Source organism: Papio anubis, chromosome 8 (assembly GCF_008728515.1).
Source record: "Papio anubis isolate 15944 chromosome 8, Panubis1.0, whole genome shotgun sequence".
NCBI classification, from domain to species: domain Eukaryota; kingdom Metazoa; phylum Chordata; class Mammalia; order Primates; family Cercopithecidae; genus Papio; species Papio anubis.
The window spans coordinates 76569872-76858229 of NC_044983.1; the positions used below are offsets into that span (position 1 = coordinate 76569872).

Here is a 288358-nt window from a genome sequence, read left to right on the forward strand (position 1 = left end):
TCTGGACCCTGCCTGTCTCTCGTATTTCCCTTTTTTGTAACTCTGTTTCTGTGGTTCAGACACCCTGCCTTCTTTTGTGGTCCAGGAATATACCAGTGTCTTTTCCTCCCTGGGGCCTCTGCACTTGCTGTTTTCTCTTCTTGGAAGTTTTTCTCCCCAAGTTTTATACTGATGCCCCAAGTCATTCAGGCCTTCCCTGACCACCCAGTAGAAAAGGTATCATTCTTCCTGCACTAACAAACCAGGGCACTCTCTATTTTATCATCATTTACTTTATTCCATCTTGTTTTACTCATCACATTTAGGATCTGAAATTTGTTTTGATTAATCATTTTTCTTCCCCTGCTAGAATGTAAGCTTCACTGGAACAGAAACCGTTAGGTGTTTTATTTATTGCTGTATCCTCAAAATCTAGAACAGTGCCTGGGAAATAGATAATAATTACTTTAGTGAGTAGTTTGTACTTTTCTCCTGATCCAAACAGGCTTGCTTTCTGGATGGCTAATACTGGTGACAGTATGGAAGGTTGATTTGAGGTGCTACAGAGTGACTTAGGATGGGGACTGGCCAGACAAGGGCAGGAATGGTGGAGAAGGAGATATGCCGGAGGCCTGGCAGGCTGGCCGGGTATTGATTTATGTGTGCTTGTGTGAGAAGATCCAGGTTTTCCTGACTTGGAGCCCTGGCGTTGGCTGTGCACCATGCCTGGAATTTCTTTCACTGGCTTATTATTTCAGTCTCACATTAAATGTAACCCACTCATAGAGGCCTTTCTGGAGCCGTTTCTGTAAAGTGGATCTCCAGAGACTTGGTACAATCAGTGGAGACATCAAGATACTGAATACCCCAAGAATTTAAACGTGCATGCCAAACGTTTAAAGGTAGGCATAGGCACTAAGGCCATTAGAATGTGAGCTCCAGTGAGGCAGGAGTTCTGTCTCTTCTCTCTCACCATGTTTCAGCTCCTGGCACATAGTAAATACTCAGCAAATATTTATGGAATGAATCAATATTTGGTTTTTCTGTGGCTTGTTTTGTTTTCCTGTTAACTTTGCTTTTCTACTTTGATGTTGCGATGATTAATTTTTTTTCCTTTGGGCCTAAACATTTAAAGCTGTTGCTTTGAATGACGTGTCTGTTTTAGAAAACACTCTGCCAGATTGTGGTGCTGTTTATCTGCATGTCAGATGTCTGCCTTCTTCCCCGTGCCACCACTTTTTGGGCTGGTTTGACTTGGAGGACATCCCTATCTTGTTACCCTGGCATCTCTTCAGAAGTTCACAGTTACAGAGAAGCTTTTGGTGGGGGAAGAGTTCAAGTATGAAATACTAAGATTTGATAGGCACTAGTTCAAGACAGGCTTGTAGAACTATGGATGATAGAAAGGTAGGAGAATTCAAATCAAATCAAACATTTATGTAGTGCTTGCTGTGTGCAGGAAATTGTAGTATATGCTACGGGGAATATTTCAAAGTTAAATGTGCCCTGAAGAGCAAACAAGGCAGCTGGGAAAGATGATTCCACTCCAGAACCACCACATTTACATTGGGACATACCGAGGGAGACATTTTGGAAACAGATGTGATGCCTGGGAGACAGTTGGCTTTGGAGTGCCGAGGTCTAGCCTTGAGATTTTTAAGAATCATCTAGGATGAGAGCAAACATTCAAAATGGCGACCTCAAAAGTACAGAAAGGTCCTGAATAATTCTTCAAAAGTGAAAAGAATCGTAGTGCAGATTGCATTCACAGAGGCAGAAAGATGGACCCAAGGAGAACATTTTTAAAAAAACAGTAACGATAAAGGCTGGACTGTTTGGCTTACCTTAACTAGGGCATCAGAATTCTCCACTCCTCTTAATGAGCACTTGGTAAACGTCTGCGTCCTAGAATCAGCAGTACACTCACTTCTGACAGAAGTGGAGAGTGCTCCATTCTACAGGTGACAGAGAACTTTCCAAACTGCTGAGCTCTGGAGCTTCCATTTCCCCAGGTAGCCCATGTAGGAAACCAGGAGCTGTGATCCAAACACTCAGAATAAACATTTCTTTTTCTTTCTTTTATTTTTTTCTGAGACGGAGTTTCGCTCTATCGCCCAGGCTGGAGTGCAGTGGCGCGATCTTGGCTCACTGCAAGCTCCGCCTCTCGGATTCACGCCATTCTCCTGCCTCAGCCTCCCGAGTAGCTGGGACTACAGGCGCCCGCCACCACGCCCGGCTAATTTTTTTGTATTTTTAGTAGAGACGGGGTTTCATTGTGTTAGCCAGGATGGTCTCGATCTCCTGACCTTGTGATCCGCCCGCCTCAGCCTCCCAAAGTGCTGGGATTAGAGGCGTGAGCCACCGCGCCCAGCCGAGAATAAACATTTCTTAGTGCTGAGCCTCCACACGCAGAATGGAGTTGTGATTCATACTCTGGGAAAGGAAAGAAAGTTCTGCCCATGTGGTGAGAAAGGAAGCCAGGGTTTGAAACCAAGATGGCCAGGCCCTTCCCCACATCTGCCTCTAGGTTGCTATCATTACATCACGTGCAAGGAAGCAACTAGGCAAGATGAGACCCTTTGACATAGGGAGTGGCAGGCATGGCCTCTGTGAGAGCTCAGCAGGCATTTACTGATGTGGCGTGTGATCTGCGGGAGCCTCTGCCCTCTCCTCTATGCCCAAATACTCCCAGCAGTCTCTCAGGAGTTTGCCATGCCCATGAGAGTGAAGGGTGGTTTTGCTCAAGCCTGTGATAGGCAGCAAGCTCCTTAAACTGTAAACAGTCTTAGGAGTAGGAGGGATATTCACTCACTGTACAGGAACAGTTAATTGGGTAGAAATAAGCAGGCCAGTCCCTGGAGAAATATGGAACAGGGTGAATATTTATAATGGTGCAGATGGGGTGGAACAGAAGGAGAAAGCACAGAAAAATCTCAGAAAGGGAGCCTGGGTTGTGGTGGGTCTTAAAGAGGCAATCTGGGGAGTTTGGGGTGTCCTGTAGTTACAGGGCACAAACAAAAAGAAGTTAGAAGCATGCCAAAGAGAACTCTCACTGCTTCGCCTTTTGGCCCCAAGGCCAGTCTTAAGTGACTAGGAAGGGGGCAGCCAGGTCAGATGGTGATTAAAGTCATTTGCTCTGAGACATCCTGCTGGGGCTGCATCCCCCTCACACACAAGCAGATGGGTTTTCCTCTTGGCCTGGGGAATTGTTTGCTCTCAGGTGGCATATCTTCATAGGAGTGCTTGGCAAGTGTGGGCAAATGCCATCAAAAATCTCCCAGCCTCGTGAAGATGGTCTCTTACCATTGACAGAGCACTTAGCACCTTGCCAGGTACCATGCTTAATATCTCCAAGACAACCCCATTAGCAGGTTCTATACTATAATCCCCCATTTCCAAATGTGGAAAGGAGGGCACAAAGAAGTCCAACAGCTTCCTCAAAGTCATGATGGAGCTGGGATTCAAACTTGGGTCCTTTTCTGCGAAGTTTTTGATGCTAACCTCTACACACTTTGGTCTGATTACCAGGAACATTATATTATCTTTCCTGTTATGGTGGTGGGTTGACTGCTGGAATCCCAAAACCCAGGTAATGCATGAAAGATAAATAAATTAGCCATTCTTGACCTTTTCAAATACCAAATAAATTTTAACAAGCCTTTATATAAAACTGACTTTTATTACAATTGAAAAAAGAGCAAAGACAATTTGATAAGTGCCTTTAATTACAACATACCTGCTATTTACATGTAACCATACTTTTATATACAGCTTGAATAAGTTTTATTACATGTAAACTATAAGATATTACAAATTAAACTCCAGTCTTTTCTGGATATTCAGAATTGAAATACTACCGGCAGAAACGCACAGAAAACAAATACCCATTTCAGTTCCTCAGGTACCATTACTGGTTGAATGATCAAGATCTGGTCACAGAAGAGAATTGGAAATATGCATCAAAACAAAACTTATTCTTAACGTGACTAACAGTATTGTTATTTAAACCCTAAACATAATTAATAATTGGATCATTAAAAACACAACTTCAATTTATATAGCACCTTTCTTCTGAAGAGCTGAAAGCATTCATGCTTATCTCTATTATTTCGTTTGTCCCCATAACATCTCTATGAGGTAGGCAATGGTTGGTATCATTATCCCCATTTTGTATATGGAGAAACTGAGGCACAGAGAAGTTAAATCATTTGCTTGAGGTCACACAGTAAAGTCAATGCTGGAACAGGGACCACAGCCCTGTGCTCTTGTCTCCAAAACCAGTGCTTCTCTTTACACTAAATTGTCCCATTTGAGAATTTAATTCAACAACTCAATACACTTTTCCAATAAATTAAAAAATGTACATTTTTTCACCCATAAAAATTTTTGAAATACTGTGAGCAAGATACAAACACTCTGGGATGCATGGTAGACAGATGCTACACTCTTCTAGAAAATGCTTATGGAAATGTTTATCTTATTTTAATGAGGAGTTTCTTTTCCTAGTTAAAACAAAGTAGATGTCTTTACAAGAAATATATTTGAAAGAATGCTTCTAGTCACCTACCCAATTATAGCTCTAGTAGCCATATTATGTTATCTATAAACCAGGTTTATTCCTGAGTTTAAAAAGAAGAAAATATCTACATTATAAGTTAAATCTTTGAGATAATTTTTCTCATTTATACACATTTACTCAAGAGACTCAGAGTGGCAGATAGGGAATTGGGCCAACACATTTCCCAGAGAGACATGAGAACTCAGACCCATAGGGGCAGGAAGTCCGAATTTTGCTCTAATCCCTACTCCCTTCACTGCTCTAGAGTCAGCTATATGGTTGATACTCGAAGCAAATAAAAAGATAATGTTTAAAAAGTATCAAGGTCGCAAGCTTACTAGAATGCTCACAAATGTTTGCTGACTTGAACGCAAAGTTCAGCTTTCCTGACGCTTTCCACATTGCTTGTCCTCAAGACGGGAGCATTGCCGCAGGCACGGCCATCTTCCAGGACGTGGGTGGGGCAGTGGTGGGGCAGCACATAGGAATTAAATCCTAGCATGGCTCCAGGAAAAACAAGACAAGTCCTATATTCCAAAAGTAAAGTTAAAAAAAGCAAGCATGTTTAAGGGGTGGGTCATGAACACCATATCAGGTTCATTTATGAGTCTTCCATTAAAAATACATAGAGGCTTGTGAAAGGAATGCTGAAAATCCTCAACCCATAGACTCAGGCTTTTAGTCCCAGCCTCTTCTCCTAGAGAAGGGCACTGCTGTCTTTCAGGGAAGCCTTCACTACCTAAATGAGGAGGTGAAGATTAAAAAAAAAAATTCTCTTCAAGCTTAAGAAAGGAAAAGGAAACCGTTTGCTTTAAACTCACGGTTTGCAACTTGTTGAGTTAAAAACCAAACCAAACCAAACCAAACCAGGACGTGACAATAAGAAAGTTCTGAACTGTAGGCTCTAGAGAGCGAGTGGTCCTTCTTTTAGCCTTAACTGTGGCCTATTTAGAGTGCCTAACAGGTATACTAGGGGAACTTTAAAAAAACTAAATGTATAAAGAGAATGAGCAGAGAGAACTGTTCTGCTAATTTTGAAAAAAAAGATACACTCTAGAATATCCATTCAAAGAGTTAACTGTGATGACTTACAGCAAAGTTTTACAAAACCAAAATGAAACACCCTGGCTCCTGAAGTATGTAGAAAATGAGAACTTTTAGCAGCTGCACCTCCAATTCACCTATCCTAGGACCTAGAAGGTGCTTGGTTTCTCACCCCAAAGTCAGGCAGTTTGCTATAAATGGCCAAGTTATTCTCCGTATCTGGTAGCTCTACCTTTGCATGTGAAGCACTCACAGTTTTCTTAGGACCTGGGGGATCAGCGCAAACTGGCTGTAACTTGACATCATCCTTAGGCACTGTTTCCTGGGGGAGAGGGTGCAATGGCCTCACGGCGAAAACATTTTACACTCAATTTGCTTTAAAAATGTTTTCTTTCTTTCTTTTTTCTTTTTTTTTTTTTGAGATGGAGTCTCGCTCTGTCACCCAGGCTGGAGTGCAGTGTTGCGATCTCAGCTCACTGCAACCTCTGCCTCCCAGGTTCAAGTGATTCTCCTGCCTCAGCCTCCCGAGTAGCTGGGACTACAGGCACATGCCACCACGCCTGGCTAATTTTTTTGCATTTTTAGTAGAGACAGGGTTTCATCATGTTGGCCAGGCAGGTCTCAAACTCCTGACCTCAACTGATCTGCCTGTCTCAGCCTCCCAAAGTGCTGGGATTACAGGCATGAGCCACTGCACCCGGCCTAAAAATGATTCCTTCTTATAAAAAGGATTTCTTCCCCTTCACAACACTCAGCTTCCTTTTTGTTTCCTGGTAACTATGGGTCTGTTGTTGTCATAAGAATCTACCTTCCACATGCTGGACAGTGGGGGCTGCCGCTTGAGGAGACCCACGCCAGATACAGAGCACTGCGGGGAACACTAAGCTTCCTTGGTTAGAGCATGACGCTAACATTTCTGCCTCTGTGACTTTGATTCCACCACATAATTTTTTAAAAGTTCTTTTCCATGGCCCCTTAGTGTCAACCATTCTTCTGAAAGAAGTGAGCAACAGTGTACATGTTTTGGCAAAAGTCATGACAAATAGCACCAGCATCTGCCGCCCTAGGTGGACCTGTGGCCTCACTTTGGCAGCCTGTGAGTTGGGCAGAGCTGTGGTGAGGCACAGTTCCATGCTGGCTGGCAGGGTCTGTGATACGGCAGCACTGTGATTGGTACCGGAAAGACAATAATGACACATCCTGTCAACAGTAGACACAGAAGGCTGAGTGGGGAAGAGACCCAGGGATATTGCTACGCAAAGCGGTAGGCCAGCTAAGTACCAGGAGACAAACTGAGGTGGGAGGAAATAGTGACTTCATGGCCTCATTCTTTAGACTTACTCCTTAAAAGGACTAGATCCGGGGAGGGAAAAGTAATCACAAAATGTTCAAGCTAATAAGAGATACTTTTGGACTTAAAACTAAAGTTTAAAAATTCCCAGTACTGAAAACAACTTTCTCACTCTTTTGTGAAGTGGACAATTTGACCATTACAAAGACCTTTTGAAGCAATGAATGAAAATGCTACTAAGTGTCATGAATTATCTTTTTATATTTTTGAGTAACGGGAGTACTTTAATACTGATTGGGCCCATGTAATAGACAATATGTCACTTTTGGTGTAACTACTTTTATGAGGAAAAAACATATTAACAATGAAATGCCAATTCCTATTTATGACAGACCTTGTTTGTTTAGCTATATTTCAAGTTTCCCCAGAAAATATGAGGCATGTTAATAAAACACAATTATTTAAAAGGGAACAACATTAAAACATTTTACTGCTGCCAGTGTAACATACAGACATCTGAGAAATGACAATTATCAACCTTTGTAATACAAGATTATGCAAGGTGATATGAGGCAACCCAAGGACAGCACATTTTAAAAAATACCCACAGTATCTAACTGGCAAGCCAAAAAAACTTCCTGTATTAAGAGAAATGATTACTGAATTGAATGCTTTTTAAAAAATGTCTTTTAAACAAAAATTCTATTTCACTTTTCATGTTACATTAAGAATTTGGAATCTTATTTTTCAGTGAAGTCAAAGAAGAACTTGAAAAAAGTAATGACATACTTCACAAATAGAAGAGACTGGATGTAAACACAGACCTAAAAATGAGCAGTAGGATAAAAAAGCCATGAATGTTTGTTCTCTTCTGGACCATGATTTTAAATTTTAATTTGGTAATTCAGATCAAGATTCTAATTTATCATGGTTTCTGGACTGATCTCTTTAAGTTAAACACTTTCAGTCTAAGTGTGTTCAACTTGCCTAAAGCTACTGTCAGGAAAAATGTATTTAAGAAAAGATACAACACAGGGCAAGAAGATACTACTGTAGAATAAGGAATTTAGATTTTACTGCAAATAAAGCCATATTTGATATTATAGACACATGTTTCTATTTTCACATCAGTCACTTATTAACACCAAACATTATACTTCAACTTTTTCCCATTACACAGTACAATAAGCCTGTCAAGATTTCCAGGAAGTAACCATCAGTACCTACTGTGCTTCCAGCAGCCAAAGCTAAGCTGGCTGGGTACCAGAAATCAACACCTTCAGGAGAATGGCATCACAAGATTGCATGGACTTATATTAACTATTACAAGGAGCACTGGAAGAAAACGTCATTTGCTCATTTACAAAATCCTAATTGAACTAAAGCTCTGTAATTATAGCCACGGTATCAGACCAGCTTTTTTGCACATCCTATCACATCGCTCCTGCTGATGTTTTACACTGCCTATAAAGCCTCATAATTTTAAAAGGGAATGAAATAGAATGCCACGGGTGACCGACCTCTGCTCCTGCTACTTGGGAGTCACGTTGCCTTGGCTTCATCCTGGCTCAAGGTTACTAGTCGCTTGCTGCTTTAGGCCAAATCTTTTATCTCTTTACATTTCCTCCTCTCAGGCTGAGTCAGAAGTAAGTCACATGTATAACAGAACTGTCTTAAAATATCACTGTTTTTCAGCCAAGAGAATTATGGATGCAATTTAAAGTCTAAATATATTAATTGGAAAAATTAAATTAGACAACTCAAAGTTTTCCTGTAATTATCAAATGAAACTGATTGAAAAACTTGTTCCTTCTAATTCTGCTTTTCCAACAAAATTTCATCACACTAGCAGGATAAACATTCAAAATACATAATAGAACATACCCTAATTAAGCACCAGAGTTGTGTCAGAGCCAAGTATATACACACACACGTATATGTATGTGTATATGTGTGTGTGTCTGTAGTTTATTACTGGTTAAGTAAATGCTCTAATTAGCAAAAATCATGAGAAATATATATAGTGACATAATGTGGTTACATTTTAGTTCTCTGTGTTAACTACTTACTGTTAATTTAGTACTCAATTAGAATTAACTCTGGGATTTTGAGGGCAGATAAATCAGTAATTAGCCTTTTTCCCACAAAGAATAGTGGTAGCTTCAAAAGCTTCAACAGACCTAATGATGTAATTTGTTCAGGACAGAAAAAAAAATATGTAGCTAACATTCTTGCAAGAATTACTTTCTTATAGAATTTAAGATTTCCTCAAATATTTTCTTTTCTATATAGCATTTTGCTCTTGTGTAGTTATCTGCCTAGGATACAGACAGGATATTGAGACTATTTCAGAAAGTAGACACACTAAAAACATTTGATAAATTAAAAAAATTTTGCATAAAACAAAATATGTGTTTATAGTCTTGCTGACTATACTTAAGAAATACCAAAAGTAGCATACAAAATGCTTCTAAACTTTCAAAATATCTGAATAAAAACAAAGATCCTACTTTTAACTGAGATAGATTTATAATTCTTACTTACAAGATAAAAAAAGTCCTAAAATTTATTTCTAAATTTTACATAACCTGCTATAATTGGCTGTAGAAAATGGATGTCAAAATAGAATTTTAAATATACAAATTGTTTTTGATAACTACCTTTCGTATATTTTATTTAAACTGTAGCATTAGCTCAAGATGAAACTTTTTAAAAGAAGCCATAGGCTTTTGTTGAACTCAAAGATTCAAGCCCAGATTCTGAACAAAGTAATTTTTGAAATTTATGAAAAACTATACTATACAGTCAAAACAGTGATAGTGCCTCAGTAAATATACTTCAGTAAAATATCCAGTGCTCCAAAGAGCTGAGCTGTCTTTCTAAGGTTCACTCTGCTTCTCTCCTCCAGCCCTCATGGCCTGTGCTACCTACCGTCTATTCTTTTAGCATTTATGCTGGAGGGCCTTACAGTTCCTTTGAAAGTACACTGAAAATACTTTATATCACAGCTTATTTTAACCACTGGTTCTCAAATTAAAAGGTATATTTCAGTGCATATTTCATGGCCACATTGCAGAACTAGTATTTGAAAACTTCTGGGGGATATTTTGGTAACAAAATTGCAAAATTACATGATTATTTATGAGCTTTCTATAAAAAGTTTTTTATTTTTTATTTTTATTTTTTTTACTTTAGAGATCATACCTACTTCCCTGCCTTTTTGATAAGTAAGGCATGAAATGAAACACAAGTTTTGAGCTGTAAGGTGCCTATAAAGGATGTCACTACAGCATGCACAATGTTAGGTGTGTAAGATGACATGGCTGTTACCATGTACTAAAGAACCCCATCATGTGAGAGGCTGCTGAGTCCAAGTCTTTAACACAAAGCAGTGAAAATCACCAGGCAAAGCAGTGCTTATGAGAGACTGGAATTCAGAGAAATGCAAGGTGCAAACTTCTCTCTAATCCAAGGGTATTCTGCTATGATCTTCTAATCAATGATGATTGTGTTTATGCTCATGACATCTTCATGGGAGAGACCAGGCTGATTGCAAAATAATCACAACAACCAACATAGCTCACTTCGCAATGTCAGAAATGCAATGTAGAGCAGTCACAAAGTCAAACCATGAATACAGGGATGGAAAAACATTCCAGTGAGCTGGTCTCTACAATTTTTAACACACTTCATCCTCCCAATTATATTCTTTGCCCATAAAGAAGAAAAACAGCAAGATTATTAAATCCAAAAAGTCACAGATGTCACAATGGGATGAAATAATTTCCTCATTTTTTTTTCTTTATCAATATAGGAAAAGCTGTCTTTCCATAGCTCATACTCATAATAGCACTTCAACTAGGCTCCTTTGAAAATGAAAAGTGAACAAGTTTCCTAATGCCGGCCTTATAAGATCTAAAGAGATGATTAAATTCAAACCAGGCTGAGCTCTTAATCTGAGCTATTTCAGCCACTGATGTTTGTAAAATATAGGAAGAAGATTCCAATAGGCAATTTGCATTGGCAAGCACTGGACTACAGAATTCATCACTGTTTTCTGAAAAAATGTAATTAAACTTTAATTGAATTATGACACTTTTATGAGGTTTATAATTCACAGCCACCTCTCATCATATTTTGTTCTTCTTTCCATTTTTACCCTTTCAAATATTTCAATATTGCCCACCGTAAACCAATGAAAATGAATAATTATTTATGTACTTTCCATTTATTTCTCTAGGGGTCTAGGTAATTTGGATCAGGAGCTCCAAGTACCATTTAAAAAGGTGAGTCTTTAAAACCCATCAGTGTTTTAAACACTTGATTAGGAAAAAGATAACAGCTCCTTGTAATGATCTAGCTTATGTGCTTTATGATATCTTTTCCAAAGGAGAGTATAAATCATTGTACATAAAATCAAAACAGTTAATATACATTTTTTTCTGGCACTTTTGAGAAATTAGGCATTGAACATAAAACATCTTATAAACTTACATAACAAAAATAAATGTTTACATTTTAATCTTAGATTACCTTAGGGTAGCAGTTAACTTATGAGATGCCACACTGTTGGTGTGGGCAGTGGAGACCATCGGAAATACACATTCACGTGCACAGCCCTTCGGAGATGGACGCATGGCTGCCATCCAAATATGTGGTCTGTGTCCCAACATAAAGATTAAGGCTCTCTGTTTTGAAGGAATGAGTTCTGGGCTTAAACAAGTATAGAAGTACTACAATACTCATGGAAAATACTGAAAAGGCGCAGACGAGTTTTCAAACACTGGGGGAAACACGTTTTTGACTAGAAAAATAAAATAAAGCATCTAAAACTGACTTCAAGTACTTTGGGGAGAGGCTGCTGATATAGAGTGCCAAAATAAAAAGGAACAAAGATGGAAGAGACTCCAGGGACGTCCCTCCCCAGTCCCTTCAGCTGCAGGGTCCAGATCCCCAGGTGCCGACTTTGGGGAGGACTGGCGACCTGGGCAGAAAGCAGCAGCCATGGTTTGTCGCCATCCTAAAACACCTACATTGAAGGCAAAGGCCAAGCTTCGTGTGAAAATTTCCTTGGAATGAACCACAGGAATCTGGACATTTCAAGGGGGAAAAAGCCTTAAAGTCAATAGCAGACAGAGAAAAGGAAAGAGGGGAAGAAAAACCTGGTCCTTCCGAATGGCAGTAGTTCAGGCTGGGGGTGTTGCGGTCCTTGGTGAGTGCAGTTTTTCCATACAGCTTGGCCTTCCTCACTAATGAGATGAGACCACTGACAGCTGGGGTCTTTTGCGGGCGGTGAGGGTGCGGGAGGGAGATGTGCTTGGGTGTGCCTGTCCATCTGGCAGGCAGGGGCACACTCAGGTGCAGCCTAGTCCGTACCTCTCTGTCTCGGAAACTGAACAACTGGGAGAACAGTCAGGGCCTCTCCAACCATCTTCAGGTGACTAAAGCAGCATATGAAGTATAGGTTTGTGTCACTTCTTCTCTTCCATGGAAGAAACGCCCCCAGAGACTGATCACAGGCTACCCAGGGTTGTCCTCTGGGTTGCTAGAGCCTGGTAATATCTCTGCCTTGCTGCAAGTCACTAATGCTCTCGTAGTCGTTCTCCTTCGGGACGAGACCGCGGTGGCCATTGGTCCCCAGGGTGGCCTTTTCTTCCTCTCTGTGGAGAGTCTGTATCGCTTCATAATCAGGCTCTGGCTCCTCGCCGGGCCTCCCTGCTGGTGGAAGTGTGCTGTTTGGAGTTTTTTCGAAGTCTTTAACAGTAGCATAGAGATCATTACAGGAGGAGGGTGACCTCTGTGGGTCCTCTTGAATGGAGGTGTAGGTGGACTCTGGCACTGTAAGCGACTGTCCTGATTTATTCACTAACTGTCCAGGTTTATTCACCGATGAGTACATAGCAGAGATCTAGGAAACAAAGGAAGAGTTTAATCAACTTCCAGCTGTGACTTCCCCCTCCCTCTTTTTAGTGACAAGCCACATACTGAGCACTCCTGGGCTTCTGTGTGTGTGTGCTCCTTAAAGATTTGTTCTTTCTTATCTGTAGTAATTATGGAGCACATTACTAGAGAATAATTACACACATTATCTTCAACGGTGTTAACGAGATCAGTCATATTCCCTCAATTCCATGAAAACCCAGTTCTCTTGGGTCTGCGGAGGAATCTGAGGAGAAGTGGGGTGGAAAGTTCCCGAAGCTCCCGGAAACCTGACCACAGCATTGTGTTTTATTTCATTTCTATATCAGAATGATATTTTGCCTGAAAAAGGGCTCCACTGCTTTACAAAAAAGGACAGAAAACACATAGTAGACTAGTGATTCTCAAAGTGTGGGCTGTAACCAGCAGCAGCAGGATCTGGGAATTTGTCAGAAAGGCAAGTTCTCAGGCCTCACCCCAGAACCACCAAATCAGAACCTCAGGGCTGGGGCCCAGCAATCGGTGCTGATTCTGATGGCCAGTAAAGTGTGAGAACCACTGAATTAGACTACTCCATGCTTCCTGCATCACAGTGGTCTCCAACATGCATTGCTGGATTCTCTTTGGTGGTACACATATATCTGAAAGGGTATTCCTGTCCATTATTTTTTGACTTAGTTGTGTATTACTGGTTAAACAGACACTGACAGACCAGGTCTAGTTTTATTCAGTGGGAAAACTCATTCTGGCTTGCATTCAGCCAAGTCAGAAATAACAACTTATGGGATACTGTTTCCTATGGTAAGAGCCAGTGGCTCTCCAAGCACACCCTCACAGCCCTCACACTCTCACTAATAAATCCTTTATCACCTCCGATATCAACAGGGATTTCATTCATTGTGAAGATTAAATGTACTGATTAGGAGACTTTTGGGGAGTATTATTTTATTGTGAAAAATCATGGTTGGAAATAAGTAAAAATACCCTTCATTACCTGTGTTTATTTTTATCACAGTGATTTGATTCATTCAAATACCCAGGAAATACATGAACACGCTTCCTCACAGAGGCCTGGCTTCCCAAGGGCTGAGGGACATTTTCCTGCTTTCCCTTTTCTCACATACTGTGGGTGAAGTTTCCAGCTGGCCTCAAAAGCTTCTTAAGACAGGCCTGCCACATGCTAACTGGTCATTTGCATGAGAACTTTTCATTATAGGCTGGTGGCTGGTTCAGTTTGGTGAGGCCTTGACAATCCCAAGGGTTTACAGTTCAGAAAAACAGTCTTTGGAAAACTCTTGCCATGTTGATCTGACTATCCTAATGAATATGAAATTATTAACATTCTCACCTTAGAGGTTTTCATGAAAAAACTGCTCTCAAAATAGAATAATTATAATTTCTTTGAATTTAGGGAGAACAAAAAAAATTCACCGCTGTTTATACTGAAGTGCAAACACAGAATTCATTATCTAAATAGTGGTCTAAGCCAAAAATTACATATGGGCAGATGATAAAAGGGTAAATAATGGATGACAGTGGTGAGGGGAGAGGCATACCAGTTTATTCATCACCTGGTAACATCGAGGAGGACAAACGTACCCTGACTTAGACTGGAACAGTGAGAGTCAGCCCCTCACCACCGTTTGCTTCTCTCCTCAGCTTTCTTCCCCATGGTCCCTGCCATTAATGCCCCTCACTCTTTGTAAGAGTACTTGGTCTTCTTGGCCTTTGTCCTCATTCGTTAACTTGCAATTTAATATTGACTCTGGGAATGAACCTAGTGTGAGGAGGGTCTCACTGTGCATTTCAACTTTTATAAAAGCTTCTTGAGTCTTCTAATATTCCTTTTGACTGTTTTCTATGACTACTATGACTATTATTTTTATTTTGTATACAGGTTTCTCTTCTAGCCCCCTTGCTATTTAGCTTCTCAATTTTTCTCTTTAAAACTTTCATCATTATTCCTCAGTCTGTAAATTGTTGCTATATTCTCATAAGTTACTCTCTTCCTTTTCCCCATTTCTCTTCTTTTTCTAATCAATCCTTTCCACAACACTCTGTTAAATTGGGATAACAGAACTTAAAGCTCAGATCTCAGCTTCAGTCTGGACTGCTTAACATTAAATTACATAAATACAAAAAAATCCTTTTATATTTATTTTTCCTCTTTGTCCTAAAATGAATGTCTGTGAGTCATAGTTATGTCATGTTAAAAATTCATCAGTTTAACTAGGTCCTGTTTCAATTGTAAGATAAGAAGCAATTTACAATTTTACATAGCCTGTAATTTCCAGAACTCCTATATATTTTATCTTCTTGTCCCAAATGGGATCACTTTGGCTGCAGAGCAGAAAACAGAGTGGAGGGAGGCCAAGGAGCTGCCAGGGACCAGCAGGAGGGGACTGCTCTGGCCTAGGGAGGGGCGGCTGCAGTGGGCTTGAGGAAGGTGGGTACACAAGGAAAACAGTTTGGAGGTGCAACTGATGGGTCTTGGCAATTGACTGTGTTGGAGGACAGTGAGAAAAAGGGAAGTATCAAGATGACCCCTAGGTTTTGGTCTGTGCAACCAGACAGACAGATGGCTGGTCCATTCGGGAGGTAGAAACATGGAAGAGGGTGGGCAATATCACCTAGGGAAAGCACTTCTGCTCCTTAAACATTCAATGTGGGAGTCTATCTCCATATTCTAATGTTTTACTCAGAGTCCTGTAGGAAGTGATGTACCTGCATATGTACTTTGCTCTTGTACATGTACACAATTTGCTCTGCTAGGAATTCCAGATAGAAGTTATATGCAGTTAGATCAAAAGGTGTTTAGCTCTCTGAGCATAGCTCGACATTTTATATATATATATATGTTTGTGTGTGTGTGTATACACATATATATATTTCATATGTATATATAATACTGGCTTTAACAATTTTAATCTTTCATTGAAAATCTAACCCGTGAATTTTGCACCCTGGTGCTTGGGAATATGCGATCTGCTCTTGTTGGCTGCTATGTCTGACCCTCGCTCCAGCCTGGAACTGTACTTACTGAAGTTAATCTGCTCTCAGCATCCACATTTCCACACGGAGACCTCCTCTTTCTGTCTCCCAGGAGGGAGCAAATTCCCTATATCCACCTGTTCTAATTTCCTGAATTTTCCAACCCATGATTCATTTCCTTCTGATGTGGTCTTCCTGACTGCTGACTGCTCCCATGCTGGAATGTTTTTCTTCCACTCTTCTCCCCTGCCCTCTCTATTTTTCCTGACCCTGCTTTCCTGCTCAGTTTCTTTTCCTAAGCTGACTGCTTGTCCTGTCATCCTTCTTGTCTGGTCTGCCCGTCAGTCTCTCTGAGCCATTATAAAACCAACATCCCAAGTCTTGATCTCAAACATAGGCATAGGAGAATATTTCAGCTCTTTCAAAGGTAACATTACAGTGCATGTATTCAAGGGGAGAAGCTCTATTGTTTAATACAGGAGTTTTCTCTTTTTAAAAAGAAACAAAACTTACCTCTTCTTCCGTGAGAGTGGGGTCTTCTTCCCGAGACTTGTATGACAATGAGCTAAATCTCTGTCAGAACAAACACAAGCCAAGGAAAGTAGTTTGATGTTAACAATCTAACCTTTCTTTTGCACATGTTTCCTCATATCTGTCTAGAAATGTTTTCAAATGATTTTTATGGAACCAGGAAGAAATTATAGGAAGAGAAACAAACACTTATGCAATCTATTACATGTACGATGTTCAGGGATATCTAGTAGTATTATTCTTAGAGAAATTTCCTCTAATTTTGTATTTGAATCTGTAGGTACAAAGAAGCCAAAAGAATTATTTAGACTACTGTTCGAATTCCTAATTGTCACTGAAGCATTGGTCATCCATGGAGGATTAATACTTAAAAACATGCTGTTTCTTTATCAAATGCCTGAATTTTATATTCTACAGTTTGCTGGTGTTATCAGAAAGATCCTTAAGTCATTTGGAAACTTCAAAGCTAATGGAGAAAATGACTCACATTTTGTGTTTTGCCTCCTGCCTGATTTCTCAATGATTTTGGCTCTTGGTTTACTGATTCTCTAACACATCCCTTGTCTTAATTTTTGGTGACCTCAACAAACATGTATCCTAAATCCTGCCTTTCAGTTCCTTGACTTCCCCTGCTCCCACTGATCTTGTGCTCTGTGTCCCCTCTCCATGTCCACCCCTGACCTCAGCACCCTCATGGTTGCACCCGGGCCTTTCTAAACCACAGCCTCTCCACCGGCCCAGCTCCTTGCAACCCCTTTCAGACCAGTGCTCGTCTCGTGGTCAAAGCTCACTCCTTCTGTAACCCAGTTCCAATGCTCCTTCAACACCATTGGGACCCATTCATGCTTTCAACGTCTGCCCTTCTCCTTGGTGTCCTGTACTGCTTTACTAAGCTTAAGCTCCGTAGTCAACTGCCAATCATATGTGAACTCAACCCTCTAGTGAGTCCTTAAAGCAGCTCTGTATCATCTGATTCTTCCCCAATACACCCAGTCTCTGCTCAACTCACAGTCTACTTTGCAGCTTCTCCTCTTCTCCCTAGACTTCCAACACCTCCTCACCTGTCTTCACTCTGAGCAGATGATCTTGCTTCCTAGTTGGCTAAGAAAACTGAAGGAATCAGAAGAAATTTGTATGAACTCTTACCTCCACCCTCAGCCTCTGCATTAATCTATTTTCTTTCCTCCCTGTCAAATGGATTTTCCATGTTCTGCCTTCAGGCGATCCCCTCTTTCCTACACACTAGACCCTGTCCCCACATACCTATGTGTGAGTACAGAGCCAGGAATTCTCCCAGTGTAGGATCATTCCCAGCCACATGCAAACATGCTGTTGTTTCTCTCATTCTAAAAACAAAACAAACCCAGTCCTCTGAAATTCTACCTACTCATTATCTCACTTCCTTTTTTTTTTTTTTTTGACAGTGTCTCACTCTGTCATCCAGGTTGGGATGCAGTGGCGTGATCTTGGCTCACTGCAGCCTTGACCTCCCAGGCTCAAGCCATTCTCCCACTGCAGCCTCCCAAGTAGCTGGGACTACAGGTGCACACCACCATGCCCAGTTAATTTTTGTATTTTTTGTAGAGATGGGGTTCTGCTACATTGCCCAGGCTGGTCTCAAACACCTGGTTTCAAGTGATCCACCCACCTCGGCCTCCCAAAGTGTTAAGATTACAGGCATGAGTCACTGCGCCCAGCCTGTCTCACTTTTTTATAGCAAAATCTTTTAAAGAGTTGTCTAAAAAGTCAACCAAACCATTCTTCTCTTCCTATTCTCTTTCTAATCCATTTCAGTCACGTTTCTGCCTCTACCATTCCACAGAGACTGCTCTTGTCAAGGGCACCAATGAGACTCATCTTCCCTGACCTACTCGCTGCACTCGGCAGAGAGGCCCGCCACTCCTTCCTCCCTGGACATGTTCTTCACTGGCTTCCAGGACTCCACAACTTTCCTGTTTTTGTTTCCTACTTTGGTCTCTTCTACTGGTTCCTTTTCCAGATCTCTATTCTTGGAGCTCTGCCAGCCTCTATTTACACTCACCTATCCTGTGACCTCATCCAATCTCATGACTTTTAAAACCACATTCTGTGGATGACTCCCACATCAGCAAATCCAGCCCCGGCCTTTCCTCTTTACCCGGCTCATCAATCCAGCTACCATCTGATAAGCTCTACTTGGAAGTCCAATCAGTATCTCAAGCTAAACATATCCAGTCCTGAATGCTGGATCTCCGCCTCAACCTGCTCTGCCTGTATCCTCTTCCCTGCGTGTTGGGCCCAGCCTCGTACTCATCACTCTCTCTTCTTTATCTTACTACGCTTAGGATCCATCAGCAAATCTCTTGGTTCTGGCTTAGCTTTTCTCATCACCTCTGCTGCCTCTGCCCTGATTCAGGCCACTGCCATTTCTAATCTGGTTTATTAGAGTCGCCACCCAATTGGTCTCCTCACTTCTACCCTTTATAGTCTATTTCAAAACTGGAGTCAGAGGGATCCTTTTTTTAAAGGATGGGTTGTGCCATTCTGCTGCTCGTGACTCTAGTGACATTATTAGTGTTCAGACTATAAGCCAAGGCCATCCAGGATCGAGCTCTGGTTCTCTTTCTCCTCACTGCTGTCCTTGTTCTTCCCTCTCCAGCCACAGCAGTCCCCTCCTCTCCCTTAAAAAGCCAGCTGCAAGCTCTAACCTCAGGGGCCTCACACTGGGCATCCCCTCTGCTTCATGTGCTCTTTCCACAAAAGCACAAACCTCACTCTCTTAGCTCCTTTACCTCAAATGTCACCTTCATAGCTGGGCAGACCCTGACCACTCTATCCAAAACTGTACTCCCCACCTGTTTTCTCAGTCCCCCTTGTTCAGTTCTCTTTTTTTCTCTTACAAACTTTAAACTTTATGTCTGTCTCTTCCCACTAAGATGTGAGTTCCACAGGGCAGGGATTTTGTTCACGTACACGTTTTGTTTCCAGCACATAGAAGACTGTGGCACACAGCAGTGCTCATTAAGATCTTTTGTTAAATAAATGAATATTAAATACTTCAAATTCTCAGTTCACTTAAAATCAGGGTTGTTTATATAAAGATGATGGATTACTCATTTTTACTATATTGTGGAAGGATAATTTCATTTCCAGATGAGTATTTCCAGTTTTTAATGTGAAATCTGGAGAACCGTTTACTAGCGATGGTTAGACAACTCATCCTCTTATCTTTCCAATGCTCGTAAGCAAAAAGCTTTATCTGGTTTAGGCGTTATGAACTTTACATCAGGTTTACGGTCTTTGGTTCTATGAAGGGCAAAAAATTGGACTGCATTTTTGCATTTTATGAACATGTTCATAAACCCTTCTATTGGTGCTGTCAACAGCTGATTTCATGGATAATACGAAAGGTTGAAATGCATTCAGAGAACAGCACAAAGAATGACTTTCTTGGTCTAATTTGGACAGAGTGAGGGGTCGCCTCTGGCCATGAACTACAGAAGGTTTTCAAGGCTACTAGTGACTGGCTAACCTGCTACTTGTCCTTCCTACTAAAATCTGAATAGAAGAGAGAACCTTGCTCTTTTTCTATGTAGAACACAGAAATTAGTTATTAGTTGCCTGAAGCAGATGGGCCTAGTTAAATCCCAAAGAGATTTTGACAACTAGGGAAGTGAACTTCACCGTGGCTCAGATATCAAGTTATCAGACATATACAGAAGGCTGTGGATTGCTAATGCATTTTAGAGCTTTGTTGAATATCTAAATTGAGGAAGTATAGGTTATAGTTTAGAAATGGTCACAAAATAAGATCTGTTGGTTTATATGAAGGTTTGTACAATCAGATATAACCAGGGGCACCTGTGAGTTGGTTCCCATGGTGCCTGTTGCTATGCATGCTGATTTTTGGGGATCCTGGAAGGGTAAAGGTCACCATGCTGCTGAGGCAGCCAACAAGCAGAATAGGTAAAATGTGTGGGCAAAGAGTCCAGTTTCTCTATTTAATTCCTGGACTTCAAAATGAAGCAAACAAGATTTGGCCCTAATTAGACATGATGGAAACAATGTGAAAATATCCAAGTAAGGTGCTGAGAGAAATATTTGATAAATGTAAGTTTTTGGTATTTTATTACTTGGAGGGGGAAAAAGCCAAACACAGCTTACATGAACACAGCTCTCATCATTCCACAAACTGGGAAGTGTTTGCAGATATTTCCCAGAACAGCTCCAGGGCCAGCTAGATTCCTAACCAGGACAGGAGCCCACAAAGGCAAAACAAAACGCCAGCACCCACCTTGTTAGTTTCACTGGTCCTGTCTGTGGCACTCTCTTCCGCCTCTCCCGCTTCCTTCTCCTGAAGGTTTTCATTCTCGTCCAGAAGCTTAACAGGGACAGGTGGTGGGGCCTCCTCTTCTAGATCACACGAATTTCCAAGGATACTCTCTACATTAACACTTTGGCGACACTTTTTGTTTCTGTCCACTGAGGCATATTCGGCAAACTCAGCTTTGCCTTCAGTCTGGGGCCCTGGGAGCTCTTTGGAGGCGGAAGTAGACTTTGCCTTGCCAGTGTGGCCTTTCTCCAGGTGTGCAGCTGCAGCCACCTCCTTGATCTCTTTCACAGTTTCGTACAAGCAGTCCTCCACCATGTTTTCTTGGGAGGAGCTGTCCTTGAGCACTTCATAGGGCCCTTCCATCCCCGGGCCCTGGTCCCCGTCCGCACTTCTCACTGTGAGCATGGTGTCCACTGCACTCTCGGGAGGGATTCTGGGCAGCTCCCGACTCTGATGACATTTTGGCTTCCCCGTGCTGTCCTGGGAATCTAGCAGATCCGAAGCCGACGTCTGGACTTCCTCGTAATGCTGCATGCAGGTCAGAGTACTGTCCTCTGAAAGAACTAAAGCAGCACACACATTAAAAGTGGAGAAAGGCAACTCTTTCAATAATCATTACCAAGAATCAGGTAATACAAAGTTAGGTTAAATCAAGATGCGTGCTTTTTATTTAAGTCTCAGGCGCAAATTATAGTTGCTCTGACTGTCAGTTGGTACCCTACTTCAAACACAGTTTAAAATAAAGCTGTTCATTATATCTTTCCCAATACAAGATTTAATAAGTTATCTTGGCTATAAGTATAGTTCACAATTACTTCCCTTAATGTCACTCCAATGAGACTCTTATAGGCAGATTGTCCAATGTGATCAGAAGATGACCAGTTTGATGCAGCCGAACTCTGGGAGGCTGGACACCAGAAAGGCAGCATGTGCAGTGACCACACTCCCCGGCCCCACTGGCGCCTGCCTGTGTGGAGGGAATTATTGGTAGCCACCTCCTTTCACACAGGTCACTTTTGTTTGGCAGATATAATGGAAACCACAGGGCAAACATGCACCCTTCAGCCATTAGCACAAAGGGACTGGCACCTCATACCTTGCTTCCATCTCACTGCCACCAACATTCCTACCTCAAATTAGAAAAAAACAAATATGAAATTCTTGGCCAGCCACAGAGATGCTATTGTGTGAAGCTGTTCAGCTGTCCCTTTGTCAACCGTGTTGTGAGTGCCTGCCATGCGCCAGGGATGGTGCACGGTGCTACAGACACATCGTTCAATGAAACAAAAAGCCTTGTCCTTAGGATGTGGACACAAAGTAAGCAAGTTATTCCATTAGTGTCTCACTCTGGGGGAATTAGAAATAGTGTCTCCAAGGGGTGTGTGAAAAAATGACAATGGATCCCCCAGTCCTTCTGAACTTACCAACACCCCTGTGTGTTCTAAATCCCTGATCATCACGGAGGGGTGAACTTTTGCTCTCTGGTTCTAGTTGTCTATATCATGTGGACAGAGAACAGGCACCGGTGTCCCGATTACCCCACAGTTTATCGGTAAACAGGGGTAACAGGACGCCCTCCTACCTCAGGTGAAAGCATGGTGTAAACTCGAAAGCAGGAAGGAAACCTCGCTGCTCCTTCCATCAGCAAGAGCATACAATGCATGATGTGCAGGTCAGGCAGAGTGGCTGTGTGTGCCCAGGGCTCAGACTGCCTGCTTCCAATTACAGATCCTTAGCCCGCTGGCTCTGCGATATCAGCCAAATTAGCAACATCTCTGTGGGAGGCAGAACGACCCTGAAAAATGTCTGCCTCCTAATTCCTGGAACCTGTGAATGTGTTATGTTTTGTGGAGGGTATGGAGGGATTAGGGTTACAGGTGGAATTAAGGCTGTTAATTAGATGACTGGGATGAGAGGCAAGCCTGGATTATCCAGGTGGGCCCAATGTAATCACAGGGATCCCTGTAAGTGAATAGGGAGGTAGAGGGGTCAGAGAGCGATGTGAAGAATGAGGGAGAGGCCAATGGATTCTCCTTGAGGCTTCAGGAAGGACCACAGGCCTATGGATGCCCTGATTTTAGTCCAGTGAGACCCATTTCAGACTTCTGACCTCAGAATTGCAAGTCAATAAATTTCGTTATTTTAAGGTTTGTTATTTGTTATTTTAAGGTTTAAATTGTTATTTATGAGGTTTGTGGTTATATTGTTACAGCAGCAATGTGCCCAGATTTGTCACCTTTAAATTGTGAATAGTAGTAATAACCATCTTACAGAGCAGTGATATTATTAACAGTAATCTCGTGGGGTAAATGAATTAGTACATGTAAATTTACTAAAATATTCTAAAAGAATAAATGAATTAGTACGTGCACCAGTCTTAGAACAATGCCTGGCACACAGAAGTGGATTAATAAGTAGTAGTATTCATCCAAATGAGGTGTTTTGCTAAAACTGCTAGTAATACTAAAAGTGAGCAATAACACATTTCCTACTTTTTGAGCTACATATTTTGAGACCTAGGACTTCTAAAGGTGGTGAGGCCTCTGTGGAAAGCTGGTATTTTTGAAGAACTTACTGTCCCCATTGGTGAGTGCCCCATTCTGCTCACTGCTGGCAGGAGCGTCTGTTGCCAAGCTAGTAACTGAACGGCTGAACATGTCCTTGTCTGAAGGCTGAAAAAACAAAAACAAAAACAAAAACACAAATGCATCACATTGCTAAAAATCTGGACGGCAGAGCAGAGGAGAAGATCCATGGCTTTTTCAAAAAATCAAAACAGCAGAAACAGAAAACAGAATCTCCTACATTAGTCCCCCCTTATCCACAGAGGATACATTTCAAGACCCCCAGTGGATGCCTAAAACCATGGGTAGTACTGAGCCCTACACAGACTACGTCTTTTCCTATCCATATACGTTATACCTATGATGATGTTTAATTTTTTTTTTTTTTTTTTTTTTGAGACGGAATCTCGCTCTGCCGCCCAGGCTGGAGTGCAGTGGCCGGATCTCAGCTCACTGCAAGCTCCGCCTCCCGGGTTGGCGCCATTCTCCTGCCTCAGCCTCCCGAGTAGCTGGGACTACAGGCGCCCGCCACCTCGCCCGGCTAGTTTTTTTGTATTTTTTAGTAGAGACGGGGTTTCACCGTGTTAGCCAGGATGGTCTCGATCTCCTGACCTCGTGATCCGCCTGTCTCGGCCTCCCAAAGTGCTGGGATTACAGGCTTGAGCCACCGCGCCCGGCGATGATGTTTAATTTATAAGTACAGTAATTTAACAATAACCACTGATAATAAAACAATAACTGTGAGATTAAACAATAACCACTGATAATAAAACAGAATAACTAGAATATATTACAATGAAAGTTATGTGAATGTGCTCTTTCTCTCTCTGTCTCAGAATATCTTGTATGGTTCTCACCTATTTTTGGATTGTGGTTGACTGTGGGTAACTGAAACTGCAGAAATCAAAACTACAGATTGAGGGGAGCTACTGTTTTTAGATTTAAATTAAGTAAAATAAAATAAAGTCAACTGAGTTCCTTGTTGACCAGTCACATTTCAAGCGCTCAATAGCCACATGTGGCCAGTAGATACCATATCAAATGGGAGATACGGAACACTTCCAGCACTGCGGAAAGTTCTATTAGACAGTGTTGTCCCAGCATCTTAGGGGCACTGGGAATCTTCCAAAGCCATGTGCAGAGCTTCCTGCCGGGTGACCTATACAGGGCTATAGGCAGGTTGTGAGATATCAGTTCCCTTAGCTCAAGGCAGGAAGGGGACTGGTCAAAAAAGACATGCTTCCAACACAGGTGCTGTAAATCATTATTATTGGTAAAGGTGTGCCATGCCATGAGAAACGGGGAAAGGCATCACCCTTTGTCATGTGAAGGGAACAGACGTAAATCTGGTTAGAGATAGATAATGCTATTGATTTCTGAAACCATTTTAGAACCAGCCAAGCCTCTGGCTGCTAGGTTCACAGAAACAATAATACGCTGAAAATTAGCTCTGCAAACTTTTTTTTTTTTTTTTTTTTCTGATGAGGTCTCAGCTTGTTGCCCAGGCTGGAGTGCAGTAGCATGATTATAGCTCACTGAAGCCTCAAACTCCTGGGCCCAAGAGATCCTCCTGCCTCAGCCTCTGGAACAGGTGGGACTACAGGTACGCGCCACTACATCTGGTTAATTTGAAACAAATTTTAAGAGATGGGATCTTGCTATGTTGCTCAGGCTGGTCTCGAACTCCTGGACTCAACTGATGTGCCCACCCCAGCCTCCCAAAGTGCTGGGATTACCGGCGTGAGCCACTGTGCCCAGCTCTGCAAATTTTTCTTATTCTTACAAATAAACCTAGGACATTTGGAGGGAAGAATGGCATCAACAGTTGGTTTTCTGCAGGGATAGAATGTGTAGATGTTACCCAGAACAATATGCCAGGCTCGGCTATAGCTAAGAGTAGTCAGAAAGCAAGTTGGTGTTCATGTATTTCTTTAAATACCCAACTTGTCTCAGGTTGCAGCCTGAATCACTGCAAATGTGATTTTCTCCCTGTCCTTTTCATAGCCTACATCTTCCAAGAGGCTACCTCGTGCTCCAGGATTCTACAAGGAAAGCTGTGATGTAAACAGCACAGGAACCTTTGCTAGTTGGCCTCACAAATTCTCTGACTCTTGATTGGAAGCTAATAATAGACAGCAGATAGTTCATGCCGTGCCATGATCCAAAAGTGTATTGGGAGTCAGCTGTTTCAATCCAATGCAGTTCATTCATGTCTGATGAGCCCCCAGTGAGATGGGTCACTGTGTTACGTTGCCAGGAGTTTGCAATGCAGGTGCTAATATCCCAGAAATGTTGTTATAAATGGGCAGGCATTGGTGTGGGGGAGGAAGGTTCCCAGGTGGGCCCATAACAGCATAATTGATCACAGCTGAAGTTACCATAATCTAGACTCTAACTACTATTCCTAATCTTTGCTTCTATGAGATGAAGCATCCGCAAGTTGTGTAAGATCTAGGAGCTGAAAAGCTCTTAAAGAGAGCTGGGTGGGCGAGCGTGTGTACATGGGTGCCAGTGCCCGGGTAAGCATGTGTTCCTGTGTGTGCTCGCGCTTTCTCACAGACATTCACATCCATATACATGAGGCTGTGGGTTGGGGCAATAATGAATTATACGGTGGATGAGGAAGAAGGCATGGGGATGGAAGTCAGCTTATTCCTTTTATTCACCTGCCACTCTCTTCCTATCTCACCCGGGCTGCTGCCGACCTTGAGTAGGACAGCAGGAACCCAAGCTCTAGGCCAGGGGCTCTCACACTTGAGCATCCAACAGGATTGCCTGGGGTGCTTGTTAGCCTTTCACTGGGCCCTACCCCCAGGAGAATTCACATTTCTAAGGAGCTCCCAGGTGCTGCTGCTGCTGGCAGCGGTCCAGGCCACACCGCGGAAGAAGCCCTGCTCTAGAAGGAAGTGAGGAATAGCGGTGCGAGCCCTTCCCCAGCCCCTCCTCACCTCCCAACTGGCACCAGGAGAATGGTGGAGTGAGGAAAGGCAGGGTCCTGGAGTCTGCATGGGAAGAAGTGACAGTGGGGCGTTCCCTCCATCCCTCCCACCCTCCCTGCTGAGGCCACCGCAGCAGCGATCACCAGGCAGAGCAGAGGCGCTGGGAACAGATGAGAAGTGGGGACAATGTGGACAACCAGAGATGGGGACAGGGCGAGAAAAAGAGTAAAGGGAAGAGTGGTGATGAGGGCCCAGGAAAGCGGCAAAGGGTGAGGTGGGTGTGTGGATGCAGAAGGGAGGGAAGGAAAATCCTGGGGGTCCCAGGAGGAACCGGGAGTCCTGACAACTTCCTGCCTGCTTGGGCCAGAGGAGTCCCAAGAATTGGCAGGTCAGGAAGCCTAGACTGGAGATGGCCTCTGGTCATCTCTGCAAACGTCTGCTGGCTGCGGGTTTTACACCAGACCTTGGCTCATCCATGCTTCCTTGTTTGCACCCCTCTCCCCGCAACGAGTTTTTGCTTGACCTTGAGAAATGATGTCCTGAACAAGAAGCACCTTTTGTTGTGGCACTGCCACGGGACTCAGGGCAGACTCTGAACTCTGCCTTGCTAATGTGAGGATGGGCCCCTCCGCAGTGGCTGTTCAAAAGCACAGGCCTGGGTCAGAGAGGACAAGGAAGGACCTGGACACTCTCAGGCTGTTCCTCGCCAGGGTGGATCCCCGGGGGCCTCAGGATCATCAGGACCTGTAAGATACTGAGGGCTGGGAAAACACCAGCAAGGCCAGGCTATACCTAGGGTGCTGTGGGTCCCAGGCTCCCTCCAGCTTCATGACCTGTTGTTATGGGTTTAACTGTGTCTCTCCAAAATTCATGTCCAAGTCCTAACCCCCAGCAGCTGAGAATTTGGAAACAGGTGCATTTGGAACAAACATTTGGAAACAGGGTCATTGCAGATGAAGCCAGTTAACATGAGGTCGTGCTAGAGTCAGGTGGGCCCTAGTTCAATATGCCTGGTGTCTTGGTAAAATGGGGAAACTTGGACACAGCCAGCCATGCACAGATGGGAGGTGATGTGAAACACAGAGGGAGGTCGCCATAGGAAGATGAAGGCAGAGATTGGGGGGATGCCTCTACAAACCAAGTCACACCCAGGGTTTGGCTGCAAACCACCAGCAGCCAGGAGAGGCCTAGAACAGACTTTCCCTCAGAAGCAACCAATCCTGCCAACACCTTAATTTTTGGACTTCTGGCCTCCAGAACTGAGAAACAAACTTGTTATTTAAGCCACCCAGTTTGTGGTCCTTTGTTATGACAGCTCTAGCAAATTAACAGAGGCAAAAATCTCCCATCCCTGCAGTAGGTGGGAGCCATCTAAGGATCATTCCGGCAGCAGCACTACTGTATCCATTTCAGAAGCTCTCCCAGTGAACGCGGGGGAACTCACAGGCCTCCAGCCATGGCGGCCACAAACCTACAGAAAGAGGGTGTGTGGTGGAGGAGGCCACGGTTTAACTTAGGCTTAGCTCTCCCCGTGGGTTCTACTCAGGCTGGGGGCACGTGGGAGCACACTGAGATAAGTAGCTGATGTTCTGGAGCACGCGCAGACAGGCGGACAGGCAGACAGGCAGACAGGCAGACAGGCGGACGACGCACGCGGGCTCACCACGTTCATCAGGTTCTCATGGTCCCCACCGTGCTGTCGCGGCTTCTTTTCCCTGAAATGAAAAGTGAAATGTTGTAATGTCAAATGTGCCCCCCTAAAATCAAGCACACACTACCCTTTCCTATCCCAATTCTTATCAGCTTTTAAATCTCTCTTGTTTTAAGAACCATGTTTATTTTGTCAACAAAGACAAAACCAGACACTGACTTCATGGCCCGTTAGCAGGTGCTGGGTAAGAGGAGGTCAAGCCTCAACTAGGAACTGTCCCCTCCGTTGGCACCCCTTCTTCTGGGAAAAAAACATACAATTCACGAGGAGAGGACCAAGGCCCGGGCCTGCGTAGAAATTGTTTATACCTAAAGTAGCAGAGTAAGTTATACTTTTTTTTTTTTTGAGAAAATGTGGACAATTATCTCACTTAGAGTCTCTGCAAAGTCACACACTGCAGTGGGATGGAGAAAATAAAGAAAATACAAATTTTGGCGTGCCAGGAAGGGTACATGCTCTCAGGATGAGTCATATGTACTTCCAGTCTATGGGAAAGTCTGTCAAGTAAAAATAGAATTTGTTTTTACTCGGGACAGTCTAAAGAAAGCCATCAGTTGTAGAAAATACGCGGCCGGCCCATCCACGTTCTCTATAAGACAAGGGTGACACCTAGTGGGAGCATGAGTAACTACAGAAGCAGGCCCGTCCAGGCCCAGGGAAGTCCGGCCCCTGTGGCCTTTCTTCATCTTCCCAATCATTCAGTCTCTGTCCCAGCCACAGAGGTCTGGGTCCAGGCTGGGCAGGGATTAGGAGGCTAGCTGGGTTCACAGAGTCTTCGCTTTTCTCCTCCTGACAGATTATAGGGTAGGAAGCCGTTTCAGAATTTTAAGTGACGCTCCTGGAGTTGCTTCCGTGGTGGAGGGAGAGTTTGGACAGGGCTGGCTGACGGTCAGCTGGTCTACATGGGCGTCTGGTGGCATCTAGCCCATCAGAAGGTTATGTGCTTTGTAACAGTTCCAGAATGTCCTGAAAATCACTTCTGGTTAGAAAGAACTTCTCTCTGGGCAAAGATTTCTCTTGGGGGGGCGGGGGTACTGACATTTTACATGAGACAGAGGAGAGAGAGAAAAGTATAACTCTAAAAGAAGGACACTGATGATTATTTCACATACAGCATGTTCCTCTCCTGGGAAAATAATGTGTTTCTTGAGAAACTGAAGGTCTACACTACACATTTTTAATCATAAACAATCCCTCTGAAACCACGTAGCAGCAAACATTCTGTGACTTCCGCGGGGTGGTGGCAAAAAGATGCGCATCACACAAGATTTCAAAACGCCCACAGATGAAAAAAGACAAACTCCATTTTGATCAAGGGTGTGCTCGAAAGAACTGCAAGACTTTCATTCTGGGAAGTTTAAAATACAAAGAACAGCAAGACTTTCGTTCTGGGAAGTTTAAAATATAAGGGTTCTTCTAGTTGCTCCCCAGCAAAACCAAATATGGGTTTTCCTTCAGTGAATAAAGAATGTCCCGAGATGCTCTGCAGCGGACAGAAGCGAGTTAAAGCTAATGCACAAGTTTCTGGGACAGCTCTGTGGCGGGATTCCATTCCTAACAGGTTTTTCACAGAAACTCTTCTGGGTACAGGGGATGTATTAGTTTGAGGCACCGGTACATACACTCTGGTTCTCACCTGTCACAACTAGAGCACAGGAAAATGAGGAAGGTGATGACGAAGAAAATGGCGACAGTGGCCAGACTTCCCCACAGGGTGATCTGCATCTGTCCGCTGCCCAGCAGGCTCCCCGTGGGCCCCATGGCAGGAGCAGGCACTGGTACCAGCCAAGGGAATCAGTCAGTCCTTCAGAGGTGGCGACATGGGGGCAGAGAGCTGCATGCTGCAAAGAGACCAGGGCATTTGGAGAGTAATTCTTGGGTAAACTGGGAGAATCTGTAATTTGGTCCCTGTCAGGAGCGAGACCTTTGCGCAAAGTCAGAAGCATGTGCTGGATGCTGAGGAGAGCCCCGGACTGGACTTGAAATTGGACTCTGGGCAAGTCCCCTCCATGGTCTAGGCCTTTATTTTTCTTACCTGAAAATGAAAGCGGGAACATACAGCTGCCTGGCCCAGTGTTTGAAGCAACGGATGTCTTGTCTTGGTATGTTTGGGGTGGATTCTTCTATTCTTCTTGTTCTTCCCCCCCCCCCCTTCAAATAGGGTCTTGCTCTGTTGCCCAGAGTGCAGTGGCACAATCATGGATCACCGCAGCCTTGACCTCCCTGGGCTCAAGCAATCATCTCCCGAACCACCCTGCTGTCCCCTACTGCAGGGTCTACAGGCATGCACCACCATTCCTGGCTAATATTTTTATTTTTTATAGAGACAAAGTCTCACCATGTTGCCTAAACTGGTCTCGGACTCCTGGGCTCAAGCAATCCTCCTGCCTCAGCCTCCCAAAGTGCTGGGATTACAGTGTGCCACTGCGCCTGGCCTGGATGGATTCTTAATGTCTTCAAATAAAGATTTCAAGTACTCCATAGCAAATAAATACACGCTCATTTGGGTTCATTTTTTAAAAAATCAGAACGGTATATAACAATTCTTATATAGCTTTTGCAAAAATGCAACTCATCATCTGCCCCCGCCCCTCACTGCCTTCTCTCATCTCCCTCACCCACTGTTCTCTGAGAAGGTTTAAGGTCAGTGTAACTAATGAAATAGAATGTCCTTATATTCGCCTGCATTTATTTATTCTGAGTATGTTATGTATTCTATGTTTTCACTACCCTGCCGTCAGCACCCAATAAATGCATTTTCAAGTGAATGGATGAAGTATGTGCTAAGAATACATCCCCGACAATAAATAAGACCTATTTATAAACAACTGCAAGAGAAGAGCTGTACCTAGTACATTTCCGTACCTGGTATGTACCAGAGATTCTGCTAAATGCTTTCCTCATTTAATTGCTGTCACCACCCTGTGGAGGAGGCACGGTTAATCCCCCTTTTACAGAGATGGAAGCTAAATCCCAGCAGAGCGGTGACTTCCCCCGAGTGTCACAGGAGCTAAGCGGCAGGGAGGGATGAGTCCATCTGTCTCAGAATCCAAAGCCTGTGCTCTGCGTCCATCAAGGAAGCTCCTTGTCACTGTGGGGATGCTGGGACTCACAGGGGTCACTGCGCCCTGTCCCAATACTTCCAAACAGAAGTGATCAGATTCCTTGTGTGAAATATTTTAAGAGCTATAGATATTTTTTAAATGGAGTTGTATATCAAACGATCTGTCATCACAGAGGCCTTGTTTAAAGAATATTTGCTCAATTCTAGAACATTCTAAATGAAAAGACATAGCCTTTAAGTTGGTCTCGTGTCATGAATAAAGCAAATACTTTTGGTTTTTGATAGCAGTGCAATATCTTCCTTGAAAAAGACTGTCCGTATTTACATTTTCATTTGCTTCAGTGATAAAGCTGTGACAGTTTTCAGCCATCCCTGAGCACAGGTATCAAGACGGCAGGGGTGGCTTTGCAGCAAACCAGCGTGCCTCCTAAGATGGGGAGAATAAAAGCCATTTTGGCAAAGGTGGTTCAATCGGACCAAATTATCTCCAGGTGAAACACTGTCACATTTATGTGAATATTCAAAGTTAAGGAATATTAAAAAGCTGAAGAAAAAGAGACTTTTACCTACAATGTATGCAGAGAGTGTTCTGAGAGATGAAGTTGTTTTCCTCAATCTTTGAATCAACATGAACATCTTCTAAGGCTCTATAATTACATAAATGCAGGACTTCCTGCGTACCACAGAACTTCTTTCTTCCTATGTTTGATTGTATGTATATTATGCCTAACACGACAGGCGTACAGTAATAACTAGTCAAATTACTTTTGCATGTTTGCCCCCAGACAGCTATAGCCAAATGAAAATAACCACCACTTCTGTGATTTGCTGATGCAAAGAATAATTCATTTTAAACTGAGACTACAAATTGGCACCACAATAGGTTTTAAAATGCATTCAAGCAAGCACCTAAATCATGGTGACCCATGAAGATATATAAAATACATTTTTATATACAGGTCCAAAGCATAAAACATTTTAAGAATCACAGACAAAAGGTATCTATCTCCTGTGCAGGCATCTGTTTGTTCTTCATTCATTCATACAACAGATTAATTAATGCCTATTTATAAAATGGCATGTTCTTAGAAAAGAGTTTGCTGTGTGCGTTATTCAAAAGCCAGAGATCCATCCATGAAACCTAGTGTAGAATCACCAATACCTGTCTCTTTTCTGTACGTGTTTCTCTTTTCTCTCTCCTCTCTCTTAACAGAAGGAGGTCGGTAGAATATGATGAGAGATGTGGGGTGCCCAGCCTATTAGAACAGTGCAGGGAGAAAGAGGATGACAGGGGATGATTACAAGCTGCAGAATAAAGGATGGAACCAAGAGAAAATGTGTCGAAACTCCTGGCTTACTCCCCTTCAATTAGAATTGTCTGTAAAGCCACTGAAAGACTTTTCCCCAAGTTCTTACTGTGGACAAAATCCTCACAGTGAACAGAGTGATCACCATGGGGTGCGCGTTTCTGAGTCAGATGCACTGTAGTCCTCAGGGACAAAGGCCCCAGTTGCTGGGGTGGTTTTCTCCTCTTGGACCCTCTAAGTGCTGTTCTGCAGGAGGACTGTGGGACACCAGTCCCCGTGGTCGTGGGCAGCCCTGGCGGTCAAAAGCGGCTGCACCAGCAACTGCCACCTACTCTTCTTTAGAGGCCTGGCAGAGTATGTGTGTGTGTGTGTGTGTGGCGGCAGGGTGGGGGTGGTGGCTGAGGGGATCTACCATAATCTTTGATCCTTACAGCAGACCTCCTGGGTGGACGGTTCCCATTTTGGAGAAGATCTGTGCATGCTACCCTTCTCTCCTGGTCTCTCTCTCTTTTTTCTGGATGTTTGTTTCCAAAATTCTGCTGCCCATGCCTTATCTGGCTATCTCCTTAAATTTTGGCAGCTCATCTACACTCAGCCAAGACTGTCGCCTGCTCACCCTCCTGCTCACATGTCTAGATGGACATCCTGGTAAATGTGTGTCGGTGGACCGGCTCCTCCCCTGTGCATGGAGATAACCCGCCCCTCCCCCTGTGTGCAGATGCACATGGATCACTTTGTGTTTCACTTTCTTGGAGCAGCTGAGGGTAGAGGCCTCATGCAGAAAGCCCAGTGCTCTGCCCCTAGGCTGGACTCTCATGTATTGGTTTTACTGCCCTTAAATGCAGTGCTTGGGGGTCCTCATTCTGTTCTTTTGAATGAGGGGAAGGTGGAGGGAAATCAGTGTTCTTTCAGGTGACCAGGGAGGCTTTTTAAAGGATGAGTGATGGGGGAGAGAGTAAGCGGATAGGAGCCATAGTGTATGGACAGTAAAAGTTACCCTGAACAGGAAGATCCCTGTGGCAATCAAGGCATTTCCAAACTCTACACTGTGCCAACCAGGCTCTCTGTGAAAAAGCCACCCAAGGCAGTGCTGTCCTGTGACATGGTTATGGTCCACAAGGACCATCTTATTTTGGGCTGATTCAGTATCAAGTAAGTTATGTCTTGACTATCAGGAATGATCTCTTCCAGTGGAAATATCTGAACCATTTGGAAGAGCATCCCTTATGATTTCTTTCATGAAGACATTGAAATCTGTTTCTCTGAATCCTGTTCTTACTTGACTCAATAAACTTGCATTCAACTACAGAATATTATATAAGACAAGGTCTTGCTCTGTCACCTAGGCTGGAGTGCAGTGCTGTGATTACTGCAGCCTCGACCTCCTGGGTCAAGCAATCCTCCCACTGCTGCCTCTTGAGTAGCTGGGAACACAGGCATGCGCCACCATACCAGGCTAACTTTTTTTATTTTTAGTAGAGATGAGGTCTTGTTATGTTGCCTGGCTGTTCTTGAACTCCTCCCACCTTGGCCTCCCAAAGTGCTGGAGTTACAGGCATGAGCCACCACACTGGGCCTATTTCTTCAAAGTTCAAAAAATTCTCTTATCAGACCACATGCATAAATATTCTGAGTTATCACACAGGGCAAAGAAGGACCATTTATTTTAATTGTACCTCTACTAACACTTAATTTTGGCACCTGAATGTTGTATTAAGATGAGCCACAGAAGATGGTAATATTAATGTGATCACAGATTTAGATTAATAGTTGTACATTAATTCTGTTTGCTATAGAATAGGCTTCATTATTGGCTGTACTGATGTAAAGTCATGGCTGGAGACCGTAATATAATACAAGTATATGGTATTGCTGTAAAGGAGGCAGTGGTATGACCTCAGTCTCCACTCCAATTTTGTATCATTTCGAACTACCGTGAGAACTTGTCATTAGCCTTGAGAAAGGTCAGTGCTTATGGTTAAAGGACTTTCATTGGGGCTTCTTTCACAGATTTGTCTGATTAATTATTTTGGACTAAAATCTCCATACTCTTTTACCCTTTCATATCCACTCATTTGTTTTAATGAATAAGTGATTTAATCACTAGAAAAACCACTGGCCTTTTAATTTAACAGCGCGTCTTTTTTTTTTTTTTTTTGAGACAAAGTCTCGCTCTGTCACCACGCTGGAGTGCAGTGGCGCTATCTCAGCTCACTGCAACTCCACCTCCTGGGTTCAAGTGATTCTCCTGCCTCAGCCTCCTGAGTAGCTGGGACCACACAGGCGCGCCATCACACCCAGCTAATTTTTGTATTTTCAGTAGAGACGGGGTTTCACCATGTTGGCCAGGATGGTCTCCACCTCTTGACCTCGTGATCTACCTGCCTCGGCCTCCCGAAGTGCTGGGATTACAGGCGTGAGCCACCGTGCCTGGCCAGCAGGTGTCACTTTTAACCACAAGGTGGCAGCATAATTCTGTTCTCGGCCCTATGCAGAACTTTCTTGAAGGAAAGCTGCTCAATTACTGTTGGTGCCTTATGCTGGGCATTTGAATTGTCTTCATCAGCCTGCACTATCAGCCACCAAGATCAACTCCAACAGGGAAAAACACACACACAAATTAATGAAAGGTGCAGACCAAATGGCAGCTACTTATTTCTTTGGCCAAACATCCTTAACAGGTAGGTTCTCTGATCATAGCAAATTCTATAAATAATAATTAGGTCGAGTTGGGATGGCCAGTGAGATTAGATATGGAAACAGACACTTTAGAGTTTCTTTGAAGCAGATCTAGGTCAGTAATGACAGTCATTACCTTTTTACAGCTGTTGCAGTTGACATATAATTAAACATGATAGAAGCCACCTCCACTCATGACCCCTCACTGTTGGATGAAATAAGAGCAAGGGCCCAATCCCAGTGGCAATTCTTCCTTCCTGGTCATTACCAGGCGTGGGAACCATGTGGTAAAATGACACGTTATGGGCTCTAAAGTAACCAGATTTAATGATGGCAGAGGAAGCAGATTCTTTGGTGGGTCCCCTGGTCCTGTGAGCACGCTGACAGCCGCACAGGCTGAGGCGAAATCAATTCTGAACAGAATCCTCAAGTCCCAGAAAGATTTTTAAGCTAAAGTGTGTAAATTCAGGTAGTCTTCCATTCAGGTTACAGGGACTGTGCTACAGACAAGCCTGCCACACTGAACTTTGCATGGATGAGTATCTGTTGGAGACACACGGGGAATCACCTACCCAGATGTTTACTGTTCCATCCTGCTAAGGTACAAAGGCTTTTGCCTACACACGACTGTTATCAAGATCTCCCTATTCTGACCCTTCACTGAGTCACGGGCCGAACACACCCAGAGCGCAGAGGGTGGTGGAAGGTAAGTTATTCTTGTTTATAGATTCCTGAATCCTTTTTGAATGTCCCCACACAGCGATATCTTGATATCTCTTTCTGCAGCAGTTTAAGAATGAGTGTAGCTGAAAGAAACCTGGAATGCCTTAACATCACCAGACCACACTGACCCTGCTATCAGAACTCGCTGCTCACGGGAGAAAGAGCCCGGCACTCATCCTAAGAGCAAGTTACAAATCCTCACGGCCGTCTGTCAGCATAACCCGATCACTTTTCGTACACACCAGACCTATCGATCCACACAGAGAACAGGAAAGCTGACCCTTTTGGTGGAGGGGTGTGTGGGGCTGTCACTTGTCTTCAAGAATACATTAAACTTACATCACAGAAATAATATAGTTTATTATTTATAAACACTTTTGCCTTCCGACAAGCCAAGAGGCAAGTGAATTTGATGGGTAAGGAATGACTTCTAAGGTTGGTTCCCCCCAAATTCTGACTTGGAAGCCAATTCTCAAGGTTCATTTTTAATGGTGGAGAGAGAGACAGGGAGAGAGAGAGGGAGAGGGGGGGAGTGAGAGAGAGAGAGAGAGAGAGAGAGAGAGGAGAGAGGGAGGGAGGCAGAGTGCAAGGGCATGGTCCTTCTAGAAGCCCGTATCACATGCACTCCGACAGAACCCTGAGATGTGCTTCTATTTGGGCTAATGCGATACGTTCTACACTGACCGCATAAGGAGCACGGGTAACGGGGATTTACTTTGCACAAGAAGGCTTCATGGAACGTTTCAGACAGTGTGTATTTTGGGCTTTAGGTTCTATTTCTTCCTGCCTTGCATGTTAGCTCATCCAGTCTAATTTCCTTGAGGGCAGGGATGTCTCCACCTCATTTCCCACCATATTCCCAGCACCTCTATGACCTGGGAAATAGGAGCCAGTAAGGAATTTTTATTGAATACATGTTTCTGTAGGAAGAATGGTGAGTAGATTCTCAAGTGGATTCTCAAAATGCAAGTTTAATTCATAATTTATACCACAAGGAAGAGAAGGAGAGTAATAGGGATGAGCACACTAAGCAAACAATTAAAAAATAAGCTAAGTGTGTCTTAAGGCAAATCCTTTTTCCTGAGACAGAGTCTTCCTCTGTTGCCCAGGCTGGAGTGCAGTGGCATGATCTCGGCTCATGACCCTTTAAGGTAGATGTTACTGAAATCAATTTTAAGGACTCCTGGGTTTAAGCGATTCCCTGCCTCAGACTCCCGAGTAACTGGGACTACAGGTGCGTGCCACCACACCTGGGTAATTTTTTTGTAATTTTAGTAGAGATGGAGTTTCACCACGTTGGCCAGGCTGGTCTTGAACTCCCACCTCAAGTGATCTGCCAGCCTAGGCCTCCCGAAATGCTGGGATTACAGGCGTGAGCCACTGCACCTGGCCTTAAGGCAAATCCTTCACTCTGGAATGAACACAGCCATCTGGGTTCTCTGTATTGTCACTGAAGCAGCTGAACATCTCCTGAGAAAAGTCACAGCACCGTAATATCGGTGTCTTCATCCCCTGCAGCAGGCCTCTCAACGCCAATGATCTCACCATGTCCCCAAGCTTAGTGTTCTACTGACCCCTTTCTGCAATGACAATTTCACACCTTCTCCAGCTCCTAGGTTCCTGACACAAGCCTCAAGGGGGCTGGACCTTCCCTTTCTCAAAGGAAAAAGGAGCCTTAAACAGTGTTGGCTCTCTTTCCAATGTTTTTCATCTGATAAATCTAAGCATCCTATGAGTCTCACTTCTTTGGGGCAGCTTTCCTGATGCTGAAACCCTCCCACCTCTCAGGTGTAGCTGAGGCCCGTCTTTTACAAGTTTTTTCCTTCCTGGCTCAAAATTGAAATTATAAAGCGATTCAAGTGTCTCCTCTGCTGGGCTAAGTCCCAGGAGGGAGGAACTTCAAACGGACCTATCTGGTTCATAATTGTAGCCCTAGTGGGTGGCACACAGTAGGCACTTAGTATTTATTGGATGAATTAATAGTTAAGAGGAAGAAAAGGAGGCAAGAGGAGTACATATTGATCAGGTCTTCAAAGGTGGTAAGGTCGGAAGAAACCCTTTTGCTCCGTCCTCTCAAGTGATGCTGAAACTTGATGGGGGCACAAGGAACCACAAAAGCCTGCTTGCCCGACCACCTGGCCAGGGTAGGTGGGTCTCCACGGTGCTCCTGCCTGCACATAATCCATCACTGTGGTTTTACCCAAGTTCCCTCCAGGGTCCCCAAGAGGCTCGCTACATACCAGTTTTGACTCATAGGCTTGACATAAAAAGCACTGAAAAATGGAAGTGAGCACAGACCATGTGTCTGCCACCCACTTTGCTGCGGGTTATTTTATTTCGTCCTCATGACCCTTTATGGTAGATGTTACTGAATCAATTTTATGGATGAGGAAACTGAGGCTCAAAGTTAAGTGCCTTATTTAGGGTCATGTAGCTACAGGTTCCCAGACTCTGTCCCCAGCACTTCCTCTTCTAACACACCGCCCAGCATGCTCTTAGCTCCATGTATTCACAACCTCCAGGCATCTGGCCTGTCTGGGACAGCAGCAGACAGGTGAGGATGTGGGAGCCACACCCATCTCCCTGGCAATCTTAACTTCACTCTATCAGGACTTGTCTTAGTGCCAGAGAGAAGAATGTTCACTCCCGTCTGGTACACCCACTGCTCACTCCCAGCCATGCATTAATCATAAACCTCCTTCCAAGGGATCTGGAGGGCTTTACAAACATCCCACAAGCTTTGCTGTGATGGATGTGGTATTTACAGGCAGACTGGGTGACTGAGACCAGCACTATTTGCAGTCACACTCTGTTAAGCATTGCTTTGCACTGTTTCTATTTGGCTTCTGAGGGACAGTAATTCAGCCACCTTTTTTTTTTTTTCCATAATAAAAGACTTAACAAAAAATAAACTTCAGTTTCTTTGCCGCAAGGTTCAAAAATGTACTGCTTGACACAAATGCCTCTCAATCAAATTTCCTACTCATGGCTCATGATATTGAAAAGATCCACTTCCTTTTAGCATTTGTTTAGCCTGGGCTAACTACAAATGCCCTGTTTCTGCAGACAGCTACTACCTCACTGGGACTGCACAGCAAAAGATGCTGGATCTGGGAAAAGTAAACCTCAAGATTGGAGAAGTAGAATTTAAGAGCAGATGATCACTTCGTCAAAGGAATGTCAACAGAGGAGTTTGTAACACCGGTTCACTGTGAGCTAGTGCCAAGTCACAGAACGTGTCCTGTGGTCTCTCCCACACCATTAGATGTACTGCCATCGTAAGGACTGCTGGCTTAACAGTGTTAATATCTTACCCAGCACTGGCAAAAATATAGCACTGGTAAATCATTACCCAGTGCTTAAATCATGGCTATCTTTATGATGTTTTAAAACATCATAAAGCCAGGCAAAATATTTCTTGATTCATAAAAATAGAACAAAAATCCTCAAAACACATCCCTCCAAGTTATTTACTGGTGTTATTGTGAATTACTTAGGGCTGGGGACATGTCTCAAGAGAGACTAGCTTGATTAGAGAAAGTCAGAGCTTGTATTTGAAAATATATGTCCAGAGTTTATCCTCACAGCTTTCTGCCAGGAGAGGGCAGGGAAGGCAGATGACTCAAGGGGTGTGACTCCTAAGCCCCTGTAGAGGAAGAGACAGGGTCATGGTTCTTGTAGAATCGAACTTCCCCAAGGGTGGTCTCAGTTAGCAGCACCTGGGAACTTATTGAAATGCAGAATTCTGAACCTTCTCCCAGACTTATGACTCAGACACTCTGGGAGTGGGGCCCGGCAACCTCTGTGTTAACAAGCCCTGCAGGTGATCGTGATGTACCCGGAAGTTTGAGAAGCACTGTTCTAGAAGAGCTACTAGATGTATATATGGTGATCTGGGATCTTGTTATAGATTCTGATTTGGCAAATCTGGAGCGGAGCTCAAGAGTCTGCATTTCTGACTGGCTCCCAGGTGACGTCCAGGCTGCTGGTCTGTGAACTACATTTGAAGTAGCTCTAGTACAGATGCTGAAGGTTATGCAGCCGGATCCCTGGAGCTGAAACCTGGCTTTCAGCTTACTCAAAGATTATGGGACGATAAAGTCAGAGCTTCTGTTTCCTAGGAGCCTTCTTGATGTCCTTCCCACTCGAGTCTGGTAAAATGGCAGTGAGTGGGTACATGGCTGCTATGTAGAAGTAAAGACCAGGTTTTGCTCTGTTCTTTTCCACTGAATTGCGGTGTGGCCTGAAGCGAGTCCAAGCCTCCCCATGCCTCAGAGTCCCCTTCTGAAAAATGCGGTCATTTCTGAGGGTTCTTTCGAACTCTTAGCTTCTATCATTTTATAAAAGTTGCCAGTGATTCCTAAAGTCTAAGATAAAAATTCAGGATTTTCCACACAAAGGCAAATGTTGCTCCAGCAAAAACCTTAAATTCTTAAGGTGATCAATAGTTTCAACTCCCAGAAAGCAGGGCCTTAGTAATTCAGAGGCAGAGCGGATGAGGCCACACCAGTGGGGTGGATGTCAGGAAGAGAAGCCGTGGACGGCCTTTTTAGTCAGCGTGCAGCGCCGGGAATCACTCCCGACAGCCCTTCCAAAACACCATTTGCGCTCTGGCAACATCACCACGGTACACCGGCTGCAGGGCTGACTTATGAGTCTCTTTGTTTTTTCATTAACATGTACTTGGCATATTTACATATTTACAATTCAAATTTAGAGTAGCCTTTCAACAAAATGCGAAGACAGAACCAAAACACGCAGATGGTGCACGGACAGGTAACGTAGAAAGAAAACACTTCTCCTGAAAGCTTCTGAGGCTGTTTAAAGGCATATGCCCAAAATTTTGAAAAATCTTACAGAGAAAGCAAGTTGGAAATGGATCCATTTAATTTCTAATCTCAGGACTTGATAAACTTGAGGAGGTTCCAAATGTGATAAGAGATTCTGGAGACCTCTGTTTCTATTACTACAGACAGTCGGCACCTCGGGTTGGTTTCACTGGTTTCTTGACTAATACCTTGGATGATATTTCCTACTCGCTGACACTCTGTCATTCATTAAGCACATAATTGATAAATACCTACTATGTGCCAGGCACAATTTCATCTTCTAATCACACCATGAATATGAAATGATATTGGACCACTATGAACTTTGCAAGAGTTCACTGTTTAGGATTAGGTTCCTAATACAGAGCTATATTTTGACCACAAATGAAAAGCCATTTATTGTTGAACTCCAAGCTTGTGCAAACAGAATAAAAAAGCCACAAGCTCTTTCACTTCTACCATGTTGCACTGGAAACAACATTTAATCACAATAATTGCTGCTGGATGCTGTTTAGCCTGGCAGCAGAGGCTCCATGGCATTGATGCAGCTGCAATGCCCTTGGACTGATGTTGTTTCAAGCTGAGAACTGTCCCCAATGTGTCTGGTGGATTCCAAAGACACCCTTTGCATGTTCACAGGGTGAAAAGGACTCCCTCCCACGTGTGCACTTGACCACAGCGAGGGCCAGCCGGCCTCTGAGGATGGGCTAGATCCCAGGGACCAGGAAGCTGCTGTATAGAGCCTACCTCCCCCACTTTCTGAATGGAAGAAAACTGCTTTCACTTTACAGTTAAAGCGAAAGCTTAAAACAGCAAATATTCATGCAAGAGGTGACACATGCATTTGAAATCACACCAAGACATAAATGACTGGCAACCATGTCACCTGGTGAAGAAAAGAGGGGAAGGAAAAGGATGAGAGGGCTGAGGCCAGGACACAGGGGCGTTGTGCATTTGAGAGAGACAGGACATGGGAAAATAGACTTAGGGGGCTTTCCAGGTAAATGTTTTCTACTTCACCTCTTTGCCTGTGGCTGGCCTTAATCCAGGGGCAATTCTGTGAGAATGACATATGTATGTATGTATGTATGTATGTATGTATGTATGTATGTATATATTTATATACTCCAATACATCGATCTCCCTCTCCTCCGTTGTCCAATTTAGGGAAGATAAAGCTAAGTCAACAGAGGTGGGGGAAATCAGTATGACAGAACAGTAACACTGGTGCAGATCCTGTTCTTCAGTCAGACACGGCTGAATGTGGAACTCAGTGATCAGAATCAGTCATGCTCTTTGGAAGAGGTTCTTGTTCATTTCAAAGGCTGCTAATACCTTGGGGGAGCCAAAAAGACTTTGGACCTGATACAAAAGGCAATATGGAGAAAACTGGAGGGTCTCTAGTAGAGACACAACAATGGGACAGAACATTTCTGAGCAAGTGCATGTTCTGTCAACTTAAGTGATGAGTGTGATTGTGGCCCTATGGAATACCCAGCCTCCATCTGTATCAGAGCACGTGGCCTGCAGGTCCCTTCAGCACACCTGCCCCTCCATCTGTCAGCCTCATAGGCTTCACTTGCCGTCCTTCCCAGGCAAAGATGCCCTCCAGACTCCCTCACTCCCTGACGTTCTCCCAGTCCCGCCTTGTAACACAGGAGGCAATTTGTTAAAGGGCTGAGGCCCAGATATAATCGAGTTAGAGAGGGGCCCAAGAATATATATTTTAATTTTTAAATTTAAATTGTAATTATTTTTTGAGACGGGATCTTGCTCTGTTGCCCAGGCTAGGGCGCAGTGGCGCGACCTCGGCTCACGGCAACCTCCGCCACCCAGGTTCAAGCTATTCTCCCATCTCAGCCTCCCAAGTGGCTGGGACTACAGGCATGTGAAACCATGCCTGGCTAATTTTTGTATCTTTAGTACAGATGGGGTTTCATCATGTTGGCCAGGCTGGTCTCGAACTCCTGACCTCAAGTGATCTGCCTGCCTCAGCCTCCAAAGTGCTGGGATTACAGGCGTGAGCCACCGCGCCTGGCCAAGAATCTATATTTTTATCTTGCGTCCTAAGTGATTCCAAAGTAGGTCATCCACTGGAAACCCTTTGAAGGACACAGGTCTGGAGCTCGTGAGTCCTGCACTGCCCAATCCTGAGTCTATTCTCTACCCCTTCTCTCCCTGTGTGGGCACTGAAGTGCCACCTCTTCCTGGTCCCTTTGCATCTCATTGGTTCTGCAGACAAGCCTCACTGTGTTCCTGGTTCATTGTGTGAAAGTAAAAATCTAATCTCCCATTGGGTCCCCATGGGCAGAGGCAGTGAAACTCCAGAAGTCCACAGGGAGAACTCAGAAAACTGCCCCTCTTTAGAAAGCCACGGAGCTAATGTGATTACAAGACCTCATGCATGAAAAAGAATGCAATTCTGAACATCTTTATAGCTAATGAAAATCACATTGTCTTCCTCAAGATTTTCTATTTTTTTTTTTCTATTTGGAAATCATGAATAAAATGGAAGTTATGGGTTAAGGCTGTGTTTATGAAAAGTCTTGGAGTATAATGTGAAGAGTTTTATATTTTGAATGTCACAGTGGGTTTCAAGTTGAAGGATCATATGTGGAACTTACATTATATGCCATAGTATTAAGAACTTTTTTGGAGAGGCCTTAGAATATGGATTCATTAAGCTAACACTTTAAAGACAGCCTTCCCCTGTGCTGAGTTCAAAGCCCTTTGTATATAAGGCAGTCAATATGGTCACTCTACCCCCAATTTCCATTTTCTTTGGAAAGTAGAGCCAAGGAAAGTCTTCAGGTTGTACAATGAGAGCGAATATCACGGTGTGGCTCTGACGGCCCTGCCCCTTTCACTTCTCTATGCTATGTTTTCACTCCTTTTCTGGAAGGGGTATTTTAAAGGCATTCAATAGAGAGGCAGAGAGAGAGAGTAGCCTATGATAAAGCGGCAAGTCTGCAGGTGGGGACAGGCATATATTTGAGATGCGTTGTGGGAAGTGCAGGAAAAAGGTGCCAACGACATCTTCTAGAAATGTGGAAGTTACTTGAAGTTAATTTATCATAAAAGAAACACGGATCTTTATGGAGTACAAGGTTCTATTAAGAACTTAAAAAATAGGACAGGCATGGTGGTTCACACCTATAATCCCAGCACTTTGGGAGGCTGACGTGCGTGGATCACCTGAGGTCAGGGATTCGAGACCAGCCTGGCCAACATGGTGAAACCCCATCTCTACTAAAAATAGAAAGAAAAAAAAAATTAGCCGGGTGTGGTGGCAGGCACCTGTAATCCCAGCTACTTGGGAGGCTGAGGCAGGAGAATTGCCTGAAGCTTGGGAGGTGGAGGTTGCAGTGAGCTGGCTGAGATCGTGCCACTGCACTCCAGCCTGGGTGACAGAGCAAGACTCTGTCTCAACAACAACAACAACAAAAAAAAAAAAGAAAAAAGAAAAAAAAAAAAAAAGAAAAGGAAAACAGAACTTAAAAAACAAAACATGGGAGCTTGAAGAACTGCACATGGAGTCAGGAACTCGAGTTCACGCTTCTCTGCCACTGAGGCTTTGAGGAGGTCTGGCTATGCTAGGAGCATAGACCATACTTCTTTGAGTGGCACCTCCTAGAAGCATGAGGTTTGCACTAAATAGCCATGGCAGTGGTCCTGCCAATGCTTACTATGAGAAATATAACAGTGGAATCTGGTCCAGGGAGAATCAGTGTGTGCTTATTTCTCATGCCTCTATTACAGGAAAACTTCAAGAAAAATAGACTTACAAAATGGGACAAGAAGATGTGTTTTTAGGACAAAAAGAAAACTCATCTAGGAAAATCAAGGTAGCCACTGACATCTAGTAATTGCTATTGGGAAAAGCAGTATGTATCATTTTTGTCTTTTGGATTAAATAATATAAGCTATGTGGCTTCATTCTAGTTCTTTTTGTAAGCAATTATTTTAACAGTTACGTGATTTCTAGACACAAATTGTAAAACAATATGCTATTATCCCATAAACAAGAATAATTCAGTCTTTTTCATATCACATATTTTAGGCCTTTCTCCAAACTCTTCAAAATTCTACTTCATTGTACTTCTTAATGAATTGCCGTATTATAATGTTTCAGGAATAAACAAACTTTGGGGGCAACGGGCCCACTAGTAGTCACTGGTAACACTTTGCTTCCCTTTACGAAGAACATAATTAAGAACAATATAAGGTATTCTGCAGTAGCCACTTATCTATCATACGTCTTTGATTCTGCAGCCAGGATCCAACTAAGACACCAAGATGTATGACTGCAGTATAGTTCTCAAACTATTAATACTCTCCCAAAGACTGTATCATAATACTACTACTGCAAGAATTTAAAAGGGTAGGGTGAACCTGACAGATCAAATTCCAATCTCACGTTTCCTAACAGAGTGGTGTTCTGCCCCACTTCCTCTCATCTGTGACTTGGTGTGGTTTTCAGATGAACTGAAGGACATGCCCTGCCACAGCTCACTGGAATACCAACAGCCTCCAGGACTGCAGCTGGCATGGCCCTACTGCGTGAGCTTGGGACTCCATGAGGTAGCCGCTGAACCTACTGATGAAGTAATGTCATAAAAGTAGCTTTTATAAAATATTAATATAAGAAATTATCTTGATTTATCTGAATTTCTCATAAAACGATTAATGACATTGTTCTACTGTGTGGTACATAAAGCTTTATGTGTCTGTGTGATAAACTCTTAGAGATTTTAGTTCTTAGCAGAAGGTGTTCTGTCCCGGTGAACTAGTTTGCCTTTTTGTATAAAAGATAAACTACACATACAAAAATCATATTTCCTTTCTTCTTTTCCCTTCACATGGCTGGCTGGATGCTCAAAGCTGTAATTATCTTTAATTATAGCAATTACCTTCGTCTAGCTCTTTCTTTCCTCTGCCTACACCAATGCCAATTACAAGTTTTTTATTTCATATGTTTTAAAAAATCTTGTGTGTCTTTATTATAACAACTTCAATATTTTTAGAAGCAGATATTAATTTCTGAATAATGGATACGTGAAACTTGAAGTTTAATTACCATGGACTATGCCTTTATAGATTTTAAGAGTTCCCAATCTCCAGATTATACTTTAGAAGGAAAACACATTTTCAAAAGAGCAAAGAATAAAAGGAAAAAGGAAGGAAGAAAGGAAAAGACTTTCCCATCAAACTAACCTTAGAGACCATAAGTTCTGGTCTCTAAAAAATAATTAAGTTCTACCCAGATGATAAGATATAAGATACAAAGACTAAGATGGTGAAAATCAAACCAACGGTATCCTAAAGACTATGGCGACCTATTAAATTAGACCAGTGGTGTTTAACTCTGGCTATCCATTGCAAATTTTTTTTTAAGACGAGGCCTCTGTCACCCTTGCCGGAGTACAGTCGTGTGATCATAGCTCACTGTAACCTTTAACTCCTGGGCTCAAGAGATCCTCCCACCTAGGCCTCTTAAGTAACTAGGACTATAGGCATGTACCACCACATCTGGTTAATTTTTATTTATGTATTGTTGAGATGGAATTTAGCTATGCTGTCTAGGCTGGACTTGAACTCCTGGCCTCAAGTGATCCTCCTACCTTGGCCTCTGAAAGTGCTGGGATCACAGGCGTGAGCCACTGCGCCCAGCCCAAACTTTTCACAATACACTAATGCCCAGGCCGAACTCTCAAAGTTGGCTTAATAGATCAGGGATGGGGCCTGGATATTGATATTTGTGAATGTGTCCCCAGGGCATCTGAATATATGGATGGGACTGAGAATCACTGAGCTAGACTATTCATTCCTATTTCTAAACTCTTAACTAGCAGATGCTATTTCATCTTATTTCTCTTGTAGTATTGGAGCATGTCATAATCAGGATGTGGCAAGATAAAACAGATACAGCTCATTGTTCCTCTTCCCACACAACGAGTCTACACTGCGATTGACATAAACCAAAGTTTCTCACATGTATATCCTTAAAGCCCAGGCCAAAACAGATCATGTTTTGAATCTATTCCAGAAGGTGGTATCTGAGCTCACACAACATAAAGACTCAGATTTAGAAGATATGGATTTTGAGCCACATTTTTTTGCTTGTTTGCTATATTATTTCTATGTAGTTTTCTCTGCATCCCTCAAAAGTTATACAGCTATTGTAATTTATTATAGAAATTAAAATAGCATTATTTTAAAGTATTTTCAAATATAAAAGTTTCAACAAGATATATATAAAATCTCTTGGCCTGTTACTTGTTTGAGGGTAATATGCCACTGTTTTTAAGCTGTATGTCAAAGCTGACCTAAAATACATTTCTCTATCCACTTACAAAATGATCCATAATTCTTAGAGGGAAAGAATGTACAATAAATCAATACATTATTATGACAATAACTTTTCTTTATGATTTAGGCCATTTTAGCTTTTCTATTGACCTTCATTGTTTAAATGGACACAGTACACTTTGTTCAGCTCAGTTTGACCAACATTCTTTGAAGGGTCCTCATGGGGCAGGTGGACCCAACCACTCCAGCCTCAGCTGGTTCCTTGGTCTCCATGACTTCTCATGTGCTTTTTCTTTCTAGCCCTTGACCATGTCAAGCTTCCTCTCACCTGGAGCTTTTATACTAGCTGTTTGTTTTCTGGAATGAACATCCTTCAGGTCACCATACAGCTGGTTCCTCCTTATTTTTTCAGTCTTGCTTAAAGATCATGTTCTTAGAAAAGCATTCTATGACCAACCATTCTAAAACTCTCCCGTCCACTCCACTACACTCAGCCTTCATCTCATTACCCTGCTGTCTTTTCCTGTTATCCTTATCTGAAAGCATATTATTTATTGGCCTTTGTGTTTATGCACAACCTCTAGAATAGAACCTTCATGAGCACAAACTCCATGTTTGTCTTTGCAGCTATAACTAAGGCACTGATACGGTTTGGCTGTGTCCCCACCCAAATGTCATCTTGAATTGTAGCTCCCATTATTGCCACATGTTATGGGAGAGACCTGATGGGGAGATAACTGAATAATGGGAGTGGTTTCCCCCATAATGTTCTCATGGTAGTGAGTAAATCTCACAAGATCTGATGGTTTTATAAGGGGAAACTCCTTTTGCTTGGTTCTCATTTTCTCTTGCCTGCCACCATGTAAGACATACCTTTCACCTTCCTCCATGATCGTTTGAGGATTCTCCAGTCACATGGAACTGTGGGTCCATTAAACTTCTTTTTCTTTATAAATGACCAGTCTCAGATATGTCTTTATCAGCAGCATGAAAATGGACTAATACATGCACTAACAGCAGAGCAGGTGCTTAGTAAATATTGATGGAGTGAATAAATGCATATCTTTGCAGTCTTACTAAGAATAGTACCAAAAATAATCCTGTATTCTTTAAGGTTGTAACTACTGATGGTTAATAGATAATGAATGTGTACAGTTGCAATTTTATTTTAAGCTATAGTCCCTCATGCAATATGCACATGTTGGGATTTTAATTAGATTCACAGTGCCAGCTACTTTTGCAGAGAAGGCGTTTTGCAGCCTGTGCCTTGCTGACCTCTGGCTGGCTCTAAGCTTCTGGTAGAGAGGGCTTCTCCATTTGCACATTTTGCAATCTTAGTTGTTCCTTTCAATTTCCAGCAGAAGGCAGCTAGACATTAATGTCTGAAACTGTACTTCCAATCATCTGTTGAGGTTTCTTTAGATCACTTTATTGGTAGTAACACCACGTTTATTTGGCATAGGGTCCTCAGTCTGCCATGGCAAAGTTTTTGGGTCTCTTGGAATTGTTCATTTCCATACATGTCAGCTTGAGATGGGAGGTATATTGCAGAAAGAATCCATTTAAGTTAGTGGACTCATTACAGCCTGGGATCTTTTGTTAGTAATCTTATCCTTCCATTATTACCACATGATACTGACAGTACTGGCCAAGAAGTCAGCTGCAATATCTTCAGGACAAATCCTACTGACATATGGAATGACAGTTGGGCACTACCACTATTTTGAGGCACTTCTGTTTGGTCTAGACTAGCGCTTTAAGCCATATTGATAACACACTCTGCCAGCCTTCCAAACATGTGCCTATGTTTGCGTGTCAGCTCCATTCAGTATCTTCAGTATTTCAGATTGCCATTCAGCATAGGAAAGTATATTTGACACCCCTACCAAAACCGGCTACATTTGTATCCTGTGCAACATGCATCGTTCAGTGCCCTTGCCCAGACTAGGCACCCAATAAATATTAATTCCTTTTGCTGCTTCCCTGGCTGGTTTAACAAAATCTTATTTTATTCAAAAACGTACTTAAAGAAGAATCTGCATCTTCCTGCATTCAAAGCAAGCTGATTCTGCTATTATGATTTATAATTTATAATTGAATTTAACACAGCTGTAACTAAAACAGAGAAATAATCAGATACCAGCTGTCCATTTGAATATATTATATATACATTTAGTTTTTAAAATGAGCAGGTTCTTCTGAATCCAGTGATGAATTTTAATGTCAGGAAAAGAGGCACAACCAGACATTGTGTTGTGTGACGCAACAGGAAACCCTGGGCACTAGCTAGAAAGTCTAACGATAATGCAAACTTGCATTGATCAAGCCTCTAAGTCTACCTACCAGAACTTAAAAATTTTTTTTTCACTTCTATCACTTAAATCATCAAATAGCAAGCAAGAATTTTGCCTACCTATGTCAGTCAACTCACATCCACAAGACAGAAGTTTGTGTGTAAGTTTCTGTGAGAAAATATCAGACCAAATTTCAGACACTGTATAACTATCCAGAATCATTATCATCCATATGCCAATTTAAAAGGCAGAGGTATGGGTCAAAGGATGATGACAAATTATGGTAACCACACATTTGAGAAAACACCCAAGGAGATTGGCTCCTCTCCCTAGCTGTGAAATACCATAGTGGTTGAAGGTGTGGCCTTGGGTTCTTTTCCTGATTTTGCAGCATATTATCTTCCTAGACACGTCATCCACAACCATGCCTTCATTTCCCATCAGGTTGCCATGATCCCAGATCTGTATCTTTGGCCCAAGCCTCTTTTCTGAGCTGCCATCCCACATCCAGCTGCACCTGGGCTTCTCTACCTGGGTGTCCCCAGGCCCTCTGCCTCAGTGTGCGCAAGGCTGGACTCTCCATTGTCCTCTGCCTATGGAGTCATCCTCCAGAGCCCCTCTCTCTGGAAATGGTGCCACCTTCAGCTAGTTGGCCAAGGTCAAATCCTAGGTCCTCCCTGTTTGCCACCCTCTCAGTTTCCTCCCACATCCAATTCAACATCAAGCTCCCCCTGCCCTTTGTTTTTGAGACAGAGTCTTGCTTTGTCACCTAGGCTGGAGTGCAGTTGCAGGATCTCGGCTCACTGCAGCCTCTGCCTCCTGGGCTCAAGAGATTCTCCTGCCTCAGCCTCTGGAGTAGCTGGGATTACAGGTGCCCGCCACCACGCCTGGCTAATTTTTGTATTTTTTGTAGAGATAGGGTTTCATCATGTTAGCCAGGCTGGTCTCGAACTCCTGACCTCAAGTGATTCACCCGCCTCGGCCTCTCAAAGTTCTGGGATTACAGGCATGAGTCACTGCACCCGGCCTCAAGACATATGCTCAATATAAAATGTTCAATATAATATAAATTCTCTACAGTGCCAGTATTAAAAACCATAGAATGTTCAGGGATCTCTGAAATCTAGTCCTACATATTTGCATTGACATTTTATTTACTAAAAAATCATTGCAGTAATTCAAAATATTTGTAGGGTTTGCCAGGGTAAAATTCTCAGATTTTGGGCTTACAACTTTGTACGTAACTTCTAGTTTGGCAAACAAACATAAAAAATGTGGAATCCCCCTAAAAGATATTATATGTAAGTAGAGTCATCAAATTTAGAATATCAAGCCCCAGATGGTTTATCAGTAGCAACAAAAACTGCTTTCCTTGCCAACACAAATTTTATAAACCGGAAATCATTCTCAGGCATGCAAAGACAGACATATCAGGTCTACGAATACTTATGACTATGTGCTTGGCACTATGTTAGGTACTTCATTACATGGCCCATAAAACATTACTTTAAAAACAAATGAGAGTTCAGAACGAACTATTTACTCTTTGTAGCAAAGGCACTGAAGTCTTTCCAGAAAGTGACCCATACTCCAGTGCCGTAGAGCAAGATGGGGACTAGCAGGCTTTGAAAGCCAAAGCAAGACCATCAGCAAACCTGTGCTGGGCTGTCTTGAAAATGTTAATTAATTTATATTCATTTTTCTTTTCTGATGACATAAATTGTTGGGGATTCAATATTTCTGTTGTTGTTAACAGCAAATGACTCTAAATGTGATGGAATGGCCACGTAAACATGTCTTGTACAATCATTATTAAGGAAATAAGGAATGAGGCTTGTAGCTTCAGAAGCTTCCCCTATCACTCAGAGAGGAAGAAAGTGAGAGACATGAGGATCAGAGCCACAGTTCTTAATCACCTTACCACTAAGACTTTCTAAAATCATAAGAGGAACAGCAGTACAATGGACATTCAGTGTTTGGGAATGATGTACAATCGGGTGGATAGACGGCCCTTTTGTGGGCTTTGGAGCTTCTGGAGGTGATGGGTTGGGTAAAGCAGGCTGAAGTCAGGAGGCGGAGCCCGAGAACCATCTGATCTCTACCATTTAAGGAGCTTAGAAGTTCCATAATTATAAAAAAGCTGGCACTACCCTCAATGCACATTTGTCATATCTCTACACTACACATTCTTTGATGTTCTATTTATTTCAAAGAGGGTAGGTATTTTTTGATCCAGTTCACATCACTGATTAGAGGTATTTTAGCTGCCAGATAAATAAATCTCCATTGAATGCAATTTATGGGATCCAAAAGCAATGTATGGATCAATCTAGAGCTATATGAGGCTTAGCTGGTTTTATGAAAATACTCATAACAGTAAAAAGAAATCAATAACAATTTATTAAGGTTTTTGTTCTTTGTATAGCTTTTGAAATGAGTTCTTACCCATGATAAAAGGCCTTAAATATTTTGGGAGCTGAAATATTATACTTGACTGTCTCTGGTTCTTTTCCTGAGTTGACCCTTTATGTTGAGTAAGCATATTTTACACAGTGCAGCTGTCAGGCCAAGATACACATGCACTTAAGAGGCAGTAAGCTTTCCTCACTTACATTATGTTTCTGCAACAGGGAAAGAATGTATAACACTTCAACTTTTAAGAAGCACTTGGAGGTTCATCTGATATTCTATAAAAGTAAGCAATTGAAGAATTTGACTTAAAATCTTATTTCTAATTTTTACAGGAAAAAGTTAATACTTTCCATGTATTGAACATCTATGATTAGCCTAGTACTTTTTAGGTTGGAGCCTCACCTAGAAAAATCAAGTTATATTTAACTTTTTCTTCGTAGGGTTGTTGTGAGCTATAGGTAGGTATAGAAGATTCCCTAGATGGTCACAAGTCTTCCCCTCCCTGTATCCTCACTTCTTGCAATGTAACTTTGTAGCTCCTTCCAGCAAGAAATGCTGTCTATTTCTCTACTCTTAATGGTGGGCTGATTTGTCACTCCCTTTAGCTCATGGAGCTCAGTGGAAGCAATGGTGTATCAATGCTGAACCCAGCCCACATGCTTTGAATGATTCTACTCCTCTCACTCTAGAACCCTGCTGATCCTCTATGTGAATAAGCTCACACTAGCCTGCTGGATGATGAGAGAATGTGGTCGTCCAGTTGTCCTTATTGTTCCCCCAGTAGCCAGCCAATCCCCAGAAGCAGAGACACCTACCTGACTGCAAGCTGACCAAAGACACAGGCATGAGCCCAGCTGAGACCAGAAGAACCTCCAACCTAAGATGGCCCAAACTATAAAACTGTAGAATAAGGAGCTGAGTAAATGGCTGTTGTTTTTAAGCTGTTAAGTCATGGGGTGGTTTGTTATGCAGCAAATGCTATAAGAGGTATTATTTTCCTCATTGTATTAAAGAGGCACAGTAATTTGTTCAAGGTCTACTAGCTGGTAAATGGTAAGGCTATCAGGTTATTATACCAGCTTTAAGGGCCTACACTCTTAGTCACTTCACTGCCGTTTGATGTAAATGAGAAAGTACATACTGAGTGCCCTCCACATGCTCAGTTGTTGGCTAGACATATTTTCTACGTTTAGGGAACTTACTGTCTCCATTTTGTTTTTCACTAATGAAAGTACAATTTGACGGTTCTCCTTATGCTATTGCCTCCACCTGAAATATATTTTCTACCCTTGAAACTCGCTCAAATGTAACCATTTCTTAGGAACATCCTCTAATGTCCCAAGATAGAATTAAAGTTTTCTACCTGTGGTTCACTGCAAAAAATGGACCATAATTGCTCACTCTTTCCTTTCTCCTTGCCCTTTAAAATGTGACATTTTAGTACCTTCCATCAATAAATGAAATGTCTTTCCCCACGCCTTGTGTCTAGACTGGGCTTGTGACTTGCTTTGGCCAGGAAATGTGGCAGAAGTGATGGTGTGCCGTTCTCACACCAGGCCTAAGGTGCCTTGGATACTTTAGGCATTTTCTAGGAAACCCTAACTCCATATTCCAACAAATCTGGGTTGACCCTGGTGATGGCTTAGAGGCCAAAGGACCAGAGCTTGGTCAGCCAGCTTGTCTCAGCTAAAGCTCCCAGACACGTGAGAGAGCCCTGCCAAGATCAGCAAAGCCAAACTACAGCTGACCGCTGTTGCATGAGCAAACCTAGCCAAGATGAGAGGATTGCCCAGCTGAGCCCAATCTAAACTATCAATCACAGAATCAAGAGCTAAATACATTTTCATCTAAAGCCACTAAGGTTGTTATGAAACAACAGATAATGAATACAGATCCTTTGTATTCTTTGGGCATGTTTAAACTTATTTTTGGAATAGCATATGTATTCAACAAATGTCACCAGATGAATAAATAAATGACTAAATATTCATTCAATTACACAGAGATAAGATTCCTCTAACAAAACAGAACTCTTTTTATTTCGAAGTGAATAATTCTATCTTTCCTGGCTGTGAGACAGTGATGTTTATAGTACAGTGCCTGATACTTAGCAGGTGTGCTCAATAAATGTTAGCTCCCATTGATCTTGTAGTTGAAATAAGATGCCAAACAAAAGTCAAAGCAAACACCATGCATTGACACAAGCAGGATGTTACTTCCTAAATCCTTTCAAAATCAGGACAAACTCTCCTGGTATTTGTAGGATGGAGACTTAGGGCAAGCAACACATACTTTCTGCCCCTCTCCAGATATTGGCAAGTTTCTTTCTCTTTGAAAATAAGCTTCTTTAAATAACTTCACAGCTACTCAAGCTACCCAATTACAAACAGCAGGAGCACTCTGCTACAGAAAGACCTCCCCAGGAGGCTTTCCTTACTACTTCTCAACTTTGGCTGCATATTTGAAGAACCTTGGGAGCTTAAAAAAAAAATGCCTCCAGAGACTGACTTAATTAGTTTGAGGGTGCACTTGCACATGGGAATTTAAACAGCTCCTTGGGTAATTTTACTGAGTAGCCAAAGTGGAGAGCCACCACTACTCAACCTTTTCCTAGAGTGCCTCTACCAGTCAAATAATTATTATCAGATTTAACTTTAAAGGTAGTCCTAAATAAACCTTTTTTAATGTCTATAATTGAAACCCAGCACTGAAATACTACAGCTGGAAAATAATTTCTTATAATGGACAATGACTGCCTCAATAGAAATTAAGAAACAATGATCAGATAAGTAACTGCCTGATAATCAACTCAATAAGCATCATATGAACATTTGGCAAGGTCTTAACTGTCTTAAAGGCCTTAACATAATTAGGTATTCAACACTTTATTGGCCTAAATTAAATACCATATAACATTATTGACTATACTGAATAACAAATTCAAGCTAAATTGCATTTAACTGTACAATCCAAAAGTATGTTCGCCTAAAATCTTTCTTTCTCAAAGTGTACATTATCATTTGGATAATAATACTTTATCACAAATTAAGGTACAATTTAATATTTTAATATGATTTTGAGCTCAGATTCAACATGGGTATTTCAAAAAATCTGGTTTTGCCTTCCTAGTACGTAAGTGACTCACATGGCAATATGGTTTGGCTGTGTCCCCACCTAAATCTCATCTTGAATTGTAGCTCCCATGATTCCCATGCATTGTGGGAGGGACCCAGTGGGAGGTGATTGAATCATGGGGGCAGGTCTTTCCTGTGCTGTTCTTATGATGGCGAATGGGTCTCATGAGATCTGATGTTTTTATAAATGGGAGTTGCCCTGCACATGCTCTCTTGCCTGCTGCCATGTAAGATGTGCCTTTGCTTCTTCTTTGCCTTCCACCATGATTGTGAGGCCTCCCAAGCCACGTGTAACTGTGATTCCATTAAACCTCTTTCCTTGAGAAATTACCCAGTCTTGTGTATGTCTTTATTAGCAGTGTGAGAACAGACTAATACAGTAAATTGGGACCAGGAGTGGGGTGCTGGTATAAAGATACCTGGAAATATGGAAGTGACTTTGGAATTGGGTAACAGGCAGAGAGGCTGGAATAGTTTGGAGGGCTCAGAAGAAGATAAGAAAATGTGGGAAAGTTTGTAACTTCCTAGACGCTTGTTGAACAACTTTGATCCAAATGCTGATAGTGATATGAACAATAAAGTCCTGCTGAGGTGGTCTCAGATGGAAATGGCAAACTTGTTGGGAATTGGAGTAAAGATCACTCTTGCTATGCAAAGAGACTGGCAGCATTGTGCCCTTGCCCTAGAGGTCTGTGGAACTTTGAATTTGAGGCAGATGATTTAGGATATCTGGTTGAAGAAATTTCTAAGCAGCAAAGCATTCAAGAGGAGCAGAGAATAAAAGTTTGGAAAATTTGCAGCCTGATGATGCAATTAAAAAGAAAAACCCATTTTCTGGGGTGAAATTCAAGCCGGCTGCAGATATTTGCCTAAGTAATGAGGAACCAAATGTTAATCACCAAGACAATGGGGAAAATGTCTCCAGGGCATGTCAGAGACCTCCACAGCAGCCCCTCCCATCACAGGCCTGGAGGCCTAGAAGGATAAAATGGTTTACTGGGCCAGGCCCAGGGCTCCCCTGTTCTGTGCAGCCTTGGGACATGGTGCCCTGCATCCCATCTGCTTCAGCTCCAGCCATGGCTAAAAGGGGCTAACATACAGCTCAGGCCCTTGCTTCAGAGAGTGCAAGCCCCAAGCATTGATGGCGTACACATGGTGTTGGGCCTATGAGTGCACAAAAGTCAAAAATTGAGGTTTGGAAATCTACACCTAGATTTCAGAGGATGTATGGAAATGCCTGGATGTCTAGGCAGAAGTTTGCTGCAGGGGTGGGGCGCTGATGGAGAACCTCTGCTAGAGCAGTGTGGAAAGGAAATATGGAGTTGGAGCCCCCACACAGAGTCCCCACTGTGGCACTGCCTAGTACAGCTATGAGAAGAGGGCCACTATCCTCCAGACCCTAGAATGGTAGATCCACTGACAGCTTGCCCTGTACCCCCGGAGAAGTCACAGACACTCAACACCAGCCTGTGAAAGCAGCCAGGAGTGGGGCTGTACCCTGAAAAGCCACAGGGGTGGAGCTGCCCAAGGCCATGGGAGACCACCTCTTACATCAGCATGCTCTGGATGTGAGACATGGAGTCAAAGGTCATTTTAAGGTTTAATGACTGCCCTATTGAAGTTTGGACCTGCATGGGCTCTGTAACCCCTTTGCTTTGGCTAATTTCTCCCATCTGGAATGGATGTATTTACCCAATGCCTGTACACCCATTATATCTGGGAAATAACTAACTTGCTTTTGATTTTATAGGCTCATAGATGGAAGGGATTTGTCTTGTCTCAGATAAGACTTTGGACTGTGGACTTCTGAAGTGATGCTGAAATGAGTTAAGACTTGGAATTGTTAGGAAGGCATGATTGGTTTTGAAATGTGAGGACATGAGATTTGGGAGGGGCAAGGGGTGGAATGATATGGTTTGGCTGTGTCTCCACTCAAATCTTGTCTTAAACTGTAGCTCCCATGATTCCTACATGTTGTGGAAGGGAGCTGCTAGGAGGAGATTGAATCATGGGGGCGGTCTTTCCTATGTTGTTCTTATAATGGTGAATGGGTCTCATGAGATCTAATGGTTTTATAAACGGGAGTTCTCCTGCACAAGCTCTCTCTTGCCTGCTGCCATGTAAGACGTGCCTTTGCTTCTTCTTTGCCTTCTACCATGATTGTGAGGCCTCCCCAGCCATGTGGAACTGTGATTACATTAAACCCCTTTCCTTTGTAAGTTACCCAATCTTGTGTATGTCTTTATTAGCAGCATGAGAACAGACTAATACACATGGCAATAGTGTTCCTTTTTGTGATTATTTAATTCCTTTTTGGTAGAGTTCAAAAGTGCTGTAAAATGATGGGCAATGTTATGTTATAAACTATATAGTGCACATATAATGCATGCAAATTGCTTTAATGCCAAAATTTCATCCTCAATAAACTCTATGCTGTAATCACAAATGGACTTCCAACACACATTCAGAGTCAGAATTCTCTAAGCCACTGGTTCTGAAAAATCTGGTTCGACCCTCTGACTTCACAGATACGAAAAACAACATCCAGAAAGGTTAAACAAGTCAAACAATACCCACACCACCAAATGGCTGGGAATGGAGCCCAGGACATCTGAGCCTGCATCCTCTCGCCCCGCTAGGGGCATCTGGAAGATAACAGCGGAAGTGTGTTCAAACCCTGCAGAAACAGGTGGCAGGGCTGGATTTGGCCCCCAGCTTTTGCCAAATACTTGGATTTTGCCAGCCTCTGCTATAGATGGCTATATTCAGTAGAAGACATTGACAATAGGGGATATCATTATCGCTTTTTATACTTCAATTCTTCTTATCACAAAACAGGCTGAAGTCAACCATGGTTATTTAATACATTAGTTATAAATGCATTTGCTGTATTTTTTCTAGTCTATTATTAACATCTTACATTAGCATGGTACATGTGTTTCAATTAATGGACCAATATTGGTACATTATTATTATTTGGATTTCCCTAGTTTGTACCTAATGTCCTTTTATTTTTGGTTCCAGGATCCCATCTAGGATGCTGCATTACATTTAGTCTGCTCATTTTTCATTACTTCAAGTGTATGTGTATGTGTGTGTGTGTGTGCCTATGTGTTTGTGTGTGTGTGTCTATGTGTTTGTGTGTGTGTGTGAGATAGAAAGAGAGAGAGAATATGAGTATTTATCTTCTATGTAGCAAATTAAGGGCAAAATCCTACAAATTACAATTCTCACATTCTCTACTGTAAAAGAAAAGGGCATATGTTAATGGAGTAATCTGTGGTTTCAATTATGATGAAAACATTGTGGATTAAAGGAAGGTTAGGTTAAAAAGAATTTGACATTTAGAAGGAGCTGGAAACAGTTTCTGATTCCAGCATGGATTAACAAAATCTAAAAAGCAAGGAATGCAGTAGAGTAGTGTGAGAATTTAAAGTAATAAAAGTCAGTTCACATAGAAGCATGGTAATAAAAAAACATTGTGCAATTTGTCACCATTTACTTTAGAAGAGTCTGCATTTTTAAAATCCACAGAAATGCAGTGATAGTTTCCTTGCCAGTATTTGTGTAAAACATTTTCCAAACAAGACTGATTCATCTTACTCTGAAATGAATTGTTAGATCACAACAGTGAATGTTAAGGCATTTGCATCCCTTATAGAAATGCCAAACATTTTACTATGCCTGATGCTGTACTATAAATAGGGAGATTCAAATGCTAAAAATGTTCTCTAAGTTGCCAAACATAGTTCTTTACCATGTACTTCCTGGTACAAATGACTTGTTCTTCCAAAGTCTGAAAATGAAAGCTAACTGCAATTCAGAAAAATGTTGCAAATTACTTCAATTAATTAAATGTAAAAGTCATTTCATTTCTGTATATTTCTTTTTCCTTAGATCATATTTATTGAAAGGCTTCTTTAGACATTTACCAAAGTTTTGTTAAATCATAGTTAGTCTGATAACAGTTGGGTTTTAAAATGAACAATTGGAACAGCCAAACAACGCCGATATTGCTGGAAAACAATGATGCTTATCTAAATTATTCTGAATTGCTAGCCACATTTGGATGTATTAGTAGATGTAAAATTTACTTACTATATTTTTTCTAAAAAATCTATGGGCACAGTAGTGCCCATAAATCAATAAATTAAAGGTTAAAGGTATTTCATTTCACAGTAATGCCCACATATTACTGGGAAAATTTTACTAATTTATAACTGGTATTTCAAAATAGTTTCAATATCTATGTATATCTTCAATAAAAAAGAACATAAACAACAGTATAGGGATTTGTATGGCATATTTAAGATTAGTATTCATTTGAAGAGGTGATCCCTGATTTTCACTGAGAGCTGGGACAGGAAATTGTAGGAGACTTTTCTATGATGTGGACAAGGCAAGGCACAGTAAGAGCTACTTTATAACATTTTCTTCAAATCAGCTGACTATCCCATTGGGCTTTAATCTCCCTTCTGCAACTGACCAGACCTCATATTATCCAATTACCAGTAATCTACTTAAGAACAGCAAGGTTCTCTTTAAATTGAATACAAATAATTATTTTAATATCTTTTCCTGGCTTCTTTAAAGGCTTCATGTTTTTTGACTTGCATAAATTTTTGCAAACCTCCATAGAAGATATTTTAATTATTTTAAACTTTTATGGCACGTAAGAAGTGACTTAAGTAAAATTACTTGATTTTAAGTTAATTATTAATTAAAGGTTACATTAACTAGTTCATTTAAATACAAATTTTACTAATTCTAGTTTGACGTTTTCCTTATTTAATAGTGATATGCTATTTAGTCTACTTTAAATTCATCATGTAATGAAATGCATGACTTGTAGACAAATTTTTGCAATGACAGATGGGCATATACTTGGTTTTGTGACCAATTATATGAATGTCAAGCTACAATTAATATGTCATGATAGATAAACAGATAAAAGTTTTCATTCATGAATATTTGGTAATCTTGCATTTTGGACAAAAATAATCAACCTACAGTAATTTTTGTGTTTAATTATAAAATAACGAGACAAGATAAAAAAGCTTTAGGCTGCTGTTTGTATGCATTTCTTTGCAGTGAGTGTGTGTGTGTGTGTGTGTGTATATATATATATAGTTTTTCATTTGACTCTGTTGTCAGCTTATCAGGAACAATGTAAGGAGAGAGAGAGAAGAGAGAGAGAAAAAGGGAGAGAGAGGGAAAGAGAGAGGGTATGAGTGATATCTATTTCTAATAAATAAAAGCCAAATTATATGTGATTATCATTACTTTTTCGTTTTTCAACATTCAATTTTATACCATATAAATTGTCCTAATAGACTAATATAAAATTCTGCAAATACATTAAGATATTTAAGATTAAAAGAATAATGCAATAAACACACATATTTAGGAAATAAACACCCAGTTTAGGAAATAAAACATCATCTACACTATGAAAAGTCTGTCAGAATTTTGACCAGATGACTGCAGATGATAATCGTCACAACATCAGTTGCTTCTTCTGCTTACTGTCTGTAATCAGTTATCCATTCTATGTATAAAGTAACAGTAAATGACTAATTATAAAAACGAACGAAAGCCTCCATGGGGGCTTGCAGTGTTTATGTGAGTCATAATCATGTTCACTCATCTGACTGGCACTAATAGCTTCACATTCGTTAAGAGGTCCTGAAGCAGTATTATTTTCTTCAACATATTTAAGTAATCATTTTATTTATTAATAATTACTTTCAAAATAGAACCTAGGTTTGAACCTTTACCACCCTGAACAGCCTAACATCCCTGGGACAGCTTTGCATCACAGTGATTTTGTGAAAAGGCTGTTGGGAAACCCCGATTCAGGCTCAGCCAATGCTAAGTTGGAGATGCGGGAAGGAGAAGGGTACACACAGGACTGATGTGAGGATGCACAAAGGAGGCCATCTGGAGAGCAGCTGACACCCCTGGGCTTCTGGCACATGGCCCCTCCAGGATCTAGAGGATACTCCAGAGTCCAGAGTCAAGACCCAAACACCTCCACATATATGCAAGTTGGGCTGGGCTACAACATGTAATGGTTCTGCAAATGAGGATGATGTATATTAAATGTATGTATCCACAGGTACCTATGAAGCGTACCTACTGAGGTTCCAAATCTTGGTGCCATCCTGCCACAGGGCTGAAATTTCTACCGAAAAGACCAAAGAGCCATACCACAGAGTTAAAAGCCATGGGAAAAATTTGTTCCAACTGGGAATAGTTGTTTCTTTTAGGAAAATGTTTTTAGCTTAGGACTCTGTTAATTACAAAGTCATGGTCAGAGTTCCCTTTTCAAACTGTTCCTTAGAAAGCATAGAACAAAATTTGGTTCTATCATATTAACCATGCAGGATTTCAGAGAATGTGTTTTGCATAATAACTTCCCTCCTTCTTCCATCTTTTCTAGCTTATATACTCTGTGCCTCATTTTACCCTCACCAAGTTTTCATTTGACATGTTGTGTATTGTATCTCATTCTTAAAACTTTTCTGGAACAAAACAGTCACCAACTTATAAGGATGAAAAAAGCTTAGGGATAATTCAGTTATATCCTCCATATTTTACAAATGAGAAATTTCAGGCTCTAAGGTCCCCATAGCTATCAGTTTAAAAAGGGACTGGAATTTAGAGATCCCAAATGTAGCTCATCGCTTTTCTCTCAATATCTGTTTGCCTCCTGTGACAGTGGATTTTTTTTTTTTTTACCTCTCCTAACAACAACACTGCCCAAGTGATGTTGACAGACATTTTCACCCACCTGAGACAATATAAAATTTAGGAAATTCTGCATTCTACATGTTGCTTTGGAGAGTCACAAGAAAATTCTGAGAAATCCTGCAATAAGTAAATCAATTTAATTTCGCTGAACCCATGTCTCCCAAACATATCCAACCATGACTAAACCTTTTTTTCTTTTCTCTTTTGGGGGCACCCAAATGAGAGACAGCTGCACCCATCCAACTCCTCACATTCCACTTTGGGAAGTTCCGGGTTAAGACAAGGCCTCCAGGAGCAACTGTCTAAATCCCCATGGCAGCAGGGAGCGAGGAATGGTCAAATGTCCACCCTGGAGAGCGGCTGCTGTCCACACTGGCAGGTCGTGCTACACCACCGGGCCCAGGGCCACGGTATGTCAAAGGGCCCGGGACCCACCAGTGAAGAAGCTGTAAAGCAGGGGCATGGCTGTACCCTGGTCCTTTCTCCACCTGCTGCTCGGGCGCTCCTCTGCAGGCATGCCACAGAATGCAGTTCAACCTGACAGCCACGGGAGGAGGTACCTGGAATCCTGTTTACCATGCAACATTAGCCCGCACCCACTTTGAATTCTAGAATGACAGGAAGGACAGATTCTTCCTCCACTGCAGCAAATGCCATCACTCAATGGGGATAGAGTTCCAAAAACGACAACACAACAGGGTGTGTGTACCTCTGTGAGGGCAGTGTGTGTGTTTACAGACCCCAAAGGGGCTGACAGTTAAGCAAGCTCTGCTATGGTCCAGGAGACACCTGTGTTCAGACGCATGCAGCCCTAATGCTAGACCCTGGAGTAGATGCTAGTGCTGTCTCTACCCTTCTTTGGCAAGTCACTTACCCTCTCTGAGCTTTAGTTTCCTCTTTGGTAAAACAGCAATGTTAGTAATAGTAATAGGGTGATCAAGTTTAATACTTGCAAAGTGCTTAGACCAGTGCTTGCCTCACTCTAGGTACAATATAAGTGTCTGTTAAATAAAATAGTATCATTCACCTCTAATCCCAGCTATTCAGGAGGCTGAGGCACGAGAATCACTTGAACCTGGGAAGCAGAGGTTGCAGTGAGCCCAGATAGCACCGTTGTACTCTAGCCTGGGCAACAGAGCAAGGCTCTGTCTCAGAAAAGCAACACAAAAAAACCCAAAAATAAAATAGTGTCATTAAGTGTTTCCCTCAACTGATAAACGTTTTCTTTCATACTAGATGGTGACATATAGCATTGGTGAAACAAGGCCCTTGCATGCCTTGCTTTAGGGCATCCTCCCCTGCGTCATGATGATGACACACAAAAGGCCTGTGCCCACGCTGACTTAGCTGCCTGCAGGCTCTCCCAGCTTGCTGGCGAACTGTGGTCACAGGTTATGGAGAACCAGCTGCCACCGGTGTGTGCTAAAGATCTGGCCTCAGTGGTTATTGGAAATTCTGCGGGAAAGGAACAAGCAGGCAGGACAGGAGGCATGGCTGCAGAGTCACAGATGGGCCAGCGATTACCCTGCACACGAAGGTGTCTTCCAGGGACCTGCCAGTCCTGCTGCTGCAGGCAGCGCCTCCAAGGAGCCCCTGGAGGGGGCAGGAGAACCTGGCCCTGCCTCGATCTCATGTCCCTCAGTAATCCTTAACTCAGCTGTGAAAAACAATAAAATAAAAACTACTTGAAAAATAGACCCAAAAAAGTACCAAATAGAAACAATAAAGGGAGTTTATTGAAGCCTTGGTGATTTTTTTCTTGCTATCTTTGCGATGTACTTGAAAATATCATCATATAAATATATTTCTATACTTTTTTTTTTTTTTTTTTGAGACAGGGTCTTGCTCTGTCACTCTGACTGGAGTGTAGTGGTGTGATCTCAGCTCACTGCAGCCTCTGCCTTCCAGAATCAAGAGATCCTCCCACTTCAGCCTCCCAGGTAGCTGGGACTACAGGCATGTGCCATCATGCTTGGCTAATTTTTGTGGAGACAGGGTTTTGCCATGTGGCCCAGGCTGGTCTCAAACTCCTGGACTCAAGCAATCTGCCCACCTTGGCCTCCCAAAGTGCTGGAAATTTAGGCATGAGACACCATAGCTGGCCAATTTCTATACATTTTTAAAAAGACAAACAAATGCATCATCAAAAAGATTGTCTAACAAATACATTTTAAAAGACCGAGAAACTTAAAAACAACAAAGCACATAATATATGTGAATCATGTCACAAGTGGTGGAGTAAAGGACCTGCTTTTGTTACATAAGATTAACCCTTATGCAGGCTACATAAAAAGGGATTTGCAATAATCCAATGCTCTACTGTATATTAACACTACCACAGATAGAATTTTAGAAGTCTCATAATTTATATTATGTAGTTTTTATAAAAATATCCAGGGAGCTGTTCTTAAGAATATAGGCCAAGAGGCTGGGCATGGTGGCTCACGCCTGTAAACCCAGCACCTTGGGAGGCCGAGGCGGGTGGATCACAAGGTCAGGAGATCGAGACCATCCTGGCTAACATGGTGAAACCCCGTCTCTACTAAAAATACAAAAAATTAGCCAGGCATGGTGGCGGGCGCCTGTAGTTCCAGCTACTCGGGAGGCTGAGGCAGGAGAATGGCATGAAACCAGGAGGTGGAGCTTCCAGTGAACCGAGATGGCGCCACTGCACTCCAGCCTGGGGAACAGAACGAGACTCCATCTCAACAACAACAACAAAAAAAAGAATGTAGGCCAAGATTGGGCAGTCATGATAAATTTCTCTTTAAGCCTAAGGACGAGGGGCCCCCGCAGCTGCTGTTGGGGATGCTGGGTGTGGGGCAGGCTCTCCCACTCTCTAGCTCACACACTGTGAACACAGCAGCCTGGCACACATGCACACACATGAGGGTCCCAGACACCTAGGGCTATCAGGGCCCATCACATTGTGCAGTCTATGTGCTCAGGGAGAGGTGGGAACACATAGCCTCAAGAAGCAGAAACGCCAGGCCTCAGTCATGGCCAGCTCAGCTTCCGGTTCAGGGTTTGCACGCTGCTTTGAGCCTTTGCTTTTACAGTTGTTGCCTTTAAAGTTCTGAACATCTGGGGCATGGCTCCCTCTAACGAGCAGTGCACCTCTCACCTCAATGCACATCTTTAAATGTGTCTTTTTTGTCTTGTCTGTGGCAGCATACACTTGCTTCTGTGAACCACCAGATGACGTACATAGGCTAATTTTCATTTGGACCAATGTGAATGCTGATGTACAAAGGGCAATCTCAAAGCAGGTCTAGTGTGTTCATCAAGTATTTCTAAACTTCCCTGATTTTAATTCCTGTTACTACAGTACTTGGGTAGGCATACTGCATCTTAAAGACTTTTTTCATGTAACGCAGGCATAATGCAATGTGGAGAAAATTATCACTGAGAGGAAAACTGTTTCCCCAAATTACGACTTACATCGACAGTAATGAGAAGCTATTAAAATAGATTTTTGCAAAATTTCTAAGCTGATCTGCTGCTTGGAGTTTTGAGATTTCCCACTGCTCTGCTATTTTCCCATTCTGTACACACAGCACAGATTCCTGCCAAGCCTATTACAGTGAACAAACAATGTCCTCTCTGTCAGAACAGAGAATGAATAGTATCACAAAATTCTCCTCTAATGTACAGCCTACATTTCCCTCACCCCAGCCCCTTCAGAAGAGAATAACCAGGGTGAGGACCGAGGAGGAAAACAGGACTCTCCCCTGGCCAGTCGGAAACTGCCTTCCAGAACACTAAGGGCTAGGTAGTGTCAACCATATCATATTAACTTCTCAACAGAGAAAGTTGACAAGTTTATTTTCTTTTAAGGGGGATCATATGTTTTTGCATTTCTGTGTGTGTGCGTACACAAATATCTTTATAAGGAAGGAGGTGTTTCATCAGATAAAATTTTAGGTGGCGTTTCACCAGATAATATAAGACAGCTTTTAGCTACAGACTGAGCAGCGACAGGGGAACTTCATAGAAATGACACAGCAATTTGTGCTAAAATATTGGCAGCTAATTCATGAATGCCAAAGCTGACTATGAATTCGGCTGCTTCTGTTAAGCCTTTATTCCCACTAAGCTCATGATTCACAAAGAAAGCGCCTAGAGTTACTCCTCTGAAACATACAGTATCATGCTGACAGATTCTTCTTTGGTTTCTCTCTCTCTCTCTCTCTCTCTCTCTCTCTCTCTCTCTCTCTCTCACACACACACACACACACACACACACCTCCCCACAAGAGGCATTAAAGATATGATTTCCAAAACAAGAACTTCATGAAGCATTTCTCACAAACCAATGAAAGACTTACTAAAGGCTTACTTAGCAGGTATTTTCATAGAAGAACATGGAGTTCCTTAAAATCTTTCATACTTGTCTCAGCTGGTGTAAAATATTTTGATTTAGGCTTTCCCCTCTTGTGACATGAATGCAGCATATATTTTATTTTAACCTCTAAAGGAAACTACCCATTTTTTTGCTCATAAAGGATGAAATGTTATTTTCATAATCAAACCCCACTGGCTTTTGTGTTCATGAGTATCTGTAGCACGAAGAAAAAAGGCCAGCCTCTTCTTTCCTCCTCATTTCCCACACATTTTCCATACAGCTCAGTGAGCTCCCAGATTCTGATGGCATTCTCCTGGTAACACATTTAGAAGAGGCTGCAGGATACCCCAATAGCACTGCTTTCTTCTCTCTCTTTCTCTCTCTCTCTCCCTCTCTCTCTTTCTCTCATATCACTCTAGGTCTGTATGAGACTAAACAATTAAACCTTTGTGTTGTGCCACTGCCATTCGAAAAGCCTAATGGTGTGTCCCTTCATTGGTACAATGGTAATATTTACCTTGGAGGAAATGTTTGTCCCGAAGAGTATTCCAAATTCTGGCAATGTATTCCCTTTGAAATGTCGTGGTGAGAGTTCTCTCTTCTTTCTTGGCCTACAGCCAAAGAGAAGGAAAATTAGAAAAAAAAGGCAGATGGATATACACTGTGAAAGATACTTGTTCAGTTCACTGTAAAAATGCTAGTGTACTTACGCCAAACACTGAGATTTATATTCTTATATTCCTTCCTGAACAAAGCCAACTGAAATGTAGAGGCACAACTATAGTCATTAACAATTAAATTAAAAATTTCAATAAAGAAAAGTTCGTATCTCCCCATACCCCAAAAATTTTAATAAAAAAACAGCCAAGTGTCTAATCTAATACAAATCAATTGACTTGCTCTTTCCATATTTTCCCTAGTTATGCCAAGTAAATCTCTGTGTTACTACAGTGATACTAATTCAAGTATCTGTTTTCTGAATTTGAAATAAAACAAGTGATTTGTTTGAAAAGAGCATTTATACTTTTTGGTAAGGTAAGCTGTGATTCAGTTCTGAAAATTTCTTATTAGAAGGAGACTTTGGTGCAGCATGAACAGTGTGACCTGGACGACATGCAGATCTAGCCCCGAGTTGTCCCTTCACACATTCTGCTGTGGAAATGGGGAAGACGTTCAGAGAGGGAGAGGATACATGGGCGACCTCCTTTGCTGTCCCTCCTGATTCACCAGCTCCCCAGTCCTACCTGTTGTTCTGCTGTTTTTGGTGCCTAGCCCTTCCCCCAGCCCCCCTTCCTCTCTAGTTATCTTCCCATCCTCAAATAAGTCTCTCCCATATTGAACACTTACTTTACATAAGACACCATGACAAGTGCAGTGTGAAAGGGAGAGGGGTAGAGGGACGAAATGAACGAATGAATGAACGAATGAACGGATGAAAGAACGGCTGTGTTTATACTCTAAGGAGAATATCCTGGCTGTTGACTAAGATTCAGAACCTCTCAATCATTTTAACCAACTGAGGCATAATTCCCGATTTCCAACCTAATGAACGGAGTGGAACATGAGCCTTCTAGATTTGCATCTACTGATGTTCTTTTGTTAGAACCACATATTATCATCTTAGACTGTGTGTTGCTTTCCCTGATAGCAGAGTCAGCAGAATATTTATATTATCTTGAGGTATATCTATTGTTTCCCTGACAGTTTGAAAGTGAGAAACTGCTGCCTTTTGTTTGCCACTGCATTTAGCTACATTATTATTTTCTTTTAATAAGTGTAAAAAGACCAGAACAAGACACACAATCATGGGCTGTCTTCTTCTAAGCCGACTCCAGGTCTTTCTGCTGTCAATCACATCAACCAGGAGACAGCGCTTCGCTGCATGCCGGGCTTGATAGACAACTGAGTTCCCAAGCCATCGTTCCACTCTTTTATTAGACTTCAAGTCAAGCCTCCTTCTGAACCCCTGCCATGCAGATATATTTAGATGTGGATTCCAATCATAAGCCTCTCCACTTTTCCTTGTCATCATGGTCAATCCAGGGAATTCTCCTGAATTGGTCAGAAATATGAGCAAGATTTAATTATCTAAATCAAATTGCTGCAGTTAAAAGGTAAACTTTAAAGAATTAACAATTTTTTTTAGAAAAGGTCAAATTCTATTAATGTGTATTAAAAATAATGTTTGGATGTGCTTTCTCTATTACCAGATATGAGCACAATCCTGATGTGAAAACTGGAGACAAGATTTGACAGTTAATTTAATAATATAAAAATGGTGCACAGTTTTGAATTTTCAGAATATACATTTTGTGACTTAAAAATATTCCAAGAAAACAAGGTCATCAAGATGCTGTGGTGCTGTCATAAGGAAAGACACATAAATCAATACTTTAGCATCCAGGAATAAACCCATAGATTTATATTGCTTCAATTATATGGCCAATTGAGTTTTTGGCAAGGGTGCCAAGTCTATTCAATGGGGAAAGGACAGGCTTTTTCAACGAATGGTTCTGGAACAACTAGACAGCCATATATAAAAGAATAAAGTTGGACCCTTAACTCAGACTACAGAAAAAGTTAATGCAAAATGGATCAAATACCTAAATGTAAGAGTGTAAACTACTGTTAGAAAAGAACCAAAGGGCTAAATCTTCATGAGCTCAGATTTGGCAGAGGCACGTGACCCCAAAAGCACAAGCCAACTAGAGAAAAAACAGATAAACTGGACTTCATTAAAATAAAAATATTTGTAATTTAAAGGACAATATTAAGATAATGAAAAGACAACCCAAAGAATAGGAGAAAATATATGCAAATCATATGTGATAAGGGATTTTATATATAGAGAATATATAAATAACTCTTATAACTCAATAACAAAAAGACAACCCAACCAAATATAGGCAAAGGATCTGAAGAGACTTTTCTCCAAAAAAGATACACAAATAATCAATAAACACATGAAAAGATGCTCAACATCAGTAGCCATCAATAAAGTGCAAATCAACCACAATGAGATACCACTTCATACCTTCCTAGTGATTTGCACTTGGCCATAATAAACATGTCTAAGCTAATAACAAGTGTTCAGAGGATGTAGAGATATCAGAACCCCCATGCCCTGCTGACAGGAATGTAAAATGACACAGCTGCTTTGAAACAGTCTGGTAGTTCCTCAGAATGTTAAACAGAGAGTTACCATGGGACCCAGCAATTCCACACCCAAGTATACAGCAAAAGAAATGAAACTACACATCCACACAAAAACTTGCACATAGATATTCACAGAAGCATTATTTGTAATACCAAAAGAAGGAGAAACAATGTCCCTCAACTGGTGGATGGGTATACACAAAATGTGGTATACCTATATAAAAAAAAAATTATTCAGCCATAAAATAGAATAAAATACTGCTACATGTTACAACATGGATGAACCTTGAAAACATGCTAAGTGAAATAAACCAGTCACAAAAAACATATTATATGATCGATCCTGTTTATAAGAAATGTCCAAAATAGGCAAATATATAGAGATAGAAAGCAGATTTGTGTTCCTTAGGGCTGGGGGAGAAGGGGTGATGAAAATGTCCTGAAATTGATGGTTGTACTTTAAATGGATGACTTGTATGGTATGTGAATTGCATCTAAATAAAGTTCTTATGAAAAATAATATTCCACGGATTTGGATGTTATAAGCATCAGTCATTTTTCGGATCAATCTTAAAAAAAAATGGCAAACCCCAAAATAATTTTAGCTGGAATCATGGGAGTTGTGACACTAAGCAGATAACCTAGCTGCACTGCAAACTGTCATGCCCTGACTGGGGCAACTTGAGTATCATTCTGATAGACCAAACACTCCTTTAGGTCTCCTTTCATGTTGCTGATTATTTCCAAGGGTGATAGAGATAATTAGGTTATCGGGGTATAGAGATAATAAGGTTGATCACTGCAAATGATTATTGACCCAATCAAACAGAAATCCCATACTTTCAATATAGATTTCTTTTTCCACCGAATGGAATTTTAGGACTTCTGATACTGATGATCTAGTCAAATGTGACCTCTCCCTGAAACCCACATAACCTGTCCATGGAATGCCATGCTCAGCAGTTTCTGTTACACCTGGCTCTCTGACAGTTTTCATGAGGACGGTTGGCGACTTCTTAATACTGATGATGACATTCACAAGAAGGCCCAAGCAAGTGAACTCCAGGAGTTCAGGATGTGTTTTTATCAAACTAACCTGAACTGTTGTTCTGGCTAAAGCCACTCAGCAGAACTGAAACAGAGCTCTATTCTGGGACACTGAAACCCTGAGGGATGAGATGGGCACCTGACAGACGGCCTGAGCTGAGCCCCTGCTGGCAGTGCTGAAGAGGGTCTAAGGAAAGGAGTGTTTTCTCAAGGTTATATCCTAACAGTCTCTTCTGGGGAAGGAGTAGTGATGTTGAGAGTGTATCTCCCTGCTATCTGGGTAGACAAATACAGGGATTGAGGAGAACAGACTTCAGCAATCTACTCCAAATTCATGTCTGACTTTTAAAAACTGTAGCCGGAGGCAAGATAACGACTCAGTATGAGACTAGAATCATGAAGCTCAATTATAGATTCTCAAATTTAAAAGAAACTTAAAGGTCATCCATAAATCAACCCCACTTGATACTTGAAGCCTTTCTACAATGTCCGTGACATCTCATCTATAACTGCAATGTCAAAAGGACTTGGTTAAACAGAACAGTTCAATGTACTGAGCACGGAATGAATCACAGTGCTTGGAATATAGTAATTGCTCAATATTTATTCATTGATTGAGTGAATTCATTTTTTAAAAATCAGAGTAGGCTCAAGGATGTTGCTATAATAAAACCTCTCTCACTCACAGTCCGTGAAGACAGAGAAGAGAGTAGGATTACAGGTTGCTCAAGATTGGCATACTACTGCAGCAATATTTCCCACATGCAAACATCATTCCAGTAAGTACAATACTTTATCTATGTTGCAATGGAAATAAACCAATAAACAAAACTTAGACCTGCTAATCTACCTATGCTGAATTCCCTTCCACAACAAAGGGCTTCCTCCATCCCAAGGAATCTCTTTCTGTCTCTGGGAAGTGTTGCTAAATTTGAGTTAGGAGTAAGAAAGATTCTTCTGTGCTCCAGAGGCTTAGTGGCTTCAACCTCGTTTGAGTCTTGGTTTTAACATCTAGGGCCATGCAGAACAAGTCCAGTAGTTCCCCGACATGGCAACCCTTCAAATACTGGAAGACACCTATTTAAAGAAGTCCCTCTTCCCCTGCTCTTGAGCCTCTCCTTCTCTACTCCAAAGAATATGGTTTCACGTACCACCTGCCATAACTCAAAAGAACACAAAGGCTGCCAGGAGAAGGGAGTGGATCCCTGGCCAGGTCTGCTCACAAGAGCAGAGGAGGCGAACAGCCTGCTGCAGCAACAAAGCCCAACCTGGGAGGGCAGGCCAGCAACCAAGCACAACATCCAAGGAACAAGGCAACATGGACCTGATTTAGGAAATAACCCTTATCTGGGTTTTGGTGGTGGGGGTGGGTAGGGATTTTTGGGGCCCAGCTATTGCAGCAAGGCAAAGCTATCAGTAAAGAGTAAATAGGTTGGTGAAGTCAGGAGGGTCGTCGTCCATTACCATCCTGGAGGTCTAGCCACAGCAACAGAATCTAGCCACTGAGCAGTGACTCAGAGTAAGAGCCACAGTTCTCAAGAAGATCACCTGGCAAGACCAACACAGACTATGAAACCCAAAGAAGATCTTCAGTCCCAAACACTTGGTTACACAGACACAGAAAGAGCTGAAACTTGGAAGGCCAAGGAGTAGGATCATGGGAGCCTGAGAATCATCTTGGGATACCACAGCCTACATCTGCATGGCAATAAAATCGCTGGAATGTGATGTAGTCATCCCAGTGTTCACTGGGGCAATGCCATCTCAACATGGGAGATTCAGCAAACACAGCCGGCACTGGGCAAGATACTACTGCGGGCGAGGCAGAGAGACAGTGTAATTAGTGATGTGCTCCAGTGGACTGCGGGGTAGGTTTAAACAGCTAAAGTGTTTTCTGCTTTAGTCAGAACAAATTCAGATTTGGAGAGGGCAACGATGGTGCATGTAAGAGGAACAAATAGTGAGGGAACAAAGAAGGCAGGAGGAGAGGTACTGGGGGCTGGCACTGTCGTTTTCTGGATGTTCTCTTCTAAAACATCAAGCTCAAAGGCAGTTCTCCAGATAAAAAAGCACTTTATCAGTGAAGATAAAGAAGCACTTTATCAGTGAAGAGTGGAACAGGACTCTTATTTCTATCCACCCACATTATTTAGAAGGCCAAAGATCACAGAAGCCTTTTTACCAACTACCCTGACATACATACACACACACACACGTATACACACACACATATACATATACACATGTGTGTATATGTATTAACATATATATGCATGCATATATACACAATGTTATAAACACATATTAACACACATATATATTTTTTTATATTTGACTAAAATCTAAATTTCTGTGAAATATGATGCTGCTAAGCTTTATCTCTCCTTACTGTCCCGTTGCAATTTAACTGGGGGAGCAGGGTGCTTATATTGATCCCTGTGACATTTCTGCTTCTTAGATTTGGGTCACCGTATTAAATGTCAAGATGTTCCTAATTCTGTTTCCATCAGTTTTTATATCTGTTACCTCTCCCAACTTTGGGGCATGCATTTATACAGTTTTACTCACATGAGGCCTGATGTGGACTAAGACTGGATATGGTTAAAATACCAAAAACTTCTCTGCAGGAAGAGAGCAGTTTATTTATTAATCAGTGCCCTCTAGATATAGCTACCAAATGAGTTATTAATCCAGCTAATTACACACATGCCTTATTTGTCCAAATACTAAATGTTAGCAATTTGACATACTTTTGGTAAAAACAAAAAAAAAATGTATCTATAAACTAATGCATGGTATTTCTCATTAACCTGTCTGAATTCCCTGACAGGTTTAATACATTATCAACATAACAGAGATCAGCCTCAAAGTACAGATATTTCATTGACATTTCAATATTCAGTCCATAGTAATCATGCAAGAAAACTGTATTAAATATGTTCAATGACACAGCAATTAAAGAGGCAGCCAAAGACAATGCATATGGGCTATGATGATGCCCTGTGCAATATTGGAAAAACATAACTAACAATGCTTCTGCCTCCCTTATCCTAGGATTCTTGTTTTCATCAGCTGCTCTTCTCCCCTTGCTAAGCTCCCTCATCTTTCCTGGTTGCTTTTTCTTGCTGCTTCTCCCAGCTGTGCCTCTCGTTTTTTCCACTCCCCAGCTGCTTTGGCTCACACTTTCAGCCTTCCTGGTATTTACTGTGTTAACAGTTCTAGTCTTCATGCCATCTGATGTCTCCTATTTCATTTTTCACACACTTGAACAGCTGAAATCCCTGATGTATGCAAAGCAGAAGTCCATTAAAAGAGGGTTTTCTGGGTTTTATTTTTATTTTTTTTCATTGAGTACAGAAAAAAATGGAAGCAGCGAGAAGGGGTAGTTCACAGAGCTGCCAAAAGAGGCCACTGTGAAGATAAGATGAAGGCAAAATATAATAATAATCAGATTTCTTTAGGCATCAAAAAGATTATAAGTATGACACTGGAAAAATAGTTCCTTTTGCAAATCCTCTTCAGTGGTATGGTTTAATGAAAACTCTGTAATCCCCTTTCCAACAGGAACATAATTTTCTTGAATTCTAGGAAGCTGATGATAAAAATCCTTAACGATGTATCCTTACACTATCTACAACATACAGGACTCAGGTAAGACAGATACAGTTATAATACCTACATTGGGTTTTTTAAAATGACATTTTATTAGCAAAAACTCTTCTATTTCTAAGTATGCTACCTGGAAAGAGGCTTAAAATGCCATGATTTAGTATAAGCCTTATCTGTATGCATCCATCCCAAGTGTGGCTTGGATATGAATTCCTTGCACTTTCAATATCAGCAGAGAAATAATGAAAATGACCAAAGTGTTCAACAGGAAAATAAATATTTCTTGTTGGCACAGAATAGAATAGTTTATAATGTGCAGCATGATGTATTTAAGAGAAGTTCTATAGCATGCTTCTCGGGCATCTGAATACAAAGCAAGATTAGATTCAGTACTTAAATGTTGCTTGAATGAATAGAAAACATAATAAATTGACTCCTCTAATTATTAGTTTATAAATTGATAGCAAAATACAGATTTTAAAACATCTTCTTTTAGGCAATGTAAATAAGCACAAGATACTAGCCAGCATACCTACAGAGCATATTCATTCAGTCTTTTGTTCATTTTCTTTATTCACCTGTCATGCTACTTCCTTGCTTATGAATACAATGACCAAAAAGTAAATATTATTCCAGTCCTTTCCACTCTGCACATTTAGGAACTTTCTTTTGGACTGGGACTGTAGCTGTCTAGAGCTTTGGCTTGTCTTGGCCTAATGCACATGCCCTATCCTGCCACTGTGCATCACGGGCAGCTAACTGGGTAGCCACCTGGAACACTGCGTTGCTTCTCACAGAGCCTCAGGTCTGCCTCAGGCCTTTCCTGATGAGAAACAGTTCTCTGACTTCTGAGTTATCTAATCTTGGGATCACTCAAGGGGTTATGGGGTTGGAGGGTTGCTGCCCCAGCAGAAGTTGTGTGAATGGGTATGCATGTCAGTGGCGAGAGGCAGGCTAGAAAGACTTCCCTTTCCCCAGGTCTGAGCCACAAACATAACCCAGGCCACTTTTCCTTACCTTCACCTCCACCTCCATTGTGGTGGCTTAGCCATTTCACCTATGCTACCTATGCTTCTTCCCCTAATCAGGTGATCTGGTGTTAGAGCTGGTGCAGAAAAACAAACAAACAAACAAACAAGCAAAAAAAACTCATCCAAAGATTCTTCTGCAATGCCATGTCTAGATGAGGCATATCAAAATGCTTGCTTAAATGTGGAATATTTACGATATAGCTACATATGTATAAGAAGACATTAACCAGTTATCATGTATGACTGTTCTTCAGTACATTATTATTTTTTAAGGTTCTTCCATTTATTTACTATCTAGAACATATTTCCTTCAAACTGATTGTTTATAGAACTAATTGTTATTATGTATACCCTATGTTTTACTTTATTGTTTTGATATCCCGACTAATGGCATTTTAAGTGACATGTGAAATTTGGACTTTACTACTGCAGACCTTTGGCTATCTAGTCAAAGAAGGAATATGGGCTCTTCTGATTGATCAAATAAGGGTGGAAGAGGAAAGAGAAGAAGGAAATAAGAGAAGAAAGGAGAAAGAAAAATCAGATGTGAAAGACTGTAAACTCCCTTGTACAAAGGCACAATGTCTATTACAGCTGGTAAAAATCATGACAACAAACACTCCCGAGGGTAACATGGCTGCATCTTGCATGGAAAACTGAAGCAGCAGACAGCAGTTTCCACATTAATCTGCCAAAATGGGGAAAATTAGTGTCACCCACAAGACTAGAAAGAAGAAACAAAGAAACAAAAACACCCCTTGAATTTTAACCATGAGAGTGAGGAGCAAGAAAGACAGGAGCAGCCTCCTCCCTGTAAAATCACTTTTTTTTTTTGTCTGCCATCAACAGGTGTTGCCATGGTAACTATCCTGTAGTTAAGAAGTAGTAGAGGCAAAAAAATCTATACAAAACCACAATAGAGGGACAAAATAAGAGAGATATGTTACAGCAAAACTAACCTCAGACCTACCAGAATGAGCAGCCAGAGGTTTGACTGGCCATTTACCAGATCTTCACATTATTTGAAAGAGATGCTGGAAGGAGAGAAGATGTCAGCCCAGACTATGGTCTCGGGAGGAACCAACACCAGGGAAGTATTGTGGGGGCTGCTGTGGCTCTCCATTTGTCTTCAGTTCCACTTTATATCCCTATTCCCATTTGTACATTTTAGCTGTTTGATGACTTTGCGGAGGAAAGCTGCAATTGTGCTGTGTTATGTCTGGAAACTTCTAAAAAGTAAACATATCACTGAATGACTTCCTTGATTACACTTCTACCTCTTTTAGGTAGTACATTTAGTAATAATTTCTCTGTTTTCTCCCCTTCAGATGGAGAAGCTCATGATTGCATGCTACGAATTAGTGAAATAATTCATAGCTAATTCTTCTTATGAACAAATATCGCCAATATTTGTCAGCCAGATACCAAGAAATACCTCAGAGCCTGGCGGGGATCAAAACCTCATTTCTTTGGCTCTTTCTCTATTGCTCACGGCTCATGATAATACCCATAGTTAGTATCATGAATGAGAAAATAACACTATTTCCGAAATTAAATTCTGCATTTTCACTTTGTAAGCTATTGTTGCTGGTCTCCCAAAGGGCGCAATCTTAATCCCTTTGTCTACCAAACTTCTTGTTGTTCAAATGACCAATCTGCTTTATAAATAAATAACATAGATTAGCATACTTTGCTAACTTCTGTGATTCTTCAGGATTAAGGCAGCTGACGGAACAAGATTTGGGAAGATAAAGTCTGAAAGGTTTAGCTCGAGAGACAAATCCATGGGGTACCAACTATACTCTGCTGAGGCCGAGCAGGCATCGGTGTCATAGAAAACACAGAGCCTATGCCTCAACAGCCAAGGCTCTCGCCCATTTCTGGGACTCAACGTCCCCTTCCATAAAGACATGGAGGCATTACATTATCCAAAGGGTCAGTGTGAGGCTCAAACGAGATAATGCTGTGAAAGCATTTGGTCACTAACTGCAAACCACTAGGCATATACAAGCTGATTTGGAAATATGGTTGTCACTTGTTTTTCAAGCTTTCTGCTATGTTAACATCACCTTTAACACACTTTTTTATGATAAAATAAGTAGGCCATGACAATTTTCACAAGATAATTTTGGCAGAAAATCTTTTTCCTCTTAATCATTTGGAGGTGCTCATCAGATTTAGAAACCATTTTCTTCTATGAGTTCTCTTTCTTTAACTTTTTGTTCAGGCTAGTAGATTTGTATCACAGGGTGGGTAGGTGTATGTGTGCGTAAAAGAGAAAGAGCGGTGAGGAAGAGAAGGAGGAACAGGAGAGTCAGGCAGAGATGGGAAAACACAGAGAAGAACAAGTAAAGGTGTTAAAGAAGAGAAGGGGTAAAGACTTTTCCCTCCCATTTCAGAGATAAGTACCTATCCCTGAGGTGTTACTTTGTTTGCAATTTATGGATCACTAGGGATAAGTCATAGGTGGCCATTTTGGTGGCTGTATACACTCTTTAGCAGAAGAGATTCTGGGAATGACATTAATTTCTGCAACTGGCTCTCATCTCATGGCACTGTTTCTCCATTCTTATGCTGATGGGCTCCACCAATCATAGTTGAAGATGCATAAAACCTCCTATTTCTCAAACTAACACTCCTAGACCCCTTTTACAATAAAATACATACTCTGTCTTTTTTTTATTAATAGCTCCCTTTAAAATGTTGCGCTTTTGCTTCTGAGTGTTTTGAATTCATGCTCCCCTTATCCCATCCCTTCCACCCCTCCTCTACTTTCCCATCTTTACCACCCCACTGTTCACCACATTCACCCACTGGTGAAGTCTTGAGTCTCATGGATTCTGTCTCCTTAAATGTTATAGTAAATGTCCAGTTTTGGTATACTGCATGCTTACTGAAAAAGTTCACAGAACACACAGGATATAGAGTATTATGTTTTAAAAAAGAATATTCCTTTTCACTATATTCCCTAATCCCACAGGTAAGCACTGTTAGAGTTCAGTACAATACTTTAAAAAGGTCTGGAAAGATAGAAAAATCAAAAGGTTCTTTCTTTCTTTGTTACATATATAGTACCCTATACTAGTCACTGTTCAACAGTTTCATTGTGTTCATTTACTGTGTGTTAGAGAATGTTCCATGTCAGTACATATAGGGTTATCTCATTCCTTTTAGTGACTATAGAACATTCAATGAATGGTGTGGTTATACTATAATTGGGCATTTTGTGCCAATGGATACTTAGATTATTTTTGGTTTTCCTCAATTACAAATGACATTACAATGATTAGTCCTGCATATATATTTCAGCACATGAGTGAGTAGAGATAGGATTCCTAGACATGGAGTTGCTGAGTCAAAGGGCATGCACACTTTCATTTTATTCTCCTGCTCCTTACTGACCTAAAACCAAAGTTTTATTAATATATGGTATGTAACGGTAAAAGGGAATATAATCCTTTATTCTTCTGGGTTTCACCGCGAATCAATTCATTTCTTTTAGTACCTTCTGGGAATTCTTAAATATCCTTCTCCACTGGTGGTTTTTCTCCCTGACTTTCTAGTCCTGCTGTGCATGTGCAGATTTCTTTTTCTTCTTCTTTTTAAACTTGAAGAATCTGGAGTGTGAAGGATAAAGTAAACAGCCCACAAGGCTTCTTACGCGGTCAAGGCCAAGAGGTTCCCAACTACTCGTGCCCTTTTTGCATTCATCCTCCACACAACTCTCCAAGTGACTTTCTGAAATGCAAATATTAACACTTGACTTCCCTGCAATAAGATCTGAATGCCTGGGGGCAGTAATGGGTTGAATTTTGTCCCTAAAAAATGTTAGAGTCCTAACCCCCAGTACCTCAGAATGTGACTTCATTTGGAAACAGGGTTCTTACAAAGGTAATCAAGTTAAAATGAGGTCACTAGGGTAAGTCCTAACCCATTAGGATTGATGTCCTTACATAAAAGGTGGAAATTTGGATACAGAAACAGATGTGCCTAGAGGGAAGCAGATGTGAAGAGGCACAGGGGACACACCATCTGAAGCCAGAGGCAAAGGCTGGAATTTTGCTGCCACAAGCCAAGGAATGCCTGACCTACCAGAAGCAGGAAGAGGCAAGGAAAGATCCATCCCCTGCAGGCTTTGGAGGGAACATGGTCCTGCTGACATCTTGATTTTGGACTTTTGGCATCCAGAACTGGGAGAAAATACACTTCTACTGTTCTAAGCTACCCAATTTGCTGTACTTTGTTACAGCAGTCACAAGAAACTAAAACAGTGGGTCAAGTCCAACTCCTTAGGGATCTCACCTAGCCCCTTTCACACACTGATGCACAGCCTCAGAATCCTCCTCACAACCTCTCCTGCAACCACCCTACTGCCTTATCTGCTCACATCCAAAGGCTCTAGGATGCTTCCTATGTCGGTGCATTTGAACACACTGGTCTCTCTACCTAAATGTGCTTCTCCCATTCCCTAAGCATGACTACTGTTCCATTGCTTATCTGCAGCTCCACCTTCTCCATGAGCTGTTTCTGGCACCCCTCCCCACCAGTTTCCCTGGGCATAACTGGCTGTCCTTGTGAGTGCCCCCTATGCAGCACCTGGAGTATTTTGATGTTATTTTGCACTCGCTTGTTTATACATACCTATCACCCACTTCTACGCTGCTCCTTGAAAGTAGAGCCATTCAATATCTCCTAGCAAACTCACCGCACACAGAATGTCCAAAGTGGGATTTCACTAGGTGAGCCATACATCAGTGCCATAAAAATATAACAGCTGTAAGACATGTATCATAATTTTTTATTTTGTTAAACATGCCTCATGCAACAAGGTAGAGTATGTCAGGCTGACTGCAAATGACTGATGCTGATAATGGCTGAAGAGTACTTTCCTGGGCACTGAATTTGTGGCTATTTTCAGATTATTATTTTTGATGACATTCATTCTTCTGATCAATATCATTTAGAAACTAGATTTTGACATCAGATACTGTGAACTCTAACAGCTCCAATCATTAAATATATGTGTCTGGATAAAACCGCACTATGGTGCTTAGTCTCTGATGTCCACTGACTATCTCCTTCATTTAAGAGCAGCTCACTAGAGACAGAAAGTACATCAGTAGTTGCCTAGAGCTAGAAGGAGTGTGAGATGGGGAAACTGGAGGTGGGGTGACAGCCTAGGGGTGAGGGGTTTCCTTCTGGGGTTACGAGAATGTTCTAAAATTGATTGTGGTGATGGTTCCACAGCTGAATATACTGAAAGTCACTAAACTGTATACTTTAAATAGGTGAATTGTGCAGTATGTGAAAGATACTATATCTCAATAAGTTGTTTCTTTAAAAAAGAGTGGTTCATTCAACCCATCCCAAACTACAAGGATTTCTGTTAAAACAAGCCAATTCTTTCACAGACAAAATAAAATAGACCTTCTGCATTAATAAAAAAGAAAAATACTGCAGCCTGTAATGTTTATAGCATCCAAAAGAAAACTTGACAGATAAGGATATCTCACGTCAGACCCATTTACTCTGAACCATCCCATTGCTTTAGCACTGGCCATGTAACAGCATAACTCGACCTCACAACTTTCCTTCTGTCTTACATTATCCTGATTCTCTCCTCTTTTTCTCTGTGTCATTAGGGATACTCTTATGTCAGTAAATATTAGAGCTGGGAAGGAATTAAGACATTCATTTGGTTCCAAAGCCCTCATTTTACAGATGATACAATGATAGCCAAGAAGAGAATCCTAAAAACCTACCAAACTTTTGGTCTTGGAGAGGGTATCGGTTACAGAGTGAATCCAATGACCTCTGTGCAAGGCAGTAATATTTGTCAGTGTGTCGGGCAAAAGAACGCATCTCTAATGCTTTGCAAACTGTTTCGTAAGCCTTCCAAATAAATGAAGTATTGGATGACTAAAAGCACACATCCTGGTGCTTATGCATAAACTGTTTTACGGATCAGTTTCAGTTTTTACCACCTATCTTGTGACTGCTTGTCCCATCTCCCCAGTGAAATTTCAAACTTCTCCATGATAGGAAAGGCAGCTGATGTGTCCTTTCCCCCTTCTCTTATCACCGTTCGATACCCAAAGCATTCAGCAAAGAGTTAACATTCGCTTTATGGGTACAAGATAGACCTATAGCAGAGTTCCATATCAAAATTTTTTTTCTTTTTAGTAACATTGTTTTTGGGCAAACATAATTTAACGCATGGAATAACAAAATCTATGTAGTAATCACATAATTGATTGCAACCACTCCTGGAAGCCCCGTTTCTAAGGTCTTTTTTTTTTTTTAATTTCCAATTTTTATTTTAAGTTCAGGGGTACATGTGCGGGATATGCAGGTTTATTACACAGGTAAACGTGTGCCATGGTGGTTTGCTGCACAGATCATACCATCACCTAGGTAGTAAGCCCAGCATCCATTAGTTATTCTTCCTGATGCTTTCCCTTCTCCCACCCCCCAACCCTCTGGCAGGTCCCAGTATATGCTGTTCCCACCATGTGTCCATGTGTTCTCATTATTCAGCTCCCACTTATTAATGAGAACACTTGGTATTTGGTTTTTTCTTCCTGTATTAGTTTCCTGAGGGTAACGGTTTCCTGCTCCATCCCTGTCCCTGCAAAAGACATGTTCTCGTTCCTTTCTGTGGCTGCACAGTATTCTATGTTGCATATGTGCCACATTTACCCAGTCTCTCACTGATGGGCATTTTGGTTGATTCCATATCTTTGCTATTGTGAATAGTGCCGCAATGAAGATACGTGTGCATGTATTTTTATAATAGAACAACTTACATTCCTTTGGGTATATACGCAGTAATGGGGTTGCTGGGTCAAATGGTATTTCTGCCTCTAGGTCTTTGAGGAATCACCATACTGTGTTCTACAATGGTTGAACTAATTTACCATCCCACCAACAGTGGAAAAGCATTCCTTTTTCTCTATAACTTTGCCAGCATCTGTTTCTTGACTTTTTAATAATAGCCATTCTGTGATGTGAGATGGTATCTCATTGTGGTTTTGATTTGCATTTCTCTAATGATCAGTGATTTTGAGTTTTTTTCATATGTTTGTTGACTGCATGAATGCCTTCTTTTGAGAAAAGTCTTTATTTTGGTGGAATGTATATAATAATCACTTAAACAGAAACAGAAGCCTTTAAAATCAAAAGGCTCTTGTCTCATGCGTCTGGGCATGACCCGGTAAGCAGGATTCCACAGGGTCCACTCAGACGGACACACACTACAAACTTCAACTTTAAAAACTATCTCAGAGCTAAATGTCTTTCAGAGGTAGCTTCTAATGTAACCACAAACAAATTTTTCCCGTGGTAAAGGAAATAGCTTCTCTCTGCAACATGTCCTTACATAGGTCATATACTCAGGAAATTATAGGCTCTTTGCTATCGAAATCTGATGATTAGTCATGGAGTTCAACATATAATTGGAGAACCATACTTAAATGTAATTAGCCAAGATAAACTATAGAGAGAATCATGCAAATATATGAAAGCCATTGTTAAGAGTTCAGTGTTCTAGGATACAATAGAGAAAAAAGTAAACCTCTCCTACACATGTTCACAAATAAGTACTCAAATGCACCTCTTTCAAATGCACCACTTCTGAAAGCTCCCTGGGTAAGGAACTCCCTAGTTCCTATGGTTAGAACTTTCCAGCCCACTGTAACCTGATTCACCAGCCTTGACTTCTTTCCAATACAAACTCACCGTCCCTGCTTGCGCCTTTGCTGATACCATTCATGCCTAGAATGCTCTTCCCCCTTCTCCCCTGACCACTCAGTTCTAAGTCCTGACTGTTCTTTTTAGCAAGGCTTGTTCTTTTCTTTCTGCCCTTAGATTCTGCCCAGTTCACTTGACATCAAATATTATATTACCTGTCTTATATTAGGGGAGAATTCTTTTTTCCCTACACATTTCAAGCACATAACACCTCTCTTTCCATCTCTTCATTTACTCCACCCAAAGGGAGGTTGAGTGACATACATGCCTAATGGGCAATTTGAGGAGGCATCTCCTGGACTCAGCTCTTGCCTTCTCTCTGTAGGGAGCAGGGCTACCATCCAGGAGTATGAATTCTCCTCTGATCCTCCAGCAAATAATTTGAGTTGATTCTTTGGGCCCACAGAGGCCTGCCCCAGCTGCTGTGACCTGTGCTTAATTCCTGGGTTCCATATTAGGAGAACAAATAAACCATGCCCTGCAGCCTGGCCTTTACAGATAATAAGGGTGATGTTTGAGCCTTATCTGACAATGATTTTATCTTATCTCTTAGTTTTTCTCAGAACTTGGGAAATTCAGGGTGGTTGTCATTATTATGATTTACATCAATGACGCCAGCATCATTCATATATATAAACGTACATACATTTATTAGATGATCTTAAAAGCTGACGTGAAATTGTGTCCCATATCCCTACCTGGACAGTTCTGGGTCATGTTTCATAAGTCTTTGCAGCCCAGTGTTTCATTGCAATATATAATATACAGTACAAACAAACTCAAATGGGTTAAATCATTAATATATCATCAATTAAGGACATAAAGAGAAAATAAAACAAAATTTAGGACTATAATACTTGTGATTCTGGCTAATGATTATGACTTTATTAATGCATTTTTGGTGTCATTTAGAAGTGCTAGCATACAATCATTACAGGCAGGGTGAATATAAAATGAATACATGCTCTATACTGTGATCCTGCAAAGCAAACCTAATTGCACATTGAGCAAGAAGAAAGAATAAAAGGTAAGGCATATACCGATTGATTTTCTTCATCAAAACCCACAAAACCTCGCTTCAACAAAGCCTGTCATTAGCTTCACAACAAATCTAAAAGTGAATTTTATGTGATATATGTCCTAATCTAATTTCCAAAGAAGTGACAGCAATAAGCCAGCTTCTCATTTACTTACATCTGAAACCTTTATACTATGTGCTACATTATCTTTTGCCGACTCCTAATCACATGTACACAAAAAGCTATTAATGTACAATGCTGCAGAGAAGTAATGATTTATTTGTCTATGTATGTTTTTCAATGTCCACCTATGAAAATGCAAAAGTAAACTAGGTACCTAAAGGAATGACAATTATGCCTAAAGAAATACAGGGTTTAAAAAATGCTAAGTGAAATAATTTATGATAAATTGCTAATATGTCCTCAATTTTACTGTGAGTGCATTAGCTTATTTTAAATATGCATTTGTTGAATGCTAACTGGATGCTAATATTAACAAACACTGGGCACTAACAAGCAGCACATAGCAAAATAATAATAATAATGCCAGAAAGGATTCCTTATATCACCATTTTCCAGTTTTCTAAAATGTGCCACACATTTTCCCTTTAATTCTCACAGTCTTCCATTAAAACGACAGGAAACATCGCCATGCCTATTTTACAAATGGGTAAACTGAGACTGAGAGGTTCAGTGATATTACTGAGGACTAACAGGGCTGGTACTCCAGTCTAGACTGCTGACTCCCAGTAGTTAATCATTCATTTGGAGATTCAATAAATATTTACTGAGTACCTACCATACAACAAACCCCACGGTGGGACTGGGGATAGAGAAGGTCCCGCCCTGCTCTCCTAGTCTCTCCCCCAGTCTGCCCCATTTGACACAGGATGGCAAGTTTAATGTACTATTTTCATTTTATATATGGATAAAAACAAAAATTAACTTGTAAATATTTTTCCTATGAAAACAAAACTAGGGAAAACTGCCTTAAAGTTAATACAGCATAATCATTACTTTATAACTTAAACATGTTTCATTGCTATTCCTCAATGCTCAAAACAGAATGATAGTGTTTCAATTAAAATTGAGACTGGAAATTAAAAATATCCTTTGGCATTTTGCAATGAGGCATTTAATCCTCTTATCAAATGAATGAGAATTTAATCACATAAATTAGTCTACCTCATTGATATACCCAAATGCCAGAATTTATCTAATAAAGCAAACTTCGATTTAAACATTCACAAGAAGAGTGGTAAGAATGTGGCTGGAGAAGACCCTCTTTGAAATTCAGTTTTGAGTTTTATGCTTCTAAAATCACAGGGATCTGAGGCTCCAGCACCATGCTGCAGTTCTCAAGTCACAATTTTAGTATGAAGTTACCCCTTCATAAGTGTAGCTGTCATAAAATGCCATGACAAGATGTGGGAGAGAGACCAAAGCTTAGTCCTGAAATGAAAAAATAAATGGTACTCACAGTCCTTTCCATCTATATTTGCCTATAAGTTAATTCATGTGTGGTAAATACATTTGGATTTAAGGCATTTGGATTCCTTCCAGATAGGAAAACAGACAGACAAGCAAACCCAGTAAGGCAATGTAGAGAAACCCACTGAGGCAATGAAAGGAGAAAAGTAGGTGCTTGAGTCCATCAGCTGGTGAGTCAACTCCACAGTCACATCCCCACATTCCTGCTGCATGAGCTGGCAGAAGCCAGTAGAACATGTGCTCATTCCAAAAGAAACACAAACTCACTGCCTTCCACCTCCCAGAAACATCAGCCTTATATAATTGAACAAGTAGAGAAGGTGGCCAAAGTGAATTTGAGTTGCCCATATTCTTCTACCACTCTCTTTCTCTACAGGATTGTGACTTTACATTTGTCTTACATTTTACTTTTCTTGAGATAAAGCTTATACATATATATGCCTCTTAATGAATGCAGCATTATTTCTTATGCTGTCTTTCTTACAGATGGATGGGTTTTTCTCCACCCATCTGTAAGCTGTCTCTGATACTGAGTGCTGGGCTGGATGACGTGATGCCAGCTCTATCACATGCCCAAGTTAAGCCTGAAGGCTCTGCTCTTATGTAAAATGAGCACTACTGGATTAGTGTCCCTATTAGATGTGATAAGAGGAAATAGAAAAATGAGAACAGAGAAGTCCTAATTTACATGAATCACAGCCAGGTGCTCTTTAAAAATGACTTAAGATTTTTGAAACCACCAGCCCCAAACTGTCACATAAATTTCTATAGATTAGCACATCTACTTAGGTATTTCTCTGTTTGTGTTCGATTAATTAGAAATCTAAATCTTCTGTTCATCTTCCCACCTTTTTTTGGCTTATTGCACATATATAAGATTTGGGCAACCCAGGAAAAGAAAAACATCAGAAGAGACCTAATTTATAAATGGATCTTACTCCAAAAATTCATCTTTAAGTCATTAGGAACACTGAACATCCTTTCTCATTAGAATGATGAGAAAAGGAGGGTTTTTACGTTCTTAAGACAAACAGGTCATAACAATTTTTGTAAAGTTAAACAACTTTATAGAAAACAGAGAAACCAATGAACATTAAACTCTATTGTACTCTGATATTTCCTTTGATTTTTAATTTTATGTAAATATTTAGCAAGTTGCCTTCAGCAAATATAGTGTTATGTACCATTTTCAGTTACATACAAAATGCATTTCTATGTTTCAAAATAGCCTGCATAAATCATTTTGAAGACTATAAACTATTAAATATTTTTATATCCTTAGTCATGTCCTCATTGTTGAAGCAAGTAGTTTCCAAATTTTCATTTTCATACCTAAAACCTATTTAAAGACTTGAAAGTGATTTATATATGAGACTCTGTGTCGAGACTTTAAGTGCCACCCTCTAGCTTAGGTGGGAGGCCAGCCAAGGGCACCTGCACTCCCAGCAGAAGGCACAGTGAAATCCTAAGTTCAGTAGCCCCCACCGCTGCATGAGGCTAGTTGACAAAAAGGGCATTGAGACGGTATTTTAGCTTACCATCCTTAATTACTTACTTTTTTCCTTCTAAGTATTTCAGCTATTTTGCAGACTGACGGTGGGTGGCATTTTTCTCTAAAGCAGAACGTAAAATCATCCTTAATTTGACAGTGATTGAGTTACACTGCTTCTTTACATGGCTGATCAAAATATAGCTTTAAAAGTCTACAGATAATTAACATTTCAGGAAGTATTTGGAGAAGCTTATTAATGTATTACATAATCATTAACCACAGAAATATATTAATCTTTAAGATCAATTGTAAGCACAGGGAACTATTATTCTTGGGATTATTTTGGGAGAACGAACTCAAATCCCTGTGCTACACAAAGGCTAATGTCTTTGCTCAGAGGATTAGAATGAATTTATTACCTCTGCTTTTGACTTAAATGCTATAAACATCTCTGTTGCTCTTGGAAAACAAAGGCTGCTCCTGCATAATTTTTCAGATAAAGAAACTGAAATTAAAGTACTATGAAAATATTTGCTGGATAGAACAAATGCCAAGATCAAAGATGCTAAGACACTGAGTGGATATTTATTATCCCCACTAATCCTTTCGTATTTCAAAGTTTATTTATTTTTACTATGCTCTTCTGTGCTCTTCATCAGTTATTATAGCATAATTGTAATTGTAAATTCATAAAAGAGAATGCAGAGTTAATAAGATCATGAGCTTTGGAATAATATTCAAGTAATATTGATGAAAATGAACATGAATGTATTATCTGAATATATTCTTTGGATGAACAAGAAAAAATGATAATCTGATGTTAGAACTTTAACTTCTTACTCTACCAGCCAAGGAGGCCCTGAATAAATAAATGAGATTTAATTTTAAAACATAAATGATGAATAAATTTGAAGTGACAACTCAATAAATCGTATACCCATGTTCTTTTCCATATATTCCAGTAATGACTACAAATTTTACAATATTCTGACTTTCTAGCATTCTTTAATTCTTACTTGTGAAATACTATCTAAAGTTGAGAAATGGATTCATATTTCCATGGCTTACTGGATGGAGACAGACCATAGTTATTTCTCATTGAATACACCTTAAAGCGACTTCTGACGGACTGTCAAAGGAATTTCTGGTCTAATCACACATGGGGACTGAGAATACTAGAATGATCATCACTGGTTACTTAAAAGCCTAGGTTGCTGTCTTCAAAAAGTGTATGTATTCAGGATAATCAATGAACAGGCCTTTTGAAGAGATCAGGCATGAGCAATAAAAAGGGGTGATATACCTTGGGCATATCGTGGTGTCATTAACTGGGATAGGAAATTCAGGAAGAGGAACTGATTTCAGGGTGGGAAATGGACATTTGAAGAAATCAGGTTGGGAAATGTTGATTTTAAGGTAGATATGGGGCATGAAGAAATTTGGTGGGTGGCTAAATTTAGGAATCAAGATCTTATGAGAAAGGCTGAAAGTAGTGAGCAAGATCAGGGTATGTGAATGCTTTCTGTAAAGGGCCAGAAAGTAAACATTTTAGGCTTTGCAGGCCATAGGCTCTCTCACAACTACCCAACTCTGATAGTGTTGCACAAAAGCCACCATCAACAGTAGCTAAAGGATGAGTGTGCCTGTGTTCCAATAAAACTTTATTTACAAAACTAGGTGCCAGAATGTATTCAGCTTGCAGGTCATAGTTTGCCAACTCTAAATTAGATGGCAAATGAAGTCCTTGGAATGGATAAGATCACCCAGGAAGAACATATGTAAGACAAATTTCTATGCTATGAAATTTGAAAACATGTAATTGTGAATTTCCATTCAGTTCAATAAGGATATATCCCATACACAAGGCCTTGCAGTCAGACAGATGGTTCCAAAACCCTGGCTCTGATTCATACTGACTGTGTGAGAAATGGGGCAAGTTATTTAACCTCTGAGGCTCAGATGCCTTGACTGCAAAATGAGGATAATGACTCTAACAGCTAACATAAGGCACAGGGTTCAAGAGTATATTAGTATTTCTATCAATCCTCAGAATGAGATAGTATTATCTGTTTTACAGATGAGTATACTAAGGCACGGGGGGCAGGAAAACACGTCTAAGTGAGACAGCTGGTAAGTGGTGATAGAGGTCTGATTCCAGCCCAAAGAGTCGGCCCTATACCCCTCACTCTCAATCATACCTACATTTCAAAAGCTCATGATGAAGACTGGATGGGAGAAGGGAGAATGTGTTATCACTGTCCTTGGTGTGTAGAAAGAACCCAATGTGGTCATTATTATTATTATAACCTTGAGGCACATCAATAGTTTAAGGATATAATGACTAAGCCAAGGTCAGTCCTGTTCAAGACACTATCTCATCTCTGAATTAATATCTTTTTTGTTGTTGTTGACAGAGGGTCTTGCTCGGGAGTGCGGCAGTGCAATGATAGCTCACTGCAGCCTACAACTCTTGGGCTCAAGCGATCCTTCTGCCTCAGCCTCCCAAACAGGTGGGACTACAGGAATGTACCACCATGCCCGGCTAATTTTTACTTTTTTTTGTAGAGACATGGTCTCACTATGTTGCCCATATGGTGGTGCCATTAACTGGGATAGGAAATTCAGGAAGAGGAACTGATTTCAAGGTATAAAATAAACATTCGAAGAATTCAGTTTGGTAAATTAATGAAATGAATGAATTCATCCCAGGGATCATATTTTTTTGAAAAATTAAGAACTGACTTTAATCCCATCTTAGCAATAACTGATAGTTAAATACATTTAATAACTGAGTGTGTTTCATGTGATTATTAAATTTTTCAGAAATGTTTGGAAAAATGGTATCACTGGTAAAATATACTAGAATATCAAAGCCCAGTCTTTTACTTATAACTTAAATCCCTTTTTCTTTTTAATTAATGACTTTTCTTGTACTTCTTCCTACCATATATATAAATCCTTTGATAGCCATTGTTTTACATATCAATAACAAAAGCAAAAATAACTCCAGTCCCATTAGTTAAACTCCTTGTCTAGCAGAAGGGACTACATAAACTGATAACGGTAAATACTGCCTTAAGGGAGGTATCAAAAACTTGCCAAAGGAAGTGAAATGGAACAGATTAGGGAACTTTTTGCAGAGAAGAGGAGATTTGAGCCGGACCTTAGTGGATATATAGGAATTGTTCGGTGAGAGATTTCTTTGTTCATTTTTCCCCAATCCTAATACTAGTTCTGCTAAGATGAAATGCTTGTTAAACTGTAATCTACCATGGACCCAAAAAGGGACCTGTAGATTCTTATAGCAGTTCTGAACAACAGCAGCACAAAGAAAAGAAACCATCCTTCTGCAGGTTTCAATGTGTGTACATAAAGGAGAATAAAGCAAAATTTACTAGGAATACTTGGGAAAAACAAATTTTAAAATGCCAGGCAAGTGGTAATAAAAGCTGATACTATTTTCTTTCCTAACATCGCCACTTAGGGGAAAGACAGACTGAAAATTAACAATAGAATTGATTTGGGGGCCCTTTTAAAGCTGGTGGTGTGCGCCTGTAGGAGGCTAAGGCAGGAGGATCACTTGAGCCCAGGAGTTGGAGGCTGTACTGAGGTATGATTACACCATTACACTCCAACCTGGGCACCACTGCAAGACTGTTTAAAGCTGGTATTAGAAATTCAGACCAGGCCTGGTGGCTCATGCCTGTAATCACAATGCTTTGGGAGGCCAAAGTGAAAGGATCACTTGAGACCAGGAGTTTGTGACCAGCCTGAGCAACATAGAAAGACCCCGTCTTTACGAAAGATAAAAAAGCAGCCAGGCATCATGGTGTGCACCTGTAGTCCCAGCTACTTGGGGAGGCTAAGGCAGGAGGGTTGTTTGAGCCCAGGAGTTGGAAGCTGCACTGAGATATGATTATACCATTGCACTCCAACCTGGGCAATAGACAAGGTCATGTCTCAAAAAAAAACAAAAACAAAAAACCAAAAAATGGATCTTCTTAATTCAATAAGTGTTCTATATAACTATGTCTTTAATAATTGTTGGCATCTTAAATATATACTTCATTGCAAAATGATTAAATACAGTTGTCCCTTGGTATCTGGGGGACTGGTTCCAGAACCCTCCTCAGATACCAAAATCCCCAGACACTTAAGTATATATACTGAAGTATATATATATATATGAAATGGCATAGTATTTGCATATAAACTATACACATCCTCCCATGTACTTTAAAACATGTCCAGATTACTTATAATACTTAATACAATGTAAATGCTATGTAAGTAGTTGATATACTGCATTGTTTAGAGAATAACAAGAAACGAAGTTTGTACACGTTCGGTACAGAGGCAAGTATTCTTTTCTTTTTTTCTTTGAATACTTTGAATTAGAGGTTGGTTGAATCCATGGATGTGGAACCCAGAGACACAGAGGGCCAACTGTAAATGTTGTTTCTGTCTAGATAAAAATATTACAGCATTTTATACAATTCAAATATGCCTGGGGTGCTATGTTACTACCAGAAATTGAAAGACTAGTATTTACAGCACAAAATTAAACATACCTCCTGCTTGGAAGAAATAAGTCAGGGTCTGTTTACCTGGAGTCCTATAGATAAGTGCCAACAGGATCTTGGCCAAGTTTCAGAGGGTCTGTAAACTACCTGCAATTATGTCAAATTTTCTGTGCATGTGTCTTTCTTCAGACAGTCTAGAATATTCATTAGCTTCTCAAAGGAGTCTATTTTCTTCCCAAAACTAAATCAGCCTCTGCAAAAAGGTCTCCCTAAAGCACATTTATCTTGCTTAAAAAGCCTAAGTATTTGGGGGCTGGGTGTTGTGGCTCATGCCTATAATCCCAGCACTTTGGGAGGTCAATCACTTAAGGTCAGTAGTTCGAGACAAGCCTGGCCAACATGGTGAAACTCCATCTCTACTAAAAATACAAAAATTAGCTGGGTGTGGGAGTGCACACCTGTAATCCCATCTGCTTGAGGGGGCTGAGGTAGGAAGATCACTTGAACCCATGAGGCAGAGGTTGCAGTGAGCCGAGACTGCACTATTGCACTCCAGCCTGGGCAAAAAGAGTGAGACTCCATCTTAAAACAAAACAAAACAAAACAAAACAAAACAAAACGCCTAAGTATTTTTTTAACCCCCTGCCTCTGAAAAAAATTTAAAAAACTGATTATCCATCCAAATTAAGCAAGTAAATATTCGTGTTTCTGCACTAGACCACTGGCGTTAGATCCAAAAATCAAAATTTTGTCCATTAGTAAGAAGTCAGGGTTACTCATTCTTAACTTAGCATTGTAAAACAATTCAGTGTTTTCAGGCATCTAGCTTTTTTATAAAACTCAAAAAAGACAAAAATCAATAAATACCCTGAGCTAAGGACTTCTGCAATGTGCAACTATTAATTAGTATACCTAACTTTTAAATTAATCTATACAATTAACTCTACCTAAAAGTCAAAGAGCAGAGCAGCCCACGGATGTTTTTCTTATAGGTTGATCATTTTTTTGAGATAAACCACAGCAAGTTGGTGGCAAAATTAAAGGATTGAGAATTCTTGCTATTCCATTCACAGGCAATCATCCATTCTCCTATTAAATGAAAGGTATTTCAGAATAGAAGAAAGCTATTCTTTCCAGAACAAAATACATTTCTCTCAGGGATTAGATTTTGGAGACTTTATGGCACTTACAAAAGGCTTTTGATATGTCCCCCTGCTAATTTAATTTTCTGCCTTTGCTCTGTTAATAGCCAGGACCAGTTTGGAATACCATCTCTATATTATTGAAAATCAATGAGCAGAAGTCTCACTAATACTTTGAGGCCACTAATGTATAATTGGCCACTACTCAAAGTGTGAAAGATGGTTGAAAACAAGTTGAGCTTAAATTAGGGAGTAAGTAGCAAAGGCCCTGAGATTCAAAAGCTGTTTTTTGTTTTACCTGAGACTATCCAATAAGCATTAGCTTTGATAACCACAGAACCAACATTTGCTTGTGTTAACCTGACATAAGGGCCCATAAAATTGTATTTAACAGGCTCTACAGCAGCCTCTCTGCTCCCTTGAAAGAATAGCTTCATTCATACACATTCCAAATTATATCTGTTTTGCATAAATGAAGTAGACTTTGTAGAAAAGACTGGATTCATTATCATGTAAAATACAGCCATTAGCAGAAAATCTAGTAACTCTATTCCCAGACATAACAAGATTAGACTCAGGCTACTGGGCTGGAAATGGGGGGATGAGAAGTGAAGTGTTCTTAAAGCCTTCCTTCTTACAGCATTACTCACGGGGGTAAATTAAATAACAGTACCAAAAAAGGAAGCTACAACATGCTATTACTCAGGTCTACCATCAGAGCAGAACATTCTGGCTAACTGATCTGGAGGGTTAACACTAGCATAGGAAAGACTTAAATGTCTACACGTTTCCCTCTCAAAACCTTTCTTAAGTTCTCTTGCAGCTGGAAAATTTGATAGGACTCACTTGCCACAAATGCTTATCATGTTGACATACAGTAGTTGTGTTAACATCATACTAATCAGATGCTGCCACCAGGGAGTAAAGGCTGGTTAATGATGGAAATTCAGAGAATACAGTACCACAGATTCCAAAACAAGGGCCTGATTCTAGGCAATGATGACGAAATGCTCTCAAGGTCAGGCAGAGGGGTAGGTCCAAAGGAGAAAACCTGCAGATGGAACATCTAAAGAATGCCTACTCAGTGCCAGGCACAGCTCTAGGCACTCAGGACACAGGGTGAACAAAACAGATGGGGTCTTAGCACCTAGTAGGTGATGACTGACAAAAGACTAACACCAAAGTATCGGATGCGGAACACTTAAAAGGTAAAAAAGGAAAGGTGAGAGTGTCTTGGGGGGTTTCCTGAGCCATGGATGCTTGGGGGAAGTCCTCTCTGAGAAGGTAACCCTTAAGCAGAGATCTGAATGACAAGAAGGAGCCATCCTCTATGCTTTCAACCTATAAAAGCCATCTTTCATGGGAAAAGGATGACAGACGGCAAATGGGAGGCAGCAGTTTAGTCTTGTAATTCGGTGGTTTTCATCACGTTTGGTGTCTTTGAGGCATATTTTCAAATATTACCATATTTATTATATTAAGGGATTATAAAACAAAGCAATTTAAAATGAGTCAACAATAATTACAATCCAGCCCCTCTCGACACTTCAGCTAATAACATCTCAGTTATCTATAAAAGCACCCACGCTCATCGCGATAGTCACGACTTCGCATCAATTCTGAGGTGCTATCTGTGGTCTACGCCACATTCTCATATACTCAGGAGGCAAACTTATCTCTGTTAAAGTAAATGGGAGTTCTTTTGTTAGCAGAAGTTTAAGAACACACTAAACTCCTTGCATTCACACTTGTTTTCTGCAAACATAACCTGTTTGGCCTAATACTTGTCTAACAACATCTTAATGGCATATATACATTTTATAAACTATATACATTCAGCTATAAAAAAATACATGTAAACAATCATATTGGCAGCATGCCTTTGGGCTATGGGGCATCAGATGGGCAATGGCAAAGGATTACATGAATGAAATCGCAAACTCATTTCTCATTTTCTAAGTTTTCCAGCGATCCCATTATCAGATATTTTTCATTTTTCACATAAATCTCAATCTTTTGGTTCTTGCCTTATATGAAACATTATGAAAACATTTTATTTATTTAATTTACTGCTGACTGATTTGTCATAGTTAAAGCCATCATAGACAGGGTTAACTTTATCCTTTCAACAGAAATCTGGTGTTTTTTTTTTTTTTTTTTTAAGAGATGGGGTTTCTTTGCCCAGGCTAGAGTACAGCAGTGCGATCATAGTTCACTGCAGCCTCAAACTCCAGGACTCAGGTGATCCTCCCACCTCGGCCTCTTGAGTGGATGGGATTAAGGGCACAAGTCTTTTATCAGGAATCTTCAGAAGCACATTAGCACCATAATTAAACTTCACTATGGCTGGTCTAAAATCTGTTTTAGAAAATATTATGAAATTATAAGAATTTCCTGCTTTGCAAGGTGCTATGCCACATAGCATTTTATTTATTTTAAAAAATCTACTAAATAAAAGGAGAAAGGGAAAACGATGAAAAAAGTGAAAGGAAGGAAATATGTAAGTGGATGAATAGTGCAGAGCTGCCCCTTTTCTTAGTCATGAATAACTATGAGAAACTCAGAATTTAAATATCTAAAATGAAAACCCTATTTGGAACTGAGTCATCTCTCCCGGTGGGCCTGGGCAGGGCTGTTCCAGCGTGTGTGGTCTCTTCTATTCGAGGCTCAGATAAGGCCATGAGAGCCAGGTGCTTCCTTCTTAGAGCAATATTGGTACTAAGGAGTCGGGGGAGGGTTTTTATTCCTAAAGTGGCAGGCCCACAAAAGAAATATCTTTTTTCATGACATGAAAAAGGAATACAGAACACAGCCACAGCTTCATTAAACCTTGCTCAAGAGTCTGGAGCTCTCTGTGACTGAACAGGACAGGCCTCAGTGAGCATCCCTGGCCACCTACAAGACACAAAGACCCAACAGGGAAATTCTTTCTCCACTGGTAAGGATGGAGCTTTCGTAAGACGGAGTGGGAGTCTCTAAAAAAATTTTTTTAAAGTTTTTTTTTTTAAGTACTAGAACCTGCGATTGATCCTAGAAGTCCAGCATTCAGAATCACCTTATGTTAGTAATTTGGGTATGACAGGTGTCTGGCTGTGAAACTATCACTCCATTAATGACCAGATGTTTCATGAGAAGGTCACATATGCAAAGCGACCCCCAAACACAGAAGGAGTCAAGAAACCAAAGAAGGAGGCAGACAAGTCCATCTTGTGGTTACAGGGTGATTTTACTGGGGAACTTACGGACAGGAGCATGGTCTTGGGTAGCCACAAGACAAGTAGATCTCCTCATGATGAGACCCCCAGACCCAAGGATTATATGCCCAGGGAAGGGTTACACATGCTCCAGAGGAAATGAGTAGGAATTTGATCTAAAGGCAGGATTTACAGTAAGTACCAGTATATCAAGGTTGATCTGCTCTAAGGGCAGGATTTACGGTAGGTATGTGCTCTTACACAAGGAACAAAAGATAAACTGGAAATCTCAGAGCATTCCTGGAACTGTTCATAAGAAGTGAACATGGTAGATTAGCTTACAAGATGGAAGTACTTTAGCTTCCACACTGGGGTTGACTTGGGGAGCCAAGAGGAACTCTAAAGCAGTGGTCCCCAACCTTTTTGGCACCAGGGACCGGTTTCATGGAAGACAATTTTTCCACAGACAGTGGGAGTGGGGATGGTTTCGGGATGAAACTATTCCACTCAGATCATCATAAGGAGTGCACAACCTAGATCCCTCACATGTGCAGTTCACAACTGAGTCCGCACTTCTGTGAGAATCTAATGCCACCACCGATCTGACAGGAGGCTGGCCCACCACTCGCCTCCTGCTGTGTGGCCTGGTTCCCGCAAAGGCTGAAAACCCCTGCTCTAAAGCAACCAAACACAGGGTCAAGGACGTATGACTTCCTAATCAGCTCCCTAGAGGAGTGCATAATTAATTAATGCTAAAAGAGCAAAAACATAGTATTAAAGAATATAAAGCAGATTATATTGGAAGAATGTAAAAAAAAAAAGACCTTGAAGGACTTAACTAAAGCTAGTTAGAAAACCTAACACACAGACCTTAACATCAATGGTTAGATTCCAAACAGCCAACTCTCTCTTCATCAAATAGGTCCTCTAGTGTGCTCTGCATGTCAGGCGCCTCGGGTTTCTACTGAAGCAGAGGCCGCAGCCTCGGTCCTCCAAAAGCAGTTCTTACGATCTTCTCAAGACATCCATTCGCGAAGTGAATAGCAATCAATGCTCTTGGAGCTTAATGGGAAAAACTCGAAGACACTGACATGCCACCAGGTTATCTCCATGCCTGAGGCTGACGAGGCAAAGGAGAACAACCGTGACCAGCAGTGAACAGGTACTGTAGTGAATGGCATTTATACGCTTTCCCTTCTAATTCCTAGAACCCTCCTCTGAAGAGGCTCCCAGTGTAGCTACCAGTGGAGAGGAAACAGCAGAGATCCAAAGAGATAGCACCTTCAAGGCTTCTCCCAAGCCTCTGGCAAGGGGATCTGGGCATCCTGGCAGCCACAGACCTGGTAGAGCACCAGCTGCTCTCAGGGGGAGGGGTTCAAGGCCCCAGCCTCTAACTGGCGCTGTGTCCTCCCTGGCCCCCTTGGTGTCCTCAATGGCACAATTTCTAAGAAAACTGTGTGGCTCCTGGTAGCTGAGCTAATCATCTGAAATCTTTTCACAGAAAGTCATGGGCTTTTAAAACTGGAACAAACCTTATTCTTCATGAAGAAATAATCCTCACTTCTGCATTCTTCTTTTCTCTTTTCACTTCCTTTTCTCCTTTGTCTTTTTTTAAAATATCAACTAGTTACTTTCAAATGGAAGAGTCCTGATGTATGGAAGTCTATGGAAATCAAGAACTGAATATCTGCCAATTTCACACAAACTCACTGTTATTTAAATTAGGAAAAAACACAACAATATAAACAAAATGTCCCAAAGAAGTTCAGAAAGTCGCCATAGGTCACAAAGCAGCCAAGAGTGGACAATGAAACTAGCTTTTACATCACCTGACTCTCCAGCCAGTTCTACTGTGCTAAGATCAGAGCTAATAATCCAGCTAATAAAAAACTGGACATTTAAAATTCCAAATGGTGCCATTCTAGCCATTAGAAGCATTTTTCAACCATAGGAAAAAAAAGCAGTTAATGTTGAGGGAAAAGTCAGGGCATATTTTTTTAAGTTAAAAAATAATTTTTATATCATAAACACTTGTAAAAGAGCATAAACTATGTATTATATATATGTGTGTATATATATGTGTGTGTGTGTGTATGTATGTGTGTATATCTATCTATCTATCTACAAAAGGAGTACCCTTTTAGGATTACACTTGACTTACATGGCCTAGCTACACAGAGAGCTGTTACATGTACTATAACACACCAACAAGTACACAGAGTTATTCCAAAGTGAATGAAGTATCCCAAAGTGAACACTCTCACGTTAACTGCCCCTTGGGCAGAAGTGCCCATCCTTTGGGCCAGGGAGCAGAATTACAGGGGACAGATCAACAGGGCCACTACATCCTTCCGGAGCAAGCTGACATTTGGTGTCAACAAGAGATTGCAGCTGAAGCTTTGATTCTATCCAGCCTGCTGTTCCAACAACCCGTTGTGCATCAGACACAATCATGGCCTGGCTTCAGTCACAATGTATTTAGGTCCATTTGCAAAATAGCATAGAAAACAGAGGAGTAAAACTTAACTATATGCTGAAATGTTCCTTTTACACTTGGAAGCATCACAAATGCACTTTTTCAGGCTTATCAGGATACCCTCTAGCATCAGAACATGGATTTTTGAGTCTTACAAAAGCTCTTCTTATTGTGCCTGCACCACAGATTTACACTGCTGTAACTCCTGTCAGACATCATCTTAGCTTTATGAATAAATAAAACTATGCTCTAGGGAAACATTGATTTAAGAGGAAAAATCAATACCCATCTAGCATGCAATAGACTTGAGCTTTAAGGCGGCTTATTCCCAAAGTACAATACAATATGAAGTGTAAAACCATACTTTTTGCTTCCTAATAAAGGATGAGTGAGAATATGTGAAATTGGCAGGCAAATCCTTGCTTTCCACAGTCCTCAGAATATCAGGAGTCCTCTTTTCCTCTTAAAAGTAGCTTAGTTGATATTTCAAAAGAGGAAAGAGAAAGAGAAAAAGAAAAAAGCGATAGGTGAAGCCATGGTGGCAAAATCCTGATACTCTGTGAATCTAGACTGTGAGTATGTAAGGACTCAGTGATTCTCTCCTGTGTGTATAAAATTTTTCATCATAAGCAGTTTAAAAATATGAGGCTGGGCATGGTGGTTCATGCCTGCAATCCTAGCATTTTGGGAAGCCAAGGTGGGAGGATCGCTTGAACCCAGGAGTTTGAGATCAGCCTGGGCAACATGGTGACACCCCATCTCTACAAAAAATAAAAAAACTAGCCAGGCATGGTGGCATGTGCCTGTACTCCTAGCTACCTAGAAGATTGAGGTAGGAGGATCTCTTGAGCTCAGGGGTTTGAGGCAACAGTGAGCTATGTCCAGTCTGGGCAACAGAGTGAGACCCTGTCTCTAAAAGCAAACAAAACCAAGAGGAATTTAAAAATTATGATGTCTGCTTGGGAAAAATTCTCAGGGAAAAATATCAGCCAAGATGCTAATAATGGTTCTCTTTGGGTAATGGATTCACAAGGAAACTTTTTCTTCCTTGACAGTATTAAATTTTCCAACTATCGTGACTATGTATATGCTTTTATAGTTCAGAAAACACACATACACAATAAACACAAGGAAGGATAGCAAAAAGAAAATGAAAGATTAATTAGACTGACTGCAAAGTATTTTTATTGACTACTGGCCTAGAGACAGCTAAGATTTATACTGTAACACTTATTTATATTCCAGGCCAACTCTTTCTTTCTGCTCTTGGATGTTTTTCAGGGCATAAGCAGGCTGCTATTAAAATTGACTGATTTAAAAAATAAAGCTAACAGCTTATGCTGAAATTAACCTCGTCTTTGTGAGCCAAAGATCAAATGCGAGACAAAAGCTGGCTAGAGTCTAGAGTCATCATTTCCTCAGCTCTGCAATCACCTTACAACTTAGGACCATTTTCACAGTGGAGACAGTTGTTAAAAGTTCGGACAAGCCCTGCGGTAACCTTTGATTACAAAGCCACTCCAGAAAGCCAAGGCTCTTGCTTAGAATTGGTTTGAATTAAAAATGAATCCCATTATTTTCCCCTAGCTCCTCAAAGATGCAGTTTATCACTAATTGTGTTAACTCTGGCCTCTCAAGAAACACACTTATTTGTTAATTCAGCTTAGGAGTGCACATCTCCCTGGACGGTTGCTGATTCTGTGTTCTCTTTGCTTGTGTTTCTCTTTTTTGGGGGGCAATCCTAGCTCATTGAAACCTCCGCCTCCTGGGCTCAAGCAATTCTCGTGCCTCAGCCCCCCAAGTAGCTGGGATTATGGGTGTGCAACACCATGCACAGCTAATTTTTATATTTTTAGTAAATACAGGGTTTCACCATGTTGGCCAGGCTGGTCTCGAACTCCTGGCCTCAAGTGATCTGCTCACCTCGGCCTCCTAGAGTGCTGGGATTACAGGTGTGAGCCACCACACCCAGCCTGCTTTGCTTATGCTTCTAATAACTGGAAAGAACAACTCTGGAAGTTTCAAATATATTTCCAAGGCACAGGCACACTGGAAGCCCGAAAATGGGTTGGGGCAATTTTAAATTTTGAATTTCAAATTAAAACATCATAAAGTCGCTACTATTATCACTAAATTTGGTGCGGATACTGTCTGAATCTACTTCCACTCTGGCAATGACACACAATTACAAGTTTCAAAAGAATGTAGCCATCATGTTAGTTCTGATCTCAGCAGAAGAGGGAAAGGGGACATAAATTGGTTTTGGTGGCTCTTCTTTAATGTAGCAAAAATAACAAGCAAAGCATCATTGTTGAGAAGAATGCTTATATTTAGTCAGAAAAAAAGCACAGCTTGAGATAAATTACTTTTCATGAATTCTATCTTCTTTATTACAGTGTCAGAGATATATTCATTTAAATAAATTAGAGCATCCACGGTGTGTTACTATGCTCCAGGCATTTATTAGATGTTGTAGGTATTAAAATAAAATATAAACGTTGCCCTCAAGCTTAGCTTCTATAGGAGGGTCAGATGGAGTAAAACTCAAGAAGTCAGCCACGTACAAAAAAGTATCACACAATGCTTTCCAGAAACTGGGAGGAATGCGATTCTACTACAGAAGCATGTGATGCCTATTCTAAAATATATAGATTCTTGAGTTAAATCTGAATTACCCCCAACTGGAAAATGCTCTACATTTCAGGCCATAATAATGTGTGTAAGGCGAGCAGCTCTAGTGGAAATGGAAATGCATTAGAGAAAATGTCTAATCCCTGAATCGAGATTCTTGTCAAATATTAGGAGATCAGAGGAAGGCGTTTTTAGAGTGTGGATAATCAAAGGTCTTAATGTACTGATTCTTTAGCCTAAGTTAACTAACAAAAGGCAGGCTGATTTCCAGGATCTGCAGTTATGTTTAGAAAGACTGTGGCCTCAGAGGGGAACCAAAATAACCCTGAAATAGCTCCCTGCTCTCCTAAGAGGAAAGGGTTACTCTGGCAAGAGAAGGAATTTCTCAGTAAGTTGAAGCAAAGATTTAATTAAAAGACAGTGGCCTACTTTACAAGATTCCTTTGGTGAAAAGATGGGGAAAACTTAGACCAGATGAATTCCTTTCCAGGCCATATAGGAACTGGATAATGATTTAAAATGAATATGAGTCGGGCAGGCCACAACTCTTGAGGTTTGTAAAATAAATCTTTCAAATGGGTGGACATAGTGCTTCGAAGTCCAGGATTCATTATAAAAACTAATAATCATTGTAGTAAACTAATTCCTAAAATAAAATACAGAATGTCTTTGTGTTAACCTGTTCATTTAGTCTGAATGGTTTTTTTCTGCATTTGGTCTGTTCACAGAAGATGACCCAAGGTCACTAAGGAATTATTAACATAACTTTATCATCAGCACAAAATGAGATTATTAATACCATGAATAATGATAACCAAAAACAGAGCCTCATATCTTTTTGGTAGTGGTGGCAGTGAGCACTGTGTATCCTATTAATCTCTCTATCAAGCCTATGAGACTATCCAATTATTATCCCTGTCTCAAAGATGAGGAAAGAGATTGAGACAGAGTAGGCATTTAGCCCAACTTCACAGAGGCTTTACAAAGCTCAGCCACGGATGGGCTTACCACCAATCAAACGGAAACACCATGTTGTAGGAAGTATACCCACTGGCGTCTTCATTTCTATCGCAGAAGACCTAAGGTGCTAAATTCAAATCAGACTAGCTCATACCCTGGACGTTTTTCAGCTTAGAAGGTGTGTGTCTGTAGAGTTAACCCAAACAGAGTCTCCAAATCAACAACTGATGCATGCAAAGTTAAACTAAAAGCCAGTTTGAATGAGTAATAATGTAGAATAAACCAGATAAATAAATACTTTGAAATCACCGTTTCCCAGCAATGAAGTTGCGGCCAACTGCTGAAATAGGAGAACAACCTTGTGTTTTCTGGAAAAGAAACACAAGAGAAAATAATTTCAAAATTCGGAACTGGATTAAAACTGCAACAGTTAAGGGCAAAATGATCATCTTGTCATTTACTTATTTAAGATTTGGCCAATAGTAAGCAACTGAAAAATGATGATTTAATTAGCCTTTACTGCTTTAATACTATAATAAAAGAATGTTAAAAAGCAAAAGCTAAAACTTGCTCTTAAAATCCCAGACCTATATGTTATTCCTAATTTTATACATGCAGAAAAGTAAAAATGATGGCATTAATAGCATGTAGTAATAAATTATGTCCATACTTCGTTTTAATCATTGCTGCCTTCTAACTCATTCGCACCAATGATAACAGTAACTAGGGTTTATCAACAGCACTGCACCTGCACACCTCAAACACAGACCTCTAGAGCCCATGTGCAATGTACATGGATTAAGCAAAAACAAAACTGGTTGCATGCCTCAAGAAGATGACAGTCTTTTCAGCAAAAAAAAAAAAAAAAAAAAAAAAGGTGAAACCAAATTGTGTGCAGACATGTGATAATTGTTATATTTAGCTATATTATTTAATGTCTTCATCTTGAAATATGCTGTATTTTTGTTAACATGGCTTCTTATGCTTAAAAATAAAACTATCACTTATAAAGATCACTTCTCCAAGAACAAGTGTGATTTGAGTTTGAGGAATGTAATCTCAAATCGAAAATTCTGTTTTTGTAGAACTGTGTATCTAAGTAGACATCTGAAAATATGCTAAGTGGAAGTAAAAAGCATGGGTAGTTAAAGAATGAACCTAATAACAAGACTGAATTTTCTCTAGAGATATATCCACTGAGGGAAATCGGTGCCTCCTCTCCCCTCTTTTCTTTTTTGGTAAAGTTTAAAAGAGAAAAGAAAGCTATTTCTTAGAAGAAATGAAAAGCAAAACAACATCTGAAAGACCAAATAGTCAAGCCGACAACAAGCAAGGTGGTAATTCCTCCTTGAGCTCCAGTGTCAGACTCCACAGTGTCCAGCAACACAGGAACCCCCAGACTCTTAACCCATGTAGTCTAAAAGCCACTTGAATATGAGAAAAGAGAAAAGCGCAGCAGAAGGCGAGAGGAGGTTCCATGCCAGAGAGGCAGTAGAATAGTAAAGAACACATTTGCCGAGTCCACATGCAACAAAGAAAGGCAATGGACACTCTCTTCTCTTGGCCTTTTGCTGGGAAATCCCCCATCCTGAGCTACTAAGCACTATGGCTCAGCAACACTGTGGGTGCTGGGACATTTCCTCACCAGTCTGAAAACCTATCATTTATAAAACCAGGAGGATGCATTTCAAGCTCTAAACAACTGCATTGGAAACAAGTATTTGGGAATAGTACCCAAATAGTACCCAAATGTTCAAAAGTGGAGAAAATTATTTTGAGAGGCTGCTAGTGGTGTCTAAAACACTGCCAAATCTGTTTAATAAACACTCACTGATAAATCTCTGTGCTATACACAAGGGGCACACAAAGGCAAAGATAATAAGGCCCAGTTCAGGAGCCCAAGTTACAAGTAAGTAGCACAATACAGAGAGACACAAGGGATAAGAGGAGTATGAACAGGTTGTGATTACAGTACAGAAAAGAGTAGGATAGTTTGGCTCTGGAGGGCACCATTCGTGCTTATTCTCCAACCATCCCTTGTGATAAAACCCAAGCCCCTGGCATTGTGGCAATCTCCCTTTCACAGTGCCCAGCCTTTCCAGTGTCATCTCATCATCCTCACTGCCCTCCTGAGTCCTCCATGCCTCTGCCACCCTGTCTGTTTTAGAGGCTAACCAACCAATATAGAAGAGTGAATAGACTAGGGGCACAGGGACCCACTGAGATGTGTGCTCCTTCAGCCGCGTCACCAGTGTAGGTGAAGACGTGGCATGGGGAGAGAGCTGGGTTATACAGGGTTGGGGTTTTGCTAGTGAGTATATCTAATAAAGCACTTGTTTTTAAGCTGGAAGCTGCAGTGTGCTTGTAAAGAGTGGGTGAATCCTGGCACCTGATAGGTGGGTCCTCCAACTTGTTCCAACCTCCTGTTCCACTGTGTCTTCAGCCGGTCACATCCTTCTCAGTCCTCTCCTTCCTTTATTTAGAATCCAATGAGGAAATAACTATAAACACCAATGTAAAGTACATGCTCTAAAACAGGACTTTCAACCTTGCCCTTGCTGACATTTGGGGCTAGAAAATTCTTTGTTTTGAGGGGCTAGCATTTCCTGCCCTGAGTTGTAATAAACAAAAATGTCTCCAGACTTCAACAAATGTCCCCGTAGGAGCAAAATCATTCCCAAGTTGAAAATCACTGGTCTAAAATGAATGATGACTTATTAAAACACAATAATTTGAGCATAGTGGCTCACACCTATAATGCCAGCTCCTGAGGAGGCTGAAGTGGCAGGATTGCTTGACCCCAGGATTTGGAGGCTGCAGTGAGCTATGTTGTACCACTACACTCCAGTCTGGGCAACAGAGCTACAGCATCTCTTAAACAGAAACACACACTCACATACTCTCATATTTATATCTTAACTTTCATATCATGCAGAAAAACAGTAATGTTGGATGGGGACCACTGGAAAAGGCATAGATGAGGGAGTGGGTGTATGTAAAAAGCATCTGTTGTATTCTTGGCCCTGCATGAGGTCAGCTATCTTATTCAATACGCACAAAACACCCTGTGCTTTTCTCTGCATCACAGCAGCTCTAAACCTTGAGAAGCAATGATTTAGTGCATGCTGACAATGTTATTAAAAGCAGAACTCTTCACAACAAAATAAAAAGTATTGCTAGATATGCCTTTCCTTCACTTTCAGTAGACTGAACACCTGACTCCTTGAGAATGATCAGCACATTTTCTTTCTTTCTTTCTTATTATTATTATACTTTAAGTTCTAGGGTACATGTGCACAAAGTGCAGGTTTGTTACATATGTATACAATATATGTGTACAACATATGTGCCATGTTGGTGTGCTGCACCCATTAACTCATCATTTACATTAGGTATATCTCCTAATGTTATCCCTCCCCCATTCTCCCACCCCACGACAGGCCCTGGTGTGTGATGTTCCCCATCCTGTGTCCAAGTGTACTCATTGTTCAATTCCCACCTATGAGTGAAAACATGTGGTGTTTGGTTTTCTGTCCTTGTGAGTTTGCTCAGAATGATGGTTTCCAGCTTCATCCATGTCCCTACAAAGGACACAAACTCATCCTTTTTTATGACTGCATAGTATTCCATGGTGTATATGTGCCACATTTTCTTAATCCAGTCTATCATTGATGGACATCTGGGTTGGTTCCAAGTCCTTGCTATTGTGAATAGTACCACAATAAACATATGTGTGCATGTGTCTTTATAGCAGCATGATTTATAATCCTTTGGGTATATACACAGTAATGGGATGGCTGGGTCAAACGGTATTTCTAGTTCTAGACCCTTGAGGAATCGCCACGCTCTCTTCCACAATGGCTGAACTAGTTTACAGTCCCACCAACAGTGTAAAAGTGTTCCTATTTCTTCATATCCTCTCCAGGACCTGTTGTTTCCTGACTTTTTAATGATTGCCATTCTAACTGGTGTGAGATGGTATCTCATTGCGGTTTTCATTTGCATTTTTCTGATGGCCAGTGATGATGAGCATTTTTTCATGCATCTGTTGGCTGCACAAATGTCTTCTTTTGAGAGGTGTCTGTTCATATCCTTTGCCCACATTTTGATGGGGTTGTTTGATTTTTTTCTTGTAAATTTATTAAAGCTCTATGTAGTTTCTGGATATTAGCCCTTTGTCAGATGGGTAGATTGCAAAAATTTTCTCCCATTCTATAGGTTGCCTGTTCACTCTGATGGTAGTGTTTTTTTGCAGTGCAGAAGCTCTTTAGTTTAATTAGATCCCATTTGTCAATTTTGACTTTTGTTGCCATTGCTTTTGGTGTTTTAGACATGAAGTCCTTGTGCATGCCTATGTTCTGAATGGTATTGCCTAGGTTTTCTTCTAGGGTTTTTATGATTTTAGGTCTAACATTTAAGTCTCTAATCCATCTTGAATTAATTTTTGTATAAGGTGTAAGGAAGGGATCCAGTTTCAGCTTTCTTCATATGGCTAGCCAGTTTTCCCAGCACCATTTATTAAATAGGGAATCCTTTCCCCGTTTCTTGTTTTTGTCAGGTTTGTCAAATATCAGATGGTTACAGATGTGTGGTATTAATTCTGAGGGCTCTGTTCTGTTCCATCAGTCTATATCTCTGTTTTGATACCAGTACCATGCTGTTTTGGTTACTGTAGCCTTGTAGCATAGTTTGAAGTCAGGCTGCATGATGCCTCCAGCTTTGTTCTTTTGGCTTAGGATTGTCTTGGCAATGTGGGCTCTTTTTTGGTTTCATATGAACTTTAAAGTAGTTTTTTCCAATTCTGTGAAGAAAGTCATTTGTAGCTTGATAGGGATGGCACTGAATCTATAAATTACCTTGGGTGGTATGGCCATTTTCACAATATTGATTCTTCCTATCCATGAGCATGGAATGTTCTTCCATTTGTTTGTGTCCTCTTTTATTTCACTGAGCAGTGGTTTGTAGTTCTCCTTGAAGAGGTCCTTCACATCCCTTGTAAGTTAGATTCCTAAGTATTTTATTCTCTTTGAAGCAGTTGTGAATGCGAGTTCACTCATGATTTGACTCTCTGTTTGTCTGTTATTGATGTATAGGGATTCTTGTGATTTTTGCACATTGATGTTGTATCCTGAGACTTTGCTGAAGTTGCTTATCAGCTTAAGGAGATTTTGGGCTGAGACGATGGGGTTTCCTAAATATACAATCATGTCATGTGTAAACAGGGACAATCTGACTTCCTCTTTTCCTAACTGAATACCCTTTATTTCTTTCTCCTGCCTGATTGCCCTGGACAGAACTTCTCACACTATGTTGAATAGGATTGGCAGCACAACACATTTTCATGGCAATCAACTTCATTCTGTGATATCTTAGGACATTTCCACTGCCAACTTGTCCTGTGGTTGTTTTCATCATGATTGGCCCACATGGAGTCCTAGGCATAACCATGATATATCTCTTTTCCTCAAACCACAGAGAATTAGCTATATTTAGCCTGCAGATTTGTAAAATGGAACTGGTTACAGTCTGCTAGTGTCCTAAGTGAGGATGACAACGCTGTGGAGTGCAGAGCAGTGTCGGGTGGTTACATCCTAACTTACACTACCAACCTCTCTGAGAGCATCAAATGAGACAAGGGACAGGATTCTCAGATGGAATTTGATGTTGGTCCTTTCCCCTCCTGATCCCCGAAGGGCCTGGTGCGCTCAACAATCTCTAGTAAATTCAGCACATTCAGGTCCAAAAGCATCCTTGAACAGGGATCTTCCTTAGCCTTGTCTACTCAAAAAGACCGGGAGTGGCTTTTTAAAAACATGTGTGGACATGCAGTTCTTCCTAGTTGGCTTTTTCTGATTCTGTCCAAACACAGTCACATCTCCCATGCTAGTATCTATCCAAATACTTTCTTTAAGGAGAATGTCCATGTGTCAGCCACTATTCTAGGTGGGGGTTTCGATATTGACCAAGACAAAATTCCCCATCCTCATGGATCTTTCTAGTGGAGGTGGGAAACAAACCCACCATCTAGCAAAACAGTTGTGATCATCACTGAAGAAAACCACAGAGGCGCTATGGGGGTAGCAACTGCCTGGGGAGTGGGCACTGCTTTGAGTTGGGGAGTCAGGAAAGGCATCACTGAGAAAATGTTGGTTGAGCACAGACCTGAAGGTTGGGGTGAGGCAGGTCAGAAGGGGCTGGTTCCACTGGCCCCTCCATGTGCCCACCTTGGGCACCCCTCAGAGAGCTACAGCACGCCTGGTACTTCCATGCCCACTGCAGGGGAGCACCGGCCAGGTGTGGGCACACGTGCAGACATGTGATCCAGGGAAGGTAGCAAGATTACCAGTTGAGAATGAGGATGGAGAGGGAGGTATTTGAGGTTTGAGGAGAGGGCACAAGAAGATGATCCAGAAAAGGGGAAGAGTAAACAGAATAGCAGCACAGGGACCCGCTGAGATGAAAGTGGAACCTGTGTGCACAGTGATGTGTGCTCCTTCAGCCGCACTCACCAGTGTAGGTGAAGATGTGGCATGGGGAGAGAGCTGTGTTACACAGGGTCGGGGTTTTGCCAGTGAGGATCATGACGAAAGAGGGAGCAGCAAAGAATCTGAGGGTGGATGCAAAAGAATAATTATAACACGAGATCATGGAATCTAAGCTAGATAACTAGGAAAGGAGAACTGGAGAGGTGACAGACAATGAAAATTAGTGGGATCACTAGATGGTGAGTACTGGTGGGCCATCAATGGTTGGAGTTAGGGTACAGAGGATAGGAGACAGAAGGTGGTGATCAGAGGATGGAATGGTTGGGGAGAGAGTGGATTAGGCACTTGCTACTTAAAGTATGGCCCCAGGACCAGCAGCTTCTGCAATATCTGGGGACTTGTTAAAAATGGCAGAATCTCAGATCCTACCTCAGATCTACTGAGTCAGACTCTGCATTCTAATAAGATCCCCAGGTGATTCACACTAAATTCGGGGAAAAACAGCCTTAAACCACTGTCACATCTGCACCATGCTGGCTCAATTTGCAGGCAACCAGAAGCCACAGACACCCTATAAAAAAGGGCTAGTGAATAGCATTCTGAGGTTAGGAAATTCCCTGGGGCTCTATTTCCCCTTCAAACAGCTCCACTTTAAATTGTTCATTTTGGTTTCTTGGGTTTCCATCCAGCTGCCTGATGCTCTTGTTCTGCCAGGCCTTGCAGTCTTATGATATGGTTAGCGGGCTTGAAATTCAATTTCCCAAAGAACGCTGCTCCTCCAAATGTTGGTTAGCTTTCCCTCCCTGTCTGTAGGCAAAAGAGACCTCCTTACTTCCTGCAACCAGGTACCCATCTCCACTCCAGTTTGCCTGCGAGAAGGCAACCAGATACTTAGTGTCCCCAATTCAGCCTGTGTAATTCCATGTGCCCATATAGATCTATTCCAAGACACTAATGCAAAATGTATAGTATTGCCATTTGTGGCTTTTTAGAAGTTTAGCTTCCTGCTATAATAATTATTCAGGGTTTTGTATCTTCTAGTATGAGTAGACTGACTTGCCTCTTTATAATTTTATAAAAAAGAGAAAACAGTTGTATATGACATTAGAGTGAAAGAAGAGGTTGAGTCTAGCTAATGGAGGCTTTGCCTCCTTACAATCTTTACTCCTAATAAAAAGAGTGTGATATTTTCATGAACCCAGACACAACCTCCTATACAAACACTTGCATGTGAAATAATTTAGAATCTTTAGCTTCTTTCAAGACAAATGATTTCAGATGCTGTCACATATGAGTTTTACTACAATTACTAATAATCATCAAGTACTATTTGCAGACACCATGCTATACATTCCATACATCCTCATCTTATTTAATGCTCACAAGAATTCTATGGGATTCATACTATTGTTATGCTGGTCCTACAGATGGGGAAACTGAGGCCTAGAAATGTGAAATGACACAGCCAGTGAGTGGTGGAGCCAAGTTTCAAACCCAAGTGCACCTGATTCCACAGCGACTCCTCATGCACATACACAGGATAACACACAGCTAAAGCCCAAGAGTGTGGCACACACAGCTCCCTCCACATTCCCACATCTCTGAGCATACACATAGTCATTACTAAATATTATATGTGCCTACTTAAGTTGAGAAGGTGTAAACAAGGGTCTCTAATCTCACTATTGGTAAATATCTGATACAGAGACCCTTGCTTAGATGTGACCATTTTCTAGATCTGTGATAATTCTTGTAGCTCTTGCTAAGCTACAACAATCAATGAAATGAGCCATGTTGGCATCACTCTGCTAACCTGCGGTACAGTTATAACAAACTGGCTCATCACCATGGGTACCTGAACACAATCTCTGTTGGTTGGTGACCTGGCCTCCAGGAACAGAACCTGTTTTGCTGTCAGGAGAAAATGCCAGCAATGACCTCTTATCTGATCCTTTCCCACACCAAGGCAGATCAAGTCCTCAGGTCAGTTCAGCAAATGCAAATGTGTACAGAAGAAACAGAACCAAATCCAAAGTTTCCCATGTGAATTATCACAAGGCTTTGGACACACCAGTTTCCTTCTCAGCATCACCTAACAGCCCATGATTCAGAGAGAACAATGTGCAGCTCTGCCTCCTTTGCTTCCCAAGGATGGGGTGAGGGTGACTAGATGGGCCTGCGGTTCTTGGGTAGGAGGAGCTGAGGTTAATTTAACAAGCCTATGTACACACACAGTGCTGAGAAGCACAAAGTCTAGCCAAGGCATCTGCATATGGTAACCAGGGTTAGGCGTTCAGGGCTAATAAAATATTTCTTTTTAAGTCAGTGAGGCCAAAACAGAGCAAACAACAACATTAAAAGTAGCCTGAGAAACTGATCTTCCCATTTCCAACCCCCATTTGCAAAATAGAAAGAGAAATCTCTTGCTTTTATGTAAAAATTATAGGGCAACTTCTTTGGTTCCTCAGATTTTGAAAGGAAGACAAGCTGTAAGAAAATAAATATCCTAGGGCCCATGCTAAGTACATACTTTTTAAAAATTTTATTGTGTTCTATATCTGGGTGAACATTTATTATTCAATATTTATTACCGCCTCAATATTTATTATTGTCTCTAGGCATATTTCTCTGTCTTAGGTTGTCAAGTCTGATAAGGCAAAGACCAAATCTACTTAGTTCTTCTGTAAAGCATGGGAAGCTGTTATGCATAATTAGGCACTTAAAGAGTTTTTGATAAAGATGATTATGAAGAATAAGAATGCTTAATACCATGGTAGGCATGTTTCATGAAACCTTCCTGTCTTTTCTAAAATGTCAGCCGACTGCACGTTCATAGAATCGTACAGTTAATGGAGCTTGAGCTTAGAAATCGTGCAGAGCTTGCTAAACAGTGTGTGATCTGCAGACCAGCAGCATTGGCACCACCCAGGAACTCATTAGAAAGGCAAACCCTGGACCTCGCTCCAGACCTACTGAGTCAGAATCTGCACATTTAACAGGATGTACATTAAAGTCTAAGAGGCACCAACTAGAGAACCATCAAGGTCAACTGCTTCATTTTAGAGTTGAGAAAGTTTGGGACCCAGACAGGCTAAGTGATTTGTAAGCCCTTCCATACCCTGACCTGAGATTTGTTGCTCTCTATTCCAACCTTCTACAGCCTCTTCTCCTTCAGGAGTACTCCTCTTTGCATTTCTCTTCTGTGGGCCTATGGGAACAAAGCTGTAAATAAATAACAACCCACAGATTGCAGGGAACACTGCAATAATGGTAATATTTGTTTGCCTCAGTCTTTATTCTTTTCCTCACTCACATTTGAATACTAATTGTCACCCTCTTAACATGATAACTTTTATGGAAAAAACATTAATTTCTTTAGGTGTAAAGAGATTGGCTGTACTTTTGTCCACAACTAAGTTTTGTGGTTTTTTTTTTAACATTTAGAAATCTGAAAGGAATTTGTTGGATATAAAAGAAAAATGCTGTCTTGAAGAAGATATGCCTTAAAAACAGCAGAGATTAACCAATTCAATAACACAAGATGTGGAGAAATGGTTTGAAAATAATATGAAAATTTTGCTGAAAACGAAATGTTCAGATTGGTTAGAGACAAGGACAGACTGACCTGTGTCCCATCACTTCCTAAATAAACCCTGGGAGAGACCACCCTATCAAAGAGAGTGAGAACGGGACAGGCTTACTTAAAAGCCACTCTCCTCTCCCTCAAGGCATGACCTTCATAAGAGAACATCATCCTATTATTTGGGATCAAACCCACGTAAATGAAATGGATCAATAAAAATCCATGTATTATTTCTGACATGGTCATTGTTATAAATGTACTCAGCAAACGTCTTGAGGTACAGAAGTAGGAAAGTATATAGAAGGTGTCTGCTAGTTATCTCAGTGCCAGAGTTTCTGGGTTTGAAGTACTTAGTTGTATGTGACTTTTCATATACTTTTTTATTGAGTTAAGTGGGCTTAAACTTTTAATCTGTTTAATAAAATCAGCTGCAAAAGTATTAAAACCTACTACTAAAGACATTTGGTAGACAAATATCTAGAAAGAATTGAGGTCAATCAATTTCATTGAAATTTGAAGGTTTTTCTTCTCTATACCTTTGTTAAGTAGGGATAAGAACTAAGGCCTTCTTCACCAGGGCAAAATACCTTCCTAACATATTATAAGTCATAAACAGATGTACTTTGGAAATGAGAAGATTTAGGTTTAGCACACAGACTGAATCTGAAAAATCATCTAAGGTTGGAAACAGGTTCTCCAAAGAGAAACGTCTGTGTTTCTTTGGAAAACAGACACGTTTTCTTTGGAGAAAACACACATTGACAAGGATCTCAAATGCAGGCAATCCTTTATCCTTGCTTATTATTCCTTTATCCTTCCTTATTTTCTCGAAATTTCTTCTTAGGCTCCTGACTCCATACACTAAGGGACAGGCTATTTAGATGACATTGTAGGTACAGAATAAAAAGAGCAATTGACAAAAAAAAAAAAAAAAATTGTCCAGTGCAGAGATGCTGCTACTTACTGGCTATTTACACTAGGAGGGAAACACTATTATTATTCCCATTTCACACACGGGGAAACTGAAACATTCAAAGATCACTTATTTGCTCAAGGTTACACAGTAGTATGGCAGAGTGAGGCAGAAACTAAAAACACACAGTCTGGTTCCAGAGTACAGGTGCTTTATTCAATATTTATTTCATTTTTCACCCCTTCACCCACTTCCTTATCTTCCATCTTGCCTGCAAATGCTAGAGTTCCACCTACAGTGGAATTATAAGCTAAGAAGTCACTGATCTCCTGGTCTGGTGAAATCCTAGCCAGGACTCAACCTTCGCAGGCCTTCCCTTCCAGTAACGATAACACAGATTAGCAACCAGAGGTCGGACAGGAAGAGTCTACAGATTCCATCCCAAGCAGCCTCTCCATTCCCTGATTCCCCCCTCTTACTTCCTATCAGCTCAAACACTAGTTTCTGCATTCATACGGGAGCCAACAAGTAGCCACTTCTTCAGGAATCACATGCCCAGCCTGGAAGGTCATCCCAACACCACTCACGCAAACAAGGCAGCCTCCAGTCTACTCCTCGATTGGAAAGAAAAAACCAAAAACACTTCTGACTGTAATATAATTCGCAGGATTATTATCCTCAGACAATATGAATTACTTAGGAGTTCAACGTCAAACATAATCATTTCACTTCTGGGCGTCTACTCTAACCAGAATGTGCTAGGCACTGCAAAGGCTATCAACAGGAATAACTTATTAACCCTTCCCTCATGGCAAATTCCCCTTCTGCGAAATTCTTTACTTCCATTTCCTACTTGGTCAACTATTTCACACTGAGCATATGAGACTCAGGAGAGACACTCAGAGTTGGGCCCCTTAAGAGAAAGGTCAATAGGGGTGGAGGGGCCTTGAACTGTAGAACCGAAAATACTTCAGTAGAAAGCCAGACAGAGAAGAAATATTTATTATTATTATGCATATCACATGCCAAGAAGCAAAATCAATTTATTTCATTTATTTATTTACTTTGAGACAGGGTCTCGCTCTGTTGCTCAGGCTAGAGTACAGTGGCACGACCATGGCTCACTGTAGCCTCAACCTCCCAGGTTCAAGTGATTCTCCCACTTCAGCCTCCCAAGTAGCTGGGACTATAGGCACATACCACCATGCCCGGATAATTTTTAAAATTTTCTGTAGAGGTTGAGTTTTGCCATCTTGCCCAGGCTGGTCTCAAACTCCTGGGCTCAAGTGATCCTCCCATCAAGGCCTCCCAAAGTGCTGGGATTATAGGCATGAGCCACTGCACCTGGCACAAAATCAATTTATAAGCACCTCATTGAATCTCCAGATAAACTACTAGAAAGTCTGTAGAAATGAATGTTAAAGCAATTGTAGCGATAAACAGAGTGACTGTGCAATACTCATAATTTCTAATTTAAGAAATATTGGAGGAGACATATTCTATTTCCTGTATGCCTATTTGTTTTAGTGACTAGTCTTCATCAACGGACTAGTGATTTCAGCACCTTCAATTCTATGGGAGTCTTGAGTCTAATAACTGCAAATCCACTAATAACGGAGATTTTCAGAAATATAACTTTAAGTAGTTTATAATCAGGAAGAATATAACCACCCAAATTGCCAAGATAAAAGGTAAAACGTAAAAGCCATGATTTGTTTGGTGTGAGGTGGGCAGAGGCATTTCCTCTACTCTAAGAAAAACAACAGTGTTGCACAATAAAAACCAGCTGATGGTTGGCTGTGGTCTCTGGGTAAGGAGTGGTAAGGAGAGAGGCAAACAATCTCAATTAAAGAGGCAGTCCCTAAACACTCTATATCTAACTCCTTTGGGAGAATTTAGAATGTAAACCCAGTGTTGGCAGATTTTCTTATTTTTCCTGAGAAGCTAGAAGCCTGGATTTTTATATATCTCACAATGTCTAAATATATACGGCTAATGTGAATAATCTACTGCCCAGCACTAAGTGGGCAGACAAAATATGCTTGAGGATCAGGTCTGAGGGCCATTTGGAATATGGCTTCTCCCAGGTGTGAGCAGGATGGGATTTTGATAGGAAAGGTCTTGACTTTCAGTCCCACAGCTACGACTCTGTGACCTAGGAAAAGTGCTTAAACTTTCTGAGGTGAATGTCCTGTTGCGGAAAGATACTTGGATACTAATAGTCTATGTAGATAGGCCAAAGAGTATAGTCACTAAGAAAGGATGCAGACTTTGGGACCAGACTGTTGAGTCCAAATGTGGCCTCACTACTCATCAGGGCAAATATTCCACCTCCCTGTGTCTCAGTGTGTTTTTCTTTACAATAATGCTGACCTCACAGGGTGTTTAAGAGTTAACAAATATTATCTATTTTTAACATATATGATTGATAAAACAGAATCCCTCACCTTCCTTCCCAATCCCCAAGCAAATTAAAAAAAAAAAAAACAACAGACTTCAGAAGAGGCAACTTTGTACTAACATCTTTCTGAACTTGGATATGCAAAGTTCTTTATATATGATACAGCATTGTGTTTTCAAATTGATGTAGTTACAAGAAATTTTAAAAAGTTATTTTAGTTTTTAAATTAAATTTTAAAATTTTAGTTATAGATTCACAAGCCGTTACTTATAATAAAGAGGGATCTCACGTACCCACTGCTCAGTTTCCCTCACTGGTAACTTCTTGAAACACTATAGTACAATATTACAACTAAGGTATACACATTAATAAAGGAAAGATATAGAACACTTCCATCACCAAGTATTACTCCTGTTGCCCTTCTGTAGGCCCACCCACTTCCCTCCTGCCCCACCACATCCTTAACTCCTAGCAATCATGAATCTCATCTCTATCTGTACGATTTTATCACTTAAAGAATGTTGTATAAATGGAGTCATGTTACATGTAGCCATTTGGGACTGGCCTTACTCACGCAGCATGGCTCTCTAGAGATTCACACTAGCTGTTGCATATATCAAAAGCTCCTCTGTTTTATTGTGGAGTAGTATTCCATGATACGGAGGTACTGGTTTGTTTAGCCACTCATCCATTAAAGGACATTTGAGTTATTTTCAGTTTTGACTATTACAAATAAGGTTGCTATAAGCATTAATACACAGGTTTTTGTGAGAATGTATCTTTATTTCTCTGGGATTAAATGCTGAGGAGTGCAACTGCTGTATCTCAAAATCCTTGGCTGGGTGCAGTGGCTCACGCCTGTAATCCCAGCACTTTGGGAGGCCGAGGTAGGCAGATCACCTGAGGTCAGGAGTTCACGACCAGCCTGGCCAACACAGCGGAACCCCATCTCTACTAAAAATACAAAAATCAACCAGGCATGATGGCACATGCCTGTAGTTCCAGCTACTCGGGAGGCTGAGGCACAAGAATTACTTGAACCCAGCAGGCAGAAGTTGCAGTGAGCCGAGACTGTGCCATTGTGCTCCAGCCTGGGCAACAGAGCGAGACTCTGTCTCAAAAAGAAAAAAAAAAAATCCTGAAATTACTTACCTCTGCAAAATCCCTTTTACCACATTAAAAAATAAAAATAAAAAAAGAACCTGGTTCACTGGTTCTGGGAATCAAGACGTGAACATCATTGGTGGGGGAGCCATTATTCGGCCTACTGTGCTCATCTCCTTTTATCTGTAGGGTTCAGTCTTTTGTTAAATGTGGCAAGTCTTCAGCTATGATTTCTCAAGTACTTTTCCAGCCCCTCCCTCTTCCTATGCTTAAGGGACTCTAATGACACAAGAGATAGATGTCAAGTGTAGTTCCACAGGTCCTTGAGGCTCTATATTCTATTTTCTTTCTAGTGTTGAGACAGAATAATTTTGATGGTTCTCTCTTGACTGATTCTTTCCCCTGACCCCTGCATTCTGTTGTCCAGCCCATGCACTGAGATTTTTATTTTGATTACTGTATTTTTCTGTTCTAAGATGCTCACTAGGTTCTTCATTATATTTCCTATTTATTTCCTGAAGTTTCTGTTTTGTCATTTGCATCCAGCATGTTCAGAATTCCTCAATGATGCATTTTTATGATAGCTGTTTTAAAATCCTTAGCAGACAAGTCTAACATCCCTGTCATTTTGGTGCTGGCCTCTGTTGACTGCCTTTTTTTTTTCTTCATTCATTGTGAGATCTTTCTGGTTTTTGGTATAGCAAGTGATTTTTTTCATTGAAACATTTTGGGTATTATGTTATGAGACTCTGGATCTTACTTAAACTTTCTATTTTAGTTGCTTTCCTCTGTTACCACTCCAACAAGGGAATGGGGAGACTGTGTTATTATTGCTGGTTATCCTGATGACTAGGGTTGAATCAGGTTCCCTACTACACCTCCCCTGATACCTGAGGCTGATGCATTCTTACTGCTAGGTAGGGCTGGGAGTTCCGGCTCTCCATCGGGTCTCCAACAATACTTCCTGGCTGGGAGAAGCAGTGTTTCTGGTTCCCACATGATGTCCACTGACACCTCCACAGTCGGAGAGGAAAAGGGCTCCTTATTACCGTCAAGAATTGGGGAGAGTAGAAACCCAGGTTCTGCATGTGGTTTCTACTTACATGGGGTTGGGGTGGAGGCTTTTGTTACTATGCAGCAGAAATGAAAGCCTTGGCTCCCGACTCAGTTTTCTGCGACACTACCCAGTGGTGAGGGCTGGGGTGCCTCAGGACACCTCAGCCCTCAATTTAGAGCTGGCAAGGGTGGAAGTCTAGGCTTCCCTATCAGCTTTTGCTGGTAGGGTGAGGCCACATTTTTTTTTTCTGTGGGGTTTGGCTAGAGTACAACAGTTATTATCTAAAAGTTTTCCATTTTGCTAGGCTTTACCTTTCCTGGTCCTCTGGTTTCAGAAAACAGATTTTTCATCTTTTGCTTATTTGCTTTTGTATGTGCCTGTTGGTGTCTTCTGCTCGCTGCCTTCTTCATCAGGAATATATGGAATCTCAGTCGGGTGTGGTGGCTCACACTTATAATCCCAGCACTTTGGGAGGCCGAGGTGGGTGGATCACTTGAGGTCAGGAGTTCAAGACCAGCCTGGCCAACATGGTGAAACCTCATCTCTACTCAAAATACAAAAATTAGCTGGGCATGGTGGTGCATGCCTATAATCCCAGCTACTTGGGAGGCTGAGGCAGGAGAATCACTTGAACCCAGGAGGAGGAGGTTGTAGTGAGCCAAGATGGCACAACTGCACTCCAGCCTGGGCAACAAAGCACGGCTCCATCTCAAAAAAAAAAAAAAAAAAATAGGAATATATGAGCTCTGGGAAATATGATGCAAAAAGAAGAAAAGCCAGGGTAACTCACTATTGTGTACTGCCTGGGTTTTGAGTTCTATAGATATTCTGCCATCTTTCCTCTACTTTCCAGAACTTCTTTCCTCTACTTCTTACGTTTGTTTTATGTACAATGTCTAGGAATTTTAGTTGTACTTAGTGGGAAGAACAGGGAAAAGTATGTCTACTCCATCTTCCTGGAAATAGAACAAATTCTTCCTTTAATTTTGAGGTTAAAATTAGAAAGCTCGTTAAGTAAGGACATTGGATTTGCTATACTGAAAAGGCTACATCCAATAGTAGCAAAAGTTTACATAAAATCAATTTAAAATACTTTCAAAATACGTTAAGAAAAACTTCAAAACCATGTATTTAACCCTTCAGAAAATCAATTTTAAAATAATATATTTAAAAGTTCTCAAAAAGTACCCAAATGATGTTAACTTTTTGTTTTAAGATTATTTCAAGAAAATGAAAGGAAGCAACTTTTTCTATGTGGGTGCCATTTTGCAATTATTACCCTTAATACGAGAGGCTTTTAGTTTTCTTCCTACTTTGGTAATCATTTGAAGGCTTCTTTCTTTCCTAAGCTGTCTATAAGAAGTGGCTACACAGGTCTTATGTAAGATTATATTTATATTATCTCAAAAATGTTCTCCCCGATGGCTTTTTATGGGATTTAAGAGAACTGGATGTACATTACGAGTGTCAGTCACTATATTATAGCAGACAAGTTCTAAAAATTACATCTATTTTCCTTTAACCAACCCTTTATTATAAGTAAAATGTACAGAGTGGCAAAAACACAGTGAAAAGTAAATGGAAATCTATGTGAAATACATTAAGATGAAGTCCATTTTCTTTTTTCACAGTTCAACATGAAAGGTTACTGTTAAGAAATTTGAGAGAAAGTATCAGAATCAAATAAGATACAATAAATGGCAAGAAATGTATAAATAAAAATACCCTTCAAATTGATGAAGGCACTTTAAAACAATCTAGGAGTAGCTCTGAATTAAAATGGTTGTTGGGCCTTTACTTGGAATAGTTCTTAGAAAAATCAGGGCTCTGATTTTAAGCTCCATGTGCCAATTAGAAGCAAATGGTGATTCCTCGGGCTAGACTCTAAATTCATCACGTTATTGCTTCATATAGCCATTTTCTCTTCCTTCGTTGAACAGAAGGAAACTGCATGGTACAGTACTCAGTGAAATGTAAAATAAGGATTAACAAGCCATTCTGGAGATTTAGCAAAATGAAGCTTCATCAACCAGCTTGACTCACAGCCAATCCAGCAAAAAGCACCCTAGAAAGAAAACTAAACAGTGAAGTGACAAGTAGCACAAAAAATTAAATAACTCAGGCATTAAAATCATGAAAAGGTGCATTGTGTTCTGTGATCAACCAAGCCCATTACTAGAATAACAAGAGTCCGTGCTGTACTAAATATGCAAGTCCAAAACAGCCCACTGGCCTACCGTGAAATCTGCTTTGGAAAGAAAACAGTACATTACCCTACCTATCTCCACAGAAGTAAATTTACCACTAGAGAGGAATAGAAGAACATATAGGACTTTGTGAGGATTTATTTTCCCTTTATGTAAAAAGGACACATGACACATCCTTACAGGGCTGAGGTATAGCAAAGGCTATGCCATCTCCAGGTGTCTGAGACCTAGAAATAATGTTGAATAAATTTGAGTTTTGTTTGGTCAGAGTAAGTCTTTCATATGCAAAACTGAATTGCTAATAGAGTCAGGTAAACTTAAGTACACAGTCAATATTTGAAGTCTTTGAATGCTTAACATTATAGCACGCATTTTGGTCAATTATTTTTTTTTTGTTTAGGGTCTTTTTCATATACAATTCTAATTCTTCTAGCAAGTAGTTACACTTTTAATCTGGCTTGTTTTTTCAGTTTATTTCATAATAAAATTTTGCCTTATTTAATAATGAATATTTACTCTAAATCAGAATTTATTACTGAGAGTACTGTAAAAAGAAGTCATCTAGTTCATTTTTTCATCTTCAGACAGGAATACGTTAAAGCAGTTCAGGGCAAACATGAGTAGTTCTTACTCTCACTGTTAGGGAAGAAGGCAAGAAATGTGTGTGTGTGTGTATAAAAGGATGCAATAACAGGACATAAAAGAAAAAATATTTGAAGCATATAGAAGTGGAATAGTCTCTGGAATATATAAAAATACCTACATATTGATAAGAAAAACACAAACAGCCCAAACAAAAAATAGGCAAAAGATACAAACAAATGTCTCTCATGAGAGAAAGCACAAATTGTTCATAATTGTAGGAAAGGATGTTCCACCTCATTGGCAGTCAGGGAAATGCAAATTGAGGCCCATAATAAGATATTATTTCATATCTACTAGACAAGCAAATTTAAAAATATAATGTTAGGTTATGGTGTGGAGGAGGTGCATTGGGATACTCTCATTTACTGCTCGTCAGAAAGTAAACTGATATAACCACATTGAAAAACGTTTCTCATTGCCTTTTAAAACGTACATGTCTATGACTGATGATAAGCACTTCTACTCTAAGGTACATGGCCCACAAGCTAAGAATTACTTTTATATTTTTAAAGAGTTGTAGAAGTGGCCGGGCACAGTGGCTCATGCCTGTAATCCCAGCACTTTGGGAGGCCAAGGCAGGCGGACCATGAGGTCAGGAGATCGAGACTAGCCTGACCAACATGGTGAAACCCCGTCTCTACTAAAAATACAAAAATTAGCTGGCCATGGTGGCACGTGCCTGTAATCCCAGCTATTCCAGAGGCTGAGGCAGGAGAACTGCTTGAGCCCAGGAGATGGAGGTTGCAGTGAGCCGAGATCACACCATTGCACTCTAGCCTGGGCAACAGAACAAGACTCTGTCTCAAAAAAAAAGAAAAAATTGTAGAAGCAGCAGCAGCAACAGTGACTATATGTGCCCTTGTAACGCCTAAAATATTCAGTACCTCACCATTTACAGAAAAAGTTTGCTGACCCATTTTAAAGAAACTCTTGCATATTCTTTGCATTGTGTTAATAATAGAACAGAATGATAAAATCCAAATGTCTATCAACAGGAGAGTGGATAAGTCAATTGTGGAATATTCATACAACAGAACTCTATTCAGCAATGAAAATGAACCACAGCTAGATGCAACATACTGTAATCTCAATAATTGAGTAAAAGAAGCAAGTCACAGGGCACACTGAGTAGGACTCGACTTGCACAAAGTTACAGAACAAGCCCAGCTAATGTTTCAGGGATAAGCGCATGCATGTGGCTCTATGGCTATATGAGAACAAACCCTCAGCTGCAAGGCTACACTGCAGTCAGTCACCTGGGCTGGCCAGACACCCCGCGCTGGGGCTGGAGACCTAAGTAAGTCATTTTGTATGTTGTCCACTATGATTTAAAGAATTTTGACAGTTTTAGGAAAGGGAAGACATTTGAGGTGTCATTGGGCTCCTCCTAAATACATATCAAAGATCAGTGGGGAAAAATACTGATTTAAAGCTTAAGATTTCTCAGAACCAACATTTACTCTAATTTTAAAATACTTCGGTACTCTCTAATTACCTCATTCTTTTTTTTCCTAAAATGACTCCTCAATATCTATTATCTCAAGAGAGCTTTACGTCTCGGTGTGCTTCTTTGATTATGTATTATTTACCTCCCAATTCCTTCCTAAAAGGATTTGAAGCGGCCTGAGTAATTTACATGTTTATGAAAAAAATGTACTAGACACAAGTGGAACATTGTGTTTCAACAGCAGTTCATTAGAATTACAACTGGTTATCAATGCTATTTTTATGATCTTTAATCCCCCAAAGTCCATTACCCTTCAAAAGAATAGTTCCTGGCACTAAAATAAGCATTCCATAATCATTATTAACCGCGGATTTTTTTCACTTCTCTTATTTTTTTCTCTACTGCATTTAACACCATAATGTGTTTATCCTTGCTATAGTTAGGGGGTTAGGGTTAGGGCTAGGGTTAGGACAAATTGCAAAATGACTATAATACAAATAGCAAAATGACTATAATACAAATAGCAAAATGACTATAATACAAAATTAGACAAATAGCAAAATGACTATAATATCTTTTGGTGTAATCAGAAAGAGCTGGGTAAGGAGATCTAGAAAATAGTGGGAAAGTACTAAGTCACAAAAAAAGAGCCCAAATAAATCTGCCTTGCCTATTTAATGCAAACAAACACATATCTGAACAGACAAGCAAACTAACCCCACCACCCACCTTCAGAAAAGTTAGCTTAACATGCCAGTGGAAAGATCTAGAAATGCTAAACTCTAACAAGAGCAAAGGAAAGTTGTTATGGAAAATATCAAAGTGAAAGGATTTAGATAAACTGAAGAGGTTCATTTATCATCCTTAAGGAAAAAAGGTACATCAGCAAAGGACAGTTTCTTTCTTGTCAATAATAACCGATCTATTTGTTTTCAGCTTTTTGAGAAAGCATTGTACCACATTCTTACTGTTCACCACTGTAATTCAATAAGCTAAATGATTTTTACAAGTGGAGATTTATCACAATTCTGTCAAGAACTGTGAAAGATCTGAGATTTCACCCAACTTACGAGTTAACAAGTTGGCCTGCACATTTTTGCAGATGCTGGAAGAAGATACAAAACTCCTGGGTCTGAGACAAAGGACTTAATTATTTACAGGATAGTTAACAGCATTAAGTTTCATGTTCAATCACTTCTACTTCGTGCCCAAATACAGGGGGCACTGTGGAGGGACTCAGGCAGATGCTGTGCATGCAGTGGGGTTTGTATCATACTTAAAGAACCCTGAGTTTAGGGAACATGAATTGTTCATAATGGAGCCTTGCCCTGCTCGGAGACACTATCTTTATTGGATTGTATGGTAAACAAACCTACCCTTTGCTCTGGAGGGAAACACTATCTTTAGCTTCTACAGCTTTATCTTCTACAGCTACATTACAAACATCCTTGAAAAGACAGTTTAGAACAAAAGGGTTGTCAGTGCCTCTGCTTGCACGACATGCAGAAACGTGAGAGCCCAAGAAGAATGGTCTCCCAGCATGCTCATTTAAAAAACAAAAACAAATCTGTGAGGGAAGACTTTGATTGAAATTGCATTAAAATTACAGATTAATTTTAAAAATCACACATGATCCTATATTGAGTCTCTCAATCCAGAAACTCTGCATATATCTTTCCACTTGCTCTTAGCTCTTTTATGCATTTCAATAGTTCTACAATTCTCTTCACAAAGGGCCATGAGTAGTTTCTGTTGCTAATGTAAATGGTATTTTTATATAATTAAAACAATCTCAAACAAGTACCTAATTTTCCTGGTGTACAGGAATACAATCACGACATGTCCCACAATTTTTCTACACTCTCTCCCAGGTAATTTGTGGAATTCCCTCTTGGTTTTATCAATCCATAGCATTCTATAAATATTCAATGAGTATTCTATGTCCCTGGGGTGGACTACAAAACAGGAACACATCTATGGAGCTCTTATTCTGTGCCGGACTCTGTTCTGATGCTTTCTATATATTAGCTCTTTTATTTCTCACAAAACCCTACGAGACATTCTGTTGTTTAGATGAGGACAATTAAAAAGATAGGATATGTAACTTGCCCAACATCACAAGTAAGTGACTGGTTCCTACAGACTAGATCCAATGCTAGACACTGAGGAAATAAATATTAAGATGTGACATCTGCCTTCAAGAAGCTCATAGTCCAGTGGGAGAAAGAGAGACCGCTAACCAGAAATTACAGCAGAGTGTGAAAGGCATTTTGAAAGGGATTTGTAATAGAGCATGTGGGAATGCAAACGAGGGACACTGAAACCAGATTAGGTTGAGGTGGTTGGCCAGTCAGGATCAGCTTCTCAGAGAATAGGACACCTGAAGAGGGAAGTCAGCTGACGAACTCTAGGGAATGGTTTATGAAAGCCTCGGGCCACACATGAGGAACCCTGAGTTATATAACTAGAACACAGATTACACAGCAGAATGCCAGAAATGAGGCTGACTGACCACTAGGGTGGTCACTAAAGACTCTGTAGGCCACATTAAGGAGTTAGATCTCTTACCTGGAGACAATGTTCAGAAAAATCAATGAAGGATTTTAAAGAATGACCTGAGCAAATTGGCATGTTAGAAAATTCTCCCTGGCAGGAGGGTGGAAAACATTGATAATATAGTCTAAGTGTGTCAGAATGGAGACTAGCTAATACAGGAACATATGTCATCCAGATGATAAGGGTCTAAACTAAGAGAATGGCCGAAGGACTTGAAATCAAAAGCACATTCAATATTTAATAGATAGAGCATACAGACCTTGAAGGATGAAGAGGCATCAAGAGTGATTTCCTGTTTTATTTGCCTCATCTATTGAATGGGAGACAGTAAGCCAAAGACTACAGGAAGATGTAAGATGTGGCAGAGGGAAGCATACTGGGGCATACTGACAAGCTGGCTATTTGCACATGCCGAGTTAGAGTATCATATAGCAAAAATTCATTTTGTATCAGGCACCTAAGGGATTCTCCAAAAGATGCACTAAACACAGTTCTTTTCCCCTACGATCTAGTAGAGAATACAATAATGTTTCACTTAATGACAGGGATACATCCTGAGAAATGCATCATTGGGCAATTTCATCACATGAACATCATACAGTGTACTTACACAAACCAAGATGGTATAGTGTACTACGTACCTAGGCTATACGGGTAGCCTATTGCTCCTAGGCTACAGTTTCAGCCACGTTACCGTATTGAATACTGTGAGGCCATTAAAACACAACACAGAAAAGATATAGTAAATATATGATTTTATAATCTTATGGGACCACTGTTTTATATATGATCCATCACTGAAAAAAATGTTGGTATGTGGTACATGATTATATACATATATAAATAAAGAATTCACAGTAGGACTTGGTAAATGCTAAAGTCCATGAAAGCTTCAACAAGCAGTCAAGGACCAGTTTTATCAATGGGATTTTAAAAATGCATCCTAAGTCACAGGATGAAGAAAGAAGAAGAAGAAGAAAAAAAACCCTGTCCAGGTGCAGTGGCTCACGCCTAAAATCTTTTGGAAGGGTGAGGTGGGAGAATTGCTTGAGCCTAGGAGCTCAACTCTGTAGTAAGCTATGACTGTATCACTGCACTTCAGCCTCAGCAACACAGCAAGACCTTGTCTCAAAAATAAATACATAAATAAATAAATAAATTTAAAAGAGAAAAAGAAAGAACAAAATCTGGACAATACTAGTTTAGGCATCTGTCTGAATAAAAGTAAATCCAGGCTGGGTGCAATGGCTCACACCTGTAACCCCAACACTTTGGGAGGCTGAGGATGGTGGATGGCTTGATCTCAGGAGTTCAAGACCAGCCTGTGCAACATGGCAAAACCTCATCTCTGCAAAAAAAAAAAAAAGAGAGAGAGAGAAATCAGCTGGGTATGTTGGTGTGCACCTGTAGTTCCAGGCTACTTGAGGGGCTGAGGCGGGAGGATTGCTTGAGCGCGGGAGGTCAAGGCTGCAGTGAGCTGTGTTCACTCCACTGCAGTCCAGTGTGGGTGACAAAGCAAGACTCTGTCGCAAAAAATAAAATCCATTTCCTATAATGAGGCAGTGAAGAAATACATTTATTCTGAATATAATTTGATCTCTGTTAGATATGACAAATCCATAGAATCTTTACACGTCAGAATGAAGGGGTTTCTAAATGTCAACCAACTAACCATCAAATGTTGATGTCCCTCTACAGATTCAGCAATATTAGCTTGATCCAAAATTGTATCCTTCATCATGGAACTGATTCAACAATGAAACAGCATTACAACTTTTAAAATTAAGTTCTTCATTGGGCAGTATGCTTTTCTCAACATCATATAGAAAGAATAATGAAAACTGTTTCTCAAGTTCATGGTATATGCCATTTTACGTCATCAGAAGGACATGTGATCTGATTTAATAATTCACTTTTAATCCCAACTGATCTCAAAACTAATGCTGACTTCTTGTGGTGGTGAGCTTTAACAGGAGAAATTATATGAGAATTGAGAAAGCATAAAACACGCCTTGTATCAGATCTCTCTTTAAATCTCAACTCAAAACTTTCTTAGCTGCATGAGATACGCAAGTCACACTACCACCTCAACTAGATTTTCTCTCTTACAAAGTAGAAATTGTGAGGCCTTAATGTACGATACACATTACTGTGCTTAAAAAATACTTGTTCCTTAATAAATGTTTAATAAGTGAAGACATATACTAAAAGCAACAACAACAAAACAGAGAAAAATGATATGCTGACAGTATGTAGCCTTCTTGGCACCATCACAACCAGCTGCTCAGAAAACAGAACTGACTGTATGCCTTACCTGAATCTGCCCCAGGTAAGGCAACTACCTTCAGTGGGTGAGTCATGAATCCAGGATGCAGCTACAATTGGGGAGATAATCTAACATTTGATTAATTTTAAAAAGTCTGAGGGTGGTCTTAAAATCTAGAAACCAATGAAGACCCATGTACAATTAATGGTATGTTCATTTTACTTTACATAATGTGTTCTAGAACATAGATATCTCCAGACTTTATGAACAATCTATGTAATCAACACATAAATGCTTTCGCTACAGTCACAAAGCTAAAATCTCTCCCCCATGCAAATCCATCATTCTTAAAATTGCAGTTAACTGTCTTCCTTTCAAGATTGTCTCTGAGGTTCCTCTTTCACTTAGACACAAAGGTAGCCACAGACAAGGGGGGGACACATTGCTTTTACAACATGATCATGTCTTGTATGCCATACCCCCAGATGTGGCCCTGAGCCCACCTTATACCATAAATGATGTAAGTGAGACTGACCACCAAGACCAAGCAGCACAATATCCCCCTAGGGAAACCTGTGCACAAGAAATCACCCTCTCTGGACGATCAGCCACACACAGTAGCAACAGAATTTGATCGCTGCTGATGAAAATAACCTCAGGAAGGAGTGTACATCCAACGTTCTGAAATAATCAAAGCAGCAATCTACACTGTGACAATCATGGTGTGGTCTGTAAACAAAACGGTCTCCCTCGCCCCAGCCAATTCTGCAGGACATAATGGCCAGGCTTCAGGGGGAGATACAGCCCCTCCATCACTTCCTGGCATTGCATTCAAACTGGGTTCATGCCAGAGACACGCAGTTCACACCCTGCAGTCTGCTGTGGGGTGGGGGCTGACATTCTAGAGGATGCTGCGGTAGGGCTCACTGTGGTTCTCCCCAGATGAGAGCGTGTGGCGGAGCAGGGGGCCACCATAGGAAAATGTTTTCTTGTCTTCTTTTTTTTTTTTCATCTTCTTCCTCTCTACCTATACCCCAGGAGGTACGTCTTCCTAAAAGTCAGGCCAGGCTAAACTTATTATGAAATTAAGTCTTCCAGATAAATATGTTCAATACTTTATCCACATGAGCAAATTAAGCTAGAACCTTCCTTACACATTCAGATGGGGGCAGGCAGGTAATTTATTGAAGCAAATGTGTTTTCAAGCCAGCTTTTAAACAAGATTTCTAATTATCAGTATGCTTTTCACTCGGCAACCCTCCTCCACCTCTTCAACATCATTTTTGCAACTCTTGGTTCAAGAGCCACTTAAGAAATAAATGATTCATGGCAACTGAAAGCATGACAATTTTCTGGGAGGCCTAATGGTTGGGTTTCTAGGTCTACGGGTGATAAAAATATGCTACCCCTTAACCCTCTCAACTTCTTTTATGGGAAAAAGAGGCCCAGAAACACCGATATTAAGATCTAAGCTCTTCTTTGTAATATGTATATATTTTTCCCTAGAACTTAAACTTCTAGCTTTGAGGAAAAAAAAAAAATTAAAGGTCTTTAGAAAAGAGAAAAGCTAGCAAAAATGAACACTCTGGTTCTATCCCAAGATGGGATACACTGAATTCTGTATCTGAGAGATGGACTGTGTTCACTCATGAAACAACTCTCAAAGGTTTTCTGAATTTTGCAGGGCTGTTCTTACCGTTTTCACACAGGCAGGACTCTCCACGAAAAGCAGCAGATTGCTTTGCCAGCCATAACATGCACCAGCTGTGTGACCTTGAGCCAGATGCTTAATCACACTGAGCATGTTTCTTAATCTGAAAGCTAGGAAAAATATGCTTTTCTTACAGGGTTGTTTTGAGAGTTAAATGGAATATTAAAGTTAAAGTACAGTCTTTAGACACAATATTTCTCAAAGATTGGTCCATGAACTCCCTGCATCAGGTCACTTGAAGGTTTAATGAAGTCTTTGATGCCAGTCCATGTCATTAGATGAGGACCAGGTCCAGAAATTGGCATTTTAAAAAAGCATTTTAACAAGTTCATTAGGTCTAGTGTACTGACAGGGTTGTGAGGTCCAATCCAGGTTTGGACAGGGGACACAGAACAAAAGAGGAGCCCAGCATTTCAGCATCAAGTCAGCATGCTGCCTGTTCTATTCTCACTAAGTATTCTGGTTTTGAGTTCCCAGCATCACTGTCTCGGATTCTAATTCACCCTTTGTGCTGCTACCAGAGTTATCTTCCTAAATACAAACCTGGCCATGCTGCTTCCCGATCCTGAGTACAGGCACCCAACCTCAACTCTCTGCCCTTCTGGCCTTCCTCAACTGCCTGCATATACTCTCTCCAGGGTGGTCTCAATTTACGCCAGCCCTGGTTGTTTTGGTCACATTTCAGCTTAAATGTCACTTCCTCAGGGGGACCCTCCCTAGCCTCCCAGTCACTCCTAACGATGTATATATATTTTACTCTCAGATAAAACCAAACGTCTACTACTGATAATCCCTTGGTTATGTGATTGAATCTTTCCACTAGGAAGTAAGGGTAGATAGCCTGTTTGCTTGTATATGTACTACCTATCCCTGTGCCTCCTACACAGTAGGTACTCAATAAATGTATGCTGCATGCCCTCTTAATTAATTATTGGCCTGCATGACTGCCAGCCTTGGCAAGGTTCTCACACTATATGTGTAAGACTGACAAATATAAAAGCTGCATTTCTTGCCATGCAACAGGACAACAGCCGGGTGGTATTTGCTTTGTGCAATATCTATGCTCAGGGAAAATGAATGAATAAACAGAATTTCTGTAAACGGACTCCATTAAAGAAGGCTGGCATTTAAAGAATTCTTATGAAGAAGTTTGTTAAGTGAAGCATTTTGCCTTAATTTTTTTGTACAACTGGATATTCATGTAAATTTCACATCCTTAAAACAGCTCTGCATCCTTGTTATTAACACCAAAATCACCTCACTTAAATTTTCCTACTTAATAATAAAAATAAAACTACTATATTTGGAAGAAATAATTCCTTAATAATAAAGCAATGAGATCCAGAGAGTATTGTAAGGCACTCGTGTTGTAAGTGTTCTCAGCTCCTTTAGAAACTGGGGAGCCACGGGGCACAGCCGATGGTCCTTGCATACGGCCCTCTGGAAAATGAACACGCATTCTGACCCCAGGAAGTCTAGAGAAGAGACCTCACAAAGATTACTTTATAAAGAAGGCTATCCACATGAATCTCTGCCCAACTCCTGGACTTGATAATATATAAAAAGAGGTTTTAGAGGCCCATAGATGTACGAAGAATAAAAGAAAACTACGAAAAGATGACAGCTCAATTTTGGTAGTGGCCTCCCCTCTCTAATTCAGCAAAATTATGTTCTACACAATAGTTTTCCAGCAAAGACCCTGCCATCCATCTTTCTTGCAAGTGAAAAGTGAAGTGAACAATCTCAACTTGAGAACTTTAATTGGTTCTGCTGTGTGTGTCCTTTGGGCTGCAAACTCGCTTGAGTTTGAAGCGAACTGACTGCAGATGAGTGGGGAGGGCGTATGGCTTTGGTTTACAGAGCCTTACAAAAAGGAAAAATGGAAATACTAGGTTGCAAGGCAGGATGCCCAGTTAAGAAAGGAAAATCAGGCCCCTGGTGGGCTGCCTCGTGATGGGATAAGTATAGGCCTTGCTTGGAATGGTTTCTGGCCTGCTGGGGGCACATGGCTGTCAGGAATTTACTGATGAGAACACAGGCCCAAGGGGAAAAAGTCACACTAGCCAGGTGGGGATAGGTGCCACTTAGCAGAACTCATTCTCTTGAGCTGAAGCTGAAAGCAAACAGAGGGATGAGGAAGTTGTTTGTTTTTTAATCTCCTCTCATCCTTTTTCAAAACTCCCTGCTATCCCTCCCACAATTGCTCTCATTACCTAAAACAGACAGGTATTACACCCTATGCACCGGTGGTTCTCAGTGCTGGCTGCATCCCCAGGGAAAGCATTTAAAAACCACCAAGGTTGAGGCCCCACCCCCAGGGCACTTTAACCAGAATTACTGGGGGTGGGCCCTGGAAATCAGTTATGGTAGATGTGAAACTTCCCCAGTTGATGTTAATCACAGCCAACATGGAGAACCACCCTCTAAAAAGTATCACCAGAACTGGGGAGGGGCAGGGGTTACATTTACCACATGTCGTTAAATGTGGAAGGGGGTGAGGCAGCAACAAGGTGAGGTTGTCAGCTTCTTAACAACAGGAAATGTGGTAACAAAAAGGAATGTGTGCAAACTCAGGAAGACGCTTGGTAAGAGGAGGCAGGTGCAGTACCAAGGCAGGACAAGTTTAGCTCTTGAAAGCTGAGAGGTAAAACAGAAAATGATATCTGCAAAGAGGCTGTAAGACTTGTGAGAAAGTTATTGGCAGAGGCTGGAGTAGGAGGTGGCAGTACACCAAGACACCTATGAAGGAAGTCTGCGGGTAGGAAAGGCAAGGTTCGTAATTCCACAACCAAATGGCAATGATTCAATTTCATACTGATGGTTCACCTTCAGACAGAGATTTTGGTGGCACAGTTGAATCAATTAAGAACTTTAAAAAAAAAAAAGATGTAATAAACAGTAGTAATGTAGTCCGGTACATGCTTCTGAGTGTCTACAAAAGATCCAGAATTACCACCTCACTCCCACGGGTAGACCTTACGCATCACGTTGCTCTTTGAAAACTCAGTACTGCCTTGATGATGCTCTTGAGTCCTTAGAAGACAACATTCTTGAATATTCCTATAAATGTTTTATCTGATGCTGGTGCAATACTACACTCTGCTCTTTCCTATAATTTGCAGAAATTGGATCCTCTTGCTTGTAAATGGGTCCCATAATCTACAGTATATTCTGCTTAAGTAATATTGCTATAAGAGTGTGCATTTTATTTGTAAGAAAGCAAATTGTACGCATCCATCAAAATATTCATTTACATTCATGATGGGTCTATAGCAACTCGGGAGTGCCACAGGAAACCGGTTAAGATTCACTGGCCTGCAGTTATAGTTTCCTAAGTACCACCACTGGAAATCTGGAAATTAACACAGATGTGAAATTTATGGTTAAAAGACTAATGGGCTTGCTAAGGACCAAGAGGCAAATTACATAAGATGATTATGCAAAATTCAATAATTTGCAACAAGTCTTCAATGTCTTGGTTTGGACTGGCGTCCTACTTCTGAGCTGTGGGTCCACTACAGAACCCCACATAGTTTTCTTCATGTCTTTATCTTTCTTGAACTCTAAATATCTTTCCCACAAGAAAATTTACTCTAGTGGATTCTCTTCTCTGGTTTGACTCTCTTTCTATAGTGGTCTAGTCTCACTGCCCAGGATTTCATGATGGGTATGAGGGCTACCAAGCTTGAGTTGGGGCTACCTGGGATGGCAGCTGCCATTGCTACCTCTGGATTTTTCTCCATGGGTATCTTTTTGACCCAACAAAACTATGTTGTTATTCTTGGGCCCCAGGGCTAGTGCAGATGAACATGGCTACAATCCAGGCCTTCAGCAGAGAGGTGAACCACAAACCACAAACCTAGCTGACCATAACACATCTGTACCTGGCCTTCGTCCACCAAAAGTGAACAGCTAATTTGGCATTTTGTCAAGTCTGATAGGAAGTTAACGTGAAAAAGAAAGACAAATACATCCATGGCTAAGTTAAATGAAGTGTGTATATGGGGATTGGAGGGTGGGAAGCTAGAAAGAAGATGAAATGCAATATCCTGGGATACACTGAGGCAGTCTCACAAACCTTTACCCACAATTTTGAAATGCAAAAATTTCTAAAAACAGAGTTTCTTTGTATTTTGCTACGAAATGAATTTGCTCCCCAAACTGACCTGAGCTGACATGTGGTTAGTTTTTCTCTGTCTAACTAAATGTGAATATTCATCCACCTTGCTACAAAAATTACTGTGTGTTGCCTGGATCCTATGGGGGTATTACATTAGTAGACAATGTATGTACTGTATTACCTTTCTAAAAGCTGAATTCTGAAAGATATTTGGCCCCAAAGGGTTTGGCTAAGAAATGGTTGACCAGAATACAGCTCCCAAACAGGCGTGTTCTCCAGATTTAATCCTTTTGTAGTTTCCCCACATCTTGCGGATATTTATCTGACTTCAGCTTTTCAATGATTTCTATAACATTATTTTTGTAGATAGAGTTACAAAAGTAGTAGAGGGGGTGACCACCATTGACACAGGGACAAAGCTGAAAAACAGGCACACCTTCCACTCTTACACACGTGCTTTTCTTCTTTGCTGCATGTTTCACTTTATTAGTCTGAGAGTTCCGATAACTAAGAGTCTCCGAACCTGCAATGTGTATGGTATAGGCAATATAAAAAATACAAGGTGATGCTGATCTTGGAAAAGAAGATAGAAACTACATTTTTATTGGTAAATATTGATATCTCAAATGAAACGTCCAGAGATTTGCTAAAAGGCAAATATATAAAGACAGAAAGTGAGACAGAAAAGAAACCAAGTGATAGAAAGATTGGTGGCTTCCTGGGGCTGGCAGGGGGAATGAGAATTAACTGCACGCAGGCACAAGGGAGCTTTTTGGGGTGATAGAAAAGTCCTAAAGCTGAATTGTGGTGACAGTTCCCTAGCTCTGTACGTTTACTAAAAATCAGTGAATTGTTCAGTTGAAATTGGAGACTTTTATGGCATGTAAACTAGAACTCGATGAAGGTGATGAAAAACTAATTTCCCAAATTCCTGAAGTAACACTTTTTATGTCAACGCCTTCCCTTCTTTCCTGACATTTCACAGTAATACAAGTTGAAATTTAAAAAGACAATAAATGAAACTTATTCCTAATTATCAAGGAAAAACTAGAAATTCTTTACCCACAAATGACTGATATTACATTTAGTCAGAGGACAATCCCTTCCAGATATTCTCTTATATTTAGCAAATGAAATCTAAATTATTTTTATCTTAACATGCCATGCATACCTCTAATCACAGCATACATCGCATCGACCAGTTTGATTTTATTTACTAATCATTTTGACAAACAGAGGGTATACCCCAGGGCAAGAACCATGTCATAGTCTTCACTGCTTTCTCAGAGCCTACTAGGTGTTCAATAAATGATTACATTAAATGCAATGATTTCTTAACCAGAACCATCTGTCACTTTTCGTTTGCGTAAAAAATATAACACAAATTAAACAGACATTCCCTACCTTCTAAATCAGGGTTTCTCAAGCTTAGCACTATACACATTTCAGGGTAGAAAATTCTTCCCTGGGGAGGCCTATTCTGTGCAGTGTGGAATGTATAGCAGCATCCCTGGCCTCTACCCACCAGATGCCAGTAGCATCCCCGTCCCCAACTGTGCCAACCAAAAATGTCTTCAGACATTGCCAAATGTCCTCTTCGGGGGTTAAGAACCACAGCTCTAGAGAGAAAAAGTTTAAGATGGATCAAACCAAACCAATGCGGACATTTCAACAATGCCTTTCATGCTATGACTTCTGAAACTAATGAGAACATCAAGAAAGAAAAAGCATATGACTAGTAAATAATGATTCTCTGACCACAGGTCTTGGCGTATTACAGGGAGAGAAAAGGAGAGAAATTCTTTTCATTCTCCATGTAACTGTGGAGATGCACAAGGCTAATTCTAATATAAGGCTGACAGTTTTCAGGAAATGTGGAGCCGTGGAAACACTAAGAGAAGTGTCCAAATGCCAAACAGCCTGTGGCTATAAAACAGTCTGAAAGAAGCATGCTGGTTGCCAGCACTGCGCTGTTTATTATGAATTGTATCTAGGAGAACAATTTTGAAAATGCTATTGAATATTTATTAAAAGGAAAGATCTATAATTCAGATTGTGACATGCCACTATTAGCAAATAACTCAGTCAGTTGGAAAGGTTAAGAATGGTGGTAGCAGAAACCATTAAATTAAGTGTAAGTTTAGTACATCAGTGTTTTATTTTATTTTTCTCAATGACCACAGTATTTAGCAATCCTCTTCCAAATATCTCAGCCCAAGGACTAAAAAGTTGTTATCCATATTGTATCCTTTTAATAAGACTCCAAATGTTTTGGTTTTCAATTCTACCTTGGACATACTGAGCATTTCATACTAAAGTTCAAGATGGACATTTTGGGCAAAGTGACCACTACATAATAAAACAAAAGAAAAATATTCCTAACACTAAATATGTACATATATTTATTAGGATTTATGATCAATATTTTAAAGCACCTTTATTTCTTATTTAGCAAAACAAAAGAATGGACTTCTAACCTCAACACCAACAATTTAGGCAATACAATGACACCATTCTAGTTTTCAGCCATTTCTATATTTCCTATCAATCTGTTCATATAAGAGAAAACTACCACAGACAGTTACGTGTTAATTCCTAACACTTAAAAAGGAAGCATATCTTTTCCAATTCTATTGGTAAAAATATTTATATTTTGCTCTGTGTGCCTACTAGTAAACATAAACAGGTTTAGGACTCTTTAATATTAAGCACGTAATTCCTAAATCCACTAAGAGAAAGAACATACACGATGTGCAAAAGCACTCCATTCAATCAAGCTCTAACTGTACACATAATTATGGTATTCAAATTAGATTACTAATTTAGACATGTTCTATCATGTCAGGTATATACTAACATAAAAATGTCTGAATAAAATTTGATAAGAATAAGAAAAATGAGGTAAAGAAAATTTAATTACTCTTTTTAGAAAATGAAAACTCTTAGTACATAATATTAAAATATATACTCATAGAAAGATGAGTAGGAAATGTAGTTTAATTGTTCATCTTGGTAGTGAGTAATAAATACAGTAGTGTCAAATCACCTGAACAGAACACTAACTCTATGCCCTGGATTATGATATTTGCATTTGGATGAAATTGGGACACATGAGGCATGAAATGACCAAATTAATCTTCATTTTACCTCATTTGAGTTTCCTCACATATTACTATAAAGAACAATAAAAATCAAATATAAAATACCATATTACTTTGTATTGTTATTTAAATTTTCACATGCCTATATTGTAATTTTTCAACTACATTGGACTAAGGCTACTACAATACACCATGTGTAGTCATAATTCAGAACTAAGATAGCTGCCTAACGTTTCTTAAAACTTTTTAAAATTTATAAATGTACTGTTATTTAAAAAATCAGCACCAATAACAAAAGAGCAATCCACCAAATGTCACAAAGGCATAAGCCCCCTTTGGATTCAACTTTTCCTACCGAAGCTAAAATGTAAAATAGGCACCATGAAGCTTGAAATTGAGATTTAGGGATAAGCATTAGCACCAGCATTTTGCTACTTGCTAGAAATTGCTTTCATCTGGAAATTGCAATTCAGTAAGCCTCCTAGATATTTTTTGTGAAAGAAAAAAATGCAGCACCATAAACTTTTTCCAACAGCCATAACATCCTATATACTTTTCATGATTCTAATATTACCGTATATTAAGAGCTAATATCTGCTTCAATAGTAGCAAAATGAGGTAAATAAAAAATTTAGACTATCAGGAGCCAAAATACAAGTTGTAACATTAAACTAAATCTCTTTGACTCATCCTGCATCATGTCTTCTGCATCATTACAGAAGACAAATGATTTAACACTTTGGCATTAAATGAATAACATAATAGCTGCTTTGGCAAGACAAAGCAAGCAATATCATTTAATGTATCTGGAGAATTCAAAAATATTACAAAAGGAAAACCAATAGTTTAAAATTAATTAGGCTAAATTTTATTTTCTATACATGCACACACAGGTACGTGTACACACAGAACGCTTCTTACAGACAACAGACATTGCAATTGCTGAAAAATAAATTCCATTGTATCACAAATAAGTTTAACCACAATAATTGTATAAGTTAAAATACTGAATCCTTATATTTATACTCAGATTCTTTTTTAGTGCTCTTGAGATAATGAATGTAAAAGATTTTTATTTTGTGAAAAAAAAAAGATTTTTTTCCCCAATCTAACTTAATCACATATATTTGCATAAATAACCTGTGGCCCATCAAATATAGAAATTGTAGCTGAAACAGTTTCTACTGTTGGTGCTTTGAGCAGACTAATAAAGAGAATCTCTTAAATATAACACCCCCTAATTCTTCTTTAGTAGCTACTCACAAAGATACAGCAACATGATGGAGTGGTATGAACCCAAGACACCTCATTTTGGATCCTAGAAGCTGTACCACTTACTAGCTGTGTTATCTCCACGACCCAACTGAACCCTGTATCTCAGTTTCCTCATCTGTACAATGGGAGTGATTCTGCCTTTAGGTCAAAATTAAAGGACAAATGTTTGAGGACTGAAAGGCATAATATTTAACTAAAATATATGGTAATTATTTCCATCATCCCCAAATACTCCAGTTAGTCTATAATATAATGTGTCCTGTTTTTAGAAGACAAGTGAAAATTACAGGATATTTTACTCAGCATACATCAAATAATCCAGTGAGCCGAAAGTCCCATTAATAATTATATAAGCATTGGTTCAAAGGTCCAAACCCTCTAATAACATTATGGCCATGATAAAAGCTTAGTTTTTCGAATCTGTCAAATAATGGGTCATTTATCACCTTCTCTTTCAGTGTGTTTATTTTGTGGATAAAATGAGATATGCCTGCTATGGGGAACTGAGGCACTTCATGCACCAACAAAGTAATTATTTCATTCTTCCCATTCTCCCAAGAAGCCTGTGTTCTGCTGTCAATGAGGGAGAAAAACAAACGGAAAAGAAAAATAAGAAATGACAATTCTATAAGCTTCTTGAGATCCAGAAAAAAATAAGAAATGAAAATTCCATACGCTTCTTGAGATCCAAATTCATGCTTTGTTATTTTATTTCCTCCCCCATCCCCTTTCCCACCCACCTTCCACATAGTAGGTCTTAATATTTATTGACCAGAACTGGAAACTCTTAGGAGAAAAAGCCACCATTATCTGTGTACATGGAAGCAAGTTAACAGTCAGACCTGTCCCTTTGCTCTCTTTTTATTTCAATTTCATTTCTTTTGTCACTCGGCTCCCATTCAATCAAGCACCTCATTCTGCTTTGCCTCTGGCTTCTACCACTTTGTGTCCAAGCACTTGTCAAAAACTTCTCTCGCTTAATCTTACTATGCCATCTCTTTTTCTTCTGACAGCCACCTTGGCCTTCGTCTTTTTTTTTTTTTCAGTCCACACATTCTCACAGGCAGATCACAATCTCAACAACAATTTCACATACACAGAAGACTTGCAAACGTACATTTCCAGTTCAGCCTCCGTTTTGAATTCCAGAACCACAGGCTGTACAACTGCCAATTGCATCTCAGGTCCTGGATGTCCCTCTGGTGCTTTGTGGTGCATAAATCCACAACTTGTCATCTTCTCCTGCAAACTGCTCCATCCTCTGTATTCACTAACATCTCCAATGGCACCCTTGTTGATTCAATTACCCAAGCCAGACACCTGGGAGTCATCCTTAAATTCACCATCCCCTCCTTGCTTCTCCCCTTAATGTCCCCATGCTTATCAGTGGGAGTTTAGACCTTAAATCCACACCAGTATTCAAAAGCTTTTTTTTGCACAGCTTACCTTATCTGTCCCTTACCCCATCCATTCTGTGTAATACACCCAGAGTGATCATTCTATAAAAGTACTCAAATTCATCTACAAGACTAAATATGGCCCACAAGACCCTCCAAAAGTGGCTCCAGCCTCCGCTCTCCATCTCCAGTCTCATTCTCCACCCTCAATGTGCACCAGCCACATGGAATGACCAGCTGTTCCACAACCCGCCTCTCCGGTACCTTTGTTGCACCATATTCCCTGTTCCCTCTCTCAGAATAATTTCTCTCTGCCCACTCCCACCCTCAGCCTCCTGGTACCCTCCTACTGGCTCTTCCAGACTCGATCAAGCCCAGCTGTCAGGAAAGTCATCCCCTTGGAGTCAGGCACCCCTGACAGAGCCCAGCGTCCTTTAAGCGCTGGTTCCAACTGCTGCTCAGTGTCTCCTTCCCTCAGGAATCTGAGATGCTTGAGGGCAGAGAGAGGAATTTTCTAGTATTTGAGGTCTTATCACCTAACAACATGCCTGGTGTCATATTAATATATATCTGGTGATTGTATAAATGAATAAATATCACCCCCACTAAATTTGACTGAAAACACAGACAAGCTGCTAGTGATTGATTACATGTCAATTAGAGGCTCATCACAGCCCTCCTTAGAAGCTGCCGGGGAAAAATTAATAAGGCCACTCTGATTGCAATTCCCAACTGCTGAATGCAGAAGGTATGGTGTTCTTGTGTATAGCTATGTTAGGGACTGGCTTTTTTTTTTTTTCTAATGAAAAGAAAAAATTATTGTGTTATGTATTTTTTCCTCTGACTTAGAACATGAGCTGCCTCAACACTTCAGTTTCCCAAGAATTTCGTCATGTTCCACTATAATGTGCATGATGAAGGAATGGGTGTGGTTTGGGGTGAAAGGATGGTGTGGGAGGAAGCAACTTTAATAGTAATGATGGAGTCACAAATACAGTGAGACGAGATGCCTGATGACTTACCTGATCACCCTTCATTCCTCAGAGCATAAATTCACATAAAAACTTACATATGCAACCCTGGGGCTCTCTCAACACGAAAATGGCAGATGACACTAATGCTGATTTAGTCACACTTTTTGGGACTTTTAGAAAATCAAGAGAACCTGATTACTTGCAAATGAATACATGATATGGTACCTACGGATTGGGTCAGCTGGACATCTATGAAATGGGAGAGGGAAGTACAAAGCTGCTAGTGACCGATTTTATTTTTATTTATTTATTCTGAGACAAAGTCTTGCTCTGTTGTCCAGGCTGGAGTGCAGTGGCATGATCTTCTCGGCTCACTTCAACCTCTGCCTCCCGGGTTCAGGTGATTCTCCTGCCTCAGCCTTCCGAGTAGCTTGGATTGCAGGTGCACGCCACCATGCCCAGCTAATTTTTGTATTTTTAGTAGAGACTGGGTTTCATCATGTTGGCCAGGCTGGTCTCAAACTCCTGACCTCAAGTGATCCACCCTCCTCAGCCTCCCAAAGTGCTGAGATTACAGGCATGAGTCGCCGCGCCCAGCCTAGAGACCAATTTTAAAACTACTTCTTCTTCTTCCGTATTTTTTGTTTTTTTCTACTTGCTTACTCCATGAAGTTCACAGGATTTCAAGAGCTCTGTATTTTTGGCAAATGCCCCCAGTCAGGCCAATTTCCCTGTCCTCTGCAATAAACAGTCTACATTTAGGAGACTAAATTTTTAAAACGTTTTTAATCACTTCTCAGGTTAAAAAAAATCACACAGTCCTATAACGTCAAGGATGGGGACGAATGAGAGATCAACAGGATACGCCAAAATATTATAATCATAATAGTTCCTTTATAATTCACACTCTAGGGGAGGATATGAATTAACTTATGGAACAAATATTGGCGCCAGTATGAAATCGAGAAAACATAGAGGGGGTAGGGCTCAGGAGAAGGGTTTTGAAAATATTACAAGACGGTTTTAAAATTGTCCTTTGACTCTCCATTTTGACTGCAGTGAGAAAGGCTATGATACAGACATGGAAGATTTGATGCAATGTTCTTACTATAAGATAACATGTTTAAGCGTTACTGGTTAGACGTAAGTGTTCATTTCCTTTAATAACCATAGTCTCATGGGATGACAGATGACACTGCTGTAGTAATGTGGTTCTCCCATGATAGTTCACTGCTGACACTTCTTTAGATTTAAATAAACTTATTTTTTTTTTAATCACCCAAGAAAATCTCAGGTCTCCACACTTCTCCTTTTTTTAATGAGAATGATGCAAGTATGTGACACTAAACACAGATAAAGTTAACATGCCTCCCCACTGTGCTCTACTATCAGTTGAAGGTTTTATGCTTCCTATTTCGCAAAGCGGACATGTGGTTTTCTTTTTTGAGCTCATTGCATGAACTAAGCTTAAGCTCTTCTTCTACAAAGATAATGGAGATGATACTTCCTGTGCCATCAATTCCTGCTGCTGGCAGTGGACAAGAAGGTAGGCATGTGTCTTCCCACCATTCCTTCACCTGGGGACCAAGCAAGATAATATAGGATTCTTTCGAAAAGCATAATATAGTCCATCTATATTATGTAATATATAAATCCATGCAATGGAGTTTAACTATCACAAAGACTCAAAAATCAGAGGCAGCAGAATGTTCTGTAAGTATCACTGGGCTCCTTGCACAGTTCTGGGCTCCACTCTTTACTCTGAAGCTCACTAGAGTGACCTTGGACAAGTGCCCTGACTTTTCTAGTCCTCAGTTGTCACTTCCGCAAAAGAGGATAATAAAGTACCACCACACAAGGTCATAGTGAGGATGAAGGGAAGTTCTTAACATGGCAGCCAACACACAGTAAATGCTCCCTGTAAGCTATTTATTCCAATTCTTATCCAGAAAGATAACCAGTAAGGACTAGAAATGTGGTCGCGTAAATCATGCACAGAGCTATCTTCCCCTCATACTTACCCTTTGCCCTTGAATTCAGCAATGAGCTAGCCCTCACGGGCTGTCTGCAGGGCTGCATGTGAACTGCTTGCGTGTATAACTTGTATAACCTCCCAACACGCCTCTCACAATGCATGAGGCAGGAGCTCTGGAACTATCAGTTCCCAACTCCTCAAGCCCAAAGCGAAGAAAATTCAAAACAGTACATATGACTGTCAATGATCTTCATTCATTTATATCCATATTAAAATTAGTTTGCATTTCTTTTACACGTATCTTCTGATGGATGTCAGAAGAAAATTATTCAGAGATTTAAAAGTGACACAGATAAGCCACTAAATAGATAACAGATAACACAGATGGGAAATGAAACAACTATATGTATATTCTGAGGAGTTAGTTAATAATAAATCATGAACCTCATTCAAGTCCTAAAAGTGATCAGGGGAGACTTTTACTATAGAATAACCCAGAGCAGAGGAACACTTGAAATTTACTATTAATTGAGCAAAAGGGAATATCTGTTCTCTGAAAAGGAGGGTTAAAGTTGAAACAGAAGATAATTTAGAGAGATGTGAGACGACTCAGTCGATCGCAGGGGCTCTTTTGGGCACTTTGCAACTATGGTATTGTGTCCCCAGGCACATGAAGGCAGCCTATAGGAAGAGTAGAACCCTCGGAGAGTTTTGATTTTTTTTTTTTAAGCCAACTTTGAGCATTTGTATTGAAGCACCATTCAGTGTCAGCATACATTAACTAAGAGGTTTCATTAAACATTAAATCAGTCTGCGATTTAAATTAAATCAGACTGTGAGTAGTCTGTGGTCTATGTGCCCTGTACAGCAATTAGATTTTAATCTCTAGAAACAAGACTTACAAAAGGCGAGAACACTATCTAGTATTTGGGTGATAACCTAAGACAGCCACAAAAATACCATCGCCTCTCAATCATTCCCAACCTCTGGAACCCAGGTGAGAAGTCTAACAAGCTATGGAAACCTTAAAGGAAGTACTGCTCACACAGCACCCTGGAATCTGCTTCCCATGACATGGGGTACTAAGACTTGAAGGAAGCATGCTTATTTAATGGTAAGTATAAATTATTTCTATTTCTGAACATGCAGTTTAATATGAGGCAAAGCGCAAGGCCTCTCTCTGCCCAAGGGAGTTCTCCAGCTGGGACTGAACTCATATCCAAGGATGATGTCGTTTGTGGATTGATTACTGCTGCCGTGCTGGTTTCCTTGACTGTGTAGATTGCTGCAGCTACACGTGCAGGCAGGAAACCAAACAGAGAACAACACCCTCCAGTGTAAACTCTAACATCACACCAATTTTTCTTTTTTGACTCTCTGAATGCATGAATAGAAAAATAATAAAGCAACAGAATCTACTTCAAATTGAAAGACCTGGCACTTCTACCACACACTAGGAGGTTTGGAAGCATGGGCAAGTTATTTAACAATAATTATGATCATTTCTGTTGTGGGTGCTGCACTTTGCATACATCCTTAAGCTTAGATTTCTTCATGTATAAATTGAGGATAATAATGCACCTACTTCATTTGCAAGTTGAAGCAGCAGGGTCAAAAAGAACATAGTTTCAACACAGACAGACATGGGTTAAAATGCCAGCTCCAATTTCTACTATTTGATCTCACTGAGCTTCCATTTTCTCATCTCTAAAGTAGAGATGAAGACACTTACCTCAAAGGACTGTGGTGAAGAACTGAGCAAGACATTGTTAAATACCAGTAGGTGTCTGTATCGCTAGACAGTGCACAATAAATGTTTATACCTTCTCTCTCCTATTACACACATGAACTGCTTCTGTTAACATTCATCAGCAGCAATGCAATGTCCATAGCAGCAATTCAATGTCCATAGTATCCCAAGATGCATTTCCTTTCATAACAATGAAAATTTTTCCGAGAACAAGCTTAATATGCCAGATACTGGCCCAACAGCTTTATGTCTATGAACTCATTTAATTCTCACTACTGTTTAGTGGGGTAGGTACTACTGCTGTCATCCCCATTGTACAGATGAAGACACTGAGGTACAGACTTTGGGTAACTTGCTTAGATTCAAACAGATGGTACCACAGCTGGCAGCCCGGCTCCATAGCCTGTCCTGCTAACCAGGATGCAATAGTGCTTACTGGTTCAATCTGTTTGAGATGCCATGCTTGGATGTAATCTCTTCTAGAGATAAGCACTGGATGCTCCCACAAACTGCAATGTGTTGATGTGACTAACTTTTCAACTTCTGAAATAACATTTTGTGTATTTTCTTAGTATTCCTAAAAAAAACCCCTCTACATTTTAAATAAGGTGCCTATAACTAGTTTGTCTTGTTCTGTATGCTGAAATACCATAAATAAATGCACTTCTCTCTTCAAAGATTATGTAAATAAATCTTACATTAAAACATACCCCTGAGCTTTGGTTTAAACCATAATTTCAAGTCCAAATTAAACATATATGTATGTGTATATATATTTAGCAGGGAAGTCTTAATATGATCTATTTTGTTAAACTAATGACATCTATACCCAATACTTCAAATATTCCTCTTATTTATAATATTCGCTGTGTAACAGTCACACAGCAATACTGCATGGTATTTCAAAGTACTATTCCTTTTACAAGTTTAATCAAATCAGGTATTAAGCATCAATGATGATAATCCATAGCTCTGCTTAAAAGGAGTCTCTCAGGGACAGCTGAGAAAGAACGGTTAAAGATTTCTATCCTTCAAAGTAGGGCACTGCAGCTACCTATAAATCATGCTCTTTGTTTATTAAGATAATTAGGCCCATCAGTACACTTAACTTTTAGACTCAACAATTGTCTGGCATGAACAATTTCCACTTTTTCTAAAACAAAGGGGATGTGTTCAAAAAGCGGTCCTCTGCATGCTCTCTGCACAATGCATGCTATTTTAAAACATGATTTATGGGTCTAATTCCTGGAGCTGCCTTGAAAAATATACTGGGTTGTTCCTCCCATGCTCCCTATTAGGAGAAGACACTCCAATTTGAAGAGTGCACTCTGTTTCAGACTTCAGGCCGCTATATCATGTCAGCATTTTCATTAAATACTGTTCAAGCTGGACCTTAAACAAATGGAATGGAGAGCCACAGCTGCAGCCACTGCAGAGACAAAGTTATCCAGCCGGGAGGCTTACATAAGAGGTGCAGGACAATCAGGGTGAAACCCAAGTGTCATTATTTGAATGCTATTTCTTGAGATTTGCCTACATTCTTAAAGTGTATGAAATCACATGCTTGTTTAATTTGCCTTAGGGCATAAAACACCGGGTCGACATATAAGTTGTTTTTTTCCCTAAAGGACTAGGCTCCAATTATGAAAAGGTTGGCAACTTCTGCCCAGGGGAAGAGTAAAGCGGGATGCGCGGGAAGCCTGCAGGCCTGAAAGGAATGGCTCGCCCAAAGATCCATCGCAGTGCTGGCCACACTCCCCAGAGGACTTAGGATGGAGGTGACAAGACCCTGCCCAGCCCCTTCACCCCAACGTACACACAGAGTCAAGGAGCTTGGAATGAATAATTAGCACGCAGCAGTCGAAATGCCCTAGGAGCACCTGTCCTCTCCCAGCATATTTCCAACTGGCACATTCATGAGTTGCTGGGGTCAGCCAGCCCTGGACTCCAGACCTTCCAGCTGCCTGGTCCCCTTCTTGGCACCCTGAACTCCCTCCTCAAGCTGGAACTCTGCTAACAAGAGGTGCCACCCTCGGCTTCCCACAAGAAGATAAAAACGAACCTCTCCTTCCCACGGCTCCCTCCAACTTCAGAAACTACAGTCAACTTACTGGGACTCAGGAGGCAGGGAGTCTTCTTGGGGGACAGCGCTCGGAGGCAGCCTCTGCAAACTCGGGCGCGCAGCGCCGCCGCCCCGGCACAGCCCGGCGGCAGCGGCAAGTGCAGGACGAGGCGCCGCCGCTCTGCACCAGTCGCGTTGGCTCAGCTGTGCCGGGCGCCGGGCATTCGCCAGGGCACACGACTAAGCAAGGCGGCGGCGGGGACTGAGGCTACTGCACCCGGCCGCGCGGACCCGAGCGCCGCAGCTGCCTCCAGCCCCGGAGCGCGGCGCTCGGAGCCCCTGGTGCGTCTCTCTGGCTCCAAGGGAATCCCGGCTCAACTAGAGACCCGGCAGGAGAAAAACCGATGCGGTGCCGCAGGCAGAGCCGCCAGCCCGCCCCCAGTCGGCTGGTCACTGGCGCGCAGACCGACCAGCGAGCAGTAGTGTACCGCAGCCCGCACTCGCCGCCGCGCCGCGGAGAATGACAGGCGCCGAGGCGGAGCAGCAGCGCCGGGAGCGGGGCGCGAGTGCGCATGATCCCGGCTGCTGCGGCACGTCACGGGGGAGGAGGGGCGGGCCGCGGGGCGGGAGGGGGCGAGCCGGGCGGGGCAGGGCTGGGGGTGCAAGCCGGTGAGGACTAGTGCGGCGCCCGGCTTGCTCGCGGGAAGATGCAGGAAGTCTCCCTCCCCGGGTTTTATGAACCCAAAGCTCTGTGGTTGAACTTGTCCCCGGAGCCCATTGTCCCTTAAACAGCACCATTTAAGCGGTCCTTAAGGTCCCGGGGGAGCCCACAAAAGCCAGTTTAACTCAGGTTACAGCTTAACCGTAAAGGGTTGCGATTTGGGGGACAATGATCTTCTATTGTGGCTGTGCATTAAAATAACTTGGGGAGCTTGTAAGAACCCTTTGCCCCGTACGCATCCCAGAGCAAGTACAGGACAATGTCTGGGTGGGGCCCAGGTATCAGTAGGTATCTAATGATACCAAGGTACAACAGTGCTTCTCAAACCCTCAATGTGACAGAATGTCCTACGGATTGTGTTGAGATGCAAGATTCAGATTCAGTAGGCCTGGGATAATGAGGGGGAGATCCTTTCTAACAAGCTCTCAGAGGATGCCAATACTGCGGGTCCAGACCCCCACCCTTGCTACTTAACGTGTGGTCTAGAGCCTGGAGCAGAGCTTCTGAAACAGTTGGTTTGTCTGACAGTCACCCGAGGGGCTATAAAAAATGCAGAACAAATGCCCAGGTCTACCCCCAGTGATAGTGGTTCTGGCTCAGCCGCTGGGCAAGGGTGGGCTTCTAGAATTCCATTTGGCATAAACACTCTAAATAAATCTGATGGGAGTTTTGTTTGGGCCAAACTTCAAGTTTACACTAGCAACCCGGAACTGGGAATAAACTTTTGCACTTACAAGCCAAGTCTAGAACTCAGGACATCTGACTTTGAGTCAGGGATTCTAAACCAACGGGTGCTTTAAATCTGACTAGTCCCAATTTTCTAAAATTATGATGCATTACTTAGCAAGAAAAAAACACAAATGGTATTAAATATACACATATACACTCTATTGAACACTCGTTACACATATCATTAAAGGGAGCTTAAAGTTGGCTGGGAAGAAGGCTCTCATCAGGGGAGGGTAAGGAAGACAGTGATGGAGTAAGGGATATTAGTGTGTCGCAGAGGGAAGTGTATGCAGGAGGAAACAAAGTTTAGACTCAGCCTAGAGTTTGGAAAAGCGCGGTAGGGAACAGGACCCAGGAACCAGACTTGGCTTCCTGCTTCAGAGCATGGTATGAGACTCAGGTGTTTAAGAGCTTACGGAGTATAACATTTCACATACATTACCTCACTGAAATTTCACAGTGGTCTCTTACGTTGAATTAAAAAAGAAGTATCCCTATTTCACATATTAAAGAAGACACCCTGGACATTAGTTGACTAATGGTGGAACTTGAATAAAAGTAGGGATCTCAGTGTTGGACTTGGCTTCTACAACTCTGGAGAAGAGGACAATTTAGATCTTATAATGCAAATGGTTTCCATGTGTATTAGTCACATATTTTACAGGCTGTGCCTAAATTTGGAGTTAGGAAGGCTTTCATTCTTGTGGGAAGGAAATACATTTTGTGTCTTCATCCCAGTTTTGCAGCTACACTTGCTGGGATACACTTAGAACAAAATGTTCTAAGAGCAACCCCATCCTAGGACATTGCAGTTACACAGTGCAGGCTTCACTGAGGAGTTTGAAGGGCAACATTCACGTTATCTGGTGACAAGTGTAATTACCATCCTTATTTTACCCAGGCTCAGAAGCTAAGTGATTTAGACAAATTCACTAATGCAGGCAGGAGCCAATCTCAAGCCTCTGTCCTTTTCCTCTGCTCTCTTTTCACCAAGTAACATGCTGAGGATTGTTTTTCATTTCCAGATTTTTCATATCAGGATTTGTCATCAGTAAATTGGAACTCAAATGTATTTCAAAGCAACTCCTAGATAGAGAACCAAAAGTGTCAGGATCAATTCTTGTGCTTGTGGTAGATGCTATGGACTACACTCCCAGTCTGAGTAACGTTTTGGAAGCAAGTGTGTGATAGTTATATACCGTCTTCTAATCCAGAGGTTTGACTGGGATTGCTATATTGCCAACTGTGTTCTACCTGCCTTTATCTTTACTTCTTATCTAACTCTTCCATTACAGCCATTCTTCGGTGTGATTAAGAAATTAATTCCTAAGAAAAGATAATTATTTGAAGGAGCTGGTACATCACAGGTTGTAAAACTTACTTCAGTTTTTAATAAGAAATACATACATTTTTCATATATGAAGGTAGCAAAATAGTCATGTTGGGACTTTTAGAAGAACCCAAAGTTGTCATTGTTTTCTTAGGTGCCTGACATTTCAATCAAAATATTTACATCATTCATTTGTATATTGATTTCAAGAGATCCAAGATTTAATTACATAAAAAGTTATTAATAATTAGTGTGTCCTACTGCTATTGAATTTTGAACCATTGTTATTGGCATTAAATACATGAAATATGTAATATTCTCTTGATACTATATTGAGTGTGCTTTAATATTGACTGTGTCTTGATATTGACTGTGTCTGTATTTAGAATTTGTTTCACATCAGCTGCTATTGATTGTCTGGTAGAAATCGCAGCTACATCTTTTTCTCTGAGGTCTGTATTCCTTATGGGTCAGCTAGGCCCACTCTCTGGCTGAGAATTCCTTCCTTCAATGCCTCTAAAAGTCCTAGTAGTGAGATGTTCAATTATATCGACACTAATGACTCCACTGAACCTATTCTTCCGTCATGCAGAAACTGTACCTAGGATAGATTTTTATTAAAGTCTTTCTCCTAAAAATCACAGGCTTACCAACTGAACTGGAAAGCTTAGGCTCAAAAATTCTCCACCTTTATTAATTACATTTCTTCATCCATTTCACTCAAAGGGATTCTTTGACATGCAAATCTTCACTTACTTGATAGACACAGTCCAGATAAGAGAATTCTGGGGAGTTCAAGGTGACTAGCAAGACTGAGACAGTTGGGAGGAAGGAATGAGATGCCACTTGGTGAAAAATAAGCTTGCCATAAAAATTAATACAAGTAGTGCTTGATTTGTGGACATGGCTTATTACAAAGTTTGCCTTGTTTGAACACATGCAGCAGCTGATAACTTCACTGGAAACCACCACTGAATCCCTGGTGTAGATGGGATTGGGGGAGATTAGTGTCCTGTCTTCTTTCCCAAGAAACTTTATAAAAGTATTAGAAAGCCCAATTCTTGCCCTAATGCAGGAAACTTACGAAGTGCCTGCATTTTAAATGTTCATGTCTAAGTTAGCTCATTTACAGTTTAGAGCAGTCAATATAATAAGTAATCTAGATTTTCAGGCTAGCTCCATAATGTTTTTTAAGCTGCTATTAACAACAACAACAGAAAGCTAATAGAGTGTTAATTATAACCCTGAACCTAAGAAGAAACAGGTGATGGGTAAGGATGCTGGGCTAAGGTAGTAGTGGGGTCGGGGGCTGGGACAGGATGGAATTTAGGGATGGAAGAAGGAAGGCAGAAAGTGGCCTTTGGTTGCTGAGGAGCAAAGGCTGGTGGAGACTGAGTATCAGCAGCTTCTGAGATAAGACTGGGCAGTGGCCTGTCAGCAAGATTAGAGAGCAAGCAATCAAGACTCTGCAGGCAACTCACAGCTTACCTGAACTTAAAGTGCTGAGGATTCCACGTGCGACTTTGTCTATAGGAAAGAGAGATCAGAGGTTAAGAAACAGATTATAAATTCCTTAAAATCCGTGATAGATGCTTTAAAGAACTGCTACGAAATATACATTCAATTTCAATCTCTAAGAGTTACTTTTCCCTCCCTCCCAACCAAATTGCCCACTAATGAAAGGAGAGAGCAGCTGGGGGAGAGGCCGTGCTGCACAGTGCGAACCTCACAGGCTGTCTGGCCTCTGCTCCCAGTATCTCCATCCATCAGCTGTGATCACGTGACTGTCATCTTTGATTACCTAACACACAGTGACAACAGCTTCAAGCACATGTTAGGTTCCGAATATGCTAGCTATTAGCGGTGGGTTTTACAAATATATGTATATATATATATATATATATTTGTGTATGTATATATTTCTAGATATAAAATCTAGAGTTAAAATCTGAAATTAGACATCTCTTAATGTCTATTTTATCATTTTACTGTAAACCCACGATGGACTGTAGTTTTTAAGAGAGTACTCTCCTTCTCTATCAGAAGACTTAAGAGTGACTTTAGGGCTCCTCTGAGGACAGGAGAATCATGTAGAAAAGGCTTTCAAGGAAGATCAGGGCAAAACCTACTAATGTAGCTCTGTGGCCTTACACTATACTGTGGAGGAAAAGGCAAGGCTTAAGGATTTGACACTTTCATATCTTTCTACCGGGAGACAGAAATTATGGTGGCAAGAGACAGTAGCTATAAAAGTGAAAACAGAGTGCTTTAAAGAAATGTCTTTATATTACAGATTAGAGAAGGGACACTCCCATTGTCCTTTGTCATCCTGACCTTACACATTCCTTAAAGTTCTATCCTGACATCAACACTCAAGATTTGTGCCTGTAAAACTGATGTAGATACTCAGAATGTTGGTAGAGATTCCTTAAGCTCACTTTTCATTCTTCTGCCTTTATTACTTTAATATAATACAATTTTTATAAACATATTTTAAGCAGGCATCAGAGAAAACTGCGTGTTTCTTTAGTAGTCAACCAGTTGCCTGCCAGCAAGCAAAACTTCAGCATTGAGAAAGGAAGATTTTGAAATTCAATTCCAAAAGAAGTGAGTTGTGCTGTCTCCAACACTAGAAATATGTGAAAGACTCATAGTGGCTAAAGCATTTCTGTCATTTCTTGCCATTACATATCTTCCTCCAGTCCCGGCCTCTCAACACCTTTTCAGCAAATAGACTTTTCTGCTCTCAGTCTTGTACTCTCCCTAAAATGGAAGCCGTCTCTTGTTATATAGCTACAACAGACAGGAAGAGGAAATTCAGCAGAAAGTGGCTTTCTCTGTGAGCCACAAGCCCATTGAGAAGTGGAAGATTACTCACTCACTGTTTACATGGCTTTCTTCCTCAACTGGCATAAGTTTCCTTATCTGAAAAATGGGGAAAATAGTATCATAATGTAATTATTTTCTGAAAGAATCAGCCATTTACCTATTCCTACTTCCCTCTGAAGAGCACAGTTTCGGCTGAATTCTCTTCTTTTGTTCTCTACTCCCAAAGAAAAGAACACCTTCTAGAGAGGGTTGATGGTCAATACTGGTGAGGGCTAGTGAGAATGCAGACTCCCCAAAGTTTCCATACACTTGGCAGTGGTCAAACCTGTGGTTCTGAACAGGTAACAAAAACTGGTGCCTGAGATGTTACTTGTGTGGCTGGTGGTCAGACCCTCAGCAGAGTCTGAAACAAATTCTTTGGGGGATGAATAAAAGCACAATTGCAGCCTGATAAAAAGTCAAGGGACCCTGGAGATTTCACAGCAATTCAGAGAGAAAAAAGAATTTGCAGAGGTAAAAGCCATAAAATAAGCAATCACTCCAAAAGGTCTTATAAAAACAGCAGTTGCTTTTAGAAATATTTAATCCCAAATTCCACTGAAGTGCACGTGGTATTTCCTGTTTCTGGAAACTTGGAGGAAAATTAAACTCTTCTTTGAAAAAAAGCAAGCAGAGCCAGATGTTGGCGTTGGTAATGATCTGCAGAGCCTAACGCACATGTGGCGGCAGTCAGGGAAATGCATGACAGCTGTCTGAAGCCATGGGAACCTGATTTCTCTTGGCTAGAAAAGAAACGAAGTGTAAGCGTTGTTTTGTTTGTATATACAAGGGGACAGCTGAGTCTGACAGACATTATTTTGAGCTGTAGAGCCAGAAACAGCAGTTTAAAATATTTTATCTTTCCCTTTGACACACTTAGTCCACATAATTTATTTAAGGAATGTTCAGTATCCAATCAGATACAGTGACATTCTGAAGTTTTTTTTTCTTTTTTTCCAGAAAATGCTAGACTATTCCGTTTTGAGCCCAATTATAGGCAATCTCATAGTAGCTTGCTTTGTTCATATTAATAAGTAGAATTTTTTCTGAAAATACATGACTGGACTCTTGATTAAAGGAGCCTTTGGGTATACAGGAATGATTACCCTCAGCTTTATCTTTCACTACACCCCATCCTGAATCTTCTTCTCTGGTCAAACTGTTTTACTATTCCAAGATTCATTTTCCTTTGTCCTTTCTTGCTTTTGTTTTACTGCTGTTTTTTAATTCAAGTCCTCCTCTCCCATCTCTGTCCTTCAAAATACTGCCCATTTGGGTGCCTAATTCATACCTCACCACATCCATAAAGTTGATCTTGATCATCCTAGCTGGAAGAGTGTCTCCTCCTGGGAACATCTGTAACACCTACTGTCTGGATCATCCACATGGCACTTCTCCTAAACTGCTTTGCATTACGGACATCAGTGTATGTACTGCTGTTCAATGAAACAGCAAGCTCCCGAAGGCAGGCACTAGGTTTTACACTTCTTTGTATCTTCTCTCCTTCTCCCCCTCCTTAACTCTCTAGTTATTTTGTACGTGGTCACAAGGCTTCCATTCATGTCCATGCTTATGACGTTGATTGTGAGCATGTTGACTGGAGAGAGAGGTGTAGGTTCATGGAGGAAGACAGATAACTAATATCCAAAGAGTGATTCAGCACCTAATCCCATTTGGATTGCAGCATTGGGCAGATTATCAAAATTTATCTAGTTATATATTAAATACTTATTGCATCTGAGTTATAGGGTGAGGGCTTGATCCCAAGAACAAAAATTGAATTCTAATTACTACAATAGAAGCATAAAGTGTGAACCTGATAAGTATTAAGATTTAATTTATATTGAATTGTAGGCTAAGGATTCTTCAGTATCTACCTCCCACTGACAAGGGATGGGATTGAACCTAGAGCCTGGAGAAAGACTGAGTCTGTTGTTGGAGGAAAGGTGATCATCTACGAAAGCAGAGATGATAGGAGAGCAGAAAGCCAGGCAGGACATTTTTCTTCCTACAGCGCCTTTCATAGCAGGTTGCTGGACATTAGAAGTGTCATGTCAGTCATTGTGTTTACCCATCTCTGTGCCACTAGCTTCCTCTGAAATACAGACTAGAGAATATGGAATGGATTGAGCAGTCTAGGGAGGAAAATGGGACAGAAACACAGAGAGAAGCAGAGATCCAACGGAAGAGAGACAGAGCATTCCAACCAACGAAATGCTTTTCCAGACTCTTCATATCCTTAAGTAAATTTTCCTTTTCATTGCCTCATCATTATAAGACAAAAAAATCTAACATACTGCTCAAAGAATTTGTTATAGAACAAATGACTAGAAATGAGATGTGAATATTATTCAGGATTGATAAAGAAATATTCATATTCATTTGTGATATAAGAAAGAACATATTTGGCTTTTGTCTCTGGTTCCTAGCAGAGTTTCAAAACTCCTAGTATTTCCAGAGTGATAAGAATGTCTTTTGTTATTAATAATTAACCCTCTTGGACTATTCCTGAGTTTACGATAATGAATGGGGGAAAACCAACCATATGATTAGAAGGTTGGAACTTTCAGATGCTGCCCCCAACCTTTGGAGAGAGAGTGAGACTGGAGATTAAGTTCAATCACAGGGCCAATTATTTAATCAGTTATACCTGCATAATAACATTCTGATAAAAAAAAACTCAGGACATGGAGATTTAGGAAGCTTCCTGTTTGGTGAAGATATTGCTGTACTGGGAGGGTGATGTGTCCTCCTGGCTCCACAGAGACAGAAGCTCCTGCACTCAGTGCCTTTCTAGACCTTGCTATCTGTATCACTTCATCTGGTGGCTCATTTGTATCCTTTATAATACAGTAATCATAAGGATAGTGCTTTCCCAAATTTCGTGAGTTCTTCTAGTGAATTATTGAAACTGAAGACAGGTCATGGGAAAATCCCCCAAATTGTAGCCAAGTCAGACAGAAGTGCACGTGGTTTGGCGACCCTGCTTGTAACTGGTGTCTGAACTAAGAATAATCTCATTAGGAACCTTGCTCTTTAACTTTCGGGAGCTGACTCTCACTCCGGGTAGTTAGTGTCAGAATTGAATTGAATTGTAGGACATCTAGTTGGTGTGAGAGACTTGATGTTGGAACACAAGATTACATTCTTTGTGCATTTAAAAATACACCATGTTTTTGTGACATCTATTTACAATGTTGATTAACACAGAGCAGAAATGACATCACCATCTCAAGATGAAGAAGAAAGCAATTACACCAGGTGATTATGTCCATACCAGTCAATCTGCACATGTGGGCTGACGGTCAATGTAGTAATCAACAAATTTTAATATATGTACCCCCTCTCTCCAGCTGGACTGAAAGCTTCTGGGAGTCAAGCTTACATATCCTACATCTTTTTATTTCAATCTATGCGTTATGAATTGTCTTCAAAATCCTAAGTACTACTGAAATGCTTTATGGTTGATATGTCGATATGCAAATAAATACTTATTAATTGTAATACTCAACTTGCATTGCATGCCTATTGAATAGTCTTATCCCTCTGGACATTACTTTAGTAATCTCTCTCTCTCTCTCTTTCTCTCTCTATTTCACAAATAGGAAAAACTAAGCCATAGGTTAAGTGTCTTGCCTAGGATTTCAAAGAAAGTCAGGACTGGACCTACATTTAAAAATGCATTTCCCCTGAGTTTCCAAGCCTATTCCTTAACTTATCACACCCTCCTTAAGTATCAAGAACTACTGGTCATGTCTGGGTTCTGACCATCATGTGGAAGATGATAGAGAGTGAAGTGGCCATTGAGGTTCAGAATCAGGTTCTAAAGTGCATGGAAGTACTTTCTCATTCATCTTAGAGTTGTTTTAGCTTATGTTTGTGCTAGCAGCTAAACCCAATATCTTCTTGCCAAATTAAGCCAGTGAATCACTTGTGCTGATAGGAAAGGTTAGAAATCTTACTTAATGTAGGATATGCTCTCTTAAAAAGACAAAGAAATAGACTTCAAGCATTGACAAAAAGAGAAAGAAGAAACATTTTTAAAGAAGAAATCTTGAGAATAAAAATAATTGTGTTGCTTCTCTAGCAGATTAAAATGCAATTAGCTGTATTGAGTTGTAGCTGGATTTCACTCTTTGAATCTTCTATAAATCAGAATTGAAACAGTAACTTTGCAACCAGAGGCATTTTTAATGACTATGAGGGATAACAGCCAACAATTTATTTCAGACGATGAAACAGAGAGTGAAATCTCGTTTTATTTTATCTGATTTAATGTTACTGTTCAGAAGAAATTAGTTGCTTTTCTAACATACAAAACTTTTACTTTATTACTAACAAATCTTCGAAAATGGCAGCAACTGCAATTAGGGAACAGTCATTACTGTAACGTTCTATTTGACAACATGTAATCATATCCATTAAGAGCTTTAAATTCCCCTCAAACATGTGATAGGAAACTTCAAAGTTTGTTTAACTCAGTACTGAGTACATAACAAGTTCAATAATAAGCATGTGTTCATAGACTGATTCTCAACACATTTCCCAAGAAGCTTTATCTAAATGGCAAACACTGACAGAAATAATTATTTCCTGGAGTCTTAAGTTTACACATATTTGGGACGCATTCCCTGAGACAAAGCAGGTGATTTTTGTGGCCATTTCACTGTTAAGTGAAATAGTCATGGTCCTTCTGTTCTATCTCTGGATGGGGCCTTTTTCCAAAAGACACCAGGTAGATGTTGACGTGCGTCTGCTCCATACAAGCTCTGGTACGTGTATGGTCTTGATTGAGAGACAGACTTGACTTTTCAAGAGAAGGTCTCAGAGATTGGCCTGACTTTGATTGTTAGAAGGGCATTTAATTTCAGGGAAGTCCAGAACAGTTCTTTTTTGAGATCCACCTATGGTAATTATAAACTTCCTGATTTCCAGAACAGTTTGTTAGCCAATCTGGACTCTTCTAGATTAGGGTTGATATGGTCCACTCTAGGACCACCCTCCTGGGGCCACAAGAGAATTGAAGGAGGCTTGGTTAGGAAAAAGTGACTTTGGTTAGGGAGTTCTGTATCTGCTTCAATAAGAACTTCAAAGCATATTTTTCTTTTTCATAAGAAGGTGAGCTAATAATGAGATTCAGCCCTTTGCAAAGCTGTCAACATGTGGGCTCTGGGGGAAGCTGCCCTAAGTTTACATGCCTCCTCTGATTGGCACTAGTATCTTCATTAAGTTGCTTACCCTTTCTGTATCTCAAGTGTCCTTGTTGTAAAATGTAGCAATGGCTTATCTTATTTAGTATTTCATAATATGTGAAATATATATGCTAATCATAAACCTAATGGTTTTTAAACACTGGCATAGTCTCTGGAACCTATGAAATGCTCAAATTGGTACCACTATATAGTACTTTGTCTATGCCAGGTGCTGTCTGTGCACTTTATATCTGTAACTCATTTAATTTTCACAAAGACAAGATGAGATGCACCCACTCTCATTTTACAGATAAGGAAACTGAGGCACATACAGGCCAAGTAACCTGTCCGAGATCACACAGCTAATAAATAGATTACTTCGATACATTTTAACCAGGCCATGTGGCTCCAGGTCATGTACTGAGTCACTATTTTCTTCTGCTTGTCCAGTAAATAAATATAATATTTTATTATTGTTGTTCTTCCTGTCAGTTTTTTCAACTCTGTGACACAGCAATGACCTCTGCTCCCTCAGGCCATTTGTCCCAGGAAAAGCAGCAGCTGACTCTTCCTCTTAGTGAGCCACTGTGATCCATGTCAAGCTACTTGCCACTCTCGTGATTCCCAAGATGAAAGGGAAATGGTAGCAGGAAGGGCCAAAAGTCGGCATAGATGGAGTTATATTTTTGCTTAGATTCTGGTACTCTCCTAGCTACGTAAACTTGAGATTTTCTTTGGGCCTTAATTTCCTAACTTACAAAATGCCAGACTCCAACTGGAACATGTCTATGCATTTTCCATATCTAGAATTGCACAATGGATAGTGTATTTACTTAAACTTAACAAACATTTACTGAATACCTGCTCAGTGCAGAACATTATGTTCTTTGCTGTGGATAGAAAAAGAAATGAATAAATAGAAGCCACGATCACAACCACAAGGAATTTTTATCTAGGATGGGGGGCAACTGTATAAGCAACCATGATGGAACACCCATGTGAATTGGGAAGACCTGGGTTCAAATACCATTTTCGGTTTTCTAACTATGTATCACCTTTGACAAATTATTATTTTAACCTTAATTTTCTCATTTGTAAAATAGACTTGATAATACTTTCCTCATGAGATTTGGATCATTGATTGTACTTGTAAATGTTCTTAAAAGTATTCAACAAATGCTTTCAATAAATACATTATTGAAAAGAAAGAATATAGGGATATCCGCAAGAAAAATATATAATACTTTGATAATTTAAAACTGTATATGGAATCATGGACTAAATTAATTTCCTTCCTCCATTTTCAACATAACTAAGCAAGATTTCAGACTGCAATATGCATTGTAAACTGGTTAAAGATTTAAAATCCAGGCCGGGCGCGGTGGCTCAAGCCTGTAATCCCAGCACTTTGGGAGGCCGAGACGGGCGGATCACGAGGTCAGGAAATCGAGACCATCCTGGCTAACACGGTGAAACCCCGTCTCTACTAAAAATACAAAAAATTAGCCGGGCGCGGTGGCGGGCGCCTGTAGTCCCAGCTACTCGGGAGGCTGAGGCGGGAGAATGGCGTAAACCCGAGAGGCGGAGCTTGCAGTGAGCCGAGATAGCGCCACTTCACTCCAGCCTGGGTGACAGAGCGAGACCCCGTCTCAAAAAAAAAAAAAGATTTAAAATCCAGACACCAAACAAAATTTTTAATTAAGACCTCTTTTAACTCACAATCTGTAGAAATCACCATATGCTATTGGTGGAAGATGTACTCATGCATGGTTTGTGTGAGGTCTTTTGTGAAGATGGCCAAGGATTGTACAAATTGACTGCTATCTCAAAATCCAAATTTCTGTAAGAGGCAGCAACATGTATAGGAGTAAAATAAATAAATAAAATGTATTTTTCAATGGCAAGCAAAAAGAGAAGAAGCCTTTCTTTACCATACTTGATATTTTCTTCCATGTAAAAGGGTATTGACTAGCATAAAATGCATGGAGCCTCTTCTCCTGCTTACTCATTCCTACCCAGGGAGGGTGACTCAAGCCAATAGGCTGGGTTGAAAGAAGAAACAGGGCATGTATAGCCTGCATCCTTCTCTTCTCTTTTTTACACTGCTCCTTCTCTCCTGTTTGCGTTACAGAGCTGAGTCTGCTTCTGAAGAGCTGCTCCCTGCAGCAGCGAAGAGGAGCCTGCCTAACTCTGTAGTGCTGAGCGGACATGCTGGCTTGCCCACAGATGTGTTGTCATGTCCTACCATAGCATCTTTATTGGTGATAAATGCTATATTGTGGCCTCCATCTACCTCACTCCATCTCGTGTCTTAATGTATTTGTAACGCAAGTGAGAGAGAGAAAAAAAGGTGTTAATTATTGAGTTTCCTTGATTTCCAACATTCAAGAAGCTGTTGACTACCCTGGGGGGCCTCTGGTTTCCCTACCCAAATAGATGGGTCTATACCGATTCGTCTGTATTGTCTTCTTTCCTCACTCCTGATGGTGTCATGCATTTTTCAGGGTGACTGTGGGCTAATGGAACAAATTCCTACATTGACTCTGAATATTTTAAAGCTGAGTCAATGAGTGGGAAGAATTCAATTTAATAATCATTTCATCCTCTGCCTGTGAAATATTCCATAAAAAGATGTCAAGAAATACTCTCATAATTACAAACATAAAATTTTAATATATCATTTTAATGTTAAATGGAACTTACTATATTACATTATTATCAGACACATGACAAAAATAAAATACATATTAAAATGGGACATGTATCTGCAACATGAGGAACATGCCACTTAAACAATTTATAAATAAAGAAAAAAATGAGGAGATGAAAGTTACATTGCCCATTAGTAGCCAAGCTGGATGCAAATGGTGGATTTGTGAATGTTGTCGTTCAGCCCTGATGCTGGTACCTTCCCTAAACAGTCATCACGTGGCATAGCTCACACACTGACTACTTGTAAATTCAGAGCTCCCACAAAAATGCTGTCTGTCCAGTTCATTTTAGCAAATATTAATTTGACTTGAACTTTCCATATGCCACAGTCTGTGCCATTTGGGTGAAAGGGCAATATACTAGACAGATACAGCCCATACCCTCATGGAGAATATTGGAAAGAACCCAGTTGTATTTGTCAGTTAAATAAGTAATAGCTAGCAAAAACAAATTTTCTAAAATGAAAAGTGCCATTTAGAAAATATATGTATTATGGTTTTTATTGCTATGTTTCTTATAATAGGAAAAAATAAGGGGAAAAAATTTGAATGTCCATAATTAGGAGATGGTATAGTAAATAATCGTATGTTCACTCTATGGAAGGCTAATGCAGTTACTTAATAAAATGAGATAGAGGTACAAGAAGGGTTTTGGGAGAATGCAATGATATATTTAAAAACAATGAGTTGTGTGTATGATTCCATTTTTGTAAAAACAACAATAGCAGCAATGGTATTTATGTATCTACTGTATATGGTTGTTTAGGAAGGGAACAAGTAACGAAGGTTCATACCAAATTTGTATAGTGGCTACATCAACCAGGCCAACTTTTGAATTGTAACACAGAGAATTAGTACTTTTAACTAAAAGCACTGAAACAAATGCTTTACTGGTGGGAAAAAATGCAAAAGGCTAAGTAGAAAAAAATAGACTACGTCTCAACTAAGAAAAATAAATAGATAAATGGTGGCGATAAACGTGTCAAGATGTTAATATTTGCCTCAAGGTAGCACAATGATCATTATGGTTAAATTTTGTATCTCTCTCTGAACACTTTTATGTACTTTCTAAAGAAGCATGCATTAATTTAACAATCGGGAAAAAATTAAATTTGTAAGGAAGTTGTTTGTGCTCTTTGACTTATTAATTTCACTGTTCAGTTTCTTTTTTAAAATAAAACATATCAAAAGGATACAAATGAGACTACTTTCTTTTAATGTAATTATAAGGTGAGACTATACCCTTATTTCAGTAAAGATTATTTAACAGTTTTTGGAAAGTCCTCTGGATTTTCAACTGTATTCAGCAAAATCATTGGAATATTACACCCACTCTAATTAAGCGGACATTTATCTTTGAGCTGATGTGGGTGTGATTACCAATTTCCAGTCCTTCTGGGTAAGGCTCGCTTCACACTAATCTGTGGCATCATGACATAAATTCACAGAAAAAAAGCACATCTCTCAGAAATTCCACAGGACTTTCCCCTCTAGCTATTAACTATTTAAAAAGAGGCCTACTCTCAAGCCAATAAAAAATAATAAACAATTAATAGAATACTTCTCGCACAGAGATTTATATTCTGAAACTTGAGGAGCTTAACAGTTGAATAATTGCTGATTTGTGTGTGTGTGGAGAGTGAGGATAAAGTCCACTATCTACTCGAGAAGCATTTATTGGTTGTCCAATTGTTTCATCTTCTCATCTTTGGGAAGCGTAGTGGCAGGTTAGATAGAAATTACCCTAAGGGTGCTGTGGACATTTGCCCAGACCACTTCTGAGGTGCTGGGATTGGTCATCCCTACATCCCAGGGAGTAGGGATGAAGAGACGGGATGTACATAGGGAATTGTGAGGCTTGGTTGTACAGAGAAAATCCAGGTTTCTATGAAAACACTCTGCACATGGAGTGAGTAAAACCTGAGATGAAGTTCTGTCATTTTCAAGAGTTTTGAATTTGAGCAAGTCAGTTAACCTCTGAGCAGCGAATCTCTGAATTAATCTGTGCTGAACTGAGAACAGTTATAATAATATACAAGTACTTTACAAAGTTATTGTGAGGGTTAGAGAACATATGCAGAAGTATATTTTATAAAGCATGAAGTTCAATATATAAATCAATTATATTAATACTTAAGGACGTGTTTCTATCCCTTGGAATACGCAACACAGTGTCTTCCACTTGGTCATTACTCATTAAATATTTGTTACATTTATTTCATGGGACAAGACATATATTGGTGATAAAGTGGTGTTTTGGCAGCTATTTTAACTAGAAAAACCAGGGTTCTCTGGGTAATATGAAATTAAAGAACAGTTATCAAACTTTGCCTGGGCACATAGTACCTAGCATCGTGCAATCTGAGAACTGGTGTGATAACTTGTGATCACTTGACTCAGCCTTCTACTGGTGGCTGGTATTTTCTCATCTACTCTTTCCTAGAGTGCCAATTCATTGTTTCAGTGATTCAGTGTGACTCATTCATTCAGTTATTCAGGCAGCAAAGATTTTTTTTTTTTTTTTTTTTTTGAGACTGAGTCTTGCTCTGTCGCCCAGACTCGAGTACAGTGGTGTGATCTCGGCTCATTGCAAACTCCTCCTCCCGGGTTCACGCCATTCTCCTGCCTTAGCCTCCCGAGTAGCTGAGACTACAGGTGCCCACCACCAAGCCCGGCTAATTTTTTTTTGTATTTTTAGTAGAGTCGGGTTTCACCATGTTAGTCTGGATGGTCTCGATCTCCTGATCTCGTGATCCGCCCACCTCGGCCTTCCAAAGTGCTGGGATTACAGGCGTGAGCCACCACGCCTGGCCTAGATTTTTTTGAGAACTAAGTATGTTGTAGACGCTCTACCAGGAATGGTTGATATAATGGTGAGGAAAGACATACACACCGTCTTGTCTTTATGGTGCTTAAGACAGATAACTGTCAAGTAATCACACAAACCACTGTAACCTCGACAACTGATGGGAAGGCGAGATACATGATTCCACAGAGGCCTGTAATTTCCATGCTTGATTTAGTCAGAGAGGTCAGGAAAGACTTCTCCAAGAGGGAGGTGCATGGACTTAAATAGAAAGATTAAAGGTAATGTCCAGAAGCTGAAGAAGGAAAAGGAGGACATCCTCGACAGAGGGAACAGCTTGTGCAAAGGCCCTGAGGCAAGAGGAAGCACGGCAGTATAGCAAATGTAAGAAGGCCAGAGTGCCTGAACTGCAGAGTTAGGGACTTGGAGGGGAACATAAGGCTGGAAGGTTCATGGCAGCTGAAGACCATGCAAGACTTGAAGTCTATGTTAAGGAGTTTGCAGTGTTTCCAAAGAGCATTAGGAAGCTGTAAGTAAACAGAGGTATCATGGCCAGATCTGTATTTTGAAAAAAAAAATCGCTCGTGTTATGGTTGCAACATTAGACGAGAGACGGGCCAGGGTTGCAGTATTAGCTTTCTATTGCTGCTGACTCAGTGGCATTTACCACAAACTCAGCGGCTTAAAACATCACAGTTTCTGTAAGTCAGGGATCTGGGAACAGAATGGCTAACAGAGTTCTTCTCTGTGTAGAGCTACGTAAGATGGAAATCAAGGTGTCAGGCAGGGCTGTGATTCTCATCTTAAGCTCACTGGTTGTTGGCCTACTTCATTTCCCTCTCCTGCTTTCCATGAAGCCCCTCCCATCTTCAAGGCAGCAAACCCAAGTCAAGACTTTCTCACACTTTTAATCTTTCCAACTTCCCCTTCTGTCGCCTCTCTCTTACTTCCTTCTCTGCCTTCAGCTGGGAGACAGTTCGCTTCTAAGGGCTCATGTGATTACAGTGGGCTCACCTGGATGATCCAGGCTACTTTCCCTGTTCTAACGTTAAACTGAGAATGTGTTAAATTGATTAATATTCTTCCTAATCTACAAAGTCCCCTTTTCCATGGAACTTAAGCTATCTACAGATGTGACATCAGGGGGCAAAGGTCTGGGGTCCAAAATAGCAGATACAAGCAGATACAATTAGCAAGTTATTCTAGTAGTTCAAGCCAGAGAGGTTGGTTAGCTGGATATGGATGGTGTTGGTAGAGATGGAGAAAAGTGTATGTGTTAGAGGAATCTTAGATGAATGACGGAGAGAAAGCTATAAAGGAAGGCTTCTAGATCTCTTGCTTGCACAGTTGGATGAGTTAGGTGCTCACCCATTCATGTATTCTTCTCCCCTGTACCTCCAGTCTTACTGCCCCACTTCTAGCCTCTTTTTATCCTGCATGTCAAATTGTCTCTGCATTTCTTTATTTCTGCATAGGGGCTGCAGCTCTGCAGGAGCTCCTGGCCTCCTCCCATTACTGAAAATAAATATCAGAGAAAATCCGTTTCTTCAGTAATTTGTTTCTGATTATAAATATTGCACATGTATTGATTACATAAATCCATATACTATAAAACTGATATCTAAGAGAATAGAAATCCCAACCTCAGAATTAACTACTGCTTTTAAGGTAGACTTTATCTGAGTTTGTTCAGTAGGTTTAATTTTTTTTTTTCTTTTTTACAGAAAAGGGATAAAATACACTGTTTTATAACAGGATTATTTTCCTTAGTGATGTACCCTGTCCTTTTATGTCACCATTTATGGATTTTTTGGTTCTTTTAAACAGTGGCATAGCATTTGATTTTTAAATGTATGTACCATGATTTATTTAACCTGTCTCCTATTAGTGGACATAAGGCCTGTTTTTAATTTTTGCTATTATAAACAATGTTCTAAGCAGTAGCTAGGTATAGATATCTTTGGCCACTTCTGCGATAGGTCTCTGGTATCACTTTCTAGTATTGGAACTGCTAGATCAAACACTATACACATTTAACATTTTAATTGTTATTACAAAATTGTCCTTCAGAAGACCTCTGTAGTATATTTGTTTCACCCTATTTGGGAGTGCCAGGTGCAGAGAGATTCAGCTTCACCTAGAACCAAAGGAAACACTGTCAGTGAAAAGTCTGAGATGAGACCAACGCTATCTCTTCAAGTAGTTTAGAAAATGTAAGATTTAACAAAGGTAACATATTTGTCCTGATGCTCCTGGTACTGTGCTGGGTACTGGGGATAGTACCTCAAGGCTCCCTCAGCCTAGTTGGTAAACAGCAGGCTAGTGCAGCGGTTAAAGGAGCATGGGTGAGGGTGAGGGGATTAGTTGGAGGATGTTTCTCATTTAAGCTGAATTATTTTGATGAAAAGGATTTTGGAAGGAAAATGTTTTTGTGTCAGTCATTAAGTAGCCCAGTGGATTAGTAGAATGATAAATAGATTTTTGTAGTTTAAGGAATGGGGTACAGGGAATGAAAGCAAGCGATCTCGGCCTGTTTCTCAACCAGTTGAGAATGTTTTCTACTGCAAGTGACGGAAGTGGATAATGATGGCTTAAACAAGCAGGGGATTATTTTTTTCTGAAACAAAGGTCGAAATATTGGAGGCTGAGGATTGGTTCAGTGGCTCAATGTGTCAGGGCCAGTGTCTCTGCAGTTATCTTGGCCCTTCTCTCATGGTGGCAAAAAAGCTGTCTCTATATCTGGTGTCACATCTGCATTCGAGCCAAGAGGAAGGAAGAAACGGCGGTGGCAGGACATCTGCCTCTGCATCAGGAAGGCAAAGCTTTCCCAGAAGCCCCAACAACAGATTTCGGTTGCTGTTTACTGGCTACCACTAGCTGGAGGAGAAGGTGAAAGTGTAAAGAACAGAATGGCATAATTGGCTTAGTCTGACTATGACCATTTCTGGGATGTGGGCACACGGATTCCCAAACAAAATCCAGGCGCTTCTAGCCAAGAAGAAGAGGAGTATAGATATTAGGAGATTACTGCAGCTATCTCTTTGTGGGTTAGATTTTGAAGGGCCTTGTAAACTATGCTGAGGAACAGGAACTTTCTAGTATACCAAAGGCAACCACTCAAGTTCTTACATGGTTTATAAGGGTTGTTAGTAGTAGCCATTCTTTCCCAGATTGTTTCAAAATTCTGGACTTGGTGGAAGATTATTTCAGAGTGACAGCTACTGATCAAATGAACAACTCTCTTTACTTGCCTTATAATGTGAAAGGACAAGATTGTGCTCTTTCATCTGTAAAGCTTTCCTTGACTTCAAAAAGAATCTTATAAACAAAAGCGTTTCACAGGATGTGGAGATGAAAACAAGTTATAAAAGTAGTTTACATACCATGGTTTAGAACAAATCAGAAGGGATGAACAAACAAACCCTTTTTAGTTAAAAAAAAGGTCCATGTTTACACACATGTGTATAATTACTCTCAAGATATTATGCATTTTGAAACAGCTTTAATTAGGTGGTCATACAGCTCCCATGGGCCATAAAGTTTATGATGGTTACACACAGTTTTTTTTTTTTTTTTTTTGAGACAGAGTCCACTTTGTCACCCAGGCTGGAGTGCAGTGGCGCAACCTCGGCTCACTCCAACTCCCACCTCCCAGGCTCAAGCAATTCTCATGCCTCAGCCTCCTGAGTAGCTAGGACTACAGGTGTGTGCCACCATGCCTGGCTAATTTTTGTATTTTTAGTAGAGATAGGGTTTCACCATGTTGGCCAGGCTAGTCTTGAACTCCTGACCTCAAGTGATTCGCCTGCCTCGGCCTCTTAAAGTGCTGGGATTACAGGCATAAGCCACCATACCTAGCTCAGTTTTTCTTAAATATAAAATAATTTTTGTCCACACCAAATCAGAGTAGCTGAGAACTACTGCTAAATACTCCATAGTTAGTTTATCTATAAATTCATATTTATTCACTCCGATATGTTGATATGTTTATGTTTAGTAGGGAGATACATTGGAACACAGATAATCAGAACAGGAAGTTCACCATAAATCTTACATAAGCGAAACACTAAAAGTGACCTACCATAAACCTCAAGGGAATGCTTGGATATTATGAACTGGCTTTATCATTACTATTCTCTTATTAAACATTAAAAGTCTTTCAATATAATAGAGGAGGATTACTTTCATAAATAAACTGTTGCTCTTTTAAAAACTAAACACTGCTGTAAAGGTATAGTTTATGGTGTGGAAATATTAGCAGGAAGATTGTGAATCCAACTGTATTCTTTATTCTTTAGTTACTCTTCCGGGTTATGCCCCATAGCATATGAAAAAAGTGGTTTTAATATTTTTAGTAAGAAAATTTTGATCACATTAAATGTTATTTAATGTTGTTATTGATAGCAAAGAAAAAGGGCATAAATGTTTCAAACTTGCCATTATAAAAATTACTTGACATGAGTGACTAGGTCTCTCCCACATAAATTAATGTGAATGCACCTAGAGGGACACAAAAGGAAAAAAATACCATAGATGAAGACTCAGCAATGAGGAAAACACCAATATTTGTCCATAACCCTGCCCCACCATGTATGAAAAATCCACTGATGATTGAGTGTTTTCAAAATAATTGGCACAATCCCTTCTATCACAAGAATATTGGAGATGATCAAACAAAACCTGCTTTTTTTTTTTTTAAATTAAAACTGTTCCTTTCCCTTTCCCTTCTCTTGTCCTTCCCCCTTCTGTCTTGCTGGTACTGAGCACTCAGGGCTGCCCTGCATATTACTCCTAAATAAGGTCAGGCCTGTCATCCTTCCTGCTTTACCAGCTGTATCAGTCTGGGCCCTCTGGGAAGCCAACGCTGAGCGTGCAAGAGGATTACCTGGGGAATTGTCTGTAGAAAATGCAAGGAGGGAGTAGGAGTCAACTGAGAGAGGCTCCAGACTGATTTACAGATCTGATATCTACGAGAGGAGAAAGAGTAGGAAGGATTACGTACAGAGAGTCTCAGATCACAGCAGTTTTGAAAGTCTCAGCCAAGCCAACGGGAAGTCCCTAAGACTCTGCTTTACCATTGAAGAAGCTCCATGCTGGTCAGGAAGGATGACTTTGGAGTAAATACCATTGTGGTCACAAAGGAGTAACTACTGGAGAGACTGTTCATCGGCTCTCCTCCCCAAGCAGATTCCCCTGAAGGAGGCTACCACACCAGCATTATCTTCCTTTTTCTGGATCAGATCATGTTATTTCTCCATCCAAAAGCTTTCAGTAACTCCTTTTTGGCCAGAGAATAATGCTCCAACATGCCTTGAAGGTTTCTGAAAGCTTGACCTCGGCTTCATTTACACCTCGATTTTTAGTCTATTTCTCCCTAATCTCTATTTTTCTAGCCACAGACAACTTCACACCATAATCTGGAGTTTCAATGCAGTGTGAAGCCTCTGAGCTTTTGCTCACTTTGTTCCTATACCTCCGTACACTCCTTCTGAGCCTCTCAAAATACTACCCTGCTTTCCATATCCAGGCAGGTGTCTTTCTTGAGCCATCTATTCAGAATGCATCATCTTTGTGTTCAAACACTGTGTGGTTCAGATGTTTGTTTGGTGTGAATTTCATTTTACTTTATTTTATGTCTTTCCTTCAAAGATCTAGAAGACAGGAACTATATTTCTAGGACCCGGCCAGGTCTTGTGCTTAGTGGTGGTCATCTGATGAGTGTTTACTGAAAATAAATTAACCCAAATGCAGGAGAGGACGTTTTTTTTGTGAGGAGGCAAGTTACAAGAAGACAGATGGAATCACCTAAGGAAACTCAGAGACATTTCTGTGCACATGGTCACTGAATTCTCTTTGCTTCTCAAGGAGAGACTGAAGATTCCCTTTCCTGGAACTTGAAACAGAGTGTCCAGAAGGCTTGAGAGATAAGGGGCAGGGAAGAAAAGATGTCTTCCCTTTTATGGAACTCTTCGAGAGCCCAGGTCTAAAGGAGAGAATCAAATCTGTGTTTTCCTGTGTGATTCTTCCCTTTCTTTCTTATGTGTATCTGGGTGGTCCAGGATTCTCCCTCCTAGTTCTTGTGTGAAGATTAAACTGTGAAGTTTCTCATGTCTGCTGGTGTTTACCTTTGGGTCCCCATCACCCAGCTGAGGGCCTGACAGGGATGCAGAGTAAATGGTGGAGCAAGCTGCACAGAACTAACTGCGGTGTGCAGTAAGCGAGGAAGCAGACATCTGATACTCAGAGGGTGACTGCCAAGGAATCGCAGGGAGAATTACAGTGACTGAAAAGTAGCAGGAGGTGAAAGCACAGATGGCAGGATGTGGCAAAGAAAATGGAAGGGAGACCCTTGGCTGTGCCATGATCAGTTGGACTAGACTACTTTTGACCCACAATAGAAGCAGAAATATTAATTGGATTCAAGTTAGCCAGTCTTTATAGTGTGCTCATTTCTACAATGAGCCATCCTCATTTCTGTAGCTGAGTTAAAAAAAAAAAGTAGAAGAATATGACTAATGTCTGATTGCAAAGTAATTATAGTTTAGTTGAAATACGTGTACAAACACACATGAGATTGTTTAATTATGACACAGTAGAATATGACATTGAGTTTCTTTCCCCTGCTACATTTAACTTACCCATGAGTCTGAATGGCTTAATGTACAAAACAGACCCCAAATCTGTCAACTTTTCTCCATGTTCCCCCTCTCCACCTCTTTTGTCTCCCCTAGACCTGCAGCAACCTCTTAACTGGTCTGCCTCATTCTAACTTTGTACCTTCACGGTCCATTCTCTGACCAGTAGTCAGAGAGATCTTTCAAAAAACACAAATCCTGTCTTGCCACTCTCCTGCAGAAAACCCTCCCATGCGTCTGGGTGCACTTGGAGTAAAAGGCAAAGCCCATGCGGGATCTAACTCTTGCCTGCCTCTCAGCTCCTCTCTTCATGCCTCTCAGCATGCTTCCCTATGCTTACTCTCCTCCTGCCACACCACCCTTCTTCCTGTTCCCCCTATCTTTGCAGGGCTGGCTCCTTCTTGTCATTCAGGTCTCAGCTCAGATGTTACCTTCTCAGTGAAGCTTTCCCTGACTACCCCCGCAACCTAAGCTATCAGTCCCCTCTCCAGTCACTTTCTTGTATCACCTTGTTATAGAGCTTCATAGTACTTAGCAGCATCGAAAATGTGTAAAATGCATTTATTGTCCGTCTCCGCATCCCAGAATGTCCCTAGCTCCTTAAGAAGAGAGATCTCGTTTCTCTTTTTCATTGCTCTATTCCCAGTACCTAGCATGATGTCTTGTGCATAGGCAGCTCTCATCAAATAGTTATTGGATGAATGGATTAAAAACAGGAATTATTAGAGACAAAGAATGGAGATGGTAGCTCAGAGTAGTTGGGCAAAGTGCTTGGAGGAAGAAATATTATTTTAGCTACGAAGAATGGTGTGGAGAACAGAGGCTTAGAGGCACCAATGTGCACATTTTTGTCAAAGGAGGACCCTGGCCTGGCTGGAGCAAAAGGTACGCAACAATAATGGTGGGGCAGTTGTTACGATAGGGCGTGAAATTTGTATGGAATCAGAGGGCAAAAGAAAGTCATTACACTGCCAAATTGTGTGTGTGTGTGCGCGTGTGTGTGTGTGTGTGTGTGTGTGTGTATTTTGCCCTAGGTGGCAAGGCATTGAAATTCCACAGGGTGTCTAAGAGCCAGGATATCTATTTATCATCTTATTTCCAATTTTGACAAATATGAAACAAATTATAGTCCCTGACTGAATCATGAACATAATGAAAAAAAGTTAGTCGACCGCATATATTTCATATTTATGCCAGTGATGGTGATTTGATTTTATTTTTTGTCTCCTCTGTTTCTCATGAAGTGGTTCACTATTTTGATAGAGCAGCTCCCTGAATTATTCAACCTAGGCATAGTTTTCACTTGCTTGACATTTTATTTTCTCTCAGGAATGGCCCTTATAGAATATGCATTTCTTTTCCTTGAGCGAGATAACGTATGTGAAAGTACTTTGCAAACCGTTAGGCGCTATGGAAATGGAAGGCAGAATGATTATTACCTTTTAAGGTCCTAAGGGACAGAAACTACTAGCAGCATCATCTTTTTGCCCTGCTTGTCTTGCTTTTTGTTGCTGTAAAAAGTTGCTTTTTGTTTCCTATCAAGAGATTATTCTCTGCTACAGTCGGGAGGCAAACATGTTTGTCTATACATCGCCCAGTTACTAGCTCTAAGAAAATTAACAAAACTTGTGTGTTCCTGAGATAAATGTTGGATAAATCATTAGTCGTAGAGAATATTCTTTGTCCAGAAGAATAAGAATATTAAAATTCTGCTGATTTTAAAAAAGCACTTCTTCCTGACATCCATCCTTGGCTCTTCCCCTGTGAGAACAGAATGTCTACATGCGGTGTCGGAAAGAGCGGCAGTTCCTGTGATCACCTAAGTTGCCATGGACAGCAAGGATTGGGAGACTTCAGTTTTATGTTCTAGTTACCAGTGAAACTGCCCCATTAAATATGTTAAGGAACACACCCAAAGTATGAAAATATTTTCTAAAATAGAACCATCTCTTCATTTGTCCTTTAAATATAGCTGATGTGTCCATCATGGGGCCTGATCATAATATTTCTATGGTGACATTGAGGCTCCCTGCGCAATTTTTGAAAAGTAATAATTTTTCCATGTTATAGCCATCATAGGAAAAAGTTGTTCTTGGAAATGCTGGGATGCCTGGGCCCATCTCCATTAAAAAAGCAATACTTCAGCAGCCACAAAAAGGAAAGTGATCATGTCCTTTGCAGGGACATTGGTGGAGTTGGAAGCCATTATCCTGAGAAGACTAACATAGGAACAGAAAAGCAAACACCACATATTCTCACTTATTAGTGGGAGCTGAACAATGAGACCACATGGACACAGGGAGGGGAACAACACACACTGTGGCCTGCTGATGGGGACGGGGGCCCCGAGGCAAGGGAGAGCATCAGGAAAAATAGCTAATGTATGCTATTAATAGGGTTTAATAGGCATGTGATGGGTTGATAAGCGCAGCAAACCACCATGGCACACATTTACCTTTGTAGCAAACCTGCACATCCTGCACATGTATCCCAGAAATTAAAATAAAAACAAGCAAGACTTGGAATTCAGTTAGGAGGCAAAGGACAGAGGCAGTAGGGGTGGAATGGTTTAGAGTTCTGGCCTAGATGGAATTCCAGTGAGATAAGCTGAAGTGGGCGAGTAGAGGCTGATAGAGGGCACGGCTCTACCTGAACAAATGTAGGAAAATAGGGACCCAGGCAAGAGCCTTCCAGCAGAGAGGCAAAGCAAAGCAAAGTGCAGCTTTTTCGGGGGAGAACTAGATGGAATGTAAGAGCAAATGCAAACTTCTAAAAGAACAAGGAGACAAGGATCTCACCTAGTTTAGGAACAGGTAGGGATTAACATTTATCTGATAGGTCAGATGAATTTGGAGTTTGAATGCAATAATAACAATAATATCTAATATTTATTAAACTTTTAATGAACCAGTTACTATAGTAATCATTTTCACAAATTATCCTGCATTATCTCCTTAATCCTTACAACTTCATAAGATAAAAACTTATTTTAGGTTCTTATCTTATTTTAATGTTGGAGAAAACAAAAGTTTAGGGAATCTAAGATGATTAAGTGGTGAAGCCAGTACCCAAGTTATGTCTGTCTGACCCCCAAATTTATGATATATATACTTCTTAAAGACGTAATATGGTTTGTGTGCTTGTATTTTTAATTTGAAAAATATGAACACACACACGGAAGTTGAAATCAACCTTAATTCTACCACAGAAAAATAAATATCATGCAATCCTTCAACAACCCCCATCCCCAAAGGTAACTGCTGTTACCACTTTAGTATGTGTGTATATATATGTATATATTGTACATACATCTATAATGTATACGGTATGTGTACACAACTACATATATATGTAGCTGTTTGTTTTCTACTTTTTATATTAAAAATATAACAGTCTTTCAAGAAAATGATCTTTTCATATTTGTGCATTTTTCTTCCATAGAAAATAGTGCTGCAAAAATATATATTTACATATATATGTATGTATATAGAGAGACAAAATTTTGACAATAAAGGGTTGCACCAATTTATACTTATGCAAGGATATGATATGAGGGCTCCTTTTTACTCACATCATTGTGGAAATTAGTTTTTAATTTAAAAATTTTTGGTTATTCTGATAGTGGGGAAGTGGTATCTCATTTGTTTTGCATTTGTTTGAGTTATTACTGAAGGTGAAGATTTTTCTCATCTTTTATTGACCTTAACATAAATATGTTCCTTAAATATATTAATATAAATATATTTTTCTCTTAACCATTACACTGTTTTCTGTGTTTCTGTAATTTTACACATGTGCATAATTCCTAATATGAGAAGTAGGGATGGAGAGTGGCAGGGAAAGAATGAATGAGATTGAAGGGAGGGTTGGGACAGAGTGAATGGGACATCGGGACAGCACTTTGACTGTTTCTATAGCTGACCCAGAAATATTTCATGATCGAGGTTATTGGAAGGAAATGCCAATGCTTGAACGGTAACAAAAGCATTTTTGAAAGCACTGCTTCTAATCCTTGATCATTATACTCACTTATTATAAAGTTTCTTTTCACTTCTAAATATCTGATTTTCAATTTGTAAAGTGGGAATAAAACTTTCTTTTCTTTTGAAAGATATCTTGAATGTTAAAAAGAAAAAAGAAAAAGAAAATACCTTTAAAACATCATTACTCTGTATCATGATAATTACTTTCATTTTCTTTTGTTTTATCAATGACATCCTCTCAGATCTGGTCTAACACATTTCAAATCCACCCGCACTCTTTCTCATCCCTCTAAAAACACCTCATTTTTAAAAGCAGTGAAAACAGCACATGTCTGCCATTTTCTCAGATTGCTATTCAACCATCTTAAAGGGTTAAGGAAGGATGTCTTATTCTCAAGTTAAGATTGAGTATTATTGGAATTGTCTTTTTAGTTAAGGACTGAGAGTAGGAGAGTTTAATAAGGAAATGCAAAGCTCTGGAATTTTTTTCTTTTGATTCAGAAAAATCTAAACCTGTTGTCCCTCAGGGTATTACATAAAGCACATCTGTTAAATCAGGATTTTCCTAATGTAAATGGACATGGGCTCTCTTGACAATTTTACCGGTTTGAATTCCGTTGGGCTACTATACATATGCCTGGAGGGCTCGTCAATGAGTGAGTGTTATAAATCAAAATTTTAAAAATCACTTGTATTAGAACTATTATCTATGACCCATTAGAAATAATCCCCCAAATCTTCATCTAATCAAATGCAGTTTTGTTAACTACTACATTTCAGCTGTCTCTGTTCATTGTAATTCAAGGTTGTGCCTCTGCTGCCATTCGTAAATCACTTGTTAATCACTCCTGCTTTATAATACCAGCCTAATCATTTGCTGTGTCTTGCTGTCAAAACATTCCAATCTGATTGGATGCAATTTCATTCTGCATGTGTGCATCCGTATCTAACCTATAGAATAGCAGAAATAATTGCCTACATCTGAGAAGTTTTTTCTCCAAACACCTGTACTAATTAAAACTCCAAATACATGAAAAATTATTGACGACAGTGTTCATCATTAAGAACCTCCTTTCATAGGCACAGCAAGCAAGATGTGGACTGTGTACAATGGCTAGTCAAAGATGGATAAATAATGGAAGCTTTATTTGCTGTGCATTCCAAAGGATCCCATTTATGAGCCAGCTAAAACATGATTCATTGGATCCATCAGTGGTTCCCACACCAGTGTCAGACTGGCATGAAAGACCCACATTTCCAGGCCTTATGAAATGGTAGCCCTTTTAGTGCCCCAAACAAAAATGATTCCATACCACTTCCTATGTCGATAACATGCTTGCATTGATTTTTCTCTGATTGTTTTGCAACACGTAGAGCTTCTTCAGGTATTTGGATTATACTCACCAAACTGGTGCTCAATCCAAATGGCCTCCAGCACCCTGCACCAATAGCGATTAGAGCCACATCCTGATGGACGTAAAAACTGAAATTGGCTGGGAGCGGTGGTTCACACCTGCAATCCCAGCACTTTGGGAGGCAGAAGCAGGTGTATCACGAGGTCAGGAGATTGAGACCATCCTGGCTAACATGGTGAAACCCCGTCTCTACTAAAAATACAAAAACTTAGCTGGGCGTGGTGGCGGACGCCTGTAGTCCCAGCTACTCGGGAGGCTGAGGCAGGAGAATGGTGGGAACCCGGGAGGCGGAGCTTGTACTGAGCCGAGATCGCCCCACTGCACTCCAGCCTGGGCGACTGAGCAAGACTCTGTCTCAAAAAAAAAAAAAAACCAAACAAACAAACAAACAAAAAACACAGAAACCTCCACGTTATAGAGATTTAACTAATGATGCAGTTTTTTTTTTTTTTTCTGTTAGTTGATACTGAAACACAAATGATATAGTTTGGCTGATAAGTGTTTTCTTCCTGCTTTCTATTTTTATGCTTTTACTATCAGACAAGGACACAGGAAGTCAATGACAGCCCGGCCTACATAGTTTGGAAAGCAAGACTGGAAATTAAGTTTCTGGCAGGAAACCACATGCATTTTGAAATCCTGTAATCCTGAATAGTATGCAACACAATTATCTCTTCTTCTTCTTCTTTCGCCTCTGACATTAGTTAGTGTATTCTTTTAGTAGAGAAATAGACTTTTTGTTTTTCTTTTGCATGTAGGGGTACATGAGGTATCCTTTATAAGGAAATGGACTGGTTAGCTGATACTGAAGTTATTTGTACTCTTCATTTACTTTTCCAGCAATTAAAGTCTGAGAAAAACTTATTTCTCCTTTTAATATTCCTCATATGGATATAGTATCAGATTTCATTAAATTATTTATCTAGAGTTTCCTTAGCCATGTCATAGATGGAAACTGGGAACCAATTCTTTACAAATAAAAATGAGCCTATATACTTTACTGCTTCTGATATTGAAATACACTAGAAGTACTGAAAAAAGATGTTTGCTTATCTAGGGGAGTAGTGTTATGTCATTGCAGAGAATAACTTCAAATGTATCACAGTATTTCTGCAGGAAAATTGGACTTCTCCTTCATGAGTGGCTTGGTGCCAAGGACCCAGATTAAAAGTACAAAATACACAATATCTTCTCTGTAACTGTTTTCTATGTATGTTACAGAGGAACCAAATTAGTGACAATGTGTATCATGTATCTGCTTTATGTGGATAAATATAGTGTATGACACATGAAAGGCCACTGAGCACAAGCCCTAGTGTTGTGGGCTGAAGAAAAGGAAGGCAGATCTTAGTCTAACCAGGTTCAGAGAATCACTTCACAAATTAAAAATACACAGCAGTTATGGGATGGTCCTGTTTACTGATGCTCAGAGACACCAAATGCAGCACATACTGCATATAGGAAGGGTTAAATGACCAAATATTTCTGCAGATCTCTTATGAATGCTCTTTCATGAAGTTTTACAAGGAAGAAATTCAAGAGGGTAAGAACAGAAATAGGAACATTTGCTAATTCACATGTTCTTTCATTTCCTTGCACTTATTGAGTCTTTCTATATGTCTGGTGCAAAGACTGATGCGTATAACATCATCACTAACATAGAACTCAGAGCCAAATGAATTCACTTTCTTCAAGTCACTATGATAAAATGTGATAAATGTGATATTTTGAAAGTGTATCTAAAGTGCTATGGAAACAAAGGCAAGTAATTCACCATGTTTATTATTGGGGGAATACTTGCCCTTCATCCCTATTCCTCTTTCCTGCTGTATTTTTTAGAGCAACCATTATCTCTTGATATGGTATATATTTAGTTGTTTATTGACAATTTGGTTTTTTTGCAGTGTGCACTGCCCTGCCCAAATATGATGCAGAACCTGTAAAAACAGGAACTTTTCTTCTTTCTTTTTTCTTTTCTCCTTCCTTCCTTCCTTCCTTCCTTCCTTCCTTCCTTCCTTCCTTCCTTCCTTCTTCTTCCTTGCCTTTCTTTGAAAGTCACACTCTAGTCCCAGGCTGGAGGTGAGTATCATAATCAGGGCTTACTACAGCCTCAACCTCCCAGGCTCAAACAATACTTCTGCCTCAGCCTTCCGAGTAGTTGGAACTATAGGCATGTGCCACCACATCCGGCTAATTTTTATTTTTTAAAATTTTTTTGTAGAGACAGGGTCTCACTATGTTGCCCAGGCTGGCCTTGAACTACTAGGCTCAAACAATCCTCCTGCCTTGGCCTCCCAAAGTGTTGGAATTACAGACGTCTTTTCAATTCTATTCACAGCTTATATCCTAGTGCCCAAGACAATGGTTGACATAGAGTAGTTGCTAATTAAGTATTTGTGGAATGAATGAAAGGAATACATGTTAGACTGCATGAGATGCTGGAGATACAATGGTGAATAATACCCACAGTAACCCCGACCTTAAGCAGCTTATGTTCTAAGGGGAGAGATAGATAATATTCAATATACAAGTAAATGTGAAGGTTTCACACACTGATGAATGCTAAGAACATAACCACTGTGCGTAAGTCATATAGAGTGAAGAGCGATGTTGCTTAACAAGGGAGCCAGGAAAGGCCTCTCTGAGAAAGTGACATTTGAATTGAAACTGAGGTCGTGAGAAGGAGGAAGCCATGTGAAGAGACAGAGAAAGAAGGAGCCAGTCATGGGCTATTATGGTTTAAATGTATCTCCTTCAAAATTCAAGTGTTAAAACTTAAAAGCCAATGTGATAATAGTATGAGGTGGAGTGTTTCAGAAGTGATTGGGTTGTGAGGGCTCCTCTCCTTGTAAATGAGATCAAAGCCCTTATAAAAGAGGCGTTATGAAGGATTTGGCTTTCTTGTCCTTCCCCCTTTCACCATGTGAAGACCCAGTGTTCCTTATCCTCTGGAGGATGCAGCAACGACGCACCATCTTGGAAGCAGAGAGCAGCCCTCACCAGACACCAGACCTGCCAGCACCTTTGTCTTGGACGGACCGGTTTCCAGAACTGTAAGAGATACATTTTTGTTCTTTATTATTATGAATAATCCAGTCTCAGGTATTTTATGATAGTGGCACAAACGAACTGAGACTCAGACCCTCAGAGCTTGGTGTTTTGCCAAAGAAGGCTGTGTGCCTCGAATGAATGGGTGGAGCAAGAAGTGAAAAGGTGGGAGGTGTCATATCACATAGGGCCTTGCAGGACAAGGTAGGGACCTTGGATTTTATTGTGGTCCCAAAGGGAAGCCACTAGAATATTTTAAGCAGAGAAGTGACATGATCTGATTTATGTTTTAGAAGGTGCTTTGCACACTTGCTTGCAGTTAATGTGCAGAAGGTGGTCTATGGAAAAGAGTCAGAGAGGCCTCTTTGAGGAGTCTATTATAGAGGCATAGAAAAAATACAGTCTTAGATGAGGCTAAGGTTGTAGCAATGAGGATGGCAAGAAGTGCTTGGAGTTCAGATATATTAGGCAGGTAGAACTTATAGGTCTTAATGATAGATAATGAGGAAATTGAACAACCCAGCTGGTGAGTCAGTAGCAGAAGGTGATTTGCTTTAGTTGAGCAGAAAATATGAACAGATTTGCATTAGTTACGTAGAAAAATAACTAGAATGTTGTAAGACATGAGAAAGGGTGATGAGCTTCCCAAAGTCTGTTCTTTAGAAGTCTGAGTCAATGAGATAGTGAAGAGGACTGATCTAGAGATTACCAGTAAAAAGGGTACTGGTATTTGATCATTGATGAGGCAGGCAGGGCAGAATGGAGGAGAAAAAGACAGTGCTAGTAGCCTGCAGTTGAGAGTGAAAAAAAATAGCTTTGGAAAGAATAAAGCTTAGAAATGTTACAGGAAATTGGTAGCATACTGATTGTGCCAAGATACTGCCAAAAAACCAGCTCCATTTATCAAATGCAGAGAAAAATCATTGAACCTAAGTGGAGCATCGTGCAAATATCACAGCCAATATTTTCCCACAATTTCCCACGTTTTAGCTACTTGTTTTTATACTACATACACAATACTTTTTTTTTTTTTTAAAGGATTGGTTGTAAAGGATGAGGCAAAGGAAAAAAACCTGAATTTGATTTCAAATTTGTTTTCAAATTAGTGAGGCCGCACTACAGTGCTGCCAGATATGATCCTGGAAAACCAAAGAGAGAAAAAAAAAAAAGAGATGAAGACAGTTGACCCTCCATATCTTTGGGTTCCACATTCCTGGATTCAACCAACCTCATATAAAAAATATTTGGAAAAAAAACCCAAGCAACAAAAATAACAACGCAATAATACAAGTAAAAAACAATGCAGGATAATAACTATTTATATAACATTTACATCGCATTAGGTATTATAAGTAATCTAGAGGTGATGTAAAGTATATAGGAGGATGTGTGTAGGTTATATGCAAATTCTATGTCATTTTACATAAAGGACTTCAGCATCCCAGAATTGTGGTATCTGAGGAGGGTCCTGCAATCAATCCCCCATAGATACCCACTGTAGAGTTATCTGAGCCAATGAAAGAAAGTCACTTCTTAAGATGGCTAATTAAAATCCTTGGACCTTTGGTTTAGAAACTGTTTTCATGTTTACATTTAAATACAAGAGGGTGTGGCTTTTTGGGAAATCCATTTAACTATAATGAATTAGTAGAGACAAACTTAGAGATGCTGGGAAGCCACTTCATTTTTCATCATCCAGTCTGTACCAGGAATAGATCACTTTCTTTTGATTCTTCTGGAAGGATGACCTTTCTTGAGCCGCCCCAGGAATATTATGGGAAGACGCTACGCATTTGTGTTTAATATCATGAAAAATAAGCAGAAGGAGTTGAGATGTCAACAAAGCTATAATTAAATGCATTCATTTATTCATTTGACACATTTGAGTTATAGTCAAGTCTGAAAATGTGTGATAGATATCCAAACCTCCTTGAGGTCAGGGACCATATCAATGCATCTTAGCACTAGAAAGTGCTAGGAACACGTGTGAATGAAATGATTAAGGGCCTAGTGAAGGGAAAGGTTACTGTGGCTGCAATGTTTAGAGAAGCCTCATGGGCAAAGTGTAATTTTAACTTTTTGTTCAACAGAAAGATAGTCTATATAAAAACTAAAGGAGGGGAAGAGTTACAACTATTAAAAAGTTTGTAAGTTAGATTTGCCTACTAACCCAAATGTGGACAGAATGACTTTAAACAATTGATTCATTTATTTATTCAACAATTCATTTAGTACCCAGTCTGTTCTAGGCATTGTGCCACACCCTGAGCATGGATTGTACAATAAAATATACACAGTCTCTGCCCTCGTGAAGCTTATAGTCTAGTAGGGAAGATAGACTAGAAACAAATAAATAGGTAAGTAACTGAATTTGAATTTAAAACCAAAATCACAACCAAAAAGGAAACCTAGGTTGCTCTAATAGAAAATATTGCAGAAGCTGGGTGCAGTGGCTCATGCCTGTAATTCCAATACTTTGGGAGGCTGTGATGGGCAGATCGCCTGAGGTCAGGAGTTTGAGACAAACCTGGCCAACATAGTGAAACCCCATCTCTACTAAAAATACAAAAAATTAGCCAGGCGTTGGGGCAGGCGCCTGTAATCCCAGCTACTCGAAAGGCTAAGGCAGGAGAATCTCTTAAACGTGGAAGGTGGAGGTTGCAGTAAGCCAAGATCCTGCCGCCGCACTCCAGCCTGGAGACAGAGTGAGAATCCGTCTCAAAAAATAAATAAATAAATAAAATAAAATTTAAATTAAATTGCAGAGATGACTGCTAATCAGGGACATCCTTTCTGGGGAATGACATTGAATTTGGATGAGAAGCAACCGAACATCCTAAGAGCAGATAATTTGACAAGGAGAGGAGAGTGTGGAAGTAGTTGATGTTCCAGGCAGAGAGAACAGCATGCAAAAGCACAAGACAGAAAATATTTTGGCTTTTGGGGAACCGAATAGAAGACTTTCAGCCCAATCTTTGAGGCTTGACTTTGAATAAAAATGGGATACCTGAGTGGAGATCTAGAATAAGGAGGAAATTAACAGCCTAAAAGGGGGTGAAATGTCACTGGTAATATTCATTCTTTTGATAAATATGTATTCAGTCAGTCATTATTCTGGGCATTGCGGGGATGGTAGTCAGGAGCTTACATTTTAGAAGGGGAAGATAAACCAGAAAACAAGTAACTCAATATATAATTTAATTTCAGATCATAATAGGTGCTATGAAGATGACACAATATCATGGGAATGACGGTGACTATTTTAAGTAGAAAAGTCAGAAAAGACTCTCAAGGAGGAGACACCAGTTGAGTAGCCTCGAGCAAGAGCATCTCAGGCAGAGCATGTGCAAAGGTCTTGAGATCTGCTGTTGTGTGCAGCTTTTTCTAGTGTCACCAAGGCTGGCGATATTCTCAAGGTCCCCTATCTCGCATCACACAAGCATACATCACCCTATGTATCCAAAGGCACACACTACATCTGGGAAGCCAAGGTTGTCTCTGGCCCACGCTGCACCTCTTCTCTCTCCTCAATTCTTGCCTCTTTTTTTTCCTGTTGCCCTATACAATTTATCTTCCTATCCAGCTACACAGCCAGTGGCACTTTCTCCATCTTCAGGTGAGTATGGTAAAGTGCTGTGGGCTGTAAGTGGGAGGAACTCCCAACAGTTAAGAGCAGGAACCATGTGTGGACAAGATGTCATAGCAGGAAATGGGTGTAGCATAGTTCACTGCCAAGCCCGAGATTCAGTTCAACCACCTGTCCACCAGTTTCCTGCTGTGGGGGCTCCGAGCCAGGTGCTCGTATCTTCCTCAACGTATGCGTGGATGTTTAAGCTGAGAATCTGAGCTCTAAATTTGGAAGCAGATGCATGGGTATCTATGTATAAGATAAGATAAAATGAAGAATTAAACTCTCAAATTCAACCCTGAATTTTATCAAGTTGCTGTTAAAGATGAAATGAGATGTTATCAAGTTGCTATTTAATGTGAAGCTATATAAAATATACATATATTTTGTTATCAAATATACATGTATTTATTATACAAGAATTAGATGCGACAAACATTGAACACTGATTCTATACCAAGTAATCTGCTTGGAAAACAGATTTAATTCTTATATTGGTCCTTCCCAATAAGTCTAATTTTCCCCATTTTGCCAGCAGGGGGTGAAGGAACAGTTTGACATACTGATCACATACCTGAAAGTGGCCAAGGAAGGCCTTTGACCACAAATGCTGGGGTCATCCCACGAGATACGGTTTGCCTTCTCAGCACACGACAGCACGTTTGGACGCAGCCTGGTGAGCAGTCAAGAGCAGCAGTGGTTACGCCTAGGGAAGAGCATGAGTTAGAACATTACTTCTTTCCAGCCATGGGAGCTTGGGCCAGTGACTTCACCTTCCCAAGCCTCAGTATCCTGATCGCTAAAAATGAGAATAATCATATAATGGGCCTCAAAGACTTGCTAAAGGATCGAATGAGCTTCTTATGTCATGCCTGGCATATTTGGCACTCAATAAATGGGAGCTACCTATCATCTCAGAGGAGAGCACTTAGCCCTTTAGTTGCCCTTTTTAAGCTCGGGCACATTCAGTCACTCATCGTATCCTCCCAGATTGGAAGGGCTGAGCACAAGAGGAACTCCCCAAGACAGGTGCTCCTGGTCTTTAGCCCTCTTTATGGAGAGCTAGTGCACCCAATACCTCAGTAAGACAAATACTCCCTACCACCCAGCCTCTTGTCTGGCACCGGAGCAGAATTGTCAGGGAGCGTGAGTAAGCAGCCGGCAAGAACCCTCACTGTCTCCAGGCATATCCACACCTGAAATCTCTTATCAGAGAACATTGAGGTTTACTGCAACTGAAGGGACTTGTGTTGATATCAGAACGCTCCCTTTTTAACATAATCACTTCCCTCTTGTACCTTCTAGATGTCTAAGTAGGAAGATCTTCATAAATATTTTGCACACCATGTTAGAACCTTTAAATCTGTTTGAACTGGATTCTTGTTAGGAAGAAATTCATTTCTAATTTAATTTTAATTTTTTTGGCATGTTTACTCCATCAAACAATTATCCTGCCTAACAAATTATGTAAAAAAAAAAAAAGTTAAAAATAAGGGATTCACATGAACTTTGAAGTTAGAAAATAAATCAGAGAAGAATAAAAAGGGGAATGAATTGTTCTAAGTATATCAGAAAGGCTTTATGTATTCAGAACCTCATTTACTTTTCTCCAAATCAATATGCAGTGCTCAGCACAGAGAACTATCAGAGAACTATTGAATATAAAGCACAGAAGATAACAGCAGTGATTACAACATGCAATTGTGCAGCTGTGATATCATCCCCTCCCCCTCCACTGCGTCCTCTCCATCAGATTGGTTGCTATGTTAATATTTTAGGCTTAAAGGACCAGAATTAATTCGTTCAGTCTTATCTCTGATGCGTTGGTTTTCTGTCAAAAATTCCTGACAGAATGAACAGCCAAAATGAATTGGGATAATTAGAGACAGAGTCATGCAGCCCATCATGCCGTCCTTGGAATTACTGGGCACACCATCATCTCTTGCTTGGATTCAGGATCTTGGCGTGAGGTGATCCCTCTTCCCTATTCCACAGAGCGACAATTTTGAGCTCTAAATAGACCACCCCATGATTGTTTTCTATGAATAATGAATATGGAATATGATCTTCCTCTGTTTTGATGAACAACTACTACTACAACAATCAGACGAAATCTAGCAGGCAGCTGGAGGAGGTGTTGCAAAGCCCCTAAAAGTGACAAAGTTTAAGTTAAAGGTATATAGGCTGACTATTTTTTTACTGCTTCTTATTTTGCATGATAATGAAGTAGTTTTCTATTATTAGAGAGGTCCTGTGATGCAGGTAAGATCCTCCAGAGGATGTTCCAGTTCATTTGACCTTACAGTTAAATAGAGAAGTGTTTGGGGCAAGACGACAGACACACAGAAAACTGACAGCTGGAATGAGAACGTGAAGTTTACAGCTTTTTCATACCTAGTCCCATCTCTGCCCCTCCCCTAGTCCATCCTCTCAGATGTTTTCTTTCTTAAATGGGAATGTGGAGGAAGGGAGGAGGGAAAGAATTATACAAGTGTCTGGCTGCCAATGAAGACAGCACCCACTTCATGGTCAGAAATGATTCATCTTTATGACCGTTCTTATCACCATTTACTTAGGAACAGCTGAGAATTCAGTCATGTGGCAGTCAGCAACTATAATCTTTCTAATCCAGATTTTCTACTTCTGCCTTTTAATCCCTGGTTGGTTACTCCAATCTAGATTTCTTCCCTCTAAGAAATTTGCTAAAGTCTCCAAAAGGTTTTTGGAGGGAGAAAATGCTACCAAAGATCATTCTGGAATTTCAAGTATGACCACTGTGTAGACGAGGGTGTTTTTGGACTTGGGTAGGCCGCCCAATGGAACAATTAACTGTACCTCAAGGACAGCTTTCTGAGTTTGACTAAGGAGGCCAGTAGTTAGGTATCAGCAGGATCTTGGAAGAGGTGGTAAGCTGGAGGAGGAGGAAGGTGAGGAGCAGATGAAATTGAAGAAATGAGATATCTCCCTTGATTATTTCTTCATAAGTCAGCAGAAGTTGATTAGCAAGGAGGGAGGGAAATATTTGGTATGTTATTAACAAAGCTGGTGTAATAAATTATGAAACAGGCTGTGGCAAAAGGCCTGTGAAATACACCATGTACCCTTATAAAGATGGCTTCCCTTTGCCCTAGGAAATTGCTTATGATTAAGATGTTGGGTAATACCTGTGTTTTACAGCACTCATTACAGATTTGCAAATGCCTCATCACTGTCACTAGGCACCAAACCTCATCTTCTCTGATTTGCAGCTTTAGTGGCAGTGACCGACATAAATAATTAAATAATTAAATATGCACATAAATCTTTTCTCCAATCACTTGTCTAAAATTTTCACTTTTCTAAAGAGTAGAGAAGATTAATTTTTAATGTTATTAAATTAGTTAGAATAAAACCTAAGAATAGGCACATTTGAACATTTGAAAGAATGATCTTGCTTTCATTATAAGAGTGACATCTAAGCCCCTCTGCTACACCCACCTCATTCAGTTGTTACTAAAACTTTAAAGGGAAAATAATTCACTAAATTAAAGGACTAAGTATCGAAAAGTATTAGTTGAATTGTTGGCTAATATGACCAACTAAACTTAATCAGAAATATGGTCAAAAATAGCATATACTTTCCAACTCTTGGTTATCCACAGAAAGGAAAGGGAGGTGAGATATAGCTAACATTGTAATATTTGCATGATTCTAAAAAATTTTATTGGATAAAAAAATACATTATATACATTTTCACAGCAGGAATTAGAGGTTGAGTCAGACGTGAATGAAAGTGCTCATTCCAGTCCTTTTCACTTACTAAGATAACTTTTAATTGTAGGACCACCAGCCTACTATAGCCTCTTAGCTTGGCTCTGGGAAAAAGTCATGAACAGTGTGTCTATGTGAGTGTGTGTGTATGTGTGAGAGAGAGAGAAAGAGAGAGAGGGAGATCACTTGGAATCATTTTGAAATATAATTTCCCCATACTATTTCCTATGGTAATGACATGTAACATTGTATAAATGGTGAACAATGAATTTATTTTATTAAGTGTGGTTTAAAGTGTTTCAACTACTAGCAACAACCATCGCAAAGAAGATAATGTTTCGATTCTGGTCCTCCCTAATACCCATCTTAAAAGTGTTTTCTTTTTTGAGACGGAGTTCGGCTTCTGTCAGCTTCAGGCTGGAGTGCAAGTGCAGTGGCCGGATCTCAGCTCACTGCAAGCCCGGGCCTCCCCGGGTTCACGCCCCATTCTCCTGCCTCAGCCTCCTCCCGAGTAGCTGGGACTACAGGCTCACCACTCCGCCTCGGGCTAGTTTTCTGTATTTTTTAGTAGAGACGGGGTTTCACCGTGTCGGCCAGGATGGTCTCGATCTCCTGACCTCGTGATCTGCCCGTCTCGGCCTCCCAAAGTGCTGGGATTACAGGCTGGAGCCACCGCGCCCGGCCAAAAGTGTTTTCTTTTAGAAACATTTAAGAATATTTTCTTTGTCTAGAACTGTGGCACCGGTATCAATACAATGGTGGGTTCTTTGATCTTTTTTGTTTATTAATAAAAAAAAAAAAAGAAACTGGTAAGAATGATATAGATATTATCAAGTACACATTACTAGAGCAATATTGAATTTCTGTATAAAGAAATTTAAGTATGTAATAATAGGCCACTCATTTTATAAAACACTAAATTCTATAAAATCATAGTCAAGAGGATTTGATTAATCCACTAAGTTTTGTTCAAATGGAATTTGATTAGATCTTACTTAGGAAAACTGACTTCTACTGAGACCAAATTGCTGCCAACGGAATCATTGTGTGTTCGAAGTATGAGAATCTCCCAGGTGGGACTCAGGATGGCAACACAGGCATCTAGAAGCAATTTAAGAGGTGATTAAAGCCCCAGGGCATGGCGAAGTAAAAGAAAACAAATAACAAAGTAATGGCTGCATAGCACGTGTTATTGTTAAGCCCATCAAAGGTAATTATGAAAAATATCCGAGACATGGGATTGATGGTCTTAGGATTAATACTTTTTGTAAAACATCTTTAAAATATCTCTGTTTTAAAATGTGTGGATATAGATCTATCAGGGATCTCTCTTTTTAAAATACAGGGAGACACAATGAAAAGTTTGGAGATCAGTCATTCAAAAAGTTTAAAATTAAAGTTATTTAACCTGATGATGTCTAAAAGCACACCTTGGCCTCTCCCAATGCAGCAAACGTTGAAGGAAAAACAAAAAAAAGTCCTAAAGAATGAAAAAGAAACTTGAAACAAAGAATATCATTGACAATTTGGTGTACAATGTCATTCACAATGGTCTTATTGATACGACTTCTGGAGCTAATTTTTTCATGTGTGAGCATTTACCATTTTATGTTTAGGTTTATATCAATTTTTCAAATTGCCTTTAAACTGTTAAGCCTGTAAAAAAAAAAAAAAGAATTAATTCTAAAGGAAAATAAAATTATCATGCAGGTCATTTAGCTTAAGATAAAAGTCATTTCATTGTATGCGCCAAGTCTTACTTAAAGAAAGTCTGTGAGTTCTTTTCAAGGCTCAGGAATAGAATCCCAACTACGTAGTGGGAACTCTTACTGTAATTTTAACTACCTGTGTTCAATAGTCATGGTGATTTTGATTTGCTTTTCTTTTACTAATTTTTTGTGCCTGTTCTGTGGTTTCCATGGTGAATTCCTATAATACAGGTAGACTAATCCTATCTTCCTTTGAGTCAAACAGTTCCAGAGGTGATGTATCACAGTGGGCTCTGTGAAATCCAAGCAAAGCTGGGAGAGGCTAGTTTTAGTTTCAGAAAAGAAATTTACTCGCAGACAATATATAAGCTTCCAATAATTAGAAAGGAAAATCAGGTTAAAAGATTTAATGAGGTTTTATCTTCATAATTAGTCACATCATTTTATTAAAAGGAAAAAAAGAAAAGCAGGCTTCAATGAGCCTTCTGTACCATAATAACAGATTTGCATGGTGTGTTGCAGTTTACAAAACTTTCTTACATCTAATTGCATTTTAATTTATATGGTGTCTGCTTACTTTTCTGTCAGATTTTAGAACTCTGTTGTGATCACTCATAATCTGAAACTTGAAGCTATAAAGATGGCTAGGGCAATAGCAAATACATTGCCTTGAATAAAATATAACAGAGAATGATAAAGACAGCCCCAGAAGATGCTTGTTCATACATGATTCCATCTCTAGCATGATCTCAGAGCTGGGGCTTCAGAGATAACATCAATGTGAGACTCTACTGGACTTAATTTGATTTTTTAAATTGTTATTCAAAATCACTTCCTAGGAGACAGTATTATTATTTAAGTTTAGTTTTTAAAACCGTTTCATCTCCACCGCTATTGCTTTTAAGCTTTTTTAAATTGAATTCTTACAGAAAAGCCTCTTTGCAGTCAACATCCACAGAAAAGAAATAGAAGCAATTGATCTAAAAGGACCTGCCTTTGAAACATTGATACATTAAGGTAAAATCAAATGCTTCACATTGTGAAAATAGCTAATGCTCTTATTTGTGAAATTCAAATAAGCATTTCCTTATCATTTGCATAGATCCAGTTTCGCTTCCTAATTTCCATACTGCCACCTGGATGCATTCAGGCTGTTCTGTGACACAGTTGAACTAGTTTGGAAGGTTCCTCCTTTGTCTCTGGGCTCCTTTTCTTTTATTCCCCTAGGACTCTTTGCTGCAAATGATTTGATCTGAAGCTATGTCTGAACAAAAATAGACAAATGGAGAACTGAGGCAATTATACTATTAATTCAAGCAGAAAAAAAAGCACTTTGCCTGAGTTATCTGGCATTTCCTGGCAAACATCTCTTTCTGTCTCAATGATCTAGAAGATTGCCTAACTTCTTTTCTTCAGGGGTGTAGATGTGGCCTATGTCACATGGCTCTCATTGCCTCATTTCCTGCTGCTTCAGACTGTGTCTATTCTAGGAAGGCTGACACATGATGAGAAGATTCAGTGGTTCTGAGGTACAGTACTTAAGATAACCCTGTGAAGGCTGAGATTGGTATTTGAAATTCACAACTGATCTTGGAGTCTGGTGCAGCAGTCGTGGTAAGCTGGATATATATATAGTTTTTTTTTTTTTTTTTTTTTTTTTTTTTTGAGACAGAGTCTCCTTCTGTTGCCCAGGCTGGAGTGCAGTGGCACAATCTCAGCCCACTGCAACCTCTGCCTCTGGGTTCAAGCAATTCCCTTGCCTCAGCCTCACAAGTAGCTGGGATTACAGGCGTGAGCCACTGCACCAGGCTAGTTTTTGTATTTTTAGTAGAGACAGGGTTTCACCATGTTGGCCAGGCTGGTCTCGAACTCCTGACCCCAGGTGATCCACCTGCCTTGGCCCCCAAAAGTGTTGGGATTAACAGGTGTTAGCCACCGCACCTGGCCTGGACCAATACTTTTATTCATTCATTTACTCACTGAGTGCCTCTTCTGTGCTAGGTCTTGGAGACACAAAGATGACAATGTCTTGGCACTTGTACTAGCAGTTTAATACACATTAAGAAGTAGTTACAACACCATACAATAAGTTTGAACAATGATTCCATTGTAGGCAAAAGCATATACCCTCTAAAAGATTTAAAGTAATAGAAGCAGAGCCACACCGGCAATTCTCCACGAATGTACTTCTTCTGCTTATCTCGTTAGCTTTTCCCCTACAATCCCTTAAAAATGACATAAGCCAGTTTCACTGGAGATTCATTGACTATCTCTTAAGGATACTCAGTTTCTGAGAGTTCTGGGGTAGACACTTTCAACAGACCAGGGTTTGGCAGAGGTTTGTCATGCCTTTCTGCCAAGGGCTCACCCTGGCAGATGGCAACAGCTGTTTGTGATTCAGTCAAGAAAGTGCAGGAGGAGCCCTGCAAAAATGTCCTTTGTATTACACCACTGACTTCTTTCCTGAGAGTGGGTTTTCACTGTATCAGTGCGTAATTGTTTTTGCTAATGCATTTACTCCAATCATACAAAAATCTAATTACTCTATGTAATGAATCATTAACAATTTCCTTAAATTCATTTCAGTGTTTGCATGCTGGTATTCAATTTATGCTAATAAACCTAAAATATTCATGTCTTTAAGTCTGAGATTGCAGACTATGCTGCTAAAAAATTTGTTTTACTAAATGTACATTTTAAATCCGCATTTGATAAAATACTGAGGTGTAAACTCTGCAAGATTATTCTGAAATACACAGCATTCAAATGTTCTATTTACTTTTTAAGCAGAGTTCTTTTTATCTCCTTCACACTGCGAATTCACTTAGCTACAACAAAATGACACGTGGTCCTGTTTAACTTAAGTGCATTAACTGGTGTTTGGTAATGAAAGAAGATCAAAAGTGACTGATGTCAAACTTTCACTTTGATTTATTCACATTGAGATTCAGCCTTTGATTCATTTGCTGAAATAGATATTAGGAATATGTACCTTATTTTTATTACTAATGAGTACCTTATTTTATTATTTTAATCAAGGAAGAGGAAATTAAACCTTGAATTCTAGCCATAAAAATATATCACTATACAATCAGAGTTTTTTTTACAGTACTGCCATTATTATTATTACCTTATTATTACACACATACTATGTGCTAAGTGTCCATTTACTCTGATAACTGCTTAATGTTCACCAATTCATTTAGTCATCTTCCAAAGCCTATGAGGTCAGTATTATTATTATCCTCATTTTATAGATAAGAAAAAGATTCAGAGGGCCAGGCACAGTGGCTCACACCTGTAATCCCAGCACTTTGAGAGGCCGAGGTGGGCAGATCACCTGAGGTCAGGAGTTCAAGACCAACTGGTAAAACCCTGTTTCTACTAAAAATACAAAAATTAGCCAGGTGTGGTGGTGCACACCTGTCATCCCAGCTACTTGGGAGGCTGAGGCAGGAGAATAGCTTGAACCCGGGAGGCAGAGATTGCAGTGAGCCGAGATGGCACCACTGGACTCCAGCCTGGGCAACAGAGCAAGACTCCGTCTCAAAAAAAAAAAAAAAGAAAAGAAAAGAAAAGAAAAAAAGAAACAGATTTAGAGAAGTAAAGCAACTTGCTCATGGTTACACAGCGTTGCGCAGCGGTTCTCAACTTGGTGTGATTTTTGCCTCCCTAGGGACACTTGGCCATGTCTAGAGACATTTTTTCTTGTCACAACTGGACAGGAGGCAGCTGGCATTTAGTCAGGAAAGTCCAGGGGTGCTGGTTAACATCCTACAAGACACATGCTAGCCCCCATGACAAATAATTATCTAGTCCAAAATGCCAATAGTGTTGTAGTGGAGAAACCTTGGTGTAGCAGCTGTGTGTGATGCCCATGTCACAGCTTCTTGGGCTACTGATTTCTGAGCAGCTGTTTTGGGCAGCTGTGATGGACAGCTGTGGTGACAGTGGCATGCAATTACTAGTGTCTCACTCCCAATACATGTGGTAGTTGCTCTTTGCTTTTTGCCTTGGGGCTTTCTCTGAAACACCTGTGCAGGTGTAAGTTGGGATTGTGCCATTGTTATCACCTGGGGGGAACCTTCAACCAGGGTTCAACCTCCCTGTTATTGGATGGGACCATTCCGAGGGCATTCTTCACAATTCCTCTGTGTGTCCCAAGAGAGACTGAGTCTCAGTTGCCTACAATGGTAACTGGCTGGTACAGCAGACCCTTATTCACCCTGCCTTCTCCCGCTGGTTGAGGGTTGCCTAGAGTTGTTAACACCTCTGCAATTTCAGGCTGTGTTGTTACTGAGCTTTAAAGAAAGCTTTGTGGCAGAGAAACAGAGACATCATCACATGAGCTTGAGGTGGGATTCTGGTAACTACACTGCAGACTTTGAACTGTCTGCAACAGCTGGCTGAAATCAATAACACACTTTATCAGTGTTTATCACTTCCTTGTCTTACTCCTCATATTCTTTTTCCTAGCCTTGCCTCCCTAATAAACTACCTGTACCCAAGTCTTTATTTTAAGCTGTGCTTTCAAGGGAACTCAAACCAAGACCTTAAGCTAGTAAGTCTGCTATATCATATTGCAAATCCAATGAAACAGAACCAAAAGATGAGTTTCAGTCCATTCTCATCCTTTGGCTGAGGATTCCCTCTACAGTGTAAGTTCCATACTTAATGATTTCATATTGCTTTATCAGGACTCTAAATTCTCTCACCTCTTTATCTTTTTCCAAACCCAATTATACATCTTTAATGATCAAATCATTCTTTTTTTATTTTCTTATGCAGGAGCCATACTGGATTGTGAAAGGGACTCAGTTGACCTGGCCTATTGCAGATTTATGCTGAGAATTTCAATTCAGTCTTTGCTGCTGTTTGGAAATCTTTCATGAATCTTTTAATAACTTCCTTATATACATCTTGTTCCCTTAAAGCCCCAAACTTGGCTTTGTCAGCTCTCTTTCTTCATAAGCTTTAGGTAACATTTGATATCTTCATCATGAATTTTTTTTTCCTTTCAACTTCTGTGATTATATCACATTTACTAGTCCTTTGATCTCTCTCTGACAGCTTTTTGTTTTCTTTAATCTCCTAACATCTGATTTTCCTCCTTCCTCCCATCTGAGGCTAGGACTCATCGTGGGTCCTTTTTCTATAACCACTCTCTGGGGAGCTCATTCACTTCCATATGGATGACATCTAAATTTCTGTTTCCAGCTCTGAGATATCCCTTAGGGCTCAGGGTCATTCTTCACTGCCTATCCAACTACTAATAAGGAAGCCACAGTATCTTTGAGTAGCATTTTGCAGTTTAATACTATCTCTCTAAAAATGGAGTTAAATTCATCTCTGACCCTCAAACTGGTCTCTCTTACGTGTCATACCACTGAATAATTAGAAATGAGGAATCATCTTAAATTCTGTTCTCTTCTTCATTGCATTGTTGGCTGCACACCCAGCATCTCTTACCACTTTCCTCTTCTCTTAAACTCCAATCTTGGTACAGTATCCAAATCCTCCCCTAGGCAGCCCATGTGACTTAGAGGTCAAACTCTCTCCCAAGCCCAAGAAGGCACTAGAACGGTCCAAGGAGAATCCTCTTTCCTCGTGCCACATTGCTTTAGCAATTGGCATGCAAACCAGTTTATGTCCCTGAGATGCAAGAAAAGATTTGTTAGTGAGTCTAGGGAAATTCTTTATTGCTCTTCTGAAAGAGATTTCAGGAGTAATTCTCTCTCTATGCTTTTTCTTGCTTTTTCTCAGGATATGTTCATGTGTGGATGTGATGGAACTGAGGTCACTAGGTTCATGCTACCTAGAGCATGAGGCTGACAAATAGAGAAGCACTGAGTCAAATGAATCTTGGAAAAATGGAGCTAGAAGAAAACCGGAGTAAGCCTATCTCTGAAAGGGCACTACCTTTGGATATCCAGCAGTGGGACCCAGTATTTTTTCTTGTTGTTTAATCTAATTTCTGTTACTTGCAGCCAAAGGCTCTTAATGAGAAAATGGCTCTACCTTGTTTTCTGAAAGTTGCCTCAGTCGTTCCACCCTTCCCTATTACAACACTCATCTCTTTAATTCACATCCAATAACTGATGTTTTCTTAACTAATCTACATCCTCTCATTCTCTCCTCCTTCTAATTCACCTTTCATACTGTTGCCAGGTGACTTTTCCTAAAAGACAACTTTCATGATGTCATTCTACTTCAAAAATTCCTATAATCGTTTCTTTTTGCTTTTAGTCCAAACTCCTCAGATATGCTTTTAAGGCTTTTCATAATTGAATTTCTTTTATACACCTAAGATGATTTCTCTGTGTTCCCAAATGTACAATTGACAGTCCTTCCTCCTGATGTTCTCTCAAGTAAGAAATGTTTCCTCTATGTAAATTCAGTATAGCTTTTAGTCTCTATTCAAGTTCTACCTTTATTCATAAATTTCTCCTGAATAGAGTCAGCCTACATCCATTTAAACAGTCTTTATTAGGTGCACATTATGTGCCCGGTACTCAACAAGGCAGTGGAACTATGAAGACAGATAATCACAGTCCCTCTTGCCTCTGGGAGCAGGCAGTTGAATGCAATGCTTTTTAAAGTTTTAAGTAATGTGGTCATGCAAAATCTTATAGATACAAATTTGAATTTATAGAGTTTAATTACCAAGCTAGTGAGACTTAATGTTGCAGTTAATAAAAAGTTTGAAATCAAGGTATATAGATAAGTATAGTGGTCTTATATTTAGCCTCAAAATGAAATTTATGTCATATTTTATTATGGTTACTTAATATTTTAAAAGACTATGATTCATCGGGCGCAGTGGCTCACGCCTGTAATGCCAGCACTTTGGGATGCCGAGGTGGGCAGATCACGAGGTCAGCAGTTCGAGACCAGTCTGACTAACATGGTGAAACCCCGTCTCTACTAAAAATATAAAAATTAGCTGGGTAGACATGGTGGCGGCACCATATATCCAACATTATGGTACAATCATTTGTTGCCTAACATCTCAGTCAACCATGGACTCCATATACAAGGATGGTCCCATAAAAGTATAATACTGTAACTTTGCTATATCTTTTCAATGCCTGTAATCCCAGCTACTGAGGAGGCTGAGGCAGGAGAATTGCTTGAACCTACGAGGCAGAGGTTGCAGTGAGCTGAGATCGCGCCACTGCACTCCAGTCTGGGCGACAGAGCCAGATTCTTTCTCAAAAAAATAAATAAATAAAATAGACTATGATTCATATAGTCAAATAGTTGTAAATATTAACAATTTTTAGCAGCTCACCTTTCAATCTCAGAACTTTCTTTCTTTCTTTTTTTTTTTTTTTTTGAAACAGAGTCTTGCTCTGTCACCCAGGTTGGATTTCAGCTCACTGCAACCTCCGCCTCCTGGGTTCAAGCAATTCTTCCGCCTCAGCCTCCTGAGTAGCTGGGATTACAGGCATGCGCCACCGCCACCACGCCTGGCTAATTTTTGTATTTTTGTAGAGACAGGGTTTTACCATGTTGGCCAGGCTGGTCTTGAATTCCTGACCTCAGGTGATCTACCCGCCTAGGCCTCCCGAAGTGCTGGAATTACAGGCATGAGCCACCGCACTGGGCCTCAATCTCAGAATTTTCTATTAAACAGAAGCAACAGGAAAAACTTCTGAAATTTGCATGAAGTTATTTTATATTGCATAAGTTAACATGTTTATGGTATTCAGTGATAAATTTTATGTATACCTATTATTTAGATCATTCATTTATTCAAGATATAGTTATTTACCATGTGCTACATCCAAGGTCTTATTCTCGATCTTATACCCTCAATTTGGTGATAATATGCCAAGGGAGAAAATACTAGTTATTGAGGGTGAAAAATGTTAGATGTTGAAATGGTTTGTGGCCCCCCAAACATAACCATGTATACAGCCTATCTGTGGTATTAAAATTTCATCTGGGGATGATTAGGAAAAAAGATGCCTGAAAAAGTCCTAGGGGAGCAATAATGGAAAAAATATTGAGAAATACTTTTTCAGATATGGGAAAACAGCAATGAACAACATGGAAAAGAAAACCCCTGTCCTGATGGAGCTGATTTTCTCATGGGGAGGATGAGCTAACAATTAACAAGATAAACAAGTAAAATGTATGATGTGCTATGGAAAGAAAAAAAGCAGCACAGGACAAGGAGAAAAGTAAATTAAAGGAAGGAGATAGGAAGTGGATGTGTGAGAGAAAGGGCATTGGCACTAGCTAAGGTGACCATGGAAATCTGAGTAAAGAATTCCATGGTCGAGGGAGCAGGCGAGGAGCTCTCCAGAGACAGAACAGACTGTACAAAGATCCTGCAGAGATAGCAGACCTGGCACACCAGAGGACCAGCAAGCCTGTGTTCTGGGTGAGGAGGCCGGGAAGGGTATTAAAAGACCATGCCAAAAAGTTCACATGGCCCAAGTCATAAGGGTTATGTAAAAACTTTTCTGTAATGTTCATGAGAAAAGAAGAAGTCATGGGTGTGTTCTGAGGAGAACATGATGTAATCTGACTTGCATTTTCACCAGGATCACTCTCAGCACGATTCTGAGAATGGGCTGAACAAGGCAAAGGGGACACCAAGCAACTAGTCGGGAAGGGTACTAGTTGGCTCAGGCTGCCAAAACAAAATAGCACAGGCTGGGTGTCTTAAACAACACACATTTATTTCTCATGGTTTTGGAGGCCGTGAAGTACAAAATCAAAGTACCAGCAAGGTAAGTTTCATTGGGAGGCCTCTTCTCTTAGCTTAAACGTAGCCACCATCTTACCATGTGTTCATATGGCCTTCCCTTGATGGGTATGCATGGGTTGGGGAAGTAATGAGGAGAGGGAGAGGGAGAGAGGAAGAAAGAGAGAGCACTCTCTTGTGAGTCTTCTAATAAGGACACTGATCCATTGTACCAGGGCTCTACCCTCATGACCTCATCTAACTCTAATCACCTCCCAAAGGCCCCATCTCCAAATACCAGCACATTGCAGGTTAGGGCTTCATGTATGAATTTTGGGGAGAAATAGACATTCAGTCCACAACAAGAAGCTACTGCAATAATCCAGGTGAGGGATGATGGGAGCTTGGACAACGTGGTATGGTAGACAGAAGTGGCTGGACTGTGAATGGGGTTTTAAAGGTAGAGCAGAAAGAGCAGTGTTGCTTGATCTAATGTGGAAGATGAGAGAAGAGAGGAATCAAAGACGTCTAAGGGTTTTGGATACATAGGTTATCATTATTATTTTTACTAGGGTTTTCAATATTGATAAGTTGAACAGGATGCACCAAAGCACCTAAGATTCTTTCAAACACTAGAGTTTGAAAATGTTTGGTCTAAAGAGTCTTAATTTGTAAATAAATGTGAGAGGCATTTGAAATTAAATTTAGTTTTGTTTGACACAATGACTGGGAACACCTGGCATTTAAAGGACAGGGGTCAGGGATGTAAGCAATCTTACAATGCATGAGAGAGTTCCGCACAATGAAAGAAATGTTCTGTCACTAATTCTAACAACACTTCTGTTGAGGAACACTGGTAAAGTTGTTTTCATGTATTTGTTCTCTTTCATGTATTTTATTGCACTTTGAGGCAACAGGAAACAATATCTTTTACTGCCAATTATTTCAGGTACAGTTTCCCCAGCTAAGTTCTAAGGGCCTTGAGGGCAGGAGTCATCTTATATATTTCTCTTGTATCCTTAGACAGTGAAAGCAGAAAAATACCTTTATTTTGCTATGTCTCTTGTTTTCTCCATATGCACTGGCATACTCTCATTTTATCCATTTCTGACGGGAAGGAAAGAAAAGATACATGCAAAGTGGATTTTAATCATAGGTGAGGTCTAATTTTTGTTTTAAGGACTCAGCATATGGGAAATAATATATTAGTATTAGCTCTTATTAATGATAACAATGAGAGGCATATAAAATTTCTTGATTGAAGCGAATGCCAGACTTAGTTATCAGGTTTTCTTTTTGTCATCACTTTGCCCATTCTCTTAAGCTCCTATCTTGACAGTAGAATTAAATGTTTTCTTTTCGCTAAATCAACAAAAAGTCTGTTTTCTAAATCATGACATAATCCCAACTCTCTAATAGTTATTTCTTCATATTATTTCACAAGTTTTGTCCACCTGTAGTTAAGTTTTTAAAAATAAAATCTTTATTTTTTAGAGCAGATTTAAGATAACAGAAAAATTGAGTGGAAGGTATAGAGATTTCCCATATGCCCTCTGCCCTGAGACATGTATAGCCTCCCCCATGATCCACATTCCCCTCTAGAATGCTACATCCATTACAACTAATGAACCTACATTGACACATCATTATCACCCGAAGTCCACAGTTTACGTTAGGGTTCGCCCTTGGTGTTGCACATTTTATGGGTTTGGATAAATGTATAATGACATATATCCAACATTATGGTACAGTCATTTGTTGCATAACAACATCAGTCAACCATGGACTGCATATACAAGGATGGTCCCATAAGATTATAATACTGTAAGTTTACTGTATCTTTTCAGTGTTTAGATATGTTCAGATACACATATACTTACCATTGTGTTACAATTGCCTGCAATATTCAATGTAGTAACATGCTGCCTAGGTTTGTAGACTAGGAGCAATAGGCTGTATGTGTAGGCTACAGCATCCAGATTGGTAGAAGTACATTCTGTGATGTTCGCACAGCAATGAAATTGCCTAATGGCACATTGCTCAGAATGTTTCCCTGTTGTTAAGTGATGCATGACTACATCATACAGAGTAGTTTCTCTGCTCTTAAAATTCTCTGTGCTTCACTCCCTTCTGACCTCTGGCAACAACTGATATTTTTGCTGTCTCCATTGTTTTGCCTTTATTTTTAAATTAGAAATAATAAATACTGAATATGTAGTTATTATGACTTTTTATTCACTTAGAATCATTTTGTAAATACTTTTCAATGTTTCTAGCTAATGATCAGAGTTATAATTTTAATAGCTGCATATAGTCTAGCATATTTACTGTAGCTTTTTCCTTTATTGTTGGACAATTTGTGTTCGGTCTTTCATGAGTTACATATAATATTTCTATCTGGTCTTTTTGCCACTGATTTTTCTCATGCTCTGTTAAATATCACCTCCCCACTCCCAACTTCACTCACCAATTATTGTCTACTTGCTTGGCTTCTGACTATTGTGATTTGTATATGTGCTGCCGAAGCAAGCACAACTATTGTGATTTGTAGATGCATGCTAACATCAATTCGCCTACCTGCCTTAGCTTTGATCATTGATAGTGCTTGATCTTTCCAGCTTTTCCTCAGTATTCACATTCTTGGCTCACAATAGCTGGTACTTCTGATACTATGCTGCTCAAGAAGTACTTGGTCTAGTGTGAGGCCCATGTAGGTAATCAGTTGGATGATTCATGGTAAGAGAATAGACATATCCCGGAATAATTGAAACGTCTGTCCTTCTTTCCTTCTTTCTTTCTTTCTCTTTTTCTCACTCTTTCTCTCCTCCCTCCCTCCCTCCCTCCTTCCCTTCCTTCCTTCCTTCCTTCCTTCCTTCCTTCCTTCCTTCCTTCCTTCCTTTCTTTCTTTCTTTCTTTCTTTCTTTCCTTCCTTCCTTCCTTCTTTCCTTCCTTCCTTCCTTCCTTCCTTCCTTCCTTCCTTCCTTCCTTCCTTCCTTCCTTCTCCTTTTCTTTTTGACACAGTTTCGTTCTTGTTGCCCAGGCTGGAGTGCAATGGCACGATCTTGGCTCACCACAACTTTTGCCTCCTGGGTTCCAGTGATTCTCCTATCTCAGCCTCCTGAGTAGCTAGTATTACAGGCATGCACCACCATGCCAAGCTAATTTTGTATTTTTAGTTGAGACGGGGTTTCTCCATGTTGGTCAGGCTGATCTGGAACTCCCAACCTCAGGTGATCCACCTGCCTCAGCCTCCCAAAGTGCTGGGATTACAGGTGTGAGCCGCCGTGCCCAGTTGAAACTTATTTGTTTGAACAATAAAAACCACATATTTCCTCTTTGGATACAGTGCAAAATTACAGTAAATATTCTCCCAAGATACTCACGGATTACTTGACAATAATAAAAAACTAACAGCTGGATATTGTTTTAAATATTGAAGAAAAGCAAACAAATCAATATCAACCATAACATTGCTTCATATGCCAAAACCAGGATGAAATAATGCTTTCATAGAAGATGTGACCTGAGCTCAAATAGCATCATTTATCAAATGCAAAGGATTATTATAGCTCTTGACTTCAAGGCTTATTAAATCTAGCAAAGCTAAGATTCAATATGATGTAGGTCCAATTTCATGACAAAAAATCAAAGAAATCAACCAAAATCAAAGAACTTAGTAACTTTGTGGGTATGCAATCTACAGAAGTCAATTATATATATAAGATAAAAGAGAAGAAATGACTCTATTTACAATTCAACAAGGAAGATAAAATGCTTAGGAATAAGTATGAGAGATGGGCATGATTTATGATTTATATAAAGAACATTTTAAGATGCTACCAAAAAACACAAAATAAAATGAATAAGTGGGAAAGTATATAATTTCTTAGATAGAAAAAGCCAACATCACAAAGATTGAATTCAATAAAAATAGCAACAGCATTTTTATTTTGTAATCAGAGACAAGCTAATACTAAAGTTCAAATGAAAAAATGAAAAACAAAAATAGTCAAGAAAAATCTGGAAAAGCGATCATAAAGAGAACTAATTCTTTTACACATTTAAACACATTGTAAATCTTCAATAATAAAAATAATGTGGGAGATCTGGCAAGATGGCCGAATAGGAACAGCTCTGGTCTGCAGCTCCCAACAAGAACAACACAGAAGGCGGGTGATTTCTGCATTTACAACTGAGGTACCTGGCTCATCTCATTGGGACTGTTAGACAGTGGGTGCAGCCCATGGAGGGTGAGCCAAAGTGGGTCGGGCAGCGGGGGGTGGGGGTGGTCACCTCACCCAGGAAGCACAAGAGGTTGGGGAACTCCCTCCCCTAGCCAAGGGAAGCAGTGAGGGAATGTGCCTTGAGGGACTGTGCAATTGGCTCAGATACTACGCTTTTCCCACAGTCTTCGCAACCTTCGCAAGGGATCAGGAGATTCCCTTGGCTGCCTACACCACCAGGGTCCTGGGTTTCAAGCACAAAACTGGGCGGCTATTTGGGCAGACATTGAGCCAGCTGCAGGAGCCTGGAACACCAACCAGAACCAGAATGGACAGAACCATTCACTCCCTTGGAAAGGAGGCTGAAGCCAGGGAGCCAAGTGGTCTTGCTTAACAGATCCCACACCCACGGAGCCCAGCAAGCTAAGATCCACTGACGTGAAATTCTCGCTGCCAACACAGCAGTCTGAAGTCCACCTGGGATGGTCCAGCTTGCTGGAGGAAGGGGCATCTGCTATTACTGGGACTTGAATAGGCGGTTTTCCCCTCATGGTGTAAAAAAAGCCACAGGGAAGTTCAAAGGGGGCGAAACCCATCGCAGTGCAGGAAAGCAGCTGTAGTCAGACCACTTCTCTAGATTCCTCCTCTCTGGGAAGGGCATATCTGAAAGAAAGGTAGCAGCCCCAATCAGGGGCTTATAGATAAAACTCCCATCTCCCTGGGAGAGGGTACCTGGGGGAAGTGGCGGCTGTGGGCACAGCTTCAGCAGACTTAAACGTTCCTACCTGCAGGCTCTGAAGAGAGCAGCCATCTCGCAGCACAGCGCTTGAGCTCTGCTAAGGGACAGACTGCCTCCTCAAGTGGGTCCCTGAACCCCATGCCTCCTGACTGGGAGACACCTCCCAGCAGGGGTCGACAGACACCTCATACAGGAGAACTCTGACTGGCATCTGGCAAGTGCCCCTCTGGGACAAAGCTTCCAGAGGAAGGAACAAGCAGCAATCTTTGCTGTTCTACACCTTCTGCTGGTGATACCCAGGCAAACAGGGTTTGGAGTGGACCTCCAGCAAACTCCAGCAGACCTGCAGAAGAGGGCCCTGACTGTTAGATGGAAAACTAACAAATAGAAAGCAATAGCATCAACATCAACAAAAAGGATGCGCATGCAAAAACCCCATCCAAAGGTCATCAGCATCAAAGATCAAAGGTAGATAAATCCACGAAGATGAAGAAAAACCAACGCAAAAAGGCTGAAAGTTCCATAAACCAGAATGCCTCTTCTCCAAAGGATCACAACTCCTCACCAGCAAGGGAACAAAACTGGATGAAGAATGAGTTTGATGAATTGACAGAAGTAGGCTTCAGAAGGTGTGTAAAAACATACTCCTCTGAGCTAAAGGAGTATGTTCTAACCCAATGCAAGGAAGCTAAGAACCTTGATCAAGGGTTACAGGAACTGCTAAGTAGAACAACCAGTTTAGAGAAGAACATAAATGACCTGATGGAGCTGAAAAACACAGCATGAGAACTTCGTGAAGCATACACAAGTATCAGTAGCTGAATTGATCAAGCAGAAGAAAGGATATTAGAGATTGAAGATCAAATTAATGAAATAAAGCATGAAGACAAGATTAGAGAAAAAAGAATGAAATGGAATGAACAAAGCCTCCAGAAATATGGGATGATGTGAAAAGACCAAACCTACGTTTGATTGGTGTACCTGAAAGTGATGGAGAGAATAGAGCCAGGTTGGAAAATATACTTCAGAATATTATGCAGGAGAACTTCCTCAACCTAGCAAGACAGGCCAACATTCAAATTCAGGAAATACAGAGAACACCACAAAGATACTCCTCGAGAAGAGAAACCCCAAGACACATAATCATCAGATTCACCAAGGTTTCAACCTTTCAATGAAGGAAAAAAATGTTAAGGGCAGCCAGAGAGAAAGGTAAGATAAACCACAAATGGAAGCCCATCAGACTAATGGCGGATCTCTCTGCAGAAACCCTACAAGCCAGAAGAGAGTGGGGGCCAGGCAAATATTTAACATTCTTAAAGTAAATAATTTTCAACCCAGAATTTCATATCCAGCCAAACTAAGCTTCATAAGCAAAGGAGAAATAAAATCCTTTATAGACAAGCAAATGCTGAGAGATTATGTCACCACCAGGCCTGCCTTACAAGAGCTCCTGAAGGAAGTACCAAATATTTCAGGAAGTATCAAATATGGAAAGGAAAAACCGGTACCAGCCACTGCAAAAACATACCAAAATGTAAAGACCACTAACACTACGAAGAAACTGCATAAACTAATGTACAAAATAACCATAACCAGCTAGCATCATGACAGGATTACATTTACACACACAAAAATTAAGTTTTTTGAAACCAATGATAACAAAGACACAGTGTACTGGAATCTCTGGGAAACAGCTAAAGCAGTGTTTCGAGGGAGATTTATAGCACTAAATGCCCACATGAGAAAGTGGGAAAGATCTAAAATTAACACGCTAACATCGCAATTAGAAGAACTAGAGAAGCAAGAGCAAACAAATTCAAAAGCTAGCAGAAAACAAGAAATAATAACTAAGACAAGATCAGAGCAGAACTGAAGGAGATAGAGACACAAAAAACCCTTCAAAAAATCAATGAATCCAGGAGCTGGTTTTTTGAAAAGATGAACAAAATAGATAGATGACTAGCCAGACTAATAAAGAAAAAAAGAGAGAAGAATCAAATAGACACAATAACAAATGATAAACGGGATATCACCACTGATTCCACAGAAATACAAACTACCATCAGTGAATACTATATAAACACCTCTATGCCAATCAACTAGAAAACTAGAAAATCTAGAAGAAATGGATAAATTCCTAGATGCATACACCCTCCCAAGATTAACCAGGAAGAAGTTTAATCCCTGAATAGACCAATAACAAGTTCTGAAATTGAGGCAGTAACTAATAGATTACCAACCAATAAAAGCTCAGGACCAGACAGATTCACAAATTCTTCCAGAGGTACAAAGAAGAGATGGTACCGTTCCTTCTGAAACGATTCCAAGCAATAGAAAAAGAGGGACTCTTCCCTAACTCATTTTATGAGGCCAGCATCATCCTGATACCAAAACCTGGCAGAGACACAACAATAAAAGGAAATTTTAGACCAAGGTGGGCAGATCAAGAGGTCAGGAGACCAAGACCATCCTGGCTAACATGGTGAAACCCTGTCTCTACTAAAAATACCAAAAATTGGCCAGGTGTGGTGGCACACACCTGTAGTACCAGCTACTCAGGAGGCTGAGGCAGGAGAATCACTTGAACCCGGGAGGCAGAGGTTGCAATGAGCTGAGATTGCGCCACTGCACTCCAGTCTGGGTGACAGAGCAAGACTCCGTTAAAAAAAAAAAAAAAAAATTTAGGCTAATACCCCTCATGAACATCAATGTGAAAATTCTCAATAAAATACTGGCAAACTGAATCCAGTAGCACATCAAAAAGCTTATCAACCACAATCAAGTTGGCTTCATCCCTGGGATGCAAGGCTGGTTCAACATATGCAAATCAAAAAATGTAATCCATCACATAAACAGAACCAATGAAAAAAAACACATGATTATCTCAATAGATGCCAAAAAGGCCTTCAATAAAATTAAACACCTCTTTATGCTAAAAACACTCAATAAACTAGTTATTAATGGAATATATCTCAAAATAATAAGAGCTATTTATGACAAACCGACAGCCAATATCATACTGAATGTGCAAAAGCTGGAAGCATTCCCTTTGAAAACCGGCACAAGACAAGGATGCCCTCTCTCACCTCTTCTATTCAACATACTACTGGAAGTTTTGGCCAGGGCAATCAGCCAAGAGAAAGAAATAAAGCGTGCTCAGATAGGAAGAGAGGAAGTCAAATTGTCTCTGTTTGCAGATGACATGATTGTATATTTAGAAAATCACATTGTCTCAGTCCAAAAACTTCTTAAGCTGGTAAGCAACTTCAGCAAAGTCTCAAGATACAAAATCAATGTGCAAAAATCACAAGCATTCCTATATACCAGTAACAGAAAAACAGAGAGCTAAATCATGAGTGAACTCCCATTCACAATTGCTACAAAGACAATAAAATACCTAGTAATCCAACTTACAAGGGATGTGAAGGGCCTTTTCAAGGAGAACTACAAACCACTGCTCAAGAAAATAAGAGAGGACACAAACAAATGGAAATACATTCCATGCTAATGGATAGGAAGAATCAATATTGTGAAGATGGTCATACTGCCCAAAGTAATTTATAGATTAAATGCTATTCCCACCAAACTACCATTGAGTTTCTTTATAGAATTAGAAAAAAAAACTTTAAATTTTATATGGAACCAAAAAAACAGCCTGTATAGCCAATACAATCCTAAGCAAAAACAACAAAGCTGGAGGCATCACACTACCCAACTTCAAACTATACTACAAGCCTACAGTAACCAAAACAGCATAGTACTGATACCAAAACAGACATACAGACCAATGGAACAGAACAGAGGCCTCAGAAATAACACCACACATCTACAACCATGCGATCTTTGACAAACCTGACAAAAACAAGCAATGGGGAAAGGATTCCCTATTTAATAAATGGTGTTGGGGAAACTGGCTAGCCATATGCAGAAAACTGAAACTGGACCCCTTCTTCACACCTTATACAAAAATTAACTCAAGGTCTTAGACATAAGACCTAAAACCATAAAAACCCTAGAAGAAAACCTAGGCAATACCATTCAGGACATAGGCATGAGCAAAGACTTCGTGACTAAAACACCAAAAGCAATTGCAACAAAAGCCAAAATTGACAAATGGGATCTAAATAAACTGAAGAGTTTCTGCATAGCAAAGAAACTATCATCAGAGCAAACAGGCAACCTACAGAATGGGAGAAAATTTTTGCAATCTATCCATCTGACAAAGGGCTAATACCCAGAATCTACAGGGAACTTGAAGAAATTTATAAGAAAAAAATGAACAACCCCATCAAAAAGTGGGCAAAGGATATGAACAGACACTTCTCAAAAGAAAACATTTATGTGGCCAAGAAACATGAAAAAAGCTCATCATCACTGGTCATTAGAGAAATGCAAATCAAAACCACAATAGGATACCATCTCACGCCAGTTAGAATGGTGGTCATTTAAAAGTCAGGAAACAGGCTGGGCGCGGTGGCTCACGCCTGTAATCCCAGCACTTTGGGAGGCCGAGGCGGGTGGATCACAAGGTCAGGAGATCGAGACCACAGTGAAACCCCGTCTCTACTAAAAATACAAAAAATTAGCCGGGCGCGGTGGTGGGCGCCTGTAGTCCCAGCTACTCAGGAGGCTGAGGCAGGAGAATGGCGTGAACCCGGGAGGCGGAGCTTGCAGTGAGCCGAGATCGCGCCACTGCACTCCAGCCTGGGCGACAGCGCGAGACTCCGTCTCAAAAAAAAAAAAAAAAAAAAAAAAAAGTCAGGAAACAATAGGTGCTAGAGAGGATGTGGAGAAATAGGAATGCTTTTGCACTATTGGTGGGAGTGTAAATTACTTCAACGATTGTGGAAGACAGTGTGGAGATTCCTCAAGGATCTAGAACCAGAAATACCATTTTACCCAGCAATCTCATTATGGGGTATATACCCAAAGGATTATAAATTGTTCTACTATAAAGACACATGCTCATGTATGTTTATTGCAGCATTATTTACAATAGCAAAGACTTGGAACCAACTCAAATGCCCATCAATGTTAGACTGGATAAAGAAAATGTGGCACATATTCACCATGGAAAACTATGCAGCCATAAAAAAGAATGAGTTCATGTCCTTTGTAGGGACATGGATGGAGCTGGAAACTATCATTCTCAGCAAACTAACACAGGAACAGAAAACCAAACACCACATGTTCTCACTCATAGGTGGGAGTTAAACAATGGGAACACATGGACACAGGGAGGGGAACATCACACACTGGGGCCTGTCAGGGAGTGGGGGGCAAGGGGAGGGATAGCATTAGGAGAAATATCTAACGTAGATGATAGGTTGATGGGTGCAGCAAACCACCATGGCACATGTATACATATGTAACAAACCTGCACGTTCTGCACATGTATCCCAGAACTTAAAGTATAATAAATAAAAAATAAATAAATGAATAAATATAATAAATAAGAATAATGTAGCACCTGAATAAAAAGACATCAATGGAATTAAAAAGGAAATTCAGAAATAGGTCTAACATAAAAAAGGGAATTTAGCATATAGGAAAGATGTCATCTCAAATCAGTAGGTGAGTCTAGCTGAGTGGGGATGGGGGGGTTTTATGGGCTCGTAAGAGAGAAAGTGCATGCTGATTGGTTCATGGGTGGCCATGGGCGGCCATGGGTGGGCCCAGAAAGAGTGCCATGTGTTTTCACTCTGGGCTGTGGATTCCACCATGAACTGACAGCCAGACCCCCAGGATTCAGGGCATCCTGGCTTGAAGGTGGAGCTTCACCAGGGACCCGCCCCTTTCCACCTAGGGCCTTGTCTGCCTCCTGCTGCCATCAGTCATGCCCTCCATGGCACCTAGGCTGTTTGTGCCAAGGGGTGCCTGCAGGCCTGCGAGAAGTCTCCCTCAGCACCCTCCTTGGCCTCCCTCCCGTGCTCCTAGGTGCCCAAAGTCTGGAGGGGGCCAAGGCAGTAGGGGGCTGGCATGTTGCACCACCCCAAGCATGCACACACTGAGCTGGGTCACGACAGCACCCGGCCTAGCCTCAACTCTGCTCCGAAATCAGAGTGGGTGCTGGGAGGAGAGAGACCAGGGACAGGAGCAGGCATGAGCCTGTAGGGGTAGGGGTTTTCCTGGGCCCCCGAGAGCACAGGGATGCCTGGGTTCGGAGCCGCAACTGGGTGGCTGCAGCTGTGCCTGGGAGCACAGGGCTCCCACCTGCCAACTCAGAAGGGGGCAGAGCTCCCGCTTGTGCCCAGCTGCTGCTGGCTGCATGGAACCCACAGTTCTGGCCGCACCTCCCCTGCTGCAGCTGGTGTCTACACAGCAGCCACTCCAGACGGGGCCACTGCCATCAATACCATCTCGTACCAGTCATAACGGCTATTATTTAGAAGTCAGCCAGGCTCAAAACTGTAACCCCAGCACTTTGGGAGGCCCAGGCAAGATGATCACTTGAGCCCAGAAATTTGAGACCAGCAGGAGCAACATGATGAAACCCCCATCTCTGCAAAAACAAACAAACAAACAACAACAAAAAATTAGCTGGGTGTGGTGGCATGGGCCTCCAGTTTCAGCTGCTTGGGAGGCTGTAGTGGGAGAATCACCTCAGCCCAGGAAGTCAAGCTGCAGTGAGCTGTGATTGTGCTACTGTACTCCAGCCTGGGCGTTGGAATGAGACCTTGCCTCAAAAAGGAAAAAAAAAGTCAAAAAAAAAAAAAGAAAAAAAGAAAAAGTCAAAAAAAACAATGTTAGCAAGGCTGCAGAGAAAAGGGAATGCATATACACTGTTGGTGGGAATGTAAATTAGTTCAGCCACTGTGGAAAGCAGTTTGGAGGTTTCTCAAATAACTTAAAATAGAATACCATTCAACCCAGCATTCCCATTACTGGGTATACACCCAAAGGAAAATAAATCAATCTACCAAAAAGACATGCATTCATACGTTCATCGCAGCATTATTCACAATAGCAAAGACATGGAATCAACCTGGATGTCCATCAGTGGTGGATTGGATAAAGAAAATGTACCACATTCATACCACATGGAATACTAAAAAGCAGCAAAAAAGAATGAAATCACGTCGTTTGCAGTAACATGGATGCAGCTTGAGGTCATTATCCTAAGTGAATTAACACAGGAACAGAAAACCAAATATATGTACTCACTGATAAGTGGGAGCTAAGCATTTGGTACACTTGGACAGAAAGATGGGAACAATAGACACCGGGGACTATTAGAGAGGGGAGAATTGGAAGGGGGCAATTCTACCTGTTGGATAGCTACCTACTGGTACCTATTGGATACCGTGCTCAGTACCTGGGTGATGGGATCAATCCTACCCCAAACCTCAGCATCATGCAATATACCACTGTAACAAACCTGTACATGTACCTCCTGAGCCTAAAATGAAAACATCTATATATCTCTATATATAGTTAGATGATAGATATAGATAAAAGTTGAATATATATAATGCATGTATATATGTTATCTATATATGTATGTATTGATGGCATTAATGAGGAGATTCACCATTGCTTACAGAAAAACTTAAGATTTCCATTTGGAAGACAGTGACATTAAATGAACATTTTTTTCTCTTCTCTTTTTGGAAATTATTGAAAAAGCAAACAAGCAGTATGAAGGGAAAGAAAACACAAAACACCTCAAACTCTATTTCTGGTGCCATTTTTAGTGAAACTAGGAGACAGCTAAAACTCCAGACTCTATAAAAGTGGGAAAACCACCAAAAGCACAGAGATTAGAGGAAGAGGCATGTATGTAATACTGTGCAGAAAGAACTCAATAGTGGCAGATCTCAGACAGCAAAACAAATTACTCAAAGATGGGGGAATATCTGAGATGCCAAACCTAAACTCGGCCATAATGAAAACGGGGTAACCAAATAATATCGTGAGGTTGCTAGACCTGCAATAAAGGTTTTTTGTGCAAGTACTCTACTGGAAAGTGTGACCTAGAAAATGAGGATGAAGGATCTATTCCCTTTTTGAAAAAGGAAAACAGAAGAGGGAGAGTCAATACAAAGGAAGAGAAGGTGGAATTAAATGGGGAATCACACAGACTAGCCATCTTTGCAGGAAGTGGTCAATTTCTTTGGCAGTGGAAGAAAAGAAAGGCTTTATATTTTTAAAACAACAACAACAGCAACAAAACACAAAAAACCAATGACTGCCTATTTCCACAACCTGGGGAGAAATAAGAACTCATTGTACTGAATCACAAGAAAAATTGAAACTAGCCTGATACAGAATTTGTGGCCATATTCTAACTATTACAGACACTCTATCCTATTCTCTGTTCAAATATTTGCCACTCTGCTCAGATCTCCTAGCTTTTCATATATTCCTACATTTAGAAGATAAATGGTCTCTAACTTTACAGAGAAAATGGATGAGCTTAGGCAAAAATTACTTCCCTCTCCTACTCCCATCTGGCAACTAGTTTATGGTAGATGGAGCCTTCCCATTCCCAAATATTGACCCATCCCCACCAAATCAGCTATTCTGGTACTTGTCCTTCTATTGTTTATTCCAGGGTCCGTAAAGGTGCAGCTCTTCTTCCTGAAAAATGCTGATCCCTTTACCCTCATGGCTAATTTCTTCCCCTACTGTTTCTTCAGAGACCTTACATCATCTCTTTTAAGTTCTACGCCACTTTGTAAACATGCTGATATGTTTTTCATCTTTTGAAAAATACCCCTCCAACTTCTACCCTATCTTTTACTTTTAGTCATCTAAAAATATTTTCAAAAAGATATCATGACTTACTGTTTCATTTTCTTTACTTTCTAAACCCATCTCAATTCATATTATCTGGCATTTACACCAGTTCTCCAAAGAACAATAAGCTTTGACCAAGGTCATCCATGACTTCCTAGTTGTTTAATAGATTTGCTTGATTCATCACTGGAAGCTCCTTTACAATGTCCTTCACTAATTTCTTTTTTTCTATTAATGTCTTAGGTGTTGGTTTAAATTATCACCTTTGCCTATGACTACAACAATATGACCTTATATGGGATATGCAGTGCATAACATTGTGATGGTCATATCATCTCTCATTTGCTCCAGACTCATTTCTAACTCTCAAATAGACATCTCCTGCAGGACATTCTATCAGCAATATATGATTTCTATATTGCTGTACAATAAGCAATTTCAAAATGCAGTATCTTAAACAATTATTTCCTTGCTCATGATTCTGCAATTTGGTTGGGTGGTTCTTCTTCTTGTATTTCCTCAGGTGGCTATAGGAAATTAGTGTGTTTCATATCTCAGTCCTCAGCTCAGAAGGCTGGAATGGCTGAACTTCTTTTTGTCTAGGTGGCCTCTTGTCCAGGCTAACTTGGAATTCTTCATTTGATGGTCACAATGTTCAAAGAGGATGAGAGTGAAAACTGCAAGACCACTTGTGACTGAGACTTGCCAGTCACATATCACTTCTACCATGAGACCTGCTATATTTCATAGAGTGGGGAAGCAGATTTGTGTTAGGCCATTCTTGCTTTGCTATAAAGGGATACCTGAGACTGGGTAATTTATAAAGAAAAGAGGTTTAATTGGCTCATGGTTTTGCAGGCTGTACAAGCATGAAGCTGGCATCTGCTCAGCTTCTGGGGAGGCTTCAGGGAGCTTTTACTCATGGCAGAAGGTGAAGCAGGAGCAGGCATGTAGGCATATGACATGGCCAGAGCAGGAGCAAGGGGGTGGGGAGGTGACACACTTTTAAACAAGCAGATCCCATGAGAACTCATTCACTATCGCAAAGACAGCTCCAAGCCATGAAGAATCCTCTGCCAAGACCTAAACACCTCCCACCAAGTCCCACCCCAACATTGGAGATTACATCTCAACTTGAGATTTGGGGAGGGATGGATATCCAAACCGTATAGTTCCTCTCTTGGCCCCCACAAATCTCATCTCCTTCTCACATTGCAAAATACAGTCATGCCTTCCCAATAATCCCCCAAAGTCTTAATTCATTCCAATATTAACTCAAAACGCCAAAAAGCCCAAAGTCTCACCTGAGACAAAGCAAGCCCCTTCCACCCATGAGCCTGTAAAATACAAATCAAATTATTTACTTCTAAGATACAATGGGAGTATAGGTATTAGATAAGCATTCGTCACCCCAAAATAGAGAAATCAGCTAAAAGAAAGGGGCTATAGGCTCCATGCAAGTTCAAAACGCAGCAGGGCAGTCAAAATCTTACAGCTCCAAATAATCTCCTTTGACTCCATGTACCAAATCCAGGACACACTGGTGCAAGGGGTCGGCTGCCAAAGCCTTGGGCGGTCTGCCTCAGTGACTTTGTTGGGTGCAGCCCCCTTGGCTGCTGTCATATGTTGGAGTTGAGTGCCTGTGGCTTTTTCAGGTGCAAGGTGCCAGATGCCATGGATCTACCATTCTGGGGTCTGGAGGACGGTGGCCTCCTTCCACCAGCTTCACTAGGTAGTGCCCCATGGGGACTCTGTGCGGGGCCTCCAACTCCACATTTCCCCTCTACACTGCCCTAGTAAATGTTCTTTGTGAGGTCTCCGTCCCACAGCAGGCTTCTGCCTGGGCACCCAGGCTTCTTCATACATCCTCTTAAATCTAGATGGAGGCTACAATGCTTCCTTTACTCTTGCACTTTGTGCACTTACAGGTTTAACATCACGTGGAAGGCACCAAGGCTTATGGCTTGCACCCTCTGAAGCAGAAGCCCCAGCTATATCTGTGCCCCTTTGAGCCAAGACTGGAGCCAGAGCAGCCAGGATGTGGGGAGTAGTATCTTGAGGCTGAACAAGGAAACAGGGCATGGACCTGGCCCACAAAACAACTCAGTCCTCCTAGGCCTCAAAGCCTGTGATGGGAGGGGCTGCTTCAGAGATCTATGAAACACCTTCGAGGCCTTTTCCACATTGTCTTGGCTGTCAGCACTTAGCTCCTTCTTAGTTAGGCAAAGCTCTCTAGCAAGTGGTTGCTCCACAGCCTGCTTGAATTCCTCTCATGAAAAAGAATTTTCTTTCTCTGTTACATAGCCAGGCTACAGATTTTCCAAACTTTTGTGCTCTGTTTCCTGTTTAAATATAAATTCCAACTGTAAGTCATTTCTTTGCTCCCACATTTGAGCATAGGTTGTTAGAAGCACCCAGGCCACATCTTGAACACTTCTGCTTAGAAATTGTTTCCATCAGGTACCCTAAGTCTTCACTCTTAAGTTTAAACTTCCACAGATCTCTTGTACATGGGCAGAATACAGCCAATCTCTTTGCTAATGCATAGCATGGGTGATCTTTGCTCCTGTTCCCAGTAAATTCCTCTTTTCCATCTGAGGCCTTGGCAGCCTGGCCTTCACTGTCTATGGCACTATCAGCATTTTGGTCATAACCATTTAACCAGTCTCTAAGAAATTCCAAACTTGCCCTTACCTTCTTTTCTTCTGAGTCTTCCAAACTCTTTCAACCTCTCCCTGTTACCAGTTCCAAAGCTGCTTCCACATTTTCAGGTATCTTTAAAGTGATGCCTCTCCCAGTACCAATTTTCTGTTCTAGGCCATTCTTTCATTGCTATAAAGGAATGCCTGAGGCTGAGTAATTTATAAAGTAAAGAAGTTTTTTTGGTTCATGGTTTTTCAGGCTGTACAAGCGTGGTGCCAGCATCTGCTCAGCTTCTGGGAAGGCCTTGGGGAGCTTTTATTCATGGTGGAGTGTAAAGTGGAAGCAGGCACGTCATATGGCCAGAGCAGGAGCGAGAGGGAGTGGGAGGTGACACTTTAAAACAACCAAATCTCATGAAAATCCACTCAACACTGTGAGAACAGCACCAAGCCATAGGGGTTCTTCCCTTAAGACCTAAATGCTTCCCACTAGGTCCCACCTCCAACACTAGATTTGGGCAGGGATAAATATCCAAATTATACCAAGAATCTTTTTTTTTTTTTTTTTTTGCAGTTTTGCAAAGAAAAACTGCAAAGATTTTATGGCCACGTTTAAATTGCCACAGACACTTTATACTCAAAATGCCCCTAACTGATTTGCTAAATTTTCTGTTTAAATTCACATGGTCTCCCCAGCCAGAAATCCAACAGCAATTATTGACAACCCTCCTTTACTCACCAAGTGAAATTGGTCTCCAGATTCTGTCAATTCTGTCATTATACGTTCTCTTGAATCTGTTGTTTCCTCTCCATCCCCTTACCTTCATAATGTCTTGCATGCAGCTTCAAACTAAAACTCCAATTTGGCCTCTGTAATTATTCTCAATATTGGTGTTACAGTGATCGTTCTAAAGGGCAAAATGATCATAATACATTGTAGTGAAAACATACCTTTTTTTTAGAAAATTATTTTTGTTGTCTAGCATCTTAACCTCATTCCCTGGTTGACTTATTTTGCCTCTTGTTTTTGAAGGTAAAAAGAATTGTCACTGTTTTTTCAGTCTCTTGCAGCTGAGGTGCATAACATGTGCTAGCCCAATCAGACATGCCTGCTATAGATTTAGAATCCAAAGCAAAAAGTGGCAGCAATATCCAGTCTCCAAGGTAATAGTGTCAGGAGTGGCCTCCAGAGTCTAGTGCTGGAGGCAGCACTGGTGGTAGTTCCAGTGTCCAGAGGTCAGATGTAGAGCTTCAGTCTCTTGCCCAACTAGTTTTATGTCATGATCCAGCTGCCTTTTGTTCCTGGCTATTTTCTGAGCCCGGTTCTCTGACTTGTAGATGAATCTGTGTGCCACCCAATAGCTTTTCAATATATTGTTTTCCTTTTCTTCTTAATTTGACCAGAGTATTTCTGCTGCTTGCAACTCAGAACTCTGCCTCATACATTCTTGCTTCAAAATTTTTAATGGATCCTTCCCGAACTAATATTCAGAAAACATTTTTGAATGAATTATTGAACTTCGTTTCTGACTTCCAGTAGTGTGCAATTTATGGAGGGAGGAGACACTCATACAAATGAAAAAAAAATCCATAATGTTATTGTCAGTATTTTAGAGTTGGATAAATCATAATGGCTAGATGTAGTGCTCTTTGGGCAGATATGCTATGTTGTTGCTGTTAGAGAAGTACCATTGTGGGCTAGGCCCTTAGGACTAGCATTTAAGAAATTTCTGGGACATATAAAACAAGTTCAGTTTTAAGAGAAATACAGTAATTTCCACTCTTACTAATAAAATGTTGTACAGAAAGTATCATTTAATCAGTTAAGCATGATCACAATATGGAACAATGGCAAAGGAAACAATGCAGGCGGTGCCACTTTCTATTCTAAATCACAACAGATTTATGCTGACCTAATCATGTAGGCACTATTTGGGTAGAGCTGGCTTATTAATGACCAACAGGCATTCATAATTCCAGATGGAATTATGAGATTTCTAGAGACTTGCAGAAATGTCATTCTATTTCAGCTGATTCATGTTGAGCTAGGTCTTCATTCGTTGAAAGCACAAAGACATACACTATTTACTGCTAAATGAATGCAACAAGAAGCAAGTATAATAGTGGTTTAGATAACTTGTATAGATAATATCTTAATTTCATATTAATATTTCTTGTCCATTTATTATACTTTTGAATACATATACTGGCAATATTTTGTGAACCAGAGAGAACAAAGAAAATCTATTAGAGAGGTGAGACTTGAGTTGGGTTGTGAAACATGGCAAAGATTTAAATATTGTGAATATATAGAGAGACTAAGGAGGTCATTAACAAGTGGAGAGTGAACTGGACAAGAAGTATGGAGGTGGAACTATGATTGACATGCTAGGATGGCAGTAAAATTCCAGCTTAGTTCACAAGGATTAAAATAATGCAGTAGTTGGAGAAGGGGTTGGGAAAGGTAAAATTAAGGATAAAGAATTGCCATTGAAAATTTGTCAGTGAAGGAAGAAGAATGTAATGTCTAGAAGGATAAATTTGACAGTTGTGTGCAATGACAGATGGAAGGTCATGAACTAATATTATTTTATTAGTGTTGGAGGTCAAGAAGAATAAATGTAGTGGTTACTATTATCACCTCAGGGGGTTATTGTAATGATCACTTCACAAGCAAGTGGTTGTGAATCAGGTAATAGAAATGAATAGAAATAGAAGATTTTAAAGACATTGTGAAGCATAAATTCACAGAATTTAACAATAAGAAGCCAATGGAAAATAAGTGAAGAGTTGGAGAATTAGTTTGATGGTTTATCACTGGGGAGAAGAAGAGTCCCACTAATAGATATGAAGTCAGAAGAGGACAATCAATTTTGAAGACAAGAAGACAAATCCAGTTGCAGCTATGTTGACTTTGAGCACCCACATGGAAACGCTCAAGTGCCATTTGTGTATTGTACCTTAGGAGAGACATTCAGGGCTGGAAAAAAAAAAGATTTGAAAACCATCCTCATAGAGAAGATGAGTTGATATGGGATGAATGAACCAAGAGAATAAAAAGTAGATCTCTTGGAAAGGACCAATCATAAGAGATAAAAGGAGAAAGAAAGCAGAAGAGATTGAGAAAGAGCTCTCTGAAAAGATGGTGGAAAAGTGAAAATAAAACCCGGATTTGAAGGGCTGCGGAGAGGTAGGTTAATAATATCAAGTGCTATTCCAGCATGTAAGCATCCTTGGAATTATTGCATTTATATCTGTATTAATTTATATCTATTGGTACATAACAAAATATTTAAAAGCAAAAATACACATTTACCATATCACGCAGTTTCTGTGGATTAGGAATTCAGGAGTGGCTTAGTTGCATGATTTTGGTTTAGGGTATCTGGTGAGTTTGCAATTAAGATGGCGGCTGAAGCTGCAGTTATTTGAAGGATTGTCCAGGGCTGAAGGTTTTGCTTCTAAGATGACTCACTCCATATGTGTAGAAAGTTCGTGTCAGCTGTTGGCAGAAAGCAGTTTCTCTTCATATGTGCCTTTCCATAGGCTACTTAAGTGTCCATGCAGCATGACAGCAGGAGTCTTTCAGAGTAACAGGAGAGAGAAACCAGGAGAAAAGTGATAGTATCTTTTATGACCTAGCGTCAGAAGTCCCACTCCCATCATTTTTGCAATATCCTACTGGATGGATAAGCACAGGGTATAACCTCAATGAAATGTTGTCCATTTTGAGGATACTATAAATTTTATCATCCATACTGGACCAGAACACATACTATTCTCTTGCAGAACTGGTGAAAGGTTACCATCATTAATTAAGGGGTAGAACTAGATGTTGGTATCTGACCCCACTGTGTATATAGTCTTAGTAGTATGTGATATATAAAAACAAAGAGTAAAATATATATGATTCTTATCTCAATGAGGTTAGTCAGGTCTATTCAATATGGGAGGGGACTACACAAGGGTATGAAAACCAGGAGGTCAGGATCACTGGGTGCCATCTTGGAGGCTGGCTACACAACATGCTTCTTCCTGTTACCAATCAGGAACTTAGAAATATTTAGGCTTTTCTCTAAAACTATTGACTTCTGGCAAATCAAATTGATGGAAGACTTTTGGAAATAATGAGACTAATATATTTTTTATAATGAATTCTTTTCTTCTTTCCAGTCCATTAGACTTCATTGTCAATACATGTGCTGGAACTTGTAACTTGGATTACAGTATTATGAAATAATTGGTGAAATCCACCAAGGTCAGTAACCACACGCTAAAATTGTCCTTCCTAATGAGACATTTAATGTAAAGCAGATGGATTAGTGATGTTTTCAGGCTCATTTGTTGAGTATTAATGCTTGCTTTCCTTGTCTTCCTAACAGTGTGAATGTAATCTGCTTTAAAACTGCATTGATTTTTTATTATAATTTTATATTTAACCTTTTATAATTTGTAAAGTTTCTTCCCATATGATTAGTAGGTAAGGTCTCCATTAATTAGTTAACAAATCAATTGAACTAATATTTAGTGAAAACACAGATGGCATTTTCAAAATAGTCCATGGTTCTCAAATTTGAATGTGCAGAGGAATCGTCCAAAAAGTTTATTTACAAATATAGTTGTCAGGGCCCCACCCTTAGAAACTAATTCATTAGGTCTGACATTGGACCTTGGAATGAGAATTTCAAACAAGTAGTCAAGATGATTCTGAAACAGGTGAGCTACAAGATGACAGAGAGCTGCATTATCATGCAAAACCTTCGTTAACTTATACTGTTAATATCTAACATCTTGCAGAACAAATTAATAGAATGAAAGACTCCTGAGAAAAGGAGCTATCAAACATTAGTTCATAAAGGATATTCTTTAAGCAAATAGATAAGACTTGAACTTTCTGTGGTTAGTAGTAAAGGCCTGAAGAAAGAAGAGATAGTATGCAAAACAGCAAGGTACAGAGATAATAATAGCATTTCCTTCCTCTTGTCAGGATTAAGAGATTTAACGTGAATAGAGTGCCATAACAGTAATAGGCACAGGGTATAACCTCAATAAGATGTTGTTGATTATGAGGATACTATAAATGTTATCATTCAGACTGGACCAGAACACACACTATTCTCTTGCAAAACTGGTGAAAGGTTACCATCATTAATTAATGAGTAGAACTAAATATTGATATACGACCCTACTGTGTATATAGTCTTAGTAGTTTGCTATATATAAAAACAAAGAGTAAAATGTGTATGATTCTTATCTCAATGAGTTCAGACAGTCTCAAATAGTATCTAGATGCTGCAAGTTAAAAAACACAAACAAAAAAACCCAAAAAAGCCTTCTGTGTTAGTTTCCTGGTGTTGCTGTCAAAAAGTACCTATAAACGGAGTAGCGTAAACAACAGAATTTAATTTTCTCCCAATTCTGGAGGCCAGAAGTTTGAGATCAAGGTGTCAGCAGAATATGTTCTTTCTGAAGGCCATGAGGGAGACACCTGTTCTAGATCTCCCTTTGGCTTGCATATGGCTGTCTTCTACCTGTATCTTCACATTGTCTTCCTTCTATACCAGTTTGAATCCTAATATCCTCTTCTTATAAGGACACTGGTCATATTAGATTAGGATGCACCTGAATGACTTCATTTTTACCTAGATTACCTCTGTTAATATCCTACCTCTAAATAAGGTCTGATGTAATGGGGATTAGGACTTCAACATGTGAATTTTGGAAGGGACATGCTTGAACTCATAAGAACCTCTTTCGAGTCTCTTTGCAAAGCCACATTTTTTTTGTTTTTTTGTTATTTAGTTTTTATTTCATAATCATAAACTTAACTCAACTCTGCAATCCAGCTAGGCATGGGAGGGAACAAGGAAAACATGGAACCCAAAGGGAACTGCAGCGAGAGCACAAAGATTCTAGGATACTGCGAGCAAATGGGGTGGAGGGGTGCTTCCTGAGCTGCAGAAGGAATGGTCTGGTGGTTAAGATGAAACACAAGTCAAACTTATTTGAGTTGTCCACAGTCAGCAATGGTGATCTTCTTGCTGGTCTTGCCATTCCTGGACCCAAAGCGCTCCATGGCCTCCACAATATTCATGCCTTCTTTCACTTTGCCAAAGACCACATGCTTTCCATCCAACCACTCAGTCTTGGCAGTGCAGATGAAAAACTGGGAACCATTTGTGTTGGGTCCGGCATTTGCCATGAACAAGATGCCAGGACCTGTATGCTTTAGGATGAAGTTCTCATCTTCAAATTTCTCCCCATAGATGGACTTGCCACCAATGCCATTATGGCGTGTGAAGTCACCACCCTGGAATAATTCTGTGAAAGCAGGAAGCCTTATAACCAAATCCTTTCTCTCCAGTGCTCAGAGCACGAAAATTTTCTGCTGTCTTTGGAAACTTGTCTGCAAACAGCTCGAAGGAGACACGGCCCAAGGGCTGGCTGTCGATGGCAATGTTGAAGAACACGGTTGGGTTGACCATGGCTAATAGTACAGGGTTTTCCTCGGCGGTGGTGTCTGCAAAGCTGCAAAACCACATTTTATTTGGGATTGGGATTCAGAATCTGTAGTAAGTAGTTTAGACTATGATACACACACACACACACACACACACACACACACAGAGGCAGGATGGGCAAAGATCACTCTTCCCATAGACTGCTTTTGCAATAAAACTTTTTCATGGTGGGAGGAGTATGGTGGAATTGGGATTGTGAGCAGTATAAAAGGGTGAAACACCTTGTTTTTGCCCTTGAGGAGCTTATACTCAGAGGGCACCTAAAAAATACATGTGTGGGAAAACATGAAATAACAGGGCACAAATGTCTGCTGGTTGAGTTGAATTTAGCTTAGAATGTGACCAAACTGAATGAATAATTATTTGGGTGGTTCAGAGGAGATGCTCAACAGATGGTATCCACTCTCACTTTAATACTATGCTAACCTGGTGTTCTTCCGGAAAGACTTTACATGAAACAAGTAAGAGTGGGCTATAAGCAAAGAGAAATGGCCTAGTACAGTAAAACTAATAGAGCATGTTTGTCTGGTATTGGTTATTTTGTTTATAATCTTGAGCAGTAGCAACTAAGTGCTTAATCAACTTTACTTTTAAAGTAAATAACATTATAAAGCTTTCCCTCATTATTTTCTTCATTTCTAACTTTTTATCTCATTAAATATTGTCATATTATTATACATGATTTTGTAAATCCTCTCTATCTTTTGGAACAAGATGGGATATAAATACAGTAAAGCGTTCTGAAGGGACTGATTTATTTTGTTTGCCACAGAAAAATACTTTGTATGTCAAGCCAGCTTTCAAAAGCTTGAAACTGTAAATAGGAAATATAAGCAAAGGAAAGGTCAAATAATGGGTAAAACTAAATCATGTAATTTAGATAGGATTCTCTTTTTTTATAAGGGAGTGAAATTGTGTCAATTTAGCCAATTGTAGATTTAATAAGAGAAAAGGTCTCAGATCCATAGCTGCATGTAATAAACTAAAACAGAAGCTAATAACGTGATTTATGGGATTCCTCTTGATCCTGACATTTCATTATTTTTATACAGAAATAGCATTTCAAGTACAGGTTTTTAGCATTTTGTTTCCTCATCTTGTTCTCAAATATATATACTGAAAACCATCTTGTTTTATAATTTTCTGACTTCCATCGGGAAAATAGTTGTACCATAAATAAAATTCTTGATCTATTTTCAATTGTGTTTCTCTACAAATCTTTTTTAAGGTCTGGGGGAAAGTGGTGCAAATATGAAACCCAGGACTTAAAGCTACTTCTTACAAATTGTACACACGCAGACACACACACACATAAACCATTTCACTAAATTGGTACATGCAGTTTTAAAAGAGATAACAGAATTAAAGTGATATGGATTTATGCTTCGTTTTCAACTGAGTTTTTATTTGTGTCTAGAAAATTCAATTGTATTTTGAACCAATACAATAACTTAACTAGAGAACAAAGTGTCACTTGTAGCAGAACACTTTTATTAACAGGGTTTTTCTTCATTGACTAATTAGTTTTTTGCTTAATGTAGGATCTCATCATAAGTGATACAAGGCATAGAATTTTTTAAAAGATGACGAATTTTGTGTGTGTGTGTGTGTGGCAAAAATCTCTGGTTTGTGTATTATGTCTTGGCTAAAAACTCATCATATGCTCTGACTCCTAGTCTGCTACTTCAGGGTAGTCGCTGTAGTCAGCTGGACCTGGGCTTAAATCTCTGCTTTGACATGGAGTTAGAAGGGGGTACTTTTATCTTTTTAAGACTTATTTTCCCCATCTGTAAAATGGAGATAACAATCTCCATTTTATAGGATTTAGGCATTACTGCTCATAGCATTTACTTTCTGAAAACAGTTCAAGGGTTAATTGATTGATTGAAATTGAAGTTTAAAAAATAAGAATAATAAAATATTAGACTTGGAGGGAACATGCACACTAGATAGGCCAATTGCCCACTCCAAGCAAGCAGCCCTTACTTTGTAGCCTGTGCTTGAACACTGTGGAAGGGCATTCACCATCTGCCAGTGTAGTTGGCTTTACTATGAACTATCTTAGTTACTCCCCAGATTTTTCTGTGTCACTGTGTGCATAAACTATTGACACGCTGCTTCAAAACTAAGAGTAGAAAAGGAGATAACCTTATTGCAACACATGGCTTGTGGACTTCACACTTGCAATGATATGGCTCACATAGCAAGGATAATATAGCAGCAGCGCCATAATATCTAAATAAATATTGCATGCCTGGGAGCACATCCTTTAGAAAACAGATGGTTCTTTGTTGAAAATAAAATATGATTATGGTGTTTGCATGCAAGAAATCTTATACTGTCTAATTATAAGAATCAGACTAGTTGTAGCTGTTGGCATACAAAGTTTCTTCAGATCAGTAGAAAAATGTTCTACTCTTGACTATACAATTGAGAATAATGAGATACAGATGAAATATCTCTTTAATGAATACCATTATGATGTCTAGATCTATGTAATAAACTAGTGCAGGTACAGACTAGTTTCAATATACACTATTGGAACCAAAAAGCATAATTGATGCTATGTTCACCAGTCCCTGTCTATTTAGGAGTTTGTGTCCATAAATGTTGCTTTGACATTTACCATTGCATTATAGCTGAACTTTAATGCAACGGGACATTTCTATAAAGTGTGAGAGGTTTGCATGAAGAATGACTACCTTTGTAGAGAGAGGAGAGAGAGGATGAGGATCAGGTGGATTAGCAAAATCATGGAGGAGAAGAAAAGGGAAAGTGGTATCTTTAGTTGATAAATTAGAATACAATATCCTCTAACTCAGTGGCTCTCAACTGGATGACTTTTGTCTCATTTGGAAATATCTAGAGATATTTTTGATTGTCACAACTGTGATACTACTGGCATCTGTTGAGTAGAGGCCAGAGATGCTGCCAGACATCCTACAATGCACAGGACAGTCCCCACAAAAAGAATTGTTTTGGCCGGGCACAGTGGTGTACGCCTGTAATCTCAGCACTTTGGGAGGCTGAGGTGGGTGGATCACCTGAGGTCAAGAGTTGGAGACCAGCCTGGCCAACATGGTGAAACCTTGTATCTACTAAAAATATAAAAATTAACTGGGCGTAGTGGTGTGTGCCTGTGTTCCCAGCTACTTGAGAGGCTGAGGCAGGAGGATAGCTTGAACCTGGGAGGTAGAGGTTACAGTGAGATCACGCCATTGCACTACAGCCTGGGTGACAGAGCAAGACTCTCTTAAAAAAAAAAAAAATTGTTTGGTTCAAAATGTCAATAGTGCCAAGACTGAGAACCCTGGAACCTGAGAGCCTGAACCACATCCCACTATGTGCATTTTATCAATAGATACCTATAAAAGTGGACTTATAATATAATACAGCAATTTTATATCGATCCCATCAGCTTTATTTCTTACAGAATTCTACCCAAATTCTATCATTGGAAAGATGCATTCCCACTCACTTTGGAAGCTAAAAAACTTGATCTCATGGAGACACAGTAGAATGATAGTTACCAGAGGCTGGGAAGGATGTGAGTGTGTGTGGAGGGGGAGATGAAGAGAGATTGCTTAATGGCATATAATTAGAAGAAATAAGTTCTAATGTTCAATGGTAGATTAGGGTGACTAAAGTTATCAACAATGTATTGTACATTTCAAATAGCCAGAAGTGAAGACTTTAAATGTCGTCAATATATAGAAATGATAAATACTTATGGTGATGATTATCCTAAATACACTGACTTGATCATTGCACATTCTCTACATTTAAGAAACTATCACATGTACTACATAAATATGTACAAATATAGTGTATCAATTAAAAATTAAAAATTTCTTTAAAAATTAAAAGAAGAAACAGCTAACGAAAATAAATAAATAAAACTTAAGGTAGATTAAATCTTCAAAACACTCACCAACTTCACCTATCTCTTTGGATTACTGGGCTTTTATTCTTTTGAACAATGAAGACTTCCCTTATATTATAATAACTTAAAAATGTACCTAAAGTTATTTTTTACTGCCTTTCCAGGAGAGGGTGTTCATTTTATCAGTTCACTTGGGTCATTCTACTGCAGGTTGGGGAAGTTGTCTCTTCCTTGAGTGAAGATAGCTAATGATGTTTAGATTCTCTTTGATCATCTTTACTGTCTACATGAGACTGGATAAAATTCTGACCCCTAAAAGTCAGGAAACAACAGGTGCTGGAGAGGATGTGGAAAAATAGGAACACTTTTACACCATTGGTGGGAGTGTAAATTAGTTCAACCACTGTGGAAGAGAGTGTGGCGATTCCTCAAGGTTCTAGAACTAGAAATACCTTTTGACCCAGCCATCCCATTACTGGGCATATACCCAAACGAGTATAAATCATGCTGCTATAAAGACGCATGCACACGTATGTTTATTGCAGCACTATTCACAATAGCAAAGACTTGGAACCAACCCAAATGTCCATCAATGATAGACTGGATTAAGAAAATATGGCACATATTCACCATGGAATACTATGCAGCCATAAAAAAGGATGAGTTCATGTTCTTTGTAGGGACATGGATGAAGCTGGAAGCCATCATTCTGAGCAAACTGTCACAAGGACAGAAAACCAAATGCCGCATGTTCTCACTCATAGGTGGGAATTGAACAATGAGAACACTTGGACACACGGTGGGGAACATCAGAACTGGGGCCTGTTGTGGGGTGGGGGGAGGGAGGAGAGATAGCATTAGGAGATATACCTAATGTAAATGGCGAGTTAATGGGTGTAGCACACCAACATGGCAATGTATACATATGTAACAAACCTGCACTTTGTGCACGTGTACTCTAGAACTTAAAGTATAATAAAAATCAATCAATCAATCAATCAGTCAATCAATCAATCTGACCCCTGCAGTTCTAACATTTCCATGTACATTATCCCTATTCAAATTTCAGAGTCTGGTAGACATTCATCTGATTTGGCACTGATAGACCAAGGTTCTGTAGCCACCCTAGGAAACAATTCCATGAAATAGGAGTGACAATCATATGTTCACATTGGTAAACACTCTGCATTTCCAAACTAATGATAGGAAATGTTATTCTCTGAATGTTACATGCAAATAAGATTTTTACAGTAATAAAATCTATACCAAAGAAATAGCGACCTCAGAGCTGTCTTCCTCCAAATACAGTAAAAGAGCAAAAATATGCAGAAACCAAATCTGTAAATACCTTAAGCCCATTTACATTCCTCCGGATTCCACAGATTGCCCTGGGCAATCGCAGCGTTGAAGAGGAAAGACTTTCCCTTTACTCTCTGAGGGTTTGATAATTGAGTCTATAAAATAAACTGACAGTAGCCAGATTAGCAGGAGAAGAAGTATTCAAATTTATTACATGCATGGGGGTGTCACACGAAGGAAAAGTAAATACTCCAAAAAAACCTTATAGAGAAGCTTATATACTCTCTTCATTGGAAAAAGGGGAGGGGGGATGTAGACAACTTAGGGGACAGTAAATGCTTTGGGGACAAGATAAATAGGTCCTCAGAAGAAAAGGTAACAACAGTCTGTCTCTCTGGCCGTGGGATTATCCAGTTTTCTCATCTGCAACTCAAGTTTAAGCTTCTCTGGTTGATGAGATTTCTGGGGAGGGGATTCATGACAATTGCATTTCATATGGAGGATTTCTCTTTAGGTAGATAAGGGTAGTTCAGAGAAAACCTTTCCCTACATTTGCTGTTCCCCAAGCGCCCTCAGTTTGAGGTCCAAAATGGCATATTTCAGGGGGGCATTTCCTGAACTCCTTCAACATAAAAAGCCAAGCAACATGGTACACAAAGTTTATGGTAATTTAAGTTGTAAATATTGCAGCAGTAGCAAAGAAAACTAAACAGAATTTAGTTGCAAAATTATAATAATGGCTGGGAGCTGGAGCAAATCACCTCAGCCTGGGAGAATTAGGGCTCAGGAGTTCAAAATAGGAAAAGCAGCTCAGAAACAGACCTAAAGGGAAATCAACTACTTTCAGACCATAGACTGTAGACCACAGAACTCTCATCCGTTTGGTCAGTTGTTACTGCACAACCATAATGTCTCAGTGCCATTCAATAATCAGTGCTTCTTTTTCTTTTCTTTCTTTTTTTTTTTTTTTTTAATTTTTCGTGAGTTGCTGGTTGGCAGGAATTAGCTCACCTGGACTAGACTCAGCCAAGTAACTCAACTTTGAGCTACAGGTTTGGCTCTGGTCTTCATCCTGGGGCAAATAGGTATGCAGAGGAATCTTTTTTCATGGCAATGCCAGAGGCACAAGAAGACAACTATGTGAGCACATTTCAAGCTCCTGCTGATGTCATGTCTTTCAACAGGCCATTGGTCAAAGCAAGTTGCGGTGGCAAGTCCAAAGTCTAAAGACAGAGTACATCGCTCTTTCTATGGAGGTAGGGAGGAAGAAAGAATAATTTTAAGCATTCATGTAATCTGCCATATCATTTATAGTTGAGCTTAGATTTTCAGAAGGAAAATAATTTTTATGTATTCAACTGCAATATTATATTTTTAATTTTCAGAAAGGAAGGATAGTCCAGGTAATAAGTAACGTAGCTGGATTCACAGGTTCTGAATATTATTCTCTTTCTTGTCGTTGATGTGAGAAGCTGCACATATCAATTTTTCTTGCAGTTTAATCTCTGCCAACTGCTAAATGTAAATAACATTTCCTGTTGACCTACTATTCTATGTCTTCCAGGAAATAAGGTAAAAACTCAAATTTGCTACAAATTGCTTGGTGGAACGCAGTTACAAAGGACGCATCATTATTTAATTTTTTAGCCTCCATAGTTTTTCTGCAGTTCTTTTGACATTATTTAGAGCATTTAAGAATAGAGAAAAAATTTGGCAAGACAAGCATTTTACATTTTTCCTCATCTCTTCCTCCAAGGGATATTACTTTGAATTTGTTTAGCATTTTAGTCAATCCATTAACCTTTCACCCTAGATTTAGAAAATGGATTTAATGGTTTAATTCTGTTCCCTAAGGAGTCAATAACCACATCATAAGCTGCCTGGTGTTAGACATTAATTGGAATGCACTTTCAGGGCAAATTCAGAGTTAGGATAATGAAAGTATCGAAAATAGGTACTGAAGAAAGAGAAAGTTGCTCATCTTGGCTCTTGCTAATTTTGAAATACATAGTTGTATTAATTTCTGTTGATGGGAGTGGTATTAACAACAGCGGGGCTACAACAATGAACTGAATTGTATAAAATATTCACTTAAGCGCATTCTCTTTCCTGCATGAGATTGTCACTTAATATCCTTTATTTAATCTCTGACAATTCCTCTAAGTATTCTTGGTTTCTCCAGATATTGTGGTGTTTGGGGTTTGGAATTAAAAGGAATATCTGAGAAGGTAGGAGCTCAGTTTCCGAAAAGAAGGGCTAGTCCTGAAAGTCAGTCTTTGCTTTCCTGTTGTCTCCTTTCACTTCCAAAATCAATCCTGAAAAGTGGGAAATACATAAGTAGTTTCAATGTGAGGGTCAATGTGAGGAGAGAACAAAAGAGCTAGACCTTATTTGCTTTACTCCACACACAGGTGTGATTATTGCTAGGAATGGACAGCACAGGGCAGTAGCGACCTTGTGCCTCGCCTGCAATCTACCACCTGGATACCATGCCCCGCCTGTATACTTTTCACCATGCATGACATGCGAGGACAGCGTGTGCCTTGTGCCTGACCTCACCTTCTGCCTGCTATCCAGCAGCTGGATAGCAGGCTCCACCCAGGGGACTCACTCAGTTCCTTTGAGCACTGGGCGCTTGCCTTCCTAACTGGCTTTGCAAAGGTTAGTCTTGTAAACAGATGAATTTCCTTCAGTTTTTTTTTTTTTTTTTTTTTTTTTTTTTGTCTTTTTGAGATGGAGTCTAGCTCTGTTGCCCAGGCTGTAGTGCAGTACAGCAATCTCGGCTCATTGCAACCTCCACCTCCTGGATTCAAGCAATTCTCCTGCCTCAGCCTCCTGAGTAGCTGGGATTACAGATGCATGCCACCATGCCCAGCTAATTTTTGTATTTTTAGTAGAGACAGGGCTTCACCATGTTGGCCAGGCTGGTCTCCACCTCCTGACCTCAAGTGATCTGCCTGCCTCGACCTCCCAAAGTGCTGGGATTACAGGCATGAGCCACTGTGCCAGGCCTTCCTTCAGCTTTCTTCCGTTTGATCAAGGGGTTCTCTCCAGTCCAGTTTTCACTGTTGTGGAGATACCAGAGAACCACATCTGATTTCAGATGAGCAATAACTTTAAGGAAAGGAAAAATGTAGATGGAATCCTAACATTTCCCACAGTTGTTATTTTATGAAACAGCATTTTACTAAAAGGCTTAAATTATTGACTAAATAGAGCTTTTTTATTTTGTGGGATGGGAGTGGGTGAAGAGGGTATAGATAATAGGCTTCATATTTTACTTTTATATTTTTTGAAAAATGAATGGAAAAAAAGGAGTATTCATTTAAAATAAGCTTCCTTAAAAGTCACAGCATATTAGTAAGTCTTACAAGTTCTTTTTTTTTTTTTTTTTTTAGCAAGAGATTAGGAAGTCAGTTAGTATGAGTGGGAAGGAGTGTGGAGAAGCATTAGAAAGGAAAGGAAGTATTGGATAAGAAGGAGTAACAATGCCATTAAGAAAGGACAAAATAATTATATGTAGTGGGAAGCAGAATGCTGGTCTTGTCAAATGAGAGGGAATATTTAAATACTTGTGTGAAACTATGAGATCTAGTAGTTAAAATTAGTAAAATATTCTTCAGAAAAAAATAACCACTTCCAAAATTATGCTGACAATTTGGTGTTATTTTATGTGTGATTTATGGTAACCTAGAAACATAGAATTTTGGCCTAGGAAGAGATTTTTTTTAAAGTTCATTTAATACGAGCCCCTCACTTCACAGTTTTGGAAACTGAGGTGTGGAGAATTTAAGTGACTTATTTAAGATCTATTGATTACAGAACTAGCATGTGAATAAACAGCCCTTAATCTAATGCTCTATGGCCGGCTGAACAATGCCAACTCAAAGATGTCTACATTGTCATTCCAGAATGTGAATTGAGTATGTGTGAATATGTTACCTTTAATGGTAAAAGGGACTTTGCAAGTGTGATTCAGTTCAAGATAGTTTATAATTAAAAGGATCTTGATAAGAGAAAGGCAGAAGGGTCAGAGCAGAGAGAAGATGTGATGATGGAAACAGAGCTCAGTGATGTGCTTTGAGGATGAGAAAGGGGCCACGGCCAAGGAATACAAGTAGCCTTGAGAAGCTAGAAAAGGCCAAGAATCAGATTCTTCCCAAAAGCCTCCAGAAGGAACAAAGCCCTGCCAACATTTTGATTTTAGTCCATAAATCTTATTTCAAATTTCTGACTACCAGAAATACAAGATAATACATTTGTGCTGTTTCTAGCCACCAGGTTCATGTTAATTTGTTATAGCAGCAATAGGAAACTAATACATGCTATTTCCATTTACACAACTTACTTCCTTTCTTGAAAAGAATCACGGAAGTTATTGAAAGCAGCAGAGAAATCCAGGAAATATACTAAAAATTCAAGTTGCTGTTATAGATAAACTGTGATGCAGGTTTATGAACCAACTGGCTACTTTTCCCACAGGCTAGCATATGTACTAAACTCACTATTTACAAACTTTAAAAACCCACTAAGTTTAAAATAATGTCAAAAATGCTATTTAAAATTTTTTAAATGAAATAAAATAACTGTGTCAGAAATCATTTTGTTGTGAGACAAGTAACTCTGGCTAGTTTAGGTAAAATGGAAACTAGAGGTTAGAGAAAGCCAAACTGCAGAAAGAACAGGAAATCTTGCAAAAATCAAGGTGACTACCTTTTCTGTCTTTCTGTCTCTCTTTGCACAGTCTCTTGGTTTTTCCTCTTTTCATACATAAGTTTATCTATAGGCTAGTTGGTTTTTTTTGTTTTTTTGTTTTTTTGTTTTTTCCGTTTATCTTGGGTTAAACATGGCTGCTCAAATTCTGACTTTTTCTTATATCTCATTTGGAGTTCAGCGGACACCAACTGGAGTCACTGTTTTCTTCTGGCCTTCAAGTAGAGGAAAATCTGATTGGTCCAGTTGAATCAGATGCCCAGCCCAGTCTAAGCAGTTAGGACTAATTGGATCCCATGTGATCAATCATGGGAGTGTAGTGTCACAAGTTCCTGCTTATTAGAGGCTGTGCAGGCACACTAGCAGAAAAGGGGAATGTGCAGGATGAGACAAGTGACCAATATGTCCATTACATATCTGAATGTACAGCATGGAGCTGGAGTCAGAAATCAATTTATAAAGTTAAATGCTGTTATTGTTTTAAAAAGAGGAAATATATGAACTAAACATTTTCATTAGAGAGGTAAAAAGATTGACAATCAAACAAAACAATATATAAACCAAAATTCATCAATAAAACACCAAGTTCAAGGAAAACAGCAAGTAGAACTAATAAAGGTAAAGGCAGACATTAAATTAGAAAACAGACAAAAGTGTAGGATCAACCACTTAGAGTAAAATAGGTTCCAAAATATTTATGGAATGAAGTGAATAGAAGGATAAACCCTTGGTAATTCAAATCAAGAAAAAAGGGACAGTTAACACAAGGAAATAGCATTATAAATATGAAATCAAATGAAACTACAGATAACCTAGAAGAATTAGAAAAGCAAGAGAGTGTCATATACATAATTTAAGAAAAGATTACTGTTATTTAGAGAATTATAAAAAATGGCTCCAGTTAAGATAGAAAATCAGCAACCTGGAATTTTTTAAAATGTAAATTGTAGCTCTGTGCTCAAACTTTTTCTTGTCTATTACATAGTGTTGAGGGAAAGGTAATATGAGTCAGGTAAACATCTTTTTTTAATTCTTTTTTTTCTTTATCTTTTTTTTCATTTAAGGAAGTTAATTTAAAAAGCATTGAGTCTAAACACAGACTACAATTGTTAAAATAGAACATTAAGGAAATAACATATTAGGTTATTATTAACGATTAAAAGAATTTCCCAAAAAAGAATCTATTAGTCCGTCTACTACTCAGTACTGAGGGAGAGGGGAGGTGAAGAAGGCATATTTCAAGGGAGGTAGGTCATGAAATATCCAGGTAAGCCTGATCTGGGAAGGACATCACAGTGGAAGGACCTGACTACCACATGGCTGGCTATGATCTATGAGCAAATCTCTTTCACTGCCCATTGTCCTTAGAGTCCTCAGGAATATACACCCTCCTCATTTCCTTTTCATAGTTTCCCAGGGAATATCTCTGAGGAAAGAGCAATCACGTAAACTTTCAATTTTCCTACTTTAAACTTCAAGTGTGAACTTGACAATTCCTTTTATTTACTTATTTATAGTTCGGGCAACTTTTGCTTCATCTATTTATGTTTTTTTCTTTTTTATTTCAATAGTTTTTGGGGTACAGGTGTTTTTTTGTTACATGGATGAGTTCTTTAGTGGTGAATTCTGAGATTCTAGCGCACCTGTCACCCAAGCAGTGTACACTGTACCTAGTATGTTGTCTTTTATTCTTCATCCCTCTCCCAACCTTGCCCCGTGGAGTCCCCAGTGCTATTGTATCACTCTGTATGTTTTTACATCCTCATAGCTTACCTCCCAGTTGTCTGAACTTGGTAATTTCTAAAGCCCCTTCCAGCTCTGAAATTAGTATTTTTAAAAAAATTTTTGAGCTTATAAGAGTAGTTTAAATATTTATGTATTTGCCATTTTGGCTTTTGAGTGCTTTTAATTTAGCAGTTTCCAAGCTCTGCCAAATCACAGTGGCCTTCCATCAAAATATATTACTTAACAGACCAATATGTCTGGATCAGTTATACCCACCTCATGCTTCCTTCAGATTATCTAATTATCTCTTTTCCTCACAAAACTTTATTGAATGTGACTTTCTTCAATTGCTTGGAATTTTACCATCATGACCATGTTAACCAAACAGGTATCATCTGGACACTGAACCAGAAAGAAAACCAGGCTGTACTTCCTGTTGTTACTCAATATGGCTGCCCCGTTCAACCTTTGTAGAGGCAGAGTGCTGAACACATTGTCCTAAGCTTCAGGAATTCATGGTTCAATAAAAGGAAGATACAATTAAGAAACGTAAGCAGCAATATACTGAGCATGCACTAAAAACGTTGTTGTAAAAGGTATACATATTTGCAGCTACTATTTCTTCAGAAATATGCCTTTCCTTATGGAGAAGGGTCTCTGTAGCCACTCAAGAGTCTGAGGTGTGTGCACCTCACTGCCCTATTGCAAACAACTCACTTGTGGCTTGCTTTCTTGGCGTAAACTCATGCAATTCTCCAGCATGAGAATAATAGTCTCACAACACTGTCAAGATGCTGCTTCACAGCTGTAATGTCCACACTAATTTTTCCAAGGAAATTATAATTTTATAGAGAAATTAAGGAAAACAAGTTCTCTATAGAGAATCCTAACGAACTTCAGAGAAGTTATGTAGCTAATTAGTTCTGGATTGTATTCCAACCAGATTCGTTGTTTTCTCTTTACTATCTTTATGACCAGTACTTTAGACTAAGTCTAGTTTTAAAGCCATAAAAAGTGCAGAGCCTTCAGAATGCCAATAATAGCATGCTGGGGTTAATCATTGACTCAGAAAGGAGAATGCCAACTAATGAATCATCAACATATCTCTTGCCACACCTAGGGTTTTCTCTGGATGATTTCCACCCAAGTGTTGACAAAACTTGACCTTGGATAGTCACTAAGATGTGCTGGGACTATGGCCAAAGGTGCTTACGTGCCAGTGGGACAGGCTGCATGTTCACTAACCAGGTTATTCTGCTCCACATATGACAAGAAGTGTACTTTTTGCATTTTTCACATTATTGCTGATTTTTAAAGCTTCCAGACAAAAAGCCTCTAATTATTGTAATCTCATGGAGTGCCCTGGACCCTCTCCAGATGTAAACTTCAGTGTGTAGCTAAGTTGAAAGACCAAAGCCCAGTGACGGGCCACCTATATATGATAAGCATGCCCATTTATTAAAGTTGAAAACAGGCCCACAACCACAACACTACATTTTACCTTCTGAATGGTCCTGGCTGCAATTAAAAGCGGGATGATGCACTACTTTCCAGTCGAATAAACTGGGAGCCAAAAGTTCAGGAGTTCTGACTCTAGCGTTTATCTGATTTGTCCTGGGAAGGGCACTTACGCAGAGTCTCCATTTCCCCCTGGAACATACAGCCATTAAGTAACTGGCCTTGAAGATTATTGTAAGCAGTGATGACATTGACAAGACAAGAAGTCTTGTCTTTTGGGGGAAAGGGAGCTTCATAGCATCTTACATGCTTCAGTGCTTTGACAATGGGTGGTAAATAGAATAAGGAGAGTGACAAAATGGTAATGAAAAGGACATTCTGGTAAAAGACTAAATAATGCTGTCCAGACTGTTAAAACTTCTTCTTGCTGCTATTAGCTATAATTTTCAGGTCAATTATGCTAATGTCAACCCAGGGCCTCACTGAGTTAAGGAAAGAATACAGGAAGGTTTATATTGACACAATGTCAAGAGAAGAGTGGCATGGGGTATGGAAATGCCTCATCATGGCTCCATTTGGCTTTGATAGCCTGATTTGGCACAAGCTTCTAATAAAGCCTGATGGTTAATCATCCTGCTGTAAAGCAAGATTGGAGTTTTGCTAGATCACAAATTTCAGGGAAAACTCAGTTTCACAAAATGTAAAATTGACACACAATTTTAACAATTTAATTCTCTAGCTTTTCAAAGATTCTAGAAAGTCAGGCAATACAGTATCTTGAAGAGTGCCTTCTGTATGCCAGGTCTGGGTTAGGCTCTTTAGGCTTAATCACAAATTATTGTCAGGTCATAAAGCAAACTTGATAAGATTAAATAACTACTTTGCCTAAACTATAAGGTATTTAAATATATTTTAAAAGCCACTGATAGAAAAATAAGGAGAAATAATCAGAAATACAGTTCTATTATATTTTTAAATATATTTCACTCATTCTTTGACAAATCAAACAAGTGAATATAAAAAGTAATATAGAGAATTTTAATAATGTGCAATTAATAATGTTGACTTATTGATACACACGTGTATAAAGTATACAATCTGTGTACATTATACCAGAAGCTTGCACCAAATCAGGCTGTGTATTTTCTCTTCGTAAATACATTTCCCCCAGAATCTGTGAATGTTAGAAAAACTGATCACCTATTAGGTCACAAAAAATCACAATAAGTTCTCCAAAGCAGAAGTTATATAGAATATATACACAGTAAAATTATTTATTAATAACAAAAGCATAAAATAAGACTTAACTGTATGAACATTAAAAATTCTCTTATATAATTCTTTAATGAAAGAATTCAATAAGCTGACAATGGAAAGCATTACATATTAAAACATATAGGCTGCAGTCATAGAAGTACACAGAGACAAATTCATATCATTAAATGCCTTGATTGTAAACCAAGAATAATATTCTGAGGCCCCTGCAACTGTCAGAGGCGTGTGAACTAGAACAACTCCATCTTGAAAATGAGGCTGAAAACTACTGGGCTGCATTCCCGGACGGTTACGGCATCCTAAGTCACAGGATGAGATAGGAGATCAGCACAAAATACAGGTCATAAAGACCTTGCTAATAAAACAGGTTGAAGTAAAGGAACCAGCCAAAACCCACCAAAACCAAAATAGTGACGAGAACGACCTCTGGTCATCCTCACTGCTACACTGCCAGTTTACAAATACCATGGCAATGTCAGGAAGTTACCCTATATGGTCTGAAAAGGGGAGGCATGAATAATCCACCCCATGTTTGGCATATTATCAAGAAATAACCATAAAAATGGGCAACCAGCAGCCCTTGGGGCTGCTCTGTCTATGGAGTAGCCATTTTATTCCTTTACTTTCTTAATAAACTTGATTTCACTGTGGACTCACCTGAATTCTTTCTTGTGTGAGATCCAAGAACCGTCTCTTGAGGTCTGGATGGGGACCCCTTTCCTGTAACACAACCATCTGAATGCTCTTCCTCCTCAGCCAGGGCTCTTAAAATTTAATCTGAGAGACTGTTTTAGGCCATAATGGGAAGTGGGGGTCAAACATGCCTCATTATATCTTTCCGGTATTAACTTAACATCAACACAGACTTTTAAGTCTGATAAGAAACATTTTACAGCCTATTCTCTCTGAAGCCTGCTACCTGGGGGCTTCATCTGCATGACAAAACTTTGTTCTCCACAATCTCTTATCTTAACCCAGACATTTCCTTTCTGTGGATCCTAGGTCTTTAGACAAACACAACCAAATGTCAACCAGAAAATATTTAAATTTACCTATAGCCTGGAATCACCCCACCACACCCCACTTGGAATAGTCCCACCTTTCTGGACCAAACCGATGTATTTCTTAAATGTATTTGATTGACGTCTCATGCCTCCCTAAAAGGTATAAAACCAAGCTGCACCCCAACCACCTTGGGCACCTGTTCTCAGAACCTCCTGAGGGCTGTGTCACTGGCCAGGGTCACTCGTATTTGTCTCAGAATTAATCTCTTCAAATATTTTACAGAGTTTGACTCTTTTCATTGAAATCGTTAGTAAACAAACAAAAAAGAATACAAATGAATTGAGGCCAGAATTTCCTAAACTGGCACCCGGTATGACTTCATGCCACGAAATGTTAATGTTATGCCATAGAAAGTGTTCCTGGGGTAAAAATTATTTGAAAATGCTGTGTTAAAAAAGCTAAGATATTGAGAACTCCTCAGTGTTTGTAATATTATAATGAGCATTGTGAAGCTGTAAGAGGGAATATGATTTTTTTCATAGTATATATATAAACATCTCAGAGCAATGCTCTTCCAGATGGTTTAGAAACTTACGAAGCATCTTAACTTTCTAAAGATGCTTCTTAAGTTACACACTTAAGAACACATTTAAGAAGAGTGTTCAATTTAAGAAGCACTGAAAAATAAATAAATATAAAAGTTAATAAATTTAAACCACAAATTGTTCAAATTAATACATTTATAATATGGCCTGCTAAAACTAAAATAAGGCTATACTTATTAAGCCCTAATATAGAAAAATAATAAAAGTATTTGATAATAGCACAACAGAAATATCAATGAAACAGATGTTTTTTGAGTAAACTATAAACTGCTTAAATTGATTTAAAAGGAATCTAAAAAGTCAAGAAGATTACTATTGCAATAGAATTAGAAAAAAATTCACCTTTAATGAAAGGTCATAAATTATATAATTAGTTATTTTAGAAAATCAACAATAATTCACTTATTATATAAATGTTTCAAGAAAACAGAACATAATGAAAAGCTTCTCAGATCATTTTAAATATCTCCTGTACTATTTGTACCAAAACTAAAACAAGATTGCAGAAATAGGGCCCCCAATAAACCAACAAAGTCATTTATTTTAGCAATACAGATTTAAAATTTCTAAATAAGTTAAGAATATTTTAAGTGAACATATATAAAGATATATTTTAAATTTATATCTTGATTTAAATATTTATTCCATTTAAATGCTTATATATTGTTTATTGAGGAAACAATAATGCTTATAGAATCATTGGTGAAATATACTAACAATTCATTAACTCAATAATCAGAGACAAAAAAGATAAACTTGATAGATGCTGGAGAGGCATTTGAAAAGATTCGACATCAATTTCTGAACAAAAGCATTTAGTTATTTTAAAATAGGAGGATTCTTTATTAACATGACAAAGAATATTATCTCAAGTTCAGTGCAGAATTTTCTAATAGGCCAACTAAATATGTATATAGAAAACAAAATAATTTGATACTTGGTATTTGCAAAATAGTCACTGAAATAGTCATCTTGGGAAAACAGAACTGTTGAATTTCTTGACAGTATTTTACAATGTAATACTGTTTCTGTTTGGGATTGCATCTTGGATGACAGCATCATAATTTTACAGACGTAAAGCCTGTATAACTCTTTATCTGGCTGTGCTTAAGCAATAGCCAAACTAATTCTTAACGGAGGTTGCTTAATGCCTAAACAATGATCGTTGCTAGTAAAGTAAATAACAAAACAATGATGGCCATCATTATTTGCATTTTAATAAGTGTGCCAGTGTAATAAGGCAAGAAAAATAAGTAAGGAATACAATTATGAAATCCAAGAAGGCAAGATTGTCATTTTATAAGACTATGGCTATTTACCTTGATAACCCAAGAAAGCAATAGCAAAAAATTATTAGATATAGTAAAAGAGTTCATTAAGGTAATTAATTATAAAATAAATATGCCAAGTCATCCATTTTTCTATTTACCTGTGATGGCAAGTTGGACAACAAAATGGAAAAAAATCTCAATTATTATACAAACAAAATTAGAAATCATCTTGGTAAAAATCGACCCAGAAAGCAGGACTTAATGTGAATAAAAACATATATTTCTCTCCTTAAACACATAAAAAATTGAATAAATGAAAATATGCTTAATTTTAGATGAGAAGGATCAAAATTTTATAGATTGTGAATTACAACAAATAATTGGTATATATTTCATGCTAATTCAATTTAAATATAGAGAATTCTTAGATGTATTAGGAAGAATAAATTCTATAGGAGTGAAATATTTAAAATAAAACAATCAAAATTTTGGGAAAATTAGGAGAGGTCATTTAAATAAGGTAGGAAGTCAAACGAAGCTGTAAAGAAAGAATAAAATAATTTACTATACAAAATTTCATTTTTATTTTTATTTTTTTCATTATACTTTAAGTTCTAGGGTACATGTGCAAAAAGTGCAGGTTTGTTACATACGTATACATGTGTCATGTTGGTGTGCTGCACCCGTTAACTCATCATTTACATTAGGTATATCTCCTAATGCTATCCCTCCTCCCTTCCCCCACCCCACGACAAGCCCCGGTTTCTGTTATTCCCCACCCTGTGTCCATGTGTTCTCACTGTTCAATTCCCACCTATGAGTGAGAGCATGTGGTGTTTGGTTTTCTGTCCTTGTGATAGTTTGCTGAGAATGATGGTTTCCAGCTTCATCTATGTCCCTACAAAGGGCATGAACTCATCCTTTTTTATGGCTGCACAGTATTCCATGGTGAATATGTGCCACATTTTCTTAATCCAGTCTATCATTGATGGACATTTGGGTTGATTCAGTCTTTGCTATTGTGAATAGTGCCACAATAAACATACATGTGCATGTGTCTTTATGTCTTTATAGCAGCATGATTTATAATCCTTTGGGTATATGCCCAGTAACGGGATGGCTGGGTCAAATGGTATTTCTAGGTCTAGACCCTTGAGGAATCACCACACTCTCTTCCACAATGGTTGAACTAGTTTACAGTCCCACCAACAGTGTAAAAGCATTCTTATTTCTCCACATCCTCTCCAGCATCTGTTGTTTCCTGACTTTTTAATGATTGCCATTCTAACTGGTGTGAGATGGTATCTCATTGTGGTTTTGATTTGCATTTCTCTAATGACCAGTGATGATGAGCTTTTTTCATGTTTCTTGGCCACATAAATGTCTTCTTTTGAGAAGTGTCCGTTCATACCCTTTGTCCACTTTTTGATGGGGTTGTTTGATTTTTTCTTGTAAATTTGTTTAAGTTCTTTGTAGATTCTGGATATCAGCCCTTTGTCAGATGGATAGATTGCAAAACTTTTCTCCCATTTTGTAGGTTGCCTGTTCACTCTGATGGTAGTTTCTTTTGCTGTGCAGAAGCTCTTTAGTTTAATTAGATCCCATTTGTCAATTTGGCTTTTGTTGCCATTGCTGTTGGTATTTTAGTCATGAAGACCTTGCCCATGCCTATGGCCTGAATGGTATTGTCTAGGTTTTCTTCTAGGGTTTTAATGGTTTTAGGTCTAACATTTAAATATTTAATGCATCTTGAATTAATTTTTGTATAAGATGTAAGGAAGGGATCCAGTTTCAGCTTTCTAGATATGGCTAGCCAGTTTTCCCAGCACCATTTATTAAACAGGGAATCCTTTTCCCATTTCTTGTTTTTGTCAGGTTTGTCAAAGATCAGATGGTTGTAGTATGTGATATTATTTCAGGGGGCTCTATTCTGTTCCATTGGTCTATATCTCTGTTTTGGTACCAGTACCATGCTTTTTTGGTTACTGTAGCCTTGTAGTATAGTTTGAAGTCAGGTAGTGTGATGTCTCCAGCTTTGTTCTTTTGGCTTAGGATTATCTTGGCAATGCAGGCTCTTTTTTGGTTCCATATGACCTTTAAAGTAGTTTTTTCCAATTCTGTGAAGAAAGTCATTGGTAGTTTGATGCAGATGGCATTGAATCTATAAATTACCTTGGGCAGTATGGCCATTTTCACGATATTGATTCTTCCTATCCATGAGTATGGAATATTCTTCCCATTTGTTTGTGTCCTCTTTTTTATTTCTTTGAGCAGTGGTTTGTAGTTCTCCTTGAAGAGGTCCTTCACATCCCTTAAGTTGGATTGCTAGATATTTTATTCTCTTTGAAGCAATTGTGAATGGGAATTCACTCATGATTTGGCTGTTTGGCTGTTATTGGTGTATAGGAATGCTTGTGATTTTTTTTGCACGTGATTTTTGTATCCTGAGATTTTGCTGGGAAGTTGTTTATCAACCCAAGGGAGATTTTGGGCTGAGATGATGGGTTTTTCTAAATATACAAATCCCATGTCATCTGCAAACAAGGACAGATTTGACTTGCCTCTTTTCCTAATTGAATACTCTATTTCTTTCTCTTGCCTGATTGCCCTGGCCAGAACTTCCAACACTATGTTGAGTAGGAATTGGTGAGAGGGCATCCCTGTCTTGTGCCAGTTTTCCAAAGGGATGCTTCCAGTTTTGCCCATTCAGTATGATGGCTGGCTGTGGGTTTGTCATAAATAGCTCTTATTATTTTGAGATATGTTCCATCAATACTTAGTTTATTGAGATTTTTTAGCATGAAGGGCTATTGAATTTTGTTGAAGGCCTTTTCTTCATCTATTGAGATAATCATGTGTTTTTTGTCTTTGGTTCTGTTTATATGATGGATTACTTTGATTGATTTACATATGTTGAACCAACCTTGCATCCCAGGTATGAAGCCAACTTGATCATGGTGAATAAGCTTTTTGATGTGCTGCTGGATTCGGTTTGCCAGGGTTTTATTGAAGATTTTTGCATTGATGTTCATCAGGAATACTGGTCTAAAATTCTCTTTTTTGTGTGTGTGTCTCTGCCAGGCTTTGGTATCAGGATGATGTTGGCCTCATAAAATGAATTAGGGAGAAATCCCTCTTTTTCTGTTGATTGGAATAGTTTCAGAAGGAATAGTACCACCTTCTCTTGTACCTCTGGTAGAATTCAGCTGTGAATCTGTCTAGTCCTGGACTTTTTTTGGTTGTTAGGCTATTAATTTTTGCCTCAATTTCAGAACATGTTATTGGTGTGTTCAGGGATTCAACTTCTTCCTGGTGTAGTCTTGGGAGGGTATATGTGTCCAGGAATTTATCAATTTCTTCTAGATTTTCTAGTTTATTTGAGTAGAGGTGTTTATAATATTCTCTGATGGTAGTTTGTATTTCTGTGGGATCGGTGGTGATACCGCCTTTATCATTTTTTATTGCGTCTATTTGATTCTTCTCTCTTTTCTTCTTTATTAGTCTTGCTAGCAGTCTATCAATTTTGTTGCTCTTTTGAAAAAAACCAGCTCCTGGATTCATTGATTTTTTGAAGGGATTTTTTGTGTCTCTATCTCCTTCAGTTCTGCTCTGATCTTAGTTATTTCTTGCCTTCTGATAGCTTTTGAATGTATTTGCTCTTGCTTCTCTAGTTCTTTTAATTCTGATGTTAGGGTGTCAATTTTAGATCTTTCCTGCTTTCTCTTGTGGGCATTAATTTATAGCTAATTTAAGTTAGCTATAAATTTCCCTCTACACTAACTGCTTTAAATGTGTCCCAGAGATTCTGGTATGTTGTGTCTTTGTTCTCATTGGTTTCAAAGAACATCTTTATTTCTGCCTTCATTTCGTTATGTACCCAGTAGTCATTCAGGAGCAGGTTGTTCAGTTTCCATGTAGTTGTGCAGTTTTGAGTTTCTTAATCCTGAGTTCTAGTTTGATTGCACTGTGATCTGAGAGACAGTTTGTTATAATTTCTGTTCTTTTACATTTGCTAAGGAGAGCATTACTTCCAACTATGTGGTCAATTTTGGAATTAGTGTGATGTGGTGCTGAGAAGAATGTATATTCTGTTGATTTGGGGTGGAGAGTTTTGTAGCTGTCTATTAGGTCCACTTGGTGCAGAGCTGAGTTCAATTCCTGGATATCTTTGTTAACTTTTTGTCTCAATGATCTGTCTAATGTTGACAGTGGGGTGTTAAAGTCTCCCATTATTATTGTGTGGGAGTCTCTCTTTGCAGGTCTCTAAGGACTTGCTTTATGAATCTGGATGCTCCTGTATTGGGTGCATATATATTTAGGATAGTTAGCTCTTCCTGTTGAATTGATCCCTTTACCATTATGTAATGGCCTTCTTTGTCTCTTTTGATCTTTGTTAAAGTCTGTTTTATCAAAGACTAGGATTGCAACCCCTGCTTTTTTTTTTGTTTTCTATTTGCTTGGTAGATCTTCCTCCATCTCTTTATTTTGAGCCTATATGTGCCTCTGCACATGAGATGGGTCTCCTGAATATGGCACACTGATGGATCTTGACTCTTTATCCAATTTGCCAGCCTGTGTCTTTTAATTGGAGCATTTAGCCCATTTACATTTAAGATTAATATTGTTATGTGTGAATTTCATCCTGTCATTATGTTGTTAGCTGGTTATTTTGCTGGTTATTTGATGCAGTTTCTTCCTAGCATTGATGGTCTTTACAATTTGGCATGTTTTTGCAGTGGCTGGCACCAGTTGTTCCTTTCCATGTTTAGTGCTTCCTTCAGGAGCTCTTGTAAGGCAGGCCTAGTGGTGATAAAATCTCTCAGCATTTGCTGAGAAGGATTGTCTGTAAAGGATTTTGTTTCTCCTTCACTTATGAAGCTTAGTTTGACTGGATATGAAATTCTGGGTTGAAAATTCTTTTCTTTAAGAATGTTGAATATTGGCCCCTACTCTTCTGGCTTGTAGCGTTTCTGCTGAGAGATCTGCTGTTAGTCTGATGGGCTTCCCTTTGTGGGTAAACCAATCTTTCTCTCTGGCTGCCCTTGACATTTTTTCCTTCATTTCAACTTTGGTGAATCTGACAATTATGTGTCTTGAAGTTGCTCCTCTCGAGGAGTATCTTTGTGGCATTCTTTGTATTTCTTGAATTTGAATGTTGGCGTGCCTCACTAGGTCGGGGAAGTTGTCCTGGATAATATCCTGAAGAGTATTTTCCAACTTGTTTCCATTCTCCCTGTCACTTTCAGGTACACCAATCAGACGTAGATTTGGTCTTTTCACATAGTCCCATATTTCTTGGAGCCTTTGTTCATTTGTTTTTATTCTTTTTTCTCTAAACTTCTCTTCTTGCTCCATTTCATTCATTTGGTCTTCAGTCACTGATACCCTTTCTTCCTCTTGATCAAATTGGCTACTGAAACTTGTACATGTGTCATGTAGTCTCGTGCCATGGTTTTCAACTCCATCAGGTCATTTAAGGACTTCTCTACACTGTTTATTCTAGTCAGCCATTAGTCTGATCTTTTTTCAAGGTTTTTAGCTTCTTTGCAATTGGTTTGAACATCCTCCTTTAGCTCGGAGAAGTTTGTTATTACCGATCGTCTGAAGCCTTCTTCTCTCAACTTGTCAAAGTCATTCTCCATCCAGCTTTGTTCCATTGCTGACGAGGAGCTGCATTCCTTTGGAGGAGAAGAGGCTCTCTGATTTTTAGAATTTTCAGCTCTTCAGGTCTGGTTTCTCCTCATCTTTGTGGTTTTATCTACCTTTGGTCTTTGATGATGGTGACGTACAGATGGGGTTTTGGTGTGGGGGTCCTTTCTGTTAGTTTTCCTTCTAACAGTCAGGACCCTCAGCTGCAGGTCTGTTGGAGTTTGCTGGAGATCCACTCCAAACCCTGTTTGCCTGGGTCTCACTGGGCGGGTGGATCATGAGGTCAGGAGATCAAGACCATCCTGGCTAACACGGTGAAACCCCGTCTCTACTAAAAATACAAAAAATTAGACGGGCGTGGTGGCGGGCGCCTGTAGTCCCAGCTACTTGGGAGGCTGAGGCAGGAGAATGGCGTGAACCCGGGAGGTGGAGCTTGCAGTGAGCCGAGATCGCGCCACTGAGCTCCAGCCTGGGCAATAGAGTGAGACTCTGTCTCAAAAAAAAAAAAAAGGAAATCCTAAATCCAAGTGACCTGAACCATACATATGTGTAAAGACAATCAATTTTAACTATGAAATACTAATTCTTATCCAATATATTAGTAAAATCTTTAAGGTGATAGCATCCAGTGCATGTACAGAGTTCAGTGAAACAGTATTCTCATACACTTCTGGCATAAATGTGAAGCAATCTGGTAATATCTGTTACCAGATACTACTCTTCAACCCAGAAATTCTATTCCTGTAAGGCTATGAAATAAAAATAAAAGCTTTGATGCCTTAGAATGTATGCTCCAAAAATCTCTTCCTGTAGAATTTCTTGTAGAAGAAAAAAGTCAGCAAGTTGTCCCTCAATAGGAAAATAATTGAATATATTGTGTTATATCCATCCATGGGATTGTATGTAACTATAAGAAAACATAAGTTAAAGACGTATCCAACAAGCTAAATTTCCATTATTCAGTCAGAAAGTTAAGATGCAGCAAAATGTATATGGAATTATCCCACTTTTGTGGGACAAGAATTGATTTTAAAAACCCCATGTATGAGAGTGTGGGTATATAGATTATTTGCAAATAACTGAATGAGAATGGAGATAGAAGAGGAAGGGCATTTATAGGCTGCTAGTGGTAATGTTCAAGGTATGAGGAAATAAAAAGAGGGAGGATAAGTAGAATTTCCAAAGAGTCACTGGAAAAATAAGTATGATTTAGGGAATGTAAAATTCAATCTAGATTATTGGTTCACATTATAAAAACTGAATATGTACGTGAAGGTAACATGAATGGATTAAAATGTTGATTTGCTGGGCACTGTTATTTCAAAACATGTAGTGATTTTTCTGCATAAAGGGAAAAAAATCACTGAAAAAAGCCAGGAAAACTTTGAAATGACAAAAAGGAAAGGAAAATTGTTATAGCCTGTTGATTCAAATATGCTTGTGCTGGTTGGGCTTCTTCATATTTTGGGTTATCTCAGCTGACAAAATTAAAGATAGGCAGAGTAAAGAGAAAAAGGAAATGGATCTCTGAAGGCCTCATGGAAATCTCAGACATTGCTAATTGCTATTTAGGATAGAAAACTGGCCTTGGCCCTCTGAGAAGAACCAGAACTCTAGGGTCTTTTCTGCTCATTTACATCTCTGCTTCTTTTTCAGTTTTAGAGGAGGACAACTGAGGTCTTCCTTTCAGTGGTAATGGGATCATGTCTAGAGTGTGGGTAAAAGCCAGGATAGGAACGAAATTCTCCGAGTAGTGGTAGAAATACACCCCATTGGTGCTCCCAGTGATCAGCTGTTGCCATTCAAAACTTTTGAAGCAGTATCTCCTTCTGGATTCTCATTCCATGAGGTAGCATAGAAGTTTTTGGGCTCAGAGGGAGTCCACCATGAGACTGCCCTCTTGGAAGAATCCTGAGTGCCCACACATAATACCATGGAACTCAGGCTGTGCTTTGCATGTTGTCGTCAGGCATATTCTTTCACCTTGTTAATAGGTCATGTGTTTTCATGTGTTGCCCATATGATTCAGTCCTACAATAAGGACATACACGTGTTCCCAAATCAGCTAGGTCTGGGACTCTTGAGGGACTCTGCAGAAAGGCAGGGGTTGCTGGTCCCTGATGGCCATGTGGCTCTAGCATAAGATATTTTCTGCATATGGGGAGAGGAAGGAGAGGGGTAATGGGTGCCTTTCTTCAGCCTAAATTTGGACCTAACTCATATAAATGGATAACTTGAGAGACAGGTTGATAACATGTCTTTATCACAACTGTTGCTCCTCTAAATTATTCGAGTAAAGTTTTCTCATAAGTAAAGTTTCTCATAAATAGCACCCAAATTTATCTTCTCTTTGGGATTTACTAAACGCGTTTACATATTTCATGTTTTATGATATGCAGCTATATCTTACAGCTAAATTTAATGCATTCCAAGTTTTATACTCTTCATAAATATTTTAATTCAAATAAGTAAATTTCAAAGTGTTATGTTTCCCCCAAGACTGAAAATATAACTTATTAATCATTTCTGATTTTACTAGTGTTCTCTAAATATCATAAACAAAATTAAGATTATAAATCTTGGTTTAGGTTGTTATTTCCTAAAATGGCTCTAGTTTACATTTGAGAAACTTGAAAAATTTCCTGAAAATATTTGGAAAAATAGTTCATTTCATCCGCAAATTGCATCACCAATTGTGTATCTCTGATTATTCTGTTTTATCTACCTGATTTTTTTTTTTACAGCCTAACTGCCTAATTTGTCATCTGTGGCCTGTCACAACTGATTACTTTAGTTTACTTTAGTACTTAGTATTTTAGTCACTCTTTTGTTTCACCAGTTGGAAATGCTTGTTTTGATTCTTATGCCAGCTACTCTCTTCAGGGAGAGAGATAAACAAGAGAATCACAAAATGAAAAATTGAAGTTTTTTTTTTTTTCCACTTTGGCTGGGAGAAATATACACTTAATTAAGGTTCGTAAGTTTTGGGTTCTCTCAGAAGGATCAAGTCTAGAAGGGAATTTAACCACTAATAAATTACCTCAGTGTGAAATACTCCAAATTTTGCAATATTATTCTAAATTTATTCTCATTAACAGGAAAATGAATAAGAAAACCCACCTATGGAAAATTTTAATTTCCCTAGAGAGTGAATTTTTTTGGAGGTGAAGCAATTGAAAAGACACTTTAGTAAAACAACAAAGAAACTGCGAATCCAAACTTATTCTTATTTTATGTTTCAGAGATTCTAGAAACTGAATAGGTTTTCTCCTACATTCTCTCAATTGTTTGGAACTTACTTTTGAAAGGAAATATTAAAAGACTGTGCTGAATGCTGAAGTTACAATTATTTTCTGAGTTTTATCCTACAATTTTTTTAAACCAAAATCTCAGCTAGAGAATTGGTATGGTTTAGGAAAATTATAACAAATGAATTGAATGCACTTGGTTAATCCTCAGATGTTTATTAGGAACTATATTTACTAATCAAAGAAACATCTTCAAAACCCTGAATACTGCTGGATGCCATTTGGCATATACTATAAAATACTTCAGGAACCAATGATTCTTTAGGAGACTAATTGGCATCCTTAATCAGATGTCTTGTTCCTGACCAAAAAGGCTAGTTTAGTTTAGAAGCTATCTTGTCAAGTCTGCCTGCCTCTCAATACGAACAGCTTTTGGTTCTATAAGCTTATTTTGTCTGCAGATGACAGTCCCTTTTCCTTTTTTTTCAAGTTTTCCTCAAAATAAGGTCTTAGTGAGAGTGGTAGGCACCTCAGTGACTCAACATACCCCACTTCTCTTCCTGTTTGAGTCATTTTGAATCTTTCCTTACAAGAACTAATAGAGCACCTACCATGTGGATACCATAAAGATGGACTCATATTACGTTGTCCAGGCTGATCTCGAACTCCTGACCTCAAGCAATCCTTCCACATCAGTCTCCCAAAGTGCTGGGATTACAGGCATGAGCCACTGTGCCCAGCCTCAAACTGTTGGTTACTTCTTTGCTCCCTCGACTTCTAAAATAGCACCCTTTCTTGATTCTATTGCCCCTCTGAGCATCGTTCCTTAGGCTTCTGTATTAGTCTTCTCCTGACAAGTTATTTAAATGTCAATAATGCCTAAAGGTTCTCTGACTCCTAGTTTTTCACTCGGTATGCCTTCTCTAAGTGAGCTCATTCAGTCCAATGATCTCAGATAAAATCTTCACCCCAACTCAGTCATCTATTTGAGGCTTAAAGGCTATAGAACATTTCCAACTCAGTCAACCTAAATAACTGTTGTAGGCTGAGTTCCCTGAAAAGCAGACTAAGAATTTGCACAAGTTCATGCCTTATCTGAAACCCACAATCCAGCCATTCATAAATGCTTGCAGTCTTTATCAGACTACTCCACATCTCTATGCCTTTGATCATGATGCTCCCTCTGCCTGGAATATTCTTTCTTCCCACTCCCTTGCCACTTAAGAATCCCTATTCATTCAAGTCTTAGTTAAAGCAGGAACCTTCTATGAAATCTTCCCTGGCTGCCTTTATCTTTCTCAAGTCATCCTGTTCTTTATTTATGGCTCTATCTTGCCCCAACATATCACTATCTTTATATCTATAATTCTTAATTACATTTTTTGTACCCAGGTCTATCTGTTCTACTGGTTGTATTCTCCTTGAAGGCAGAAATGGTGTCTGATTGATTTCTGAGGAGCATGAAAGAAAGAACATTAATCAATGATGAATGAAAAGATTGCTAAACATAGGAAAGGATCTAGTCGCTAACAGATGGGATGAATCTGAGAAACAAACAACAAAACAAAAAAGCTTGGTTTTGCGACTTTCTTCAGCAATGCCAAACAGCCTCAAGATAAAAGGGGAAGAGATAATATGAAATACTCAGAGTGAAGAACTGAAAAGTTGGGTCATTGGAAGGATAAGGCATAGAGGACACCAAGGCTCCCAGTGAGAAATTTACTGAAATGGCTCCCCACAGGGCAGTGGTCCCCAAATTTTTTGGCACCAGGGACTGGTTTTGTGGAAGAGAATTTTTTCATGGGACAGGGTGAAGGATGGTTTCTGGATGTTTCAAGTTTTTATTGTTATTACATTGTAATATATAAAGAAATAATAACTCACCATAATGTAGAATCAGTGGGAGCCCTGAGCTTATTTTCCTGCAACTAGACAGTCTCATCTAAGGGTGATGGGAGACAGTGGCAAATCATCAGCCATTGGATTCTTACGAAGAGCATGCAACCTAGCTCTCTCACATGTGCATTCTCCTCTGAAAATCAGATGCTGCCGCTGATCTGACAGGAGGCAGAGCTCAGGCAGTAGTGCAAGCGATGGGGAGAGGCTGCAAATACAGATGAAGCTTCGCTTGCTCATGGGCTGCTCAGGACCTGCTGTGCACCTTAGTTCCCTACAGGCTGGTAGCTGTCGGTGGCCTGGGGGTTGGGAACCCCTGCCATAGGGAATGGTCCATGTCCAAGGAAAATGTGCCATTAGTCTGCTGGATGAGCTGCCAAGACAGAGGTGCTCCATGAACTGGAGGACAAAGGTCAGAATCAATAATAGTGAGGCAGTGGAAAGGCAGGCAGGAAAAAAACATTTTGGAGCTCAAAATTTTGGAGATGAAGCAGTTTTGAGTGATGACGAAGTCCAAGGCACTGTCTTAAATGTTGGCAGCTTAAGGGGAGGGTAATGAAGATAAAGGTTGTTTCCACTGAAGAAATGAAAGATCTTTGATGTTGGGGATGGGGTGTTGATTATTAGAGTGACTATATATCCTGGGTTTCCTTGAGTCCATCCTGGGTGATGCGTGCTCTTTCAGCACAATTATTAATAATATTTCTTTCTCTCTCAAACGTGTCTTTGTTTAGATGATGAATTATATGTTCACTCTAGTTCTTATTAACCTCCATGACAACATGATAATGCTTAGCATAGCTAAGATGAACCTATTCTTCTGGACTTTTGGAGAAAAATCAGGCTGTCAAAATTAGAATTAAAATACAGTAGGGAATTCAAAGAATAGCTATTGCAATTTACTATGAGAAGATAATAATGAATGTATTTTAATTATACTGTATATCACAAAGAGAATTTTAAAAATTTACTTTTATATATAATGCCATAGTTTTTCTGTAATGTGGGTTCTTTTTAGGTTTTTATGTTTAAAAGCATAGGATGAATTAAACAAATTTAAAAATTATGTGACTAAATAATGTACAGTTAAAGGGGAACCTGTCGACTTGGAGATGTTCTGAAATATAATACCAGCATTGCATAAGATAAAGAGTAGAAGATGAAATTAGAGGATCTAGGCCAGCTCTTTACCAGCTAACATGAAGATAACCACATTAATTATCCTCTCTAAGCCCATTTCCTCACTGGTAAAAGTGGATAATAATAATCACCTGACCTCTCAGAGGGGTTGTGGTGAGGACCAAATGAAATAACGGAAAAATTATTTAAAACTGTACTAATGTAAGCATACTAAATGTCCTTTCAGAACAAAACAAAAATAAATTCCAGGCGAGTTATTAGTATTTTTATTTTAAATTAACTTGAATATTTTATGTAATTATAGAGTTAACAAATAAATTTGTCACCATTTAATATATAAATAAATAGGCCGGGCGCGGTGGCTCAAGCCTGTAATCCCAGCACTCTGGGAGGCCGAGACGGGCGGATCACGAGGTCAGGATATCGAGACCATCCTGGCTAACCCCGTGAAACCCCGTCTCTACTAAAAAATACAAAAAAACTAGCCGGGCGAGGTGACAGGTGCCTGTAGTCCCAGCTACTTGGGAGGCTGAGGCAGGAGAATGGCGTGAACTTGGGAGGCGGAGCTTGCAGTGAGCTGAGATCTGGCCACTGCACTCCAGCCTGGGGAACAGAGCAAGACAAAAGAAAAAAAAAAAAAAAAAAAAAAAAAAAATATATATATATATATATATATATAAAAATGAACTGCTCATGACTTACAAATTTATTTCATAAAAGGGAATGTGATGAACATTGAGAATAGTGGGAAAACACAGTTACCTTATTAGAGATCTGTCTTTTCCTTTTACATGAAAAATAGAGTAATTAGTGAACCAAAGGCCTGATGAGAAAATGAGGTAATTTTTGGAGACAGAAATATCCAACTCATTCCTTTGTAAGTGTTTTACCCATAAAAACCCAACCTAGTCATCAGAAGGTCAACTGTTTTATAGATTAACTCACTCAACCCATGTCAGAGGTTAGGAACTCTGGTGAGAACAGCTGTTGGTCATTTGTCTTTCCACATCAAAGACTCAGGAGATTCTTTAGTAAATTAGGGATGTATTAAGGGGATGAAATTAGTTCCTAGTATAAAGAAAGTTCATACCACAAAACTATAGTTTCCCTATAATGAAAGTAGGAAGTATTAAAAATTAATTGGAGCAGTAAAGCCTCCTAGAAAATCTGTCACCAATGGCGAAGCATGTAAGATTATTTGATTTTTTTATTATACCTAGGATATTTTATTCAAAGATTAAAAATATGACAAAAATGATATCTAAAACAACACATATAAATTTACATTGGGAAATTCTTCATTTTTCATGTAAAATACAGATTTTTCAGAGTAAACTCAACTGTATTAAAAAGTGACAACTTATTCTTTCACACAGTTTGTAGTAAGTTGCAGCCAAGAATAATATGAAAAGAATATAGACTTTTTGAAAATGATTATACTTTTGTAAGAAAAGAAATATATTGGCCGGGCGCGGTGGCTCAAGCCTGTAATCCCAGCACTTTGGGAGGCTGAGACGGGCGGATCATGAGGTCAGGAGATCGAGACCATCCTGGCTAACACGGTGAAACCCCGTCTCTACTTAAAATACAAAAAAATTAGCCGGGCGAGGTGGCGGCACCTGTAGTCCCAGCTACTCAGGAGGCTGAGGCAGGAGAATGGCACGAACCCGGGAGGCGGGGCTTGCAGTGAGCGGAGATCGCGCCACTGCACTCCAGCCTGGGTGACAGAGCGAGACTCCGTCTCAAAAAAAAAAAAAAAAGAAAAGAAATATATTTTAAATTCCACCTAAGACCTAGGAGCTCTGCTAGGCATATTATATGAATTATGACATTTAATTCTCATTTAGCAATTTATAAGGAGGTGGGGTGATTCCCACTTTCACTTTTTATTAAGGGCGGGTACAGCTAGGTTAAGTTAGAAGTGAAGGTAGGCAGAATTCTCAAGATTCTCATCACCTTTTCCCCATTCCATTCCTCTCATTATTTAACCAGACATTTATCTAGGTAGTGTTAGGGAGGGATTCTGCAGGTGTAATTAAAATCCCAACTCAGTTGACCTTAAGACATGGCGATTATCCAAATGGGCCCGATCTAATCACAGGAGCCCTTTAAAAGGCAGATGCAGAAATCAAGAGTCAAAGTGTGAGGAGCTTCCTTTTGCTGCTTTGAAGAGGGAGGGACCACATGAGTGTGGGCAGCCTCTAGGAGCACAGCATGGACCCTAACGGATAACCAGAGAGTAAATGGGAGCCTTGGTCTTACAACCATAAGAAAGTGAATTCTTGGCTGACACCTGGATTTTGGTGTGGGAGACCCTAAGCAGAGGACCCAGTTAAGCCATGCCAGACTTCTGAACTACAGACTTGTGACATAATAAATGGGTGTTCTTTTAAGTTAGTAAATTTGGGGTATTTTGTTATGTCAGCAATAGAAAACTCATACAGAAGCTCAAAGTCAAGGAGCAAGTAAGCAGTGGATCCAAGAAATAACCCATTCAACATGGAGTATTGTGATGAAAATAGATGAGAGTAAGACAAGGAGGTTGATTTGAAGAAATTTTGTTCATTAATGTTACATTCATTCATTCATCTACCAAATATTTTTGACTACCTTGTATATGGCAAGCCTCTTGCTGTAAGGTCTAGGAGAAAAAATTCAGCCCCTTTCCTTAAAAAGTTCACAATTTAAGGGCTAGGGGCAGACAAGCAAATGGATCAGTGCAGTGCAGTGTGTCTCTTAAATACTATAAAGAAATAGGCTGAGCCGGGTGTGGTGGTTCATGCCTGTAATCCTAGCGCTTTGGGAAGCTGAGGTGGGAGGATCACTTAAGGCCAGGAGTTCAAGACCAGGCTGGGCAACAGAATGAGACACCTGTCTCTACAAAAAAATAAAAATAAAAAAATAATAGAAGGGTATGGTAGTGTGTGTGTACCTGGGGGTCTCACTCTGTTGCCCAAGGCCAGCCTGGGCAACAGAATGAGATCTCCAACTCTACAACAACAACAAAAAATTAGTGATGTGCGATGGTGCACACCTCAGCTACTTGGGAGACTGAGGCAGTAGGATCGCTTGAACCCAGGAGTTCAAGGTTACAGTGAGCATGGTCACACCACTCTACTCCAGCCTAGGCAACAGAGCAAGACCCTGTCTCAAAACAAGAACAAAAACAAGATAGGCTAGAGGTTATAATAGCACAGATGCTTTTAGTCTGATTTCTTACCATGTTGTCTGTGGTAGGCAGATAATGACCCCCCAGAGGTGTCCTTGTTTTAACGCCTAGAACCTGTGAATAGATTATATTACATGAGAAAAGAAAATTAAGGATGTGGATGGAATTAATGTTGTTAATGAACTGACTTTAAGATAGGGAGATTTTACTGGATTATCCAGATGGGTCCAATGTAATCACAAGAGTCCTTAAAAGTAGAACAGGGAGGCAGATGAGAAAATCAGTAGGATGTAACGTGAGAAAAGCTGGACAGGCCAGTAATGGCTTTGAAGATAGAGGAAGTGGCCACAAACCAAGACATGTGGGAGCTTCTAGAAACTGGAAAAGACAAGGGCATGGGTTCTTATAATTTAAAAATGGGAAAACATTTGAAGAGACACTTCACTAGAGAAAATACACAAATGGCCAATAAGGACATGAAAATATGTTTAATATCATTCGTTATTAAGGAAATGCAAAACAAAACCATAATGAGATACAATTATATACATAGAATGACTAAAATAAAAAAGATTAGTAATTTCACATGTAGGTGAGGATGTGGAGCAACTGTGATTCTCATATGTTGCTGGTGGGAATACAAAAAGGTATAACCACTTTGGACACGGTTTGGAAGTTTCTTACAAGTTAAACACACACTTACCACAGGCCCAGCAATCCACCTCCTAGTATTTATTCAAGAGATGTAAATATACTCGTCCAAACTGAGATCCAGATGTGAATGTTTACAGCAATTTTATTCATAATCAACCAAACTGGAAACAACCCATCAACTGGTAAATGGATAACAAGCTGTGGTACTCACAGAGTGGAATATCACTCAGGAATTAAAAGGAATAAACTACGGGCACACACAACAATATGAATGAGTCTTTAAAACATTCTGCTAAGTGAAAGAAGCTAGAGACAAATGACCACCTATTGTATGAGTCCATAAGGCATCCTAGGAAAGGTAAATGGTAGTGATGGAAGGTAGATTGGTGGTTCACAGGGGCTGTGGATGAGGGTGGTGATTGCAAAGAGGCTTGAGGGAAATTTGGAGGATGATAAAAATATTAAGTATCTTGTTTGTGGTGGTGGTTCCATAACTATATATATTTATACAGATTCATCTGTACACTTAAAAGAAGAAATTTTATTGTATGTGAATTACACCTCAGTAAACTTGACTTAAACTCTTCCCTCGCCCCAAAAGAAAATAGAGCACATGGGCCGGGCGAGGTGGCTCACGCCTGTAATCTCAGCACTTTGAGAGGCCGAGGCAGGTGGATCACCTGAGTTCAGGAGTTCGAGACCAGCCTAGCCAATGAGGTGAAACCACGTCTCTGACAAAAATACAAAAATCAGCTGGGCTACTCAGGAGGCTGAGGCAGGAGAATCTCTTGAACCCTGGAGATGAAGATGGCAGTGAGCCGAGATTGTGTCATTGCACTCCAGACTGGGTGACAAGAGTGAAACTCCATCTCAAACAAAACAAAACCAAACAAACTAAAAAGAAAATAGAACACATGGTTTAAATAAAGGACTGACAAACTTCCCAAATATAATCCCTCTCAAGAAAATATGGCTTCTTAAATACATAAGGGCAGAAAACTCATACACGTGAGAAGCTTTACAATTACTGCTCACGCATTAAAATTCAGCTGTAGTGTACATTTCCTTGTCTGGTCTGTGGAATAAATGTGAAATTTAAGAAAGGATATTTTAATTAAATATAAGGACCCAGAGATGAAATAAGATAGCCTGAAAGAAAAGCAGGAAATGTTCTCACATCATCTTCTTGGAAAAAAAAGCACTCGGATAAACAGTTTGATGCACAGTGAATACTATATTGAGAATTACACAATAGTGTGCTGAAATGAGGATAATTTATCTTGCTCAACATTCAGGAATAGACTTTTAAAAGACTTTTTTTTACTAAAAAGAGAAACATTTTCAAGCCTCTAAAGTGCTCTAAGCTCCTCAGAGAAAAATGCTAAGTACAGGGTATTATTATTTCATGAGCTTTGGGCTTACTTTGACAGTCATTATAGTTGTTCCATTTATAATATGCTGGGACGGCTTCCATAAAGTGCATCTTTTGTATGTGCATTTGTAATTCATTAAAAGCACACACTCATTTTGGGAAATGCCCTTTCAGAGATATGGGCATTGAAGTTGTGAGAAGGCAGCTACTTTGACCAAATTACTTAGTGCCATCTGAGGGCACGGAGAGGGCCAGTCCCAATCGGAGCTCTTGGCATGATGTCTTCTGTTTCAAAATAGGGTCTCAGCAACTCTCTATGAATTATTTACACGAGAGAGATTTTTGAGAATTTCACTTTGCGGACAGCTCTTTTGAGGATATAATTTGGCAAGGAATTATCATCCTTGCCTCTGTTTCTATAAAGAGGCCTGAAGACTGCAATAGAAAACCATTAGATTTGAAAAATGTAATTTTATTTTACTTACAAATTTTATAGTCTACAGGAAAAAAAGCCCAATCCAATTTTTTGTTAATATCATTCAATTGCAGCGTATTTCATTTGTAAACGCAGTATGCTTCCCACTATTTTAATAAGCATTTCTGCTGCTTCTCTTGGGGTTTTGTGATCGCAGTCGATAGCTATAAACTGTGAAGATGTGACAGGATGTTTCATCTCATTAAGATGCCACGCAGCCAGGATTCCTTCGTCTTCCTTCTTACATCTGATTTGTGCTCCTCAAATATGACCTTTAAGGCCTTCGTTCCTTTGCAAACACATTGCATGTCCCAAGGGCACATAATTAAATAGGTCACATGCTTCCTATTACATATTAGTGCTTGCCTTTCAACATGCATTTCCTCTGTTCCACTATGGGAAAATTCTCTTTTTCATAAAGCATTCTTGAATAAGTTCTTGGCACTTTCCATAGAAAAAATGTCCTTGATATATTGTGGGAATACTTAAGGTCATGTGGGATTTCATCAGTCGTGAGAATAATTGGTCTCACATTTTTTAAAGAGTAGAGTCCACTTATATTAATTGTAGTATTGCCTGAGGCTTGTATTTCTAGAGTATAAAAGAGCTCTCAAGGATAAGAGTTTCAGTTGTACCCTTTGCCAAATAAAGTATGCCAATAATTTTTGAATAATACTCTCTATAAAATGTCACAATAAAAAATGAAACCATTTCAAATGTATTTTGATAATCTTTGACATTAATAAATTAAATTGACTTGCATAAATGCATATGGACTTGGTTGAGTTTCTATTAATTCCTTTTGAAAATGGCATTTCCTATGCATGCTGTAGGATTTGGCAATCAAATAAATAAATATGCATGCTGTAATTGTTTATAATTTTGTTCTCATGACTTTAATAACTGAGTGAATTTTGAGCAACAAGATAAAATTCCATTTTGCTTTTCATGATTATTGGAAAAGATTTTAAAATATTTATTACAAGTAGATATTTTCTTTTTTCAAATTTATTTATTGAAATTAACAAATAAACTTGTATGTATTTAGTATAAGCAGATTTTGACGAAAATCAGGATTAGTGGCTTTGTCCCTCCACCCCATCATATTATCCTTTGTAAACTCAGTAAATTTTCTCCACCCAAGTAATCAACTGGATTAATTCAAGATGAAGCATTTGTGTCCTAATTAACAGGCCCATTTAATTAAATTGGATTTCATGACTACTGACTTCTTCCTCCTAGGGAGACTAATAAAGAGATAGCAACAAAACCCAATTGAGTTTCACATGATGATTGTGTTAAGAAATCAATAGGAGATGAGATGGCAGCGATGAAGACCCAGAACTCTACAGAACAGTGCTTCCCAGATTTGATGAGCTTAAAAGTCACCTGGAGATCCTGTTAAAACTGGAATTTCAATTCAGTCATTCTGGAGTGGGCCAGAGATTGATTCTTTGTTTCTAATGAGCCCTCAGGTGATGCTGAAGCTGTTTCGAGAGAGGAACCATGTTTTGAATAGCAAGTTCATAGACAATTGTTGTATCACAGTTTACTATTTGTATAAGTACTATTGTTCAGTGCACAGTTCTGTGGGACCACTCAAGGATGAGCTGCCTCCTTTGTTTATAAAGGAAGAAATACCCGAGGGAACAGTAGCAATGCACTGAGTTTCAAAATGTACCTTCTGGATTCAAATACACCGGTTTGGCTTCTCTCATCTTTGTCCCTTGCTGTTACTTTTGCACCAACCTAATAGAACTGTCCTGAAGTATAGCTATTGACTTTAGGCAGGATGGCTGGTGTTGATTTTATTCTGAAATATATCACTGGGTGATAGCGACAAGTGGAAAGCATGGACCTAAACATAATTATGCACATAGTCACAAAGGGCGACTTACTCGGAGGAACGCGGGTGTGGAGGTGGTGTCAGACTCTGCTCATGTCTGCGTGCGTGCTGGTGTGTGCTCATGTGCGGCTTTCACTCTTAGGTGGAATTGCACTACAATTGACTTTTTACTTTTACTTCTTCTCTAGACCAAGAATGAAGCTTTCATTTTCAATATTCTTGAATATGAGGACCTGCTGTTTTTTTGTTTTTTTGTTTTTTTTTCTGAGACGGAGTCTCGCTGTGTCACCCAGCCTGGAGTGCAGTGGCCGGATCTCAGCTCACTGCAAGCTCCGCCTCCCAGGTTTACGCCATTCTCTGGCCTCAGCCTCCCGAGTAGCTGGGACTACAGGCACCCCCCACCTTGCCTGGCTAGTTTTTTGTATTTTTTAGTAGAGAGTTTTTTTGTTTTTGTTTTTTGTTTTGTTTTGTTTTTTGAGACACGGTTTCACTCTGTTGCCCAGACTGGAGTGCAGGGGCATGATCTCAGCTCACTGCAGCCTCGACCTCCCAGGCTCAAGTGATTCTCCCTCCTTAGCCTCCCGAGTAGCTGGGACTACAGGCGTGCACTATCACACCTGGCTAACTTTTTGTAGGGATGGGGTTTCACCATGTTGCCCAGGCTGGTCTTGAACTCCTGAGCTCAAACCATCCACCCACCTCGACTTCCCAAAGTGCTGGGATTACAGGTGTGAGCCACCACTACCAGCCAAATACCTCCTATTTAATACTAAAAAATTAAGGAATTTTATTATCTAACTACAATTCATAATCAAGATCTTTGAAATGAATTTTTCTTTTTTTTTTTTTTTGAGACAGAGTCTCGCTCTGTCCCCCTGGCTGGAGTGCAGTGGCGCGATCTCGGCTCACTGCAAGCTCCGTCTCCCGGGATCATGCCATTCTCCTACCTCAGCCTCCTGAGTAGCTGGGACTACAGATGCCTGCCACCGCGCCGGTTATTTTTTGTATTTTTAGTAGAGACGGGGTTTCTTTCACCGTGGTCTCGATCTCCTGACCTTGTGATCCGCCCGCCTCGGCCTCCCAAAGTGCTGGGATTACAGGCATGAGCCACTGCGCCCAGCCAAATTTTTCTTTAATCTTAAGGTTATCTACAGAAATTTGTGAACAAAAACCAGTACAGTTATGAAAAGCACATTATTCTTCATTTAACTTACAGCCAGTAGTTTTTCTCTGCAGCCATAGTTTTAAAGTCTTTTTTTTTTCTTTTTTTCTTTTTGAGCATCAAGCCGAGAATGCTTTATTGGATGGCCAAAGAGCAGAGAAGAAAAAGCATGGCTCACAAATCAACTTCTCAACTACTGAGGGCGTTACAATATAGGGTTTCTCTAATGAAGGGGTTGGACATTAAAAGTGAGGAGAGAAATATTTATGTCTTTCTTGGAAATAGGTGGTGAATTTCTCAGAACCAGAGTGCCACCTTCCTGTCTGTCCTTTATAGTTTCTTCTGGTCATTGTCATGGCAATTATCAACTGTCATGGCACTGGTGAGAGTGTCATTTAGCATGGAAATGAGATTATAATGAAGCCTGGGGTCTTTTTAAAGTTGTTCAGCTTAGCTCCCACTTATAAGTGAGAACAAACGATGTTTGGTTTTCCATTCCTGAGTTACTTCACTTAGAATAGTGGTTGCCAATTATCCCAGCATCATTTGTTGAATAGGGTGTCCTTTCCCCACTTCATGTTTTTGTTTGCTTTGCTGAAGATCAGTTGGCTGTAAGTGGCTTTATTTCTGGGTTCTCTATTCTGTTCCATTGGCCTGTGTGCCTATTTTTATATCACTACCATGCTGTTTTGGTAACTATAGCCTTGTGGTATAATTTGAAGTTGGGTAATGTGATTCTTCCAGATTTGTTCTTTTTGCTTAGTCTTGTTTTGGCTATGTGGGCTCTTTTTTGGTTCCATATAAATTTCAGGATTTTTTTTCTAGTTCTGTGAAGAATGATGGTGGTATTTTGATGGGAATTACATCAAATTCATAGATTGCTTTTGGTAGTATGGTCAGTTTTACAATACTGATTTTACCTATCCATGAGCATGGGATGTGTTTCCATTTGTGTCATCTATGATTTATTTCATCAGTGTTTTGTAGTTTTTCTTGTAGAGGTCTTTCACCTCCTTGGTTAGGTATATTCCTAAGTACTTTATTTTTTGCAGCTGTTGTGAAAGGGATTGAGTTCTTGATTTGATTCTCAGCTTGGTCACTGTTGGTGTATAGCAGTGCTACTGATTTGTGTACATTGATTTTGTATCCTGAAACTTTACTGAATTCATTGATCAGATCTAGGAGGATTTTGGATGAGTCCTTAGGGTTAAGGTATATGATCATATCGTTGGTGATTAGCAACAGTTTGACTTCTTTTTTACTTATTTGGATGACCTTTCCTTCCTTCTCTGGTCTGATTGCTCTGGCTATGACTTCCAGTACTGTGTTGAACAGCAGTGGTGAAAGTGGGCATCCTTATCTTGTTCCAGTTCTCAGGAGGAATGCTTTCAACTTTTTCCCATTCAGTATAATGTTGGCTGTGGGTTTGTCATAGATGGCTTTTATTACCTTGAGGTATGTCCCTTCTATGCTAATTTTTGTTTATTTTTTTATTTTTTGAGATGGAGTCTCACTCTGTCATCCAGGCTGATGTGCAGGGGAAGTGATCTCAGCTCACTGCAACCTCTGTCTCCTAGGTTCAAGTGATTCTTCTGCCTCAGCCTCCTGAGAAGCTGGGATTACAGATGCCCACCACCATGCCCAGCTAATTTTTGCAATTTTAGTATAGGCAGGATTTCAGCATGTTGGCCAGACCGGTCTTGAACTCCTGACCTCAGGTGATCCACTACCTTGGCCTCCCAAAGTACTATGATTACAAGTGTGAGCCACTGCACCCAGCCCTGCTGAGGGTTTTAATCATAAAGGATGCTGGATTTTGTCAAATGCCTTTTCTGCATCTATTGAGATTATCACGTGATTTTTGTTTTTAATTCTGTTTATGTGAGGTATCACATTCATTGACTTGCATATGTTAAAGCATCCCTGCATCCCTAGTATGAAACCTACTTGAACATGGTGGACTATCTTTTTGATATGCTGTTGGATTCAGTTAGCTACCATTTTGTTGAGAATTTTTACATCTATGTGCCTCAAGAATATTGGTCTGTAGTTTTCTTTTTTGTTATGTCTTCTTTTGGTTTTGGTATTAGGGTAAATATTGGCTTCATAGAACGATTTAGGGAGGATTCCCTCTTTTGGAATAGTTTCAGTAAGATTGGTACCAATTCTTCTTCGAATGTCTGGTAGAATTCAGCTGTGAATCCATCTGGTCCTGAACTTTTTTCTTGGCAATTTTTAAAAAATTACTGTTTCAATCTTGCCACTTGTTATTGGTCTGTTCAGAGTTCCTATTTCTTCCTGATTTAATCGAGGAGGGCCATATATTTCCAACAATTTATCCATCTCTAGATTTTCTGGGTTGTGCACATAAAAGTGTTCATAGTAGACTTGAATGATCTTTTGTATTTCTGTGATATTAGTTGTAGTATCTCCCATTTCATTTCTAATTGAATTTGTTTGGATCTCCTTTCTTCTTTTCTGAATCTCTGTAATGCTCTATCAATTTAGTTTATCCTTTCAAAGAACCAGCTCTTTGTTTTATTTATCTTGTGTACGTTTTTTGTTTGTTTGTTTCAGTTTCATTTAGTTCTGCTCCGATCTTTGTTATTTCTTTTCTTCTGCTGGGTTTGGATTTGGTTTGTTCTTGTTTCTCTAGTTCCTTGAAGTGTGACCTTAGATTGTGTATTTGTGCTTTATTAGACTTTTTGATGTATTCCTTTAATGTTATGAACTTTCCTGTTAGCATCACTTTTGCTGTATCCCAGAGGTTTTGATAAGCTATGTCACTACTATCATTCGGTTCAAAGAATTTTTAAATTTCCATATTGATTTCATTGTTGACCCAATTTCAAGAGCAGATTATTTAATTTCAATGTATTTGTATAGTTTTAAGTGTTCATTTTGGAGTTAATTTCCAGTTTTAATCCACTGTGGTCAGAGAGGGTACTTGATATATTTTTTATTTTCTTAAATTTATTGAGACTTGTTTTGTGGCCTATCATATGATCGATCTTGGAGAATGTTTCATGTGCTGATGAAAAAAATGTGTATTCTGCAGTTGTTGAGTAGAATGTTCTGTAAATATCTGTTATGTCCATTTGTTGTAGGGTATAGTTTAACTCCATTGTTTCTTTGTTGACTTTCTGTCTTGGTGATCTGTCCAGTGCTGTCTGTGGACTATTGAAGTCCCCCACTATTATTGTGTTGATATCTATGCCATTTCTTAGGTCCAGTAGTAATTGTTTTACAAATTTGGGAGCTCCAGCTTTAGGTGCATATATATTTAGAATTGTGATATTTTCCTGTTAGACTAGTCCTTTTATTATTATATAATATCCCTCTTGGTCATTTTTAACTGCTATTGCTTTAAAGCCTGTTTTGTCTGATAAAAGAATAGCTACTCTTGCTGGGTTTTGGTATCCATTTGCATGGAATATCTTTTTTCACCTCTTTACCTTAAGTTTATGTGAGCCCTTATGTGTTACTTGAGTCTCTTGAAGACAGCAGATACTTGGTTTGTGGATTTTAACCCATTCTGTATCTTTTAAGTGGAGCATTTAGGCCATTTACATTTAATGTTAGTATTGATATGTGAGGTACTGTTTTATTTATCATGCTAGTTGTTGCCTGATTGCCTGAATACCTTTTTTTCATTGTGTTATTGTTTTATAGGCTCTACTAAAAATACAAAAAAATCAGCTGAGCATGGTGCTGAGTGCCTGTAGTCCCAACTACTCAGGAGGCTGAGGGCGGCGAGAATCACTTGAATCCAGGAGGCAGGGTTGCGGTGAGCGGATCATGCCACTGCACTCCAGCCTGGGTGGCAGAAGTGAAACTCTGTGTCAAAAAAAAAAAATTCTATTTTCGTGTATTTCAAGGTTTTTGTTTCAAGATTTAGAACTCCTTTTAGCATTTCTTGTGATGTTGGCTTGATAGTGGTGAATTCTCTCAGCATTTGTTTGTCTGAAAAAGATTTTCTTTCTCCTTCATTTATAAAGGTTAGTGTTACTAGATACAAAATTCTTGGCTGACAATTATTATGTTTGAGGAGGCTAAAGATAGGACCCCAATCCCTTCTGGCTTGTAGGGTTTTTACTGAGAAGTCTGCTACTTATCTGATAGGTTTTCCTTTATAGATTGCCTGATGCTTTTGCCTCACAACTCTTAACATTCTTTCATTTGCCTTGACTTTAGTTAACCTGATGACTCTTATCCTAGGTGATGATCTTTTTGTGATTAATTTGCCAGGTGTTCTTTGAGCTTCTTTTATTTGGATGTCTAGGTCTCTAACAAGGTCAGGAAGTTTTTCTCAATTATATCCTCAAATAAGTTTTCCAAACTTTTAGATTTCTCTTCTTCCTCAGGAACACCAATTACTTTAAGTTTAGTCATTTTAATGTAATCCCAAATTTCTTGGAGGCTTTATTCATTTTTTAAAATTCTTTTTTTCTTCGTCTTTATTGGATTGGGTTAATTTGAAAGTCTTGTCTTCAAGCTCCGAAGTTCTTTCTTCTGTTTTGTCTAGCCTATTGTTGAAACCTTTCAGTGCATTTTATATATCTCTAAGTGTGTTTTTCATTTCCAGAAGTTGTGATTATTTTTTCTTTATGATATCTAGTTCTCTGGAGAATTTTTCATCCATATACTGTATTGTTTTTAAAATGTATTTAAGTTGTTTTTCACTTTTCTCTAGTATCTCCTTGAGTATCTTAATAATCAACCTTCTGAATTCTTTATCTGGCAATTCAGAGCTTTCTTTTTGGTTTGGATCCATTGCTCAGGAGCTAGTGTGATCTTTTGGAGGATGTTATAAAACCTTGTTTTGTCATACTACCAGAATTACTTTCCTGGTTTCTTTTCATTTGGGTAGACTATTTCAGTGGAAAGATCTGGAATTCAAGGGCTGCTGTTCAGATTCCTATGTCCCATGGGGTGACCCTTTGATATTGTGCTCTCCCACTTCCCCTAGGGATGGAGTTTCCTGAGAGCCAGACTGCAGTGATTGTTATTGCTCTTCTGGGTGTAGTCACCCAATGAGGTTACCAGGCTCTGGGCTGGTGCTGGGGAATGTCTGCAAAGAGTCCTGTGATGTGATCTGTCTTCAGATGTGCCCTGGATACCAGCACTTGCTCTGGTGGAGGTGGCAGGAAACTGAAGTAAACTCCGTGTGAGTCCTTGGTTGTAGATATGTTTAGTGTGCTGGCTTTCTTGAATACTGGCTATGCCAGCAGTGAAGTAGTCATGTGGACAGACTCAGGACTTCTGGTGATCCAGGATGCTGCAGGCAGTGGAATTAGCTGTAGTTTTCTCCTTTCTGGGAGCAGGGTTATTCTGTCATGAGTTGTTGTAATGATTTGAGCTGGTTGGCCTCCAGCCAGGAGGTGACGCTTTCAAGAAAGCACCAGCTGTGGTAGTAGAAGGGGAATGTAAGCTTGCCCTAAGTTGGGCAGGGTAAGTATTTGGGTTTCTCAATGGGAGGGGTTGTACAGCTCCTAAGAGTTTATGTCTTTTGTGTTTGGTTACCAGGTGGATAGGGAAATATCACTGGGTGGGGTCAGGGTTAGTTGGGTCTGAGCCTAGACTGTCCTTGTGCAGGGCTTGCTGCAACCACTGTGGGGGATGGGAAGGTGGTTCTCAGGTCAATGGGGTTATGTTCCAGAAGGCTTTATGACTGTCTCTGCTGGGCCATATAGTTCACTAGGGAAGTGGGGGAAAGTTGGTAGCAATAGACCTCACCCAGCTCCCACACAGTTGGTGAAGCTGGTCTCACTCCCTCAGTGTCCCACTAACAGCACAAAGTTTAGATCCAGGCAGCCTGCGCATGGGACTCAGACCTTGCTCCAGGCTATATGCTTCCTCACTGAGGAAGCAGGCATGACTTTTGGGCCTTGCCCCTCCCTGTCTGCCCATGATGTCAGCAGCAGCTCCTACGCTTGTATATATAGCAGTTCTCATTCACCCCCTGGATTCTGTTCAAGAAAATTTGTGCCTATTCAAAAATTATTAGGAAGCTCAGTTGAGAGCTTCTTTCACCTGTGACCCCTCCCAAATTCTGTTGGCTTCCTGCCCCTAGGGCCCCTGTGAAATATAGTCAGGGATGGCTTCCCTAGGCTCGAGCTGGGGACTGGGACTGCCTACAAGGCTCTTTCTGCAGCTGCTTCTACTTTTATGTTTCATGTGGCTCCCTAAATTCTTTTTAACTCTAGATGAGGTTAACCCTTTCTCCTGTGATCTGGATTTTCAGGTTCCCCAGTGAGGATGTGTGTTCAGAGACAGGTTTTCCCCCTCTCACACTTTGGGAACTCACAGTTTTTCCCTGTGTCATGTAATTTGCAGCAGCATGCCGCTTCTTTCAAAGGATCTGTGAATTTGTTTGTATTTTATGGTATATTCCTATGGTGGTTCTTTGAGCAAAAGTTCATGGTGTGAGTCTCTACATGCTGTTCTGTCCATACATGTGGGAGGTGCACATTAGCCGTATCTCCTATCCACCATCTTCCTTCCTTGCCTAGAGTCACTTAAGATAAACTTGTTGATGAATTTCTTCCTTCATCACACCAAATTTATAGGTACTTCTGTTTTTCTCTTCCAGGATGACTGATTCCCTGTGAACAGTAGAGAGCCAGCAAAAACTGGAGATATTGGGCTTATATAGAATCCAGAAATGGAAGCCTCCTGAAAATTAATACTTTTAAAATAAGAAATAAGGGATGCTTGACTTTTTCTTAATATAATAAATGATGAGGAACTGACAAAAGAATTAGAAGATTCTATTTCCAAGATTCTATTTCAAAGCTTCTTATGAACACCTCAAGATAGTTTTTTGTTTCTATTTATTTTCTTTGGCTGGGTGATGCTTCCTTATAAATATTAAAACAACAAAGGCAATAGTAATACGTAAAATCTTGGCAAGTCCACGAAGATTCTGCTACCAACAGATTTCCATGTTTTCTGATTTTTTTTTTTAATTTTGAGACAGGGTCTCACTCTGTCACTCAGGCTAGAGTGCAGTGGCATAATCATGGTTCACCGCAGCCTTGACTTCCTGGGTTCAGCCTCCCAAGTAGCTGGGACTGCTGGCCCATATCACTACACTGAGTTATTTTTTTAATTGTTATTTTTTGTAGAATCAGGGTCTCACAGTGTTGCCCAGGCTAGTCACAAACTCCTGGGCTCAAGAAAGTCTCCTGTCTCGGCTTCCCAAAGTGCTGGGATTACAGTTGTGAGCCACTGCACCTGACTGATTTTCATGTTTTGAAATAACAAATCAGTGTCCCATCTGTGATGTGTCCTCCATGACTCATTTCCTTTTCTTCCTAGGCACACAACTGTCAACTTTTCCCACCCTCCATTCCTGTTCACTGTGGCCACGTGACTGAGTTAGCTAAATGGAATGTGGGAAGAAATGTGTTTCTTCTCTAAGACTGTCTCATAAAAACTTGCCCACAAGTCTACATGTGCCCCTTTCCCTCTTGTGATTTACTGGAGAGGACAAGAAGATCAAGAGAAGAGAGGAGCCACAATGGAAGAAGCCTCAGTCCATGAAGGATGCGGCAGAGAGCTGCCTGGAAAGGAAACTCAACATTGGACTGCAATGTTAGAAAACTGAATGCACATTTTGTGTTTGTTTGTAAAGTGGTAAGCCTACTCTATGTAGCACAGGTGGAAAATAGGAAGTCAATCTAGTTTTGATGCCTACTGTCCACTGGGGAGCAGGACCAAATTTTCATCTTTCAATATTGGATACCTCATCTTATTAGGTGGTTCATAAACCTTTGCTCAAGAGAATTTGGTGCTACTATCCAGATCCTGTTCCTTGTCCTGAGCCAGCCCAAAGGATAACAAGCTAAGAACCCATGTCCTGCTCAGACCTGTATCCAAAAAGAAATGAGCTGTTTCATATTTTTTTTAAAAATTATCATATATTTGTCTATACCTATAGCTAAGGAACATTGTAGATTAGAGGTCTGAATGAATTTGCCTGTTAATATTTTTCTTGAATAACTTTCTTCTGTTGCAATCTAAAAGATACTTTTATTTAGCATCAAGAAAAGGGCTGTCATCACTGTCTCAGCCCACTTTGCGTTGCTATAGCAGAACACCTGAGACTGCGTAATTCACAAAGAACAGAGATTTATTTATGTCAGTTCTGGAAGCTAGGAAGTCTAACAAGAAGGTGACGGCAGGTTCGTTGTCTGGTAAGTGCCCAGTCTGTGCTTCCAAGATGGCGCCTTAAACGCTGCATCCTCTGGAGGGAAGAAACACTGGTCTCTGTGGCAGAAGAGCCAAAAGAGAGCAAAAGTGGGGAAGGATTCACCGTTTTATAAGGGCAGTAATCCCACCCATGAGGGCGAAGCCCTCATGCTAATCACCTCTTTAAAATCCTACCTCTTAATACTGTTACAATGACAATTACATTTCGACATGAGTTTTCGAGGGGACAAACGTTCAAACCACAGCAATCACTTATTTGGAAACGGCATCTGTTTAATGGCTAGGAAGCAGGAGAAAAGGATTCTTTGTACGCTAAAACATACATTGGGCTTAGTTTTTTTTCTTCAAGAAATTTGCACTTTCTGAGAATAGATGGGGAATTATCTTCCATGATCACTTCAAGAATCTTCTCTTCATACTAAAGAAGTCCTGATAATATGTAGAATCCTTCTGTTTCTTGAGGGTTCACACTCTGGGCAAGGCAGGCTACCTACAGAAGGACTTTTTATTTGAAGACTTTTTTTTTTTTGGCTACATCAAAATGGTGATGTGATCAGTTATCAAACAATACTTAAGTGCCTAATTCATTGCATAAGATATCTAAGAAGACAGTGCATAGATACTCAAATAGCAATAGTTCCTGCTTTTTGTAAACCTGTTCTGCAGACAAAAACCACTAATGCACACTTTTAAAAAAACACAATAAAACCACACAGGTGTCAAATATAGAGTAGATGGCAACACTTAAAAAGAAAAAAAAATCTTTTGTGTGGGAGGATGAAAGCATGCTGAGAGCATGTCCCAAAGAATAGAGGCAACAAACCTTTTTTAGCCCTGCTATTTCTCTTTAAGAATTCTTCATCCAGAGGCTCTGCAAAGGCTGCATAGTGGTCACTATAGGTGTCCATGGCATATTGACATGAGGGTTGCCTTTATGGAACACAGTAAATGGCAGCTCTATCCTTCTGGATCAGCCCCAAAACCTCAGAGTCATCCCCATGTTCTCTCATCGCTCACATTTGTACTCAATCTGTCAGGAAATCTTGTTGGCTATACCTTTAAAATATCTCTTTCACCTACGCACTCTCTCACCTTGACTGCTGCAAGCCTGAACTAAGCACCATCAGGTCTTGCTTTGATGACTGCAATAGCTTCCTAACTGGTCTCCCTGCTTCAAGCACTTGCCCTTCTACATTCTGTTTTCCTTGCAGAAGCCATAGTAATCCTCTCAATTATGTCACTCCTCAGTAAAATTCTGCAGTGACTTCCCAAGTTAGAGTAGTCTATTGTGATCTGTAATGGTACATGATGTGGCCCCTGGACCTCTGTGACTTCATCTTCTGGCACTTTCCTTATTGCCCACTTCATTCCAGCTGTACTGGCTGTCCTTCCTGCTTCTCTGCAAACACACGGAGCCCTTTATCACGGCTTTGTACCTGCTGCTTTAATGCTCTCCCTGCTGTGTATTCCTTAATAAATGATAACTGCTATGGTGAGTAGATCCAGAATTCTAGGATGCCTCAAATACAGTGGACATCTTTTTTCTCATGTAAAGTGGGCAGGTGGACAGCTCCATAGGGAGTCCTTCCCCATGACGTCATACCCAGAGCCTGAGATTGTAACTTTATTCAGAAAAAAAGATATTCGGCCAGGTATTTAAGTTAAGAATCTTGAGATAAGATCATCTTGGATTACCCAGATGGATCCTATATCCTGCGCCAAGTCCTGATAAGAGAATGGAGGGGAGAAGACAGAGTGCGGAAGGCCACATGCAGGAGGCAGAGCTTAGAGTAATGCAGCCACAGCCAACGAACTCCTGCGGCCATCAGGAGCTGGAGGAGGGAAGGAAGGACTCTCCCCTGGAGCCTTTAGAGGGATCAGCAGCCCTACCAGCCACACCTTGATTTTGAACTTCTGGCTTCCGGAACTGTGAGAGAATAAATTTCTATTGTTGTAAACCACCCAGTGTGTAGTAATTTGTTACATCAGCTTTGGAAAACTAATATATCTCCCCTACTATAATTTAAGCTTCTGGAGGGTAGAGATTTTGTTTCATTTATTATCCTGTTTTCAGTGCAGAGAACACTGCCTGACATGTAAATACTTGTTGAATAAATGAGTGAGTAGAAACAGGGAAATGAATCTCCGGCTTACTCAGAAGATGAATCTTTTTTTTTTTTTTAATAACTGTTATAGTCATTATGAAATTGCCTGCCTTAGAGGACCATTTTTGTTTTTCTGGTTTATCCTCCTTCTGAGACAGTATGTGTGATATTAAGAGGTAAGGCTCTGAACTTTGACAGACTTGGAGTAAAACTCCAGCTATGGAATCACTGGCAAGTGTGATATTGGACAAGTTAATTAATATGCCTAAGCCTCAATTTCTATATTTGTTAAAATAGGCCACTCGCATAAGATTGGTGAAAGGATTAAATGAGATAGTAGATACACAATCCACTCATTGTTTACTGCTTGACCATGTAAATTCATAGTAAATTCCTATGATAATAATGATAATGATAATTACTTAGGATTTATAAGGAATGCCTAAAATTTTACAGACTCAATTATTTTTCATTTTGAATTCCTTTAAAATGACATTCATTGATTGTAACACTTCTTTACTAAGAATTTCGATAAAGTAAGCACTTTCTATCCACAAAATACCCTACTGTAGTATTTTAGGATTTGCAGAATTACTTCTATGTAACCCATATAAGCCATGATAATGTTGTATTAAATATGAGCACATTGCTGGGAATTCCAAGTTGTAAAATGAAATCAGCCCAACCTGAGCAGCCTGCTACACCCCCGTCTCTTGCTTCTCTGCCTTTGGGTTTGTTGTGCTTATTGCTATCTCATGGAAAGAAATGATCTCCTTGCTGTTTATGTCGTGATTTAGTGCTTAAATATCACATATTGATATTGTGTTCTACTCAGAGAGACAACTTTTCAAAAATATAATCACTAATTTGCGTATATTAGCATAGACTTGGCATAACAAACAAAAATTCATAAACTACTACATCACTACAGCAAATAAATAGATATATAAACAAACCTGAAAGAAGAGCTTTACAAATATGAAGAGGTGGCTGGATAAAATTTTGCAGTGTTGCTAAATGAGGAGTGAGGAAGGTGGTATCTTTAGAAGGCAAGATAAGTGATCTTGATCACTTTCCTTATTTTGTTCACTGAACATAAAAATATTTATTAGACTTTCATTAATTCACTCTCGGCCTCACTCAGTCTGTTTAATTCTCTCAGTCTCTTTAATTCTCTTCTAAGGTCCTCCATTGCTCAATGGCAAGGTAATGTAATCCTTGGGTTTGGAGACAGAATATATGGCCGTTAATCTGAAAGCCTGACTCTGGCCAAGGAAATCTTACCTGCTCTGCCTCGTGAGCACTCTCCAGCCCCAAGCCCTGTCTCAGCAGCTTCCTTTCTGTTTTTCAGAGTTAGTTCAACATAGAACCTTTGACCCCACTGCTTCCCTGCTTCCTTGGCGTCAGAATGCATTTTCCTAGATCTTTTTTTTTTTCTTCTTGCAACAGGGTCTCGTTCTGTCATCCAGGCTGAAGTGCAGTTATGTGATCACGGCTCACTGCAGCCTCGAACTCCTGGGCTCAAGTGATCCTCCCTCCTCAGCCTCCCTAGTAGTTGGGGCTCAGGCATGTGCCAGCATACTTTTATTTTTTTATTTTTAGTAGAGACAAGGTCTTGCTATGTTGTCCAGGATGGTCTCAAACTTCTGGGCTCAAGCAATCCTCCTGCCTCGGCCTCCCAAAGTGCTGGGATTACAATGAGCCATGGCATGAGCCCCAGGTCTTTATTTGGCCAGCTTCTTCAAAGAGGCTTCCACAAATTCCTGCTCACCCATCATCTTAGTTTCATTCTTTGCCCAGCATTAATATTTTTCCTGGTGGGTGTGTATGTTTGTGTGTATGTATGCGTGTGTGTGCACGTGTTTGCCCATTCATAGGTGAACTGGGTATATATCCCCATCCTATTAAAAAGTAAGATCTGGCCAGGTGTGGTGGCTCACACCTGTAATCCCAGCACTTTGGGAGGCCCAGGTGGGTGGATCACCTGAGGTCAGGAGTTCAAGACCAGCCTGACCAACATGGAGAAACCCCGTCTCTATTAAAAATACAAAAATTAGCCAGGCATGGTGGCACATACCTGTAATCCCAGCTACTCTGGAGGCTGAGGTAAGAGAATCGCTTGAACCTGGGAGGCAGAGGTTGCAGTGAGCTGAGATCACGCCATTGCACTCCAGCCTGGGCAACAGGAGCAAAACTCCATCTCAAAAAATAAATAAATAAGATCCATAAAAAGAAGACTCTGTCTGTCATGTTCCCAGCTGCACACCCAGTGTTTACAATACTTCTTAGTACCTAGTAGATGCTCACTAAATACATACTAAATATAATCAAGGCAAAAACTTCCCCTATGTTTATTTTATTGATAATTTCTCTTCTCAGTCGTAGATAGTACAAATTCTGACTTCCAAATTCCAAATTCAGTCAGAGATATTCCAAATTCTGACTTCTGGAACTGCAGAATAACGCACAACATTAGCATGTAATATTTAGCAAGGGAATACTACTACCAGTAACACTACACACAGGTGTTGGCCAGTAAGGTAGATGGGGTATAATTGGAGAGCATTTGGTGAGGAGATTCAGTCATGTGAAGGTTGTCTTGCTACCAGCATCTCTTGCACTTTGGCATTCCAGAGGGAGAAGCATAGGCAGAGAAACCCCGACAAAGAATAGCCAAGGACAGCTTTATTATCAGCATTGATGGCACCTCAGATCACAATGGAAGTTTGCTGGTAAAACGCACCAGTGTAAGAAGAGGCCCATGGCCTGAGATGTGTGTGGGAGACGTGGCATCATCTGACAGCTTTCTCTTCTCAGGCTCAGACAAAATCTTGGAATCTTATTATTCTTTGGGTAACAACATGATACAAATTATAGTAAACGCATGAAATGCAGAGCGATGGGGCATTGGCTCAGGCACATTCCATATGGTGGGGCTCCTGGGTCTTTTATTATTCTAGACATGGGGATTTAGAAAGAAGAACCACTCCCAGTAAGTGTATCTCTATAAAAACTATGGGGCAGGCTCTCAAGAAGTTAAACATATACTTACAAGGTGACCTAGCACACACACTCCTAGGAGTTTACCCAAGATAAATGAAAACATGTGTTCACACAGACCTGTATGTGAATGTTCCTTGTAGCTTTATTCATAATAGCTAAAAACTAAAATAAAAAAAATGTTTAGTGCTGGTGAAGGGATAAGCAAATTGTAGTATATTCACACAATGGACTATTACTCAGCAATTAAAAACTCCATCGAAATATACAGTATCGTGGCTGAATCTTAAAAAGCATTATATTGAATGAAGGAAGCCAGGTAAAAAAGACTACTCACAGTGTAATTTCATTTATAAGACATTACAGAAAAAGAAAAACTAGAGTGACAGAAAGCAGAGTATTTATTGTCAGGAGCTGGGAGAGGGGAAAGAGTTAGAAGATTGTTTGCACAAAGGAATGTGCAATTTTGGAAGTCATGAGAAATGTTCATGATAAAAGTGGTGGATACACAACAGTATACATTTGGCCAGGCTCATCAAAAATTCAAAATAAAACTGGTGGATTTTATGTTATATTAAGTATATCTCAAGAAAGCTGATTATATATGTAAATGTACACACATATAAATACATATATCGCCTATAAATACTCTGGGATCCAATTCAAAGATATTAGCACTTCTTCCTTTTGAAGAACAGAGGAAGATGGAGGAAGAAGAGAGGCTTTTTGCTCCCCTTTAAAGGAATAGCCTCTGGGGCATGTTCTAGCAAAATCACAATGGGTGACATACTTTCTGTTTCATTCCACATACCTCTGAATGGTTCTTCTTATTTCACATTTTGGAACTACAAATTCTTCTTTGTGTTCTTTAATGACATGTTTTCTGGCTAGGACTTTTTTCCCTTTTAAATAGGGCTGGGGGATGGGCAAGGAGCACATGAGGCAAGTGAGGGGCACGGGGTTATATGCCCTCTAAGAAACAGGAAATGTCTAGTCAAGGATTCCCATGGTTTGTGTGAGTAAATTGTGACCTGAACTTGCTGTGACTCAGCCTGATGCATCCGTTACATATTTAGAGTGCTCCCATCACGAAGCCCTCAATTACACAGAGATCCCCACGTATTGTGACTTTGGGTAGAGCCTGTGTTTTAAACCAAGAATTGTTGGAGTGCCCCTGTGATCGATTCATACCTATAAGTTAGGTGAATTTTGTCAGTGCTATTAACAGAAATGATTATTTTAGGTCTTAGAGCAAAGTTTGTTTGAATTTTGGCGTCAACCCATCTGAAGAACTAAATTACAGATGACAGAGGATAAAATTAGGACCTGCCTCATATATGTATTTTTTGGACTGTTTCTACATGATAAATATTTGTACTTAAGATTTGTGCCTATTCAACCTAAGTTCAATAGTTGAAAATTTAACAGAATGAAGGGAAATGTATAAGTCAATCCAAGTAGGCAATTACCAGACCTTTACTAGTGTAAGTAGGACTCTTACCCTGGTAGGTAGTAAATAAAACAAGGTCTACCACTTTAGATTTACCACTGTAGCAGACAGATGTATGGCCATTTGAAACCAGAGATATCTACAATTTAAAAGGCCAGGATTACAGCCGTCCACCCTCCCATCTCGGTGAAGGAAGGAATGAAAAGGCATATATTCTCTTTAGTTTTATTTTGTCGATGATACATTTTAAATATGTGGGAAATTATTTTGATTAGCTGTTTTTGATTCTTGACTTGAAAAAATAAAAAAAGGTCCCTTTAAAGCTTAATCATTATTATTCCTATTTCAATCTGCTATGTTTGAAGGAAGGCAGCTATTTGTCACCGTTGCTAAACCTCTTGGCTTCCAAGATTTGACCGCGCCCAGTCCCAACTCTATGCAAGCTAGGCTGGTTCTGCCATCTAGCGACTTTCCTATGGAACTACATTGGTAGGGCACTACCTAGTTCGGTGGACTCAAGCCCTGAGAATTAATTTTAATTCAATGCCATGTGATTAGTTTTGGCCTTTACATCTTTTCATTCCTATTTACCACCTGTGTGATTTTGGAAAAAATATTTAACATTTCTGTGACTCAGTTTATTCATCTGTAGTACGGGGATAAGGACCTAACTCCTATCGTTTTCATGAGGCTCATCTCAGACAAATGTACAGAACACACTTAGCAGAGTGCCTGGCACAGGTAAATCCTGGAAAAAGATTTGATGTTGTTATAACTGTAACTATAATTATGCAAATCTAGAACTGAAAAAAGAGACTAAATTATGGGAAATCAAGTTATGGATATGAGTATTCCAGAATAAATTAAGTATATAATATTTAAAACTTGGAAGAGGAACAAGTTTATTTAGGTTTTTTATGTCACTGCCAACAAATGCATTACTGCAATTATACTTGCCTCCTTCCAAGCCTTTCCCCACCTCATACCGAATGTTCCCATCACAGCAGACAACTCATTACTCTGTGCGCATTTTAATGCCTTTCTTCATCTTTCTGGAGTTTCTCCCTCACATTTTTACACTTCCAAATCTTTAACTCCCAACTCAAATGTCAGCTTCCCATGCTATCAAGTGGAGTTTAATCCTGTGTGGCCCTTTATTCTCATCTCTGTTAGAGCATCTGACACAGACAGGCTGCACACGAGTGGACCGAGTAGGGTATGTGCAGCCATGTAAGTCGAGGCTGAAGTCCCTTCCATGAGATACTGCTTATTCTCTTTGCATCTCTCTCACCTCAACACCTAATACAAAAACCTCACACAATAGGTGCTCCACTAAAGCTTGTTGAACTGAGATAAGAGCTTAGCAAATATCTAACAGTGACTTTTTAGGATGGCTTACTCACAGAAGCTTCTAACATACATTGGACTAAATTAGCCCAGTGGTTTGAGTGGGCAGGTTTGGTCCATCAAAATAGTCTTTTAAATTAAATAATTAGGTCAAGCTTGGTGGCTCTCGCCTATCATCCGAGCACTTTGGGAGGCTGAATTGGGTGGATCACTTGCCGCCAAGAGTTTGAGACCAGCCTAGCCAACATGGAGAAACCTGTCTCTACTAAAAATACAATGGTGGCACGTGCCTGTAATCCTAGCTGCTCGGGAGGCTGAGGCCCAAGAATTGCTTGAGCCCAGGAGGCGGATGTTGCAGTGAGCGAAGATAACAGCATTTCACTCCAGACTGGGCGACAGAGCAAGACTCTGTCTCTAAATCAATCAATAAAATAAAACAATTAGTTAATATTTTGTAAAAATAATACTAGATTCCATTAAGGAATACTTAGGAATTACCAAAAAGAAAAAAAATCATGGCTTCACTACCCAAACAATATTAATATTTGATGTGTTTTTTCAGCATTTTTCTATAATTGTTTGTATTACATTGTTGTAATAATTGTCTATTTGCAGCTATATACCCTGATTTTAAATTTAACACATTTAATTTTCACCTTATACTATATGCATATTAAGAACATAATTCTAAAAAGCAGAATTCCTCCGAGTAAATGTACCATCGTGCACTTAACATGATTATATTTTAGGCATTTAGCTTGTTTGTAATTTTTCGGCTATTGTATATAATGCCACAGAGTAAATCTTTGAGCATAAAGGTTTTTCTTTGTCTAGGATTATTTGCTTTCATGAATCCCAGAAGTATAATTCTGACTGCCTTTCTTATTATAGTAAGCCCTGATGGACCAGGAATTAAATTGTCGTAATAAATGGAATGTCCTGTCAATTGAAAAGTAACCAGAAAATGGTTTTTGACTTGTGGTCGCTCCAGGTCACCATTATGAACTTTGACTGCCCAGGAGTTATTGCAGATGTGAAGAAAGGCTTTAGAAGATTACGCTAAAATAGGCATGCAGGGAATACGGTTTTCCAAAACCATTGTCTGATATTAAATTGTTTCTTTGATTTTTCTTTGTGTGTGTGTGTGTTTTGTCATTTCATATTAAAAGTGAAATGCTCAGGCCAATACATGTTACCTGACTTTATATCTTTCATCCACAAAGAATGAGTTACTTGGTTCATGAATTTATTCATTTATACATTTATTCACTTATTTTACAGATATTTATGGGTGTCTGTGCCACTCAATTCTAGTACGTATTAGCTACCCCAAAACCAGTAAAACACATTCTTAAAAGGATTTTACAGCTTACTGAGAGGAACTAATAAACAAACAATGACAATGCTATAAGAAACCTACTTTAGTAGAATTAAGAACAACATGGCTTTGGGAACAAAATGGGAGAATTAATTTTGTCTGAGGTAACCAGGAAGGCTTCACCAAGGAGTTTATATTTAAGTTGTGTATGATAGTAGGAGTTTAACAGATGGACTTCTGGAGAATCCCAGTAAGAGTGACCAACATATTCATAGGTGTGAACATGAGGTGGGAAAATTGAAAAATCCTTCGTGGCTGAAAAATCCTTCGTGACTTACACGAAGGAATGAGTAGGAAATCATGATGAAAAGATAGAATTATGCTAGATTATGAAGAGCTTCATATTTTATATTTCAAGCTAAGAAATGTATATTTTAAATGGAAACCTATTAAAAACTATTTATAGTGTGTTTTTGTTTTTAGCAAAAGAATGACACTAAAATGATAGCCCTATTCAGTACCTGAGACTTATGCTAGGCATAAGTTACTTAATGTGAAATTACTTAAGCATTTCACATGAAAAGTTTTCACAACACCACTATGGGTATTAGTCTGTTTTCACACTGCTATAACAAACTGCCCGTGACTGGGTAATTTATAAAGGAAAGAAGTTTAATGGATAGTTCTGCATGACTGGGGAGGACTCAGGAAACTTACAATTATGGTGGAAGGCGAAGGGGAAGCAAGGCACATCTTTTCATGGTGGCAGGAGAGAGAAAGAGAGAGAGAACGAGCCAGGAAGTGCCATACTTAAAACCATCAGCTCTCGTGAGAAGTCCTTCACTTTCATGAGAACAGCATGGGGGAAACCATCCCCATGATACAACTGTGTTCCTCCCTCGACACCTGGCGATTACAATGCGAGATGAAATTTGGTTCAGGACACAGAGCCAAACTGTATTACTATGAGACAGAGGAGTAATTTTATTGAATAATATGGAAGAAGAAATTGAGGATTGGAAAAGTTAAGTAATTTGTCCAAGGCCACAGAGCCAGTAAGTGGCCAAACAGAGACGAAAACCTGGGAAATGGTGATTGCAAAGCCCAGCCTCTTAACCACTCTGGTCTATTGCCACTTTGGAGAATATTTTAGAAAGACCACTTTGGAGTCTGTAGGTGGTTTACAGTCGAGAGAGAGAGAGTCAGACATCAGAGATGTCACTCGCAAGAGTCCAGGACAGAGGTGATAACGGCCAGAACAAGAAGGGGATAATGGAGGTTAAGAGGTTGGAAAAGTGTCAGCTATAGGTATAGGGCTTAGATAAAAAAACAAATAAAAATCACAGCAATTCTGGAAAACATAAGTAAATTTTACTAAATAAACAAAAAAAAGTCCTTATTTGTGGTACCTGCCCGTAGGGACTGTCTTTCATAATGTTCTTGAGGAAAGTTACCCATCTTTGATGTTCCTGGATAAAGACATTCTAAAAATATGGCATGATTTAGCTTTGAATCACAGAGTTGTCTTTAATATATGGAAAATTGTGTTTGAGGAAAATTATTATTCAACCATCTATTCAATACATTGCTAGATCTTGGAGTACACAGAGATGGGTAAGTTTAAAAACGCTCTCTTAAAATGCTCCCAATCAAGAAGGGTCAACAAGACTATACAAAATAATCACAACACTGTCAAAGTGTACAAGATGTCATGAGAGGCAAGGACAAAGCATCCTAGAAGTCTCAAGGGAGGGCAGGGAGAGTGTTTTCAGCTGTGGCGTATGGACAAAATCCAGAGACGGTTTTGTGGCGGAAGTTTGCATTTAAGTTGGACAAGAAGGATTTTGAGGTGAGACAGTAGAAAGAAGAGTATCATCAAGGAAGTCAAAGATGGCAAGTGTTGGGCATACGGGGGAGAACAGGGTATGATCCAGTTTTTTTGTTTTGTTTTGTTTTGTTTTGAGACAAGGTCTCCCTTGGTAGCCCAGGCTGGAGTGCAGTGACAGGATCATGGCTCACTGCAGCCTTGAACTAACTCCTGGGCTTAAGCCATCCTCCCGTCTCAGCCTCTGAAAAGCTATGATCCAGTTTGGTGGGAGCAGGAGGTATGTGTACCTGAGGAACAGGAGGCAAGGGCACAGTGGAAAATTACAGAGAGGGCAATATGATTAGCACTATTCTTTCTAGAAGAGCAACTTACAAAGAGTGTGAAAGTGAATTCTCTAGAGGGAGAAAGATTTTTAAAAATTGAGAATCACTAGGTTGTACATCATTCTCGATCCTTACACCTTAAACATCCGCATGGCCTAGGCAATGGGTCCTGGCACGTTGCAGATGTTCAGTAAATACTTGTTGAGTAAATGAATGACTCTCTCCTTCCCTCTCTGTGTATGATGGAGAAGGAAGACTTGCTTTTAAATAAGTACATGTCTTCCAGACAGGTGGTCTAAAGGAAGGGCTAAGAGTGAACTCTTGAATTCTGAAATCAGAAATGGCTCCATGACTAATCTTAGGACAATATTACCAAAGCTGTGTCTTTGGGCCCTATTTCTTCATTTACAAAATAAGGACAAAATTAGGGCCTACCTAATAAGATGGTGACATTTTAAAAATCTGGCATAGAAATCACGACACAAACATTAGTTTTTATTGTGGAGATGCTGGAATTCTAGTTTAGCAACCAGAGCTGTTCTCTTAGGCTTCTGGCACCAGTAGGCCTATCAAGAGACTATTCTACCTTTTTTTCACATCTGTCCTCATACCACTTTATTTCACTCCTAGAAATGCATAAATCAAGGAATCAAAAACATAAAAATCATCACTTTTCTTTGTCCTAACTGATTGAAACCCTTTACTCATGCAAGGCTCTAGCGGGCACACTCTCTAGCTGCCTGCTGGCCGGCGTCAGCTCTTCCAGCACATGGCCCTGGCCATCTGGTCCTCACCAGGCGAGCCATATGGAACTTAGCCCCCACTTTTTTGAAAAGCTTAACTTCTTTCTTCTTTGGGTTCTCTGCCTGGCTGTACCTCTCAGTTCTATGGAATTAAGCATGACTGCAATCACAATTTTCTTATCTTCCATCCTTGAAAGGAGAGTCAATGACTTATATTTTATTAGGACAGCCTTTAGATCCTGCATCTTACTCATGTTAAATAATGAAACTCTACTTCAAGCCCTGTGACATCTGTGGCACTAGATAAATAATTCAGAAATCACCATTATATAATTCTTTCCTACAACTGCCCCTATTCTCTACAAAGGAAATACTATTACATTCTTTCCTTCTTTCCTCTAATACTTTGAGCTGCAATTATCTGCCACCAAGCCTCGAACAGCAGGTACAGCCATGCTGAGATGATTAGTTCTTAACTGTTACACGTTATTAGCTGAGTAGAAAATGACATGCAAAGTTCCAAGATATGGTTTGGCTCCTACTGTGATAATCTCAGTGAGATTTACAAATACCAAGATTTCTAAGCTTTCCTTGAAACTCATTGCAAAAATGCTTGTTTCTTAAAAGTGTAAGCCTAAGTTAAATCTTAATCAGTTCTCAAAAATAACTTTTGAGAATTCTGTTTAAATAAATATGAGTGTAGGTTTGCTTATATAAATGTATTAATGATTTAGAAAATTTAAAAAATGGAACAGAAGTAACAGCATGCAAGCCTAACTAATTTTCAGCAAAACTATGAAGGGAAACAAGCAGGTCTTCAGGTGACTTAATGCCTTTCCCATACTTCTCAATTTTTTTTCCTGCTGTGGGCCCAAGTCACTTATAAAGCATACTTTTTTTCTAACATAAGAAAAAATGTATTAAGATGCTAGCACATTACTGTAAATTAATTAAAAAATGTCAGGCCCCTGAAGATAAAAAATTAACATGCTTTTCAAAAGCATTCCCCAAGGAAGAAATAAGCAATTAATCTTCATGTTCACCATGGAATAATTTCCATTTTCTACTCCTTTTTGGGAGGAGTGATTCTTCTTCCACGAAAAACAAAAGCTATTTTCCCCTCACTTCTTTCCAGAGGAGAGTCAACATACTTACACTTACATTCCATGTAATACTGTTGTTCTAGTCCAGATTACTGAGCTCAGAGCAAAGGTTCAATTAACTGTTTCTTGTCCTTTGTATGCCCAGATGCAGGCACAATACCCAGACCTACTGGGTATATGAATAATGAATTTGTGTTGAATGATGTTGTGAAGTACATCATTTACTATAGAACAGAGAATCTTGCATGAACTGCAGGTAACTCTGGAGTTATTCCTGCAAATAAACTTAGATTTTACATTTGAATTCAAAAGAGGTTCCTTACAGTTTTGTGGTTCTAAATCTTTTGTGTTTATACACAATTTAATGTTCTTAAATTTTTGTTGGCTCATTTTAAGGAATTGACAAAATAAAAGCTAAATAATTCTGCAATAAATACAACCTGTAGCTAATATTTTACAGCAAGGCATCAAGGGGTCAGGGTGAGCTCCCTGGGATGGTATGGGCAGGAGATGCCGTACTCCCAGCCCCTACCCCACATAGCCTCCATTAGCATCCCCCTTGTTGCAAGCCACCTCAAATAACATGTAGTATATAAGTAAACACTGGGTCTAGCTATGCAAACTTACTTTACATGTCTCCCATCTTTACCTTTCAAGCAAATAACCAACCTATATGAACCTATATGGAAATTCTGTAGTCACCATTGGACACTTTGGGATTCATTACAACTTATTTAATAATGCCTTAGTATATTAGTCAGTTCTTTTCCAATCAATGCCCTCACTTTAACAGTAGACACCTGGCGAGGCTGTACTTGCATCTTTTGTTGCAGGTCAGCCACTCGCATGATAAAAGCTTGTGTCTGTTTTCCCACAATTTCAGCTCCTTTTCTACAGGAGGTAAGACTCTCACTCAGGGCAATCATAGCAGATTTGAGGCTCAGTATCTGCTTCTGAAGCCGGGAGACAGAATCCCCAAGTTCGTCATTTTCTTTTATCATTTTGTCCACTGAACTTAGGAACAACTAACCAGCTTCATTATGTTCCTTGGTTCTTCACATATGGTCAAAGGTATTATAAACTCTTTGCCTCTCATGAGCAATAAGTCAGGGGTGTCAAATGCATTTATTTGGCATAGCTCTTTAAACAATTTCTGCCAAGAACTCTCAGTGTTCTCCACACTATCAGAAGTAGCGTCCTTAGCATTTTTGGATCTAATCATATTAAGTAGCTGACTCCAGAAACCCCAAAACCAACAAAAGAACTCCATCCTTAATATTCTGTTCCTCTAGAGCCACTCCTGGTACCAAAATCTGTTTTTGTCAGGGTTCTCTAGGGGACAGAACTAATAGGATATATATAAAAAGGAATATATTAAGTATTAACTTGGGGGACAGAACTAACAGGATATATATAAAAAGGAGTTTATTAAGTATTAACTTACACTATCACAAGGTCCCACAATAGGCTGGCTTCAGGAACAAGGAGAGCCAGTTCGAGTCTCAAAACTGGAGAATTGGAGTCTGATGTTGGAGGGTGGGAAGCATCCAGTACAGGAGAAAGACGTAGGCTGGGAGGCTAGGCCAGTCATGCCTCTTCACGTTTTTCTGCCTGCTTTATATTCACTGGCAGCTGATTAGATGGTGCCCACCCAATTAATGGTGGGTCTGCCTTCCCCAGCCCACTTAATCTCTTTTGGCAACACCCTCACAGACACACCCAGAATCAATATTGCATCCTTCAGTCCAATCAAGTTGCCACTCAGTATTAACTATCACACTTGGCATTATGTTGCTGTGCCCTACCCAAGCTCTTTGATTTGCTCAAGAGGCAATTACCTTCTCATATCACTAACCCGTCTCTTTTTCGGGCACTGATCATTGTGCTTACCTTTTACCTGCAGACTTCTATGGCGCTATTGTGCACTGCACTTCACACTCAATGCAGTATTCTAGCAGATAGCTATGGCTGTAACAGCATGAATAACTGTGACAAATATGGAAGAAAAGCAGGCCAGGGAAGCTTGGTCTGCAAGTGAGAAGAAGAGGCAGCTGGGGTGTGAGACTCTACTCAGTAGGGAGGTCCCTCTCGATCTTGATCTTTCTCTTGAATCCTTCTCTTTTTAATAAAATTGTATTTTAATTTTATTTTTGTAGAGACAGGGTCTTGTTATGTTGACCAGGTTTGTCTTAACTCCTGGTCTTAAATGATATTTCTAACTCAGCCTCCCAAAATGCTGGGATTACAGGCGTGAGTCACCATGCCTGAGTATGTTTAATCTTTCTCTTGATCCTTCGTATCTCCCCTACCCAGGGGCAGATCCAGATTTTGTGAGCTTGAAATGTATACAATTTGGGAGTTCTTCTTTATGAAAAAAATGATAAAAATTACAATTACAGAATTAGCTGCAAAATAAATATTTATTTAGAATGATTAAAAAACAAATTGCTCTTCCCCTAAGTGGCCTAAGGTGATATGTGAAAACAGTTTGCTATTCATCTGACCCAGAAAACTCCACAAAAATCATGCAAATCAAGAGTTTCAAATCTTTGTGTTCACTTTAAGAACACACATGAAACTTCCCAGGTCATCAAGAGTACACATGTATGAAAAACCAGAAGGTATCGGAAAGATGTCACTTTATAGTATGAAAGAAGTCACTTTATAGAAATGGTGTGTTCACACACATCCAGATGATCCTTACTGAAAGGGAAGAAATTGTTTCTAAATCAGAAAAGGCAATTGCACAGAAGAAAAAGAGATCCCAGAAGAAACTGAAGAAAAAAAAACTTATTGCATGGGAATAAAATAAATGTAATTAAAAGTAAAAGAAAAAATAAAACCAACAACAAATTACAAATTTAAAGAAGTTGGTATGTACACAAAGTATCATAAAATCTACAAAAACAGTATGGTTTTTCAAAATAATTAATTGCTTGATGCAACGCTACTATATTTGATGGTATGCTCTGATTACTTCTTTCTATGACAAATGATAAGATTTCAGGGACTTTCATTTCACTGTGGCAACAACTAATTTCATTACTCCTGCATTGAAAACACTCATCACCCAGCTTGCTATCAATGCCTTCTTTGTAGCAGCATATTATGAATCCCATGTTATCTTAGTCAATGTTGGTATTGCCTGTCAAAACAGCAAGAAATGTATATCATTTTTCAGTGTGTTCATATGACTTATTCCTGTTCACTAACTTGATTATCAAATAATCCAAAGCTTATTCACCTTATTCACTATTTCTTTTTTTTTTTTTTTTTTTGAGATAGAGTCTCTCCCTTTTGCCCAGGCTGGAGTGCAGTGGCACAGTCTCGGCTCACTGCAACCTATGCCTCCCGTGTTTAACTAATGCTTCTGCCTCGGCCTCCCAAGTAGCTGGGATTACAGGTGCCCACTACCATGCCTGGCTAATTTTTTTTTTTTTTTGTATTATTAGTAAAGACAGAGTTTCACTATGTTGGCCAGTCTGGTTTCGAACTCCTGACCTCAAGTGATCCATCTGTTCAGCCTCTCAAAGTGCTAGGATTACAGATGCGAGCCACTGTGCCCAGCCTCAATATTTCTTTTCAAAATGTATCTCTTCCTTTAAATTAATTATGACTCTTAGTATGATCTGAAATTTTTTATAAATTGTAATTAGCCTCTAGATGTCAAATATATTTATTAATTTTGTTTTATATTTCATTAATTTTTATTGGAAATTTTCTATATTTATTAGTAAATAAATATTAAGATAATAAAAGAAAGTATTCTTGATATTCACCTAATTTAGGAGTCTGTAATTCCTTACTATCTTATTGAAACATCTTTCCAAGTTGCAGTTAAAATGGCACATATAAGCTTTATCAACTTTTTGAACACATTTATTCTGTTGAGTTTTTTCTTCTAAGTCTTCAAAAATATACTTTAGATCCTCAGAGAATTATTGGTCCCATGCTCTCAGTCTTAAATAGCTTTATAATGAGCATATTATCCCATATCTAGAAACACATTGTTAAAAAAATCCAAATCACATATGCCTTAAAATGCTCCAACTACAAAGAGTATACGCAAACAAAAACATGTTGAAAATTTGAAGTAGTCAACAATTTTAGGTACTGTGGAGGCAGTTTTTTCCTCCAGCAACGAGATTAAGTGAATGAGCTGCATACTGTGCACACCTTCCACAATTTACTAATGCTTTAAAGAGCATTTACAGCCATTTGTCTCCATTGTCACATGCTAAGTCTCTATATATTAAGTACTTTATGTGTATTTTGTCTTTTTATTTATTGTGGAAATAATGACTATTATTATGTCCATTTGACAGATGAAAAAGTAAGGCTTGAAAGTGTATGTAGCTAGCAAATGACTGAATCAGAATCCAAACTCAGAAACTTGAAATCTAGGGCTCAGGCTCTTAATTCATACAATGAGAATAGGATTTGGAAGGAGGAAATGTTTGCCCTGAAGTACTAAAATATTTGCACCACTTTCTCCTAGGGCTATGTGGGGCAAAAAGACCACATTTAGCAAAGCTGAAAGGGTCAATTTCTGCCTGCATCCCCACCCCTCACGGCTTGTTCTAATGGTTGATTGGATTGTGGCAGCCATTTTTAGCCTCTGAAACCTGCAGAAGGAGCACGTAGGTTTTTAATTTTTATTTATTTGTTAATGATTCAATGATTTACTAAGTCAAACATTCAAAACATACTGCTGGTTGCATTAGCAAAAGAGCAATGTAAAAGCACTCCACAATTTTTCAACATCGCTCTTACACTGTTTTACTGACTATACAAGACATAACTTTAGTCTACTGGAAGGACCGTGGTGCCTTGCATCCTGCCCCTGAATGACTGAGTAACCGTGACCTCTGTTAAACTACATCACCTCTCTGGGCCTCAGATTCCTTATCCATAAAATTAGAGAGCACACTAAGTGGTCTCTAAGGTTCTTTTCAGCTCTAAAATTCAATTGCAGTGCCAGTTTAAGTAGGAGCATAAGGTACACCAGTACCAAAGAAATTTATTCATGTTTAGTTGCTGAAGTAGTACTGTTTATATATGGAATAATGGTTCCAGGAAAAACATAGAGTAAAAGACAAAACAAACTATTACATCTTCCTAAATATTCTGATTTACTAATTTTCTACAAAATTAAAATGAAGGACTTTGAAATTAATATGCTTTATGGTATGTAAGAAAGAATATTATGTGAGATAGCTTTAATACCACTAATGAAACAATAACAATAATACTGTCCTCATTTGCATTCACATTGGTTTATTACAACCAGGTTTATAAGTTCTATGAATTCAGTTTCAAAATTCAATCATTACTGAGATTTGTTTACAAGTAAATGCTCCTGATTTAGGATTATAAACGACCAATAAGCTCATGAAAAAGTATCAACACCACCAAGAATCAAAGAAGTGAAAATCATAGTAATGAAATACCATTTTCTACTCCTTACATTAATAAAGATTGAATGGAAGGGTAAGTTGGCAAACCTTTCCAAGGGAAAATTTGGTGATATATTTGGAATTTTATCTACCTTTGACCTGAGGTCTTTTATCTGTAGAAATTTAAACAGATACTCTCCTGAAAATGTCAAAATATTGTTGGAAAAAATTAAAGAAGACCTAATTAAATGGAGAGACATTCTATGTTCCTAAATTGGAAGGCTTTTTTTTTTTTTTTTTTTTTGAGACAGAGTTTCGCTCTGTCGCCCAGGCTGGAGTGCAGTGGCCGGATCTGAGCTCACTGCAAGCTCCGCCTCCCGGGTTTACGCCATTCTCCTGCCTCAGCCTCCTGAGCAGCAGGGACTACAGGCGCCCGCCACCTCGCCCGGCTAGTTTTTGTATTTTTTAGTAGAGACGGGGTTGCACTGTGTTAGCCAGGATGGTCTCGATCCCCTGACCTCGTGATCCGCCCGTCTCGGCCTCCCCAAGTGCTAGGATTACAGGCTTGAGCCACCACACCCAGCAATTGGAAGGCTTAATACTATTAATACTTAAAGCAATCCATAGATTCAATGCAATTATTATCATAATTCCAATGGCATTTTTTGCAGAAGTGAAAAAGTGGATCCTTGAATTTATATGTAATTGCAAGGGGTCTCAAATAGCAAAACATCTTGAAAAGAAAAGTTGGAGGGATTCATACTTCCCAAATTAAAAACTTACTATAAAGATATAGCAATCAAAGCAGTGTGGTACTTACATAAGTTTAAATATATAGATAGACATATAGCAGTCTCCCCTTATGTGCAGTTTTGCTCTCTGCAGTTCCAGTTACCCGCAGTCAATGTCAATCATGGCCTGAAAATGTTAAATGGAAAATTCCAGAAATGAAAAATTTGTAAGTTTTAAATTGTGTGCCATTCTGAGTATGGTATAATTGTTCTATTTTATTATTAATTGTTGTTGTTAATCTCTTACAGAGCTTAATTATAAATTAAACTTTGGGTATACATGTTCACTGAAAAAACATTATATACATATATGAAAAAACACAGTATGTATAGGGTATGCTACTTTCTGCAGTTTCAAGCACCCACTGGGGGTCTTGGAACATATCCTCTGTGACTAACTGGGGACTACTGTATAGACCAATGGAATAGAATTGAGAGTCCAGAAATAAAACCATCCGTCCATGGCCATTTTTTTGACAAAGATGCCAAGACCATTCAGTGGGGGAAACAATCATTTCTTCAAAAATGATGCTCAGATAACTAAATAGACACATGCAAAAGAATGAATTTGGACCCTTATCTCATACTATATATAAAAACTACCTCAAAATAAATCAACAACCTAAACATGAAAACTAAAATTATAAAACTCCTAGAAAACAATAGGGATAAATTTTCATGACTGTGATTGGGCAATGAATTCTTATATGTGACCCCCCAAAGCATATATAACAAAAGAAAAAAATTAATAAATTGGATTTCATCAACATCCAAAACTTTTATGCATCAAAAAACATAATCAAGAAAGTAAAAAGACAACCTACAGAATGTGAGAAAGTATTTGCAAATCGTATATCTGATAATGATCTAACATCCAGAATACATAAAGAAACTATAATTCAACAATCAAAAACAAATAATCCAATTACAAAATGGACAAAGGACTTGTACAGACATTTATCCAAAGAAGATATACAAGTGGCTTACAAGCACATGCAATGATGTTCAACATCAGTAGTCATGAAGGAAATGCAAATCAAAATCACAATTAAGAACCTCTTTACACCCACAGGGATGGCTATGATACAAAAGTGAAAAATAACAAATGCTGGCAAGGATGCAGAGAAATTGGAAGCCTTGTACATTGCTGGTGGAAATGGAAAATGGCCCAGGTATGTGGAAAACAGTGGCAGTTTCTCAAAAAGTTAAGTATAGAATTACCATATGACCCTATAATTTCACTGCTAGGTATATACAGTTGACCCTTAAATAATATGGGATTAAACTGCATAGGTCCACTTATATGTAGATTTTTTTCAATAAATATATTGAAAATTTCTTTGGAAATTTGTAACAATTTGAAAAAATTTGCAGATAAACCATGTAGCCTAGAAAGTTTTTAAAAATAAGAAAAAGGTTAGGTATATCATGAATGCATAAAATATATGTAGATACTAGCCTATCATTTACTTTCTTAAAATGTACACTAATCTATCATAGAAAGTTAACATTTATCAAAATGTACAGACACAAACACATACCATACATGGTGCCATCTGAAGTCAAAAGAAATGTAAAGATGTAAAACAAATGTAAAGATGCAGTATGAAATCATAACTACATAAAATTAACTGCAGTATATACTGCACTATTGTAATAATTTTATAGCCAACTCCTGTTGCTGTTGCAGTGAGTTCAAGTGCTATGAGTATCTCTTTACAACGATATGTGATGCTAATCATCTCTGCGTGAGCAGTTGGTCTCTGTAGTAAATTGTGTATCATAGTAAAAAGTGATTTCTCATAGTTCTCACATATTTTTCAGGTTTAGTGCAACAGCATAAACACACCATAAGATCCATTCAAAGTGCCACCAGTGGTGCTGGAAGTGCTCCCAAGAAGCAAAGTCATGACATTACAAGAAACAGTTGAATAACTTGATATGTACCCTAGATTGAGGTCTGCAGCTGTGATTGTCCACCATAATAAATGAATCCAGCATCAGGACCATTGTAAAAAGAAAAGAAGAAAAGGAGATTTGTGAAGCTCTCAGTGCAGCCATGCCAGCAGGCAAGAAAACTTTGCATTTTGTTTCAAAGTATCTTGTTATCGTGTATTGAAAATGCAGCTTTTCTGTAGGTGCAGGATTGTTACAAGAAAGGCCTACCTATAGACTGTAATATGATTTCAGAAAAAGTGAAATCATTATATGAAAACTTAAAGCAAAAGAAAGGTGAAGTATCTAAAGCTGGAGAATTTAATGCCAGCAAAGGATGGCTTGATAATTTTAGAAAGATATTTGGCTTAAAAAACGTCAAGCAACAGGAGAGGAAGCTTCTGCTGACTAAGAGGCAGCAGACAAGTTCTCAGATGCATTAAGAAAATCATTGAGGAGAAGAATATCTGCCTAAACAGGTTTTGGATGCAGATGAAAGTGCCCTATTCTGGAAAAAAAATTCTACCTAGGATATTTATTAGTAAAGAAGAGAAGTGAGCACCCACATTTAAGGCAGGAAGGGATGGGCTAACTCTACTGTTCTGTGCAAATGCAGTCAGGTTTATGATCAGGACTGCCTTTATCTATAAAGCTGCTAACCCCTGAGCCTTGAAGGAAAAGGATAAACACAAGTTAACAGTCTTTTGATTGTACAACAAGAAAGCCTCAACAATGAGAAGAACTCTTTTTCTGCTTTAGTTCCACCAATGCTTTGTCTCTGAAGTCAGGAAGTATCTGGTGAGCAAGAGATGCCTTTTAAAGATATTTTGATATTGTACAATGTCCTTGGCCACCCAGAACCCCATGAGTTCAATGTCAAGGGAGTCAAAGTGGTCTACTTGCCCCCAAACACAACATCTCTAATTCGGCCTCTAAATCCAGAGGTCATAAAGATCTTTACGATTCATTATGCATGGTACTCTAAGGAAAGCATTGTCAACACTACGGAAAATAACCCCAGTAGAAAAAATATCATGAAAGTCTGAAAGAATTACGCCATTCATATGCCATTATGTTATAGAAAAAGCCATGAAAGCCATCAAGCCCAAAACAATAAATTCCTGCTGGAGAAAACTGGGTACCAATATTGTGCATTGCTTCATAGGATTTATAACAGAGCCAATGAAGGAAATCATGAAAGAGATTGTGGATATGACAAAAATATATAGAGGGTGAAAGGTTTCAGGATATGGATCTTGGAGAAATTCAAAAGCTAATAGACACCACACCGGAGGAATGAACAGAAGATAACTTGATGGAGATGAGTGCTTCTGAGCCAGCGCCAGGTGATAAGGAAGAAGACATAGAAGAAGCAGTGCCAGAAAACAAATGGACATTAGACAATCCAGTAGAAGATTTCCAGTTATTTAAGATTGCTTTTGACTTCTCTTATAGCATATCATAGAAGCACACTTCTATGATATGGTCACTGAAACTAAAGGAAACAGTGGGAGAGGATTGGTACCATATAGAAACACTTTTATTAAAATGAAAAAGCAAAAAAGTCAGACAGAAATTTTGAGGTATTTTTGTAAAGTTATACTGAATGTGACTTCCTTTCATGCCTCGCCTCCCACCTCTTCCACCTCTGCCACCTCTGGGATAGAAAGACCAGCACCTCATCTTCTTCCTCCTCCTCAGCTTACTCAGTGTAAAAACAAGGATGAAAACCTTTATGATGATCTACTTTCTCTCAATGAATAGGAAATATATTTTCTCTTCCTTATGATTTTCTTAATAAGATTTTATTCTTTTTTTTTTAGCATTCTTTAAGAATAGTATATAATACATATACAAAATATGTGTTATTTTGACTGTGTATGCCATTGGTAAGGCTTCTAGTCAACAATAGGCCATTAGTAGTTAACTTTTGGGGTGTCAATAAAGTTATATGTAGATTTCAAACTGTACAGGAGGTCAGTGCTTCTAACCCTTGTGTTGTTCAAGAGTCAACTGTACACAGAAATAATTGAAAACGTACTCAAACAAGTGCATGTACACAATATCATAGCAGCACTATTCACAATAGCCAAAGGGTAGAAACAGCCAAATGTCCAACAGCAGAATGGATCAACAAATTGTGGTATATCCATATAACAGAATATTATTCACTCATGTAAAGGATCATTCATACATACTGATGTACACTATAATGTGGATGAATCTTAAAAAACATGCTAAGTGAAAGAAGCAAGACACATAAAATCACATACATGATTCCATTTTTATACAATATCCGGATTAGATAAACCTATAGAGACGGAACACAGATTGGTGGCTGTTGGGCTGTGGGAAGGAGAAATGGGGATAAACTGCTCAAAGAGTAAGAGCTTTACTTGGAGTTATGGAAATGTTTTGGAACTAAATAGAGGTGGTGGTTACACAACATTGTAAATATACTAAACACTAACGAATTCTGTTCACTTAAAAAATGGTAAATTTGGCCGGGCGCGGTGGCTCAAGCCTGTAATCCCAGCACTTTGGGAGGCCAAGACGGGCGGATCACGAGGTCAGGAGATCGAGACCATCCTGGCTAACACGGTGAAACCCCGTCTCTACTAACAAATACAAAAAACTAGCCGGGCGAGGTGGCAGTTCCATACTGGAAGCTGAGGTGAATGGCGGGAATCAGGCGGAGTTTTTGCAGTGAGCTGAGCCCACATTGCACTCCAGCCTGGGCTGATGGACTCATTCAAAAAAAAAAAAATGGTAAATTCAACATGAATTTCACCTCAAATTATTTTACACTTAGTAAAGTTTTTTTTTTGTTTTTTTTTTTTTTGAGACGGAGTCTTGCTCTGTGCCCCAGGCTGGGAGTGCAGCATGATCTCGGGCTCACTGCAAGCCCGCCACCGGTTCACTTCTATCTCCTGCCTCAGCCTCCTGGTGAAGCACCTACAGGCGCCCACCACTCCTGCCCGGCTAATTTTCTCTCTTGTATTTTAGTAGAGACGGGGTTTCACCGTGGCTAGCCAGGATGGTCTCTGATCTCCTGACCTCGATCCGCCCATCTCGGCCTCCCAAAGTGCTGGGATTTCAGGTTTGAGCCATCACAGCCTGCCCACTTCCTAGCAAAGTTTTAGTGCTATAATGGTGTTATGTATGATTTCCTTTGTTGTTTATCTGTCTTTTCTAAAGTTTAATAATAAGCAGTATTGTTTTAATTATTAGGAATGAATTGTTTTTAAAAAAATGATAAAAATACCCCAAGAACCTCACAATTTAAAACTACTCTTTAAAGAAAGTGGGAAATATGGCTAAGAAAAATTTAGGTATCGTTTTTACACACTTTAAAAAAAATACATTTTTAAACAATATATTTAAAACGTAACATTTATAATTTTCATCTCTGTTCACTAGCAATTAAATTTCTTTCCATATATTGTTTCCCAGAACTTTTTAAAGGTAAATTAAAAGAATGGCAGCAGAAAAATTCATTGACTTATTTTAGAACTAGTGCCTTTGCAGGAAAGGAGAGTTGGTGAAAGGGACTGAGAGATTGGGATGAAAAGGTAAATTCAAATCTTACTTTTACAAAAGGAACAACTAGCCATTTAGAGAATGAGAAAAAAGTTCATTTCACAGCTGCCTTTGTTTTCTCTCTCTTACTCTATCTGCATAATATAGAACTAAGAGAAAGTAAATGCACAACACTTTTTTTCTTTAATCATAAAACTATTCCCTGAATAGTTTCGTTAGAGTAGTTGAGCTTTGTTTCGAAAAAATTAGAGAAGCAATAAAGAAGAAAGATTTGCAGTTCTCATTGCTTCTAATTTTCTTCGGTAATGAGTTTTCGGCTTAAATGTGTATGCAATTTGTCCTTTTTCCTTACGGGAGCCAAGTTTCGTTGTGGCACTCAATTTTTCTGTTGAGGAAAAACACAAACATTAGTATCAGCCCAAGGTGAGAGTGGAAAACCTTTGGAAGAACATGGAAGGTGTTATTGAAAAGAAGAATAGATCAAAGATTTTAATTTTTTCTTTTTATGAGTCATGTAGCAGAAAAATATAAATAATAAAACAATTAGATATTGCCAAGCAAAACAATGGCTTAAATTGTTTCTCACAGCGTGGTTTGCTGACCACCTGAATCAAATTTTTCCAGGATGCTTGTTAAAAATACAAAGGATAGGTTCAACTCCAGAACTGCTGAAGCAGAGACTAAGGGGGGTGAAGCAAGGTTAAAATGAAACTACACATAAACACACACAGTCTAAGCCAGAAGCCAGAGGAGGAAAAATGGCCCACTCCCTGTTTTTGTAAATAAAGTTTTATTGGAACACACTCACAGTCTATGGCTGCTTTTGAGCTACAATGGCAGAGTTGAGTATTTGTGACAGAGATGATACAGCCTGTAAAACTTAACTATTTATTGTTTGGCCTTTTACCAAAAAGTTTGCACCCCTTCTCTAAGCAAATGCCTCTCAAGCTGTATTGTGGATACAAATCACCTGGGAATGATTTTAAACAGATGACTCTGATTCAGTAGAATCTGGAATAGGCCTAAGAGTCTATGTCGTTATAGATTCCCAGGTGAAGCTCATGCTGCCATCTTGCAGATCAGATTGGAGTCGAAA

At 39.8% G+C, this 288358-nt stretch overlaps 1 protein-coding gene and 1 pseudogene across 5 annotated transcripts; both read right to left on the bottom strand.

The window, feature by feature from the left end:
* Positions 1-3638: 3638 nt before the first annotated feature.
* PAG1 (phosphoprotein membrane anchor with glycosphingolipid microdomains 1) lies at positions 3639-144788 on the bottom strand. 5 transcript variants are annotated; one of them, XM_003902904.3, is made up of 9 exons: positions 144287-144788; positions 101518-101576; positions 66206-66299; positions 29476-29680; positions 27792-27843; positions 23201-23297; positions 20587-21188; positions 16296-16355; positions 3639-12780 (listed from the first exon to the last, which is right to left on the bottom strand). In XM_003902904.3, the coding sequence occupies exons 4-9, from the start codon at positions 29598-29600 to the stop codon at positions 12418-12420; spliced, it is 1299 nt and encodes a 432-aa protein (XP_003902953.2). In that variant the 5' UTR covers positions 29601-29680; positions 66206-66299; positions 101518-101576; positions 144287-144788; the 3' UTR covers positions 3639-12417. The 5 variants fall into 5 exon arrangements, with proteins under 5 accessions (XP_003902953.2, XP_021798150.2, XP_021798151.2 ...); XM_021942458.2 differs by lacking the exon at positions 101518-101576; XM_021942459.2 differs by lacking the exons at positions 101518-101576; positions 144287-144788 and adding an exon at positions 96012-98357.
* Positions 144789-210354: 65566 nt separating this feature from the next.
* On the bottom strand, positions 210355-221581 carry LOC103886922 (annotated as a pseudogene).
* Positions 221582-288358: the final 66777 nt, after the last annotated feature.

Bases quoted from the DNA above. Each gene is read 5' to 3' on its own strand.
- PAG1 (XM_021942458.2), bottom strand. From the start codon at position 29,600: ATGGGGCCCACGGGGAGCCTGCTGGGCAGCGGACAGATGCAGATCACC. The intron at 23,298-27,791 runs GTGAGCCCGCGT...TTGTTTTTTCAG, and splicing joins ATGAGAACCTGATGAACGTG to CCTTCAGACAAGGACATGTT. The intron at 16,356-20,586 runs GTGGGTGCTGGC...TTGTTCTGACAG, and splicing joins GGACCAGTGAAACTAACAAG to AGATTTAGCTCATTGTCATA.